Genomic DNA, 266,413 nt, shown 5'->3' on the forward strand with positions numbered 1-266,413 from the left:
TGGTGCGATCTGACACTGATGTACCTTGGCCTTGGAGTTCACCTTTAATTTCTTTGGTGGTTGCTCTGGCCTCTTTGGATACAATTCCAACGATCCGTCTCTTCAATTTGTCATCAATTTTCCTCTTGCGGCCACGTCCAGGGAGGTTGGCTACTGTCCCGTGGGTCTTGAACTTCTGAATAATATGAGCCACTGTTGTCACAGGAACTTCAAGCTGTTTAGAGATGGTCTTATAGCCTTTACCTTTAAGATGTTTGTCTATAATTTTTTTTCGGATGTCCTGGGACAATTCTCTCCTTCCCTTTCTGTTGTCCATGTTCAGTGTGGTACACACCGTTTCACCAAACAGCAGGGTGACTACTTATCTCCCTTTAAATAGGCAGACTGACTGATTATGAGTTTGGAAACACCTGTGATGTCAATTAAATGACACACCTGAGTTAATCATGTCACGCTGGTCAAATAGTTTTCAATCTTTTATAGAGGTACCATCATTTTTGTCCAGGCCTGTTTCATTAGTTTGTTTTTTAAAATAATTATGTTAATCAACAATTCAAAAGTAATGGCTGTTTTTGATTATTATTATTAATTTTCAATAAATTTTTATTTATTGTTACTTTTGTGAGTTTCAAGTGATTTCAGTGAGAATTGTGGGTTTTTCCTTCTTTAACTGAGGGGTACCAACAATTTTGTCCACGTGTGTACGCGCGCACAGACATTCACACACATATATATACTGTAAATATCTATATATTTATATTTCTATATTAGATGGGGTTTTTAGCTGAGAAGTTAGGCAAAGTATATATGTTCATTTGGACAGAATTCATTCAAAGTGAGAATTAGACTCTCTTTTCTTTAGTTGAAGAACGTGTAAGTGAACTTTTCATTAAATTTGCTGACTTAAACAAGTCTATTATTATGTTTTTGATCATTTTTATCAGTCTAACTGACTTCTATTTTTATCTCTCAGCTTCAGAACCCCCCCCCCCCCCCAATCAGGTCAATAATTTTCAGCTGAAATCAGAATTTCCTGTTGTCATGCATGAGATTGAGAAAAGTATAATCATGTCAAAACTGTCACTCCTATCATATGCCTTACAGGCATGGAAAAATGACCAACTCTCGCAGCATAAAAGACGGTACACAGCTGAGGTCCTTCAGTTCTTCTTGGGGTGTTATCACTGCTAAGAATTACTCCTGGATTTTTTGTCAAAAAATAAATCAAGCTGCCCTCCAAATTCTGACTTCTCTTGGTGATTTTTTGAAGATCTGACCATGGTCAAGTTATAGACACTGGCCTTGATTAATAACTTAGTTTACACTTTTTGGTGAGCCAGCCAGGAGAGGAGTGAGTCCTTTTGACAGCATTTTTCCAACCCCTGGTGATGGTCACAACCTACAGCTCAGATACCAAAGGCCCCTAAATTTCAAAGGTAAGCAGATCTTTTATTATCTGCTAATTATTATGGTGTCTGAGTGCAGAAAGTGTCTGCCCAGGTAAAAGAAAGAAGCCTCTTATCTTTTTGACTCACCGCTTACCTAAACTATAATAAATTTAAAGGAAAAAGAAAAATTCACAAGAGACGAGGTCAGAATCCGGGGACCACTATGTGGAAAGAGTCAGTTCAACCTCCTGGTTGAAGTGACTGAAGGTTTGTTTCATTTCTAAGGTTGGGGTTAAGGTCTTGACAGAAAAAAAGAATAAAGAAATAAACTACATTAAAAAAACAATTAAATCAAAGGAAGAAAAACATTTAATTCAATAAAACTTCTAAAAAGAAAATTAAACACGGAATACAATTAAATTATATTAAACAGACAAGATATTTAATTAGATAAGTAAATAGAAGATACAAAATTTAATTTTGAAATTAAATATTTTTAAGACAAATATTAAACATTAAAGATGAAATGTTTTAGATAATTAAACATTTAAGAATACAATTAAACAAGAAGAATATTAAACAATTAAAAAATACAAAACATTTAATTAGATTATTAAACCTTTAAAAAGAAAAAATATTTAATTAAAAATTTAAATGTCTAATTAGAAAATATAATTTTAAGGACAATAAAACTTTAAATAGGAATTAAACAGAAAATACAATGAAGCATTTAAAAAGAAAATTAAAAAGGAAAAAGAAATTTTTCAAACAAGCCGATAAAACATTTGAAAAAACAACAAACAAAAGACAAATTATTTCGAGGTCAAATCAGACATTACAAAAGAATAAAGGTGAGAAAAGAGCAAAACTAAACATTTAAGAAGAATCAAACTAAAAACAGATCATTTGAAAAGACACTAGTTAGACTTTAAAAGCTCAAATTAAACATAAAAGACAATGAAACGATCAAAAAGAACAAAAACGGATAAAGGTCTTAAAGCGTTTTCTAGTCTGAAATGAAAAAAATCAAGTTGTTTCTTCAAACATTTCCACTTTCTATGTTCTTGGTTTGACTGTGGACAGATTTACTAAGAACTCATTTCAGAAAACTGCTTTCCAGATAAAGTCTACCAGTAGTTGAAGGCATCCATCAAACTAATGTTACCTTCTGACCTCCACAAACTTTACTGTTCAGTGAAGAGAATCAAAGTTTGTTCAGGATTTCTAAAGAACCCACAGGTGAAGGTCTGAGAAGAACTCAGATGGATGTTCTAAATGTGAAATCAAGACTCATGGTCACAAGTTTTAAGGCTTCTGTTAACAAAGTTCAAACTAACACAGAAGTACTGAGAAACTTTTAAAACTTCAGCCCTTAGACTGTCTAAAAGCTCAAACTAACAGAGATCTACTGTTGGACTTAGAAGATTTCAGCGCTCAGACTGTCTAAAGGTTCAAACTAACAGTGAACTACTCAGGAACTTACAAAATTTCAGTCCTCAGACTGTCGAAAGGTTCAAAATAATAGAGATCTACTGTGGGACTTAGAAAATTTCAGCGCTCAGACTGTGTGAAAGTTCAGGTCCTGAGGACTCGGGAGGTGTGGAGGCTTTGGAAAGTCTTGGAACTGAGGGTTCAACCCTCCAGCACAAAGACTGAAGTCCAGCCTCCTGAGGAAAACCATCGAGACAAGACTCGAGTTAAAAACAACAACTCTAAAACGACAAAAAATTGATGATAAATGCACAAAAAAGAGAAGAATTGGTATCTGAGTGAGTAGCTCAGGGGGATGAGAGGAGAAACTACCAAGTGTAAGGTAGTAGGATCAAGTCCAACCACTGGTGTTTTTGTCTAAGGTTTTCAAAAAAATTGAAGAAGGTCTGGGTCTTGAACCACCAACCTGCAGCTCCATTCTTAACTCACTGAGCTACAGATCAGACAAAAACAAATGTAATGTCATTGTAGTTTCCAAGTGACCACATGGGTGGAGTCTGGGTGGAGCCAAGGCAGAGTCAGGGCGGAGAGAAGGCAGGGAGGTGGATGGAGGTCTCCCCCCTCTACTCCCCCACCTCCCCCCACTGCCCACCACACCTTCCCCCGCCCGACAAGTTTTCAAAAATCCGAGACTCGATGTGTTTTCCCGAGTTTCATGAGTTTCCACCAGGTCGGAGGCAGAACAAGTTGTCACGAAGAGGTGTTGAAATTGGCGAGGATAGAGTGACTTTTTACAGCGACTAGAAGGAAGACGACTAGAAGAGCAGGTCTTTAACCAGCATCCCTAAAATCCATGGAGTCGGCTCCAGAGAAATGAAGGGAGGTCAACTTTTATCAGCCTCCATCCAGATGTTCAACTTGATATCTTTACTTTGAGATTTTTAGCACCACAAACCTTTAGTATTACACTTTATTATCATTTATTAGGACTAATGTTTTTGTTGAGAAACTTTATTCTTGTCGTCATGGGACTGCAGGATTTAAAACTGTTCCTTCTATTTGACCTCATGTTTATTAGCTTTGGTGGAGAAAGTTATTTTAATTGTCCATTAATCTCTTAAAAACCAAATAAAAAATTGGATTAGTCAAGAGGTTTAAATTTCTTACTTTGTCATATTTTAAATATGACAACAAAATATAAAAATAAAGCATCTTGAGACAATTTGACCTGTAATTAGTGTTATTTAAATAAAATTGAATTTAAATTGTATGTATCTTGTAATGTTGGAGGAATTTTGTCCATTAATCTGTTGATTGTTTTCTGCAGTAATTCATTTCTTGTTTTGGATTATAAAATGTCAAACCCAAATATATTCAGTTTACTGTTATAAAAACCAAAAGATTTACATTAATGATGCTGAAATCAGGCAGTTTTTTTTCCTTTTTTTATCTTAGTTTAGTCAGAAAGATAGTTCATAATGTATGAATTGTTGCAGCTTGTGAGCCGTAAAAGGTTTTAATCTTTGGGGCCGAGTGTCAAAAAACATTTAGAAACCAACATCAACAAAGATTTGAACATCATTAAAGGGAAAGCCAACTTTTGCATGACAATGTCTAATAAAAGGACATTTATTTCTAATATAAATGCGTGATATTCAGCCTCTGGAGCTTTCTTTTCACATGGTCTTCCACCCGGACTGGTTTGGTCGGGAGCATGTGCAACAAACATCTGAAAAACTGCACTTTAACATCAATGAATGACACAGAAGTTTAATCTCTACATAAATGACACTGAGTCTGGATGTGCTGCTCTTTCATTAACTCCTAAATTTAAGGAAAGTTCAAACAAAAGAGGACAGTTCAGATAAGACTTGAGATTGAGCTTATTTTGAACAAACATCTCGACTTTCTGAGCTTCAGCACCTCTAGCAAGATATTTTAACAGCAAGCAACTCAAGAGATCCAGAAGTTGGAGAGAGTTAGCTTTAGCTGAGCCAAAGAACATGTGGGACGCTAACCTAGCCAACATTTCAGATTTTTCTCTGTGAATTCTGAGAAATAATTTCCTATTTAATGACAAAGCTATACATCTGAACTCAGTCTCATTAAAACAGACTCTAATTCAGTGTCATCCATGTATATTAAAGTGCAGTTACCCAAAATGTTTGTTGCATGAGCTCCAACAAAACCTGTCCAGGTGAAGGCCACTTTGACAAACGAGAATTGGAAGACTCCAAGCAGATTTATAGAAGGGGGAACCAGACTGTACTAAGTGTGGTCGAGTATAGAGGGGTGTTTTGTGGGTTTTTAAGGCTCTTCTTCTTGTTTTCCTTTCGGCTTTTCCCTTCAGGGGTCGCCACAGCGAATCAATTGCCTCCATCTAACCCTGTCTTCTGCATCCTCTTCTCTCACACCAACTACCTTCATGTCCTCTTTTACCACATCCATAAACCTCCTCTTTGGTTTTCCTCTAGGCTTCCTGCCTGGCAGTGGGAAACTCAGCATCCTTCTACCAATATATTCACTCTCTTTCTTTTGGACATGTCTGAACCATCTCAGTCTGGCCTCACTGACTTTATCTCCAAAGCCTCTAACATGTGCTGTCCCTCTGATGTACTCATTCCTGATCCTATCCATCCTGGTCACTCCCAAAGAGAACCTCAGCATCTTCAGTTCTGCTACCTCCAGCTCTGCCTCCTGTCTTTTCCTCAGGGACACTGACTCCAGACCAAACAACATGACTGGTCTCACCACAGTTTTGTAAACCTTTCCTTTCATTTTAGCTGAAACTCTTTTATCACACATCACACCTGACACTTTTCTCCAGCCGTTCCAGCCTGCCTGTACATGCTTCTTCACCTCTTTTCCACACTCTACATTGCTCTGTACTGTTGATCCTAAGTACTTAAAATCCTCCACCTTCTTGATCTCTTCTCCCTTTGACCTCACTCTTCCACTTGGCTCCCTCTCATTCACACACAGATATTCCATCTTACTGCGGCTAATCTTCATTCCTCTCCTTTCCAGGGCAAACCTCCACGCCTCTAGATTCGCCTCCACCTGTTCCCTGCTCTCACCACAGATCACAATGTCATCTGCAAACATCATAGTCCATGGAGACTCCTGTCTAACCTCGTCTGTCATCCTGTCCATCACCATAACAAACAAGAAGGGGCTCAGAGCTGATCCCTGATGCCATCCCACCTCCACCTTGAACTCCTCTGTTTCACCTACAGCCCACCTCACCACTGTCTTACAGTCTTCATACATGTCCTGCACCACTCTAACATACTTCTCTGCCACTCCAGACTTCCTCATACAAAACCACTGTTCCTCTCTGGTCACCCTGTCATAAGCTTTCTCCAGATCTACAAAGACACAATGCAGCTCCTTCGGACCTTCTCTGTACTTCTCTATCAACATCCTCAAAGCAAATATTGCATCTGTTGTAGTCTTTCTTGGCATGAAACCATACTGCTGCTCACAGATGTTTACCTCCGCCCTTAGTCTAGCTTCAACTACTTTTTCCCATAGCTTCATCGTGTGGCTCATCAGCTTTATTCCTCTGTAGTTGCCACAACTCTGCACATCTCCCTTGTTCTTAAAGATGGGCACCAGCACACTTCTCCTCCATTCCTCAGGCATCTTCTCACTATCTAAGATCCTGTTTGAACAACCCAGTCAGAAACTCTACTGCTACCTCTCCGAGACACTTCCATACCTCCACAGGTATATCATCAGGACCAAGTGCCTTTCCACTCTTCATCCTCTTCAATGCCCTCCTCATTTCATCCTTACTAATCTTTGCTACTTCCTGGTCCACAACAGTCACCTCTTCTACTCTTCGTTCTCTCTCATTTTCCTCATTCATCAACTCTTCAAAGTACTCTTTCCATCTTCCCATCACACTATTGGCACCTGTCAACACATTTCCATCCTTATCCTTTATCACCCTAACCTGCTGCACATCCTTCCCATCTCTGTCTCTCTGCCTTGCCAACCTGTACAGATCAGTCTCTCCCTCCTTACTGTCCAACCTAGCATACAAGTCATCGTAAGCCCCTTGTTTGGCCTTTGCCACCTCTACTTTCACCTTATGCTGCATCTCCCTGTCCTCCTGTCTACTCTCTTCAGTCCTCTCAGTGTCCCACTTCTTCTTAGCTAACCTCTTTCTCTGGATCCACTCCTGTACCTCCTCATTCCACCACCAAGTCTCCTTATCTCCTTTCCTTCCAGATGACACACCAAGTACTCTCCGACCTGTCTCCCTGATCACATTTGCCGTAGTTGTCCAGTCATCTGGAAGCACCTCCTGACCATCCAAAGCCTGTCTCAACTCTTTCCTGAAATTCATACAACATTCTTCTTTTTTCAGCTTCCACCATTTGGTCCTCTGCTCTGCCTTTGCCCTCTTCATCTTCTTCACCACCAGGGTCATCCTAAACACCACCATCCTATGCTGTCTGGCTACCCTCTCACCTACCACTACTTTGCAGTCACTGATCTCCTTCAGATTACACCGTCTACACAAGATGTAGTCTACCTGTGTGCTCCTACCTCCACTCTTATAGGTCACCCTATGCTCCTGCCTCTTCTGGAAGAAAGTATTCACTACAGCCATTTTCATCCTTTTTGCAAAGTCAACCACCATCTGTCCTTCTGCGTTCCTCTCCTGGATACCAAACCTGCCCATGACCTCCTCATCATCTCTGTTTCCTGCACCCATGTCCAAGTCTACACCAAAGACAACTCTCTCACTTCTAGGGATACTCTGAATCCCTTCATCAAGGTCCAACCAGAATTTCTCCTTCTCCTCCAGCTCACATCCTACCTGTGGAGCATACCCACTAACAACATTGAACATCACACCTTCGATTTCTAGCTTCAGGCTCATCACTTGATCTGACAGTCTTTTTACCTCCAGGACATTCCTAACAAACTCCTCCTTCAAGATAACTCCTACTCCATTTCTCTTCCTATCTCCACCATGATAGAACAACTTGAACCCTGCTCCTAAACTTCTAGCTTTACTACCTTTTCACCTGGTCTCCTGGACACACAGTATGTCCACCTTCCTACTTTGCATCATGTCAACCAGCTCTCTACCTTTTCCTGTCATTGTTTCAACATTCAAAGTCCCTACTCTCAGTCCTAGACTCTTGGTGTTCCTCTTCTCTCTATTTCTACAAACACACCTTCCTCCCCTCCTTCTTCGACCAACAGTCGTCCATTTTCCAACCGCACCCTGTAGGTCGTCAGCACCGATGGCGGTCGTTGTTAACCCGGGCCTCGACCGATCCGGTATGGAAGTCATACATTTGATTCGCATGTTTGATTTGGCCAAAGTTTTACGTCGGATGCCCTTCCTTACACAACCCTCTGTATTTATCCGGGCTTTGGACCGGCACAATAAGACACTGGCTTGTGTCCCCTTGCGGCTACATTGTGGGTTTTTAAGGCTGATAGTGATTAGTGAGACATTTGGAGAAGATATTCATTTGCAGTAAATGAAAGTATTTAAAATCTTGGAGTTTAACTTAGAAGACAAACTTAACAGAAAACTTTGTTGCATTTTTCTGTTTACAGATGTTAAGTTAAAGGAGTTTTATTCATGACGTATAACCAATCAAATCACTCCAGAAGACAGAGCGACCACAGCTCGATAAAAGTTCAGAACCAAAGTAGTACTATTTTTAAATTGATTTACCATAAATCAGTAAAAACTAAAATACTGATAGTCAGCCCACAATTACAATTCTACAATGTATGTCTCTTTCCTTTGACTTGTTAGTTGTACACTATATATATGGCATTTTTTTCATACCAAAGGCAATATTATGTTTTCTCAGAGACATACCATGCTACTCTGTTGTTTTCTGGATTGTTCTCAGCTGCATGCCTTCATCCACTCGGCCTCCGTTGACTCATCCCGCCTGCCGTCTCTGGAGCTGAAGTTGGACTGGAACAGACCAAAGTACAGTCCAATCACGATGCCAGCTGCCACTCAAAAGGCTCCTTCATCTGGCGGCACTTCTTCTGAGGGGAAGCTGAGCTTCAGAAGAACTTTGGAGATGTGTTCCAGTGGTTGGTGGATGTGTGGGGAGATAGAGAGGGACCTTTGAATTGCTCAGAAAGGAAAACAGAACCCATTGGTAGTTTTAGTTTAGGATACTCCTGCGGTGTGCTTTTGGGTTTTAAGAGGTGAACAGGAAGAGGTTTTTTTTCGTATTGATAATCTTTTACTTTGTTCCTGGCTGGAATGCCCATCAATGTCAATGTGAAGTTCACTTTTAGTTCTGTTTATTTTACTAACCCATTTGCTTTTAACCCCATCACATGTTGTTACGAATTCACAAGGAGCTCAGGAGCAGGAAAAGGAGCGGACAAGCAAGAATAGTTTAAAGATGTTTATTTTACAAAACGGAACTCAATAACAAGACAACCAGCGACTAAACTCAAAACACGCACAAACTAGTGGCAGGGAAGACTAACTGCAACTAAAGACACTGACTCACATGGGGTAACACCCAGGCAAGAAAGGATTTTAGAATAATTAACTGAAAACTCTGACATGCACAAAACTTTCGTGTTGCACAACTCAAGGAATTTATCAGAATATTCTCTCTGGACTGTGACTGTAGTGTATGGACTATTTCTTCAAGCAGAGTTATATCACCCCCTTGTGCACATCATAGTAATCACATTGGCACAATGATATGTGTGTATTAGCTGCTCATGCTCTGTTGTTGTTCTGCTCCCTGCCGTTCCCACAGTAAAGCACCATACTAGTGGAAGCTCCGTCTCCGTTTACTTATTTTAAAGTTGTTACAGACACAACAATGACTATGAGGTCACTAGGGAAAACAAGGTCGTAACTCAAATAGCTCAAACACAAAACTATAAGCAAGACTAAAGGCAGATGGTCGGGCTGGGCTCACACCGAAAAGCACTTGGTGGTCTCATTCCGTGGAGGCTTTGGAGTGGCAGGTAGGTATGGAGAGGACGCCAGAGGATAGTTCTGGAAGATAATTCCTGTGTGACAGAGAAGGCGAGGAATCCAGGTAGGTCCCAGCAGGAGCAGGCAGATCCAAAAACTGCAACAAAGGAGGATAAAGATAAACAATGTTACCACAGGTACTAAACAATAGGGAACTCAACTGTTATGAGTGAGTTGACCAGTACAGGTTGTATCATGATCTGGCGCTGAGAGAAGAGTGGCGTCTGGTTAAATGCAGAGCGAGTGAAGTCTGATTGGCGCTTGTTCCACCTGCTCCTGATCCAGCTGATGAGGGACACCTGCCACGGTAATTACTCCAGAAAAGCACCTAAGGAGGAAGAGAGGAGGAGGAGAGGGAGAGGGGAGAGCACTATCTGGATCTGGCAGCTGCCAGCCTGACACGTTGTGTTGTTGTAAACTTACTCTTTCAAATAAATACTAGTCTAACCCTCTGGAAACCAGCATTTGGACTGTCTTTGTGTTGCTCCTCACCTACTTCAGACAGACTGGACAGAACAACGTTTTGTGGACCAAAGACTATACTATGACATTTTTAGAGTGACATGCTAAACTATGATGTTTTTTGGACGACCTGCTATACTATAGACTTTTTAAATTGACATAATACTATGACTTTTTTTTGTTTTAGTTTTTTTGTTGTTTTTTTAGCAACATATAAAATTTGAACAGTTTTAAAAATTACTATATGTTTACTTGTGCAATAACCTATTATTCTATGGCATTTTTTAGACGACACATTTCACTCTGATGTTTTCTTGAATGAAATGCTATTTTTTGAACCACATAATACATGACAATTTTAGGCAACATGTTGCTTTTAGTGATTTTTTTTAAATAAATTGCAAATATGAGGCTTTTATTTTTCTGGAAGTAAAAGGAAACTTTGCTTATCCATAGTTTTGCTAACTTAACTTTAGCTGCACTTTCACCATGTTCTAACTGATAGATCTTTTTTTATATTAAAATAGCTGCACTCCTTTGTATATTTGGTCATTTCTTAATGTAGCTGCTATTTCATTGCAATTCTATTTTAATAATATCACTTTAAATACAGATAATTGAAAAGAAAAAAACCTGGCTCTGAAATACTCAAATGAACTGATACGTCATCTAGTATTAAACTGAATAAGAATTCTTAATAATATAAAATGTAACTGACTAAGCTGTTTTATTAAATCGAGATATTTCAAATTGAAAGAAACACAACATTGACTGAAAGATTTCAGTCAATTAAACCTTAAATTCATTTACTAAAGAAAACCATCCTTTAATGTCTTACCTTAAAATGACCTACATATAAAATATATGTATATATATATATATATATATATATATATATATATATATATATATATATATATATATATATAGCTGCAAAGTAAAAGTTTCACACGAAAGATGAATCACTGATGAACATTTAATGGCATTAACTCAATTATTATGAGGAAGCAGAAATCCATTTATAATATTTCTATCAAATATGTTTATGTCTATAAAATATACTGGACATCAATAAAAATGTCTGCATAGTGAAATATATGAAGTCCATCTGCATTTATACCTCATATTGATGATTAAATAACAGGAACTGCAGCCCACGTTCAGTCAAGTTAGTGGAATTACGGATAAACGTTTCCAGGGTTCTCTACAAAACAAAAGTCGTGATTTGTTTTAAGGCAAAATTACATGATTTCAAAAATGTGACTTTGAAAATGTAATCAAACTGTAATAAGCATTAGCTAGCTGCTCCACTTGCTCTGGATATTCTTGTTCTCATCTTTGTCAAGCCCAAACAAAAAAGTAATCGATATTCTGGCTATTTATGAACCGACAACAGCATCCCTGGAGTGACCGGAAGTTAGCCAACCTAGCGGAAGTGCTAATGAGGTCTGCTCTGGGACGCATTATTACCGTCACACATGTAGCTTTTAAAATAAATCCTGTCCAAGACGCAGAGCTGTAGCTCCGTTTCAGTGTGAGGTTTAATGTTTCTCTGACTGTGTCTGTCTTCCTCTAATAATATCCTTCTGTCCACTGGGAGCTGCTGCCATATATATATATATATATATATATATATATATATATATATATATATATATATATATATATATATATATATATATATATATCTTTACTGATTCATATCTATGCACGCTACTCTGGTCCGATGCAGTCTCAATGATGACGTTTAACAAGTACGTGAGAACGCAAGTAGGGACAATTACGTCCTGAGAAACGGCCACAGTCTTCTTACCGCAAAGGTACAAAGCTGCTCGTCTTCTCCTCTGGCATCAGGAAAAGTCTTCAAAGCTTCTTCAAATGCAAACGAAGTACAATCAAAAGATTAAACTAATGTCATTGATGCATTCAGGTGCAGTCGGACAACAAAGTTGCTTTCATGAGCATCGGAAATCGGAGTATCAGTCATGTAAATTTCCAACGAAAATTTTGGGGGGGCACACGGGGTGGTCAATAAGATCCCGGGGGGGGGGGGGAGGGGTACTGCCCCCGTCCATGCCCTCAAGGAAGATCCGCCACTGTGCAGGCCTAAATCGAGTTTCAAGTAATGACTTTGTGAAAGGTCTTAAGTAGATTACTCTCAAGGCTGCATTGAATGGTACGCTCTAAAAGCAGCAGACCGTCTCCAGGGCTTTTGTATTTGTATTACCGCCAATACACAAGTCATTACAAACAAATCTCCAAAGCGATCCCTCAGGGGTTACCTGTTGTCTTAAAATTACTGTCGAATTAGTTCGATGTGTAAGGGAAAGTCAGGTGAAGTCAACATCCTTGATTTGAAACATTTGAAACAACAGTCATTGAAACAACAGTACACTCCAGTAGAGTAAAAAGGCTGCTTTTATCAATTTACCCAATGAGTTTAAATGTTACAGAATTTAAACTCATGCTACAGTATGTTTGATTATATGAATTTATCTGAGCAATTTTAACATCACAGTTAAAACCCCACAATATTGTATAAATATTTGCCTATCTACAATAAATATCACAGTAACGACCCTGCAGGGTAAAACTGTCCTTTGAGGTCAGTTGTTGTGTTGCTAACCTCCCACAAACACAATTACTTCAGCAAGCATTACAACAGGAACAGTAGTAAGTCTGAGTAATTGTATTCCCCTAAACGAGAACAAATAGGAAATAGGCAGATTTTAAAATAATCTTGTGTAGATGCCTCAATCCAAATCATACAGTTTTTTGCACTGAATCTCTCAAATCCAAGAACATTTTAAACCCGGAAACTTGCAGTGAGCTTGAAAATGTGCCAGAAATAGCTTCTCCGTTGAAGATTTATGGATCTCCTTTCCTGCCCGTCTATTTTAAAACACGAGAATTTTTACCAAAACAAAATCATGTCTGACAGACTGTAGCAATACATAAAAACCACAGTTACAGAAAGATTGATAATGTACGATAAAACAGTGATATGAGTAATGTGTTTTTTTTATCATGACCTTATAGATCATGCAATCTGCCATCTGTGCACTCAGCAGAGGTTATAAAATGCTCTGAAGAACACAAGAGGAAGTCTACTAATTTAACTGACAGACAACACTTCAGCCTCTGACGCATTTGAAGCATTAGTGCTGCACTGGGCTAGAATTAAGTGTATATGTTCATGCATGCACATGGATTTTGCATGAATACATTGAATTACTTTTTCCCCTACAAATAAACTTATCAATGCTGATGCTTTTTTTTTCAAGTCACAGATGAAAATGGGATAGTTAGAACACCTCAGAACCAGTGTTCCACATGTTGCCAGAATATTCCCTCAGGAATTGATAGAGAGTGAACACTGGACCTAGACTCATCAGGTGGGACTGTTGGTGAATAATAATGTTGCTCAGAGACTGTGAGGTGCATGCTTTGACAGAACCAGACTCAGTGTTAGCAACCAGCTGCCTGGCTGACATGAACCTGAAAAAATGACATGTCCACGGTGTTTCCACTGATCCCAGTGGCCCAAAAAATGTGTATATACTAAGAAAATATAAGTCATAACTTATGCTTCAACTGTGGGCTTTTTAGTATTAAAACGGAAGTTTAAATGATTTAGTGGCAACCAACAAAGCAGACAAAATAAATAAATATGTAATGTAATAGGTGAATATGTAACAATAAATTTGTAATGTGATAGGTTAATATGCAAGAATAAATAAGTAGTATAATATTTAATAATAAATATGTAATAGGTGAATATGTAACAATAAGTGTGTAATATCCATCCATCCATCCTCTATACACTGCTTTATCCTCTACTAGGGTCGCAGGGGGTGCTGGAGCCTAAAGTGTGTAATATGATAGGTAAATATGTAATTTAATAGGTGAATATGTAACAATGAATTTGTAATATAATATGTAATAGTGAATGTGTAATAATAAATATGCAATGGTAAATATGTAACAATAAGTAAATATGTTATTGTGTGCAAATATGTTAAAATATCTACATTTGTTTCACAAAAAAATGTTGTAACTTGTGCCCTAATGTACATGTTCTTTGTACATAAACGCCACATTGTCTGTAAAGAAAGGCTTTTGCATACTTTTGTTTTGGGCTACATCACGTTGCTGCTCAAAAAAGAGAGTACAGCGGTCCCAATGTCCGATTTGCAAACTTCTTCCATTTCCTCTGAATACTTTCTATAGGTATGCTACATCCATAATTCTAAATAAGTAAAAAAAATTTAATGCAAAGATTCTTCACAGTCACATAATTGTGTATTTACGTGGTTTTCTTCAGAAAACGCATGGCTGTCATATTGACCTGTTTAGGTTGACAGGGGAGACTTGACCATCACAATATGGCGGCCGCTTTGACATATCGAAGTGGTGGGCAGACACAGGCGTCTAGTGTGTATGTCTATGTCTGTCACTGCTCTGAGGTGCACAGACAGACTATAGCTCAGCGCTAGCACTGTTTGTCTCAAAACCGAAGTCCTGAGGGAGGACTTTAACAACTGATAGTCCGGTGAGGAGGCTTTGCAGTGGGATTCATTTTAACATGGTGTTCTTGCAAGATGACTGACAAAGTGAAGTGAGCATCCTGTGTGTGTGTCTGACTCTACACACACCTCTCATCAGTTATAGCCGCTACTTCACCCCACACGGCGTGCTGAGAGGATAAAGTATGCCAGGCTTCTTTTTGTTTCTGTATGTTTCTTTTGTCATGGGCGAAGTGCATCAGAGAGATGTATTATTTTACTGTCAGTGAGTTGCAGTGTGTTTCCTGTGTTTCTAAGAGGCAATGAGCCATAGATTATTTATTTCACCAGAACTATGTACATGCATTTTCACAGAATTATGGACTATTGCAGTATAAATACAATAACAATAACAGAAGAATTTGAATTGTGATTTTCTCAACCTCTCATTTAAACATGTCAGTACTTGTTTATAACATTTGTATTTATATTGACACAAATTAAATATAATATGTAGAAATATAAAATATATAGCCTTTATAACTTTGCTGTCTTGCATAAAGTGAATAGGCAAACTGAAAAGCACAAATACATTCAAAAACATGGGTGATTCCATGTGGTTTCACCAGATGGTGGCCACACCATTTTCAAATTAGTCACCTTTGAAAATGACTAATTTGAAAATGGTGCAGCAAAACCCCCAAGGAATATCTGGTCATTTCACCTGGAATGACCCATATGCCTGACCCCCAGAGCAAGCCCCAAGGCGACAATGGCAAGAAAAACACCCTTTTAACAGGGTAAAAAACCTTGAGCAGAACCCGGCTCTTTGTGTGGGGGGACCCATCTGCCTGCTGGCTGGGCGGGTTAAGAGGGACAGAAGAGGGAAAGAGGTAGAGGTAGAGAGGGCAGAGAGGGGTAGAGAGGAGGAGGTAGAGAGGTAGAGATAGAGAGAGGTAGAGGTAGAGAGGGGTAGAGAGGAGGAGGGGAACAGGGAACATAAAACACACAATTTGATACATGCATGATCAGACAGATGATACAAAGTAGAAGCTAACATTGAAACTGATTCATAGTTTACTGTTACAGCTCTGGCCATAAATATACTACATATATATAGCTGGTAGTAAACTCAAAAATATGTAGAAGAGCATATCAAGTAAAGTGAGGATGATACAGTCGGATGATGGAAATTGGCAGCTGGAAGCAGAGGGCTGGAGGAAGGTCAGCAGCAGCATCCCACAGTGGACATGATGGAGACTAAGCCAGTTGGTGGGACAGCAACCGCAGGCCTGAAGCATCCAGCTCTGGGACCAGGGACACTCAGAGAAAGAACACAGGGAGAAACAGAGTTAGTGCAATGCAATAGCAGTATATACATTGAATATAAAGGTAGATAGAGAAGACAGAGAAGGGCTCAGTGCATCCAGAGAGGTCCCCTAGCAGCCTAGGCCTATAGCAGCATAACTAGGGGCAAAACTAAGGGATGTTCAAAAGGAAGCCAGATGTGCCAAAGATGACACCAGCTGACTCTCTCAGGATCACCCAAGTCAGCCCTAAATATAAGCCTTGTCAAAAAGAAAGGTTTTAAGCCTGGACTTAAAAATAGAGAGGGTGTCTGCCTCCCCAACCCAAACTGGGAGCAGGTTCCACAGGAGAGGCGCCTGATAACTGAAGGCTCTGCCTCCCATTCTACTTTTAGAAATTCTAGGAACAACAAGTAAGCCTGCAGTCTGAGAGTGAAGAGTTCTACTAGGATAATATGGTACTAGTTTGTCTTTAAGATATGATGGAGATCGGTTGTTAAGAGCTTTATATGTGACAAGAAGGATTTTGAATTCTATTCTAGCTTTTACAGAAAGCCAATCAAGAGAAACCAGAAAAGGAGAAATATGATCTCTCTTGCTGACTCCCGTCAATACCCTGGCTGCAGCATTTTGGATCAACTGAAGATATTTGAGAGAGCTATTTGGACAACCCGATAATAAGGAATTACAATAGTCAAGCCTGGAAGTAACAAAAGCATGAACTAGTTTTTCTGCATCGCTCTGAGACAGAATGTTCCTGATTTTTACAATATTTCTCAGGTGGAAAAATGAAGTCCTACAGATTTGTTTTATGTGCGAGTTAAAGGACATGTCCTGGTCAAAAATAACTCTGAGGTTCCTCACAGTTGTACTGGAGGCCAATGAAGTGCCATCCAGAGTAACCATATGCTTTGAAAGGGATTTTCTAAGATGTTTGGGGCCAAATACAATGACTTAAGTCTTGTCTGAATTTAGTCGTAGGAAATTACAGGTCATCCAGGTCTTTATATCCTTAAGACAGTCTTCCAGTCTAGCTACCTGATTAGTTTCATCTGGCTTCATAGATAAATACAATTGAGTGTCGTCAGCGTAACAGTTGAAATAAGACAGTCTTTTCTCATAATATTGCCTAAAGGACACATGTATAATGTGAACAGTATTGGTCCTAAGACAGAACCCTGAGATCCAGAATGAAGTACTCGCTGGTGAAAATAGTTCCATTGACATAACCACACAGCACAAGCATTAGAAAGTTAAATTCTTGATGACGTTCTGTGTAGAATATCTGAGTAACCGTGGTGTCTTTGGATCAGTCTTAGTAAAAATGTGTGTTTTTTTTCTTCACTCTCTCATCACTGCAGTCTAAAAATGTCAGTTTAAAAAAAAAATCCCACCTAAAGTGTCTTTAATTTCACAAGATCTTATAGCTTTTACAGTGTGCTTTTCTTGCATCCCACAAAGTTAAGCTGTACACTAAATGTATGTGGACTGTGTTTCCTGCTATCACCTAAAAGTCTTCAAGAATCTCCGTAGTCACTTTACACTCAGTAACTATAAGCTTCAAATTTGGATTATCTTAATATTGCATAACCAGAAATGTACTGTTCAGTCCATGATCCTGGCATACAAGCAGGATGTTTCTTGGATCAGAGTTTCTTGGCCTTCTCCTGGATGCAGGTTGCCATCTAGTGGCTTTACTGGGTTCACTGGTCTCCTCTTCTGTGTTTAATACTCCTCATGGGAGAGAGGATTCACATTATAGAGGAATTTACACTACGGTTATGTTTAGATCATGGCCAACATATTCTGTGAAAAAATAATAAGAAAAGATAAACTTGAATCCATTCAGTGGATTCAGGGTGGTCACACCCTTTTATTTACAACACCAAACACATAATTGTTGGCATTACTTCTAGCCCAACTTTTCTGCTATGATGTAATGCCAGCAAGGATTTTGGAATTTGGCATGTAAAGATCACACAGTCATCTTCTTCTGGAGTTCAGTAAAGGAGGAATCTAATGTTTTTTGATTGTAAAAACAAATATTTTAAAAAAAAATCGATTTGTTAGTTTTCCATAGGTTTAGATAGAGTTTGTACTTGTAAACTAAAACATCCTTTTTGCACATAGGTTGATATTATGTGTGATACAAGAAATTTTAAATGCAAAATCAGAGAGTTCTTGTTTTGCGTGGTAAATTCACATAAAATGTAAAAAAATATATATTAATTTCTGCACTAAAGATCCTCTTTTTTATATCTCAGCTAGTTGAAAACAAATGTTTGGATTTTCTGGGTTTGTTAAGGATGACATAAAACTACCTCAGATTTTTCAGTGTCAAGTCAAAAAAATCACTTCAGTCATTACAACCAAAGAATCGATCACAAAGCACTAATGAAGGCTATAGGATTTAGATGACCATCTGATCTTGAAAATTGCACTGTAACAGAAAATATAAGTATTATTGGTGGATTTTTTTTTAGAATCAATCACAATTCCTCGAGTGGTGAACACACACACCACCATCAACAGAACAGCTCCCATCAAGCATTTAGCCTTGAATAAATTCTGAGACTTACAGCTCCTTCAGAACTGATGAAAGAAAAGAACCAAAAGTTTACTGAGTCACTGTGAGGTTCTGAGTGTGATCGATGGAAATTCTGGCTAACAGGAGAAGGAATAAAGGTGGAATTCTGCAAGACATGTCACATAAACAACTTAAATATGTACGAACATGTTTGTTGTAAATGTTCATTTTTTATTTAATCAAAAATACAAAATTCTATTTTTTAATACATTCATGGCAAAACAAATGCTGCAGAATAAGGGTATTATAATGAGACGACCTGTGGTTTGTAAAGATTTTAGTGAAATGAGCAAATGACAAAAGTATAAAAACAATTAAACACAGATTACTACATAAACGACATGAATACTCATGTAGGAAGTGGACACACACAAAGAGCTCTGTGTTACTACAGAAGGACTGCGTTCTTTGAGACAGCAAAGAAAATAATTTAGTTTCACACAGTTTATTCTTTGTTTTGAGGATGTTGTGTCTTCCCTCTTTCTCATTTCTGTCAGCTTATTTGGAAATGTTTTCATGACTAGTGAATAAATAAGTTGAGACAGTCTTGATTATTTCTTTGAAAAAAAATAGATGTCTGGATGTGATATCAGGATGTCAGTGGTTTATCTGGACATGACTCTTTACTGGTGACCTGCCCAGGATGCCTCGTGTCCAAAGTCAGCTGTTATAAGCATTGACTTCCTGCAACAGTCTTCAGAATAAAGCAGTTATGAACGGAGGGATGGACAACCACACACATCATCCCAACCTGAATTGACCAAAGTGCTAAACATATTTTCAGATATACAACATGCTGACACAGTGGAGGAGATCCAGCCCATGCTGTATAGTGATGGAAAAAAGTTCAGATACCCCATGCATTTGTAAAATATTGCAATAAGAATCACTATCAGGTCTTCAAGTGCAATTTCTTTTGGTACAGTCACAGCCAAAATACTAAACAAATCCTTAAAAAGCCATTAAGAACTTAAGATTGATTGGTTCCATAAAAACACAAAACAAATTTTGAGTTTTGGGTCATTTTGGTACCAGTGATCCACGAATGAAGGTTGCTAAAAGACACAATTTCTGTTGCCATGCTTCATGTCTACATAAAGTTCACACATTTGAAAGTTCTTGAGGGACAAAAATGACTAAAAACAAGGAACGTAATGCAGGAAACACATCTGAAGATACACATTCTCAGCCAGAAAGGGTACAGCTGCTGCCAGATAGCCAGGAAGTGCAGATGCAGTCCTTCAACAAGTGGATACACATTGGAAATACAGACAAAACAATAGCTTGGAAGACAAGCTCTGGGCATCCAAGGGTTTCTTCAGCAAGAAATGACCACATCCTGATTTGCATGTTCAGCGAAATCTGCTGAATGAGCTTCAGCAGCAGTGGTCAAACCAAACCAGTGTCCAGTGTTCCACTTGCACTGTACGTGGCCGACTTTTAGATCATGCCTCAAGGTCCTACAAGGCTGTCAAGAAGCCCCTGATCAATGAGAGACAGAAGTTAACCCAGCATTGTTGGGCCCAATCACACAAGAACTGGACATCCCGGAACTGAAAGAAGATTCTGTGGTTAGATGAGTCCAGTTTCCAGCTTTACCTTCCTCCTGCTAATGTGAGAGTACGCAGAAGGCCAGGAGAAGCTTTATCTCCAGCATGTACAGCACCTACTGTCAAGCATGGTGGAGGCAGTATAATGGTTTGGGGATGCATGACTGGTGCTGGTGTTGGTCATCTCACTGTCTGTGATGGTACATTGAATGCTACCAAGTGTTGTGCTATTCTCCAAACACACATGCTCTCTTCTGCACGTGTACTGTTCCATTGAGGTCAAAACTGGATGGTTTCAACAAGATAATGCCCCTTGAACACATCCAGGACCAGTAGAACTTGGTCGGGATCATAACAATCCAGGTCTTAGAGTGGCCAGCTCAGTTCCCAGACATGAACCCCACTGAAAATCTGTAGCGGAGAATCAAAAGATCCATTTCAAAGTGCAAACCAAACAATTTAGCAGAATTAAAAGCAATAATTCAAGAACACTGGGACATGATGATCCCTCAACAGTGTGAAAGACTCGTGGGGAACATGGCAGCCAGGATTAGAGCTCTAATGCGTGCTAATGGCAGGACTACTAAATATTAATTTGATGATGAGATGGTTTATTCATTTTTGTTCAGTTTTGAACACATTCTCTGTTATGTGTTGATTTTGATACCGACAATTTTGAGAACTGACATGTTGAAACTCTCAAGAATTTAGTTTTGTTAGTTTTTCTTGGAAACAATAAACAAAAAATATCATTTGCATTTGTTTCTGTCTGTCTAATGCAGCCACACCTTTTGAAACACAAGAAACATTTTTCCCACAAATATTTCATGATAATATTTGAGATTGTGTAAAATTTGAAGGGTGTCCGAAAACTTTTTTCCACCACTGTAGATATGAAATACGAAATAGTAAGGCCACTAAAACAACCAAAAGCCATTTAAAATGTGCATATGAAGTTCTCCTCAAAAGTATAGATAGAGGAGGGACATTTTATTGAATAAGGAAGGCTGAAGTTTTGGAGCTGCTACTTGCTACAGCCTTGATAGTGGATCAGTTAAATGCAGTTGTTCTGAGGACCTAAAACAGCTGGAACAAGAGCAGGACCACAGATTTTTTTATGGAATATCTACAAAGGGGTACAGAGGAACATTTCCAGCAACCATCACTCCTGTGTTCTAATGCAACATTGTGTTAGCTAATGGTGTTGAAAGGCTAATTGATGATTAGAAAACCCTTATGCAATTACGTTAGCACATGAATAAAAATGTGAGTTTTCATTGAAAACATGAAACTGTCTGGCTGCCCCCAAACTTTTGAACAGTAATGTGCTTCAGTGCTGAGTCAAAAGTGACACTTAGATTCCTGACATGAAGGTTTGCTGTTGGTGGCTTTATAAAAGCCTGACCACTGCTTCAATGTTTTTTTTCCCAAGAGAAGCTACATACATAATTTAATGGTGTTGTTTCCAAATACCAAGGGAAACATTATTTATTACCACACAGAGTTTTTCAGGTGGTTTCAGTGTGAAGCACTAGAGGGCGCTGCTGGCCAAATTATGCAGCTGTTCATGCTGATGTCCTGACTTGAATCAAGTTTGAAGGAGGGTCTCTGTCCTGTTTCTGTGTCTTTCCCTGCGTGCTTTGAGCCCTTAAACAGCACTAGAACAGCTGTGAAAATATGTGATGTGCTGAGTGATCACATTTTGGTTTTGTTTTTTCCCCCCTTTTATCTTTCACTTTTATTAATTTAATTGCCATACATTTTGCACTTTGCATTGCATTTCTGTGTCCAGATTTACTGTCCGTGACCACATGAATAATTGAAAGTGCAGAGGGACAGTGACAGGCGCTGAAGCAGCTGAACGCACCGGTGACTGGACACATCCAGGCCTCCACTGACTCCAACAAGCGTCTTTTTGTCCAGACATCTGCTTATCTCTGCCGTTGCTGCTCTGTCAATTCCCATTCGTGTGGAGGTTACACTCAGATAAGATTATCTTGACGCTGTTTATGAACTTATTTCCTTTGGATGGAGGGACAAAGGGCTGCGGTTCGCGCCATCAGCGGGCCAACGAGCCTTTATTCAAAACCACAGTAGAATATACTTCATAAATCAGCCTCAGACTGTCAGTAGCGAGCAACAGGTCTCACTGCAAATTTAATCACGAATAATAAAGTCAAATGAAACTATTGGATTTATGGTAAAGGCATGCTTAATTCTATTAATGCCACCATTTTTTTATTATTCTTATTTGACGCAGTAAATCTCTGACTTTATTCTCTTAATGCTGCTGCTCAATCATAGAGAAATAAATGTTAGGCTCCTTTCATTGGTTTCATAAATTTCCCAATAATTATCAGCGCTGATTTTTACCTTCCATTCCTGTAGATAGGGGCCACGTCCATGTCTGTAACAAATCTGAGTTTAAGAGTTTAAACTTTGAATTACCCTTAAATTTAGGAGATAAAAAATTCCTTCATTATGTTAAATTGCGATTATGGTTTTTACGGTGACGGGCTGTTTGGCAGCTCTCCGCTTTGGCTGCAGATGTGCTGGAAAAAAGTGCCAATCTTTCCGTCATTGATCTCCCTGCGGGTCAGGCCCCAAATACTTTATTTAACTCACTGATATATTACGAAAAACTAAAGGCACCCACTGAGCAACGCTGCGCTGCCTTAAAGTTACAGGATTTTTAATTTTCCCCCCAATATTAAGCAATGATCATTTTGAAAAGAGCTTAAAACAAGATAATAAAATGAATGTACATAATCAGAGGAGAATATACGCATATAAATTAGAAATAGAGGAGCCATTTTCAGGATTAGAAGCCGTGTGCGGCCCTGCAGCATCCCTTCAACATCAAGAAATACAGGCAAAATTGTGAATCACCTCGCGTTTGAAAGCCTTTTAAAATCCACAATCTTCCCCCAGTGCGCAAATGGGCAGCAAGGTGCATTTGCTGAAGCCTTTCAAATGCTAACGTGGCCATATTTCACTCTTACAACCTCCTCACATCTCCATAAAATATTACAGCACTCAGAGTGATGACTGGAGACCGCAGACGGATTTTTTCTCCCCCCCCCCCCCCCCCCCCCCCACACACACACACACTTTCACCATAATAACGCAGTTTGTCTGAAAAACAGCAGATTATCTGAGTCAGATTAGAGATCATGCTTTAATGACACACTTCGGTTACATCTCAAATTCCGGGGCCCGTTTCTCTCCTTCAGAGCTCCCAAATAGCAAATAACCAACATTAAATGATGCTGATGCTAGAGACTGAAGTGGGAGAAACAGTAATCTTTTACGAAGGCAGCGCTGGAATAACTCACTTTTTCCGAGCTTCATTTCTTAAAGTACCATCTGAAAATACAGAAATAATAAGACCTGCTGACTTCCTGAAAAATCCCAATAATCACAAATGTCAACGAAAAACAAATTTGGAAATAGATAATGAAGTCGAATCGAGTTATTTTTTCTTATTCGAGATTAAAATGTCATATTCGATCTGCGTCAAATTCAGCAGAAACACGCAGAGTCCCTCCTCTGACGCTGTTTAATTCACTCACAGTGTTTCAATGTAAATGTATATTCACTGTCAAATGTGGAAACTGTGATTTCCACAGTGTGAGACGCATCATTAACAGCAGCGCTGAAGATCTGAATGGAGTGGGGCTGCTGGTGCGTTCACGATCTCATCAGACGCCAGGTTTTCGGCAAAGTTAAATACTATATTTCAGCTTGGTGCAACATTTAAATGATTTCAGCGTCTGTGCAAAAAAATTCTAAAAATCAGATTTGGTCATTAACATTCAAAAATAGAGCACAAGCCCAAAGAAAAAGTAAAAACCCTAGAATTTGGAGCCGCTTTCCTCATCCAGCAGCTGTAACATGGATAGTAATATTAATAACCCAAGCTGCTCTGAAACGTCTCCTATCACCATCATCATACAGAAACAGTCAGTCCTAATGAGAGCTGAGGAGCGTCGTTCTTAAGAACCTTTGCTGGAGTTTCATGTTTCCGACAGCACGTTAAGGCAGCACCCGTCCGGCAGAGACGCACGTGTGAAGCAGCGGAGCTCGCGTGTCATCCAATCAGAGCGCAGCTTCACTCAGCTCTGTCCAATGGGAGCAGCGCGCCTGCAGGTGGCTGCGCTGTTATCAGAGAGTCCCGTTTCCCTCCCAGCAGAGCGCCAGTGAATTTATGGACGGACCAGCAACCTTTAATGGTTCCCATCAGAACCCCTAAAAGCATCATCAGACCGGCGAGGATCCTACGGCGGCCCCATGCAGCTGGTACTCCCCAGAATCACAGCGGAGACACTTTGACCGAGCTCCCAGGAGAGAACAAGTTCGGCTTTACTCAAGTTTCTCCACTCCGCTCGTCCTGCTCCTCCAGGATACTTTTGTTCCAGACTCTTCTTCTCCTCTCATTTCACTTCCACTAGTTCATCTCCAGTTTTTATTCGAGCGAGTTTTTCGGTTCATGACCACAAATGTTAGCGGTCGGGCAGATGGAGGCTAACCGGCAGAGTGCTTTCGTCCTGGGCAGCACCCCGCTGGCGGCCCTGCACAATATGACCGAGATGAAGACGTCCCTGTTCCCGTACGCGCTGCAGCAGAGCCCGGCCGGCTTCAAGGCGCCTCCGCTCTCCAACCTGAACTCTCAGCTCTCCGGAGGGACCCCGCACGGAATAAGCGACATCCTGGGGAGACCCATCACCACCGCCGGGCAGCTGCTGTCCGGGTTTCCGCGGATAAACGGCCTGGCTACCACCGCGGCCGCTGCGGCGGCGGGGATGTACTTCAGCCCGGCAGTGTCTCGGTACCCGAAGCCCCTGGCCGAGCTGCCGGGGAGGGCGCCCATCTTCTGGCCCGGGGTGATGCAGGGGTCTCCGTGGAGGGACCCGCGGGTTCCTTGTCCAAGTAAGTCGTGTGTGTTTGGAGTTAGTTTGTGCAAGTTTAAAAATCCAAGGCTGCTCTGTGAGGCTGCTGATTTTAGACTTTATTCAGGCCAGTAAGAGAGAGGCTTGCAACTGTAAACACAACTAAACATACACAGCATTTTACACAAGCAGGACAACACATCTAGACTCTCCTGTCTTATTCTAGATGCTGTGCAAAAGAGCTCCAAATATTCTGAAGGTTATATGGTGACCATGAAAGTATGTTAGAGCTGCACAAACAGAACATTTACTGTGTACACCATACCTGCCCTCACTTTTAAACTTGTGTGAGAATAATAATGTTATTAAAAGCATTAATTGTGACTAGTTGGTCAGTAAACGCCTCATGTAGCTCAGAGGAATATTTGAGGCTCATTTAGACTCAGATGTGTTAGAGGAGCTTCACATTTAAAATATAAATACAAATAAAATAAAAATCAGGATCCGTCGCCCACATTTGAATTCGTTCTAACTCTGGGTCCTTGTGTTGTTTCTCCAGCTCAGGCCAACCTCATGGTGGACAAGGACGGCAAGAAGAAACACTCCAGACCGACTTTTTCAGGACAGCAAATTTTTGCACTGGAGAAAACGTTTGAACAGACAAAATACCTGGCCGGTCCAGAGAGAGCCCGGCTGGCCTACTCTTTAGGAATGACCGAGAGTCAAGTCAAGGTAAACGTGGAACACCTTATTTGACCCACTAATTTATTATTATTATCAGTGTTATTATTATTACAGTTTCTATTGTTATTTATTCTGTACATCAGTGATTATGTCGACCAGATCTCCTCAGTTTGTGGATCATTTCAGTTTCTCCTCTCCGGACCTGTTGAGCATCTGCGCGCTTCTCTTTCAACAGGTTTGGTTCCAGAACAGAAGAACCAAATGGCGGAAGAGACACGCAGCAGAAATGGCCTCGGCCAAGAAGAAGCACGACTCTGAGACGGAGAAAATGAAGGAGAGCTCGGACAACGAGGACGACGACGAGTACAACAAACCACTGGACCCAAATTCAGACGACGAGAAAATCACGAGACTGTTGAAAAAGCACAAGGCCACCAACCTGGCGCTGATCAGCCCCTGCAGTAACAGCTCGGACACCTTGTGATGCCCACAGCTGGAGGGGCAAAGTCGGGAGGGTCTAAGAGACAGAGACTTGTCGCACTCTTTCTGACCCCATTTCCACCTGACACCACCAACATGCGTCTGAGGGGAATCGCGTTTTGCTCAGACGAATGCGTAAAAACCAAGCGTGCGCCAAGACGCACGGAGGACTCGCTAACCAAAACGTGGCCAGAGACGCGTTTGACTGCATCCAAAGCCACACGCAGACTCTGTGAACACGGAGCTATATCTGCTGTCAGAACTGGACTTGGAGAAGACTCATAATGACGAGCTTATGTCAGTTGAGAGGACAATTAATTTTGTGGAAGGGAATAGTTTTGGCGGCGCGAATCAGTTTTTACGCACACAAAATGGGAGTTTTAACAACAGGTGTAAATGTCAACGAAATATTATATACACACAGTCCGGATCAGTGTTGAGCTCATCAGCGTTGCTTGTTACTTGTAGGCCACAAGTAAAGCTGAGTTCATCCAGTATAATTCATGACACTTGTTCCATTATTTGCCGTTAACAACCAGACACCTTTAGAAGTAAAGGGAGGTATTCCTTTACTCTGAGATCCACTGAGTATTTTTATTATTAATTTGAGAGATTTATATTTTAGTATTTATAATAATATCATTTTAAGATAAATGCTTGTTCTGTTTTTTATTATAAAGTGAACACCTTTCAGATAACTCAGCGCTCTTGTGATTGGATTTGTCTAAACAAAAGCGAACATATTTTTTTTCATAGTTCTAAAAGTTTTTAATGAAGCTGATAGATTATGAGTCAACACTGATCCGGATCCCAGACGCATGTTTTAAGTCGACAGGTGTGAACGGGGCCTGTGATGCTTCTAAAGCTCAGTTTAACCAGGGTATATCCACTGTCCTAAAAGGCAGCAGACTAAAACGTTGTGGAGCGGGCGCAGGTTGGACATGAGGAAACGATTCGTGCTGTAGCCTGCAGATGAGGTTGTATATATTTTTACTGAATAAGTTATGTTGTGTGAAGCAGTGGAAACGTGGCAGCCCTGACGCGCTTATCCCCCCCTCAGATAGACCTGCTGCTTCCTTTTCATTCCTGCACCGTCGCCTCTTTTCTTTTTCTCTCCCCTTTTCTTGAATTCTCCACACCGGCACACAAATGTATAGACGCAAAAAATAGAAAATAGAAAATAATAATAAAAAAAAATGCTGTAAATATCCACTGTAAAAAAAAAAAGAAAGAAAAGAAAAGCAGCTTGTTTTAACGACATCACTTTGCTTTGGTTTCATTTGGAGGACTTTCTGTTTTACCTCATCACGCAGCGGAACAGAAAACTGGAGCTTTGTTTCTGTTGGATCTAAAGAGAGTATTATTGCTTCCCTGAAGGTTATTGGAAGAAAAAAACACTTTGTATTATGAATAAATTATTTAACAAGCATTTTAGTTTTATTATGTTTTTTTGTGTTAATGTATGCTTAATAGAAATTAAAGATACATTCATGACTATCGGTCATTGAAGTTCGTTACTGGCAACAAGGAGGCTTTCAGAAGATTAATTCTGGTGGAATTAGTTGGATTTTATTTTAGAGAGGTTAGAGCATCACTTAGTATTATTAATAATGACTTTTATATGGGATATCAAATGATACCTATCAAAAACAAAGTTCTTTTTTTAAAATTTAGGTTCAACTTTAATTTTATTGTTTTCCAATAATACTTCGATAAAGGAATTGAGATTTTATAGAGCTATATATAGAAATATTTTAGGAAAACGATGAATGTTTGATATTTATTGTAACAGTTATTGTTTATACTCCATATTATAATTTATTTCAGAGATCAGGGTTACATATGAACTGCTGTATTGTACAATTTCACAACAAATGCAATTGTAAATAAGTGTGTAAAATCTACCTATCAAATTTAAAGGCATGTTTATTGCTTTATAATTATTACTATTATTGTTATTATTATAATTAGGTGATTTTTAAACTTTGAAAATTACACTAAAATCTACTAATTTGCCTGCATATGGGTTAATGTGATGTAACTCAATGATTTCTAAAGACAAAGTAATAATTTAGGGGGTTCTACTGCTTCGTGTTTGTATTAACCTGGTGATTAGCAGTGCGCCCCCTGTGTCTGTGAGGCGGTACTACACCTGCTGTTAGTCTTTCCTGCAGCCCCAATCAGCCAATCACAAATCAGCAGTCATTAAACTCAAATCCCACTTTGAAGTCTTTGATAATCCTTGCATGAAGTGAACACCTGCCGCCGTTTAAAAAGGCTCCAGAGGAGGAAATAAACACGAATGTGGGGCTGACAGAGGCCGCAGTGGTGGAGGAGTTCCTGAAGAGGTGAACAAAATGAGGAAAACACTTAATGTGCTTATGGGGATTTTTTTTTGTATTTTAACTTTAATCTTCGCGTGACAAAATTCATCTAAATCCAAATTATTACAAGGGGAATTGTTAAATTCCCAGAAACGTTTAAAATTTAAGCTGAAGAGGGTCAAAATGTCAAACTTACTTTGTATATATCTTTTAAATAGTAGTTAAATTTGAAATATTTCTGCTCTGATTGTTGCTCGTCCATGGGCTTTAAATTGCACGATTTTTTTTTTAAACTTTCGCAGAAAATGATGGTGTATTTAAATCAGGCTATGAGAATATTGGAAAATATGGTCAAACTGAAGTGGAGTAGAGGAGAGTCAGTGTTGTGATCGTGTTTAGGCCCGTGTGGAACATTTCTTCCTCCTGGTAAAAATGATGTGTTCCTATACGGGGAGGATCCCGCAGCAGCAGAATTGATTCTAATGTGTTTAATCACAGATGAAATCAGACAGAATGAGGACAGGACAGCGGCTGAGCTCTAATGGTTTTTATTGCTTGAGAACTGCATCACCTACAGTAGAGGCCAGGCCGTCCAGAGGGGCTAGAATAAAATCTCTATCTGCTTTATAAGATGGAGTGAAGATAAAAACTGCGGCTTATACTCCTACAGTATACTCACAAAGAGCAGCGGGAACAAAAACAAGCAGGGCTTCTCTCTCTTTTTTTTAAAATATGTTTTTACACTTTTTGCCTATGAACCAAATCACACAAGACGACATAAATTCTGCAGCAGGCACAAAATCATTTCCACTTGCGGTGATTTAGATGAAAAATAAAATAGGATAAAAATCACGGAGGAAACCTGTAGTGTACTAAATGAAATCGATGAAAAAGAAACGCTGGCGTCTTTAATGCTCCAATTGTTTGCAATGAAGGCTGCTGAAGGCTACATTTAGAACAAATAAAAACACTCTCCCTGCCCTGTCCCCGCGTTTAGAGTTTCTTTTTTTAAAACATTTCAAAAATCAACACCTCTTACCGTCTGACTTAAGTATTTTAGACTCTTACACACTTCATGTCTGTGTAGGATACTTGGCACCATAATGCAGTAACAAAAATAGACAAAAAAATAAAATAAAAAGAAACAGTTTACATTTTAAGGACACCCAAGCCTATCTAAAATATCACATTCAGAACCATAATATTATAGAAATAAGTTAGAGTAAGAATAATAATAATGACATAATGTGAGAGTGCTATATAGGAAACATTATCTTATATACTTGCATGGTCTATGGCACTGCTTACAACATTCTTGGATAGGCAATAAATCACTGAACAGTTTCTCTGCTTCTCTCTTCTTATTCAAAGGTCACTGTGGCTGCAGGAACACAGAGCCAGGCTCTCCGTGTCTGCACACACTTCAGCATAAACATTTTGGTAAGAATTATAAATTATCTCTTTAAAAAGTACAGCATATAAAATGAGACTCAACTGATGTGTCAGGCATGGCCGTGTGTTGTGCACACAACAACAACAACGCAAAAACAAAATGAAACAAACAAAAAAATCTTTATATATATATATATATATATATATATATATATATATATATATATTGTTGTTGAAATAAAGTCAGAAGTTTCTATCTATTCCAACAAAGGGACCACAAAGTTTGGTCAGAAAAGAAAACGGCACTAAAACCATCAACAACTCTATGTTATACTGTCCAATTTACAAATAAACCTAACAATATAGATATACAACTTTTTTTGCATTGCACTTTTCTTTTTTTAAAACACCTTACATACTGTATGGAAAGTAGCTTCTATACATAGAGGCATACCTAAAAATGGCAAGTACGGTGTCTAAAAGGATGTAGTAGGACTGATTTCAATTAGAGTTTTGGCAATGTGGCTGTGGCATGGAAAAGAGTCGTCCTTCCGTCTGTCCTGTTTTTTTTCTTCTCTGGGGAATGGGGTTGCATGGCAACGGTGAGGTCAGCGATGTGTGTCTTGTCTGGAGCCGGGCCCTCGGGTGCTCGTCCACATCTCAAAAAGTGTTTTATGGAGAGAAAACGGCTGTGTTTTCATATGGATGAGGTGTCCGGACAACTGCAACTGGTCAGCACTACTGAAAAAGTTTGTCTTCAGTGTACGCTTGTGCAAAGTGTGTGTGTGTCTCTGTGTGTGTGTGTTTGTGCAAGTGTGTGTCTGTGTGTGGTGTTTGTTTCTCTTGTGTTCTCACAGAGGCGCTTCACGGAATATGTTCTCCCCCCTTTGGCAAGACTTCCCTGTGGAGGAAAACAAAAAAAAGAAGAAGAAGTTTTACTCTTTAACCGCAAGTCGATGTTTCGGTCAGAGAAATTTGATCTGAAGCCCGTTCTGGTTGAAGTTAAGCTACAAGATGTCAGTAGTTTGTCACTAAATGTCTTAAAATGTCTCCAGCATTTTAAGCAATCAGCAAACAGTTTCTTCACTCGTGATGTTTTATTTGTTTGGAATAAAACTCTTCAAACAGGCACGTCGGCCTGGTGAAATGTAATGAAAAATCAAGCAAATCAAAGCAAACAGTGGCAACAATGGGAAGAAGTAGAATAAAGAAAAAAAGAATATTTACCACGACATCACTGCACCACACAACACTTGTGCTTATTTGCATTAGGTTTACCTGCCCCCGCTGTTATTCGGAAGGACAGGAAGACAGGCTGGCAGGGGGACAGAGACAAAGAAACCACGGTGAGAAAAATCAGGCCCAACACTTTCTCTTAGTCCACACTCGTCCCCTCTGAGCACCTATGACACGCAGGTTAAACTCACATATCAGCGCGGCGCATTTTTGGGCCTGCCTGCTAACTACCCTGGATATTTCTTAAACATAGGCAGCTGTGATTGCAGCAGTGATGTGTGTTTTGGAGCTGAGGCTGCTGCAGTAACTGTCAGAGTGCTCAGGTCACCTCACACACACACACCACTTTCTCTGTCACACTGTGCAATGATGAAAGACCTGACTTGAGGCGCCTCTCTTTCCCTGCAGGACCTTCTGTCTGACACGGCACAGACTGAAGCGACAGTGTTAAACACTTTCTATACAGTAGGTTCTACAACAAAAAAAGAAAAAAAGCTCTGAGCTCTCTCCCATTTTTTTTAAGTTTCCTACTAGAAGTTGATATCATGGATTTTTTCCTCCTGTCTGGCAAATTGTCTAAAACCGTGTTTCCATAACACCTTTTTAGCCACATTTTGAAGTTTTCACATTAGTTAAAAAAAAAGGAAATAGTAAAATTTGAAAAGAAATATCTTCAGTTTCACAAATAAGTTTCTATGTTTGTTTGAGATGCTTTTTTGGGAGTCGTTTTTGATTTAGAATGATGAACATAAATGATTAAATAATTAGATTAATGCAAATAGTGGGAGATATACACAACAGTTCAAAAGTTTGGGGTCAGCCAAGCAATTTCATGTTTTCCATAAAAAACTTTATTCATGTGCTAACATAACTGCACAAGAGTTTTCTAATCATTAATTAACCTTTCAACACCATTAGCTAACACAATGTAGCATTAGAACACAGGAGTGATGGTTGCTGGAAATGTTCCTCTGTACCTCTATGGAGATATTCCATTAAAAATCAGCCGTTTCCAGTTAGAATAGTCATTTACCACATTAATAATGTCTAGACTGTATTTCTGATTAATTTAATGTTACCTTCATGGAAAAGAACTTTCTTTTAAAAATAAGGACATTTCTAAGTGACCCCAAACTTCTGAACAGTAGTGTAAGCATCTTTTTGGAACAGGTGTTTCCACTTCTTTCGGTGTATTGACCTGTAAACAGCAGGAAACATGGCCGATACCAGCTGACATGAAGGACAAATGACAATTTCCCTGATTGAAAACAATTCCTGGAGACTTTTCTCTATTTTTCTCTCAGAGGCCAATTTTTTCTCTTCTTTGAAAATTTTTAGCAACTGGCAAAAAGCTGGTCTTGTGTCCAGGATCTTCTGCTGTCCTTTTCCAGCTCCACCTCCTGAGACAACGCAGCCTCCTTTATTCACTCATCTGTTAATAAATTCACTTGACAAATACATGGAAGCATAATTTATACTCTTCCATTTAAATCTGAGCTATCACTTTCCATTAAGTTGGAAACAAAGTGTAATAGGTTGGCAATTCTTTCTAAATAAGTCAAGAAGATGTCAGTAGAGGTAAAAGGAATGAGGCTTGTGGGTTACCATGACAACACTCCAAATGGCAATGAGGCTTTTAGAAAGTGACGTGTAAATACGATAAGTAAAAAGATAAACACTATAGTCTATTCACACAAAAGTGTGTTGAAAGATAGATAACATACTGAGTATGTAGAACACAGTGTGGAACTTTGCTTCCAGTTTCTTCTAGTTTGTCATGTGTAATGTAACTTATATCACCACCCTCTAATATTCGACAGCTCTGGAATGACATGAGCCGTTTTACGTCCCACCTATCGCATTTCAAAAAAATCCACAGACAAAATACTAAAACATGCAGTTGTGCAAATTTTCTTGTCCTGAAACCAAAAAATAGGAGAAAAGAAGGTTTGAAAATATTTTTAAAATTCCAAATAAGTCTGGAGTTCCCCCTAAAATGCCATTTTTCTCTTGTCTCACCCCCCTGATGGATAATCTAAACCTTAAATAAAACAGTGAAAATGAAATTTAAATCTCTTATTTTGGTGTACTTTTTTCATTGATGTCTCTTGTAATTGTGGGAATATTTTTTTCATCAACATAATATTTTAGGTAATAATTTCTAAGCATGGAACGTGTGTCTCCTAACACGTTAGTATAACCATTTTAGCTGATAGAAGAAGAAAACAGTGAATCAGACCATACACTGGAGTTAACATCAAACAGTTTTCCTAAAGAATAGGTAGAACAAAGCTATGTTCTCTCTGCTATTTTTCATATTTTCATAGCATTGTTAGTCTTGATTGAACGTTTCACTCTACCTCATGCACCCACTTTATGCATATTACCAGGAAAAGACAAATTCTTTTTATTTTTTCTTTGCTGTTTTCCATCAGTCAGTTTGTCCTCTTGGTCAGCACTAACAGCTAGCTAAACAGCCAGCTTCTACTCCTGAGAAAAAGCTAACATTAGCATGGATTAGCAACCCTGTTACTGTGGTTAGAGTAGGGTTAGCAAACAACAAATAAAACATTGACGTGTAAGCTGAGCCAATCAAGCCTTTGATAGTTTATGACTTTTACTAATGAATATGTAGCAGAATATTGTAAAAGATAACGTACATTTTTCAAAATTTTTGAAGCCCAAATGTCCTCCAGTTCTGAAATGAGCCACACAGTTTAGTTTATTCACTCCAAAGCAGTAAAGGAAAGCAAGCCTTGGCATTTTACTTTCTACAATTCTTTTTGTGACATTTCAAAAGTTTCTTTCAAATTCATCTGACAGTATATGGAAACACGGTTTGAAATTAGGGAGTTAATTATGAAATGTGTTGATAATTGAGGACAATTCAAAGCATCAGTGTAGATGTAAGCCAGCAGAGCACTGACTGGTGTTCTAGTACATATGCAATGAGACAAACAATACAGTGATTGTTAGAGGCTGAATCAGACTCCAGCTAAACCACATCTTATAGCCTTTAATGATCTATCAGCTCATACAGTTGTAACATGTTTATATGCCCCAAACCCATTTGCCCTCCACATACTGGTTCACAGAATATCCAGTTTAATCACATCACAGCACAATGACACACAGTGAGGTTGTGGGCAGAGCCCCTGTTGTTACCTTGTGGTCCCCCATGCAGACATTGGGCCCAATGTTATCATAGACTATAGACTTCTCCTCATTTTCAGGCTGCAAAGACACAAAATCAAACGTTGTGTGATGGAAACGTGAACAACAGTTGTATTTGTCTGGACATGGTGCTGCAGGGTCACACCGTAAAAACACACAGGATGCAGAGTCAGCAGCACAGTGTTTGTGTTTACACGCTACAATCATTACAGGCCCATGTGTCACGTTTTATGGCACAGTCATGGACGAGCAATCAAAGCAGCAGCTTCATTAAACACAATTAGCAGGATCATGTTGTTGGTCTCAGAATAAAAGTCACCTAGAATCGTAAAACGGGGAGATTAAAGAACGTCTACATAACCAGCCGCAGCAGCAGCTTCACTTTTTGTGTGCGGTTCTGAAATTAACAGTCAGGACAATGACACTTTGTTTAGGTGCCGATAAAGTCCGTATTATTTTGCCAGTAATGTCACTCTGTGCAGTTTATCTGTCGTCTGGATAAGATTTCTGGTCAAGATACTGTATACTCTATGACCTGTTCAGTCTGAGTCATGGTGGAAGTATTAGGAAAGAAGTAAGGAAGACAGATTTAAAGTGAAAACTTAATGCAACTGCTAAGTAAGTTAGGGTTTATTCAGCACTTTAGATTTACCTCAGGAACAGCCATTAGTGAAATTGAACCAATTTATAGTTACAAAAAGGAAACACAGTGACCAACAGAAAGTGAAAAAGCTGATTTTTCTAAATCATGTTACACAAATATTTAAACAAACCGGAGTTCTCATCTGTAAATAAGTCAGGAAACAAAAAGTTAACTTAGGACAGATTCTCCCAGCAGCACCTCGAGAATCTCTGCGGTTTTAACTTCAAACATGCGCACGGTGCAGTGAAGAGAAATGAAAAGCAGGAGTCATTTACACTCACGCTGGAATCTGAGAGCACCTATCAGAGAGAATCACGTTTCACAATCACTTTCTGCACACAAAGAAGCTGTTTCCCCACTCATACATGAATCTGCACACCCGAGTATAAATCACACTTGTCTGGTTGAACTAAAGACTTTTTAAACACCCCCATCACACACACACACACACACACTCAAACACATTCACACACACACACACACACACAGACACACACAGACACACACACACACACACACACACACACACACACACACACACACACACACACACACACACACAGATGGGTGCTACCAGTTGTGACTTTGTGAGCTGCTTCAGAAGAAAGAGACAGAGGGGTTGAGAATGAACCATAAAGCGAAATCCAAATTAACTTCAGACCAATCCTGCAGTGGAGCGGGGTCAGGACACGGTGTGCCTCCACCTCACTACCTTTTCAAGCGGGCCACGCACTGCCACCTCTCTATTTGTCTGGCAGCCGGGCCCCGTGCCGCTGCCTCCCACAGCCCGAGATACATTCATCAAACACACACTTGATAATTTACAAAGGCAGCATAAAATTGTGGATTTTCGGGCTGCATAATCTTTAGACAGATAAACAAATTACCCGGGGCCCTCCGGCAAAGAGGGAGCGCTCGCTCGGCTAAACATTCATTACCGGCGCTCCCGGAGCTGGTGCCGCGGCGTACAGCCAGCGGGTAACCTTTGGCGTGTTAGGGCTCGGCAAGCAGAAAATAACATGATGGCGAGTTAACCGACCGTGCCATGATAGATGACGCCTCACGCCGGGCTGTTTACGGGCCCATGTCTCAACAATCTGTAATGCTCAGAGCCAGAGAGTGTGTGCTCAGTGAATCATCAGCCAATCTGTGAACACACTAACTGTTCGACTCTGTCCCTGCATTACAAGCAATTAGCCGGTGCTTGTGGGGAAGAGAAGCAAACAACAAACCGACTGAGTGTGTGAATCAGCTTTTACATAATTCTGACACATTAAGTGGGTGAAACAAACATTTTAAAATGCTTAACAGTCACTGTTTTTAACAACTCGCTGTAATGCAGTGGAGCAGAGTTATTGTTCCAGTCCGGTCCTTGTGATGCTTCGGTCAGTAAAGAAGAAAGATCAGGAAGGAATTTCTCATTTATCAAAGACAAAAGAAAAGCAAACTTCCTGAGCAGCCCCCCCTGCTGTGGACTGGTACTGTACAATACACTGCTGCATCCCTCTCACACACATTAACAGATGAAAGGCTGTGCGTCCCAGCACAGAACAGACTCAGGCCTCTAAAGACAAAGTTGAGATTCCTGTGACTAGGGATCGAAAATGCTAAAATCAGAAATCATGCTGGTGGTGATAGCAGCCCTGCAACTCAAAGAACGTTGTCTTGTGGAAAACGGGGGTAAAACAAATCTGGGAAAACACTGCTTGGCTGTGTGGCGGATCTTTCACTAATCCAGCAAACAAATTAGTGAGTCAAGAGTGAACAGACTGCAGCATCGGCTGTAGGAGGAGGAGAAGGAGAGGGGCACAGCAGTGGCAGATTGGCTGGCGTTTATAATGCTGGGACGGATTTGAAGCCGGGCGGGGGCCAGCAGGGTTCGACTCTCGGGAGGACGAAGACAGATCTGTGGCTTTATGAAGAAGATGGGGCCCATTGGAACTCTATAAGTCCCAGGCTATATATACTGTCTGGGTGGACCAGCAGCTTAGCGTTGCAAATTAACATTCAAAGACACCTCATCCTTCCATCTGTGAAGTGACAGAGGAGGGGAGGGTAGATCAAGGATGATGGAGTTGTAGAAATAGGATGAGGCATTGATAGAAACGCTTGTATTTTAGTTGAGGGAAGAGTGGTGATGCTTTGCTTAAATATGACGGAATCTGACTTGACAGTATAAGAATTGGATAAAGTAAGCGGGAGTTTTGCTCACCTTCAAGACCAGGTCCCTGGCAGAGGGAGACATGAGGATTCGGTCACACCAGGCAGGGCATCTGGTGTTCATGTACTCCTTCCCCTGACTGCTGTCTTCACTGTACGGATAACTGAGGAGACACAGAAAAGCTCACATGACAAATATTCATGTATATTCAAGTGGTGTCCAAGATGTACTGGATTTTATTTCTAAGTGAAGCGTTGCACAAGAGAGCCAATAAGGAAACCAATAAAAATGATGAATCAACAGGGCTTCGGAGGAGCAATAAATACGAGACGTTATCTGAGAGACAGAGATCAAGATGTTTTCCCCAGAAAACAGGAGGTCCATTAGTATGACCAATCATCTGAGTAATCTCTTGAATCAACACACATGGATGGCTCAATCAAAGCAATCCTTCTCTGCCAACTGTACAGGTTGTGTGTGTTTGAGCGAGAGAGAGGGGGGAAAATAAAAAAGTACGAATGAAAGCGATTTAGGCGGAGCGGGCCAGAGGGAGACTCAGTTGCCCATATGTATAGCTACATCCCTACACGGTCATCAAAAACAGATTAGGTGCCGCGGCAAATGGCCAAGAGAGATTGTATCTTGGAACAGCAGGGAACAATCGCATGATTTAAGCGGCGGCAGGGCTGGACTCGGGCGGGGAGCCATCGAGCTGATACAGATTTACATTGTTGAGAATTCAATTTGCCCCCTCGGCTCATCAAACTGCTTCAGATTTACACGCCACCAATCCAATTTGTTTGTCGGCGCTCATCAGGATGTAAGATCGGGCTTACATACTGTTATACCAATCCAATTTGCTCCTTCAGTGCCACGCGTGCTAACCGTAGCATTACACAAAGTGCCTCTTCTCTGAGGATGGTGATATCCTAATGATAAAATAAACACACATACTGGGCTTTCGATTCATCACACTCGCCAAGCTCTGATAGCTTAATTGGACTTTGTGCTAAAGCAGGATATGGATCTGATTGTGGTTCCCTTCAGGGGTTTTTGCATTCAGATCACTGTAATTGTAAGTGTTATAACCACTGTTACTACTACAGATACTGGCATTATGCTCATTTTAATACTAGATAGAGGACTGTAATTTCTCCTGTCAGCAATGCATGTAATTTCAACCCATAATTTCATCTACTCTAATGAGACCTGGATTATGCAGAGCCTACAGTTTTCATGTGGCTGGATGTACCTATGCTTAGGTCTCAAAACACAAGAACGCTGCTTTGTTTTACAATTTTACATGAGCAGAACAGGGGATCATCAGAGTGATCTTGAAGGGAACATGAACTGAGGAGTCATCCTCTGGGAAACATGAATGTAAAAATAGGGACTGTAAACTTCAATTCTGTGCTGGTGGTAGAGGAACGAGAGGATCGTCTGAGGGTTATGAATGCATGTACAAAATGTTGTGGTAGCTCATTTCATAATTGCCAGGATATCCTTTTTAAAGGACCTGTTTATTGGATTTAGTGCCACCAAGCGGCGGGATAACAGATTGCAAAAGAACACCCCTCGTCTCACTCTGCTCCTTCCAGCATGTAGAAGAAGTTAAAATGAAAGACAAAAAAAAAAAAAAAGCCTTCCTTCTCAAGAGTCCCTGTTTGGTTTGTCTGTTCTGAGCTTAGATGGTAGACAGTGGTGCAACATGGAGAAATCTGTGAGAGAGGACCTGCTTCCTTCAGTAGATATAAAGGGCTCATCGCTTCAGGTTCCTTATTTTTATGTGAATAATGAAAATATTATTACTCTGCCAAGGAATGCAGCAGAGTTATACTACTGTTCAGAAGTTTGCGGTCACTTAGAAATGTCCTTATTTTTGAAAGAAAAGCAGCTTTTTCAATAAAGATAACACTAAATGAATCGGAAATCCAATCTAGATGTTGTTAATGTGGTAAATAACTATTCTAGCTGGAAACAGCTGATTTTTAATGGAATATCTCCATAGGGGTACAGAGGAACATTTCCAGCAACCATCACTCCTGTGTTCTAATGCTACATTGTGTTAGCGAATGGTGTTGAAAGGCTCATTGATGATTAGAAAACCCTTTATGCAGTTATGTTAGCACATGGTTAAAAGTGTGAGTTTTCATGGAAAACATGAAATTGAATGAGTGACCCCAAACTTTAGGATGGTTGTGTGTGTGTGTGTTACGACTGCAGTTGGTTTGTCCATCTGTTTGTCTGTTCGCAACATTATCTAATAATACTATAATTAATAATAAATTGATTTATAAAGCACAGTAAAAAAAACAGATAAAAACGGTAAAAACAGATATTACTCACTCAAAAACGGACTCATGGATTTGAATGAAAATTTCAAGGGAGGTCAGAAATGACAAGGACCAAGTGATTAGATTTTGGCAGTGATGCAGCTCCATGGATTTGTTAAACATTTGTGTATTGCTAGATAGTGGTACGGTGTAACTATGACTACAAGTGAACACTACGCCAGCTGCCTGCTGAAAATCACATGATTGCGATCCTACTACAAATAACCGCTGCAATAACCACGTATAATCAGAAATTATACGACTGAGCTTTTCTTGTTCTGAATATTACATTCCAGCTGTCCAGGGTGAACTCTGACTTCGCCCAATATCAGCTCCAGCCGCCCCGCAACCCTACAACCATTCCTCCAAAGCTCTCTGCAGCTCAAGCACACCAGCTCACCTATAACTCTGCTGAAACACTGTAAAACTATTTCACACTACACAATAAAAAGTTGCAATATAGGAGTAATTCAGTCACACAGAAAGCGATTCGCTAGATGACAGGATTGCTTCCTTAGGTTTGTTCCGTTTCTTTGTATTTGAGACATCAGTACACTGCATTTTCAATGTGGGAAAGCTCAGCCATCATATTTACTGTTTAATTTGTTCATGATATGTCCTCCGCCCTACAAAAAACCCCATGAAGCCAATTTTTAATGAAAAAGGAATTGTGTCATACCTCCTCTATTTGAAAACATTATATTCAATGGAAGCAGGAACAGTCAGTCAGCATTTTGTATAAAAGAATAAACAAGTGATATTTACTACCAGTGCAAATGACAGTTTTCTGTGACTTGAAGCTGCTGCAGCTCAGTAATGATCAAACATTAGGACACCAGTTATCTCCACTGCTGCCATCTACTTGAATGTCTTGATCAGTCCTCTGGTATTCCTTAGTGACCAACTTGTGTTAGACTGTGTCATTATTTTTTGACAGATGTGTGGTGCAGGCATTTATCTTGTGTACATCTAAATTCTATTGAGATACATCATTTTATTCTATTTTCAGCTCCTTTTCCACATCAGGCCATGCATGATCAATGAATAATAAACACTGTTTTGGTCAAATATGTAAATAAAATGACAAACTTGTGCTGATTAATAGTTCGCTTTATTGTAAATTAGTCGCTGGAATGTAAATCTGCTTGCTTTTAATCTGTCAATCAGTACAGCTCTTGGTCAAATTTGCCCTACGGTGCTTGAATATTATATGAAGATTGGAGCTGTAACTATTGTTTATTTGAATAGTCAATTAATCAATGAGAAAATACTCAGATTGATTATCAGAATAGTTGACAACTAATCGATTAATCCATTACTATTTGTTAATGAAGCCTAATGAAGACAGCAATACTTGTACTGAAATTCTACAGTGGCTTTATTCTGTAGGAAAATGAAATCAGTGACATTTATCCTCAGCCACACACATTCACAGAAAAAGAGATATGTGATGGCTTCATACCAGTGATACAGTAAGCACTTTTGTAAATCCTAGACGTGTGTGGGTGTCTTTGTGCATGGGGTTAAGGCTGGGGCATGTGGTGGCCTGACTCATGCACCACTACACATAGAGCCCCCCCACCAGGTGTACAAACAGACCTGCAGAGAGCTACTTAAAGAAGTTCCTTGCCTCCAATTAGCATTAATAGCATTTAAACCGTGGGGGAAATGCATGGGGTTTTGGTATGCTAATCAAAGGGCTAAAGCAGTGATCCTGGGATAAAGGAGAGCATGAAGAATAGGATGAGTGAAACAGAGATGGACAGGCAGGCAGAGGAGAGGGGATAAAGACGGATCAGACAGAACGAGGCAAAGTGAGGGTGGAAAAGAGCAAAGTCTTCAAAGGGCTTGGAGAGCTGCTCGACTTCAGGGTGGCCTGAATGCTGCTGCTTCCTGAGGGACGGTCCCGGCCTTAAACCGCCCGCTGAACAATCCTCCTATCACAGACTCTGTTATAGCTTTATTGACTAACAAGCCAGGGGTCATTTTGGTGTTAAAAAGATTGAGAGAAAATCAAGTTTTCCCCCTCACCTCCTTCAAACAATGAACTCCCTCTTGATAGCGAACTTCCCTGTGCACTTCGACAACCAAACTTTGCAATCGTTCAGTCATTTTTGATGACAGCCTGCCATTGTAAAAGCTGATTAAAAATACTCAACAATGGTCATTAAAGTGCCATTCTGCGTCCCTGTGTGTGTGCAGGCATAAGTTGTTCCTTTTACTGTTTTACCGCACCCTCCATTGGCTCCAATAGAGATAACAAGTCTTAATGCAACGGCAAACAGTCGAATGGTGCGCTGGGGCCAAAGTGATTAATGTGTCCGATTAGCGAGCTCACAAACTTATCTGGGAAGGTAAACGGTCCAAGAGGGCGTGTGGGCTGGAGGCCGTCAGCTCATATCAGACACTCATTGCCCGCAGAAAGACTAATTACACTAATTAATGAGCTGAACTGATAACTACAACAATTGTGTGTCTGGATAGGAGGAGGTGGTGCACTTCAAGGAATCCACACAGAAAATGAACATGGAAACAGCCACAGACATGTTTTTTTGAACCAACTCTGGCCCAAGGGCTAACACTACCAACAGAGAGATGTAAAGGCAAAAAGAATGAGTACAAATTTTGGATATGTATGACATTTAGTTGGGTCAAACGTAATAAATAGATCAACGGTTAAATACAAGGTCGTGTCTCAGGAGTAGAATAATTTGTTGGCGGTGATGTAATTATAGATGAAATGGCTGACATACTGCCACTTTATTCTGACCTAAATGCTAATGACACAAATTTGTTTTGCTACAGTTTAAGATTTCTTGCAATAAATAAGGAATTACATTAGGAATATGCATCTCTCTTCCTGCACTGCAGCACCACAGAGAAACAGTTAGAATTTTAATTGGCAGTACTCAAAATCTACTTTTATTTAGTAATGTACATGGTTTGTTGAGCTAAAAGCGATTTCAAAATATAATCAGCAAAAAATACTAAATAGTTTTGGATTTATTATTCACTAAAAGTAAAAAGGTGAACAGTTTGCCCTCACTGTATGATTCATGAGTGTTTATCAGTGAATATAAAGCCACAATATGCAGCGATGAATTGTGCATTTTGCCAAATTTAGTGCGTTATAGATGAGCACTTGCTATTCTCCTGCAATTCTATGCACAATGACTAGAACAGAGAGACTGCTAAGACGCAAAGAAATTAATCAAAGCTAACTGTGAAAGAAAACCTCAGAAAACAAAAATAAAATCGACACTACATTGCTGTAAAAATACTTTGTTGTTTCTTGTTAAGCCTAACTGGCAAAGACATCATAAACTCACAGTCTGACTGAAAACTGACAATTCTTGCCATCCTTTTTTGAAGTTGTCTTTGTGTTGCATGCCTAATTATTTAACTGACTAAAAAACTCAAATCAGTATAATAAAAAGATTAATATACAGGCTGTGCTGCTCACAAGTGCTGCCACTCAGCAGGCTTCCAGGAATTGCCCAATCAGATGAAACTATAAACTGTATAAACGGATGGACTCAGCCACAGTGACGTCTCCCACTGATATGTAGGCTAACATTGAGAAACCTTGAGTTTGGCATTTGGTCGTTTCAAACAGCTGAGGAGTAGTGACTGGGCAGCACAAGTTAGCCCCATCCTAAAACATAAAATGCCTCATCATCTATTTTACTCTAAATAGTAACATAATTTACAGAATGAACATGGCGCTGAAATGAAGGAGACTTGAAACTGGTGGTCAACCATAAACTCATTAGGAAAATGGTTACTGAAGTAATAAGTCCAGTCAGAAGTATGCTCATTTTCTCATAGACTTCTATACAATCAGACTTCTTTTTGCAACCTGAAGTGTCACCCCCTGCTGGCCATTAGAAAGAATGCAGGTTTAAAGCTTTGTTTCAGACACTGGATGAAGAGAGAATCAGTTTAAGATATATAAGGATTTTTTTGAATCATGCAAAACTATTCTGAAGGAGTCCAAAATAAGTAAGTAAATAAATCAATGAATAAAGCTAAAAGCATAATACACCCCTATTGGCTACAGCTGCACATATGCAAGTGTGATAGCTGAAAAGATCAGCACATGTATGCCTGTGCCTTTAAATATACTGTAAACTGAAGAGGCTATGGCTTAAAGGTGACACTACTTTCTTTATAGTACAACCTGGACATTATTTAATAGCAAAGGGCTGAAGTGAAATAGTGACAGGAAAAAAGTTTAAGACATCTGACTGAAATCAGCGTTGGATAATGACGCGGACACTAGAGACAGTCTGAAGTATTTGTTTATGTTATTGCTGTCTACATTTTTACAGTAATACCACTTAGTGTTAAGCTGAGGTAAGAATACAGCTTACTTCATGTTAATCCACCCCTTTGTGTTGCTGACCACTTCACAGATGATACATGTGCCTTCGGTCGCATATCGAAACCCTCTAGCAGTCGTTGAGAGCCCATTCATTCATGCTTGGTCTGGGGTTTAATGTTTGACTTGGCTGCTGGCACATTACTCACATGTGTCGCGGCCAATGTCAGCTTGTTTGTCTAGTAACAGTAAAAACTGGCGAGGTGAGCAGAGGCCAAACCTATGGTGTGTCACTCAGCCTCACCCAAGGGAGGGAGAGGCCACCCTGACATGCATTACTGTATTATATAGATTACTAATCTGTCATTTGTACAACACCATAACACTGAATTGATAAGGTTTTTCTAAACATTAAAACAATGATTAAAGTTCTCGATGCCATTTAGAAAGATAAAATACTGTGTTTGAATCCTGCATTTTGTTTTGTTGCTAAATGCCAGACTTCTTTGTCCCACATTCTCTTATCTCCAAATCAAAAGCTATTACCTTGTTCTACATAATGACAAATAAGTGACAGGCCAAACAGTGGTGCGTTCACTTACTCAGTATTTAATGAGGGCAATATAAACTTGGGAATATAGGCAGGACAGGAAGCTAAGATAAGAGTTATCGTATCAGCGACATGAGGTCAAGGGTGCTAAAGAGCATCATGGGATGTTGGAGCGGCCACCGGCAAGCTGGGATTGGCTAAAAAGTCAAAAACTGCGGGTTTCGAACGACTTGCTGCCTCTACAGCTATGTTTGTTTGCCGTTGTCAGGGGAGGCTTGGCAAAACACAACACATGCACACACACACACATACAGATTCAAAAAGATCAGCCAAATGCTATCAATAAAGCTGAATGTTTGCTTCAGTTTGTAGAGCTGGGAGGCTCGCAGGCACAACATTGGCATAGTGCAGTACAAACAGAGTAAAATGCCATCAGTAGCTCATGGTGTACAGCCTGCTGGGGTTCGACTATGACAAGCTCTGCTCCTAGCTGCTCTAAATAAAGACAAGCAGATGCAGATGGCATCCATTTACTCCTCTCTATGTAAGATTGTTTTAACAAAGCCTCCTACTCAGTGGCATCGTCTCAGACAAGAGGCAACAATACATGACAGCGGACAATCTTCAGCTATTATCGCCACAGTGGCCCCTCATCATTTTCACTGGCTCTCTAGTAGTTAGAATGATGGATGCGCTGCTGCTTGTAAAACAATGTTCCTGTTCAGTAGATCAGCCTGTAATACTGGATCCTGCGGCAGTGCTCAGCCAACACAAGCTACACACTTACAGCGGCTGGGACACAGCGCTTTAACCAAACAGTGTCGTTCAACTAAATCTGTGGCGCTCCTTAAGGGGAGTCACGTGCTTCAGCTCCAGTATAGCGTGGCTGTTCACAGAGCAGAGAACAAGAGGCCTCCTTCATATATGATGCAAACACAAGGGATGTAGAACTAACGTACAGTATTCACAATCAAACACACATACAGAGAGGGTGAGATCATTCGTACAGGCCTTCAGAGGGCAAGGGTGGAATGAAGAGTGTTGTTCACAGAACAAGGGCACTGACTGTATACATCTGTGTGTGCACTTCCTATGAGCTCACAACGAGTCTCAAGGAATTCTCTGCTGTTCTGACAATTCACTCATATGTTCTTATTAGCAGTTATTGAGGAACTGGCAGGTAGCCATTTGTGTCACTTGACTAAAATCTTCTCTCAACTGAAGGGCAAAGTCATTCTGCCTGGCATCAGCTTTCAATCCTCCCCCTTCCTCTTTCATGAGCATGTGAATGTTGTAGGGTTTCTCAGCAGGCAAGTCACTTTTTGGCTTGTCCTCATAGACCAGCAGCTTTGTAAAAATTTATGCTAACATGTCACTATCAGTCCCAGGGTGCTTCCTAAAGAGAGAGAACACAACTGTTTATCAGTTTCTGACTTTTAACAGGCCTCATCTCCTGACCACTGTGCCACACTCTGCTTCTTCTCCGGGTCGCATCCCGAGGATCTTCTAGCTGCAAGGCAAGAGTGCTAACCACCAAGCCTCTGCACAACCCCACCTTCAACTAGGCCTTTCTATATGGATTTAAAGAAAGGGCCAATGAAATAAACAACATTTCTGTAACTTATATTCAACGTTAAAAATTCAGAAGGTCCAATGCTCAAATTATACTTTGTGTCCATGTAGCTACAAGAGAGAGCATGATGTAAGGTGGTAGGTTAATCATGAACTCTAGATATTGATCTGTTTTTGTTGAATTAAGAGGTTTGATAGGGCTATATATTTTCATTCATGACAGCGGTGTTGTTCTTGGGATGACAATATGACTGTTCAGTCCACAATCACAGTCTAGACCCAAATATCTTAATGACCAGTGGGTGCGTTGGCTTTACGCTTTATACAAATATTCATCCCTGATAGGATGAATCAAGCTGACTTTTTCTCTAGTGCTACATAAGGTCACACTTGGTCAGCATAAAGAAAATCTGGTAGCATGCTAACATGCTAAATACAAGAGGCCCATGACCCATGTGCAATTTCTCCATGGACTGCAAACTGTAGCCAGAGAAAAAATATCGCATTCTGTGTCAGTAAGCATCTGGGATGATTCAACGTTCATGTGGAGGATCATCAACGGTCATGAAAGGTGGCTCCCTGCCACAGGGAGGAGAAACAGCAGTTTTCACAGTGGAAGAGTCGCAGCTTCCACAACTGGATAAGACATGTCAGGTCAGGAGTGCACCGGGAGCTTGTTCAATATTTTCCCCAGCATCCCCGTGGTTGTGCACTGGGATTTAGTCCCTGAGGGTCGGGCTGTCAATGCAGAGTTCTTTTGTAACATCCTGAGATGTCATTACAACACCAGTGTGCTTCTTCAGTGTAACGTGTCAGATTGTTCAAACGCGCTGCAACAGCAGCTGAAGGATGCAGGACAATAACTATGATTTCCTCGCTCAATCACCTTCCCAAAGACCCATAATTAGTGTAAACATGTGCTGATAGAAATCTGCACTGCTTGTAGTAATAATATAGTAGTAATAATAATAAAAACAATACATTTTATTTATAGGTGCCTTTCAAAACACCCAAGGACAAAGTAAACAAAGTTAAAAGACATTCACATTATTAATCAAAAAATACATTCATGAAGTAAAAATGCTGTCCCTCTAGACTCATGGTACACCAGCTATCATTTCTACTTCTGTCTTTTCCTATCTGTCCTCCCACCAGCTTCCACACTATTTTCCTGCTTTGAAATCACGCATGATTTGTCCATTGATAGAGTTGTGCCGCTGCTCTGATGTCACTCAAAATCTCACTCAAAGCCCATTCCCAGTAACCATGTTACAGGCAGAATACATTCTCCCTCTGCTCCTCACTATTCACTGCATTTCTTCCAGAAGCTGGGGTCCCGATTCAATTTTTGCATCGATCTCGTGTAAAAAAACAGTAACAAAATCAGATCAGAGGACTACTAAAAGCTTTCTCCTAAATCAATCAAAATACATGAATAAGTTACTGGTGCCATAGTATGTTTTAGGGGACATTACCTTAGTTATGCCATTTCAAATATAAAATCAAAAGTACCATAATCCATGGTAAAACCTAGCATTATTTTAATTGATGGTCGTGCTGCAGCCTATGCAAAGATCGTTGCATGGTGGCTGGCTGTAGTCTCATATATTACAATAGTGTCTAAATAAATGATTGGTTTATGATTAACAGACTAATTCTCTCTCAGATCACTGGTTAGGAAAACTACTAACCATACACAGGTTTCTGTATGAACGTGCAGCAGCCTATCAGTGTGCGGCAGCCGACTGGCTCCAGGTCCAACTGTGACAAGGCCTGAGCAAATTCCTCACCCCAGTGCCCAAGTACTTAGACGTGTCACGACCAACTTTGACAGATGACTTCTTGAAAGTAAAGAGATATGCATTTTACAGCTTGAAGCTAAAGCGGAGAATTCATGAGCGCATGTACGAGGACAGAGATGAATGTCTGCCAACACTGGACGTCCATTCAGAAACTGAAAGGCAGCTGCTGGCTGACGATGCTTCAGCTGTTGTTACTGCTGGAGAAAAGCTGCAGATATTATTTAGTGAGTTAGTGCTGCTGCTACAAACAGCATGTTCATCAGTCACTTTGTTATCCAATCCTTAGTTCACTCTTGACAGCATGTCTCATTTTGTGACAACTTCTTATCTACCATCAGGCAACAGACAGAATTAACTTGCAGATTAAATGTTTGTGACTCGTATTGATTTATAGATTGGAACCGAAGTGAGCCGTGCATGTGCGTGAGTGTGTGTGTGTGTCGGCGAGGGTGTGTTCTGATGGCCTGCATTAAAAAGAGTAATAACCTCACAGATGGCGAGGGGCCGGTCTGGAGCAGGCTATGTGATGGAGAACAATCGTTGAGGCTTGATTGCTCAAGGAGCACAAGGCAGACCTGACAGGGGGAGGGTACCAGGATGTGTGTGTGTGTGTGTGTGTGAGAGAAGTGGGTGGAGGGGGTTGTTTAAGTTTAACTAGACCACTGCTACCCTTTACAAGGCTGACAATGATGTGGTTTGTCGCACACACAGAGTAGATCAAATCAAATTTCATATGCTGCTCCCGGGTTTCATCCATTTGATTCATCATCACCTCAAGTATGTGGAAATCATTTGTATTCTTTCACAGCAACACATTCATTCCTCCCTGTGGAGAGATGATTCGGTATTATATGGATAGGTGCAAAAGTCAGCCAGTGTAAAAGGACAATAAATCCACCTGTCACTTATGCAAAGTGATGTAAATGGGGTCCCTGATTAAGACACAGAGTCATTTAAAAAACAGGGACTGGCAGAACCTTGACACACTCACACACTCAGTCTCCAGCTCTCAGCTTTACACATGTACGCTCACACTCAAAGCCACTCACACACATGCTTTGATAGTTCTATGTATCTCAAGCTCTTACACACACACCCACACACATGCACACACCAAATCCCCCGCCGCCCTGCGCCTGCCACTAGAGCAGTTTATCAAGTAATTATTGTTTGATTACAGCGTTTCATTATCTGCACTGATTGAGTCACAACCGACGGCAAAGGTCAAGCGCCATTAACGCGCTGCTCCCGAAACATATTTCCACGCCGGCCGCGTGTTTGCCCTCCCTCTCCTGTGAAAGGGCTAATTGCAAATGCATTTGTTTGAGGAAGAGGAGAGGAGACCACCCGCTCCGATCTCCCCCAAGTCCCACTGAGACAGAAATATCAACGCTGCCCACAGCATCATACAGGGACACACACACAGCATACACACACACACACGTTTATACGCAGATACACATGGGAGCAGTTTGGGACCGTATGCAATCATACTTAACAAGTGATAGCCATCAAACACAGATCCACCAGCTTTCATAAAACCATTTTGGACAATAAGCTGGTGATTGACTGCTTCTGCTTTTACGGATTAATAATGAGTCCTTGTGGCCGAGATCAGGGCAGCAACATCACTGCATTTAGCAACATGTGAGAGAATAATGCAGATGAAAGAATGAGCCTGAGGGTTTGCACTTTTAGGAGTAGTTGTCTTTCATCTGCCATCTATCTGTAACTGTGAACTTTGGATTGTCCATATATACTGAAAGATCAAGTTGTCCTTTATGATTTGAGGAAACTATTGTAAAACCCCCAACAGAGCTGAGAAGTGTTTTTCTTGCCTCATAAAAAAATGACCTTTTAAGCATACACGCTTTTCATAGTAAAACAAACACTTATTATCCTGTCTCTTATGACTGTTGTCGTCAACTTGGTTCTATGAAATCCATTCTACTTATTCTTTTAGTCTTCATTTTTGTGTGTTTTAGTGCAGCTTGGAATAACAATAAATAACTGGGATTATGACTTTGGCGTCATTCCTTGTCAACAGATCATTCTAAATTTCAATGGTCAATCTCCAGCCTTTAATCAAAGTGCCTGAAAATTTAGCGAATATTTTTCTCCGTTGAAAATCAAAATGTTGTTTTTATTTAAACTTGTAAACACGTCAATACAGTTTTCTTTATATGGGACAAAACATAACTACATGCAAAATAAGCTGCCAATGTCATGGGTGAACATTTCAGACATGTATCATTATTATTCTTCAGAATTGGGTTCTGATTCAAACATACAGGGGTGAGTGGAGAGAGGGAAGGGACTATATACACACGTGGACAAAATTGTTGGTACCCCTCAGTTAAAGAAGGAAAAACCCACAATTCTCACTGAAATCACTTGAAACTCACAAAAGTAACAATAAATAAAAATTTATTGAAAATTAAATAATCAAAATCAGCCATCACTTTTGAATTGTTGATTAACATAATTATTTTAAAAAAACAAACTAATGAAATAGGGCTGGTCAAAAATGATGGTACCTATAACTTAATATTTTGTTGCACAACCTTTTGAGGCAATCACTGCAATTAAACGATTTCTGTATTTGTCAATGAGCGTTCTGCAGCTGTCAACAGGTATTTTGGCCCACTCCTCATGAGCAAACAGCTCCAGTTGTCTCAGGTTTGATGGGTGTCTTCTCCAAATGGCATGTTTCAGCTCCTTCCACATATGTTCAATGGGATTCAGATCTGGGCTCATAGAAGGCCACTTTAGAATAGTCCAACGCTTTTCTCTCAGCCATTCTTGGGTGTTTTTGGCTGTGTGTTTTGGATCGTTGTCCTGTTGGAAGACCCATGACCTGCGACTGAGACCAAGCTTTCTGACACCAGGCAGCACATTTCTCTCCAGAATGCCTTGATAGTCTTCAGATTTCATCGTACCTTGCACACTTTCAAGACACCCTGTGCCAGATGCAGCAAAGCAGCCCCAAAACATTACTGAGCCTCCTCCATGTTTCACCGTAGGGACAGTGTTCTTTTCTTCGTATGCTTGGTTTTTGAGTCTATGAACATAGAGTTGATGTGCCTTACCAAAAAGCTCCAGTTTGGTCTCATCTGTCCAAAGGACATTCTCCCAGAAGCTTTGTGGCTTGTCAACATGCATTTTTGCAAATTCCAGTCTCGCTTTTTTATGAGTTTTTTTCAGCAGAGGTGTCCTCCTTGGTCGTCTCCCATGAAGTCCACTTTGGCTCAAACAACGACGAATGGTGCGATCTGACACTGATGTACCTTGGCCTTGGAGTTCACCTTTAATTTCTTTGGAGGTTGCTCTGGGCTCTTTGGATACAATTCCAACGATCCGTCTCTTCAATTTGTCATCAATTTTCCTCTTGCGGCCACGTCCAGGGAGGTTGGCTACTGTCCCGTGGGTCTTGAACTTCTGAATAATATGAGCCACTGTTGTCACTGGAACTTCAAGCTGTTTAGAGATGGTCTTATAGCCTTTACCTTTAAGATGTTTGTCTATAATTTTTTTTCGGATGTCCTGGGACAATTCTCTCCTTCGCTTTCTGTTGTCCATGTTCAGTGTGGTACACACCTTTTCACCAAACAGCAGGGTGACTACTTGTCTCCCTTTAAATAGGCAGACTGACTGATTATGAGTTTGGAAACACCTGTGATGTCAATTAAATGACACACCTGAGTTAATCATGTCACTCTGGTCAAATAGTTTTCAATCTTTTATAGAGGTACCATCATTTTTGTCCAGGCCTGTTTCATTAGTTTGTTTTTTTAAATAATTATGTTCATCAACAATTCAAAAGTGATGGCTGTTTTTGATTATTTAATTTTCAATAAATTTTTATTTATTGTTACTTTTGTGAGTTTCAAGTGATTTCAGTGAGAATTGTGGGTTTTTCCTTCTTTAACTGAGGGGTACCAACAATTTTGTCCACGTGTGTAGATCTATGTGCAATCTAAGTCATTTTAAGGTATGAAGGGATTATTTATAGGGGGAAAAAGTCTTAGTTTTTAGGTGTCCAGGCAACAACAAGGGAGAGACCTTTTTTACTCTCATTGTGAAGACAACACATACATTTGTAGTGTGACTGTCATGATGTTTTTAGTTTAAATCAAAAGGTATCAAACAATGCTGTGAGTATGTTCCATACCTGGGTGGGAAAGAGATCTCCAGCTCATGCAGCCGATCCTTGAACACCGACAGCTCTTTGTCAAACTCTAAAAGCTGTGGAAAGCAAAAAGGAAAAAAAAAAGATGTATATGAGGAAACAGAAAATCATTCCAAATGATTCCTTTTTTATTATTTATTCTGATCAGGACAATCAGATGAGCAAACACATTTTTTTCCATTCATCCATCATTTATACAACACTTAATCCTCATTAGTGTCACGGGGGGCTGGAGTCCATCCCAGCTGACTTAGGGTGAAGGCAGGGGACACCCTGGACAGGTCACCAGTCTATCACAGGAGTACATATAGAGACAAACAATCACACTCACATTCACACCTATGGACAATTTAGAGTTACCAATTAATCTCAGCATGTTTTTGGACTGTGGGAGGAAGCTGGATTACCTGGAGAAAACCCACAAGAAAAGCGTGCAAACTCCACACAGAAAGATCTCGGGAAGGTGGGGATACGACCCGGGGATCTTCAAACTGCAAGGCATCAGTGCTAACCACCAAGCCCTACTATTTTCCAGTTTTTCTGTAACTGATATTAATTTAGCCTTTACATTCTTATCTAAAAGCTGCTCAGCACAAACAGTGTTCTACTGTAGGACCACATTTCTGATCAGAAAATTTGAGAAAAACATGCGTCACTATAGTCAACAAAAAGACGGACGACAAGACATCTCTTTGGATTCTGTCAGGGGGATTTATTTTCTTATATGAACTGAACCTAGAGGTCAGTGCTTGAACAGGAATCGCTCAGATCTCGTCTCGGTGAGGTGGGGACAAGAATGAGCCCAAAGACAGCTGATAAAGACAGAAGACCAGGGTCCCATCTTCAGGCTTTTTCTGCTACATCAATACACCCTACACCAGTGAAATATTGACAGCAGATGACCAGTTGTGTGTGTGTGTGTGTCACTAGCCCTGTCCTGCTGGGGTCTATCTCTCCACACTGACGGTGCATCCACACACTCTTCATCAATCATGTCTCCTCCCCCAGCTGTACTCACTCACCAGAGTGTACACACACACTTCCCCCAATTTCCCCCCTTTCACAAAACCCATAAATCATTAGTGAAAAGTGCAATTAGCGGCTCCTTGTACACATTAATTATCTGGGAGATGAACAGGTAGCTAGGGCACCTGCATGACTGCCTCCCTGAGAGACTGACAGCGACGTTTCCCAGCAACCCCTGGAGGACCTCGCACTAGCCCCACCCTTCCCTTCCGGCAAGAAGACATGGAGATGGAGCTGAGACATGTTTGTTTAGTGGTAAATTGGGCTATTGTACATGTTTCAAACACCGGGCTACAATCATGGCCTGATGAAGACCTCAATCCACGACGTTATGAGCCTGACAGCAGCTCTATAGGCAGCCTGACGTTAATGACATTACATTGGTGTATTACATGCAGCAGTATGTTGATAGGTACATAATGAAATATCAACGGAGATGACGTGGTGCACATGGGTAACATTTGGAAGGACGTCCTCGCAAAGTGGAGGCACGGAGGAGTGAGCTGGATGTCATGTGGGTATTATTATATCAGCACAAGGTAACTACTGTCTTCCATCTACACTGACATATTTATGTTGTGCATGTGTGACCGTCTATGCATTGTCTGCCTTCACGTCACCGCTGAGCACACATTTATAAATAAGTCCAGTATGTGGCTCCTGTGGGCTTGTGTGTATGTGTGATTATGTGCCAGTGGTGTAGAACAGTGGCCATTACTTGAGGCAGAGGGGCCTCCCAGACAGAGTCTCAGAGGTTCAGGAGGGTAGATGTGCAGCATTCATCAAACTCACAGTGCCGGGGTCACAGGAGAGACTCACCCACTGTGGATGAGGGATGGCAGAGCAGGGGATGCAACCCCACGCTGCACCGTACACCCCATCTCACCATCCAACCCACTCACACCTTCGTCTGCTGTGTGTTTTACAGCCTGAACAATGCTGGGATTTTGAAGTCGATAAAAAAATATTCAGAATTGAGAGTCTGAAGGTTGTTTGTTCATAAAGTTGCATAGGCATGCTTGAATAGAAGTTCCCCAAATCACAGCAAGACAGAGACGCTAATGTGAGCTTACACTCCGATATATTAGTGCAAAACTTGAGAGATTATATCGCTGAGACAGGCGCATACCGGCCATCGAGAAACCTGCCCGCCAGAGGGTCTAATCTGGTCCACAGGATGACTTAGCAAAGTGTAAAAAGTTACAGAGACGACATTACCTGTAAATTGTAAATTCATAAAAACGGTAAATTTGAAGTAATTTCTAAACCTTGGCAAGTTGTTTTGATCATAAAGTCAAACACTAAATTGTTCAGTTCCAGATACAGCGCCCTCCATAATTATTGGCAATCCTGGTTAAGATGTGTTGAAAGCCTTAAAATAAATTCAACCCTGAAAACTGTACAAAAATGTATTATAGGAGAATATTAGGTGCTGTTTTGTTGGCAAAAGGAGGTTGTACAAAGTATTAACATCAGGATTGCTAATAATGGTGGCACACATGATTTGATGTAAAAGAATTATTTCGTAATGTGTGATTTTTTTTTCCCCCACTGAATAAATGCACTTGAATGAAAGGTTGGATTTTGCTCTTTTTTTCATTGTGGTTCTATATTATTTAGGAAAAAAGATGAATTTATTAGAAGCTAAAGAACACATCTTAACCAGGGGTGTCAATATTTATGGAGGGCGCTGTACCTGTGACTAAATGTTTGGTGGCTTTGTAGACTTACTGTCATCTGTAAGTTGTAATGTGTAAATGAAAAAAACTGAGGCATGAACTTTAAAAAAAAGTTTCCTTCAGAAATTTCAAGTAATTTCAAGCCACTGTATCACTTTAGCAATGATCTGTTCCTTTGTTCTGTGCTGGCACCTGTACCGTTTTTGTACATTTTTTGTAAAGATTTCTACTTATGTCTTATACTCCACTATTTAGTTATTCTGTACTCTCATTTCATTTCCTTAACTTATTGATTTTCCATGTTTAAAAGAGAGAAAGTCATCCAGAATTTCATTGTACACTGTGTACAATGACAATAAAGCTTTTAAAAAATCTTATCTTAAAAAGACACTTCATCAAACGTGAACACAGAATACATATTTGAAATTGTGATTATTTACCGGTATAGGTTTTTATGCTGTAATTTTACTGGTCTGGCCCACTTGAGATCAAATAGGGCTGAATGTGGCCCCTGAACTAAAACGAGTTTGACATCTACAGTATATGATCATGTACAGATATTCAGTGGGTCATCTTTGCTGAAGTCCATCATAGCAGCTATCAGTTGTCATCACAACTGATAACATCTGCTGCTTAACAGTTATTTTGCTAAATAGTTTTAGCAATCATGCTGAAATGTGCTTAGAAGCCCTGGAGACGCAAAAGAGAAACCGAACAAAGAAAACTCTTTGCTGGCTGGTGGCACAAAGTGTGCTAAGGTGTAATAGGTTTATTCAAGCTGCCTGCAGGTGATGATAAGGATTGTGGCAGAAACATCAGAGAGGTTTGATCATCATGCTTACACGCTCTATACTGTGAACGGGAAAAAAACTAAATGTTTTCATTAAGTTTGGAGTTTCAATGCCGGAGTCCTGATGCAATTTTGAATTTTTGGTCTCTAGTTTAATCATTTTACATTTTGTCTCTATATGTAGCCCTGTGATAGACTGGAAATCCTGCCTTCACCTTAGGTCAGCTGGGATAGGCTCCAGCCCCCCTGCGACCCATTTTAATATCCATTTCAGCACAGTTTTGACAAAGAGAAAATACAGTGAAAGTGCATATGTGGCCATACATGCTCATACTGATATGATGGAGAGTGCTCAAATCATCTATGTGTTCACAGGTGTGACTGTGTTTGTTCGAGGTAACAGTGTAACAGTTTGGGGATGAGCAACATATGGCTGTGTGTATCCACAGAGTCTGGTCCTTAAGTGAATGTTGAGTAATTCATCCAGGTGAACGGAAAACCCTGCAGCCACAAATTTCACACTACATTTCATCCCAGGTCAATTAAGCATAATGCTCTGCTGCTCTGCTAGGTCAGTGGTTTGAAAAAAAAAAAACAGCTTATATGGGTTCAAGGCCTCATGACATTATAAAGCCAGCAGTAGTTTGTCAACCAGAAATGACCTTGGGAGTTCTGGAGGAGGTGGTGCGAGATGATGCCACTCCGGCAATATCACAGAGGGAAAAAGATGAAGAAGTGTCTGGATAAAAACTACCCTGTCATGGGCTCTAATTTCTCACTTTGCTTGGATGATCAGCAGGCTCCTAAATCAGACCGGTGCTGATAGTTAGGAGGCGGGAAGTCGAGAGGAGTAAAAAGAGGGAATGCGGCGTCTTCGGCCTCCGACTGTCCCTCTCAGCATGCTGGCCGCTTGTCCACCACCTGTAATTGTGCTTTGATTTACGCATTGTCAAATATCCCCTGTGACAACACCTGCTGCCATTAAAAGCCATCAATAAATGTTGGGGTGAAAGGTCATTTAATTTGATTTTTACACCTCACACTTGGCTTTCATTGCAGGGGTCATATTTTTCCTTCTTTTTATGGGGTCTTCATTATTTTGTGTGGAAAAGCGGTAAACTGTCACTGACGGGGGTGAGTGGGGTGGGGGGGGGCGATTGCTGCTGAGAGGGGGCCTGCTCAAACAAAACACGAGGCTGCAGCTCACTGCAAACTCATACTGAATGACTTTAGAGAAATGTATTCTGACAAAATGCTCAGTTAATGGTACAGTTTTGTCTTTATTTCCCTTCAGGAGCATCACTACAAGAGCATTTAATGGCAGCAGTACATAAGGCTCACCGTACTTGAGGGCTATCTCTTGTGATAAGGCTAAGTAAGCAGTCAATACTTGCCCGAAGCATTCAGAACAGAGGTGAGCTAAATTAAAAGACATACCCAATGTAGCATCAGTTTATAGAAATCCTTTAAGGTCAGATTTCATTTAGCAAGGCTTCTGTATTGCCGCTTAAGAGCTCTGACAGGTGAAATATGAAAGAACTCTGGGCTGGGGCAGCATTTGTTCTTTATTTTTTTTTATGTCCCTCTCATGTTTAAAATGTCTTGGGGCTTTTGAGTAATGCTGAGGACTACGCTGCCAGCATGACAAGGAGAGGCATGCCAGACAGAAAGGTTCATCACTTGCTGGAGCTAGTACACAAACACACCCTCCTCTCCTGGTCCCCCATCTGCCGACACCACACTGATAAAGTTACAATAAAGAGATACTGAAACAAAATCAATGGGGATGGAGGAGGGAGGCTGCCCTGCGTGTGTGTGAGCGCGTCAAGGAAAGGAAGAAACTGTGCGAATCTCATCTCCTGATACACAAACATCCACAGTACGCATGCACACACACACACACACACACACACACACACACACACACACACACACACACACCTCCTCCCATCCCTCCACCGGTGCAAGGCCCCATGGTGCCCCTTGATGCCACGAGCGCCCGGAAAATTTAATCTTCCCAAATACTCATCAGGGCTCTCCATCGTCCAGACGTGACAGCGCCGGGGATAATTAATTATACAATTTCGATGGGAATATCGACTAAACAAAACTATTAATCATAGCAAAAGTCAATAGGCATGGACACATTCAATCATGTCCCGGCCAATGATTACTCCTCTCAAAATACAATAATTATTTTCAAGAGCTGCCTCGAATTAAATTTCTGTCAAGCTGGTACAAGTCTTGCAGTTGATGAAGGATGCAATGGATTTTTTTTCTCTCTCCCCTTCCCCAGTGTAGGAGTGTGAGGAGGGACATTTATCCTTTTGGAAAGGTAGTTTGTTTTATAAGGATCATAACATGGTGTGTTTAACTAGACCATGACCATCAGATTATCTCTGATGTCCCCATTATGCCATCCATCTTGTCTGGCTTGGTGAGGAGGAGGTGGTGGGAGGAGGGAGAGGGGGTACCTCAGCCTCCCACTGCTACTGTCTCACAGAGAGGCTCCCACACATTTCTGCTGATCAAATTCAATCAATATCTGCTGGCTGACAGTGACCTTGCATGTTGTAAACCAAAAAACAGCGAGCCTCCAAAATGACGTCTTTGGATAACCGGCTGAATTGCATTTTTGTACAAAGCTTGTTAATATGATTTTATAGAGAAACAGATTTTTAAAAAAGCAGCATTTAATCAGGACTTAGGTTGAACATTTTACATTAGTGGTCCCAGTTGACTATAAAGTTCATTCAAATGAAGCTGTGTGATCAAGCCTCAGAAAACCTGCAGAACTTAATTATTAATTCCTTTCCAGATCCTTACGACCATTGTGTAGCTGAGTAGCTAAAGGTTTGGTAACAGAAACTTGGAGATGTAGCTTCACTGCAGTTGTAGATAAAGCTCATTAACCTCTAATGTCCTTAATATACAGCCCTGTGTCCTAAAAATTGCATTCTTATACAACTAAACTGCACTCTCAATTAACTTTTGAGTGAAATGTGTTGTTTTTTTATGTGGATTATATTTGCTTGGGATACATCACATTGAGAGGGACGTGTCACTCTGGCCACCAGCAAAACAGAGGAAAAGCTTCTAACGTTCTGTAAAAGGGTTGTATTTCAACCCAAACTGTGCTATTTTCTAAAGCCACAGAAATAGTTTTGCTATTAACATGGGCTTTGGAAGTTTTTCCAACTTATCTTTCAAGGAGAAAATGTTTGTTTCAAACTGAAATTAAAAAAATAAATGAGATTGCAGTGCAGTTTTTATAGACCCAGAGAGAGGATTGGATACTTTCCAATAGTACAAAAACACATCTTCCCCTCAAGTTAAAGAGATAAATAAAAATAAGGAAGAAAAAGAAAGCAGAGAAAGTTATGGAATGAGACCCTCTATCTGTGTACTGTCTACGTACACAAAGCGCATTGTGCCTGAAGAAGAGAAAGTAAGGCAAAAAACAGGCACTCCAGTCTGGTTTTGGGCCAAATTAATGGAATTGAGAAAATATCTTTTGAGGACACTTTTGTACAACTGAAAAAAAATACTTTACACCAACTGTGTTGCAGATAAATCCCACTCAAAAATGCAAAAACACTCGGTGGCCTAATCTCATTTATGAGCATGCAAACACAGCTACAATCATAAACAGTTCAATACAAACTTGACAAAGAGATAAATGCAACATTACCTATAAACACAGACAGTTTATCAATGGACACTGAGTCATGTGGTGCATTGTTCCACCCTAGTCAAATTATGACTGGGTGATACTGAAGAAATCAATACAAATGTATGTGTAAACTATTTCTGACAGCTTGATTTATATTGTGGCATTAACCCTTTATGCTTCAGTGCGTCGTAGGTGTACCGCCGGCGGTACACCTACTAATTTGCATAGGAATTTCAAGAATGTCCGATGGCTGCAAACCCGATTATACAAACACTATACGCCGATGGAAAGCTTAGATTCTCATGAATCCGCCGGTATAAACCACTTTCAGATGCGATTACCACAGCGGGTGAGAAAAACACATTTGTCCGACAAAAACAAATATTCATCCATCCGTTCTCTATACACGGCTTCAACGCACACAGCGCGACTCACATTTCCGGGTTCATTATTACACACAGAAAAAAAGATTCCACAAAAAACGGCCATAATCCAACCTTTTACATCCAGACAACACAAGCCAGTAAACTATTTTGTCCAAAACATGTCCTGAAGTCGGTATAAAATCCACGAATCGGTCGTTTTCAAGAAAATGCACCTCGCGATGTGCGTCCAATATTCCCTGTATTTTTCGTCATTTTTTTAATTTAAAAATAGAATAATAGCGATTTTTTGTACTGAAAACGGCTGGAATTGACTGAAGCTTAAAGGGTTAAAGATGCCTTTATTTTGCTCAAATATACAAATGATTTAGAAATAACAGACATTACAACACAAATCCAAAGCAGGTTGAGAAAGGAGAATTTTTTTTTTGTCACCCAAAACAACTATTATATCTTTACATCATATATCCAACAACATTAATAAACTCTGGACTTCTAGTCTGCTGCTTCACAGTTCATTCTGTTGATGTATAGGTGTGTGCGTCCTTCACACGGGTTTTAACAAGGTCCAAGTTTGAACTACTTAATGTAATATACAGCCATATAAAAGTGAAGTGTGTACCTGGTGCTTTTCTTCTGCAGACACTTAACACTCACCTCATCTACACTCGAGTCTCGTTTAGAAGTTATTCCAAAGACATTTGGTCCCTCGAGTGAGGACAAAGACGGTGTTTGTTGGGTCAAAGTGATGCGAGGGCACCAGCCAGCATCTGCATGACTCAGGTCAGCAGTTTCAAAGGCCTTGTTGGTACAAGTGTTTATTAGCCTTTCTGTATCCACTATGGAGATATGATGAGCCATCAAAGCAGCATTTGTAGCTGCAATGCATCTTTCATATTCTCTTAGGCTTTGTTCATTTCACAGACAATCAATGTGCCATGTTGTAAATGGCAGACACTTTTATTTTACACTGGAAAATGAAAGTCTATGAAGTTGATAAAAGAAATTAAATGTAGAATAAACAACTACAGGAGGAGAGGTGAGAGAGTAGATGGATATATAAAGGGTGAAGAAGTAAGGGGAGACTTACTGAGGTCCCATTGTTTTCCCGGAAAACGTCCTGGTTGACATAATTAAAAAGCTTCTTTTCAAGTTGAAGAACAACCTGAATCAGTGCAAAGAGAGAAATGGTACTCTGATTAATAGCAATACTAATGTGAACTGCACTTAGTAATTAGAGAACTAATGAAAAGCAGTGAGCTGCAGTGGCAGCCAGCGCTGTTATTTCTAGATGCATCTCAGAGGCTTCACATGATTTTATTTTCCATTTCAAACTCAGTCTGTAATACCTCCGAGCAGATATATGACAAATACAGAAAATAATCTGGATTTAAAGCTACAATTATATGGCCCAGAAGTATTATTTTCAACATTAAATACAGATCCATCATCATGGCCCTATGGAAGCATGGTCACACCATCGTTTAAAATGCCTGCGTTTTGCAAGGAAATCAATTCATTTCAATGGAACTGCAGCAATGATCAGATCTGACGCACAGTTTTACATCACTGACCAGCAGCAAGTCATATCACAATCTTGACCTTTAAAGGAGCGGCCATGTTAGTTTTTCTGCTGTGTTTATATTTGTTTAACATTTCTCTGAGTGAGTCAGAGTATCAACTTTTCCACAAAAGGCAAGTTTTTTTTTTTAATGAGGCAAGAGTCAAAGGTGAAGATCTGGCTTGAATACACAATATGGAGTTAATGTCCGGTTAGCTGAAGTGATGACACATTACAAAGAAAATAGAGAACTACTGTGACTGATCTTGCCTGCTGGTATTTCTTCAGCTATGTTGGTTCACAAAGCAGCCATGTGAGCAGCCAATACACAGTCTATTTCACTAAGACACACAGATACATTTTGGGCCTTAAGACATGTTAAAATTGGATTCTGGCAAAATGATTTAAGAATAATAGCAGCGTGGCTTAAATTTGGACAAAAAAGTGATGCTTATTTCTTTGTAATAAAAATGTTGTAATAACTCAGACAACCATTAACGCAGAACGGCTTACCTTTCGGTCATTGTCACTTTCTCGGAATATTAGCTTGTCAACTTCATTGGTGTCGGCAGCTCTGACTGTCTGCATGGTGGCAGTAGAGCAGAGACTCTGCAGGTGAGAGAAGACAGTGGAAGATCATGAAAATACATTGAGGAAAGGTCAAACTCTCACAAATACCTACTGAGCTTTCACAATGTAAGAAAAATAAATCCACTAAAATGGAAATAATTTATGAATTAATATGTATTTTACTGTCACCCAGATATCTAGATGTGTTTTGTACAGTAGATTATAAGAGTATAATGCAACACCATGCATTACACTGTGCCGCATCTGAATAGGTTTTTAAAGACCATCCCACAAACTACCACCTCACTGTCCCTTTTCTTTATCTGGGTCTATGTACTGACCCCCATGGACTGTGTGCATGGTTAAATTCCTCTTTGTGGACTCTCTTTACAATTAGTTAAACATTCGGCCATCTGTGTTTGAAGACAGTTGAATGAGGAAATCCCTCAGCCAGTGGTTCCCATACCACACACTAGAGACTGAGTGACCTGATTGAAATTCAAAGCACAGATTAGATAATCGGGTCAAGCCAATATAGCGAGCAGAAAAAGGCCCTTTAGACTGAAATGTCACAAATCAGTCCTGCTTCGGCCACGAAGAAATGGCACACCAGATTAGAACAAACACCATGCCCTGAGAGAAAGTGGAACAACTCCTTGCAGCCCCCCCTAAACAGCCTCAACCCCATTCCTTCATGCTTACCCCCACTCCCCAAAAGCAACTTTCTAAAGCCCTAACAAATCGCTCCATCTTTCACTCATTTAGGCCATCCAAATGCAGGGTCAATATGGTCCCCTGGCAGCCAAATGCTAATGCGCTTAAGTGCGCTTAAGCAGCTTTGTGCAATGAATAGGCCAAAGAAGGAGCTGTGAGAGGGGCAAGAGATACTTTCCCTGTCAAAAAGTCATTGTAGCCACAGAGAGCAAAGACGATCACAGAAAGTCATTTTTGCTATCTCTGATGAGCGTCAAAAGCACCAAACGTGGTATACTTTACATGAAATACAATTGTATGGTCTTGTTCATTTCAGATATACGTAGTAAAAACTCACAACCTTTCCAGGTTAAGATATAGCAAATGTTGTGAGTTTCACAGTATCAAAAAAGCATTGTTTAAATGTTTTTTAGAAGCCACGCGGTCTTGTAATTCTTCTAATCAAGTGCCCTTCTGTTGTCTGCTTTGCAAATCCAAAAGTCAGTCAAGCAGAAATCCCCGCTTATTTCACAGTTAACACCGAAGCCAGAAGCTCACGCTGCTCACTGGCACAATGAGCATCAATATTTAAAGGACAGAAGAAGCCTCTCCATTCATGTTCAAATCATTCTGATAATCCATTAAGCGAGGCTTGGATCAAAATCCAGTGACTAGTGAATACACTCCCCTCCAAAAGTACTGGAACAGTGAGGCCAGTTCGTTTGTTTTTGCTGTAGACTGAAAACATTTTCGTTTGACATCAAACGAAACAAGAAATCAATATTTCAGCTCTTATTTCCAGGTATTTACATCTGGATCTGATACACAGCTTAGAAGATGGTATTATGTGGAACGGAACACCGTATTTTTATGTGAGCATAAGTATCGGAACAAATAGACTTAAAATAAATTAAAATGAATAAGACTTCATATTTAGTAGAAGATCCGTTGCTATAACTGCATCAAGCCTATGATCCACTGACATCACCAAACCTTTGCTTTCTTCTTTCGTTTTTTCAGGCTTTCACTGCAGCCTCTTTGTTATTGTTTGTTTCCTCTTTAGCAGGTAAAACGCAGCTCTATAGGGTTGAAGTCTGGAGATTGACTTGGCCAGTCTAAAACCTGCCACTTCTTGTCCCTGATGAACTCCTTTGTTGTTTAGGCAGGGTGTTTTTGGTCATTATGTTGCTCCACGATGAAGGAGCTCCCAATCAGTTTGGTTGAATCTTTCTTTAAACTGGCAGACAAAATGTTTCTGTAGACTTCCGAGTTAATTTGCTGCTGCCATCATGTGTTACATAATAAGTGAAGATTAATAGGCCCGTCCCAGAAGAAGCCATGCAAGCCTAAGCCATGACATTACCTCCACTGTGTTTCACAGATGAGCTTGTATGTTTGGGATCATGAGCAGATCCTTGCATTGTCCAAACTTTAGTCTTTCCATCACTTTGGTAAAAGGTTCATTTTTTTGTCTCATCAGCCATAAATCTTTGTCCAAGAATGTTTTAGACTCATTCTGTGATTTTTGAAAAATTCCAGCCTGGCCTACTTGTTCTTCTTCTGGTATAGTCTCTGCACTTGTGTTCATGAAGTCTTCTGTGAACAGTAGGTTGTGATAGCTTCCCTCCTGCCCTCTGGAGATTCTTGCTGATGTCACCAACAGTTGTTTTAGGGTCTTTCTTTACAGCTTACATTATGTTTCTGTCATCAATTGCTGCTATTTTCCTTGGTCTACCCGTTACATCTGTTACTTAGTCCACCATTGGTTTCTCCCTTCTTCAGGACATTCCACATGGTTGTACTAACTATGGCCAATGTTTGGGCTGATTGATTTTCCATCTTCTGTCAGCCTCATAATTGCTTGTTTTCACCCATAGACAACTCTCTATGTTGGTTACACCTCTAACTATAGATGTAGTTTGCACAGGCTAAACCCAAATCTGAAACTGAACGTAGACATTGAGTGCTACTTATTGTTTGAATAATCAATGTAATAGGAAACACCAGGGCAACAAAGCCCACCTGTCAGTCACATGTTCCAATACTTTTGTTCACATGAAAAATGGGTGGGTTCAAACAAAAGGTGCTATCTTCTAAGTTACACATCAGATCCAGATGTAAATACCTGGAAAGAAAAGCTGAAATGTTGATCTCTTGTCTCATATTCATCGTTTGATGGGAAACCAAAATGTTTTCAGTCTACAACAAAAATAAAGGAATTGGCCTCACTGTTCCAATATTTTGGAGCCTAATGTATGTCCTCTACATTTGGCTGTGGTTACAGATACTTAAGTAAGTACGTACATGCAAATGCATGTGGGTATAACAGATAAGAGATGATATGTGTAGGCTTCTGTACAGTAAACAGTAGAATAGGCTGATGATCATATGGTTAGGGTGCATGACACATGCATGCAAATGGTATCAGCAGTGAGTCCCTGATTTGATTGCTGGGCAGTCCAAACATTTACTGGAGACCATCCTTCTGCTGTCTTTCCCCATATTTCTTGACTCTCTTCACTGACATTATCTAATAAAGGCAGGGAAAAAACTCTAAAAAAGAAGAAGTAGAATGGAATGATGTAATCGCCTTTGAGATAATTGTTCTACAGGTTTTGTATCATGCAAGCTTACACCTTGTGCCAAGAGTGTCACTGCAAGGAACGTTCAATTAGAGAAAAAAGGCAATTAGCTAATGCAGCCGTTTTTGTGAAAAAAATCTTCTCCTGGAATGATTACACTTCACATTCCTGGGTGAATAAAATCATTTTCACTTCAGGGAATCTCACAATTCAAGTTGCATATTTTGGAGTCAGCCTGTTGGAATAACAACACGCAAGCTCCAGGCACCTCATTCATTCATTATGTATTTTAGATGAACTCCAATCCTAACTGAATAGAATACAACATGTTTAATACTTTCAACGAATTTAAGTCAGGTCAGCAGATCAGCACTGGCGCAGGCTGTCCTTTAAAGTATCTTGCGGTGGACATTTGCATACTGCTGGATGCTGACGTGAGCGATTGATCCATTCATATGTTCATTGACTGAACAATCAGTATGTCAGTGCAGTCGGTGGTGGCTGATTGCACTCGATTGATCTCAGCTCTCCAACTGTCGGCTTCAGTGAAAAACATCCCACTCACTGAACACACACGGAGCCTTCACGAGTCCTCGCTCATCCCTGTGTCTCTGTCAAAAGACCTGCACACCAAACACTGACATGGGCAAAATGAGAACCTCATGTTGTCACTTAAGGCCAGATCAGTGCGCCGATGTGCCCTTCCTGCTTCCAGTAGAGACCGGGTGTTTGTGTAGAATCTCTGAGCAGTTATCTGCCTTCAAAGTTGCTCCTCTCTGAGCACGTTACATGCAAACACAGTCTCACTGACCACCTTAAATGACATTACAGTAATTCCTGTGGTTGCAATTGGCTTCTTATTTGATACATGTCAATTAGTCTGCAGAAGGCAAATGAAGTCAGGCAGAGGGGAAAAATTAACAGACAGCTGTCAGGAAAAGCAGTTGTAGTCCAGAAGACAGTAGGGATGTCTTCACTCCTGTGGCCTCTTTACACTGATCCCGCAAAGTGACTTGGCATTACATCTCTGCATTATGGGTCATAGGTCAGCACTGAGTGTTTGTAGAGGGCCAGGGGCTGGGGGGCTGGGATGAGAGGTTGCTGAGGAAGGCGCTGGCTTTGTGTATCAATGGAGGATAATCTCATGACTGTCGAAGGAGGAAGCGGCTGTTTAAAGGAGCTCTCTATTCCAGCTGCTCTCCCTAGAAGAGAGGTTAAAGCAATCTGTCCCACTTCAAAGACCAAAGACACACACACACATTCAGCCTTCTGTCTGTGGTCCTGCCAACAGATGGAGGCGATCCACTGTGGCCAGCAGAAACACCGAGGAACCCACACACAACACCGCAGGATTCGTGACAATGCATATTGCACAGAGGGGTGTCAACTTTTGGGGAATAGAATAATAATGGGAGGCGGACACAAAGGAGAACATTTAATTAAAGTTACACTACATTGGCTTAAAAGGCAATAAAAAGAATTTAATTAAAGAAAAACAATAAAATCCTCATTGTGTATTATGGTTAACAAAAAATCCATTTCCCTGGCCCTGCTGATGTATATTTGTAAGTCCTTTTCCCAGTCGATTATAACTTATTTCATAGTCTATCCTCTGGAGCACATTTACTACAGCATTTTTAGGCCCTATATAACTTACCATCCAGTGAGCTATTCTTCGTTTACCAGTACAAACAGGAGAAATCTGTGACTTAACAAGGTATCAGCAAAAGCACAATTCATTCCAACTCTTCTGGGTTTTATATTCCACCTCCATCACCCCAATCCAATGCAATGATTCACACCCCTCACTAAACTGTCATTTCACCAATGTAATAATCCACTGAGTGCATTTAGAACTCGGTGATTAAACTTCAATTAGATAGAGAAAGCATGAGACTATGTGCCGGAGGAGACAGAGGATGAGTGGACAATGAGCTGACTATTCATTCTTCGTTACCAGAGGCAGGGGACAGGGGCTTACCTCTGTGTCAGCAGGCCACTGGCTTTGTCAGAATGCACCATTATTTTCTCGCTGCCATGCAAAGCGGGGCTGCCAGCTGAGTTAAGGTGTGCCAGCAGGGCTGGCAGGTTCAGCGTGAATTGCATAGCACTCCGATCACTTTTATTCCACTCGCCACCATTCATCATGCCCATCCTGCATGCATGATTGCGACATCTGCCCGAACAGGGTAGAAGGGGGCATCCAAAGTAGGCAACAACAAATTCGGCTTCCTGCTTTGCTGCCAGCTATTACGCAGGAAAGCCAGTAAATCAGCTGTGACCCTCCCCACCCCATCTGACTGGACACAAGCCAGAGTTATCCACTCCTCTCTCCCTGTGGTCGGCTAATTTAATGCCTCCAAACACAGTGGATTCATCATTGACATAGACGCACACACAGCAGGGATGGGGATTCAGCATGCAGGAGAGTGGACACATTATCACCCACAAAGTTAGACTGTGAGCGACCCACTGGTCAGCGGTTGACCCCAGTAAACCTGGCCTGTGTCTCCCTTAACAGCACATACAAACGCTCACCCCCTCCCATGAACTCTATGAGCTGTGTGAGAACTGACGCCGAGGGCTGATGGCAGTGTGTGCGTCGTAGGAGGTCTCCTAACCTGACACGCCCTCACCGAAAACGAGCTTGGAGAGGTAAGAGGGCGTGCGAGGTAGCGATAATGTGCCCTATTTATCTTGTGCATTATAACATCTGGGAAACTTCTCTAAAAACAATGGCACGCATTGAGAGCTGCCATTCTGACTTTACCTTCAGAAACCGGCCAAAAGCATTTGTCCCCTTGGAATGGATAATGGACAGGCCACAAATCATTCAGGACAACAGGACGGAGGGGTGTGTGTGTGTGTGAGAGAGAAACTGAATGTATGTGTATGTTTTGTGTGTGTGAGTGTGAGTGTGAGTGTGAGTGTGAGTGTGAGTGTGTGTGTGTGTGTGTGTGTGTGTGTGTGTGTGTGTGTGTGTGTGTGTGTGTGTGTGTGTGTGTGTGTGTGTGTGTGTGTGTGTGTGTTCCCCCCTGGTATTTAACTTCTCTGCTGGCCCATTCTGCAGGGCCCCGCAGGACAAATTGCCCTGCATGGTTGTCTTTAAGAGGCAGTGCAGCGCGAGGAGAAAGGGACAGGGCTGAAACACAGGGAACAGGCCTATAAAAATTCATCACTTTGACCCCTGTGACCTCCCACTCCTGGGGGGTTACACACACACACACAGATGCACGAGCACGCACTTGCCCACCCACCAAAGCTCATAACCCTAGCTGAGAGCAGTTATTCAGAAGTGATCTCCAACCATTTTAAGATTCAAACTAGCAGAAACAGTAAGTTAAACAAGACAGCTCGAGCTACAGAAATATACTAAGCCTCCTGATCTCTCCGATTCCTTCTCTCACACATGCACACTTGCAGTGGACATAATAGCCATGGAAAAGCTTTCTTCACAGGAAAAGGCCACCAGATGCTTCATTGTGACTGTGTCTCTGTGTAAAGTAGTGGCAGTAAAAGGAGGGTGGGCTCTACTGAGGCATATTAGTCCCACTAAGAGGAGGACATTGTCTCAGGAAAGGCTCTTGACACATTACTGCCACCTGTACAAAGAAAACCTAATGAGAGATTTAATCTGAAAAACCTCCCCTGCCACTTTTAGTCAGCACTTTGAAACCAACCACGGCAGATGTCTGCAAGACTGTTTAACGCACCAGCTTTCCTTAACCTCTCAATAAGGCCATGCATACTTAAATTGTTCAATAGCCATTCATTTGAATGTTGTTAGCTGCAGTTGTTATGTTTCCAAAAGGGAGCTTTGTGATCTGAAGGAGTAGCCAGCAGCACGACGGCCATTCATGTTTCCTTTTGAAGGCCTCAGACTTTAAGAGAGCATTTATCCTGTTAATGAGAAAACAAATTCACATCCAACCGTGAAGCAATCATTGTAGCACATTTAAATATAGCCAACAGCAGTGCCATTGATAAGATTATAAACACTTACTAAGCACCTGAAAAACATTGCACTCTCATTTAATTTACCTATTCCACCGCAGCTCTAACTGGGAATCAATTAAAGGAAACAGGCGGCGAGGTAATTTGTCGTTGCTGAGTCAATTACAGAATATCGAAGATCCAATCAGTGATTGGTGATTAGTGATGCTCCAGTAAGAATGCAGCGCATGTTGAGTTCATTACTCTGGTATTCGATAAAATCAGGTCCAACCAATTAAAGAAAGTCTAATTCTGTACTCTTAAAAGATGCTGGTGCTTGGATAGCACTACATATAGGCACTATATATCTGACTCTTACACGCTGTAGAAAATGTACATTGAGATTCTTTGCGTTAACACTAATTTCACAGATGGAATATCGTATACAGGTGATTAATCAACAAAGTCAACAAAGAGCTTTTACTTTTCTTCTCTGTAGCAACTGTTGAGCTACAGAGCAGTTGATGGCTTTTTCAGGCAGGCAGGTGACCAGCTTTCTTCCTCCCAGTGTGCACTGGGAGGAGAAGACCCCGATGAGGCACAAAACCCTCCTCACACACAAAGAACATTGATTCATTTGGAGCACCACCCTTTAATTTGTTTGCACCATTTCATCTAAATGACGTGCTTGTCCGCCAAGGAGGGAGGGAGAGAGAGAGGGAGGGAGGGAGGGAGGGAGGGAGGGAGGGAGGGAGGGAGGGAGGGAGGGAGAGAGAGAGAGAGAGAGAGAGAGAGAGAGAGAGAGAGAGAGAGAGAGAGAGAGAGAGAGAGAGAGAGAGAGAGAGAGAGAGAGAGAGAGAGAGAGAGAGAGAGAGAGAGAGAGAGAGAGAGAGAGAGAGAGAGGTGTAATTCAGCCGAGCAAAGGGGGAAAAGGAAGGTATGGAGGGCGGGGGGATGAGGGGTCTTGACACCCCACCACAGGGCGCTAGGCAACCATCTAGTGGGTGGGCTTTGTGATACATTTTACCAATTTTTCATGCCCATCCCTCTTGATGTGACCCCACTCAGGGCCTTTTATGCCCCTGACAGCTCTGCGCAGGAAAACATGCTGCCACTCTGATAGCATGAAATCGGGAACAAAGACCCCCAGGGAGAGGAGAAGGGGGCCATCGAGGCACGCTGTGCTCCGGTCCCGCCTGGCTCTGGACACAAACAGATGTTAGACCAGCCCCGGCTCTCACTGTCCCCTGAAAGAGGAGGCCCTGTCGGAGAAATGGGCCTGAAATGCATTGTTTCGGGCCTTCTCTAAGACAAAAACTGGAGCCACTCCTTCTGAAAGGGTCCGGCAATATGGTAGTCACAGATAAATCACACAAGGGAGACCGAGAGAAAAGCCCATGAATTCTAAATGCGGCCCTTAATGGGCCCTCTTAAATATGATGGGATATTTGTGTGTGGTTGTGAATGTAGCCCAGTGACTTTTAATGTCAGTGGGCAGAGTTGTTTAAAAGCTCATGGTGCCAACACTGGGTTTACAGCTGTGTTACAATGAGCCCTTCTATAGGAACATCACTCTGCTGCTGACAGTAAACATTCACACTGGGAAACCTGAGGCCACGCTGTTTCAATAATCCTTCTGCTGGCTTCTTTAACAACAGCACGACATTTTATTATCGCTCATCCTTTTTGAGTTTGCAGTGGAATGAGCCAAAGCAACCAAATACCACAAGTTAAATTGTTGCCTGATTTGAATGGGAACAGTGACTGACTTGTTGAGCAGGCTGTGTATTCAGCCATGTGCAGCCATTCTTATACAAACTGCATATGCATTAGAACAAACTATTATGATTAAAATGCCAGAAGCGTAACAGAAATGGCGTGGGTGTGCATGCTTGTGCACAGTCCCCAGAGACACCATGTGTTATCTAAGCAACTACTCCATCCTTCAGAGAGAGAGAAAAACTATTATTGTGCTCTGTTTTACAAAGGCTGAGGACTGCATTAGTCAAAAATAGACTGACATCATACAAGTTGGACACTATGTGCCAGGCACAAAGAGATCCCTATCCTTCACAGTTTATGCCGCATTTCATCTGGACTAAATAATAGCATCACTGTTAGCTGCTGCTGATCCTCCCTGTGATTTCAAAGCTGACCAACAGAAGAAAAGATAAACCATCAATAAAGCAAAAGACACAGAAAGACAGCCAGAAGCCTAAGCAGGTTGTTTATGATTTAGAGAGATATCACATCACTTAGAAAAAGTGGTGGAGTGAATAAAATAGCCATACACTGAGCCCGCTTCAATCCAGAGACTCATCAGACTTTATCAGTAATTAGATCTTAAATATTTATTTTGTTTGCATAAAACTTGAAAACTACATCAAAGCTACTACAATAAGTCTGTAATGAAGGTCATTCATTTACATATGATGATAATAGTTTCCATGACATTTAATAGAAACATTTGACAAACATTTTTTCCTTCCATTATTATTATTATTGTTAGATACTGCAGAGTTGTTTTAACTCTGTCACTCTCTGAGCCAGGAGCACTTTCTACATGTTTTATTTATTTGTTGTTGTTTGTTTGCTCCTGTCACTTCTTTACTCACTTTGAAATTTTTACTGCAAAATAAAGTCCTGCACCAATATGGAAACAGTACAACTGTGTCTTTTATGCAGCACAGCAAACTTACAATACCATTTGGGTCATTCCAGAATCGAGGGACAATGTACATCCCACCCGTCAAATTTCAAATAATCCAGGAGCAAAATATTAAAACATGCGGCTTTTGTGTGAATGTACCTGTCCAGAAACCAAATCTAAAACACAAGGAGAAGAGCATGTTTGAAAATATTTTTTTAAAATACCATGTAAGTCTGGAGCTCCCCCTAAAATGCCATTTTTCTCTTGTCCCATCCACCCGATGACCAATTTAAAGCTCAAATAAAACATTTAAAATTACATTTAAATCTCCTTTTTTTGGTCTTATATTTTGTTGTTGATGTTGTAATTGTGGGAACACTTTTTCCAATCAGCATAATATTTGAATTAATAATTATTACACTTGGAACGTGTGTCCAACAGCATGTATGCAACCCTGTTAGCATAACCTTTTTAGCTGGTAGAAGAACAGTGAATCACACGATACGCTGGAATTAACATCATCAAACAGTTTTCCAAAAGAATGAATAGAGCAAAGCTATGTCCTCTCTTCTATTTTTCAGAACATTGTCATCCCTGATTGAACATCTCTGTCTCATACAACCCTGTCATGCATATTATCCGGAAAAGACAAATTCTTTTCACCTTTTTCTTTACTTTTTTCCATCAGAGAGTTTGTCCTCTTGGTCAGCAGTAACAGGTGGCTAATATCTAGCTTCTACTCATGAGAAAGCTAGTATTAGCATGGATGAGCAACCCTGTTACTGTGACTGTAGTAGGGTTAGTAATCAAGCCTTTGATGGTTTATTATCTATTATTGATGATGTAGTAGAATATTGTAGAAAAAAATGTTGACGTCCAAATGTCCTCCAATTCTGGAACATTTCACAGATGAGTAGTTCCAAGACCGTAAAAAAAAAAAAAATTCAACAGTTCTCTCTGTTTTTTACGGGTTTTGGCTCTGATTTTTAAAAAGGGAATTTACTCAATTTTCTTTTTAAATATTGCTTCCTTAAAACCTACCAGTGAATCTGGGGCTATGAGGGTTAAATCTGCAGCATTTAGTGCCTTTCCTTGTTGAATGTCCATGGGTTCTAAACACTTCAAGAGGTTCAGACTGAAACACTGCACATAATCTGCTTCAGAGAAACAGTTCGACCAAACAGATTTTTGTCAGAATGTTGCACCCTGACATAGACCTAGCATCTGTCCTGTTTTTTAAGGACCTTCTAAAGATGATTTCATGCAACAAGCATTGAGTTGATAATTATAAAATTACATTTTATACAATAAGCAATGACAATCAAGAAAATAATGAACAGATGAATTGACAATGAAGAGAAATTTTACTTGTATCAGTAATTTGATGACGTGCTGCAAACTGCTATTAGACATATTTAGATGGCAATTTGTGGAAGAAGAGAAATGTAAAAGATGACAGGACTAAGTGAAATAAAAGATAAATGATGACAGAAAGAGTGAGTGAATGCTTGGGAGAGAGAGGGAGACCCACTGGGAAATAAGAGCATTAAGAGCATTTTGAGCTAGGAAGTTGTACGTAGGAACTTTTATGTACAATATTTATGGAATTACTTTGCCAATTACCTACTTGGCTTTCAATAGAGCTTCACTACCAATAATCCAATGAAACAAAGAAAAGTAGCTTTGTACAAATACACAAAACACAGTAGATCCATAAACATGGTATAAATGTCTCCTCATACACTACCGTTTAAAAGTTTGGGATCACCCAGGCAATTTCAAGTTTTCCATGAAAACTTTATTCATGTACTAACACAAATGCACAAGGGTTTTCTAATCATCAATTAGCCTTTAGCTAACACAATGTAGCATTAGAACACAGGAGTGATGGTTGCTGGAAATGTTCCTCTGTACCCCTATGTAGATATTCCATTAAAAATCAGCCGCTTCCTGCTAGAATAGTCATTTACCACATTAACAATGTCTGGACTGTATTTCTGAGTCATTTAATGTTATCTTCAATGATAAAAAATGCTTTTCTTTCAAAAATAAGGACATTTCTAAGTGACCCCAAACTACATCTAACGACCTGAACACCACAAATGCTAGCTTGGGCCATGACGTTGGGCCACTCAAACTGCTCTACTGAGTAGACTAGAAGTAAAGAGAGACGTCTGAACCACAGCTCCAGCTGGAGAAGACAGCAGCAGCGAGGCACTGAGGGGTAACTCAGGTTACATCCCTGACCGGGACCAACCCCAGGGGCCTGCGAGGCAACATCCCCTCCCAGGCCCTGCTGGTGCCAGGCTCTGCGCTCATCCTTGGCTTGGCTTGTCACACCATCCCACCGTTGGCATGGTGTTCCCAGCTGCCAGTCACAGTGCACCCCCTCCCCTTCGCAAGCACACAATAGCAATAGCATGGCTGGCGCCGGGCTCAAACGGCCTGTTGTTAATGAGCAGGACCAACAGAAGCCACTGCTTGTTCTTCATTTGCCAGCGTTTTAATGATATGGACAGCGCTCCCATCAAAGCGGCATCGTTCAAGTTGCGCCCTCATAGCTGAACTCCTTTTTCCTCTGTGTCTTCAGCGCTGTATTCATTAGCATCGAAAGCAAACACAGAGAAGAGAGAGAGAACAGGCGCTGTTGTCTAGAGGGAATAGTCTCCCTCTATATCCAGATGGGTTATCAGTGATATAATGGGCCCTCATTGTGATAGATTGGACTCTTGTAGGCAGATAATATGTCTTTATTGTATTGTAAGGAAATATCACCACAGGCTTCACCTGTGAGGCCATAAACAGGCGGAGGTCACATAGCAGGTGCTAATAACTCTGTTTTGGCTTGCATGGTGCAGTAAATGGATTGGCTTTACTGCATCAGGACAATTAAGACAGTGTTAGGAGGGTTCTCTTTCACGGAAAAGAATATTGATTTAGTAGGCTACCACAAACCATACAAAGGATCTGTCAATACAATTTGGCTGGGCAATAAAATAGCCAAAACAACACTCCTCTTTAGTAAACTGCTAACAACCCTGTCCTGAAGAGTTATGATATAAAACTGTCAAATTAACAGTAAGAAGCTTCCCTTTTTATTTTTAAACACACTACACGAGGGTTGGCGCATGTATGCCTGTGTGTACATCTGTGACTCTAGGTGTACATGCATGAGTGTGTCTGGGAAGCAGAGGGCAGCCAAGGAGGGTCACAGTCCCCAGTGTCAGGGGTTCCACAGAACAGAGGCCCAATCAGTGCTGGCCCGCTGGTTAATGGATGGATGGCCCCAAAATTAATTAGCCTGACTAATGTAGTGTACACTTAATTACACTGGCCGCCTTTTGATTTATAGCTGGCCAGATACACACGATAGTCAAAGTCGGGCTAAAAAGGGAAAATTATTTAGCCTTTACCAGTGCAAATTATTTACCCAGACTAGGTTCAGCAGCTGGGACAATGGCCATCAACTACCTGATGAACTGCTGCTGGTTTCAACTGGAGACTGCAGACTACATGCACATGTGACAGGTTTAGTTTCCCTCCATCATTGAAATGGTGACATCTAATGTATGTAATCATGAATAAAAAAAGATAAATGTGGTACCCTTGAATGAAAACTGATATGAGTCCTGTGTAAAATCTTGTACATACATGCTGCGATGAGAAAACACATTTTTGTCTAACATCTTCCAAAAAACGGCTTGCTGTTATTACTATTCTATCCATGGCTGCATGCACCGAGTGATTCCACTGTGTGAAAAATGAATGATCTATCATGCTGCTGTGTCATTACTAGGCATTTTACAGCATTCATTGGGAGCGGGTATAGTCTAGGGCCCCACCTTTAATTTCATGCTGCTCAAGCGAGAGAAAGGACACAGGACAAAGGAAGGAAGATTGATGTCCGGACCGGCCCCATGCACTTCCTGCAGAAGCAGACAGGGGGTGCTAATCTGACTCTCTGTCCAGTCAATGAGAGGCCAGCTAGTCTAATGAAATCTGTCCATGTAGCAGCAGATCAGGCCCAATTAAAGCAGCCCCACACCATGTCATGGGGACAGTAGATCAAGTCAGCAATTAACCTTCCCGTTGGCCTCTATCAATCCTTAAATTGGAGCAGGCCGGCCAGCAGCACACAATCTCTGCAGATATTAAATTTACATTCTATTAAGTTTAATTAGGAGGGATTTTAAATATACTAGGAGTCCAGGCACAGAGCCCTAAGCCTGTCATCGACACTGCTGATTCATGGCCACACGCCACCTCCAGGAGCACACACACACTTTAACATGTGTGACTATGCACCTTTTACCAACGGTGACTGAGAAGCAGAAACGAGCAAAAACCTGTGTTTGTAGTAGGTGTGAATGGGTCAACTAGGGTTATGTGACATGGATTCCTGATCCAAATACAGGGGCTGGCACTGCTTAGCTGTGGCTGGAAAGGCTGAACATGGGTTTCCATAATGAGGTTTTAAGGGGTTAGAACAGGGTATTGCTACTTTAAACATGACATATATTGATTTCAGTCATAAGGATTTCTGATCATTACTGTAAAATCCGACTCTGTTCAATTCTAGACACAGCAGTGCTTGGTTGTATATCTACCTGCCCCAAGACAGTGGATAAAGTTCACCTTAAGACATAAAGTGGAAAAGGGCTTATTAAATGCCTTTATAAAAACAAAAGAGAGCTTCAGTTGAGTATGAGGCAGAGGAAAATAAAAGTGTGTAAAATGTAGATCAATACTAACAACAGCCTCTCAAATATCTGCTTGAAATTTTATCCAGGACCCATCTCATAACAATGATGCTCACTGCCCACTCCGTCTCTGTTACAGTACTATAGTATGTACAGGATTCTAATCCCACTGCAGCAATGAAACACTGACCTTCACCTAAAGCTGCAGTGGTTAGCTTATCAATTGTAAACAAGAAGTCTTTGCGTTCTGGACTGTGGGTTGAACAACACAAGACCACAAGACACCGGAAACATCACCTTGGGCTCAGAGCATTTTAAACAGACATGTTTGACTGTGCATTGGGGACATTTTTGTGACAAAACCTTTAGCTGAGTTGAGAAAATAATCTGTGAATTAATCGAAAGTCTAAATATTGATTGTAGTCGTTGAGGCTGACTGATTTGTATTTAGCAAGGTTTCAGTTATTAGTAATACAGAAGATATTTACCAGTATTTCTAACTGATATTCACGTAGATTCAATGTGTTTTACTGGCATGTTATAAATAAAATGTTATAATTTTTCAAAGCATGAAGTATGGTGTGAATAACATAATAATAATTAAGAAAAAAACACAATTTATCAAGTAGATTTAGATTTACAATAAAAATGAAAACCCTTGGGAGTCAAAATTCTGAATAAAACAATTAATAGAGAATTTTTCAACATTTAACCTGACTAAAGTAAATTAAATTTCATTGGGAATCGATTCAAAAACAGGAAAAATTAAATTTTTAAAAAATATGAAAAATCAAATAATCTGCCAAACCACTAAGTCTCCAGTTAGTTTCAGTCCAACTTAAAGCCTGCTCATACAGAATTATTTCAACTGTTTAGATAATTACAAGACATTAAACTGCACTTAGAAAACCAACCTCCTTTCACCAGACTGTAATATTATATTTACTGCAAAAACAGCACTGTTGACAGGCTGTTTCACTCCAAAAAAAAAAAAAAGTTTGTAATTTCAAGTTCAGACTCATGCATAATTTCATAACACGACTTCCTTCTCAGTCACATTTCAGACCTGCTTGTTCACATAAAGCACACAGGTGGCCTTTGGGATGCCAACTGTCTAACAGAGGACCTTCCTTGAAAACGGGAGAATCAGGTGTCAGCTGCAACACATTGGGGTCTGAATGTATTTGCCAGTCTGTAACATGGGCAGCATCTTTAGTCTTCTTAGCATGACTGACTTGAATGTGGCTTAAACACGAGTGTTCAATTAAATCTTGATTAAAAGACATCACACATACAAGGTAAGTGGGCCGTGAGCTTTTGTATGTATGATTTACCAGACAAAATCTTCAAAACCCCTCCTTTGAGGTTTCCTGTTTTATCAGCACTGATGCAAAGCATGATCAAGCCAAAGCATGATCAGACCCATGGGAGAGGAGGGAGAAGGTTGGTGGGGACTGGACCACCTCCAGGCTGCTCAGCCCTAGCATTAGTCTCCACGTGGCTGTGTCTTTTGTCTGCCAGTCAAAGGGCCGCTGAATGGGGGTCAATTGAAACCAATTCCCTCTGTCGGACACAATTAATGGGGTTGCCCGGGCTGTGCAGAAGGGGGGCAGATACAGGCCTTTGGTTACTGATCCTGCCGCACAAGCATGCCAGGAATTTGCCACCTGGAATTTGTCCTGCGACAATAACAAACCCACTCTCTTCCGAACCCACCTCCTTTTCTGTGCACACACGGATACATCCTAAAATACCCCCTGTCCCATCCACCCACCCACAGGACAGGATGGGTGACATGGGAGTGGCTAGTGGTTGTCCACAGTCTAGTCACCCACAATGGACTAGAGACAGAGATGAAGAGAAGTGGTGTAGCGTGCAGCTGTAGAGAAATGTACTGGAGTATTTTCTGATCCAGTGATTCTCAAAGTGAGGCCTAGGGAGCCCCATGGGTGCCTGAGAGTTGTCTCTCGTGTTCAGCAAACTGAAAAGGCAAGTAGTTCAATTTAATGATTATTTCACCCACTTATAGCAAAATTCTTCTGTAAAGCTTTTCTTTTTTGTGGGCATTTCTATCAATTGAAAAAGAAGAGAATTGTAAGGAAAGCAAAAAAAAAAAAAAAAAAAAAAAAAAGAGGGCCAGCATCTCTGTGTCCGAATCAATCTTCGGATAAGTATGGACGATCGATCCACCACCAGCCCATCTACAGTTAAGCACTTCAGTAGATGTGCACTAATTGTGCTGTTGACATTAATTGTCATTAAAGGGCTTAAAACGGCCTGCTGGCTGTGAGTTACATCCTGCGCCAAGGTTGCAACCCATTTGTTTATTGGTGACATCACAGCTCTCTCTGCCGCTAACACACAGGTCACTGTTAAATCAGGCAGGTTGGTTGATATGAAGCAGCGCTGCCCCTTTAATAACACATTTCACACAGATGACATCATCAGCCACTTTTGTTGTCCCCATCAAACGGTCAGCATGCTTGAGAAACCTTCATTACACTGGAGTTAAAATGTCTAGATGAGTGTGTGTGCGTATGTGTGGTTTATGCTTTAGCCCTAACTTCCTGAGGGGGAGATCCAAAAACCCTCCCTGCACTGCAGCCCCACCCCTCTAACCAGAGTGTATCAATCAGATTCATTTGGCCTAACAAATTGTTTGTGTGTGTGTATTTGTGTGCTCACTCTAGATGTGAATGTGTAAGTGAATGGGGCCAAGGTGCATAAGAAAGGAGCGGAGAGGGGGCAGAGATGGACACACACCGATGCAAGCCTAACACATCCCTGGAAAAGGGGTCATGACCCCTGCTGCACTCAAACAGCATTTCAGAGTAGTAGAAACATGGAGAGGGTGAGAGCTGACCTACCACAGAGCAGCAGGGACAAGACAGGAACATGAGCACAGAGTTATCTAGATTAGCTAAACAGGGGGGCACAGAGAGGCTCTGGATTATCTCATCTGATGTTGTTTTAGCTCTTTAGCTTAATGGACCCAGATACCCTGCATGAACAATGCAGTTTTCCTATATATTTTACTGTACAGAACAAGGTGTCTTATCATTGCTGTGCTGTTCAAATACACAACAGTCTATCTCTGATATAAAACCAATAATGTGACCTAAATGTGTGCCAGGTGACATTTAATTGCAGAAACTGACTTCTGAATAGCCTCAGTGTTTGCACATCTGCTGTTGCAAATTCTGTACTTTATTATCTCCAAAGCGATGCATGCTCACATGACCACCGGGTTAATGTGATCCAATTACAGCACCAAAATCAAATGTCCTGCACAAACTTTGAGGCAATTAATCAATGCTCCTGATAGATTGCTAAGTAAAAACATGTGATAAGCGTCCCACTTAGCTGGTCCTTCTAGGGAGAGGAGATGGTGATTTACTGCCTCCCTTGTGGCCGGATGGCTAAACTACAAAATCTTTCTTCTTGTGTGCCACACAGAGTGAAGTCCTTCCTAAGTCATTTGAGCATTTGAGCCCTCCATTCAGAAAGCTTTCCCTCCTCTTCCCTCTCCCCTGAATGGGGCTCTGGTTGAAATGAACAATACCCACACCTAGAACAGGCCCACTGATTCGAGGGCCATTGTGCTGGAGAGGATCGGCCAACAAGTGTCTCTCCCACTTTGTTATCACAGGACATCACTGTCTGCACGGGCTTTTATGACTCGTTATGCCACTAAACCCCCCATCTCCTCATGGAGAATGCTGAATGACTGCACTACCTTAGCTCACACCGGCCTTATTTGCACCAAGAGAAGGAGGAGAAGGAGGAAGAAAGAGGGGAGGGAGCCGGAGAGGAAGGGAGAGAGAAAGAGCAGTGAATGGCACCATAACATAACAATGCACTTGGAGGCTCAGTTGGCAAACACAGCTGGGCCAGCCACAGTGAAGCTTTTAATGAGTCATAACTCTAAAGAGACAGTGGGCTACTAAAACCACTTTTACGATATTCTCTAATATACACCAATGCAAGTGCACACACAAACACTTTATATTAGCATGAATTTGATAGTACTTAATCACATATGTACTTATGCATATAACTGTGAGCACGCTGTACACAAAGACACTCACCTCAATTACTTGCTTCGAGTCCAACCTGAAGTTAAAGTCCCCAAACACAAAATATGGCAACTTCTCATGCCGCTGGTCCGTGATCCTGCAAAACAATACAACCGCTCATCAATGACGACATTTTTAAACAACCATCACAACGTCCACGATGGAGGCTGGCAGTCTGAATGCACCAGAAAACACCCGGCAATGTCTTCATAATAAATGGAAAATATTCCGAAAGCCTCCATCTTGACAATCAGACTCCTGTGGGTGACTTTTCTAACTGCCATCTGACCTCAGGGTATTTAGTTCACAGCACCCCCTGGTGGTCTGAGCACTTTGATTGGAAGGAGTTCGCCTTGACAGAGCTTGCTGAACTGAGGAAACTAAATTTCTACAAAATTTTGTGACATTTTTCTGTGACCTGATTCGAATTTTTGGTACATTAATTTTACAGCATTCACAAATTATTATGGATGTAAGTGACAGACATTGAAAATGATAAGAGCACATCATGTGAAACACGCAAGAGGATATACAGGTCTTGCTATCTGGAAGAAAACAATTATCTATATATTTAGCATGTTTCCAGTTTTCTATGTACAACTACTGACATAAAAACAATAGTAAGAGAGATCTATAGAGCTACAGCACCATCCTTAAGCTATGTTCATGTACTATCTGCTGTACATTTCTGAGTGCATGCTAGGGCTTTGAATAAACATGCTTTAGGTTGCTAACTCTCAGCTGACACCGCAATTAGATGACTAAATCTTGATAATTCTCTTTGACAATCTGCTTTGATGGCAAAGAAAATTCACTTTGCTGAACTGATCAAAGGGAGAGTAAACTAGCTCAGGCCAAGTTCATTTATAAAGCGCCGAATGATTTAGGTCTGATCAGAGCTCAGTTATGAACATTCCAGTCCTCCAAGATTATCTGAGACAGATCTGTTTAGCGTCCCCGGACACAAAACTAAACACGGAATAGCAGACACTCCATGTGTCTGGAACAAATTCAGAGAAAACTTGAGGTGCGCTTCATGTATTAGTTCTTTTAAATCAGAGATTCAGACCTTCTGTTCACCATTGCATTTCATTAAATTAAGTTTGGGATGAATTATTCATAACGTGCATGGCACTGTAGTTTTTATTCTCCTGTTTCTTATTCTATTACCGCTTTAGTGTGTCTTGTTTCTTTGATATGTTGTCCTAAAATCTATTTGTGTCATCTACAGCATTTGGTATGTCATTGTGTTGAAAGCGGCGCTGCAACTGTGGATTAAACTGTCCATTACTTTCTGGATTCATCGATTAGAGTTTTGGTCTTTAAAATGTCACAAAATTGAGAAAAATGTCAATTCCTAAAGCCCGCGATGATATTCTGAAATGTCTTGTTTTGTCCATAATGCAAAAATATCTCAGTTTACGGTCATAGATACGCAAATAAATTCTGCTTCTGTTCTAAAATTACTTGTATTTATGCTGCTTTGATGCCTTTTAAGAGTCTTTAAAATCCTGCACATTTTATTGACACTCATGGTCCAAGTGTTTTAATGCACTAAATACACTGCTTTTTAATGTCAGACGATTCATAGAGTACAGATCCTCTATGACATGGACTCCTTCCAAATCAGAACTTCACCACAGCACCAGCATCCCAGTGCTTTAAAAAAAATGCACCTAAGCGACATATAATTAACTCCTATGCCTCATCACCTACTTAAAAGTGTCTCTTCTACAGAGCAGATATAGGAAATTAAGGTGGATGTAGTGCAGGCTCTTGTGTAATTAATGATTCAGGATGCTTGGCTCGCCATCTCCACTAATCGTGTGGATAAATCTCAGCGCAGACTTCCCAGGCACAGATAACAATATATTTATGAGGCCGTAAAGAGAGAAGAAGGCTTTTCTTAGCGGTGGGTCTCAGTCTGACTGCCTGTCGTAAAGCACAGCCACTTCTTCTCTATGAGGCAGGGAGGCAAAGGTGGCAGGAGTGAGGAGGCGGAGAACACAGCTATTATATTAAACAGAGTGTGGAAACTGACATTTCTTTAAATTAAACAGAAACTACTGTGTCTTTCTATTCCATAGGTTTCACAGCTGGGGTAAACTTAAATATGGAACAGGTCACACTTGCAGCAACACAAAAAGAAAAAGAGAATCTGGAAGCTGGGAATTGTGGTGTTTTAAAACTGGCCTATATTAATGACTTTTTTGCCAAAGACTTATTGGTATTGATTTACCCAGAATCACAACATTGTTGGGAAAAGCACAACATCATTGGAACGAGGCTATCTCAAAAAGGTTGTCCTCCCACATTTAAAAGGTGAGGCTGCTTGTTGAGCATGAAGGTATAAATTTTAGGTGTGCCTATGAATGTTTTCTGGCTGATGAAATATATGTCAGACTGACCCTTGCAGCCTTTAAGGCTACAGGGACACTAGTATTGGTATCATGAACCTTCATCATAGCAAAAGATGGCATCACTTCAGTTTTGTTTTGGGATCCACTATTCTGCAAATAACACATATCCATCCATCCATTATTTACACCACTTAAACCTCATTAGGGTCACGGGGGTGCTGGAGTCTATCCCAGCTGACTTAGGGTGAAGGCAGGGGACACCCTGGACAGGTCACCAGTCTATCACAGGGTTACACATAGTGACAAAGAGTCACACTCAAGTTCACACCTACGGACAATATAGAATCATCAATTAACTTCAGCATGTTTTTGGACAGTGGGAGGAAGCCGGAGTACCCGGAGAAACCACACGCATGCACAGAGATAACATGCAAAGTCCATGCAGAAAGATCTCAGGAAGGCTGGGACGGGAAGCAGGGACCTTTCTAGCTGCAAGACAAAAGTGCGAGCCATCAAGCCTGACACAAACCCCTCTCTGGTAATTGATTAAGCAAATAAGAACTGATCTCTATGTATCACATTTACATATTTAGAAGTATTTGTCAGTGAAGTGTCTTAGATCAATCTCACCATTTCCCCCTAGCTGTATCTTAAGCACACCGGCTCATCTATGACTTTTCTCAAACACTACAAAACTACTTTGTGCGACACAAAAGTAAGTTGCATTATTGGAGTATTTCAGTCATACATGTACAAACTCGAAACTGCCTCTGAAGAACAATACTGATATAGAAAATGTCACTCTGCACTGACAGGATTTGTTTTTGTTCCTTAGGTTTGTTACATATACTACCCTTCAAAACTTTGGGGTCACACAGGCAATTTCATGTTTTCCATGAAAACTCACACTTTTATTCATGTGCTAACATAATAGCACGAGGGTTTTCTAATCATCAATGAGCCTTTAAACACCATTAGCTAACACAATGTAGCATTAGAACACAGGAGTGATGGTTGCTGGAAATGTTCCTCTGTATTCCTATGTAGATATTAAAGTAAAAATCAGCTATTTCCAGCTAGAATAGTCATTCACCACATTAACAATGTCTTGACTGCATTTCTGATTCATTTAATGTCATCTTCATTGGAAAAAAACTGCTTTTCTTTCAAAAATAAGGACATTTCTAAGGGACTCCAAATTTTTGAACGGCAGTGTATAAAACCCCGGAAGTCTGAAGTGAGAACATTCAGCCATGATGTTGGTCGGTTATTGTGGTCATGAAGCATCTACCAGCACATAAAAACACCATATGAACATGTTAATGAGGTAAAAAAAAGTAGATTTTCACACCTCTTGAGCATAGTGCTTAGGTTATAGAGTGTGTGTGTGTTTGTGTGTGTGTGTGTCTGTGTGTGTCTGTGTGTGTGTGTGTGTGTCTGTGTGTGTGTCTGTGTGTGTGTGTGTGTGTGGGCAGTAAGTCATTAATAAAACTGGGAATGATGTCATCAGTGACTAAACATCTTGGTGCTAAGACATTCAGCTCTATTTAAAACAGGGTTAGTGGTCAGTTTATCCTGTTGGTCTGAATGGAGGGCAGTAAAGTGGCTGAAACAGGCGTCAGTGCAGCTCTTATAAGCGTGGGGACTCATGTTTTCCTTGTTCTTATAGAGAATTTACCGCATCTACTGCTGTTAGTGAAGAATACAAGTCAAACACGAAATAACTTAAGTTCAGACTTTGAATCTGTGGTAATCTGAGCACGTGCCAATCATACAATGACTCAAAAATAAAGAGATGAGAGTAAGGTAGTCACCCTTAAATAGGAATGGATAAAGTGAGACAGGGTGATCAGGAGAAAGAGAGTGAATGTGTGTTTCTCCAGAGTCCGAGGTCTTTCTCCTGCTAACAGCCATGTCTAATACCCGCAGCCTGGCTGTTTTGTCTGCTGCTCCAAGGTATCAGCCACAGGTCAGAAGGTAACACTCTGTTTACACGATCATTTCCTAAAGCACTCATGGTGACCCGCTGATGTGAAAGTTGACTTTTTTTCTTGGCCTTTGTGGGGAGAACGAAGAATTGCAACATTAGCTACAGCTGCTGGGCGTGAAAGGGTCTGAGGGTGGGGGGTCCTGAGCTTGGTGTGAGGGCCCCACCCCCCCCTCGCTGACCCTCACCCTTCGCGGGGGCCCCATTAGCCTCGTCATCACAGTTCATTGAGGCAAACTGTAACAGTGTCAGTGACATTCTCCCACAAAGACACACTCCTTTACACAGTCTATAAACATGCTTTCTCCTGGCCAATTCATCGCGCAGTGACACCCTGAAAGAGTCTCTTCACATGGGCCGTTCTCACTGAGGTTTGAGCTGGGGGGGCTTCGTCAGGCCTTCCTCGGGCCCACACAAAGACAGGGGTCAGACGCTAATTTATAACATGGCCTCGGACTCTGCTCCCAGGCTCCTTAAACCACCAGCATAAAGCAAGCACCTCACATTCTCTCCATCGGACTCTACTCCTCTTTCACACACAAACACGCCATCGTTGAAAAATCTTGCAACAAAGCCAGTGCACAAGAAAACGAAAACATTCTTGTATCCAAGACACATTCGGTATCTTAATTTCACAGACAACACATGTCTGCTACCATGTATACACAAACTACACTTGCCTGCATTTGAATCCGTGCCTTGTACACCAGCCTCAATCACTCACTGACTCCTCGTCAGATTATACGCTGTGATTGACAGCTAAACTGAGCCATAATAGACAGTCTATATGGGATTATGAGGGTGCAACTGGGGGCCATGTCACAATTATATTGACAAGATGACTTACCATAAGTTGGCCAGTCAGATTCAACTTTGCACACAATAGCTGGGCTGAGCGCAGTCATCCATTGTAAGTAAATGTTGAGAATTTGGGAGAATGTTAACATTGTGAAGAATGTGCTGGTGACTTCTTCCTGAATAAGCCAAGGGTGGCCCCTGACAGGACCTTTGACACTGCAGGACAGCCTTACCCTGGTCCCCCTGTTAGCGCCCCATCGCCTTAGTAACGCCCACCCCAACAAGGACACTATGCAGGAGAGATGTGGTGCAGAGGGGGTGCAAAGGTGTTGCAGCGGTCACACTGAGGTTAAGGAGCCGAGAGTGCTGCCAAAATGCACACAAGATGGAGAAGACATCTGGGTGTCCCTAAAGTCTGGACACATAGGCAAACATACAGGTTTTCAAGAAATGAAATTTTTAACATTTTATGCAATATATATAGATATTTTAGTTAATTTAATTTAATATACTGCGTCCTCCATAAATATTGGCACCCCTGGTTAGGATGTGTTCTTTAGCTGCTAATAAATTCATTTTTTTCTAAATAATATAGGACCATAATGAAAAAAAGAGCAAAATTCAACCTTTAATCAAAGTGCATTATTCAGTGAGGGGAAAAAAAAAAAAAAAAATCACACATTAAGAAATAATTCTTTTACATCAAATCATGTGTGCCACTGTTATTAGTACCCCTGATGTCCCCTTTTGCCAACAAAACAGCACCTAATCTTCCCCTATAATACATTTTTGTACAATTTTCAGCGTGAGAGTATGATTCTGCAATAAAAAATGAATTTATTTTAAGGCTTTCAACACATCTTAACCAGGGGTGCCAATAATTATGGAGGGCGCTGTATAATCAAATATATATTTAGTAAAGGCTGCACAGTAACTTGATGGTTAGCACTTTTGCTTTGCAGCTAGAAGATCCCCGGTATGCATCCCAGCCTTCCTGGGAGCTCTCTGCATGGAGTTTGCATGTTCTCCCTGTGCATGCGTGGGTTTTCTCTGAGTACTCCAGCCTCCTCCCACAGACCAAACATACTGAGGTTAACTGGTAATTCTAAATCGTCCATAGGCTTGAATGCGAGTGTGATTGTTTGTCTGTATATGTAGTGCTGTGACAGACTGGGTGTCCCCTGCCTTCACCCCAAGTCATCTGGAATAGACTCCAGACCCCCGTGACCCTAATGAGGATTAAGCAGTGTATAGATAATGGATGGATATTTAATAAAATAGCCATATTGGATTTGTGGAGGCAAAAAAATACACAGTTAATGATATTTCTTGCGTCTCTGTCACAAAGGTGTCTACTGATTATTTTTTGTCAGAATTTTTTAGTGAAGAGGTATACAATTTCTAGAAATGAATCTTAGACCAATTCGACATGAAATTAGAAAGCAAACTGGGTCCCAGGAACCACTACTATTAGGGCCCCCAAAAGTCACAGGTATAATGAATCATCTACATAAACTGTGTCTCATCAAATTATAGTGCTAGAGCTACATGAATTAGTTTAATGTGAAAGTAAAGTTAGGTTAAAGTAGTAGTTACTAGCTGTGTTTCTACAGCATATTTTTTGCAAGTAACTATTGCATGAGAAAAAGTGATTTAAAAAATGGCAGAATTTAAGAAAACATTCCTAATTTCAAGTAGCTTTGGATTGTTTTTTGATGAAAAAGAGCCAATGCTTACAATGGGAGACAGAAATATCTTTTTTCACATAAGTTCTGACAAAGCAAGCATTGAACTCGTGTAACTGATCAGCTGTTTGGGTGTTTTCAGTGTCCTAGTTTACAGACAGTGTGTTTTTTTTCAGTACCAGCTGATGTTGAAATATATTGAAGTTTTCCAATTTTTGCTTATAAATCAACAAAGTATTGTATTTTCTTTCACTCAGATATTTTTAAGCAGTTGGTAAACAACTAATTTGTTTCAAGTTTCTGTTATTTTATAGCCATGTGTTATGTGTATGTCACTACACAGTCTAGTTGATTAAAGTAGTTAACAGAAACAAGACATTCACAATTTTTTAGCAAAATTTTGAATTTTTACTTCACATTCAGGTGACAATTGTTTGGAATTATGACTACTGTTGCAGGTAAGAGAGAGAGAGAGAGAGAGAGAGAGAGAGAGAGAGAGAGAGAGAGAGAGAGAGAGAGAGAGAGAGAGAGAGAGAGAGAGAGAGAGAGAGAGAGAGAGAGAGAGAGAGAGAGAGAGAGAGAGAGATAAACAGGTTCACTATGAGCAGAAGGACACTGGGGCAGATTAACCTCTGCTCCTACAGGCCTCCCAGGGTGAGAAGGCAGCACAGAGTCACAGAGTGACACTACACCCACCCACAACTACACAGACACAGTAATCTTGTTATAATGGTTATAATGTACAGGATATCTGTGTGTCACTACTAAATGCATAAATACACAGTGTGAGGACTGTGCCTGACATGTAGATGTCACATACAAACTGACAGGAAGAATGGGAGGTTACGTCTGTTCCATGATATGACATGGAAGTCGCGTTGGAAAATATGATTAGCATAATACACCCATGGACATGCGCGCGCGCACACACACACACACACACACACACCTCTCGTTAATAAATTCATTCGGGCTTTATGGAGGATCTCCCTGCGATTATCCGTCCTCCCTCTTGCAGCTCAACATGTCTATTGGCTGGAAACTAGCCGGCCTTTCTCTGCTCTTTCAGCCTGTTGTTCTGGGAAAAGCCTAAAGGGAAACATTTAGATTGGAGGGCTCTTTGAGACGCTCTGACAGTTGACTGATGACCCTCCATAAAATGACAAAGCATCGCTGTGTGGTGGCCAGTGCGGCCCACTGCCTCCCCATGGGAAACTAATTGCTTTGAATTGTTAACGGCAACATTATTTTTCTGCCAATCATTGCTTTTCAATGCCCCGAAAATGAGCATGAAACAAGTCCTTTCAGCGAACAAAACAGTTAAATGTCCCCAATGTTGATCAAATTAACTTCGGCACTGTGACAATGGACTATATTTGTGTGAAAATAATGGCGTGCCACAAAGGACGCCTTTATGCCAGGATTTCACAGTTGTAATGTAAAACTGTTCTCCCCTGAACCGGACCAGCCGCTCTGAATGGGGGTTGGAAAAAGAAACAAACTCCAATACACAAAAGGGATTTTTTTTTTAAGGAAGAGTGGAAAAAAAACCTGTTGGTTTTATCTCATGCCATCATTTCAGTGGCTCATTTAGCAGCTCATTTTCCATCCTCTATGGAGCATCACTGTCATTACATTAGGGGCAGAAATGAGCAGTTATGCTGGAGTTTCACTGCATACACATGGCTATCATCTTGTCTCTTTACAGCTATTCCTTAAAACTTAAAGCATTTTTTAATCATTCAGTTGACCAACACAGAAACAATTAAACTTTAACATAATTAGAAAACAATGATCTCCCTACATAAAGGCTAGCTGATTCTACAAGGTAAATACTGCCCGATGCAGCCTGGAACGCAAATGTGCACTTTCAAAGGACAGGAAAACAAGCAAGGGATGCATTTCAAGCAGAGCTTTGCTTTTCTCTCATGGAAGTGGCCCACACATCAGCGCAGGCTATAGAGCAGTGCTTTTTTGATGTGACTCAATAGTGAGGTCTGGCTAGCTAAATGCTGTTCCTTCTCAGCATTGTTCCCCCGAGGCCTTGAAGCACTTTGGAGATAAACACTGTTTAGCAGTTAAAAGGGCCACAGAGGAAAAGGCTTATCAGATGTGTTCTCAATGGGCTGTAAGCTGTATTATTAGGCCTGGGCCCCAGATAAGGTGGAGGCAGAAGTTTGATGCCCAGCAGCAGAGGCTCTGTCTCCAGCACCGTCGTGTGATCAGGCTCCTGTGCCGGCTGCCTCATGGATCTCAGCTGGTGGTGTGTTCAGCAGAACCCACAACCCCCCCCCCCCCCCCACCCCCACCCCCAGCCGTGAGCTGCTCTCCCATCCCGCAATGAGAGATTAGCGCTCAGAGAGAGAGAGAGAGAGAGAGCAGCGAGAAGAGGGAAGGAGGGGGAGCTTGGCTTTAGATATTCCCCCTGTCCCCTTTCCTGCTCTGCTTCTGGGGGTAGGAGTCAGAGTTAGGACAATAGCCAAAAAGATGGTTCCCAACCAGCCGCTGAATGGGAACACTGTTGGTGGTAGCGCTTCATTCAAAGCCTGGCCCGGGCACATTGTCCTCCCAGATCGGCAGAGGAGAATGGAGTTTGCTGGTGGCTGCCAAAAGGTTAGCAGCCTCTGTGAAAGGACCGACCCATTATTCACTGCCCTTTACAGAGCCCAAGCACCCTTTGTGCTCCTCCTCCCTTCCCTCTGCACCGCCAGCTTTTTCTCACTCCGGTGCTCCGGATCTGCGCCCGACGGCTTCCCCCAAAGTGAGCGAGTGAGGCGCGATGCCCCCACTATTCCACCCCTGCGCGCCTAGCAAGGAATGCCAGGGGAGCTGGAACATACAACAACCTGCCCACCACCACCTTGCCTCAGCACCACTTACCCGCTCGTCCCCACCCCGGTCAAAAGAGAACCTTTAAATGATATGGCCCAGAAGTAACTACACAGCTACCATCCACGACACAAGGGGATTTAGAAGGAGGGAGCGTGGAAACTGCCACTCAGCCAACACCATTTCAATTCAGCACCCTCAGCCACCCAAGTACAACTCTAAGACAGGGGGGCCATTAAAAATAAATCTACTGAAAAAGCATGAAAGCAGAGGAAACAAAGAAAACGCTTAAATACAAGCAACAACAGAGGCCCTTTTGAAACTTAATTATGTCAATAAATCCAGGTAGTTACAATGTAATATAAAAACTGCAAAAGCTGCTTTAGACCTAAAAAACCTTCCACTGTCCTGTCCAACCGCAGGCAAACTTTTCCTTCACCAAAGCAAGAAAGAGGTAAAAAATGTCCTGGAAACTACGGCTCATAATTCAGGCACATCAGAGCGCCTGGTGATAATGTATGCCACCTATATATATGTGTGGAGTTATTCAAAATGGAGGTGCAGGGGAGTGGCGTCGAGCATTCTTATGTCATTTGAATGAGAGGTCATGAGCTGTGAGGCTGGTACTAGGATTCTATTCTGTGTTAGCATGGCCAGGTAGTGAGCAGAGGTCGTACTGTGCACTCTATTATCCCACTGCACTGCAAATGGATATCCCATAAATCACATTAGCGTGGCCTATGGACGGGTAGCCTGGAAATGTTTGTATATAGACTGGCTTTTCTCAGCTCTGTTAAGAAACCTTCACACGTACTGGGTCATTCCAGAAGTGGAGGACACTTTATATCCCACCCATCAAAATTTCATATAATTTATGTACAAAATACTAAAACATGCAGTTGTTGTGTGAATGTACGTGTCCTGAGACCAAATCTAAAAAGAAAAGAATGTTTGAAAATATTTTTTAAAACACAAAGGGTCATCATTGTAACTGAGAAATTGTTTTCAACTGATAAAATAAAAAGCTTAATTAATAAATAACAAAATAAGCCTGAAGTACCCTTAAAATGGCATTTTTTTCTCTTGCCCCATCCCCTTGATGACCACACTGAATCTCAAACAAAACAGTTAAAATTACACCTAAACCTCCTTTATGGGTATTATTTTTTTCCTTGTCTCTTGTAACTTTATGAACATTTTTTTAATCGACATATTTTAAATAATTGTTATGAATAGAACGTGTGTCCCACAACAACCCTGTTAGCAAAACCTTTTTAGCTGGTAGAAGAAGAAGAAAACAGTGAATCACACAATACAATGGAATTAACATCATCAAACAGTTTTCCAAAAGAATGGGCTCTCTTCTATATTTCATATTTTCATAACATTGTTAGCCTTGATTGAATATCTCACTCTCCCTCATGCAACCCTGTTTTGCATATTATCAGGATAAGACGAATTCTTCTTTTTTTTTTTCTTTATTGTTTTCCATCAGTGAGTTTGTCCTCTTGGTCAGCAGTAACAGCTAGCTAAAGATCTAGCTTCTACTAACACTAGCATGGATTAACGACCCTGTTACTGTGATTAGAGTAGGGTCAGCAAACAGCAAATAAAAATGCTACCATTGACGTGTAAGCTGAGCCAATCAAGCCTTTAATAGTTTATTACCTACTACTGATGAATATGTAGCAGAAAATCGTAAAAGAGAAGGATTATTTTTCAAACATTTTGAAGCCCAAATGTTCTCTAATTCTGGATTGACCCTACTATCAAGATTCCTCAATACCACTGCATGCATGATTAAAAATGTTAAACTGACTTAGGCTCAGTTCTGTTGCTGTTTCTGGATCTGTTTGATTAAAAGACGTCTAGCAGAGAGATGGCGTGCAGCAGCAACAAATACATTTTGATCAAATACTTCTGTGTACTATGAAATAACCATTTTTCATATCTAGTACAAAGTTGTACAAAGTAAGCCAACATGGCTGATCAAAAGGAAGTGTGAAAAATGAAAAAGAGTTTGAATATGCTCAGCTAACATCACAGCTGTCCAATTAAGATTCATCATTTGGTGACCATTTGGTAACTATCAAACGGATACTTTGTGCTTGTGAAGATGGAATTCAGACCTGATTGTGACACCAGACCCAAGACTAGAAGTCCTAAAATCATCTACAGATGCAATGATTATTTGATTAACCCACTAGTTGTCAAATATCCAATTAATTGCCAACTATTTTGATAAGCGATTCATTGGTTTGAGTAAATTTTGTGTCGTAAATGTGAATATTATCTGTTTTTTCTTCTTCTATGTGACAGTAAACTGGATATATTTGAACTGTGGACAAAACCAGACAGAGAATGTCATGTCGGGCTTTGGGACACGCTTCACCATGTTCTGACATTTTAGACAACTAACCAATCAATTACAAAATTGAATGTAATGAAAGTAGTCCTTATCTGCTTCCCTAAAATCACCCCTGTGGAGGTCAGGAGATTTGATGGCACAAGAATTTGGGGGAGCATTTTTTTTAAAATATCTTGCTCTGACAGACAAACACTCGCTTCCTTTCCTCTGTTGGTTGTGGGACAATAATAAAGATGAGTGTGGGATCACACCACAAAGAAAAACAAAACTGAAAATGCTGGAAAGTAAGGAAAAAGTTAGAAAGAGGGACAGAAAAAGAACAGATAAAAGAGACTTGGGAGTTCACAGAGCGTGTAGTGAGTAAGACCCCCTACTTCTGCAGACAGATGTAATCCCACCAAAACCTTCTCGGCTGTACCTCTGCTCAAGCTCACAATAAGCTGCCATTACAATATCAATACAGGTTCTGCCATGCCAGAGAGAACTGGGATTTGTGACTACTATCTACTGCCTCTTTATAGATACACAAATCACATTCTTTACACACCCAAAAATAACTTGGTATTCAACATTTCTCCCCAAAATATATCTGTTTGTATTTATTCCTGTTTCTTTTAGTCTATATAAATGTTACCTGATGAAGATTAGAAATAATTGGATTCTTTTTTCTGTCACAGCAAGGTGTTGGCTTCTTTTAGTAAGAGTTTTTGGAGTGCAAAAATTTTACAGTAATTTTTGTTATGCTAATCGTGCATAGTGTGATTAGGGTTTATAGTAAATACTGTTAGGCAGGTGAATGTTAAATATTACTGCTGAACACTCTGAACCCTGAAACCAGCCAGCAGGATTGAAAGTTGTGCTATCTTTTAAAAATATATATATAAATAAATCACCAAAGTTTTATCATTTATCAAAGCCGGACACGAAATTAAAAAAACCAAAAAAAAAAACCCATCAGATTTTCAACTTTCTTTTCTTAAACTAATAATGAGTGTGACATGTCGTTTCTTTGGGACAGTTAACCAAATCTGAACCTAAAATCATGATAATAAATTAAAATCTTCTTCATTTAAATATTCATAACAAAAAGATAATTAATGATTATAATAGCTTGTCCAAGAGTCAATAAAAAGGTACTTTAAAATTAGATACTAAAAGAAAATCCACTTTCTTTTGTGTTCTTTTTTATGATTTCGGGCATTATTGCTTCGATATATTGCACATACACCTCTCTCTACTTGTAGTTATGGCTGTGCTGTTTTCATGGACACTGCAGATGACAATGAGATCACAGTGAGTAAAAATGTGACAAGAACAAAAAATGTTAAGAAACTGTTTGGGGTTCAGAGGACTACCTTAATTTAAGAGTGCAATTAAGAGTAAAATGTTTTATATAAAATGACTTTGCCTCTTTATAGTCATATAGCAATGACATTTGTTGGCAAGGTGTGTTGATCTTAGAAAGAATATAGTGGATAGATTAATATGTCAAAGGAGAAGAGCTGGTGTCCAGCATGTACCTGTCTAAAACGTATCCCAGGGCCTTCTGCCTGGTCCCAGAGTAGACTGAGGGGCTTTTCTCCCAGGCCACAAGGTTGGAAGCATCGTGGAAAAGGTGGATGTTGACCAGATCAAAGGCACTGGGAAGAAAGAGCACACTGTGAGCGAGCTTCTTCATGTACAACATCAAATACGCAGCACAGTATTAGCCATGTGAGGTTTAATTAAAAGTGAAAAATCTGTTATTCCCAATGAGCTACTGAAACATGCACACTATCGTTCAAAAGGTTGGGATCATCCAGGTAATTTTATGTTTTCCATGTGCTAACATAATTGAACAAGGGTTTTCTAATCATCAATTAGCCTTTCCACACCGTTAGCTAACACAATGTAGCATTAGAACACAGGAGTGATGGTTGCTGGAAATGTTCCTCTGTACCCCTATGGAGATATTCCATAAAAAATCAGCTGTTTCGAGTGCTCAGATAGCTCAGCTGGCTGGGCGGGCGACCCATGAGCGGACCTGCAGTCCCAGATGCAGCAGTCATGAGTTTGAACTGAGCTCATGGCAATTTACTGCATGTCATTCCCCCACTCTTCTACCCATGTTTCCTGTCTCTCTCTCTCACTGTCCTATCTAATAAAAGGCAAAAATGCCCAAAAAATAAGACTGCAAAAAAAAAAAAAAAAAAAAAAAATCAGCTTTTTCCAGCAAGAATAGTCATTTACCACATCAGCAATGTCTGGACTGCATTTCTGAATCATTTAATGCTATCTTCATTGACAAAAATAATTGCTTTTCTCTCAAAAATAAGGACATTTCTCAGTGACCCCAGACTTTTGAACGGTAGCGTAAATATCATCGTCTGTCCTGGCAGATTAAAAGATGACATGCATCAGATAAGTGGAGCAACTTCTTCATCTGGACCTTCGATCGCAGCATGCTGGTTAAGATACCACTACAAACACTAATCTGCTTTCGTTCACTTTGTCCTGTTGGGGAGAAGCAGGGCAGCTCACCTGCAGATCCTATCAGTCTGGGGTGTTTTGTTAGCACGCTGCTTACAGTGCAACCCAGAGGAATTGATCTCATCTCGTGGGATTTATTCTACAGTGACATCCTGAACAAATGAATACATGAATGACTTTGACTATCTCTGGCCTGATCTCCTATTCTTCACCAGCCCCTCTCTCCCTGCCGCTCTTGTCAAACGTCATACCCCTATTAAATGCTTACCGTTTCAGCTCTTTAGTTCTCATGTCATCCCTCTATTAGATTACAATCCTCATCTTCCAGCCCCAACCCCCAATCCTCCCCAACACTGGAAGCAGCGTTTGTATTCAGCCCATACAGGTTCAATTGTATGTAATGTTTTTTGTCATCTGTCATATGCAACCGCTTACTAACGTGGTTACGTCTAATCAAATCCCTGCCTGCTGCTGCGGCACACTGTCCGGAGAGGCTTCGTCTGTGTAAGTCACTCTGTGTCTGTGCTGTCAGTGATAAGCTTACGGCGGCTCGAGGGTGAAGTCAGACATGACTGACGTGGTTAGATCTTCATCTCTAATCACATTGATATAGTTGTAATGATTCAAGGTTGAATGGTGATGAGGTGGGACGTGTCATTGAAGGGGCCTATTAATAAAACTCACCAGTCAGCCAGGGCCCATCGAGTTCTGATGAATCCCTTTCTGGACCACTTGCACTGCAGAACAGAGAAGCTCAATTTAGCATGACAATGGTAGAATTTGACATTGCTAAGGATTTACCACAAGGCAAATCAGAGCTAGAATGTCAAATGTTTCACAGTCAAGTCACAATGTCTATCATCTGGGAGTATAATTCAGTTTTTTTCAGTACTATCAAAAATTGCTCAGTTCTCTTTACACCCTAATTGTAGGATTAAGACAAACAAACAAAAACACTTTGAAATACAGTTTTCTTTTACTTCAGCTTGAATTTGAAGCCACTTCTAATTCACAACATTTCAGAGGGAATAGAACTTCTTGCTCCACTAAATTTACAGTACTGAACACAAAAGAATGTAAAGAATTGCTCTAAGTTGAACAAATATAAAATCGTAAAATATATTCACAGTGAAAGTCACATTATTAAAATGCTGTTTACAGCTTTTATCATCCATTAATAACATTAAAAAAATATCAAAATGTATAGAATAATCATAACACCACTCCAAAAAAAATCACTGTTGAGATAACTCATAATTTAAGTAAAATTACAATTTTAAGTAAAAGTGAAAACTTCATTGCAGGACAGTTATTTGCAATTGATATTTATTTATACAGTGTGATGGAACTGCTGCTACAGGAGGAAAGATTTTAAATAGATTAACCCGTCCACCTCATAACTGCAGAGCAACAGCAAATTTTTCACAAGTGGTAAACAATTTGAGGAACATTTCTGTAAAAATGCCAAAAAAAAAAGTTTATTTCCAGGATCTCATTTATGAGGATTTGCTGCTTTCACTTACATTGTTTCTGAATTTATAATGAAAAAAACATCATTAGCGTCAGCCCTCACCTATGAACACATTCCTGATAGATTTTCATAAAAGTGCAGTTGTATTTTTTCAGGCACTTCAGAGGGTACTTTAAAATTCCCTGTCAGCTGGTTTGTAACATTTAAACGTTAAATGAACGACTTCAGCAACAGAATCTACAGTCCATAGAGGGGAAATCTTAGAACATTTAAAATAGATTTAAATGGCACATATTGTTCCAGAGAGAATTCAAAATAAACATGTATGTACAGCATGTATATAGACATGCATGTGAATACAGACAACCAAACAGACTCACCAAACCTACACTTGACATGCAATAAAAGCAGTCAAATACATAGAGAAACAGTAAGGCATCGAGTCTGCTTTTAAACACTGTTAACATTGGAGTTAATGCAATCTGGCAAAGTATTTCAGCAGCTGGACCAGAAAAACTAAAAGCTGCTTTATCAACCTCTGTTTCAACTCTGCCGGCCTGAGCTTTAAGACTTCTGATAGGTTCATAGTGAGTGAGCTTTAGAGCAAAGCCACTCAGAGCTTTATCGACCACAAGTTAAAAACAGGAGCTGATCACATCTGTCCTTCCTCGTTTGGAGTCTACTCACAGTCTTTTTGGGTCGAACAGTGAGGAAGTAATTGGAGTAGAAATAAATGCAGCTATCTGGTTTTCTGCATCTGCCTGCGGCTAAAGGCCAAAGCAGTCTCTCTCTATGTTTTTAAGGATTTAAAAGCAGTTTTTCACAGTGGTGTGACTGCATAATGTTAGGTCTGAATCAGTTATGACACTAGAGCAGGGGTGTCAAACAAACGGCCTGTGGGCCAAAAGCGCCCTGCTGAAGGGTCCAATCTGGCCCACGTGGTGACTTTGCAAAGTGTAAAAATTACAGAGAAGACATTAAGTGCAAGTTGTCAATTTGCAAAACTGTAAATTTAAAATCATTTCTGGACCTAACGTATCACTCAGTTCCAGTTACCTGTGACTAAATGTTGTGTTGTAATGTGTGAATGGTAAACTGAGGCATAATAGTGTTGAAAATGCACTTATTTTTCTGAAGACATTTCAGGTTGTTCATAATGTTCTGTATATTTAAAAACATGTGGTCTGGCCCACCTGACATCAAACTGGACTAGATGTGGCCTCAGAACTAAAATGAATTCGACACTCCTGCACTACAGGTCAAGAATCTGTAAAAATGATGAGGTTGTGATTATACTACCCAAAACTACAATTGTGATATGAGTCACAATTTTAGTGAGAACGGCCATTTTTTCCCCGTTCTCACTGCAAAAAAAAAAAAAAAAAAAGTTATGATGATGTGATTTTTGCTGCCGTCTCCACCAGACAAGCAAGCACATCCTTCCGGGGCTTCTCTGTAGGTTGATGCTAGAGGTACGGACCCGTACCCGTAGCATCTGTGCTAGAGGTACGGACGTGTTAAGGTCACTGAAGATAATATTTATGGTAAGGGAAAGTGCCGTATCCGTAGGCCACAGGCTACGGGTACGGGTCCGTATCTGTAGACACTACCTTCATTTAAAGCGACAAATTATTCCTTTTGGACACTGCACTTGGCCGTACTGCGATTTTAAAAATATTTCAATGACTTGTACAGCCCTAGATAACAGTGCTGACATTTCTGACCTGTGCAACACTTCTCTGGTCAAAAGAGGCCAGTGAGATCACTCAGTGTAAACATCTAGTATCTCCTGTTTGATCACATCCCACCAGCCTTGAGCTAATTATCCAATCACAAGCCCAAAGATCTCCCTCAAACAGCACATGATTCACCGTGAAGCTGGTTATTAAATGAGAGACAAATTGATGTTGTGAGTGTTCCCCTTCTGAATAGATAAATAAGTCTCTTTCCCGCAACCTCTCTCTTTTTCTGTCTATCTCCCTCTGATACCCCTAATGGGGAGTTAACTGCGGTGATGAATAAACTAATTATGGGCCAGGTCACATAATTACAAATTGACTAATTTTATTTAAAAAACTCAGCTGCAAATTAAAGGGCTAAGAGGTATTTGATTGCGCCTCACATCCTTCAATCTGCATTAGTACAAGATTAACTGTATCAAATTGAATTACATTAGCATACTTGAATTAATCCATACTGCCTCTGCAGGATGTATGGGCCCAATTATAACTCGCTGTCCCAATATTGTGACTTTGAAAGGAGCAAATGGAATTAGATATGAGTGTCACACTGGAGAAAGACAGATTGAACATACACTTGAGAAATCTGTTTGTTTAAACTGAAGGAATATATTAAAAAAAGATAAACATAAGCAATAAGGCACGAGCAACTAAATCCAGCAATCACACACAGAATATACATGCGCTTTGAAATGCACATTACTTTGTTGCATAAAAAACCCATTAGTGTGCTGCTCGTGTTTGTCAACGTAAAGTTGAGGAAAGAAAGTCTTACGGGAGGATGAGGAGGGACGAGATGAAGGGTGGGTTGGCGGGGGGGAGGAGTTGCTCAGTACCCGTACGAGCTCTGACTGCCGCCAGAGACGTTTAATCTCGATTTAATTTAAAGAGCCATTAACTACAATCGCAGCATTAAAATCCATCACTTTCTTGACACCCGGCCCCAGATTGCCCCATTTCCTCCACATATGACTGATTGACCCCCTGCTTCATCGCTTGCTTATAAACACGCTCACACACACACACACACACACACACACACACACACACACGGGGCAAACACACAGTCGACCGTCACAGCAAAGCGGTGCTCGCATCCACGTACTCGGACAAAGTGAAAACAAGAGCATCTTCGTCTATTCATTTCACCCAATTTAAGTGCTTTTGTTTGGTAACGCGAGTCGAGTTAAGATGATTATCTCACGCAATCAATCAAAGTGCAGAAGAAGAGGAGTGTCCTTCGCTATTGGCTGACATGATGACATTATGATTTGGTTGCTACAGCTGATACCGGAGCGGAGATGATGACACAGATGCTGTCCAGCCCCATTTAATCTCCCGCTGAAACATCATCCTCATCACCACTCCCCCTCCGTCCCCTCTCCACACACACATTCACACATAATGCAAAAAAAAAAAAAAAGATGTTTTTAACAGTTTAGAGTTCAGCCCAAACACTTGCTGTGTCGCCGTTATTTCTGAATGGAAGGCATTTTGGTTGAAACGGATAGGTCACGTGTAACAATATCATATATCAGGTGTGGTGGCTATAAAGAGTCAATGGGGGGGGAGGGGTGATGGCTGGAGTCGAGGGGCAACGGTAAAAGGTCAGAAAGGCTCAGGGTGACATTGGCTGACCTTCCACAGGTCACCGATGGCGTCTCCGCCCATGACAGTGATGAACGGCGGCTCCACACGGGGTCACTTCCATGGATGTTGGGCAATATACGGACTGACCGCTACACACACACACACACACAGAGGCGATGAGAGACAAACAAAAAAATATTAAAAAAAAAAAAAGGGGGGGGAGGAAAAGTCAAACCCATCAGATGTACTTGTACCTACTGCATAAAACTCTCCAGCTGTGTCCAGTGGAAAACTACGCTCCTATAAAATGTCAGACGTGGCACGACACACACACACACACATGCTCAGATACAATCACACTCCCAGTTCTTGACCAAAACACCCTCCTGCCACTGTTTCTCGGTCCATCCCGTTTGATTCTCTGACCTTTCTTATATTTCAGCTCAAAGTCCGACCCCCATAAATAATATTATGGTGGGGTGATGTTCGGGAGGGGGGGGGGGGGGTGATAGAAGAGCCCAGGATGGGGGGGGGTGTTAGACAAAAGCCCAGTGACAGAAATGCACTGTGAGTAATAAGTAATACACACAAACGCTGATTGATTTGAGCCCCAGTAGACAGTCACATTTATCTTTATTCCATCATCCAAGGGGGCCATCAAATAACAGCAGGCCCTCGCTTACGTGTGTGTGTGTGTGTGTGTGTGTGTGTGTGTGTGTGTGTGTGTGTGTGTGTAGGGGCTGGTTGGATAAAGACGTAACACAACCACAGATAGCGGTCACCGTCCTTGTCATGATGCAGGAATGCCCTGAGCTCGAAAAATTCACACAGCAAACTGAACAAGCCGAGAGGAAAATGACGCGGCCCAAAAAGGATTTCCACAGTAGCTATAAAACCAGCTTCCTGAGCCTTCTGTACACCAAAAAAAAAATGAGTGAAGAAAGCCTTCATTTCGCTTTCGTTTCAACATTAGCCCCTCGTTTATGAGCTCCTTGCAGTCTCATGGATCACGCCTGTCACAGAAAACAGCATCTGTGTCACAGGTGTCTTGTCTGGTGATAAACGCAGATAGCTTTTTACAAGCAATGCCAGTTTAAATGACTTCATCTCCTTAACGTACGCATCACGTCGATGAATTACGTGTGCCGTTTAAATCATGAGGAGAAAAACATGAAGGAAGTTAACTTTCATCAGGGGCAGAACTTGAAAGTAATCACAGCCCCGTATCAGAGCTTACTACAGGGGGCACTAAAAGGGTATGAAAAGTCAATGCTTTTATGGACACGCTCATGGTGCCAAACAACAAATACAAACTCATATGGATGTTGATCTACAGCCTGTCTGCTATTTTCTTCCTTCCTCTTTCTTTTTTTCCCCCCTACGGTTGTGTAAAACAATCAATACCAAGGGCACATTAAGGTCTGGGTCGTATACTTTATTTATATAAGGCAATGACAAATCCTTATGATGCAATGGTTTTTGGAGGCATGTATTGCTGTGCCAAACAAATAAATATATTAATTCCCACTGGGGAGGTGGAGAGATTGACGGAACAACGGGAAACGACAAGCCGCCAAATCCATCACGGCGACCTTTCAGAAGGAATGCGCCCACAATTTTGTCCACTTCCTTCTTATTCAGCATTTCAATTAATGTCCCTGCTTCTCTCCCCTTCACTTACAGCTATAACTCAAGGTAGGATTACGGAAAGAACCGGGGTTTTGCATATGGAGAGCTTGTCACTTAAATCAGAATCAAACTAGGAGGAGAAACGGCCATGAGCACAAACTGTGAATGTAAGTAATTTTACCCAATATTTTATTTCATGACACTGAGTTTAGTCACTTTTAAAAGCTGAAATAGAATCGACGTGATTTAGGTTAAACAAATAAATACTATTATTCCGGAAAACAATTTCTAATTGCTTCTCTTCCCGCACTAGTTGGACATTAAAGATTCCATATTGTGCCCTTTTTGGGAAATTAATGAAAGTCGTACACGTCCCTAACATTTGTATTCACATTTTTAGCTCACGATACCGTAAACATGTTTAATTTTACCATGACTTTATAACCCCTTTGTTATAATCCTGACAGAGGGCAGTTTCACTGCTTTCTTCAGGAAGAAAACTCTCTCTGCATCTGTGATTGTTAAAGCAGAGCTAACAAAAGTGAATGTGAGGGTAAAACTACAGCATTTTGTCACTTCTAACCTTCTGTCTGAACAAGCATTTACACGGTCAACGTGGCAGCTAGTTAAAACGTAGTCTTCACTGGCTGCGTTTGAGTCACTAGTTTCACATTCGTTCAGTTGTCTTGACAACAGAAACACGCATTTGTAAATATTTTGTATTAAAATACAGTATATGCTGTATATGTGAGCACGGTCAGCAGGAGAGACGCTAACAGGACTGACACCAGCTGAATGCAGGTTGCACTGGAGCTGCCCAGTTCCTGTTAATTTGTTTCAAATCCGCCTTAAAATTTCCAACATCGCTGAATGTCTCTCAACTTTCCACTTTCCACAGAGCTCGTATATGCGAGCATATGATGAAAAGTAATGTTAACTGCAGCATCATTAGCTGCACTCCGTGTCAACAGCAGAGCAATTGTGCGTTTTGTGCATTGATGAAGCTTTTTTAGAGTTAGCAGCAGCAGCTCTAGAAAGTAAACAAATCTGGTGGTCTGCAAAGCAAGCAGTGGGCGGTGAGGGGTCAGGATTATGCTCATTTTTAGCTGGACAACTACTATCCAGTTTCTACATAAAAAATGGATAAAATTATTACTATTAATAAAGCTGGGGGGCATTTGTGTTCCTGGGGGCATAGAGCAATGGCAGCACTAAGCTACTTCATACTTTCATAGTATTTAATTTATACCTCCCAGTTTACAAAGTACACAGACCACAATGACATGGATTTAGCGCACACTGAGCTGAAACAATAGATCTATTAACTGATGAGTCGACTGACACAAAAAAATGTGCTTTTATCTGCTTTATATTTTTGCAAAGTCTGAGCTCTTGATGACAAACAGACTAATCTCAGAAAAAAATTTGGCAGATGAACGGATAATTAAACCAGATGCAAAGACGCTTGTGAGGGTTTGCAAATTGTGAACTCTGATTCATGAGTCTGAATTCTCATACAGCACTCAAGTGCACTGAGATGTAGTGAATGACATCTTGTTTCTCCGTTCTAAACACACGGCTCTCCCACCATGATGTCATCACCAGTGACACTTTATTAATGGGAGACTGTAAAGGTAAGACACATGCAGGGAAAACGCACATCTGTCTCTGTGGCTACCTGAGCTGTGTGCCGTCGCTGTCTAACCTTCCTCAGAGGATCCCGGCTGACGACCTGGATGATTTTTAAATGCATCGTATTAGCACTGAAAATTAGCTATGCGAGGATGTAAACAAGACGCCTGCCCTCTGTGTCCTTTTTGATGACTTTTCACGATGCACTTTGAGTATCTTTCCACATTTGTTACAGTGACTGGTCTACATATCTAAGGTGGTGTGATCCAAAACTGAGCAGCGGGTTTTGGACTGTGTGCAGCGTCCTGTCCGGTCCAAGATCCCCATGTAATAGGATTCCTCAAAGCTGCAGATGGATGGCAAATCTAGGCGGTTTCATCTACTAAAAGAGGGCATAAATCACCAGCGGAGGAAGCGGGGACGAGGCAGGGGTTATCACCAGTCTGCCTCCCTCATGAGAGCTTTGCATTAAAGCATTAGTGAAATTAATTCATCTTTCATAAGAGGTTTGAGCAGTATCTGTGATCTATGATAACAACCAATTTCTCACTACGGAGGGGCCGTCGGAGGTGGGAGGGAGGGAGGCAGGAGAGAAAAAAAAAAAATACTCTGCGACCCTGATAGACTACACAAATCTGCTCTTTTTAAATGGGCTAACATTATCTGGAGTGCTGCTCTCTGGAGCATCATCCCAGATTCATATCCCAGCCGGGAAAGAGGCATAAATCACCGGGCAAAACTTTTCTCATCTGCCCCCCCACCGCCACACACACACCTCCTTTCTCTCTACATCACTCGCCTCATCCTTCTCACGGTACGCCGTGCCAGGTTTGTTTTGTGGTTTTCTTTGCTTGTCCTGTTAAATGCAGAACAATGCTTTGCTGTAATCATTTTAAATGGCTTTGCACCTCAATCAGTGTAATTGGTTTTAGATCATCTCTGGAATGGGAAAGTGGGGAACCTGAAGCTGTTTGGGTGTGTGTGTGTATGCATATGTTTGTGTGTATATCCAGGGTGGCTCAGAGAGGTGGGGGTCCTGCAGTGTGTGAAAGAGACGGAAATTGGGGGGAAGTGTGTGAAAGGGCCGTATCCATCTGTTTTGCATATATTTGCGAAGGCGGCCGTCGGAGCATGGTTGACAGATGAGTGGGGAGTGCGGGGATGACACACGGGCGGTCGTGCTCTTTATTACTATATCAGCACAGCTATGCTCAGCACTCCGCTCCCCCTCTGACGGCACACCACGCCGAAACCAGAAAACCGAACACAGCGGAGTGAGCAGAGAATTGCTCGGCGGGACACGGGAAACACAACGAGGACGTTCTCTTTCAAGATTTGGGTCCGCTGGACTGATTTGTCTTCAGATCAGCCATGTGTCAGCTGGATTTCCCTGAAGTAGAAAATAAATGTGACCGTAAAGGAAAAGGAAATATAGATGCAAAGAAAATGAAACGGGTTTGAGAAAGCAATGAGAAAGAAATGTCCTTTTTAAATAGAGATTACTGAAGTTTGGCACTGGAGATACAGCATTTTGCATATGATTTGCACTTCTTATATGTAATATTAAATGATGTGTGGCAGAAAGTTTAAAAGACGGTCATTTTGAATACCCCATTAATTACTTTTTTCCCATTTTAGAGCTTCATCAAAGTCTCGTCAGATTTCCTCCTTTCACTGTGATTATAGTCAGTACACATCTCAGCTGTCACTCATCGCTCAAGTGTGTTTACTACAAAACCCACCTCAGGAAAGTAGTCCTGTGGAAACTTCTCCTTCTCCAGCGAAGGTGTGCTTTCTAGTGTCTCTGAGCAGGTTTCCTTCCCCACCACCTTCTTAAATTTCTTAGCTGAAGAGGAGAAGGAAGGTGGACAGGGATTGAAAGAGGAGGGAAGGGGGTGGGGTGACAGAGACAAAAAGAGGAAGGAAAACAGACATTGTTACAACCATGGAAGGTTCATTTTTGGAGACCCCATGTGTGAGTCTGAATCTTTTAATTGCTCTGACAGCTGGAGCCACTTCCTCAGACAACTGCCCCACCTGCTGGTCAGAGAGAGGAACATCTGCATTCAGCACAAGAAACAAGTGGGAGATGTAAAGAAGCTGTGCCTGTCTTTGATCAGACTGGAATACTGCTGTGGATTAGATTATACAGATTGTGTGTTCAAGTAACATTCTCTCATTGTGTGCACTTTGTACATCATCTAACGGCAGAGGTGTCAGACTCATTTCAGCTCAGGTGCCACATAAAGCCCAATTTGATCTCAAATGGGCCGGACCAGTAAAATCACAGCATATTAACCTGTAAATAACCACAACTCCATTTTTTTTACGTTGTTTTAGTGCAAAAAAGTGCAATTCTGAAAATTTTCACATTATCCTTTTCGTATGAACAACCTGAAATTTCTGAAGAAAAACTAGTGCAATTTTAACAACATTATGCCTCATTCTTTCATTCACATATTGAAACTTACAGATCAGAGTTTCTACAAAGGCACAAAACATTTATTGTCAGGTATCTGGAACTGCATGATATAGTAGATGCAGAAAGTATTTTAAATTTATGATTTTACTAATTTACAATTTGCAGTTAATGTCTTCTCTGTGATTTTTACACTTCAGAATCATCCCACGGGCCAGATTGTTTGCTGAATGTTTGACACACCTGATCTAAGGCATGCAGTAGATCTTTATATAAAAATAATCTAAAGACTTGACATGATCAGATTGGTTGGATATTGCAAGCTAGATGTTGGTACGGTCATAATATCATTACAACAATCTGTTGCTGCACCTCAAATTATCACTGGCCAGCTGCGCTCTACAAATATTTCAAGAACTCATTCTTGGCAGCAGCGTGTGTGAGCTTCAACGTGCACTCTGTGCTCACACTGACAGTTAAAGCAGTTTCATTTAAATAGCCGAAGAATCATTCTGACAATATCATATGAGAACTAAATTAACACAGAGATTGCAATTTGGAACAAATCTGATGATTTCAAACCTTAAATTTCTGTTTCATGTACAAATCTACCCGATAAAAAAAATGCTGTATGTTCTCATTTAAGAGGTTTTATTGTTTACATTTTGCATTAAAACGTACGAGAAAAAGTTAAAGTGGATACGGTGAAGGTTGAAAATGGCACATTTTATGCCTTAGGAGGAAAAATGTCAAATTACGAAAAGTCACACTTTGATTTGATTCCAATTTTGTTCAAAACACTGTCAGTGTTTCGGTGAATGCTGTACTGTTATGCCTCTCATGTTTGTTCAGTTTCAATCTCTGCAAGAAGTATTTCACAGTTCTCAGAAACATCTCTTAACCCTTTGATGCATACGTGGGTCAAAATGACCCGGTGAGGTTGTTTTCTTGCATTATCTTTGCAATGAAAAGCTTTTATCACTTAATTTTCCAGCTATTCCTCAAAAAAAAAAAACTTGTTCTTGATCTCATTCCGTCTACATTTTTAAGTTACTTCTTATATTTCTAAAGAAATTGTAATATTTGTATTACTACCCCAAGCTCTTTATCACTGATAATCTCATACAAGAGATATCATGCACAAACTTGGAGGGATGGAGTGCAGCAATAGCTACAGGAAAAAATGTCTACAAAATGGATGTTGACATTCTTCTAATGCTGTTATGGATAATATACTTATTTTTCAATCATCAAAATGTTCAAAAAGTGAAAAACAAACATGTTTCAAACATTAAATCATTCTTGCGTGGACAGAAATATAATACAAAACATAATAAAAACAATTATTCTTATCCAAAATGGCAAAAATGGTATAAAAACACATTGATTCTGATACAGATCATTTTTGACCCACTTATGGAAGAGTGTAGGGTCCAATCAGCCGTGCATCTAACAGTTAATAAGCATTCAACTAGTCTTTTTACAGGAAATTTGTTGAGCTGCCACAATGGAAGAACAGATGTAGGCTACATAATAAAATGAATGTGGTTTGAATTCCATTTAGCTGCTTCATCTGGTATTGTGTAAATATCTGCTGTGGGAAAGAACCAACCGAGTACACAGTAGGTCCAGCGGGTCATGTGATTATGATTTTAAATCCAATCTAAAAAGTACGTGTAGAGTGGTCCTCTCCCCTGTCGACCCGTCCCCTGCCTTCGCCCTGTCCTTCACTGGGGGTAACTGGTGCTAATGCTGACTTGGGTCTAATAGGAAGCGAGACGCCTCCACATCTATATCCCTTCTTTAATTAGCGCGGTCGCTGGACCCCCAGGCCCTCTGACACTGCAGGCTGATGAGACCGCTGTAACTGTCCAATAACTTGCCGCACATCATTACTGCAGGCCCGAAATCGTATGAATTAAATCCTAATATTAATAAGCATTACCATTCTGTCCCGCTCCCTTTACATTATCCTCAAAGCCAATCTTAGCTCCTGGTTTTTGATGGAAGCAGGAATAGCCGGCAAATGGTTGTGTGTGATATGCAGGAGTGGGAGAACGGGGCGCGATATGAGGATTTCATTTCAGGACAGTTGTGATGATGTATGTGCGTGTTGGATAGAGGAGGGAGGGTCTTACCTTTGAAATCAAACTGGTAGATGTTTTTCAAAGACTCGTGGATAAAGTAGAAACTTCCAAGAGCCTGCAAGAAGAGAAGACGCTGAGATTTTTCTGGCATTTTTATTATACTTTCGTATTTTACTTCACAGATGACGATGAAAACTTGTTTAGTAGCTACATTTTCTCACATTAGTTTCAAAGATCCCTGATATGAAAACGACCGACTCATAAACTGGACTGAAAGTGAAGCCAAAACAGCATCTCACACACTCTACGGCACACTCCACAAACACTACACACCATCAGCTACACAACAACAGGTGCACCGTGCTCTCAGTACAGTACACTCTCCTATTCTGGAGTCCTCTAATGTGACGAGTCAACAATTTGAGCTTTCAAAGGACACATTCAGATGGACTTTTCAATGAGCAAAGATCAACTTCAATAGGCTTAAAATCTTAATTTTCCCTGTGAACAATCAGGAAACTTTCCCAGTCAGTGGCCAAGCCAATCAAAGTCTGTGGGAAGAAGTGAGAGTGGTGCAGAGGGGGATTTGATGCGGTTCACAGTCCACTACACTGCTTTCTGTTGGCCTCTTTACATTTAGGGCAAATGGAGCTCAAGCTCAATCCCCTGTGTCTTTGAGATAGCAGACCTTTGGCTCAGGATAATTCTGAGTCTCCTTTCTCCACTCAACGAGAGAGGCGGAAGGTGGCGAGCAACTTTTCCGATAAGGAGCAGAGCGACCAAATTAAAATGCGAGTGAGTGGAGTGAGAGAAAAAGACGAAGAGTGAGATAAGAAACACGGTGACAAAGTTGGGAGGTAACAGGAAAAGGGCAGCTCAGGTACAGTAAATGAGAGATGAGTGATGTGGATGGAAGGCTGTGATGAAAAGGAGGAGGAGACAACAGGAGGGGGGAAAAAAGGCTTGAGCCATGAAGGAGGATTTAGTCTTTTCCTACGTTTTCCCATTGAGGCCGGGTGCAGACTCCTCTCCTTCCGACATGCTGGGCGAGAGTTTTGGGCCCGGCCCGGCCTCTGCATTATTTATGAGCACGGGCACATCTTGAGATTAAACATTTGCTGATTTGTCAAAAGCACAAACATGAGGTCCTGCCCATCTCCTTGACATATAAGTTCAGCCGACAGAAAACACTGTCGCACATTTAATTGATGAGAACCGCGGCGGGGGTTCGGGTCACCAGCCGCTCCCCTCCCTCCGTCATTCCCTCTCCTGCTCCGACGGAGGACGGAGGGAAGGGAGAGGGAGGAGGAGGGGGGGGGGGGGGGGGGGGGTGCATATGAGAGGGGACGGCGTTGGGCGAAGGCAGGACTCAAGGTCACAGCTTCCCATTGCGAAGAGGACGGCTTCCAGGAAGACCCCCTGCACTTATTTGTGCTCACTTGTCTTTATGTTCTCCTTCACCTTAAAGTGCCAACGACAGACTTGCAGACAGAGATGGATAGGAAAACAAGGCCGGGGATGGAAATCTGGGCTATTTGTCAAAATGTGCCACTATGCTAAACTGCTGCTGTTTGTGTGAATATTTCAGCGGGTAGTGAAGTAAAAATGACCATTTTGAAATATCATTACACTCCGGAGGGAAGAAGGGTGCATGTTTCTTTCTATTTTAAATTAAACTGAGGACTTGTATACGTTTTGCCAAGTCAAAGTACTGCTACCACTTGATCTACAGAAAATGAACAGTCAAAAATGTGTGATTAATGTGGAAGCCATGAAGGAAAACCAGCTAAAAGATCCCCATTCAGACATGAGTATTTTTTCCTATTCTGCGCCTTACAGCAGCGTGAACTTAATGTGATTGATAAACAGATATAAGTGTTTTACAAATGATCAGGATCCTTATTTATTTCACCGATTCCCAACAATTCATTCAAAAATGCACTGTGAAGGTTTCAGATTGAAAGGTAAAGGTTGAACAATTATTTTAAAATTGAACTCTTTATTTGAAACACTGAAATTACCAAATAGTAAGGTGCTTAAAATGTAAAAAAAAAAAAAAAAAAAAAACAAAGCCTGCATTATGCATCATGTCTGATCCAGAGTTTAAAGTGTTTTTTTTAAATAAATTCCTGCAGTCTTATTTTTATTTTATTTATTTAACCTTTATTTCACCAGGAAGTCCCCTGAGATTAAAAATGTCTTTTCTGAGGAGACCTGGTCAAGACAGCACACCATTTCAGAGAATGTAAAATGTACAGTATAAGCATATAAAAGCAATTAAGACAATTCAGAGATAGAAATAAGAAATACTGAAACAGGTTCAAACAAAAACTAAAGAAGGAAAAAGAAAAAAAAAACAGATCAGGAAAAACAGTTGCATACATGAACGACATTTTCCTTTAACTTCTTTATGTCAGAGTCACACTTTTGATTGTATCTAACGTGCTAATGACAAATCAAATATATAAAATCTCTTGCAAAATTAATACTAAGGTAAGGTTCCACTTATAAAAAATAAAAATCACCTTACAAATGAAACTGTAAAATTCACAGCCACATATTTTCCCAAAAAGGTGCAGTCCTACACACTATTTAGACCCTTCTGTTGTCACCTGATACACATCAGCAGTAACAGCTGATCAACAACAACAGATAAATGTTGAAAAGATCTGTTTTAATCCAACAAATGGCATTTCAACAAAGTTTTGTCTTTGAGTTTGTGTTGTTTTAAATTTGACACAAAGGTTTTCATTTCTACTGCAAGTGTATATTAGATGCAAATATCAGCTATCGGCAACAATCAGTATTGATGCTGGTAAAAAATAAATAAAAAAAAAAAAAATCAGTTGACCCCTGCTGCCAATTAAACAAAAAATAATATAGAGATTCCACCACAGGCTCCGGGAAATTGTGCCATTCAATTTCATTTCTGATTTACTTAAAAAAAAAATCTATTTATTCAACTAATAATAGCTACTTAAAAAACAACAAGTGGATGATTCAAACGTGCACTTTCATTTGAAACACCGTCCCTCTATAGGCCTTCAGTGGCTACGACTACTAAAAACAAAATTAATATGACATCAAACAAATCCTCATGAATCAATTATCAAATAAATGATAAACAACTATGCTTAAGTGGCTATCCATGTAATCGCAAAAATCTACTTAACCCTCCACCCTAATAAATATTCATTTGACACCGGGGTTCAGAGCCCAGCAGCTGCTGCTCTCTCTCCTCTCCTCTGCCTCCCTCCTGCACTCTTCATGAAGAAGCTATTATATTAGCAGGGCGCAATTAATCCATTTGTCTCTTTACATGACAGGCTCCAAATATTCATTAGGGTTGGACTGCGCTGACAGGCCATGCTTATCTTTTACCAGTAGCTTTACAATGGCCTTTGTCAAACGTATGTTTGTCACGTCCCTCTTTATTGATTAGCTGCCAGATTCACTTGAAATAATTAAAAGTATATTTTACATATTTATAAACCCCACTGCCACAGCGGCTACTTAATTTTCCATTAGTAAAATGCAGTCTATTAAGTGCACCATGAGGGCCGCAGGGGAGGTAAGGGGAAATGAGTAATCACTATAATTGTAGACAGAAAGACAATAACCGCGCCATAAAAGCTGGGGTTTTATGACTCATTCTGGCAATGCTATCTCTTATCACAAGTCATATTGGCTACGCCGCTCACAGATAAGGGCGCACTGACACAACGGCGGCTGTGCTCGCTCTCCATGTGCATGTGTGTGTGTGTGTGTGCAGCTGACATTTCCAAAACCCCAGCAGATACGGCCCGAACAAGTCCCAATAGACTGGCTGCTGGAAAATAGAGACTTGAGAGCTGCAGTACATAGCCTGCATACTTTGCTCCGCTGAATGCTTTATCGATACCGGGGGCTGCAAAAATTAGTTCTGGCCGACGAAGAGAAGCAGGAATTCTGTGACCCGCGAATAGATTTTCTGCGTTTAATGTGAAAAATGAGCCATAAAGCAAACATAAAAGTAATAATTTTCTTCAAGGTCTCACCTCCAATCTGTGCTAAGGGAGAGTGGCCAGTCCCAGGAGAGCTGACATACACACACTCCGGTGTCATCACAGTGTCACTGTACAGCTTCAGAGGGTAATGTTCTGCCGTCGCCCGGCGGACACCGCTGCAGCCTTATGGGTTTGTGGAGCATAGCGATGAGAACGGTTTTATAGAAAAATACACGACAGAAAAAAAAAAAAAAAAAGTCGGCTCAGCAAGGGAAGCTCACGTAAATAAAGCTAGTTGAAACAGAGCGTGAGTGTCTAGATTACACTGCATGCTGTTCCGGCCTGTAATTCAATACAGAATGTGTTCTTTAGCTGCAGTTAAATGTTCAACAGTGCAACGCTTTTTGATTTGAAATTACAGGTTGTTGTGGTAAAACGAGTTAGGACCTCCCCATCACACCCAGGGATGATATTTGTTCAGAAAAAGGGCAGGAAACCACTGTTACGGTCCTTTTATATTTTAAAATGGATCAGTGTAAGAAATGAGATGACTTAAGCTGCAGTAGGAGGGCTGCACAGCGGCTCGGTGGATAGCACTGTCAGAAGCCAGAACATCCCCGGTTTGACTCCCGGCCTGGACGCATTGAGTTTCCATGTTCTCCCTGTGCATGCGTCGGTTTGTTTTGGTACTCCGGCATCCAAACATATGCGATAATTACAAATTCTAAAGCCAGGGTGTCCCCTGCCTTTACCCTAAGTCAGTTGGGATAGCTCCTCTGACCTTAATGAGGATTAAGAGGTTATAGATAATGGATGGATAGAAGTTGCAGCAGGCACAAATTTGGAAAACAGATAAACAAAAACACCACATCTACCAGATTGTGGATTTTGTTGCCATCTTTTCTGGTTAGTGAAAAGAAGAAAAATTTCCTCATAAACCACTTAAAAATAACTTCAAAGATTAGTATGGATTTTTCCCTCAATGATACAAAAAATATTGCTGATTTCAGCTTTACCTGAGCATATAACACTGCTACTATCTATTTTTCCTCTTTTTGGATGTTTTCATGTATAGTACCACCACTTACTCATTTAATCTGAAAGTAAATCTTACTTTCTGATCTCTCTCACTGCCATCTCATTTCTGAATTAAACACCTGCAGTAACGTTCAAGATTAATTGCAGTTTGTATCTATACTAGTAAGATATTCTACATGAAATACAATATATGTTATAGCTGCACAATATACTGTAGGAAACGCACTGTGAAGCAAATTACTTCAAACATCACGATACAACTCATTTTCCGCTTGATACAAAAAGAAATTGCAGTTCTCATTTTTCTAATCTACAGGACAAATTTGTCTCAATAGAAAATAATCTACTTTGACTTAAAGGTTCCTGAATGCACCATGTTCTGATTGACTTTATTTACAAGAAGCAAGAGTTCTTCGACATGATTTGGCCGTTAAAAGAAACAACATATACAGAAATAGTTCAGCTACAGAAAAGATGATGTTGACCGACGTTGTGGCCACTAGGGCTTGCCCGAATAGCAATTTCTCGGCTTCGGATGTGCGGCCCGATTAATGACGAATCAATCAAATCAAAACAATTTCTTTCACTGTTTAATTCAGCAACATGCAACCAAAGCAAAACATTTCAGTTTGATTGCCAGGGCTACACCATACGAGAAATCTTCTAATCTTTTTTTTTTTCCCTCTTTCTTTTGTCTAAATAGAGTAATAAACAGAATATACAAGCAACCTGGCTACATTTCTGGACTTATTTTCATATCACAGCTTCAAATATGCACAAATCCAACCACAGATTTTTAAGGCCAGAGACAATAAAAGGAACCTGTAGGGCCAACACACCAAGAGTTACGCTACATTTCCTTATCTTTCTGTCTGATGGGCTGAATGCTGGTGTTCCTATAAAGCCAAACTACCAAGGTCCCGGACCTCAGTAATAACTGAAAAATAATCCAGAGGTTGTAATAAACCGTAATTCTCCTTTAACAGTACCTCCAATAAAGTGATGCTTGCACTGTAATCAGGGTTATCTCTGTATGGAGGCTACGAGCTTGTTACAGCCGCCTCAGAGAAATATCTCCTCAGGGTTTTCTGCAGCATTTTGCCTTCTAGTCAGAAGAGACAAAACGGGCTGTTTTCCAGTTTATATCTCATTGCTCAAAAATCCCTGGGGTCTCCTCATCCGTCAGATCGCGAGTGATACCACACTTCCACATGGAGCTGCACACAGAAACATAAAACCAAAACACACACACACACACACACGCACGGTCTTATCGGAAAGGTCAATCAGATATGCTGTCATGAAGAAATGGTGTTGCGATACATCAGGCACACATGCTACGTCAAAACAGCTTAGAGGAGGAGGCACAGACATAAGCTCTGACTAATAGGTGCATAATATCCTCATTAGTCACTAAAGACCAGCAGTCACACATGACTAAATTCTAAACATACTCCAAATCAAAGTGTAAAAGGCGGATCCGTCAGCAGACAATAGAGCAGCATGCTGTGTGCTCTGACAATCCACATATCTGTTTCAAGATCAGCCCTCAATGTCCCAGCGAGGGACCCATTGATATGCAGCGTCCGGGGCTAAAAGAGCACCTTCACGGGAGCCTCGCTGCACAAATCTCCGATACTGCACAAACAGCCTGTTTGTCATCCCCAGGAAGAAAAACACCCCGGCACAAAAGTGAGCAGCATCAATAGAGATGGCTTGCTTTTTCAGCCCAGAGATACAGATGGAGAAGCCTTAGTATTTTCTACCCCTCCTGAGCCCACCACCCACCCCGGGCTGCCATATGTGTTTGCCAAGGCCCTCTCCCAGTGCCATTGATTGAGTATTCAGAGTATTGAGCCACCGTGTCTATTATTCATCGGCTGCCTGGAAGGCCTGACTGGATACACAGACAAAACTCTCATTAAAACTTCCTCTGTCACTTCCTGTGATTTGAAAGCGGCCCGGGTGTTGGAGCCATCCGTCACGTCCTGAAGGAGCCCTTGTCTCTAGGGTGTGTGTGTGTGTGTGTGTGTTCTTGTACTTGCTACACTGTGAGTACCATTTTCTGCATTTAACTATCAAAGTGAGGACATTTTTACAAAGTGAGGACATTTTGGCCGGTCCTCACTTTGAAACAGCCATGTTTGAGGGTGAAGACTTGTTTTTAGAGAACAGGTATGAATTGAGGTTTGGTTAGGGTTAGGGTAAGGATTAAGTTTAGGCAATCAGTTGTGATGGTTAAGGTTAGGGTAAGGCTCTAGGAAATGCATTACGCCTATGGATGTCCTCACTAAGATAGAAGTACAAACGTGTGTGTGTGTGTGTGTGTGTGTGTGTGTGTGTGTGTGTGTGTGTGTGTGTGTGTGTGTGTGTGTGTGTGTGTGTGTGTGTGTGTTGAGGCCATAGGTAAGGGACAAGGAGAAAGAAATAGGGTGTTCAAAGATGTACAAAGAGGAAACATGTTCATGCAAATTTACTCACTTATTCCACAGTAATTAAGATTTAGTTTAAGCTTACTCTTCTTAATGCTCTCCCACGTCCCCCATGAGACATCATGTGCAAACCTTGCTAGAAAATTGGTTTACATGGCAAAGCAGGACTAGTATTGATCCCTTACAATTAAAACAGGAACTGCAGAGCCTCCATTCTGATCCTGGCAGGCCACCTGAACCTCATTCTTAGTGGCTACAGCCAATAAGACTGACCTGCGGCATTAAAATATGGTCAGACGAGCCCATTTATACTAATGTTTAGCTCACAAATCCATCAGAACGTGGAGTCTTCCAGCCAGATTAGCAGCCTGCAATGTCAACTAAATCAAATTTGATCTATAAATCAAATCATTGAGCTAAATTATTTTTTGGCCCAATAAAGGAGCTCGATAAAAAGTCAGCAGATCAGATCAGATTGTTTCCGTGAACTGCTATGGAGAAAGGAAACTAGGCTGCATAGCGTTATCCAAAGGTGGTGGTATGTGCTACACAGCGGGAGACAAAATCAGTTTTCCTCACAAAGTACTTGCTGCCTCATGTAGTATGCACACAATTAAGCCATACTATTTTGTTGCAATACTGCACCATAAGATGTGAGCGGGGCTGCTCAGTGGTTTGCACTATCGCTTCGCAGCTAGAAGATCCCCAGTTTGCCCCCAGTTCTATGTGGAGTTTGTGTGTTCTCCCTGTGCATGTGTGTTTTCTCCGGGTACTCCATCCATTATTTATGCACCATTTCATCCTCATTAGGGTCGGGGGGGATTGGGGTCTATCCCAGCCTGCTCAGGGTGAGGGTAGGGGACACTTTGGACAGGGAGAACATGCAAACTCCATGCAGAAAGATCCCTGGCCCAGGCTGCGACACGAACCGGAGATCTTCTAGCTGCGAGGCGAAAAAGTGCTAACCACCGAGACACTGTGCAGAAGTCCAAAAACATGATGATTAATCAGCAGAGTTATTCTTTAACGGCTGACATTGGACATGTTTTGTGCTGTCTTTAGATGAAGACACTGAAAGAAGCAGAAACAGCTGATAAACCATGTGAGCTAAATGTCCACAGTGTCAGAATTTATTGAAAAAAAAAAACGTTTCTGTCACTTGTGCTCAATAACTTTGTCTTTTAAAAGTCAAACACCACCAAGCAGGAGAAATTCTTTTTTTTTTCTTGCAATATTGGGGAAGTTTTCAAGAGCATTGTCATTTCCATTGACTTTTTCAAACGCAATAATTGAAAACGTGCAAAAACCATGATGTGGAAACAATGTCTGCACCAAACTGTATAATGATTCATTCAATAGACAGCAAGACGTGTCACTCTCAGCCACACATGTCAGAATGTAAGTCATCAGGATTCCTCATCAAGGGAGCAGGAACATCTGTACAGAAATTCATTGCAGTCCATTCAATAATTGTTGAGACATTTCACTAAACGCCAAAAAAAGACAACTGTCATGGAGGAGTTCTAGGAAAAGTTTGGGAAATCACCAAAATCAGTAAACTTCTTATTCTATCAAGGTCTGAATGAAATTTCATGGCAATCCAGTTGTTCAGTCTGGACAGATCACCATCTTGGCTGTATTTCCCAAATCTAAGTTCCATTCAGTGTTTTATTGCCTGTCTATTTCAAGTAAACCCCCAGTGCTGCATGGATCAGCTATGATATCTGCATTTCTGCTCTGGTGACTCTCAGGGCTTTTGGCAGAGCGCTTCCGGGGTCCCACTTCATTATTCTAAAATCTCCCAGAATGCAGAGCAACACACGCTCATGATTGATCTCAAAACCACTGATTTTATTTTCTTTTGAGGAAAATATTATGGATGGGTCTAAACAAGGCATAATTGGCCAAACCCACGGCAGCGCCTGACCTGCCAACAATCCAGACCCACTCCCAAGGTTGGCTGCCTCCCTGGGAAATATTGTGCATTAATTTCATTTAGTCTCCCCTCCAACATTCAATGGTAGAAGTTAATTAAATTGCTTGTCCATTGTGTTCATCCACTTACAAAGTTAATGATATTGTGCCGGGGAATTAAAGAGCGTTTTATAAAGCGCACGGGATGGAAGCTGGCAGGCACTACATTGCCCGGTTGAACCCTGTCAGTCGGCGGGCTTCTGGACCCCCTAATTAGCGGTGAAATGGATGCTTCCATCTGCCAATTTCCTGCCACGCTCATCAGTCGTGCAGTCGCTCCTCTAACCTGCCCGACAGAGGGGTCTAAAGCAATAAAACCATCACAGCAATGACATTCAACAAAAAAAGAAAAGTGAATACGCGTGTACATGATATGACTCAGACTTTAAAAGAGCTTCTTTACAATTCTACTTTTTTTTTTTTTCGCTCTAGATCACATCACTGGCTACTTCAGCATAATCCTGATGGAAGAGTTTGATAATTTTGTTAAAAATGTTCGATACACACAGTAATAGCACCTCGTTTCTATTTTCAGAGCGGTCTGAACATATGTCTTCTGATAAAGCAATAAGAACGAAAAGTGGTGGCGCACATTTTGATGTATGCTTACAGGAAAGGTACCTCAATCCAGTATTAATTGAAGGAAAAAAAATCATTTCAAAGCATCATTTCTGCCCGGTTCCCAATTTCCAGTAAGGCAGTAGTGCTCTGTTTACTAGAGAGAATGATTAATGCTCATATGTATTCCAGCTGCGTATTTACTAATACCATGTTGCTACTTCAGCAGCTTTTAACGAGGACATAAAAACAGAGGATCAAAGTAAATGGGATTACACCTGTGGGGGTCTGGGCCACTGGTGACCTCTTAATGAGGCTGGGCAAAATCATCCCATGCACGGCAGAAAAGTGTGTATAAATTCATGTTTAAATAAATTAAATGGAGGCATGGAGAGGGCATTTTGTTTGCAGCATGACACAGGTGCAGCTAAATATGAAATGCAGCCTCAGAAGCAGAAAACTGACAAATAGTACATCCATCCGTCATCCATACACCGCTTAATCCTCATTAGGGTTGTGTGGGGCTGGAGTCTATCCCAGCTGACTTAAAGTGAAGGCAGGGACACCCTGGACAGGTCACCAGTCTATCACAGGGCTACACATAGAGACAATCAGACTCACATTCACACCTATGGACAATTTAGAGTTACCAATTAACCTCAGCATGTTTTTGGACTGTGGGAGGAAGCTAGCCTAGCCGCGCTAGACAACCCACGGCAACAAATTTAATTCTCTGCCAGGGTGGGTCTAGTTACCCTTCATAAGGCTCGAGACTGGATTCTCCTAAAACTGGCCGGACGGATCACCATGAAGTGTAGAGTCAGAAGGCGGGCGTAACTAAGTGACGACAGAGGCGTGACAATTCTGACAGAAACAACCGGAAACAACTAGCCTAGCCGCGCTAGACAACCCATGGCAACGAATTTAATTCTCTGTCAGGGTCGACAACAAAAACGACAACAGTCGTTGAGCTCCATTAGCACAGACTCTGAATAATCTTTCTGTTAACATGTCTGTAATATACTTGAGCTTCACCCATTGACTGTATAAATAAGGCTTCACCGAACTACCGCATCCTCTGATTTCCAGCACTCTAGGAGTCTATTCGTTGCGCTGATTGGTTGTATACCCACCCAATTGCTGCAGAGGGATTTGATAGACAACCTTTTAGCCCGCCTCCCTCCCTGTCGAGCGTCCCTAGACCCTTGTGCCTTCAGAACATGGGTCTAGCAGGGCTAGGCTAGGAGGAAGCTGGAGTACCTGGAGAAAACCCACGCATGCTCAGGGAGAACATGCTAAACTCCATGCAGAAAGATCCTGGGAAGATGGGGACGCGAACCAAGGATCTTCTCGCTACAAGGCAAAAGTGCTAACCATCAAGCCACTGTGCAGCCCGACAAACAGTCCAGGTTTCACAAAAGAGCTCACTTGCATATCTGCTACACTTGTTTAAATTCTAAGACTCTGGACCTGAACATAGCCTAATTCTTCAACAGTTTGCACATAATGTTGTTCTTACATGTGACAAAGACGTGCTATTCAGCCTTTGAAAGCAGTTGTTCACCATCTGCAGGTGGTCTGAAGGTGACGGAAATATATTTATAGCCCGGTCTCTGCATTAAAAGCTGGATGTTTAGAATTAGAAAGAAGCAGCAAGGGAGACCGAATGAAAGACAGAAACTCCTGAGCTGCATTTTAGTAAGTGTAGAACCCTGCATTTCTGGAGCTTCATCAATACTGGGGACTAAATTCCAGGATATCTGAGATGATTTTTTTTAAATGTCTCAATTAAGTTTTGTAACTTTATGGAAGAACAATTCCTGAGATTGGCCCCAGGCCAGAAAAAGCTACAGTACTGTACATTAGAGCTGCACAGTTATGGCCAACATGATAACCACAACTATTCTGATCAATATTGAGATCAAAATTATTTATCAGAAGTCTATCTCCAGGAGGCAAAAGAAAAATTTGTCTTCACGCCTCACTTTGCGGAACACCTGCTTATCGATACACGTTATAATTTATCAGTGTTCACAAAAGTTACATGTAGGACATAGTAGACGCTAGCCTGAAATAATTGGCTCTAATGTCTGATTTACCCAAGTGGGAAGCCAAAATAATGAAGTACTATACAATATCATTAGAATCCATTGAGACTGAACAGCACGATTGAATAACTGTGTAATAATCAAATTATTAGTCAATTTAAGATTAATCTAAAAAAGCATCACAAACAGTCACACAACATACACATTTTTCTATTGAGAAGTTCAAAAGTCAAAAGCTTTACAAATCTGTATAACATTGAGGTCAAGCAAATCAGTGCAATATGTTGACTGTCATCACAGGTTTGTCGTTTTTCTTTGACACATTTCTCCAACTGAATATTCATTTTGGTTAAAGCGGAGTGCACGGCACGAAGGTCAAGCACGGTCAGAGATAGTCTGAAAGGCCTGTCACTGTACCACAACACAGCTAAAGATCATTTAAAGGGATAACAGAGAAAAATCTTTTCTTAGCCTACAGAGCAGGAGAATAACACGCAAGGTCCTGCAGTTTGTTAATTTCACCTCATCTCAATTCATCGATACTTTATATATTTTCCAGTGCCTCACCAGGACCTTGGATGCTAATTATGCTTATAACAGTGAGGGTTTGAATCTCACTAAAGAGCAACGTCACAGACTGCTCTCATGCTGTGGTGAGTTGATGCTGACTAGAGCAGTTTACCAAAGCAAGCGGAGCACTTTCAAGGTCACCAGCCCTCATGATTTATATCAACCTCAGATAAGACTGCTCTGTAATTTCATAACTTTAATAAAGCTCAGGTCAAAACACTGCAGCGGATAATTTAATCAAGATGCAAGCACAACTAGCACTAAAACAGGATGTAACATTCATTCAGCAATTTATGTGGGACTAATACACTTCAAAAGGGACATTTTGTAATGTCTGTCCCTATTAACAATGTCAGTTTGTAAACTCTAAGTGTATCATACATCTGCAACTGGGCATGAAAAGACTTTTTCTTATGCTTGGCACGCAATCTTCAAACAAACTGTTGATCTTAGAGGTCAGCATAAATAGCCTGCTTCTTTAAATAACTGCTGTCTGGGCTTGACAAAATCATCATTTTAAAAGGGGATATGAAGATGATGAATATTTGCTTTATTAGATTGTTCCTAAAAGTGAAAAATCAAAGTCTGAACAATTGAGCTATCCATTAGTAATTAAAGTGACATTACCTCCTCTCTATTTTCTCAGCCCGCTGCTTGGTTGCCAGAGCCATTATTCAATTGTTTCGGATGCCGGGGATACAACGTCTTTAATATACTTATGCTCATTAATGTAAATCATATTTGGCTATGGATGTCCAATAATCAAAAAGAATATTTCAACTTGTAATTCCCCGTCTATAAAAAGTATTCCCATTAGGGGAAGAGACCCATGCAAATGACAGGTCTTTGAGCTCATTGATTTTTTTTTTTTTTTCATCTCTGCATTTTGGAAAGGCTGCTAATGTTGTCATGGACTGTTCATCAATCTATATTTTTATCTGATTCAATATTGCGCCTATTCATGTGGTCTCATTTGTGAAAGAGCTGATTAAATTAGGATCATACAGGCTGTAAGGAGACTGGAAGCAATGTAATTTTAACTGATTACTGAAGTTAAAGGATGACTGGAAAGTAGTTTGAAAAGTTTATTTTTAATACTGATTGAATGCACAATTTGTTTACTTGCCTTTAATGAATGATTTTTTTTTCTTCAGAGATTTGTTGAGGTAAAACACACGTGCATACACATATGGTGACTATATGGGATGCAGTGACTGGTGACACAAGTGGCTTTTGATGTCAAATAATCAGTACTGAGCAAGCTGAACTCCCCCAGAGGATGCTGGGATAGCTGTCAGAGCTGTGATGTCAGCTGGAAAAGTAATCAGTCAGCTTGTGTCCAGTGGCGGTGTTGATTCTGTCCCACGCTGCCCATGGCTCGCTCATGTGGCCTTGTAATGACAAAGTGGCATCCTTGGCTGCCCAATGAGAAACAGCTCTATTGCAGAGTCCCATAGTGAAATATATTAGTTTGCTGCATCTTAGTGGCATTACTTTGTCACTTGTGAGAAGAACTTATCAGGAAGGTCCCCATTTTTCTGCATCAAGAGCCCTTCCTCCACCCTTAGTACAAACACAACTCTTCCTAAATGGAGGCGACATCGTCTAGATCATGAGCCATTCCGTGAAACATCTATAAAATATGACAGCTTCCACAGCACAGGGACAATCGATGGTGGTCTACAGTATCTCCTTGGGCCCAGAGACCGGAGAACGGCTCTCTAAAGCTCAGGCCGAATAGTCAACCCCATCAGAAGAGAGGGTTCAGTTTTGGGGTCGCGTTCAGAAAAATCATTTTTCCCCCCCGGGATGTAAAAAAAATAAGCAGCTTTCTGTCTGTGTGCTGTCTGGGTATGAGCAGAGGCGTTCTCGGAGCACAACAGTGACCAAGGGACCGTGAAGCTTTAGAGGAGTCTGCAAAAACACACGCAGCGGCTCTTCTCAGGCTAAGACGCCCGTCCGGTGGCTCTTTGTGGCCTTCTTTGTCTTTATGTAAAAACCAATGCTCTCCAATGATGTGTTATGTAAAATTCCCAGAGGCTTGATTTAAATGGCTGGATATCCTCCATGCTAGCTTAGTTATACTCCAGTGCATCGCCCCTAAGAGCACATGGACGCTGCATGAAAAGCAAATGTAAATGCAGCCTCAGCTTCTCAGATAACAAGAAATTATGTCATGGGTTTTTTTCCTCTTATTGTATTATTATAATAATAAATAAAAAAGAACACTTTTCTTACGCAGATGTTTCTCTAATCCGTACAATCGCAGCATCCGGCCTTTCCCGTGGCCCCTCTTAAAGGACAGCTTTAAGATGTGAGGGAGCAGAGGTCTTGTGCCAGGGGCAAGAGTGGCAGCAAACCCACGTCTGCTCTCCTGTAAATATCACACCCACAGAAATGTGGGAAGAAAAGAGGATTTGGAGGGGCCCATGCAGGTCTGCAGCAAGTCTCCTGGGTCGCCCCTTTGAGGGCTCCACAGATGACCAGGTGGTACTGTATTGTTTATCATTAGGTCACGTGGAAGCAGAGCACAATACAGAGTACAGTGCATCTGTCACATCTGAGAACAAATTGGACTCTGAACTAGACTCGTGTTTGGTTTTTCAGGTGACATAAGATATATTTGTGGAGGTGAATTACTAGATTAATCTTGTGAAACTGCAAAACACTATTTCGCAAAAGTGCTTTTAAAACAGTGTCTCTGTTTAGTGAATCAAGATATGGGACATCTAACCCACAGAACTCATAATGGACCACATGTGGGATCATTTTAATCCCAACTTCAAACTGTTTTTATAAACGGATTCAACAAGTAGTCATAGATGAACCTGCGTTTTGCTTTGGATTACTTTTAGAGTATTGGAAAGGTCTGGGCAACCACACAATGTTTAATTTCAGTCAGTATTCATACTTTTTAATGACTTATTTTTAATAAAGGCTATCAGAAAAAGAAGTTAATTTGAATGTACCTACCTTGCCTTGAATTTTGCCACTTTAGCCTATTTATCAGGCTATCAGATAGGAAAACCTGGCACATGGAGGGTGATCAGGGGAAAGCAGCTGCACAGTGCTGAGGTTATGGTTCCTAGTCGCTGACCTGGACCAAGTATGAAGGCTTCGTTATTGAGGTGTGACTGGCTGTTTATGATCTAGAGAGGGAGGAAGCTTGGGGTGTGTTCATACAAAAGAACTCTTCATTTTCATTATGTGTTTTGATTGCAGTTTGCATGCTGGGCATTAAAGTGAAGCAATCACAGAGGAATATTGTGCTGTTCAGGAAGTGTTTTCCTGGTAAGTTGTGTGTACTTGTACAAAGTCACATCGAACTAGTTTGGCATGTAAATGCCGTCACTGCCACAGAATAAATGATAAAAAAAAAATAAGACGTGATTGTCTGAAGGAGTAGAGCTGTTTCAGTTACATTATATCTAACCACCTGGCTCTCAACTACATTTCAAAACAGTGATTCTACCTGAAATATAGAGTTTACCCCTGGTTTTGATAGTCAATCAGCTGTTCCAACACACTACTGCCCCAAAGCTTTGTGCCACCAATACAGCCCATCAGTGGGTATTCCAGGATATTAGGACATCTACACACTTACCCACACATTTCTATAAGCTCCAAATGTATTTGAAATCCACAACTTCATGTTCCTAAAAACTCATATGTACCGACAAATTAAACAAAGAGAAGATTCAGATCTTTGTAGCTCAGTGATCTGAGGAATGCTTCATTTCCATTTGACCAAAGACTGCTTTGAAAAGTGTTTTTTTCTTCTTCTCAGAAATGTAATTAGGCTGTTAAAATTAAGGGCTTGAATTTAACGGAACGAGCATAACATCCAATCTAATTAGACGTCTCTTTAATGAGCTGGTAATTAGCTACAGCATGGTGCACACAGGGTGCTTTTGTGGCTTGAACTTGTGCAAGGATCCTGTTGACTGGGGCACCCTTTGTGTTAGATTAGTTCCCACTTGGGAAACATTATTCCATGAAATATGGTTATGCTTCGCTTTATGTCTTTATGAGACACCATTTGGACATGTTGTGGAGGTCAAGCAGGGGTACTGACTTCTCATTTGGGTCACTGCGTAACTTTTAAAGGAAAATTGTTTTACCTGATAAAAGTTTAAAGTGTTACACTAAGTCAAAGGTTCTGTTGATCCCTAGAAGACTGTGTGGCTGAGACTCAAGTTGGAAAAGAATTCCCATAAAGTTAAATGTGGCTTTTATGCTGGTGTCAAGACAACAAACCAAATCACATACAACATAAAAGAAGGTCAGCAATCCCAACCAACATTGGGGTGAGTGAGTTTAGTCAATAAATGGGCCTATATATTTGCTTGGTCAATCATAGGAGATGCATTTTGGTGTGCGTATGAAACAGTACGGAGACAATACATCATGAGCGACTGCATGCTCCACCCTCAAACAAATGCACACTAAGTTTCATCAGAAAGAGTCTGGCGGTCCCGTAGCTGTTTGTTGCCTTTCCGTTTGCCCAGCACCGCCCCTCATCAGCTGAAGCCCGTCTACCTCTGACCTCCAGAACCTTAGAATGACTGCATTAATTTTCCTGACAAAAATCAATCGGCCAAGGAGAAAGGCCCTCGTTATTACACCAAGCAGGACACACCCTCTGGCTGAGAGTGTGCGGCTGTTTTTATAGGTAATAGTTTAACAGAGGGTGGTGGCTAGGGGACAAAGAGATTGCTCATTTCCCCTGACCCCTCAGATGAGTCATTCCAAATAAACTTACACATGTCCTATTTAATATCATTAGAAAATGAGGACAATTTGGGGCTTATTTGATGTGAAATTGTTCTCTGTTAATCACAAGGTGAAAGCATATGAGAGCAATTTGTTTGAAAAGATGTCATTGGAGTGTTGTGGTAGGAAAAAGAAAATAATGCATTTAGTCAAGGGCAAAAGAGGGCATATGACTGCAAATTCCCAGCCATGTGGCTGTTTCATTTTTGTTCATCTATTTATATGCTGGCTAACTGAACAGTTGCAAACATTCTCTAAAATCAGATTACTAAATTATGAGCCCTAAAATTAACTGGCTGTTTCAGTTGAGAGCTTCAGCTTCCTATTTCCTAATGAAGGGCAAGTGAAAAATGATTCAATAAAGCAACAAATAGGCTTTATGGGCTATTAATATGTAGTATATAACATAAACATGACAACAATATTGGCTACACATTTAAAGATCTAAATAAACTGTCCACAGTGGGCAGAGTATAGAGTTATGACAGTTAAAGAGGAGAGGCAGGCACTGCATGTAGAGCTTGTGCCATTACTCTGACAGCAAACAGGGGATCATGAGGCCAGGGAGGGAGGTGGAGTGACTGAGTGTGCGTTTAAAATGGCCTATGTGTTTAAAATGTGCTGCACAATACCTGCTAATTCTGTTAAGTGCTCCTGTGGTGTGGGCTGTGTGGTTATGGGTTGATGTAAATGGACGGCTGGTTGACTAAACAATGCAATAGCATTAGAATAAGGTGATTGGATGACAGAGTGGAGTAGAAGGCCCAAGCCCAGCCACCTCAGGCTTTGCCAAGTCCATTACATGTATTGGAGACATCTAGAGATCCGTCATGGGGAGTCGTCAGCCAAGACAGAGAAGAGGTTGTTGTTTTGTTTGGCCTTCATCGTCAAGATGGCTTCCACCCCGAGACATCCAGGTGTAGGTAATGCAATCAAGTGAGGACCTCACAAACAGTAGCCTCCTTTTTCAATCTGCACTGAGACCTTTGGGCGTTTAAGAAAATGCTGGTAAACTGGCTCAAGGGCAAGCACAGCATTCAACTCTGTTTGGATTTTTGCAACAAAGCCATCACTGTCTGACTCCAAGACATGTACCTGTTCACATAGTTCATTTCTCAAGCTGCAGACATCGCACAGTGAAGAACAGCAAGAAACTTATACAGGAAGAGGAGAGCTAGCAATGTGGACTCAACTGAATACAATTGCAACAGCAAGTTACAGCCATAATATGTAAAAGCTGATAGATAAGCCACAGCAATCAGTATAGTGCAAATATTTTACATATTTTTGATTTTTACATTCTTGTCCATCACACTAGGGCTGTAGTTCCAGGTCAGCTGGTCGATTTGCTGGTCAACATGCTCATATCTGACCATATTCTCATTGGTCAAAAAATTGTTGGCTGAATTCTGGCTGATGTATAACTTTCCATTTCCCAACAACACTACTACACTACAACTCTTTATTTGCTCCTCTAGACTATAGGCATATATGTGCAAAAATGCTCAGTGACGCTGTGATGTAAATTGAGCATCAAAGCATCAACAATATCTACAATATCCTCCTTTTTACAATTCAGTTTAATAACAATATCTGACTTTTGAAACAAATCATGACGACCTGCCATCTTTACTCACTGTTGTACCATTCACACACAAATAATCTTAATTTTCACAGATGAAAGCACTCTCTCACAAAGTCAAGCATCAAATTAAGTGAAAACTGCACCAAATAAAAAAATTAGACACATTTTTAGGGTAAATATTTCATGTCAGGCACAACATTGGAATGTTATTAATTCCCATGTCTGCTCAGAGCCCCAGCTTTATTCTTATCGGGCCCTCACTCCAAGAGCCAGTCATTAAAAGCACTTATGTGGAATGTGATTGTTTGAGCATGTCCACTGGAGACAGGTGTCAAGAGGTTGTTCCTACAGCTTTAACTACTCCACAGCACAGTGCTTACCACAGGAGCCACAGGCTTTCTTCAAAACGGGGAGAAATTGCTTGGATTTAATGTAACGATTCCCCCCTGATATTAACCAGCTGTGCGTGACACCGAGCCCAAGTGGGGAGATCAATTCCCCTGGAATGTGTCGCCTACCTCAGACAGGCCGGCGAGTCAGGATGAGAGGGAGGATCACGGACTGACACTTTCCACCACTGGGGGGGATGTTTGGATTAGAAGCCTGTGGATTGCTGCAGGTGTCTCACCCCTGCTCCCTCACTGCACCCTAACACCCCCCCCCGTGCTCCTCCCTCCTTCTGAACAAGATGCCTGGTGTGGAGCAAGATGATCCCAGAGGAGGGAGGAGATATATATATTATATTTATATATATACACTTAGGCAGGAGAAAGGTCAGGTGGGCTGAATGTGGTAGGCAAACAGGCAGTGAGGGTCTGGGGGCCTGGGGATGAATCACAGGAGAATTGGTGCATGGCAGTGAATGAATAACCCGCCATGGCTCCCCAAACCCCATTATTTCCCTCCTTCTCCAGCGGGGCCTGAAATTCATGTCTGCGCATGCTGCCAGTTCATTAGGGGGAGGATGTCATTCCTCTTCTGGCTGCGGCAGGACAGGCCAGGCGGGCCCCAGGAGGACCCAGCCCTGTTTAATTCCACATCAACCGCTCCACTGAGGGTCTTAATCTCTGCTTGTGTGATCAATACTATATCAGTGTAAATTAAAATGACAATTTTAAAGTAATTAAACCTGTTAATGCTCGATTCAAATGTCATTATTTGCCAGAGGAGAAGCTGAGGGTGGAGAGGTGTGGGTAATGTGTGTGTATGTGTGTGTGTGGGGGGGATTTTCTTTTTCTTTTTTGTGGGGATGAGAGGGCTAAATTACGAGCCACGTCCGCTGTGACAGGTAAACCGCTTTAACTGGCCCTGCCCAATGTTGCCGCCGCAGCCAAAGAGGGCTTAACAAAAGCAGATTAACTCTCCACCCATGCCGGCCCAGAGACCTCTCCAATTTCAGAGGAGGATAACCCAATTGCTGAAATCTGATTTGTACAACCAAACCCAATTACGGCCATATTAGATGAGAAGTGGCAGGGAGAGAACGCTTGCTGAGGGAGGCAGGAAAAATAGAGCCGGTGGAAGGGGTGGGAGAGGGTGCAGGGGAAAAAGAAACGTTACACAATAAAAATGCACTTAACTATAGAATGAAGCCCAGCAGTAATTGTGTGATTCGATTATTTTTGTCTCCCTCCTCACTCCGCTTTTGAAAGGCTATTTAGAGTCATTGTTAGAGTGAAATAAATGGGAGGCAGCGTTAACCTTGTCCCTCTGTGTGTGTGAGTGTGCGTTGGTGTGTGTGTGTTTGTGTGTCATGTCTCATGCGAAGTGAGGTGATGTGTAAGTGAAAAGGAAATGAAATGATCACATTGTTGGTTGTTATTATGACAGGCTCACAGCCCATAGCCGCCGACCCTCCACTCCTCTCAGGCCAGACTCACCAATTACACCCAATCACTCTGGTTAGGGGCCATACTAGACCCAACTACCACATCTACTACTGCAAACCCTGCCTTGCTAAGACAGGGTCTAACATCGTTAAGAATCAGGGCTGCACTTTCCACCTCTAGTTGCATCACTGTCCTCATGGTCCCTAAAATATGCAGTTGCTCCAAATAATGGTAAAACTCACAGCTGACGAGAGTCTGGCCAGTTTGTTGACCTTACGATTGTTGACCTTACGATTCTATCTACCAATTTAAGTCTATCACAGATATTTCAATATCAGCATGCATATATATATATATATATATATATATATATATATAGAGGTGTTTTTTTTTTTTGCAGAGATGAAAGCTTATTTTAAAACAACATAATGCAGATAAAGAGGTTCGGGAAAAGTCAAAGACCTGGTGTCATTACATAGTTTGTCCAGCAGAGCTTGCCAGACTCCGCTGTTGGTAAAACTGTCAGCAGCACATGCAGCAAACAAAGTAAATGAAAAAAATGAGCTGAGCAGGCGGTGGTGCGGAGTCAAGGGGTTTCTTCAAAGTAAGCTGCTAGGTTGCAAAATGCATTGCAGAAATGGAATAAACAATGTCCCCATCTTTCACTCTCCTGTGACAACCATCACGTCGCTTATGTTTACCATGCTTGTTTGAAACAGTACCTAGTTAGCAAACTACATTCCAACGATTATGGATTGTCTTTTGGCTCCTGATCCAATCTGAGTCATTTAATATTTAGTATCTGCTAGATAATACACACGTCAGGTAAAATTGATTAGCATTAGTACCTGGTTGCACCACCAGGTGGAGTCTCTTACTGTTTAACACTGTACCAGCAAGAATAGACTGGCACTTTGATGTTACAGCAAGAGTATTATGGGAGTTTAGCTCGTAAAAAAGCAACATGACAGAGACTTCTGTGAGGGTAACAGACCTAAGGCCAGCAAATGTGTCCATCTATCCATTATCTAAACACTGCTTAATCCTCATTAGGGTTGCGTGGGGCTGGCGTCTATCTCAGCTGATGTGTGGTGAAGGCAGGGGATACCTGGACATTTCACCAGTCTATTACAGGGCTACATATACAGACAAACAATCACACTCACATTCATACCTACAGACAATTTAGAGCTACCAATTAACCTCACCATGTGTTTGGACTGTGGGAGGAAGCCGGAGTACCCAGAGAAAACCCATGCATGCACAGGGAGAACATGCAAACTCCATGCAGAAAGATCTCCGGAAGGCCGGGACACGAACCAGGGAACTTCTAGCTGCTTTGCGGGAGTGCTAAGTATGAGGCCACTGTGCAGCCCTGGTAAACGTATGATGAACTAAATTGGATTTCAGTGAAATAATGATCCTAAATCCCACAGGGACATCCGACAGCTATTCTTATAGTTTCTATTCATGTGCGTTTGTGTGAAACCAGATGTAAACAAAAGCATTCAAGTCATTGTGATCAGCCCTAATCCTGATTCTGGGCTTCAAAAATGAATACTGCTAATTTTATGTCTAAACTGTTGAGGGCTCACAGTTTGATATGCTGTCTGAACCGAACAATCCAACCACTGAATTTAGAAATTCACTGGATTGTAAGTTTACCTTGAATGCTAACAGAAGAGACATTATTTCTGTCTTGACTGGATGGGGTGAACCACAAGTGAAATTTTTTTTTTTCCAATCGGAGTGAATTTTTTAAAAAATGGTAATATTCTGCAGAGTGAAGTTCATAGCTAAGTGGATCTTGTAGACACAACATGGTTTAGTGAACAGGATGTATGGCATTTTGCTATTGACTTCCCTTTTGGTATTCCCAATATTGGAAATGTTTCACTTTGCAAGATCTTTATCAGCATCAGCCCTAAAAACCTAGAATCAGTCAGACCCTTCTGCTGACAGCCAGTCCAACTAGTTCAGGACTGAGACAGTGAAATGAAGCAGTTAACAGAATTTCCCTCTGCCTAAAAATGCCCATATCTCACAATTAGCAGTTAACAAGTCACGCGCTGACAAAACAAGAGAAGTGATTAAAAGTGAGACTTTAGCACGAGGGCATAGATCGGTCATGGAAGTGTCCGTCACGGCTCAGCTCATTCAGCAAAAAAAGCAAACATTTGTCACAAGACGGAATGATTCTGCGATGCGGCTGTCGCTGCAGTTGAACCACCTCAGTGACAGTTGGTGGAAATCGCCTGAAGCTGCAATTATTTGACAGCTCCGCAGCTAATGTCCCACAGTGGTGTGATTGCTTCAGATGAATGATAAAAATTGTCTGAGCGCTAATAATTATTAATGTGCACTGTCTTTATCTGGCATGATAGGTATTTAGAATGCAGGTGTAGGTCTGAAAACATTTAATCAACCATCCAAAGGCAAATACTGAAAAATTCAAGCTAATTTTCCCTGAATGAAGTGAAACGTGAAGTGAAATGAATTATGAACATTACTACACCGTAATTTAACTGACTTTGCCACAAAGTCTTTAACAGTACAGCACAAACCCTGAGCCCTATCCTCAGTGATGCAGCTCCATGAATTATTAAATATATGCCAATAGTGAACAGATAGAGAGCATCCCCACTGAAAACAACGGCAACCTGTGGGTATTTAATTAGCAGGGTGGGTGCCACTATGCATCCCTGATCATGCAGGCTAAAGGACACCCAGGGGCTGTTCAGAGGGCTGGAGAAAATCTTGACAATGTATTGGTTTGCATCCAAGCTGTCCGATCCATCATGCTGTCTGTTGACTGGTGTTTGCAGCACCAGCCCTTATTAATTATCAGCTCATTTGGAGAGGAGGGGGTGTCAAGGGTGGAGTGTGGGTGGTAGGCGGTAGGTCCTCTTTGATCAATCTAAGCAATCGTTTCAAGAGAACTCCACTGAGGGTGATTAGGGTCAATTTAGCCTGGCACACAGGATGAGTGGATGCACCTGGGATAGATGTGTGGGAGGCGAGAGTGTTAGCTGTGGACAGTTGATCAGAGTCACTGCAGCCTATTGGCAAGCCTTGGTGATAACACCAGTGATTGGTTTTCAGCCTACAAGCACATTGCCTGTTAAAATGTTAAGCTAAAGTCATACGTGGATCTCTCAAAAGACAAGTTTGGTTATCAGGTCACCAGCACTGGTCTCAACACATCGACACTCAAACAAGGATGAAAACATGCACTGAGATGCACTCTGAGACAATATAATTAAAGACAATTTTACAAAAAACAGTCCATGGAAGCTTCAATACTAAAAGTAAGAGTAGGAGCAGGACAGTAGGAAATTATCGAAGGTAACTGAATCAAGACACAGATGCATCATATAAGCCACAAAAGCAGCTACTACATATCCTACTGGTATGTCACAATTTTTTCCTATTTGATCCTGCCTGTATTTATTACATATACATTGGGCGACAGTCATTAAGCATCACAGAAAACTTTGTTATGTTGCCCTTTTACAAGCTAAACCGTCATATTGCTCTCTACTTGTCAACGTGAACCCGTCCTTCTCCTCTGGTTGCTACGGTATTAAATATCTTGCCTTCTATACCTGTAATCAAAGCCCCCTTAGTGGTAGTTCCTGCTATAGTAGGTGTCTTTGTTGCCATGATGACACTCGGGTTGGCCTGAATAGTAGATAGATTAAACCTTAATCGACCCCACAGCGGGGAAATTTACAGTGTAACAGCAACAAATAGAACAGTTTAAATAAAAAAAAAGAGAGCAGCGCACAATGCACACAGTGCATATATATAAATATTTCCTTCTTCTAGAAGAAAAAAAAAACAAGTAGTTGACGATGGCGACGACACGAGCCGTCCAATGTCCGACGTCGGGGAAATTGATGAGACGAATACTGATCACGCGACATCGGCTGAATATTCGGATCTCAAAATAAATATTCGGATACGCCCGTCACAACCAAATATTGGGATATTCGGGTCCAGCCCTAGATGACACAGACTCACAAAGCGAAAACAATACTCACCACATTATCACAGCTGGTAATGCTGCAAATACTGACTAAGCTATTTAAAACTTAACAACCAATTCAATGCATCCAAATATGCAAAATACACGACCAGTCAAAAGTTTGGACACACCTTCTCGTTTAATGGTTTCTATTTAATTATTTTCTACATTGTAGATTAATACTGAAGACATCAAAACTATATGAGAATACATATGGACGTGTGTTGTAAACAAAAAAATGCTCATCTTTAGTATTAATCTACAATGTAGAAAAAATACAAACAAATAAAAAGCATTGAATGAGAAGGTGTGTCCAAACTTTAACTGGTAGTGGATATAATAATGTAACTGTTTGAAAGATGGTTGCAGTGAGCGAGTAAAATGTTTGCATGCAGGATTACCAGTGATTCTTTTACTCTGGTATTGCTACTTTAATTGAAGATCTGAATATTTTATTTAATATCAATATAGTGCAATAGGGGACCACTGCAGTAACTATGTCTAATTTACATTTGCACGATCTAGTGTGTGATGCATGTTACTGTGCAGATTTTTGAAGACTGAAGTGTGTAGGGTGGGTGGGAGTCTTTTTTTTTTTTTTTCTGTGTGGAAAGCTGTGCTGTGAGAGCTGTGAGGGCTCTCAATAGACAGAGGATTATGGAAATCAAAGCTGAGAGATTAGCTAATGGGAATATAATGGCCACTGACTGCCTGGGTCAGCTGGGCCATGCAAATGAAGCAACTATAGCTGGTGGCGGAGGAAGAATCGATATGTATGGACAAAGTGCTGCACGGAGATAGCCCTCTATCAGTAACACTACTCAGACGCATATGTGTTTGCAGAGCGATACTGAAGCCAGCAGACAGAAGTGAGCTTTCAGCAAGAGGACCCGGCTCAAGTGGGGAAGAGGAGATATCGCCAGCTCCGGCCCCGCTCCCTCTCACTGATGTCAACAGGCAGCATGTGATCCTCCCCAACGCCTGGCTCTCATCCCCACTGACACAGCACTGAGATGCAGATACTGGTCCAGCCCCACTCTACACGCTTCATCAAATATCTATTCATCCCTTGGCCAAAAAAACAGAACAAACGTCCTTGTAAACAATCAATAGTGCCGCGACCAGGACGGCCAAGTATTACGACAGCATTTAGACACACTAAGTAGTTTATTTTCCTACAGACTCTGGACAATCTGACACCCGCCATTTAGGGTGTGCGGATATTAACCTTCTTCGGATGTATGAGGTAAAGTGGGTGTCGTAAAATGCAATTGAGTGGGACACATGACAGCTTTCATCATCAAACCAAATGGAACATCGCCTCTCTTATATATCAGAATACCAATTTTGAGCATGTCAGAAAAATTTCAATTTCAGGTGGGAGCGGCGGGACTCCGGCTCCCCGTGCCTGGCCTCTCGCCTCTCATTTTCATTCCTGCCCGCTCGGCACAGCCATTCATCAGGACTCGGGCAGAGGACACCTCCCGCCTGCTCACAAATGCATGGAGCAGGCAATAAAATTAACCTTGTGGCAATTGTTTTCCCACCCGTTTGATGGCCCCGTGTCAGCTCATCTGTTATGGCGGGAAGGAATAAAAAAGTCAAGCTCAGATGTGCAAAAAATTATGACTCGACGAAGGGGTGGGGGGGTGGGGGTGGGGGTGGGGGGGTTGGTACCCGAATGGAGCCAAGCTAATGCCAGATTATGGAGTCAAAACCCAATCAATCAGCGTTGGAGAGTAGGTGAAAAGATGGTTGCTTGTTGATTTGTGTCTGGGAACAATAAAGAGCACTAAGAGCCTGGTAGGTGGGTATTATGAAGACTGCTAAGCAACAAGATAGTGTGATATTTTTTACAGTTCAGCTAGCCCCCCATCCCTGACCCGGCCCTTTCACTGGGCGGGCCAGGACAAGACGGAGGAGGGAGGAGGGTAAAGGCGGGAGCGGTGGGGGTGGGGGGGTGGGGTATAAAAATCCTTCAGAGGGTGTTTATTTGCTCTCAACACCTCCTAAGCGATCAATATTTTTAATTTGGGTCCGAGTTATTATTTTTCACATCACTGCGCCGGGGAGCAGAGTAAAGTGGCTCATATTTTAGCACTAAAAAGATCGATATGACAGGCTCACCTTCACTCTGCCCCCTTGGTGGCTGGGGGCCGCACATCATAATGGCCGGTGGCGAGGTACACCCGGCCCGCCTCATGCTGGAATCACATCATTATCTGAGGCTGGAGACACCCCCGGCACCGCAGCAGCACCCCGCCCGCGACTGCAGGACAACACCACCTCGAACACAACTGATTTACTCTCCGCGGCCAGATATCGTGCAAACACACACACACACACACACACACACAAACGCAGGCGGACACTTCATCAGAGCACTGTTTATGAGGAGAAGTTGTGTGTGAGAGCAGCCAAGTGCAGCGATGATCTAGGAGGGCAAAGGCTCAGTCGTCCAGATTTGACTCCTTGTAATAAATGCATCAATTTCTCCACCTCTTTACACAATCCATTAATTATATCTACATTTTCAGTCAAAATATTTTCACAGCGGGAAGGCCCACTCTCTCTGCCCCATAACTCACATCTGATGGCAGATTCATTGATTGTCGCTCAACACATGTCCAGGGTGTGTTTATTTTAACCTGCGTGCTTGCCTGTGTGTTTATTTGGCTTTGTCACTATATGTATGTGTGTGTGTGTGTGTGTGTGTGTGTATGCATTTATGTCTGCACTGAGAGTATGAGTAATGGCCGTGGAGAGTTATGGCCTGGCGATATTACCGAACTGACATCTACTCCATTCAAGTGGCCTCAGTCGGTGCCGTACTTCTCACCATATTGAAATAAAGCTCTCTTAGATTTAGTTTGCAATATTTTAACCTGCTTATGTGCCTGCTGCGGTCTTTTTAAACAAGGAGCTGTGAGGCCGAGGAGGAGGAGGAGGTGGAGGATGGCTGCTGCTAGTTAACCTCTGCGTGTAAAACCAACAGACTGTACACCGAGACCCTTCCTCTATGACCCCACTTTCTCTGGAAAGTATATAATCCCTATATGCAACCTGGTTCTGTTTCATCATAAAAAGGCAGAGCAGCGGGCTGATATAGGATGCAGTTAAAAAAGAAGGGCAATAAAGGCGAGTGACACGCATTTCTGGGCCATACCGTAAACACACTGGCGCTGAAACCCTGTCAGCACAGAGGGACACCGAGCGTTCATAAATTCCTGGCCGAGCAGAGCGGTACTGATGATTGTATTACAGCACGCTGCCTGGAGAAGAATTAAGCACTCACCTCTGGAGCAGAGTGAGGCCGAGCTGCTGGCAGCTACCGACAGACCTGCTCTACTGACCAGAAGTCAGAACGCAACTTTGTCCGGAAATGAAGGAGACTTTGGCAGACCCAGATAATAATTGAATTTAAAGCTGCAATAATTACAAGAAGAAACTTGAAGTGAGGATTCTGTGTATTTCTCAGAGACCCGTATGGTTGTTGTTGGGGTCAAACCAGCAACTTCTCTTTTTTTCTGTTTTCTTAACCCTTAGCTGCACAACTGATTGGACACTTCCATAAGTGAGTCAGAAATGTAACGTAATTTTTATTATTGTTCGGATTATATTTTGGTCCTGTGTTTAAAATATGTTTATTTTTCACTTTAGGACAGATTCTGAACATTTTGATAATTGAAAAAGAAGAATATTACACAGAACAGCAACAGAAGCAAGCCGGCATCCGTTCGGCTGACATTTTTCCACTCTTTTCCTCCAGCTGTTGCTGCTCTTCGTCCCTTTAAGTTGTGCATCACTTCTTGTATGATGTTATCAGTGATAAGGAGCTTGGGGTTGTAATACTAATACCACAATTTCTTGAAATATTTCAAAATTATAACGGGTAACTAAAAAATGTAAATGGTGTAATATCAAAAGCATGTTTTTGGAGGAATAGCTGGAATCTGAAACTTGCTACAAAGACATTGCAAGAAAATGACCTCAGCGGCTCATTTTTGACTCATTTCTGCATCTAAGGGTTAACAAATTGCCTTTCCTGCATTAGACTGTACCTTTTTCTCATTAAACAACATATTTGTATCTTAATTACTATTGTCAGTCAATCAGTTTGTTTATATTTGTGTGTCATGCCAAACATTCACCTCATTCCACATGGAAATCGAAGGCTTAGTAAACATTAAAAAATATACAACAGACCTCTTCCAGTGAAACCCAGAGGAAAAACATTTATCAAATTAAATCTGTAAAGTTTGAAAAGACATATTTATGTGAGGAAACTTCAAATTAATTATGTAGACAGAAAAAGAAAAGAGACGTTACCTGAAGTTAGGTTTCCAAGAAGAATTTGGTTTTGTCTGACTAAAAAAGTGTTGCATAACTCCCAGGAAGGGATTTTTTGTGGTTCTTCTACAATTGCTTCCCTGTTTACCACTTTTTGTTTTTGATTTCCCCTGCATGTAAAGTGCTTCAAATGCAATTTAGAAAATGAATTAGATGCCATACAATTTTGAAATTTGACCTAAGACTTTCAGTGCATCCTGTCCTTTGCAGAGTTTATTCACTGTAAATATATGCTACAAGGGAAAAGGTTGGACACATCCTCACATTCAATGCTTTTTATTTAATTATTCTACACACTGTAGATTAGTACTGAAGACATCAAAACTATAAAAGAATACATATGGAATTATGTTGTGAACAAAAAGTCTTAATCTGCAGTATTAACCTACAATGTAGAAAATAATACAAATGAATAAAAAGCATTAAATGAGAAGGTGCGTCCAAACTTTTGACTGGTAGCGCATGTGTTCGTCAAAATCCTGATTTATTTCAGAAAAGATTTTGCCTTCATGATGTGAAGTGCACGTTATTTCACATTTAACTAATAAAGTGAATCACTGACCATCACATGAAGCTAAATAGCTGTAGCTCCCTCACATCGAACACTGGAATACGGTGAGTGCAGTCAAATCACTTGGAGTTAACAACAGACATTACCTGCTCTTCATTGAAGGTCTGTTACCATTTGAATACACTCAGACACAAGACGCTGCCTTTCAACTTCAATTACAGTGTTTTGAATCCAGGGCAAAAACTGGGCAGACAGAACATTTAAACACCGTCTACTACGGTGAAGACATTTGAAGGTATGTACACGCACATGTGCATGCGTACGCACACAACCAGAGGAGACAGCGGTATCCTGTCAAGGCACAGAGCCTGATTTATCCTCTGTCGCTGCTCTCATTCCTGTCCTGCAGACCACAGACATGAGGGATGCCTTTAATTTCCCATTAAAATGCCCTGGAACAACTGAGGGCTGAGGAGGCACCATGTGCCGCTGTGTGTCACTGTCTGCGTATGTGGATAGCTTGATTAGAATTGTGTGACAGTGGTAGGTGTGCGTTTGTGCATGTGGATTTGCAGCCGTTTCTGTTAAGTTGTACAGACACCACAGCACAAGTGCGCGTCAGGAAGCAGTAACATTAGCGCACATCACTCCACATGACACGGCTGCAGCTCCAGGGCCAGGCCCACGATAAATATTAATGGCCAAGAACAAGTGGATTGGGAGTTGAGTTATCAGGGCGGGCCTTCCTAATTGACATTTTACCTGCTGTATACCTTAACAGGGCTGTAAAACACCAGGCCTGGGCTCGGCCGTAAGGGGGAACATGTCAGTCAAGCTCTTCCCCATTACTGCTGCCTTCCTCTGGGAAGAAAAGAGGAGCTGGGGCTCGTCTGAGCTTCTCATTGCTCAGATTCGACATCAAGGTGTTCTATGTGGCATTTTATCATCCAGATATTATTACAGTTTCTTGTGGAGAAATTATGACTCAGTAAACAGACAAGGGTTCAGCCTCATTAAAACTATGTGGCATTTTAGGTTGTATAGCAGCAGTTTGGATAAGGGCAGAAATCTATTGGATTTTATTAAATTATAGTAACAATTATCATTTAAAAATCGCTTAAAATAAACTGCAAAAATTTTCTTCAGGTCAGTTTTCTGACTAATTTCAAACTTTCCAAAGCTTACTGGGAAACCATTTCTTCACAATTTCAAGAGATGCCAAGGTCCACTATTAAACTGACATTTTCAAATTAAATAAATGTCATCAATGTCGGAATTTCACCACGAAATAATCTGTTTATTATTTACTTGAGCAACTGATGTTTCTAATTTACTCCATTCAACATTTAAAAAAAAAACATTTAACAACTTCCCAAAGCAAAAGTTGAATTTTCCAACAGCTTGTTTAATTCATCCAAAAAGCAAATGAACAGGTGTGAAGTATTAGCAGAGCCATTAAAGTGATGATTAACAATAAATCAGCTTTTTCATAACACTCATGCATTTATCAATCATATTCCCGTCTTCCACAGACAGAAATGCAGTTTAAACACACTGTCACACTGGACGAGCATGTAAACAATCTCACTGGCCTTTACCGACATCACTCTACTCCCACATCCAAAACACTCTGAGATGCTTAACACACACATACATACTTGAGTGCATACAAAAAACAACACACACTTGTACAAATTGGAATCTCTGGACCCAGAAAAGTGTTCCCACTTACATTATCTGAAAATTGACAGGTGGGGCAGACAACAAACAATTATCCCCGGAGCACAGCAGGGGGTGAAGAAAATCGAAGGTAGAGAAAACAAATATGGGTGATGTCATCAAAGCTAAATGGCAAGTCCTGTGTGAGAAAGACTGGAGAGTCTATTCATATTTACTGTTGCCAGGATTTCAATATTAACATCATAGAAAGCACATCAGATGTTTCTCTTTCCACTGACTGGTTCACAAAGACGAGCACAAACTGGCATCTCTATTTGATGAAAATGAAAATTCAACAAAAAAAAAAAGTTAATCTGTAGACAAACACTATTAAATAAACAGTTCATAATGCCGGGATATTAGCGGCGCTTATATGAAATGGCAGATAATTATATTTTCGAAAGGCCAATGTTTGTAATATTTTTTTGAAAAGAGCAAATGTGACTCTGTGGGTACTGTGATTTATGAGCGTTTGTGGAGGTGCAGTGTAGCGTGGTGATAACAGCGAAAACATTGAGGAGAACCAAGAGAGACACTATCCAGTGTTTCGAGACAAACTGGAGCCGCAGTCCATATCTAGACAACATCGATATGTTATTCTGTAGTCCTTCACATAATCTCCTGGGAATGTCGAGATGATTATCTGATATTCCTGAAGTCTGTCCATTGAGTACCTGACATAAACATTTAAAGCCATGTTTCCCTGTAATCCACAGCTTGGTTTAAGGGAACAAATCCTCTACAACCACTATCAGGTTTGAGCTTTTGGCTCCACCAAGAGGCCACATACAAAACAGCTGTTCTGCCATCGGACATATACAGTAAGTGTATAAAATGGGTAATTCAACAAAAGCAGATACAAGATCATAGATTTCCATATTCTATTTAAAAGTATTGTTCAATTACTGGCGTGACATCGGTACCTTCTACCTGATTGAGCATCACATTGTGAGAAACTTTACAGAATGGGTCAAACATATCACTCATTATTTGTCTATTCAAATGCATTTTGTTAATTAAGGTGATTTTAAACTAATGTCTGGGAAACCCATGCTTTAATCAACTAATACTCAAGACTGAACAACAAAAACTTATTTCCAAATATCTACTGCCACCCTGTGGCCATCAGTTTTCACTGCATTTCAAAGGAAACCAGCATTGCTACAGAGGTGCCTCGGTCTGCAAAACATTTTCAAGACGTGTTTGTTTGGTACACACTGCAGCAAACATCCCAGCATCTTTCCTTTACATTTGTCTCAGTAGAAAATAAATGCAAAAATAACCATTTCCACTAAAATCATTGTGCAATTTTTTAGACCTAGTACACACAGTACCTCTCTATGCACAGTACAGGAACAGAATCCTATTCAAAATCTCTACTATTGTTTATTTGCATCAAGCATCACTTATTAAATAAATACATTGGTAAAGTCTGTAGTTTCACTGCAAAAAAAGCTCAGGTTTCCAGATGATATTTATCATCATTTCAATTCATCTAAACCACACATCAACGCTGACCACAGATTCCAGCCGTGTGCGACAACTACATAGAGCATGCATACACATACTGCAGTCTGGTTTAGAGATTATGTCCTTTCTTCATAAACTGAACACTGCAATGTCAACCACGGAGGTAAATGCAACCACAGTGTCCCACTTCAAGAGCTGTAATCGCAAAATGACGTGTAAGATGACGCATAGCAACTGTTGCTGTCTGCTAATTTCCTTTTAAGTGACATGACAGTTCAGAGAAATGGGGGGTCTAAGAAAACTGTACTACTCAGCATTACAGTGGAACGATTCGTGAAAATGGTACAACTTCCACCATTAAAAGCAGCCTAACTCTTACCACAGCTAAAGGTTAAATGTGCGGTCTACATGCTTCAAGCAAGGACAACGCCAAACTTTTTTTTGGGAAGAAAGGAAATTTCTTCACTCATTAAATGAACTTGTACGTGTAGAAGATTTTCAGGCCCCAAACCGTCTGAAGGGAAACTTCCATTTTGTCTGCTCTGTTTAATATAAGTAACTAGCCTGATGCTTTCTGTGCTCTATAGACTGACAGGACAAAAGGAACTTCTAACACAAAACTAAGTGTATTGAATATACTTCCACTTTTGACTGATTAAGTAAAGATCTATGTTTTTAAAATTAGATCCTAAAAGAAAACAAATCAATCTTGAATTGAATTACTAATTAGAAGAATAAGCGAGCCAGGTAATCTTTGCTAACTCAACACATCAGCTTGGAAGAAGACTACAAATTCTCAGAGTTTGTTTGTTCATCCTACAGTATGTTTAACAGCACTTACTGTGAAATGCTCCTGGGATTTGTAGTTCTCATCGAGGTAGACGCGGGCTCTGCTGTACTCCTTCATGGCATCACTGGACAAGAGCTCTCTGACGGAAAGAACACGCATGAATATTTCAAGTAAAATCAATCAAATCCAAAAAAAATCCAGGCATTCTTCTAAAAAGATCCAATAGACTGCACGTTCAGTCAAACTTTACACTGACGCACAGCTTCGATGTGACCAGTGGGGGGAGTAGTCCGCTCAGCTTAAAACAGACTACTCCCTCACTTCACAAGCCAATAAATGGGTGTTCCCTCATCAAACCAGCTGTTTTCCCATCATCCCTATCATACAAACAATCAGAGCACATTATGAGCACAATACTTACTTCACAAAACTGTCCACGTGTGACATGGACGCCTCGTAGTTTTTCCCACCGACCTCTTGACAGTGCACCGCCACAAAGTGAGGCTTATGTGACTGTACTGTCTGTAATGGAAGAGAAGGAAAAACACATCAAAAAGCAGGGAAAGAGACCAACAGTTCTACTTAACTTTGTCGTTTCAGTGCATCCATAACAGCCGTAATAACACTGCAGCACGTCCATTTGCTCATCATAAACAAAACTAAAGCTGAATTATTCCGCCAAGCGCGAAACCTATACGAGTTGGGCGCCCAGGCCTCCACAATTCTTCCTAACTCGACTCTGTGACACGCTACTATATTTACACAAGACAAAGTGCCTGGCTAATGTAGGCAGAAGGCACTTAGTGAGCTTGTTCCACAAGCACAACATCGGCCCCTCTTCATCTACAATCAGGGATGTGCCTGCAGCACTCTGTATGTACAGCAGGGTGTGACAAATGCTCACATGTCACCATTAGTGCTGACACTTCACTCAGTACAGCAAGAACAAGTCCACTGTTCCCGGGACATGTCAGGGGTGCTTATTACAGTGTGGGCAAGACTCCAGCAAATGGAGAAAAATAATAAAACGTAAACCTGTGTGGATGTTATGCAATTCATGGAAACTGGTCTTTATATATGTAAGGTGAAGGAGGTAATATCCAGTTCCTGCAAGCGAGCTCACCCAGAGTCATATGACCTTATGTCGCTTTCCTTTAGCATTCCCTCTTACACATAGTGAGGTGTTTGTGAGCACCCTGTCAGAGGTGCTCAGAGTGGCTGACTTCTAATGGAAAATCAATACCACCGAGTGATTTACAGCACTCACAAGCACTCACAGGGTCGCTCCTATGGATGGCAGTCACATGCTATACGTCAATGTCACAGGCAGTGAGGGGGGGCTACAAATGGTCCCTGGACCCACAAGGAGCCCTGCTACTTCACCGGCGTCCCACCTCAGCGTTGCATTATGCTCACTACAGGCCCAATCAAATAAAAGTAATGTATGGCAGTAACGCTATGGATTTTCCATCAACCTATGGCTTGTCACTTAGCTCGATGACCCAGGAGCGTGGACCTACAGCAGCTCAAACTTGGAAAGATTAGTGCACCTATCAGCTCACGATGGAAAAGGTCACACTCTCAAGGAGGCTGCTACTAATGTGAGGCTCAAATGTGACGTGTGGGGCGTGTGTGTGTGTGTATATGTGTGCGTGCGTGCGTGCGTGCGTGCGTGCGTGCGTGCGTGCGTGCGTGCGTGCGTGCGTGCGTGCGTGCGTGCGTGCTCGCTCACGCTTGTGTTCATCGACTGCATTCTATTTATCTTTCCAGGCCGTGAATTCCTGTTTAAGTTGGCAAACTGACAGACTCCAGGTGGTAATTTTATGACCAGAATCACCAGTGCCATCCACTCAAACAGCCTTAACCAGCGACCATACGAAGAACAAAGCTGAGGAGCATCCAGTTAAATGTACACTGTTGACATTTGAGTTGAGTAGCGAACGACATATTGACATGCCAAATACCGTATCTATAAAAAATGATTTTATGATGCATAGCAACACTGGACGCCTCTCTAAACAACCCTCAGACAGTGACAGCTGCTGTGGCAGGAGTGAGAAAGGCCCGTCTAGCTGAGCTGACATGAGTAACAAGAGCACTGCCATATGGGACCATTTCTCAACCTCACAAGGATGTCGGGCACTGATGTGGTTGATATGGAGGTGTGTCCTCTTATCCTATTTCCCTTCTCTCCATGACCTGATTCTTGAAATCCAAGGAGGTTCCCATTTGTCTAAATGACATATTTGTCAAACTGTACCACAGGCAGAGGAGGCCTGTGCAGCCCTAATGAGGTCTGATCAAGGTCGTTATCGTCCGCATTCACCATCCTAAACCAGAGTTTTTCCATCCATGGAGGAACTTTTAGCACAAGGACTAAGACAAACACTTCATGATAGCATCGTGCATCCACATCGGTCCCCTTCATCATAATCATAGTTTGCACTGATGTAACTGTAGTCAGAGATATGGCAACGTGATGCATGTATTGCAAGACAACCATGACAACTTTACTCAAATTAGAAAATCAGATTTTAGGAGGACAACTGGTGTGCACAATGAAAAATCTTTCTGCATGTCTTTACTGGTCTTCCGTTCCTTTAAAATGCTAATATTGTTTTTTGGTAATCTTTTCTTGACCACTTTGGTTGCATGTTGCAGATCATTGTCGTGTTGTAAGGTCAAATGCTGCCTGAGGCCAGATTGTTTTTGTTCCTGCAGACTGTCTGATGTGTTCCTCCACGGTCTTAATGTTGTCCTCTTTTCTGATGTTTCTGTTTACTTTGATGAGACTGTCTGGCCTGTTGGCTGAAAAACACCCCAAAGCACGACCCTAAATCATGTCTGACTTTGAGGATGGCGTTCTTAGAGTTGAATACTGCTTCTTTCTCTCACCAAATGAAACCCATGGCGGTATCCAAACAACTGTATTTTTATCTCATCCAACTCATCCCACCCCCTCTACCTCTTTTGTCTCTCTGAACCCATCGACCAGTGGCAGATGGGTCCCCCCATATGAGTCGGGTTCTGCTCAAGGTTTCTTCCCGTTAAAAGGGAGTTTTTCTTGCCACTGTTGCCTTAGCGGTTTAGGCATATGGGTTCTGTAAAGTGTCTTGACACAATCTGAATTGTAATTGATGTTATATAAATAAAATGAATTTAACTTCAACTTAGATAAGCTCTTGCATTCCTGTCTGGTGAAGTGGAGTCTGCCTTGGTCAGCGTCCATGGAGATGGGTCTTTTTCAGTGTCTGACTTGTTTTTACCAGAATTGCTCAGACTAATCAGGATGGTCTTGGGGATTCTCAGATTCATTTTTGCCATTGCAGGGCTCACTTTTGGCTTTCTACCATGCCCTTTCATTTTTCAGTGTGCAACCCTTTGTACCTCTTGTTTGGACTTTGCACTTGAAAACATTTCGACGCAGTCATTCTCCATCTTGTGAGAAACCACAATGCGCAACTCCCTCTCAGTAATGGCCCTTAACAGCAAGTTCACTATACCTGTCCACTAACTGAGAACTACTGCACCCACTAAACTCAACCTATAGTGCATTAGAACGCTCTAGTCAAACTACCATGATGATTTGAGATAGAATAGAAGCAGCAACTTGCAATTCTTTATGCCAGAGAACTGAAACGGATGTTGGTAAAGTTCATTTCCATCTTCACAAACTGCTGTGGTAAAAAGCGGCATGACACAACATATCATCTATTAGACAAAGAGGGCCTTTCAGGAGAGGTAATCAGAGGAGTCTGAGTCCTATTTCATGGTTCCTATTTGAAGAGTGGAAATAATCAGATGGATAAGAGGAGCTGGTGGGCTGACATAAAACCTGGAATGTTTGTCTAACGCTGCAAAACACACTTTAAACAACACTCAACATGTGAAATACTGGGCTTCCCAATGAAATGTATATCTTTATTATTTTATTAAAAGACTGAATCAAAAGATGATCCCACACATTTCTGTCAATAGGGGATTTAAGGAGTCATAATTTAATTGTAAAGTGGTCTTAAGCAAAAACGTCTGATCAATGATCTATGCGATGACCTTTAGCACTGTGTCTTTACAGATCACAAGACTGGATGTAGGGACTTGACAAAATCACTGGCCTGTGACGATCCAGGGAAGTTTCCAATGCAAATGGGCTGAGGGATTTTTCAATTCGGTGCGGCGAAATGCAAAGCACTGTTTAAACTAGTGCAGGAGCAAAGGCAGAATGTCATTTATCCCAGTCTACTGCGCACACATATGGGGCAGGCAAATGACCTCGATTTGCTTACGTGTAAATGACAGAAATCCTGAGACAAGGTAAATCCTGATACAAGATTTGATTGGATTCAAAGCATTTGGAAATGATTGGATTCCAGGCACTTGGAAATGTCTCAGTCATTGTATCAATACGTCTTATTTTTTTTACAAATAGTTAAAAGGTGTTATTTTCACTTCACTTAGATTTATAGGGTCCAACACAATTCTAAACCTAAATCCAGGTTGTATGGAAGTTGTTTTGTTTTTGAAGTGAGATTTAATCCCACCAATGCATTTGTGCTTTTTGCGGTAATTTTCAGACTGATGGTCATGTGAACACGAGGAGAAAAATCTGAATGACTAAATCATTTTGTTGTATCAACTTTTACATGTATGAGTAAGCGCTGGCTGCCAGATGTTAAAATGTTTCTTTGAACCATTAAAATCTGATGTTCAGAGGCAGATTCCTGTAAATGCCCCACAGTTGCATTCTTACTTCTCTCTTTGAAATGATTGACGCCTGTATTTGCAGATCTCTTTCGATTGTTGTCACCTGTCAAAATACACTGAACTGAACGAGCTAACGCTGCAGAGTTTGTCTAAACTGCTTCAAACATGCTTGGTACGAAGAAACCCTGTTCAGGAATATAAAGTGCTAAGTAAGCTACATAACTAATACGACAAGCAAATCAAATAGGGGGACAGAGTGAGCATCATTAGAACTATAGGTGCAATAAGATAAATAATTTTCTGTCTTCGAGGTATTCTGAAGAGCTGAGAGAAACAAGATACGTCTACGACATACTGTACAGACATCTATTAAAATATGCAGTGCAGGTACCAACAGGCAACCTTCTCTGTAGGCGCAGCTCTTCAACAGCCAGAGCAAAAGCTTTACTGTGTATTTTTCAAGATTTTGAAGACGAACTCAACTGTGATTAGTTTCCATACATAAAATGTGAAAGCCCTTTCTTTACAAGCCTGTTAGTCAGCAATAGTTGACCAAGTGTGGAACGGAGCTGCCATGGAGCAGCAATGCATGCAGCATTTTGCAGAGTTACAGAATGAATTGGCAAATCCACTTTTCAGCTTCTTCAATTGTTTCCTCACAACAAGATGGTCCTCCATGTTTGAGGCGCCGATTCTGTTTACTGGGTGTGAGACCAAAGTTTTCCTGTGTCAAACAGTCGTTGGATTCTTGCCAAGTCAACTCAAAGCAGAAGTCATGTCACTACGCTGCATTAAACACACAATGTGCTTTTCTTTATCATATCCCGTGAGGTTTTTTCAGTGAAAAACATCTCTTTTTTTTTTTCCAGGCTTCGTGACCAAACAGCAAGCGAACCAATTGATCAGAAGACACAAGGAGTGTATTGTGTGTGCAGACAGATCATAGTTAGCTCTGCTGGTTGTTCCCAGCCACACAGAGTTCAGAGTCTGATGCTTCTTTCCATGACGTCAGCCGGCAGCAGCACAGAGCTGGCATGAGGCTACAGGCCTGCCTGGTTCACACAGGGGCACACCTCTTTTTTCCCTCTTTTTCGCCACACACACATTAGCAGACGTGACACCTTCGTCTAGAGCACACAAGCCTGCCGCACAGTGCAAACAGAATTCCTAAACAGCTGTAACCAGGACGTGCTTCTCCACGCACACACACAGACATGTGTTACGCTCATGATATCCAACGTCGTCAGGGTTAAACAAAACACGCAAGCTGGAATCACCTGGCAAACAACGTGTTTTGGCACGTCAGTGGCAGTAATAATTACGAGGAAGAGTGGGGCACAGTTAAAGACTCAGAGACTTGCAGAGGCCAAGCAGCTGAGCAGATACCATACTTATCTGTCCTTTCTAACTTCTAGCTAGCTGTACAATTTCCAAAGAGGGAGAAATCTTTTGGCTTACTCATGTCTTTTAAATAGATTTAAATTAGTTGGCTCAAGAGCAATCATAAAAATTGATGAAACTGGAAATCAGGAATGTCCTAAACCAGTTTTGAAGATCTCTGACAGCCAATTGAGGTATATTTTAATTGGTTTCTTTGGTAGATTGGGCCCGAAGCAATTCAGATTTGTCTGCCGTAACCAATCAGTCTCCAGGTACACTACCTCAACTGTGTTTTTTGAAAATGCAGGGAAGCACCAACAAATCTAGAACTGCTTCTGCAAACCACTAAGTTTGAGCTTCTTGTCCTGTGACATTTCTCAGGTGTACAACAATACACCTCTGAAGTGCTACTTTTGGTTTAAAGCTGTATTAAAACTTTTACTTGCATACAGCTCTTACTTTTTTTTCAGAGAGGCTATAAAAAAAATCCATTGCAAACATTTTGGCTAGAACAGCTTCATTCCTCTGTGTGTGGGAGAAGACAGTGGAGAACTCTATATATAATACACTTTAAGAAACTCGTATGCTGTCAAATGGGCTTTTTTTTTATTCATGCAGATATATTCATTGAAAATGTTTTTTCTTTAGTAATTTCAAAACTGTTTCTACCAAAAAATGACCTGCAGTTATAGTGCCAATACACTGGTGTTCTTCAGGTGTTGTTTATACTCTTATTTTAAATATTCACAACTAACTAAATAACTGCAGATAGTAGTTTGCTTTATTACTTCAGTATCAATGCAGACACAGGTAGTTCCCCAGATGAGGAGGCAAAAATATGAGCCATTTTATAGCTGCAATTGTGATTTCATCACTTAGTACATTACTGTGTGTCATAATTCAAATCAGCTGGTACTGAACAGGGTGTTGTGGTTGAGTGGCTGCTGTGAGCTGGTCAGATACCATCGCTACAACTAGAAACAGGAAAAAGACACAAGACATCCTCCTTTGGATATGACCAGAGTGGCTGAGGGAACGAGCGAGTACTGAAGTAACACTTTCAGGCTGGAAGCTAGTTAGCCTACATTGCTAGCTTCCACTTTTGGAGTGAAATGCAGGCTTACAAATAGCTAAAGGTCCCATTTGGCAAAAATAAGTTTTATTCGGTTTGGTATCTTTTACAAAGTTGAATTTAAAGACGTGTAAAATAAAAGCTGTAAAATTTAAGAGGAAGCCAACTACTGCCATTCTACAATCACAGCTAATGGAGCTGACGTGACCTTTAACTTTGATCATATGCCCACAGGTCAGAGCACTGTGAAGCCAGAAAGCTGGAAGGACATTCAGAGATGAAGGAAATTTCAAATGTGATTTAAAACCAATAAAGACTGGGTGGGTTACCAGATTTTCATTTTCGCTTCAGTGAAACTCAGCCAAGTCAGCCCTTTGTATCTGCTTTTCTTTTGTTCTCTGTGCTCATGTGTACCACATTTAATTACAGCTAAAGTTCACAAAAATCTGTTCTCATGTACATATTTTTATGTTTCTCTTCAATGAGAACGCAATACTGAAACCCAGCCTACTAAAACTAGATGTTAACCAGAAGTCACTTCAGAGTCATTTCCAAGCTGCTGCACTGCAAAAATATTAATTCTAAAAACGCAACATCTTCTGACAGACTCATCATACAGAAAGGTTAGAGACACACTGAGAAGTCTGCGATATTATTATGTAAATGGTTTGCTCAGACAGAAAATTAGAAGCGATAGAAAGTCCTAGTCTTAAACACTCTGCAGTCAATTGCGCTACTTTGCTCTGTTTGTCACCAATGCATAGACAGTCTTCTTCCTGAAGGGGGCAGAAACAGCTGCAGTTTTGCTGCATTTAGCCCACTTAAAGTTAAAACCAGGCATTACACAGTCATGGTAAAATTCACCATCTTTACAGCAGAGTACAGCTGAAAATGTGAAACTACAATTCGGTATATTCTTCAACACAAAAGTGACAATAAGTCAGTGTTCGCATTCAAGGTAGACCTAACAAAAATACTTGTTCGGTAGCGAAGTCTAAATACTGGATGGAGATTCATGGGGTATTACATGAATGGGATCATCATCATCATGTATGTTTAAAATGATCAGAGTACCAGATTTGTTCTTTGAAAATCCCACAGAAACATGAGCTAAATTTCATTTTTAATGTACAAGTCATCAGACGAGTCACTTTGTTTCTGCTCTCAGTCTTAACAGCTGTTGGTTTAGGTGGACATTTAGAAGATTCAGTGGCTTGTCAATTACTAAGAAATCTATCAATATCAGTATTTGCTTCATGGTAATCCTGCATCACATTTAATCTGTTTGATGTAATGTCGGTTTATATGGCTACATCTATTGTCGCAGCATGGAGCAATCCATTACTGCCATCACTGTGCTGCAATACAATACCGCTCTACATGTACGGTGCAAATTATTGTCGCACAACATGAACATGTCAATAAGTTGAGGTATGAATCATCAAATTTTCTGAATATTGTGGCCAATTTAGGCCAGTGTCATTTGCTATGTCTTTGCAATAATATCTAGATGTGTGAGAGACAGTAATCGTCCTTGAACGATGTCTGTCAAGTGAGTAGGTGTGTGTTGAGGGTGAGTCTGGAAACTGTTCTGCCACAACCAATGGACCAGTTCTTCCTAGGAAAGGTAAACAAAATGTGTGTGTTTTTCCTCATCATTGTTTGAAGTGTCATTTATTGACTTCTTTTGTACACTGGTCTGAACTAATCACTTCGACCAGCAACTCTTAACCACTGTTGTGCTGTCTCCACAGATGAAGGAAGTAAGACCACAGAGCAGTTATACTCTATGCTTATGTGTGTAAATGCAGGCAACAAGAGACACATAAAATTCTTAGACAGCTACTCATCATGCAGCACAGATGCTACCTAAGAAAGAGTATCAAGTTTAGGGTTGTTTCAGAATTGGAGGACACTGGGATGTCCCACCCATCAAATGTCAAATAATCCATGTACAAAATACTGAAACATGCAGTTCTTGTGTAAATTTGCTTGTGTTGCGACCAAATCTAAAAAACTAGGAAAAAAGAATGCTTGAAAATATCTTTAAAAATACCAAATAAGTCTGGAGTTCCTTTTAAAATGCTGTTTTTCCTCTTGTCTCAACCCCCTGATAACCAAACTGAATCTCAAATAAAACAGTTAAAATGAAACTGAAATCTCCTTTTTTTAGTATTATTGCTTTCATTATGTTTCTTGCAATTGTGGGAACATTTTTAGTCAACATAATATTTTAAATAATAATAATTATGCATGGCATATGTCCCACAACAACCTAGTTAGCATAACCTTTTTAGCTGGTAGAAGAAGAAAACAGTGAATCACACGATACGCTGGAATTAACATCATTAAACAGTTTTGCAAAAGAATTGGTAGAGCAAAGCTATGTCCTCTCTTCTATTTTTCATATTTTCATAACATTGTCAGGCTTGATTGAATGTCTTAGTCCACCTCATGCAACCCTGCTATGCATATGATCAAGATAAGACCAATTCTTTTTGTTTTTTTCTGTCATTACGTTTGTCCTCTTGGTCAACAGAACAGCTAGATAAATAGTGCAAACATTAGCATGCATTAGCAACCCTGTTAGGGTTAGCAAACAACGAATAAAACATGGAATAAAAATGGCACCACTGATGTGTAAGCTGAGCCAATCAAGTCTTTGATAGTATATTACCCATTATTGATGAATATGCAGCAGAAATTTGTAAAAGTGAAGGTTAATTTTTCAAAAAATGTTGATGCCCAAAAGCCCTCTAATTCTGCAATGACCCTTCACTGTATGTCTGCGTTTGTTTACCTTTCTGCAGTGGATTTATATCAGGAACACTTCATACTAAATTTATGTTTGACTTCTGCCCACAAAAACCCATTTCCAAAAAAATACTACATTATGAATGAAGTGTAGAGAAAAAAAATAAGGCAGCATCCTAGAATAGAAGCAGTCTCTGTCAGTGTAAAGCAGTGTGGGCGTCTGTTTGATTCCAAGCTTTCTAAATAGTTAATGAATAGAGGTAGAAATCACAAAGTAACTCACAGTATAATACCAGCACAATGTATTGTCCTTGGGAACAATGCTATCACAGGAGAGTGATTTGGTGATAGACTGGAAGACATTCATCTACAACACATCACACAATCTGTGTAACTGAAGAAGAAAAAATACTTTTGACTACCATTGTGGTGTCAGTGTGTGTGAGAGAGAAAGTTTCTTTTTTTCACTGTAGGTTATTTAGCTTCTATTCACTCTACTCCTGTTTATCTGGCAAATGAAACCTTGAAGAGTTATTGGTTGTAATTTAAATTGGTTGCAGAAGAGCGCCTGTGTGTTCCAATGCTAATACTGGAATGTGGCGCCAGCGTAAAGACAATGTATCGCAACAGGAAGTGATACAACACATTGATATTTTGTTCCAGCCCTATTTACGAATATTTTAAGGGAAAATACTACTCTGTATACATGGCTTAAAAATGCAAAAATCCAAAAAGTCTACTGATAACTCCACCAATCATCTCAAAGTTCAGGATTGTGGGGTCATGACTGGAAAATAACTGTCTGGGTCACATGCAGTTTTTCCAGGACATTTCTTCACAATAAAACTGGGGCTGGAAAACTGCTCGAAGTCAAACCATTCCCTGATGAGAAAATCACCCGGTGTAGCCTCACTTCACCCTCTACAGACTGAGAAAAAAAAGAAAACTCTCTCTCACCTATAGGATCACAGCTAGGTGTCGTTTGTGTTGTATAGGTGTTGGACCTGTGCTCTGCCAAGGCAGGGTCCTCCTCCCATTTAGCCTCACTAGTTTAATAAGTGGCACCATCATCAGATACTCATGGCTCTACTGCCCCATTGCTGGCACTGACACACCACTATCACTAACACACAAATCAATACCAGACTATTGAGGCTGACAGCAATGTTGAGTAACGCTGGAAGAATTGCTCCATTCAAGCCATCCTTACTGATGAATACAGAGATTGCTAATTCCATTCTCTGCTTCTTCTTCTTCTTCTTCTTCTCTTTTTTCCTCAGTGTGATTCTCCTTGGCTGTCTTTCATTATCTGTCCTCTATAGTTTCTGTCTGACTTTTCTTTTGTCTCACCATATCTGTTCATCTATCAAGTGCTGTCACGTTGACTTTGACTGCTTTGTTTCAACTTTCAAGCAGAAGATTTATTTCTGAAGTGACACCGTTGGACAGAAATTGGAATTCTTCTCACTTTCTCTGTAAGGAAATGTAACATGTTTCTATATTTTTTTTTATATTTTATATATATATACATTTTTTAATACATTTGTGGGAACAGTGTTTAAGCTTCGGGCCTCTCGGTGGGCATTTCCCTTGGAAGTGGTTTACTGACATTTGAAGGTTGTTGTTGCTCTAAGACTTTTCAGAATTTAGTCATTTTCAGAAGTGCACTACAGCCTAGAGAACATCCTGTAGCCTAGAAAAACATTTTTGGCATTTTACGCTATGTTCAACATGTGAAAGGATCAATTGTGCTACGTTACCAAGCTTCCACTTGGAAGTCTAAAACACAGATTTGGTTTGCCACAATTAAATGAACATGATCGAGTGTGATATTGACTTTTAAAATGTTCTGCTCATGGAAATAAAACCAAGTCATCAAATCAAGCTCTTCCTAAACTAACAGCCAGTCACGAGGGAGTGATCACGAGGTTTTGTGGAACCGTCATGTCAATTCATAAGCCTAACCCAAACCTCTGCATGAAGCATGAAGGGCAAGAAGGAGAACCTTGCTAACAACAGGTCACTGAATCCTCGTCCTCTCTAAGCATCAACTCAGATATCCAGAACAGGAAACAACAATTTACTGTGTGATATTGCACGATGTGAAGATGAAATCAGTGCTGTTTACATGACAAAGTGCAGCAACAATATTTAGGCCCTAAATACAATGAATAAGCGCAATAATCATTATTATCTTGGTCACAATCAGTGCAGTCCTACTTGGACGCATAAAAAACAGCACATCTGACCAAAGGAAAGTGCCCATTCAGCCAAAAATCGTTCAGCTAAATAGCTTTCTAGCTTTGGTGTCTTGCAAGCTCACAACACAAAGAGTAATATCTAATTATTAGGGCTGGGCATGTTAAAACAATATTAACACGTTTACTCAGTAAATAATTAACACCGATGATTATTTTGTCGTGCGTTATTATTGTGAAAGTCTGTTTCTCACTGGTTCTGAATACACAGACAGACTAACCATGGATCACAGGAGAGCTGGATGTTGATCAGTACTTGGGATGAAGGTCATCACGATTCAAACAAACTAACCATGGAGGGAGGCTTCAGCGCACTGATTGGATGCAGTGTTTGGGAGAAACAGAGATGAACTAAAACCAGACCGATTAGTTTTGTGGAAGATGTCGGTCTGAGGAACGTTCTTAGGATCGCAACGAACGACGGCAGATATGAGCCTCAACCTGCATCATAGCGGGCGACCCATGGACAGGGGCTATAGTCCCCAACACAGACTGTTTCTGCTGCTCCCTGATGAAAGAAAAATGTTTCTGCTGGTACCTGTTAAGAAGAAAATAAGAATACCGATGTATAAATGTTAACTTGCTGTTGTTGGGAAGGTTCCTGTTCTAATGTTATGATCGTGATTCTGGATGTTGAGGGTGACTTGTTTTGCTATAACAAACCAGATAAAATATTAACGCCCTTGCACTGGTAAATGGCTTTGGTTTTATTTGATTTGATTGTATTAATGTTAAAGTTGAGATACACAGACTGTTGTTCAAAAGCACTTTATTTGTTTAAACCAAATGTTACTGTACTGGTGTTCATATAGCAGTACTTTAAAAATAAAGGTATTATAAAAGTAGTAAATTCATTATTTAATTTTACCTATAACAATGTGATTAATCACAGAAAATCTATTTTAAGGGTTTCCTAACACTACTGATTATATTTGCAGTTACAGGTGTTCTATCAGCAGTTTCAAGCTTTTGTCTTTCCAGTGGTCATGGGAAAACGCACTAACCATGTTGGCATTAGCACGGCTCCCAGCAACATTTGCTACGGCCCAGTTTGCCAGTTTTTGTTCATGTTGAGTCACTAGCAGCTCCTTCACACTCAGAGTTTGATTTATAACACACAAAGAAGTGGTTCTGGCCAACATCGACAGTGCCTATTTTATGAGGTCCATGTAACATGTGATACAAATCACAAAGATACCTTTAAGAGGATTCAGTAAGTAACACAGGGAAGGCTTGAATAAAGTTACTAATGAGCATCAACAATATGCATCTTGTTAACTATGTGTTTAGTGGAAATAGTGAAAAGGATTTTTAACTAATGATTATGTCTGCTGGAAGTTATTTCAACAATAAAGTTACTTTATTTAACACATCCATTGACATCAGTAGAACATGACAACATTAGATTTAGCTAGAAAGCTCAGCTTTAGTACTACCAGTACTAGGAAACTAACAAAGGTTCTTATCACAGCTGAAAAATAAATTAACTTTAAAAGCAAAATACAATTTTGGTCAAACAAGTAAAAGACAAACAGGATATAAAAAAATATCTCTTTGCAATAATTAAGTTTAAATTTCACCTAAACTGCTCCTGTGTGTATACAAAGTAACATTTTATTGAAAACATCCCGCACAATGTATTTGTATTCTCAATTTACCTTTTCTCAAAGCACACAGAAAACATGTGGCCACTACAAAATTATCTGTGTATGTCTCACTTTCTCTGCGCTCCTCTGTCTGCCATATTCAGCAGCACTTTCAGAAAGCAGTTAAGAAGTAAAGCTGCCTCACTTCCCTTAACCCAGTGGAAAGAGTTGTGGTTAGTCAGGGGTTCCTATGTAGATGAAATGGTACGATATGAAACATGACTGAGCTCGAGCTTTTGCTTTTCGAAAAAAACAATGCAAATAGAGGGTGAGAATAAGGTGAATATGATCCCAGCAGCCGAATACAACATTAGCGTGCAAGATTTATATAAAAAATAAAAAGGAAGTGTATTGAAGTGTTTGATAAAGAATCAAACATATCACAGGTCACAACAGAACTAGAGTTAGACGCTGTAGCTATAGGAAGCATGTGCCTTCACTCAGCTTACTGTACAGCTGAAAAGAAAATCACATGGGTTTCGTCAAGACTCATCACTGTCCCATGATGAACCCTGAAGCTATAGAAACATTTGGCACGCCAACAGCTTGTCACTGTACCACTAAAGCTAAATAGGAGAGAATGATAGAGAAAATAAGCGAGCTAATAGACTATATTGAATAAAGTAATAACTTGTAATTATTTTACATAATTTATGGCATGTCAGAAGAAATTTTTTCCATGACTATATTAACAAACAGCCCAGTTTAGAAACCATAAAGTACATATTCCACTGTAGGAGTCTCACGTGTACGGTACGGTAAATCACAGGTCTCACTTTAACTCAATATGTTAAACAGCGTTCAGCGGCACTAAGCTGGGGGAGAATCATAAGACAGGCAGGCGGACTCAAACACAACCAATACATCATCAAACTAAAATCAAAACATATCTGAGTCTGGATAGAGTGTTGCTTACCTGGTAAAACTCCCTCAGCCATGTTTTCTGTAGATTTTCAGGCTGGAAAGAGAAAACAGAAAGTCTGTTAGTGACAAGACACAACACATATTGCACATAGGTGAGGTAGTGAGGAATTATTGCACAGAAAAATATTGTTTACATTTTTGTTTTTGCCATCAGTCTCATTGTGGCAGGGAAAATAGAAAGTTCATATCGAAAATACCACTAAGTGTAAATTATATAAGCTAAAAAATGCTAATTCTTAAACTGCGACATTTAAATTTCTGACTGTTTCTGCTTGTTGTGCTCTTTGCAGGGTGATATTTGTACTTGCCTACAGACTGCTTCAGAATAAATGTAACGATGCAACACCACACCACAGTCACCTCAAGTTGGCATTTTTGTAGCACAAGAACCCTTTGCAAGAGAAATGTTTATTTTCAGTGTAGCAGTGTATGTAAAATAAGTTGTAGTTCAGTGTGAGAAGATCTTTGATCGTTTTTCATCTTTTATTTGCTCCTCTTGTTTTTCAGATTTTATTGATACATTGTGAATAATTACTACGCTGCCACTAAATAATTTTGCGTTTCTGGCGTCTGGCATCTTCTTTGTGCAAGCTAGCACAAATTAGAATAAAAGCAGGATTAGGATTCAGTAAAATCCTATCAAACCCAAACTGGAGATGTGCATACTCTTTGACATCATGTACAACTGTGCACTTATATTTAGGCATCTACTGATAAATTGCTTCACTCCCATTTTTCTCAGGATCACAAATCTTAGCTCCCAGAGCATCAACATGCCTCTAACCATCCCTTCTTTTTCTCACCTCTTTTGACTTTGCCTATATCTGTCATTCTCTCGCTCTCTCTCCTCCACTTTAAAAGGCTATTCCCAGACCTGGACTTCACTTGGTTTGTGCAGTGGAAACAGAAACAGGGCCCTGGGCAGTCTACCATTTAAGGAGACATCTCCTCATGTCGATAACTAGGTCTGATGAACGTCTTTGTGTGTGTCTGTGTGTGTTCCAGGGAGTTTGTCCTATCAAGACTGGTCTATAATAAGAATACACAAGGGATCTGCAGGCTCTGTCGGTATCCGTAGCAAAGCCCTCATATATTAGAGAAGTAGGTGCTTTGTCCTTGCATGGCGTTGAGGCACGAGGCACAACTGAATCCCTATAATACCTTTAAGTGAAAACCTTATTACATACCGACAAATAATGGCAATATACTGAATAACATACACTTTCAATCTAATATTATTCCATTTCAGCGTAGGCACACACACACAAAATGTGCTGTAAAGTAATGTAATCTCCTTCTTTGTTAAGTTCTACTTCAATGAGAAGATTTAACAAAAAAATTAGCTTAGCTTAGCAGTAAGACGGATGGCAGGAGGAAGCAGCCACCCTGGCAATGCCCACAGTTTAAACATACTTCTAATGCTGTTTGTTTAATCCATATAAACAACTGTGTAAAAGTGTCAATTTGTGGATTTACAGGAATAACAAATTGTAAACATTCCTTGCCAAACAACAGTTTATTCATCTACCCAGCATGACTGTACACAACATCTCCAGCGATAGCAGCAGATTTCCTGGTAATTTCACTGTGACTCTGGGAAGTCACTGCACCTGGCTGTGGGCTGCTAGGAAACACTTGGACTGGTAATTATTTGGCTTCAGAAAGATTCAGAGGTAACACATAAATAAACCCAGGCTGGCTGTTAGCCCCTGACTCCAGTCTTCTTGCTAAACTAAGCTAACTCTCCCCATTTATGCTAAACACAGTCATGAAGACCGGTATCAATCTCCTCATCTAACTCTGGAGAAGAAAGCAAAGACAATACATCCCAAACAGAAATATTACTGTTAACTGGTTATTCGATTCGGGCTGCACAGTGGATGGTGGTTAGCACTTTCGTCATGCAGCTAGAAGATCCCCGGTTTGCATCCTGGACTTCCAGGGATCTTTCTGCATGAGTTTGTATGTTCTCCCTGTGCATGTGGAGGTTTTCTCCAGGTACTCCAGCTTCCTCCCAAAGTCCAAAAACATGTTGAGGTTAATGGGTAATTCTAAATTGTACGTAAGTGTGAATGTGATGTGATTGTCTCTATATGTAGCCCTGTGATAGACTGGTGACCTGTCCAGTGTGTCCCCTGCCTTCACCCTAAGTCAGCTGGGATAGACTCCAGCACCCGCTGACTCTAATGAGGACTAAGTGGTGTATAGAGAATAGATTGATGGATGGATTATTCAACTCATTACAAGTTATAGATAATCCCTTTAAAGGAACATGCTTGTTAGCATGTGTTATAGTTTTGCTGTAGGACAGGGATGTACCATCCAGGTGGAGCCTGATGGAGTCACAAGTGTTGACCCCAGGAAAGGGTTCATCAGTCGAGTGCACCTCCCTGCCATCTAACTGCTAACAGTGGCAGCCGTGTTGATGAACCATGTAGTAGCATGAAGTTGTGAAGAAAGTGACTGGCAACTGTCTGGTTTATCTAATGCAAATGCTAAACTAGAAACTTTAGCAAGTTTTGAAATTTAACACAGACTGAGTTCTGTCAGTAGAGAAACAGCTGCTCCTGAATGCTGTTAATGTTCAGGAGCAGTTGGACTCTGATCATGTGCTTCCAATTACATTCAAACAGAAGTGATGAAGCGCTTTTGCAACATTCTGCTCTGAGAATAAAATCTAAAACATTTTCGAGGTGGCATTAAATACTGACAGGTTTCGGACATGTTGCTTCAACGGTATGTGTGGACATCTGTTCCAGTTAAACAGCCGTTTTCAGCAGCTGGATGACCATTAACTATTGCAAACAAGCCAGCGCATCATACAGATCAGACATGAGGATTATTTTGAGACCGCTGTGAAGAGACTAATAATGTGACAGGGTTTCTACTGTGGACAACTGCAGCTCATTTGGTGTGTTCAACACAACATAAACCATCACCATTTCATATGGAGTATGGAAAAGCATGTACTGTATTTCAGAAATGTTATCATTTAATTGATTACTGATAGCTAATGTGGCAAAGTGCCAGTGAAGGAAATCATTTCAAGTTTTCCTTCCTAATCCAAAACACTTAACATCACACAAGAAAAAAAATCCAGAAATTTGATATAGTGAAACAAGCACATCATTTTGAGATGTCCTAGATGTGTGCATTAAAAATAGTTCACCTGTACTTTCTACAGATATACTACTAACATACTAACAGATGAATGAACTGGGTCAGAAGCTTACCCTCTGATATATGCTGACATTTCCAAGGGCACCTAAATGTCTCTGGACTTAACGGGTGTGTGTGAGAGTGTGTGTGTGTCTCAGCCAGATCAGACAGAGCATAGGTCTATATAAGGACATAAGCAGTGGACCATGTCATCAGTCACATGGAGGAAGAGAAAAAGAGAGTGAGACAGAGACAGGCACACTGAGGAACAGTAAGGTTCAAACCAGAAAGCTGTCACTCGACCATCCTGGTAACATTGCAAAGTGTCAACTACAGTCACAAGTTAGTGTGTCTCAAGTTTGGATCCTAATCCTGTGAAATGGAGGATCCCAGTGATAGTACCATCCAATAACATGACAGCCCTTGACAAATCATCCAGATATTTTTAGCTCTTTTCCATTGGTTGTTTCTCACAGGACCACTACTAGCTGCGCTCTCTGCAATTTCAAAAGTTTCCTGTGTTCACACTCAAATCAAACAGACGTTTAAAGCGGCACAGAACGCACAAAAGCAGTGAAGGTAGACTCTCAAAAATCTCTCTGCAAGTGTATAAAGATTCTGCATGAAGAAAAACATGCAGGATATACAGGTGACTATGATAAATAGACAATAAAGACATACCGTTGACAGTTTTATACACAAGTCAAGGATTGAGTCAGGGGAGTACATGTCCTAGATCAACCTGGCGTGGGGAGAAAACGGCTACATCCAGAGCTTTTCTAGAGCACTCAAATTTAGGCTGAGCCTCTAGCTGTGATGTGCAGTGGAGATGTGTGATGGTTCGAGGGAACAGATGTTGGCCTTGCCAGGGTGGCTCAGAGGAAGGCCAGTGGGCCCTCGGAGGCCTGAGCTCTGGAGAGAAAGTGGGCTATTAGCAGAAGGAAAGGGAGGACGAACCAAGTCTATATCTGTAGCCTCGCCACCTCGTCACCCGCCCTCCACTTAACAGAAGTTAATTTGCAGTTAATTAGAAAGTGGGGCTATACAGGCAGAGAGGTAAAAATAAATCCATAGCCTCCCCAGCCTCTCCTCCACGCACACCTCCTCTTCCTCCACCAGCACTTCGCTCACTTAGTTCTCTCCACCTCCTCTCTCTTCTTTGCCCGTACCTCTGTTGTCTTAGTGAATGGCCTACTTTTCAGACAGCGTTGGGAACTAAGAGACTCTGCTTGGATTTCTAGTGCAAACCCATTTAACATCCCAACCTTCAAAGAATGTAGATTTGAAAACCTGGCCATCTTGATAAGACCATCAACAAACAATGGGAGAACAAAACCTTCCCACTGTCCCATTAGTCTATGGATAAACCGTGACAATAGAGTGAGCATCAAAGCCCTATCTAGCTTCTTCATCTTCACGTTTTTTTCTCATGTGCACTGCATTGTCACTAGAGTGAAAAACAGTGGCGGCAGCACAGTGGCTCGGTAGTTTGCACTGTCGCCTCACCACTCGAAGATCCCCGGTTGGCATCCCAGCCTGGAATCTTTCTGCATGGAGTTTGCATGTTCCCCCTGTGCATACGTAAGTTTTTTTCTGAGTCCTCCCACAGTCCAAAAACATGCTGAGGTTAACTGATGATTCTAAATTCAGTGTAGGTGTGAATGTGAGTGTGATCGTTTGTCTCTATATGTAGTCCTGTGATAGATTGGTGACCTGTCAACGGTGTCCTCTGCCTTCACCCTATGTCAACTCGGATAGACTCCAGTTCCCATGACCCTAATGAGGACAAAGTGGTGTACAGAAAATGGATGGATGGGAAACAGTGGACTGAAATCTGAAATCTTTCAGTCTGACAAAATACTAAGGCTGGACTCGAATATCCGAATATCAGACTATTGGGTCGTGACGATGGATTCCAACCTCCACCCCCCAGTTGGACATTACGATACAAACCAAACCAAATATTCGGATATTCGTCATTAATCAAGGCCGAACATCCGGAGTCCAGAAATTGCTAATCGGCCCAGCTCTACAAAATACACAATAGTCTCTCATTTCACTTTGATCTGATAGTAAAACCTCACTATCTTTTGCGATCTTCTCTTCCTTTAATGAGGATAAAATCACAATACTTCTTTCAGGTACCGAATGCAGGCATAACTATCTTGTGACAAGACATTTGCCAATTGCAAATGCCCAATCTTTGAATTGAACAAACCGCATGCAAAAGTACTGGCTGGGCATGCTGGGGATGGAAAATGCAGTGCCATAGGGAAATTCAACAAGGTAAAAGTATTAAAATGGTGCTAGACAAAAATTTTGGAGTAGAAGTTCAGCATGATATTTTTTGTTCCCCAAAATGACCAATAAAAAAAAGATTTTTGAAGTACTTTTTATTTGGAGTTTCTATTAGAACTACCTTCTACAGCATAAAATCTACTAAGAGTGGCATCCAATCAACAACATGAGACTGCAACGGGAGGCATCCCTTGTGCACATCTCTAGTTGTAAATTGTCTGTATTTGCAGGAAGATGTGGTGATCTCTACAAAAAAAGCAAGGCTTTGTCTCACTGGATTATACTCACAAAATAACTACAAATTAGCAAGAATATCATCAGTTTATAATCTGTACTATAAATCCTTACAAAGTGACCCTGAATGCCCTCTTCTCTCTTTAAATGTTGTATGTGTGCGTGCCTTTGTTTGGTAAAAAACTGCACCCTGAAGCTGGAGGTCGCAACTTTCAGTCTTCCTCAGTGTCAGAGGTCATGACCTGAAAACTACAAACTGTTCTTTCCTTTGCAGTTCCTCAGTGAGGCATTCTTTGACTTACAATGCAGCCACATTCCCGACCCCAGTTCACCAATACAGAAGGCTGTTTAAACCAAGACTGGCAGGGAAATTACATCAAGGCTGGTCCCATTTAAGACCCCTGTAGCGATCTGCTGGGAACACATGGCCACCACATGAGTTTCGCCCCCCCACCCCCCACCCATCTACTCTTCATACTCCAAGTTATCCTCATGCTGTTTTCTCTTGGCCTCCATTTCATCTACAATGTCATTTTTATTAGGTCTTGCTGAATACTACGTTTGTCCATCCTCCCATCTTTGCTGGCTGTTATTCTGCTTCATTCTTTCACCAGATCCCATTCCCAACAAGCACTCACGTTCTCAGGCCAGACTGGCGTGGGGTAAGAGAAGTATATTTAAAAAGAACAGCTCTTCACTGCAGCTTGCAACCTCTATAATTGAAAAGAAGAGAGTGGAGATGAGGAGTCTTAAAAAAGCAATGGTTGCTTGGTTACACCTGGCACTAATACCAGACACGCACAGGTCTATCACAGTAAAAAAAAAAAAAAAGCTACATCTGAGGTGTAACTTACAAACCAAAATACAAATACTGTGTGGCTCTACTGTGACTCTCTTACCATAATCGTCTCTGACACACATACATGTGAACCTCAGTCTAGAGCAAATGACTGGAACAAAACAACCACGACAACATGTGTTCCGCTTCCTTGATGGACATCTGAACATGTAACATACGTGAGAGACGTGGAAAAACTTGAGATCCAGATGAAGACTGTTGCTGTCTGAGTGGAAGCTGATGATGGCTACTGTACAAAATAATACTAGTCCCATATATCATTAAGCAACAAATGCAAGTCAATGCAAAATTGTACATTATTTTGGATTAAAAGCGCTTCCCACCAGTTAAACTCAGGAAATTATTTTTAATGGCCCCCAGAAGTATTGCTTATCCTTTGAAAACAGCTGTATAATGTCGTGGGTTGCTGTGGAGGAGTTTTGTAAGCCTGAGGAGCTCACCCTAATGAAGTCATCAGGGGTTCAGTCAGTTTCAGTTTGGAGATGACAAAGTCTGCAGTGCAAGCCAAGGGAAAAAGAGATGGAAATACGTGGGAATTCAGCAGGCAGGAATAGCTTAAGGAGAGATGCTTTTTAATTGGATCATGGGATGTGTAGGATCCTGTGTTTTGGAGCTCATACTGATTCTGTTATATTTTATTCTGCTTTTAGTGTCCCATGAGTAACACGAATACTAAACTGCTGGTGTAACATGTACAGTCCACATGGTCAGACGTGCACGGGAATGCTCTGGTTTCTGTACAGCCACATAGACGACCAGGAACTCACTTTGTGTCTTCTTTGTTTATTAATTTTCTTTTTTTTTTGTTTTAAATTTGACAACCAAATGAAGTATTTAGCTGTGTAGTTTCCGTAGCTCCATAAAATTCTGCTTCCACTCCTTTTAATGGTCAAGGTTTTAAAGCCAGCAGAGAAGTTCTTAACGCCTTGTACAGCAGCACTACAGTGTACATCATGAGCACAAAGAGCAAATATTCCTGGAATGCAACAATTAATATTCAGGCAGTAATGTATCAAATTAATATGAGGAGCATACTGACTATGGATTGACTGATATAGATTTTTCCAGGGTCAATACCAATATCGATTATTAGTTATCAAAAAGACTGATAACGGATATTTCAAATCAATATATTTATGCAGTATAAACTAATATTCTACAGTCAAATACTACTCCACATGTGCAACCACTGTGAATGTGACATCAGTCGAGACCACTAAATGTTGATTATGGACAGAGATGTATTTGCGTCACAGCCAGCTGCACATTTCTAGGTTAATTTGTTTTACCGATGACCAAATAATGATAAGTGGATAAATGTTGACTATCTGACTCAATAATAGGCCAGGCCGATAACCATTCAACCGCAACAGCAGACAAATCTTGCCCATCTTCCCAAAAAGCAGACACTTTACCATGACATTCGCAGGGTTGTAAATTGTGTTTGTGTCCTAGCTGATGAATGTTTGATATTCACTCCCCTTTAGCTCAGTTTTGTTTACCACTGCCTCCATTAAAAGGGGGAAACATCTTGCTCTAGGTGCTAAATGCTTCATTTTGTCCACCAGCTACATGGTAACTTTTCTTCAGTGCTTGGAAGGTTGTTTATTATGAGTCTATCTGAGCTTTGTCACATACTTTAAAAAAGTGCATACAGAGTAATTCATGTTCAGTTTGAGTAAACAAACCATGGACAGGGTATGATAGGTACAAATGGATCCCTTTTTTCAGATCACAACCACGTAATTTGTCATGCAAAACAAGACAATAAATCAGTGACAGCTTCTATGGCTTCTGCAAACCACAGCTCACAAAGCAAAGAGGTTTCAAAGAGAACGCTTTTATTGCTTTGATTTTGTTCCACATTGAACTGAAGAGGAGCCTGTATTAGTTCGTACTAATAGGACTTCATTTCCTCACATCCAACACAAACAACCCAATTATTAACAACAAAAAGTTCAAATGTACAGCAGTAGAAGTGGGCACACAAGAGATGTCTTTCACGTCAAAGCCTTGTTTTTTTCCGACCCCCGTGGTAAAGCTCCTTGTGACAGCTTGTGTGTGTTGACAGACTGTTTGAAAGGAGGTTATTGGCTTTCAGGGGAACGGACAGCTGACTAAAAATACCCTGGCTAGATGGAGGCTTTTGACCAAGGGAGGGGATCTGAGGAAGGAGAGCAGCTGGGGAGTCAGCAGCCGATTCAGTTCATTGGCTGGCCCGGCGTCCTTCAACAGGTTGCCGCTCTCCTTAACAACTCTAATTCACAGTGGCTCTGTGGAGGGCGGAGGACGCCGGTGTGTCCCCTCAGTGTTTTATGTAACTCCACATCAAAGAGGCTCATTATGGAATTAATTAAAGAAAACCCACACTGAAGCACTGAATTAGACCTCGACTGGCCCCTGAGAGATGTCTTCATCCTTCTAGAAAATAAGGAATAGAAGTATGAGGAGGTACGGAGGAACGTTAATGCATCAGCATGTTTGAAACAAAGAGCCTGTTGGATGATCAAATAGTAAAGAAACAGACAATCTAGCTGGTGTGGAGCTTATTTTTGTCGCATAACTACCTTTGTCACTATTTGTGCATACAAATGGGTGCAACATGATGAATGCTGTTGAAGAAAACTGTTAAATAACGTCCCCAGTTTCATCATCCTGTCTTGCTTCTTTCCATAGACAAGGTTCTAATCAAATTTTAAAAAATTCTAAATAATTTTCAGATAACTGACAAGACAAACTCATGCCGCACAGTACTAGGAGTTGTTATAAATCGCTGGTGGCACTAATTCTCTTGCTGATCAAAGTTAAACCATCATGAAATTAAGACAAACATGAACACCGGTCATACAGCGAAGCGATAAACAAAGGTGTGAAAATGTGACGGAAAAATGTTGCTTGTGTTTGTTTCATGCGTTAATTTGACACTGCAATCTCCACATAGCACTGCACAGACCTGTCTGATATTTGTATCTGCCATTATTTGTGGTCTTTTCAGTGGAAGAGAAGCTTCAGTAATTTTTTAATCATGTACGTCATTCACTGACGCCGTTTGTCAGATTATATTTTTAGCAGTATGATCTTTTTATCTCGGGCAACAGTAAAAAAAAAAAAAAAGACTGCAATATTTCAACTTTATTTCATTCTTTTTGTCATTTCGCCTTTAGATGTGATCAGATGTTACTGAAATCAAGCTGGTTTATCTGAGGTATACCTGAGGGTTAGACATTTCAGTTTTCAGAAAATTAAAAAATGTCGGTCCGTCGCATCATGACGCTGGCAATTAAATGTTATCCATTTCCATTACAGCGTGATGGATATAGTACAATGACGTTTCCAGGACAAGCTAAAAAAAGCAATTTAAAAGCCCCTGAAAATCTTGTTCTTACCGTCCAACATCTCACATTGTTGTAGGGATGTAGAAGTGACTCCATTCATTTAACATCTCTGTTAAATGTGGTTATCGACACATTAACTACACCTTAAGGTAAAATTGTCAGCCAGAGAGGGTACGGACACCCCCTTAAGCCTGTTGTTAAGTCACCTAACAGGAATTTAAAGACAAATTTCGTCTGTCCACTCTGGATATTTGGTCACATAACGCCACAATGCTAGCCTAGCCGCGCTAGACAACCCACGGCAATGAATTTAATTCTCTGCCAGGGTGGGTCTAGTTACCCTCGGTAAGCCTCGAGGTTGGATGCTCCTAAAACTGGCCGACGAATCACCATGAAGTGTAGAGTCAGAAGGCGGGCATAACTAAGTGACGACAGAGGCGCGACGATTCTGACAGAAACAACCGGAAACAACTAGCCTAGCCGCGCTAGACAACCCACGGCAACAAATTTTATTCTCTGTCAGGGTCGACAACAAAAACAACAGTCGTTGAGCTCCATTAGCACCGACTCTGAATAATCTTTCTGTTAACATGTCTGTAATATACTTGAGCTTCACCCATTGACTGTATAAATAAGGCTTCACCGAACTCTCGCATCCTCTGATTTCCGGCGCTCTAGGAACTACATCAGCCTATTCGTTGCATTGATTGGTTGTATACCTACCCAATTGCTGCAGAGTGATTTGAAAGACAACCTTTTAGCCCGCCTCCCTCCCTGTCAAGAGTTCCTAGACCCTTGCGTCTTCAGACCTGGGTCTAGCGCGGCTAGGCTACCACAACGTCATTTTTATAAAATTTGATTGTGGGCACGGCCTGTGCATGGTTAAGTCTGATGTCATTTTTTCTTTAGAAAGCAACCACCGCTAAGTAAGAAGTAAAATGTTTCGGTTTCTGCTAAGTTCTTTTTGAAAAGTGAAATTGCTATTGTTACATGTGTACAAACATGTATTGTCTCTTGCTCTCCAGATCATGAATTCTCCAGGATGCTTTTCTGCCTTTTAGTCAATGGATTCTGGGGAAGCATCAAGTGTAGAGAACAGACGCCTGAGTGTTTGACTCTAATTGACATTAAAAGCTTTTTTTTTTTTTTTTTTACTTCTACTCAGCAGATAGCACAATTTTATACTAAATAACAATGAAGAGTGGCAGGAAGGATCAGAGGATGACCTGTCAGTGTTGGTACCATTGTTGTACCTGCAGCAAGATATACAGACACTGTTGAAGTTAAATGGGCATGTAAACTACTATTGTAGTATTCCTACAAAAGGACATGCACCCACCCTTTTTACTGTGAATCAACACGGCAATCAGCTGGGATTTGTGTAGATCAAGTGTCATCAGAAAACAGGAAATTACAGCACTCAGAGCAACCACAGCTGTGTGGTTTGAAAGCCTTTTCCTCACTGCATGAGACTGCAGCACACACGTACAATGCCATTCAAAAGCTCGCACACCTAGATGGCCGGAAACAGCATCTGTTGAGGGAGACTGCACAGTACTAGCCCAGGTGCCTGGGTCTAATGAGCTGTCGTGCTTCTTCCAATAAATTATCTAACCATATATTTCTCTCAAGGATGACAATCTTTGTGGAAAATCGCAGTTTCAGATGCATATCTAAGGCAGATCTTTTCAAAAGAATCAAGGACATGTTTCATTATCCTGGAAATGGTATTTAAACATAAGACTCGGCATTCAAAGGTGCTGCATTGTGCAATAAACACTAGGCCTGAAGCGAGCTCGGCAACTGACAGAGCAATGCTACTATCTGAACAGTGTGAGCTCTCCCACTCACACCTCTGCCATGTGTTACTCAACACAGACAGCGAGTTCCCTACAACAATATGATGCACACAGCTACTGTACTGCACTCAAATACCTCTTACTGAGAAGTCATAAACAGGAACCTTGAATATCTGGCAATTTCCAGTGAAGGACTACATGAAAGAGATGTGTGACGAAGCATTTTTACATGCTACTCTTAGACTTATGTGAAAAGGAGTTGTCCGTAACAGGTTAAAGATGATATATTTGTAATTTTGAAGCAAGTAAAATCTATATTCAGGTTTACTGGGCGCAGATTTAAGTTAGATTTGGCTAAAGTGTAAAGATTTAATGACACAATCTGTAAGATGTGCCTTGAAAATGATGCAAAATGCATTTATCAGACAAATTGATCCACAGTAAAACTGCAGCGTTTGCATGTTACCGTTTCGTTTTTCATGTTGCATTTATGTCATGTCATACCCAGCAGCACTTTACACCAAGGTGCTGTTAAGAAGCCAACGTAGAATTGCAGAAATCGCTCCAAGCAGCTGGTCTTCAGGGCTTAAGGTGGTGGAGAAATGTTAAATGCACTCACCCACTGAAAATGATGCACAGATTCAAGCATGAAACCTCCAAACCCATTGATGTTTTTTTTAAAGGTTTTCATTTTTAAAAATCACAAAAATGTGAAGTGAAAACTGTGATATTTCAATAAAAACATTCCTTATTTTACAGATCTTGAGAAAAAGTCAGAAAACATTTATAATCATGATCAATATCATCAATCATACTCATTCTGCACTCCTACTAGTACTTCATTAATAAAATTATTGTGGCATGGCTCAAAAATAGTATAGAGAGGAACAAGTTTTAAAAAGGTATTTGAGTTGATGCGGCGAGTTTGAGTGAAAAAAGGGCTATTTCATTGAGGTCGTAAAAATGTAAATACATTTATTCAAATAGTTTATCAATAGAAGGCGGAGCTCCATTTTTTACAATACTGTTAACACTTGTGGACACATGGGAAATTGTTGTGCATGTTCATTTCAGGTGTTTTTGTGCAACACATAGCCAAAGAAATTCTACTTTTGTTCGATTAATGGCTCGACTGTGTCATATAGCACAAAATAAATAAAATTCTGTCTACTTGTAGCCAGGGTTGTGTTGGTTCCATAAATGTGTAGAATTTGTACTACTGCAAAAAGAAAAAAGTAAAATCATTTTTTAACAAAGAGCCCACAGAGTGCAAAAATGTGTCAAAAACACCCAACATCTGCTTGAGGTTCAGAGGGTTGATATTAATACTCTGAAACAATAAATGTGCACTATGTAAGTAAGCGTGTGTGTTTAAAGGTCAGACACATGCAGCCCACAAAAACTCGAGCATGTCTTCACACGAAGCCTAAAATAATCAACTGGGGATTTGTCAAGCCCTTGGGGATTGTCACGAAGCCACTTAAAGTGATACTCAACAAAGAATTTATATTCTTTTGATTTATAGGTAAGAGCACAAAGTAGTTGCAGTTTTCCTCTCAAAAGAAAAGAAGTGCCCTGTTTAGATCAGCAATTAAAGTGAATTTTTTACGCAAGTATCACAACATTCAAGTTATCTAAATAAAGTACCACTGTTGCAAAATCAGTCTCCCTACTGTCTACTCATATCTTCATCATTGTTCCTGACAGTTGTATTTTTGCCACAATGCAGCTAAATATTCCTGGTATCGAGACAATGTAAATAGGTTAGAACATTCTAGCTGACTGTAAAAGCTTTTCAAGGGAATCTATGAATCACCAAATGTGTTCTAGGAAAGTCCTGCTTCCCTTTGTGTCTGTGTGTGCAACATGTGTGGCAGAATAACACACCATCAGAGAGAGAAAGGGTGTGTTTGGGGTTTTAGACGCCACCCAGACCCACCCCTCTGTAATTACACGTCACAAATCAAGCAAAGATAAAGACTATCCATGCTGTGAGGGTGTCCCTTTGACGTACTCCAAGGCTTGTTCGCATTCAGCTGCCTGTGATTAGAGAGCTGAAGGCTGCTGCAATCACACCGTTTCTCATAAAGTTATTATTTTACAGCGACAGCGCCTGTTCTGCTGAGAGGAACGTTAATTTCCTAACTCAATATGTTTTCCCGACGTTCATTTCTCCAGTCTTGGGTGGTGTCCTGTATTGCTTTTATGGACCTAATAAAGACATAAAAACGCAGTTACCCATGAAGATAAGCAGCTTTCACATCGCATCCTCACTCAAGACAAGCTGATGCTGGTGTGGCAGGTGTAGCTTCTATGTTCGATGCTTGTGCTGAGAAACAAAGGTCAGTGCGGTGGTGTGAGTAAGGCCGAAGCTGCTGCACGTCTTTGTGCCTCTTCAGAGTACAGGGCAAAGTTTACCGAGGCCACTGCAAGTAAATGACATCATTCTGAAGCTACGGGAAATCTGCCTTTCACAACACAAACATGACAATGGAAATGAGAGAGCAAATGACGCTGGTGGAGCTTTGAATTCATGGAAATTTCTTTCTTTCCTTATAATTTTCCAGATTTTGTCCTTCAGACGAAACAATAAAGCCACCCTGACCTAATTAGTTCACCTCATACTATAAATGTGATTCTAATTGCCGGGCAAACAGGTCAAAAATCCAACTGTATCTGGGTCACTGAAAGAAAATGAATCTTTTCCCTCTCTCCGTAAGCGAGGCTCTTTTAGACTTTCAGGGAAACAACTCATTAAGGGAAGAAGGCTGAAGCTGTGCTAAAAGCATCCGCATCTGAATGAGTGCAACCTCTCCGGAAAAGAAATTAAAACTTTTACAAGTGCCAGACACTTTCCTGGACAATCAAACAACGTTCCACATGGCATCAGTAATTTAAAGATCTAATAAAATGCTGATCAGGCCTGGTTACTGTCTCTGTAATTGGAATATCGTCTTCACTCAAACAATAGCCTCGAGCGAAAGGGCATGGAAGCATTAAGCTCTACTGGAAATTGTGAAAATGTTTTTTCTGCAAAATCAAGACAAGATCAGTCGAGACGTCACTAAAAGAAAAACGGAGGATTTCTTATTGATCTGAGCTGAAAATTCATTCCACCTGAGATCCAAAGCGAAGTCGGATGCAGAGCTGAAGGTTAATACTCATGTTCACATTGCTCCTGTCAGAATATTTCAACAGAAGGAGCAGAGATGGTAGCGCCACAGTACATCACATTATCAGGAAGCCTGACAAAGAGTTCGACTGCAAAGTCCTCATGATGCACAGAGTCTTTCCAGTGCTCAGCCACAAATAACGTTCAGCCTTTTTCCCAAGAACTGCTGGGAATTGTCCAAAAAGTTGCACAACAGATGTATTTACTCGTCCGGCTACTTTATTCATTTATTATTGTACTACGCTGGGATGGATTACCCAAATCGTTTCTGAGAACGGAATATAAACATGCTAACTTGGAGGTGTTTCAGCAGAGTTGAGGTTCTGGCACAACGTGATATTTTGTCCTTAAAGTATGGGAGAGGCGGAGACTGATCAAAACTCCAGCACCGCTTGATGTGTTTGGAGTAATTTTATTTTGAGGCCAACACATTTCATCTTGATTCATTATGACTTTAATGCGGATAGCCGGCCAAAACACCCAAACCCATCAATTAATCAAATACATGTCAACCATTACCTTAATCAACACTATTTTGATGATCAAATAATCAGTTTGAGAAATTATTTATGATATTACATGAACAATAGATAAAATATTCTGGCTAAAAGAGATTTGAGGATGTCATCTTGAGGTTTGAGAAACACTGATAAATAGAATAATAGAATAGAATAATCAAAATGAAACCAATAGTTTGTTGCAGCACTACTCAAAATTTGCAACCACAAATGACAATCGCGTTATGTTTTCCTCTGGGAAGGCAGAAATTCACATTTGTTGCATTTCTCGGTTTTCTATCACTGTAAACTGACTGCGTGCGGCGTTCAGACTCCTGGTCAGAATGACCTGGACATCTTGAGTTCAGCTTGCAACACTTAAAAAAAAAAAAAAGGATCAGTCTTCACGGAAAACGTTTTTTGTCAAAGAAATCCGAGGATGTCATATCTGGTTCCGGAAAAATGTGATGATTATTATTGTTTATGAATCCTACAATTCATCAAGAGAAAATCTCAATGTACAGATGCAACTGTTAGTCGTGGCCCTAGACATCTTTTGTCCATTTATTGATGAGCATGAGCAGTTGTATGGAAGATTGTTTTATGCTCTCAATGCTTCTAGAACAGCATAGCTCAGTTATATTTCTAAATACCAACTACAACAAACTCCACCTTCTAAAATGCATTCCAATCATTTCATATCTACAAATATCTCCCTCAATCTGAAATAATAACACAATAAGCAACACATTTAACAATCACTACATGTTATAATAAGTATCACAATACCAAATTACTACAAAGCTTCTCAAGTCCATCCAATAAAAGTCAACTGGTTTAATAACTGGTGAGGTGCTCTGTGCTCAGATGGCCTGAGGACACCCTGAGGGACACCACCAAATTGGTTCTCCTCACACTTTTAAAAAGGAGGATTCAATCTGCGAAAAGGACATACTTAGAAACGCATGCATAATTTAGCGACGGAAGAAAGCGAGCGTGAGAGAATTAGGCTGTCACAGATTGAACATAAAAAGCCTGCTCTACTTTCTCGAGCTTTGAAAAGTCACTCAGATGTTTTCCATCTCTAGAGGCATCTGCACGGAAATGTTTGATAAGGATGGAGAGTGTTTTTTCTGGGGTTTTTTTTTTCATTTGAATGTGCATGTGAGGTCTAAAAGTCTGACATTGATCCTGACATTGACTCTGGGGCTTGTTTCTTAGTGCCGGGAACCATTACCAATATTGATGCCATGAAACCAACAATATGGACTATTTTTAAGTAGAATTCAAGGAGCTACAAAAAGAGACAAATGTCACAGCACTGCAAAGCACAGCCTAATGAAAGCCTTCAGTATGTTTATACAAATAATTCGTCATTCGGCTGTTGTCTGAATACGTCAATCATTTCATCTCCTGTGAGCACGAAAACAATTCTTATGCATCTGACATGAACTGCAATGACTGTATGTATCCGTCTGTAGTTTTTGTTGTCCAAAAGTGAGCCTGGAGGCATACAAATGAGGTTAAGATGAAGTATATTTAAAAAGCTATAAGTCAGTGTGTGACAGCTCAGTTAGTTCAAGCTACTTAGTCTAATTTTGCAGTCTTAATCAAACAAGATAATAGTGTAGCGTGGCGTTTGGAGTTGACAGTTCAGTATATTAGGGGTGTAGTTGTTGAAAAGAGTAAGTGATAGTCGTGAACGGCAGCCCTATGAGGAGAAATAACGAATAATTTATAAACTCTTTCTCTAAGAATGACATGACCCATATTCTAATCTTGAATTAGTATGTAAATGACAGCATTACGGACAAAATGAGCTCAGTAGATAAATCCACAGAAGGTGGTGATAATCTCTGGCTTAGTAGGGGAAAAGAGGGCATAATCATCCTGTAATCGCTTTCTGTGAGAGAATAACATGTGATTACAACTGTCATAGAAACATCCCAGTGTGTGTGTGTGTGTGTGTGTGCAGCGTGAGATCTGTCATGTACCTGAGCTTTCATCATGTATTGAGGTGTCGCACAAATCAACCCGATTTCTCTGATAAATAAAGTCATTGTGAACTACCACCTAGAAAGGAAGCAACAGGAAACGGTAGGTGGAGGAGGAGACGGTGTCTACAATACAAATTGTGTTTCCTTCAGGTGGAGACACATGCACTTCTCCTTCCTGTACAAGAATCGCGCTGTTCTTGTGATAGTGTTACTGTACTATTGTTGTTTATTTCTGTTGAGGTCATCACACTGTCTCAGCTGTTTTTCCCCCCCTTTCTGTCCATACTATCCTCTGCCTCCTTGGTTGCCTTTTTTTCTTTGGTCTTTCCCGCTTGCCGTTGTCTGTTCTTATCTTGTGGCGTTCTCCTGCACACAGCATCCTGTTTGCGCTGGGGCAGGACAAACATTGTCTCTGTGTGACGCCGAAGACATTTCACAGGCTATCACGTTTTCAGCATGGGCTCGATATCTCTATAATTTGGTTCATCCTGCTGTGGGAGTGAGAGAGAATGAGAAAGGAAAGAAAAAAAAAAAGAGGGGGAGGAGAAAGAGTGAGCGACGGGCAAGAGGGGGTTCTCAGAGGGGCCAGTCTGCATTTCCACCAGGACTCCAGTAAAATGTCTCTGAGAAGCCCCGCAACTACTCTTTCTGTCACTGCGCACTATGTAGAGCAGAAAGATCAACATGGGGATCCTTGTCACACAAAAATAGGTTAAATCCATCATAGTTCACCAGGCAAGGCCAAAATGGGACAAACCAGACTCTCCCCCGCACTTCCAACAGAAAACATGTCCAAAATATGTCCAAATCAAGAATATATCTCCCAAGTAGTCCTCTCTTCACTGACCTTCGCCGAGTGCCAAAAAAAGCAGACTTCCAAAATAAACAGCAGAGAGGGCGCTGGGTTTCCACAACACAGAGCCTGGGCCCAGACCTCGACCAGACCCAGAGTGAATGAGTCACGGCTTAGAAACACCACAACAGTTCACAGTGGTCAAAACCCATACCAGAGAAAGATGTTGGACACACGACAAGCTTGTTAAAGATGGTTGTGCATCTCCTGAAGCAGCTGAAATGTGTAAGTGAAGGCCCAAGATCGATCTAGAACCTGCATGTAAGAGTTTATAAGGTGATATTGGTGAGCATTTCCCGTTGGTCTGGCCTGTAGCTGAACTCTTTTCTCTAGTTTCAGTTCTTCTGTCTTGTATAAAGCCTTCCACCCTACTCCCCCGTTTCCATTTGCTTTCACAGACATCACAATGCAAACTGAGGACCCCCCCCACACACACCCAAACAGGATGAGTTAAACTGGCCCTCTTTTAGACACATCTGATCTCTTGACACAGTATTTATCTGAACCCAGCCCTGCAAGGTCTCTTTATCATCTTCCTTCTTGGGCAATTATTGTTCAGACTTTTTCTGACACGCTAAATAATTTCTCAATTCAGTTTTGCAACTTTCTCTGAAACTGAAGCAGCAGTTGGGTAAGAGGTGAGGCTAGCCCACATTTCAGAGGACATTTCAAGTGTGTCATACATTTGGCAGCATGTGGAGTTACTAACTTATTTTAGAGTTATGAAACCAGCCTACCGATCATGTAGGTCATCAGAATGACAGAAAAAGAGGGATGAGTACGAGAGACCATCCTTGTCGGGCCACGACACTGAAGATGAAGAAATGTCTTGCCATAAAAGGAAGTCATTGGTGTACGAAAGAATGAAACATGTCGCTCACTTTAGCCATTAACACATTTTTTTTTTGCACAGTCAAGTCACAAGTTGCTTGATATTTGACACATGGTCTACTGGGACAATACTAACTTGTCTCGATCTGTTTGAAAAACAAATAATGAGCCACTACTATGTTAGCAGCTCTGTGAAATTGTAATTGAGCCAAATGCTTACTTCACCACAGTCACATGGAAAAATCAAAAATCAAAAGAATTCATCCTCTGAGGACCCTAAATCTATGTACCAAAATATCTGGCAGTACATCTGGATGTTAAAGTTTTAGATAAATACTATTATAGTTCAAATATTTCACTGAATAGATCAAGATTGATTTCTACTTCTGGTGCTACAGAGAAGGTCAAGTGTTCACCACAGTCATGCACTGGGAACCATAGAACATTTTATGACAATCCATCCAAGACTGCAGAAGCGATGGGTCGACGGCCCACCTGGCAGTGCCAGCTATGGACCCCTGTTGCAAGTGCTGCTAGATATTAGTTACCAATACAGATTAGGACTGAGCAAATAATTGAATGTCATTCTCAATTCTGGCTTCCCACAATAAAATTAACATAACTGTTTGTTGAACCGATGTTTAAAATGCTCATAGAAACCACTGTGCACAAAAAACAGCCCACATGAACAGAATCCTTTGGTTTCAACGTGGGTAAATCTGAAGTTACAATGTCTTATTTCACTCTTTTCAAAGTCATTTTTGGGGATACTAAAGGCTTGTTTGTGCACAGTCACACAGTTAGAATCTACCACAGTCTGCATGTGAGTTGTTTAGGAATCAAAAACCTGTAGTGTCTATCAATAAGTGAGGCATTTACATTTACTTCCTGGAGATATACTAAATTCAGAAAAAGAATTTTATTTGAAGTCTTAAACTGATGCATACTGTTGCACATTAGCAGGAATTAAGCACAGGAAGTGTGTCTTTTAAAAGTGAAAATACCACAAAAATATTTTGTCCCCAAAGTCAATGAACAATCAAAAGCCTGAATGTTGCTAAAAATAATCATGTGTATCATTTTGGACATAATCCTGCAACGCTAAAATGCATTCTCAAGACCAAGAAGTGCTCCAGTATTTAAAGCAGTTGATGTATACGTTGTATGTTTTGCACACACCTATGTCTTTTTTAGTCGCATTCACTGTAACACCATGAGTAATTTGAGTAGTCATAAATCTAGCCAGGTGCTGAAAAATACGGCTAAACCAAGAATGGGGTGACCCTCATACACATATCCTGCTCGATCATATAGATGAGTGGGAGCTGTGATGTGGGTAGCCAATGAAAACAACAATGTTCACCTAAACATTGGACAAGTTTTCAGGCAAAGCAGACTGCAAAAACTGAATCCTGACCTGCCTGAGTTCTATTCCTATCCCCGAAATTATTTACCGTGTTCAGGCATTAATTCTCTGCATCCTGGGCCTCGCCGTCTGTCGGGTTACATCTCCCATCAGACGGCACAAAACACCTCATCAGTTTTGCAGATGAAACCACCAGGGCTGCTATTTACTTCAGTCTGGTCCCATTCATCACCTAATATATCTAATCATGTCTCATGGTCAGTTCTGTCACTTTGGCAGAAAACAAACACACGTTAATGTAAGATGAAATAGGGAAACAAACACACACACACACACACACACACACACACACACACAGGATAAGGAGTGTAGACGAGTCATCATGAGAGATGTGTAAACAGGAATTGAGAGACAAAGTTCTATGTAATCTCTCTGTTCCAGATGCAAAGTCCATACAAACACACAAACAGCTTTAGCCTAGAGACACACTGTTGTCTCTAACAAAACTGAACCATTTTAGCAAAAACAGTTCAAACAGCCTGCAGCGAAGAAACTCCACTGAGTCACACAGGCAGCTGCAAAAACACTACATCTAAACTCACCTTTACTTCCACTGAGGTGACATGGATGTAATTTAGGGCACATGCAAAAACACAGGTTGAGCAGGCTGATGCACACATGCACATACAAAAAGTTACAATTTCGGCCGTAGAAACAATATTTTTAGACTCCTAAGATTGTTTCACACATTAACTCTGCAGCCAAGAGTCATTTTGCAAACCACAGTGTGATAAACACAAATGTCTGAAGCTCTTCAAAAAACTCATGAATGACAAAGTTCATGGAAATCCAATAACCACAACTACAAAAAGGAAGACAGCATCAGATCACTTCCTCCAGTGCAATGCTCATTTGATCACATCTTCCTTCTTCTAATGGCATCCATCGCACCTGCATACAGATTGCTGAAACTTTTGACCAGCAGTTCAGTTCGCAGAGGCTAAATATATAAATTTGAAATAGTTCACAACAAGTTCAGTTTTTTAGTTTTTGTTTTTTTTTTTAACTCTGACAAGGACATTGGCAACACTGACCAAAAGACAACCATCATGACCTCTGAGAGTACCAGAGCCAATCAGTGTTTTACTCTTACAGCCTGCTCACTGACAGGTTTGAAAGACATGTTTTCTTCCCCAATATAACTTTTGGCATCATTTCATCACTTTATTTTACATATCTCATTCAAAAATGGGACAAAAATAAACAGTTTCCACCAGATTCTATAAAAGAAAGGAAAAAAGTCTGCAAAATGTCATTGCACTCAGTGTTGTAACAGACCATTTTTGATCCATGATCTCTTTGCATCCTCACCACTAGTTCGACAAGCATGTGAATCGTGTATTAATTGCAAAGTTTAGCAAAACTACCTACCCGATGCCCTCGTAATTTCAAATCAAGTTTCATGAAATGTGCCCAAGACATTTTTTGCACAATGTTCCTGCAGACTGAATAATTCTCCACATCTCAAGATACAAATCAGTTGTGTGTTCACATAAACAGTGCGTGATAAAAGCAGTTGACAATAACAGCCATGGCAGGATTTATCTATCCATATTTGTCTGTCCGTGCCTTAAAAGCTGTGCCGTTATTGAAACTGGGAGTTTTGTGATTGGTTGCACTCTTAATTGTACTCTCCAGCAGGTATCTACTGCATAATTATCACACACAGTGTATCACACAGCATGTTTGATTGTTCGTCACCAAAATGGGTTCCACTCGGTCAATCAGGTACTGTTTGGTTGTTTGTCTGGTCAAACTGTCAGGTCCCGGTATATAAATTTCTTGCTTGACCAAAATGCATTACACTCACAACCACCACATTTTGGAAGCATTGTCACTACGGTCAAGAGTAAGGGTGGAAAAGCTACTCTTTCAGAGTCTGAGATTTGTGCACACAGGTCACTGCTCTTCGAAATGAAGGAAAAATTCGTCAGCAGGTAGCTCAAGCTCCATGCAGAAGTATCTGCTGGGTGTAGAAGTGGTGGCAAAGGTACAACAAAGGAGGATCCTGCAAAGACTTGCCTCACTCAGGACATCCATCAGGCCTATCTGCAAGAACCAAGGATCTGATGAGAAAGGCCGAGGGTGAAAGACACCAGTCATGCCGGCAACTCAGTCAGAGGCTGAAAAATCTTGGAGAAGATGTTTCTACGAGCTCTGTGCTTCGTTATTTAACAGAAACATTGCAGCTGAAAGCTTACAAGAGGTAGCATACCTCGCAACTCAGCAAACTGCAAAAGGAAAAGAGACTGACTTTCGCAAAGAAGTACATAACTTTGACTCCAAAAGACTGGGAGAACTGACCATATGGCCATATTCATGCAGATGATTGTAAAAATGTACCATCATCCAGGCAAGTGAAATTCAGTGGTCATAGTATGGTTTGGAGGGCTATGTCCACTTCAGGTCTCTCAGAGCTGTACATCATGCCTCAAGATGCCTCTGTTAATGGACAACATTATACCAACAACATTCTAGAAAAGGCACTACTTTCAGTTTTGGCCAGGAAGAAAAAAAATCTGGGTGTGTGACTGAATGGAAAATGTTAAACAGACGTTCGGGAATTGGTATTTATGCAAGATGGTGCCCCCGCTCACACTGCCCGTCTGACCCAGCAGTTGTGTTCTGAGCATCTATCTGGCTTTCTGAACGGAGGAATGGCCACCAAACTCACCTGATCTCAACCCATTTGAGCACTGTTAGGGAATCCTGAACAGTTGCATCTTTACGCACCACCGTGAAACAGCTCAACTCTAGGGCTGTGTGAGAGTGAGGGAGATAGAACCATCCATATTCAAGAACCTCGTACATTTTATGCCTGCAAGACTGATAGATGTGATCAAAGTGAAAGGTGGAAATACTAGTTACTGAATAAACTGATTGGATTACATATTGAGTCTTTGAGCATTCTTTTTGTGGGGAGAACAAACTCCTGGGATACGGAGTACACTGGAATTGTAAAGGACCAAGACAGCGCCTCAGTGTTAATCTGAGAAGCTGCACAGCGTCACTACAGACTCTGTTACTCGTTCTTGTAACCAAGACGTGTGAAGCAGAAAATATAGTGGACAGGAAAGGCCAGAGCCAGACCAGCATCCCCGGCCACCTATCTTCTTAAGTGTCCCTTAACACACCACTTTAGCTCTGTCAGCAGCCAATCAGATAAGACGCTCACTGTGCCTGTCACGTCTCATTGTTACTGTGTTTGGATCCATGTGAGCAAACACGTACTCTGTATGTGAGCACAAAGGAAAAAGCAAAAGAGCCTCAGTAAAGACCAACACCCTGTGCACTGGACTTACTTCTGAGAATGCAAACACAGTAGCTTTCACACCCCTTATGCTCCATTTTTTTTATTGTACAGAGTCTCAAATGAGCAGACATATTTAAACAGGAAACATACGCCGGAGCTTCCCAGTGTGACTGCAATCGTCTGTTTCTCACCACTAAGAGTTTCCACTGTTAGAGGTTGGTGGTTCAGCATTTTGCTCAAAGGCAATTCGAAAGTAAATATTAGAGTGCAACCTTGAGTGACGGCCTAAAAGGTAAACTATTGCACTTAAACGTTAGACAGTAAAATGGACTGATGCTGCTACTCAACAGCAGCACTGTGGACAACAACTTGTGCTTTTGAGACCCTGTATCCTATATATAGCTGCATTGTAAAAGACAGGTGCATTACTGGGACAAACTCAACCATGTAGCTGTAGATACTCATCTCCTAAGACCTCAAATGAACTTAAGTATTATAGCTGTGGTCTTCTGATTGCAACTGCAACAAAGGAGAACTACGTCCAACAACCAAACTGAGCCAAGAGTGTAAGGGTCACAGCACACTGCCAGTAAAATAGACTAATGTTCCTAGAATTTATATCTGTCCATCTCCTGATATAAAGATAAGAAAGATATGCCACAAGCACCCAAGCAATAAATTTTTATTCATTTTACAAGACAGGAGAGCATACCAGATGCCAAACCTTGTAAACTCTCACTGTTTGACAATTTTATGTCTACTGAACCACTTTAAGTAGCCGAAGAACAGTTGTTTTTTTTCCTTACATCAATGGAATGTCTCCATAACACAACTAACACACTAAGCAGGCTTTTGGACATTTCAAATTTTTACTTATATAATTTAACAAGGTTTCCATCTGTCATACGGACAAAGCAAATACCTATAAAAGCTAAATGAGGAACATTAGCAGGTGGATAAATGTACTCCATTTCCAGCAGGCATTTGTCTTCCCTTTCTAACTAGCCTCTCACAGGGCAAATTGAGTAATAAAAACCTGTGAAGCGGGCAAGGTAGAGAAAGTACCATCTGTTCAGTGGGTATGTGGACGGGCATCCCGGGGCTGAGCTGTCCCGTGGAGCTGAGAAACAAACGGACACTCATCTGCAAGCCTGCATGTGTTGACAGGCTGCCGGGGAATGGCCAGGAGAACCCTTCAGACGAGTGTGAGCACAAGTGTGAAGACTTCTTTCTTTTTATCTGTGGCCTGTCAAACCAATGACCACTTAAACTGCGCTTTCACTGTCCACCCTCCTGCTCAAATCCATGCTACAAATAACTCTTTACTCTTTGTGTATTTTATCACTGAAGCCCACTGAACCTTCTGAAAAATAGATCTAAGTGTTGCCGTTTAAATAAATCTTCAAAAAAAAATACAGCACAATTTAAACCGTACCCTTGAGGACACTTTGCCAGAAAGAGCCACAAGCAGCACTATTTCGACAAGTCAAATCACAGCTTATCCCTCTTAGAACTATAGGAACATTCTGTGGCGATACTATAAAAAAAAATAATAGGATGTCTAAGTCAAAAAATATGTTTGCGGTTTGTGTCTATAAATAGCTGCCATAGAGGCAGCAGAGGTGGTGGAGAGAAGAGGGAGGGTCTGCATTGTTCGAGCTGTCCACAGTGGAAACTTTCCTGTTGGTAGTGGAAGACCAAGTGATAACCCTCTGCAAAGGCCAGGGAGATAAGGCAGTGAGAGGGACCACACACACACAAAAGCAGCACACACACACACATATGTGCTGGAAAACTGGCAAAGCCCCCCCGTGACCATTTTAAAAGGGGAAATCAGCAGGGAGTGGTCAAAATAACAGCCAAGGGTTCACAGCTCAGAAAAAGCAACACACAGCTGCAGCTAATCCTGCTTTTTAGATTAGATTAGCTCAGATTTAAGAGCAACATCACTGACAAAAATACAATGTTCTGTCCCAGTTGCACGTAACATTTTTCATCATTTTATTAGCTCTTCTACCATTACATAGAATATCATTCCTATATATGATGCTTTCTAACATTTCACTTCCGCTATCTGTTAGTGCGCATATTAACCTACTAATGAACACATTTTGAAATGGTACAGTAGGAAAAACAGTAGAATAAATCATGTTTGGATTCCATTTAGCCTCAGGATCTGGTGTTGCTCATGTCGGTTTTCTGTCTCACTGTCATGGGGCGCATGAACAGAACAGACCCACTGCTGATCTGATTAGCAACACTTTCCTCTAATGAAAATTCTGTGAAATCCATTAATTGTTCATTTGCAGGCAACACAAGTTAGTGTGTTATTAAAATGTTAGTCGCTTTTAACAATAGTTTTCAAACAAAAAGTAAAAGAGTCATAGTGGTTTTTACTTTGGACTGTATTAGTGCCATCTTGGGATGTCGCAATTACATCAACTACAATAAGAAAAACAATTCCCCTTACAACTTAAATATGGACTGTGAATGCAAGGGCTTAGTGAAGAGGTATTCTTAACACACTTTCCAAAATTTAAAACGCAGTTCCAACAAAAAAGAGGTTTATTATTGACTCGGAAAAAGACTTTGACAGAAATTTCTTAACTCAAGTTTACTTGCTGGATGTTTTCCAGAGCTTTCATGTACATCTCATAGCCTTCATCTGCAAACAGAGTGTGCTCAGCTGTAAAGGAGAATAAATCGGTATTTATAGCAGAGATGCATGATTTGGGATTTTTGCCAATATTTGATCTGCAAATATTTTTCAAATGATTTTGGCCGACCGCCGATTCTGATACATGCACATATTTTTTCCACCTAATTGCAGAGAACATTAGATCTCTGCTGTAGTGGAATTAACATATTATTATGCCCACTCTTCATCATGATGGCCCGCTGGCAGATGCAGGCATAATGCTCTATGAATGTGCAGATTCACTGGGCAGAATAAGACCTACTTCAGCTTACATGAAAAACATGCCACATTTATTTGTATGGAACATTTTTAAACTAAACTGGAAACTTTTACAAAGATGATGTTGCAATCATTGCGCACGCTAATTTGCAGAAATAAATACGCAACTCAGAAACATAAGTGCATGGTTAATAATTGCTAAATAATATTTCTTATTCACATAAATGACAGTATAGCATTTTGTGAATAAAACAGTGTTAGATAATAGATGCTTCAATGGAGAGAGGTTTTAGTTGTTGTGTTCACTGAACCATATTTAAAATGACCTTTCATGTGTCTATACCTACATTACAGTGTGTTATTTGTCTAAAAGATACCTATAATGCTAAATACGGGGTATTCAAGACAAATGTGTTGCGTTTGTTGGTGTAGTCATTGTGGTTTTTTGCTAATAATCAGGTGAAGGTGGATTTCACTCTTGTTGAAAACAATATCAATCTAATGTTCTGTAATTGTGACAAACACTGTGATATATTCAAGGTTGGCAACTGTACTGGCCCTTTCATTTTCTCCAGAAGTGAGTCTGAGAGTGGGAGGACTAATGATGCAGTAATTAAAGCAGGCGCCAAGCTCCAACACCACAGCAGCTTTCTGAGGAGTAACGCCTAATGCCACCCCCCTCTGCAGCTGGCCCTCGATGTTTGCATCCAAGGGAAGAAAACAACATGAGCGTCCTGGACACAGCACAACAACTGACCAGGCAAAAGCAACAAAACAAACACATCAGTGCACTTGATATACAAATCTGCAGTCAGTGCTACACACCGAATCTCTAGTGCTAAATAGTTGAAACTCTTTGGAGTGCCATGTGACATATAACAGCAGCCATCAAGCTATTTCAGTAGAGACGGAGTGCCAGTAGCAAGAGCGTATTAGTGTACTTATGTGTATTATGCATTGCACTATCAGCGTACATCTTGGCTTGCCTTAAATGGGAACCAGAGCATGTCAAACAGTCAAATACTGATGTTCATTGGAACAGAGTTTTCCATTATGGCTTTGCGAGTTGTTGAAAGGAAGCAGACACAGTTCTGAGTGATGGAAGATACACCTTTTAGTAATGTAATGCTCTGATTGATGCATGAAGATGCTTATTATTCAAAAGGATATGCTTGATCCAATCATAGCTGATATTTATAGAAGCACAAAGTACAGTTATACCATCCAGGTGCTCCGGCCAACAGCAGAACTCCAGAGCAGGAAATCCTAAAGAGCCAGAGGCTGAAGGAAGAACATAGTCCCTGCACCAGGCCCTGCCTAATGACTTGGCCAGACCAACTAGTCCTTTTTTCGGTTGGGGCCACGGTGTAAAAAAAACAATGGCTTTTACCGAGACATATTCACCCACCGACTGTATGTGGACCAGAGACAATGAGCACCCTCCATCAAAGGCTTAGGGTTAAATAAACACCCGTCCTGCTGGGAATGTGGGATTGATTGGGCATGGGAAAAAGATAAAGGGAAGTGGTGAGAGGAGAAGTCTCTGCAGGGGATGAAAGGGAGTGAGAAGTACAACCCAGCTGGAGAGCCTTGCTTCACAGCAAATGCTAAGAATTTATCCATAAGGAGGGACAACAATGCGTGAAAGCCTGTCAGCGAAAGCTTGCGAATAAACATCTTCTCCAAGTGTCCAAACTTTACATCTTTTTCAAACCGAGTTCATTACAGCAAATCTCTGAACTTTACAGAGGAGGAGCTGACGTGTGAGATTAATCATATGCCCTTCAGCTGTATGAGCAAACACATTTTTTGTAAGCTGTGGCTATGGAAGAAGAGACTAATAATGAAAGGGTTTTATTAGCAAAGAGAGTGACTAAGAACTACGACAGCAAGTTGACATGACTTATTGATGATAATGTCGCTCAGTTAACATTAAATATGAAGATAACTGTGATTACAATATGGCAACACATGTGCACTAATACATGCATAACTGTAATGTTGTAATGAGATGCTGTAGGAATAAACCAAGCTTAAAGGAATATTGCAATATTTTGGTAAACGTAATTGGTGGACGAGAGGATAAAGATGATTCGCATGCCAAAATACCTCATGCTAAATATGAAGCTCCAAGCAAGAGCTGGTTAGCTTAACTTAGCATAAAGACAGGGAAATTAGGAAACAACTAGCTCGGCTGTGCTACATACACTCCTGAACAAAGTCTTGAGACCAGGGGAAAAATTACAAGTACTTGTGTTTTGCACTGATGGATCATAACTAGGTTGTAAGTAGAGCTTAAGGATGCAAAAGGAAGAAACAGAAGCAAGAGACAAAAAAAAACAAAAAAAAAACAGAGCAGAGCAGACAAATTACTGCAAACTGCATTTAAACTCAGACAGGCTGTTCATCAGCTGATCAAAAGTTTCCTTTAAAAGGCAGAATCTGCGCAAATATCTGGCTTTCATGTCATTTTCTGTCAGGTATTCACACTGTCATGACCTCCTGATGGCAAATTCAAAAAGGCTTCCTGTCTTGGAACATGGTAGAATTGTTGAGCTGGCCAAACAAGGACTCACAACGCGTCACCACTGCCGAGGTTGGATGCAGTAAGACAGTGATTTTCTTTAAAGGTTCTGAGCATTATGAAACAATAAAAGTCAAGTGGTAGACCCTAAAAATGTCACCTGCGGTGTGTCGGAGAATCTGACAGCTGTCTGTGAAGATACAGGCCGATCCTCAACCTCAACCGAAATTAAGCCCTTACTGATGATGACTGTAGCCCAATGACCGTAAGACAACATCTGCAAAAGAAGGACTCAAAAAACAACAAACGTCTTAAGAAGTCACAACTACTGCCACACCACAAACTTGCCCTGTTGGACTTTGCAAAGAGCACCAAACATGGGACATTGAAAGGTGGAAGAAAGTTTTTGTTAGATGTAGATATACAGATGTTTTTTTACACGGCACAGTGGGAGAGACTATCTCATGATCTGGGGAGCTTTTACCTTCAATAGAACAATGGCACTGGAAGTTGTACGGGGACGTCAAATGACGGCTGGCTATGTGGAGATGTTGCAGTGGGCATCCCTCATGACTGAGGGCCTTGTTCATGCTGTAATCACTGGGTCTTTAACAGGACAACGCTGCAGTTCACAGCGTTGGCCTGATTAAGGACTTCTTCCAGGAGAATGACGTCAGTCTTTTGAACTACATGCTCCCCTGATCTAAATTCCATTTGAGGATGGATGGCAAGGGAAGTTTACAAAAACGAACGTCACTTCCAGACCGTTTATGCCTTTTGTGAACTTCACAACGTTCCAACTAGCCTCCTGGAAACAATCACATCAAACATGACTAAACAAATTTTTGAAGTGATCAGCAAGAACGGCGGAGCACCTCAGTACTGAGTCCTGTTTTGACACTTTTAATTTTGTTTTGGTTTTTTTTGGCTATGGTCTTAAGCTTTTGATCAGAGTATTAACAGTCTGTTTGAATTTAAATGCAGCCTTCAATAAATTGCCTACTCTCTCTTTAAGCCTCTCACTCCAGTTTTTTTCTTTTTGTATTTTGAAGCTCTACGTACAACCTGGTTAAGATCCACCAGCACAAATTGTGAATACTTGGAATTTTTTCTCTGGTCTTAAGATTTTGTTCAGGAGTGCGATTCAGAAGTTATCAGCCTGGGAAATAACCCATTATCACTGCTGATCAGTCCCATACAGGTGTGCCACAAGGGCCTCTAACTTTTATTTCACTCAGTAGTCTGTTATCACTCATTTAATGGAGCTCCATTACTACCCTTTGAATGGTGGTTTAGCTGTGATTTTGCACCCACAAAGACAAACAAAAGTCCACATTTGAAGACTGAAGTGGATGGAGAAGTCTACTGCTATCCATCCAGGAAGTTTGAGTTGAAGTTCCTTCTCAGACAACTCCTACAGTATTATTTTTATTTTGCTTTCAGTTGCTGGCTTTCAGGCAGTGTTTGGTTAAGTTAAGGCACCAAAGCTACTCAAACATGTTTAGAGAAGCATCATGGTTTGAGTTAAAATGCATCTGGTCACTACATTTACCACATGTCACAAGGCTCCATTTTGTACATTTCTGGGGTGACAAGTCCACCTATTTACTTATTCACAGAACTGCAAGAGGTTGCCAACACCACCAGGGGGTAATTTGTGTTTATTAACTATCTCAATGGATGATAACATACCTTCAGAGTAAAATGGAAGGTGGAGGAGATATCTACTGACCCATATGTATGAAAATGATATGCACTGATAACAGGCCAGTTAATGGTCTGATAATGTCTGAATCGGGAGGCAGTGTGCAAAGGTTAAAAATGAAAAAAGAAAACACCTACAAACAGCACACAAGAGCCAAGGTATAAATGACAAAAGGCGCAGGCTGCTTGTTGGGGCATGCAATTACATTCCAGTAAGTTCAGTTTGTGTCAAAACAGATGTAAAATGCTAATTCTGCATAGCAGTTTAGTCCAACTACACAAGTCTGGAAATGTATTATATATAAATATTGTCTTTTTCATTATGATGACAGAGAGGTAAACAGCAGAAATAAAGACTTAATGCTTTGCTACATGACACTGTGTTGCATGGTGGCAAAAGCTGTGGGTCAATTTTTTTGCCAGATGACCCTGCATGTATTTTACTCAGGCTTTCTGCTGACCTGCCATGCCGGCCTCATTCAAATGAATTCAAATTCAAATGCTCTGTTTTCATACATAATGAAGTCTAGTGTGAACATGGTATATTTTCTTATTTTTGCGACGGACTGCGGCTTGTCTCAATTTCTAGCCTTAATGCTAAGCTAATTGTGTTGTAGCTTTAGCTTGATATTCAGATTACAGAAATAAGAAAGCACGCTGCCAAAATGTTAAATTAGAATCAAGAAGCACCAACATCAAATTATTCAAATTATTTTGACATTAGGGCCATCGTAGAGTGAAAAGTGAAGTGCTGCTGAGCCTATGAGAAAATCTAAAAAAAAATCCTCAGAGCTGTCCCTTCCAGTCCTATCCAAACTGTGAAGACATGTGATGTCTGTGTCCAATATACAATTTTATGCATCCCTTTTTTAAATCTAAGCCTGTGGCTGCTGGTGATAAGAACTGCTTGGTGTAACATGGAGCAGAGTAGGGAGGACAAGGCAACTTCAGCTCCTGCTTTTTGCCACAGCACAAGCAGGCTGCGAGCCACAGCTCTTATATTTCAGAAGGTTGGCTTCTGTGGTGACAGAAGAGGTATGAGCTCTTCTGCAATCATTCAGTTTGTGCGTCTCCCGCAGCAGACATAACTGCTGAGAGAAAACACAGCAGGACAGAGAAAAGCATGGGCCTGTCTTGATGTCAGTGTGTGACTATAACAAAAACAGAAAGTGAGTGTAGAACTTCTCTGCAAGTGAAGTGGATATGGATCATAGATAAAACGTAAGTGGAGAGAAGGCCTGCTGTTGCTAAGCGAGCTCTGTAAAACACACACTTTGGATTTACAAGATGAAACTGAGCCAAATTCCTTTGATACACGCCGCTGACGCAAGCTAAAAGACTGAACATAAACTGTGCACACAATTCTAGGTATAAATACCAACAGGTTCATGACACGCTGGTAAAAACATAAATCGCTTTCGGTTGTATAGTTTATACAACATTTTCCAACCCTCGGAAACAAATGCAGCTCAAAACACGGGTTTATTCTTACTGTCCATAGAAGATCCGAGCTGCAGCTAAACCCACATGGTCTCCCTAAAGCAGAGGGCTTAATCATTCAGTAAGAAGTAAGCAAGAAGCTGTGAACTTTCCGACCACATCAATACGTGAACAGAGGAAAAACGTCACTATTCTCGTCAAATATCAAACAAACTACAAAGAGCAGTTTGAGAAGAGACTTCACTCAAGTCCATGTGTGCTGGTATTAAAAGTTTTTTGGTTCGCATCTGAAACAACATAGTATCAAATGTAATGTAGTAATAACACGACATGCGAGACAAGATGCTAACTTTTCTAAAATCAAACATCAACTTAACCCTCTGAATCCTAAGCAGGTTCTGGGCATTTTAGTTGCTCCTTTCACCATGCTGAATGCATCTTTAAGCAACTTGCTCCTCTGTATAAGGTTTTGAACAATGGCTGCATTTACTTTATCGATTGTTTTCTGTCTACTCTGCGTAAATACAGTTCAGCTAAACAGTACCTGTCATGGGTCCTTAGTTTGGTAAATGGAGCATAAAATTTGTATCTTTTTCACAGGATCTGGTGCTTTGAGGACGTTAAAATGAGTCATTAAGTCATTTGGAGGGAATATTCCAATAAGGAATACTTTTTTCAACTGCAATCAAGGAATGAACAAAAGTTGAAAACACTTCTATTTTTACAGTTTGTGGCTCTAATTGGTGCCATTTCGGAAATTATTTAAAAGGAAACATGCCAGTGCATTTTACAATTGGCTTTAGGACAGAGTTCAGGTTTGAATTTTCCTTTTGTCTGACCTTTGCCCTTACGACATCTAATGGCAGGAGGAAAACACTTTCATTACCTTCCTTTCCTAATGCTTAATGTTTTTAGGCCTCATGCATGTTAGCATTGGTGTTCTCAAATTGGGCCCAACTCCTTTTCCCTCTACATGAGGGAGCATACAATCATCAAAACATGAGAATTTTTTCATTCATATTTCTAAATAAAAGCTTTTAGAAACATCTGGCAGTCAGTTCATCCACTTCAAGATCATTTACCGTTGGTGTTTACAGATTTGACTTCAGCGTGTGCAAGGAAAATTCCATTCTTCTTCATCCCTATTAGACAATTATCTCAAAAGCCCAGCAAGTAAAGTCGACGCTATCTCTATCATTAGCTGTCCCTACACGCAAGAGAGATTTTTTAACTTGGATGAACCACACCTTTAAGATTAAGGTTGTGTTTTATCTATGCCGAAGACAGATACTGACAGATAGCAATCTAAACTTAAGTGCTCAATCAGACACCAAGCTACGGTAACAGATGTGTATCACTATAACTGTACATACAAACTTTGATAAGATCCAGCTTTTAGTTCTAACCGCCTCTACTGATAAAAAGGAATAAAATTCACATTAACTAAGCGCACAGCTCACATCTTCCACCACAATAACTTATCAGTCAGGCACGTCCAGACATGGAGACAGTTTGGTAATCCTGCTGGGTGCAGAGACGCTGAGACCTCGCTCAGGCAACTCCTCCTGGAAAATCAGGTTGGGTTGCAAACACTAATTCTTTTCATTGCTGCTGAATCTGTAGATGATTTTTTTTGATTAATCGATTCAGTGTCTGTCTATAAAAAGTCAGAAAAAGGCCAAAGTTAACATTTTGAAATCTCTTTTTCTGTCCAACAGTCCACAACCCCCCTGTGTTCAGCTGAAGACCTTGTATGGGAAAAAGCTTCATGTTTGCAAACCAGGAAGCAGCACATTTTTGATTAAAATGACCAAAAATAATGAATCTAACGTGCATGTTTAACGGCACAGAGCATTTCGCTTTAACCTGTTTGCTCTAATAACCTGATTTCGTATTGATGTATGTAAAAGTCAGAAACTGGTTTCTGTAACCCAGTTTTGTAACCCTCCAGTACTGAACCACCTGGCTCGGAAATGTTTGACATTTTATGTGGTCACAAGGTCTGTGAAACTAAGACTGACACCACAGTACGCTTTGAAGGAAACAGCGAGTGCCAGAAAGCCGTAAATTAAATCATAGGCATAATAAAGAATTTAGTGCTTTTAAAAGCCTCCCTTCTTTGGCTTCTCAGATTAACAAGCTTTGTTAAATACTGTGGCTGGTTTAACAGTCCAGCTCTTGCACTGAAAGGAAACTCCCAAGGTGACAAAAAATAAAAGCCTCAGATTGAACCGACCAAAGAAAATCATCTATTTGTTTGTGCTGCTGCATGTGGAGTTTAAGAGTGACTGAAGTGTTGTCTCTTCAGGGAATCTTCTGAATGAGTCCTTGGCCTCACCAGCGGGATGGGCAGGGGGCCGTCTCCTCTCTGGCTTTCCCATCCTGGATAATTATGATTTTTGGAGTGAACCCAAACTTCCCTTGCTCTGCGTCGACACTCCCACCCTTATCCCAGTTCCTTATCTGGATCCATTGGGGCCTGGCTGTTCATTGTCCTGCTCTGCTCACTCACACACACATTATCAAATCCTCCTGAGCGGGGTCAATGAACTCTGGAGAAAGTTGGCAATGTGCAGCCACAGTAAACTCCCTGTCTTATGTTATATTTTGCTGAGAGTTGATATCTGGATTCACATATATATCCCTGTGATGCATCGTTTCCCCACAGGGACCCCAATTATAAACTCTCTTGACTGGTTCAGGGAGCGACTGCTTATTTTGCCTGGTGAGAACAACAGCTGAGGCCAGTTGGGTGGGGACAGATCATTCTTCTTATCAGCAATACGATCATCTACACACCTCTGCTGTTTGGACCTGAAGGACTCCTCTTGTGTCCTGGGCCACGGTGACCTGACTCAGCATCTGGGAGATACAGCTCAGAAAAACAGCCTGATAAGACAAGGAGATGCATACAAACAGTAGGTGCAGGGATACAATGATCTACCTTCACTAATCCACTGCCAGGCCTGAAACTGCTTTAGAAGACAAACCGCAGCTCTAATTTTAACACAAAACATAAGGTTGTTCTTAGGCTGGGAACTCTGGAACTTCCTAATTTGGATAAGGATTCGAAAATGAATCACACGGAACATCTACAGTATGACCTCAGTTCCGTTTTGTTTTGGAAAATGCAAGCAACCAAATCAACAGCTCAAAAACAGCAACATGTCACAACTCAAGCAATTTGTGTCAAGTCAGAGAGCAACTTGACAAAGGAGAACAATGAAGCAATGGCATACTATAAAGGGCCATCATGCGCAGTAAACTAGGTCACCTCAACACTGGGATGCATCATTCTGAGAAGACACTGATATAAATGTGGTGGAAAAAAAGAGTAAAAACATTTGTCAGTATAACAGCCCCATAAACTACATTACCTTCAGCTAGCTGTACCTAATACATGATATATTGTTTCAGCGTCTACGTCACATTGTGTGCAGTGCAATGTGAAGTGAGATACATTAACTCAAACGCATCACGCTACAACTTTCTTCCATGATTAACCAACAACAGAAGTCTCTCTGATAGAACATAAATTACTTTGATTTAGTGAACCTTGGAAACATACTCAAGTTTTTTTTTTTCCAGGCTGCACCTGTACACAGCAAAAGGAGAGAGGAACAGGAGATACAGTGCCTTGTGAAAGTATTCGGCCCCCTTGAACTTTTCAACCTTTCGCCACATTTCAGGCTTCAAACATAAAGATATAAAATTTTAATTTTTTTGTCAAGAATCAACAACAATTGGGACACAATCATGAAGTTGAAAGAAATTTATTGGATATTTTAAACTTTTTTAACAAATAAAAACCTGAAAAGTGGGGTGTGCAATATTATTCGGCCCCTTTGCATTAATACTTTGTAGTGCCACCTTTTGCTACAATTACAGCTGCAAGTCGCTTGGGGTATGTCTATCAGTTTTGCACATCGAGAGACTGAAATTCTTGCCCATTCTTCCTTGCAAAACAGCTCGAGCTCAGTGAGGTTGGATGGAGAGCGTTTGTGAACAGCAGTCTTCAGCTCTGCCCACAGATTCTCGATTGGATTCAGGTCTGGACTTTGACTTGGCCATTCTAACACCTGGATACATTTATTTGTGAACCAATCCATTGTAGATTTGGCTTTACGTTTTGGATCATTGTCCTGTTGGAAGATAAATCTCCGTCCCAGGTCTTTTGCAGACTCCAACAGGTTTTCTTCCAGAATGGTCCTGTATTTGGCTCAATTCATCTTCCCATCAATTTTAACCATCTTCCCTGTCCCTGCTGAAGAAAAGCAGGCCCAAACCATGAGGCTGCCACCACCATGTTTGACAGTGGGGATGGTGTGTTCAGGGTGATGAGCTGTGTTGCTTTTACGCCAAACATATCGTTTTGCATTGTGGCCAAAAAGTTCGATTTTGGTTTCATCTGACCAGAGCACCTTCTTCCACATGTTTGGTGTGTCTCCCAGGTGGCTTGTGGCAAACTTTAAACGAGACTTTTTATGGATATCTTTGAGAAATGGCTTTCTTCTTGCCACTCTTCCATAAAGGCCAGATTTGTGCAGTGTACGACTGATTGTTGTCCTATGGACAGACTCTCCCACCTCAGCTGTAGATCTCTGCAGTTCATCCAGAGTGATCATGGGCCTCTTGGCTGCATCTCTGATCAGTCTTCTCCTTGTTCGAGGTGAAAGTTTAGAGGGATGGCCGGGTCTTGGTAGATTTGCGGTGGTCTGATACTCCTTCCGTTTCAATATGATTGCTTGCACAGTGCTCCTTGAGATGTTTAAAGCTTGGGAAATCTTTTTCATCCAAATCCGGCTTTAAACTTCTCCACAACAGTATCTCGGACCTGCCTGGTGTGTTCCTTGGTCTTCATGATGCTCTCTGCACTTTAAACAGAACCCTGAGACTATCACAGAGCAGGTGCATTTATAAGGAGACTTGATTACACACAGGTGGATTCTATTTATCATCATCAGTCATTTAGGACAACATTGGATCATTCAGAGATCCTCACTGAACTTCTGGAGTGAGTTTGCTGCACTGAAAGTAAAGGGGCCGAATAATATTGCAGGCCCCACTTTTCAGTTTTTTATTTGTTAAAAAAGTATAAAATATCCAATAAATTTCATTCCACTTCACGATTGTGTCCCAATTGCTGTTGATTCTTGACAAAAAATTAAAATTTTATATCTTTATGTTTGAAGCCTGAAATGTGGCGAAAGGTTGAAAAGTTCAAGGGGGCCGAATACTTTCGCAAGGCACTGTAAATACCAAAAAAGAAGATCTGGTGGCAAAAAGAAATGCAACATCACTCACATGGAAATATTTCAGCAATAGATAGGATGATGTTGACCAAAAACAGGCAGTCTGTTGGCAATGTTTTGTAACTACTACCAATACACTAGGCAACATGGCTGATTAAAATCAGCACAACAAACCTCTATGTGACAGTGCAAAGTCAGACCTGAACAGTATCCAAAGCAATAAACTGTCAGTGTTACATCATCTGAGAAAGGTTACAAACAGCACAGAGAATCATTGATGCGATGACTTTTCTGCTTGTGAAAGACATGGTACCAATAAACACAGTTACCAAAGAGGGTTCTCAAAGCATGATCCAGTCACTTAACAAGAGGTGCACAATATCATCACAAATCTATTTTTCACAAGTTGCCATCCCAGCCCGGTATGAAAGCTGCAAGACAAAAGTTGAAACTGAGCTCTCTAAGTCTTGAATGAATGAGGTACTTCACCTGATAAGCTGCCTGTTTGCAAACGGCATTTTTTCCGGACAGTTATAGTGAGAATATCACAGCGGGACAGAGAAGTGTTGGCCGTTTTGCGGCCTTGATGACAGAAGTCAGGTCTGTGTAACATCAGACAGCACAGTGAACATGTTGAAGGCTGCTGAACAAGTGGACCAGACTGCACTACTTTGGCCACGGCTGCATCTTGCAGTTGGTGAGTTAAATCAATGCCATAGTTACTAAGGTGTTTTCTTACCACAGTATATTCATTCATTATCTATACACTACTTAATCCTCATTAGTTTTGGGGGGGCTGGAGTCTAACCCAGCTGACTATAGGTGAAGGCAGAGGACACCCAGTCTATCACAGGACTACATATAGAGACAGACAATCACACTCACATTCACACCTACGGACAATTTAGAATAACCAGTAAACCTCAGCATGTTTTTGGACTGTGAGAAAACCCACGCATGCACAAGGAGAAGATGCAAACTCGATGCAGAAAGATCCCAAACCTTCTTCAAGCAGTGGGGTGACAATGCTAACCACCAATCCACTATGCAGCCGATACCACGGTACATAATGTAGAAAAACAGCGCAGGCATTGACTCCTGTGTCAAAACCATGGGCAAAATTCTTCTGTAGATCAGTTTATTCTCTGACGCAGGAGTGCAACTGAAGAGGCCAACACAGCTAATCAGCTATAATAGTTTCCCACAATTAGGCCAGCAGTAAGTCCAGAATTCCCATAACTACTACTCTGTGGAGTAGTATTTTTCAAATCTTGTGGTTTCTCAAACATAAATTCAGACGAATACTAAAAATAAGAACTTTGCGAAATGGCTAATGTCAGTAGTTACATCGAGCCGATTTACGCTAAAGCCAACCTGCTGACTGACGTCCAGCTGCAACAGCGATCACTCCTAACAAGTCGCAGAGGTTAGTGAGCCTTCCATCATGAAAAGGACCGGCTGTGTGAAGAAATAAAGAAAAACCCCAGAAGGCTACGTGATGCAGACAATGGGGTTCACTGCTTTTAAAACGAAGACAAAAATATCCTTGAGAGCCTCAACTTTCACCCTCTAGTGACATGCTGGAGCAGATGGGGGAGGCTCGACTCTGTGCAAAGTAGCCTCCAGCTGCAGGACTTCACTTTAAGACCTGTACACCATCTCAGTCTGCTGCAGCAACATCTTTCCAACTCCAAAATGAAGCTTAATGCTAACTGATCTACACGCAGAAGCATATGACGGGATAAATATACAACAGACTTTTTACTATGTGGTGCTGACAGCAGACTGCAACATTCTCGTCACAGTCATTAAAACATTCTTATATTCTGATTTCCACAGAGGTGTTGTTTTTAAATGAAAGCTTTCACTACAGCTTGTCAATCTAACACACATACTGCTAATAATTCTGCAATATCACTGAATTTTGTACCATCTATCGCCTTCTTACCATCTCCAATTGTCGCAGTGTTCTTAAGGTTACAGACTGAGGCATATTTTTGCCGACAAGCAAATGAAATACAAATTTATTCAGGTTTTTTTTCTGTGAATAGACAATTAAGACGTTGCCATAGTGCATTTCTAACAGTAAAATGCCTCGTATACTTTTAAACATATATTAGTCATTATTAGATATGCATTTCCTTCTGTAGAATGCTGCATATAGTGAGAAATATGTTCTACCTACAAAAAACAATTCTGAGTTTTCTGCTGGTGGCAACTTCCAGCTCTTTCTATCATCTTTCCCTTTTGAAATTCTAATTCCGTGTTATGACAGGATGGAGGAGGGCAGAGCAAGGAGAACACCAAAATAGCATCATCTGATCTTTCTTTCATAAACTTTTCCACTCCTGAAGCAACACACTGGAACAGACTTTGGCAGAGGAAGAAAGGCAAAAATCGAGCTGTCAGATGAAGTATTTAGTCACAGTTTCAGCTGTTGAGCTCTTCTGTAGAAAACCTCAACTCAGGAAAATACAAAAATGGGAAAACATGAGGAGCTGGACATAGAGTAAAGACATCATATTAAGAATGAATCCATACTGGCATTGTTAGCTTCCTCCATTGCAACCTCGTATTAACACTCTGCTATGTCTGGAGTCACACATTTGCACTACTAGTGCCAACACTAAAAATACTCAGTATGAATGCTCAACTACATTATTCAGCGAGGGAATTCACTACCATCCACCATGTGACTAAAAGCTATATTTATTTACAGGGGTCTGTACTGGCTGCTCACATGCTCAAAAGGAAAATGTAATGTAACCACACTGCTCCTTTCCGCTATTGAGATGTTGAGTAATGACAAAGACCATTCAGAAACCACACAAATACTTAGGGTGTAATAGTCTTTGAAAATACTGGCAGATATGTACACAAGCTTCTATGTTTGAGGATGCAGTAAGCCAGGTATTTCGTCCAGCTCTGTTCCATTTTCGGTGCTGTAAACATGCCAAGATAGTGGGGTCCGGGCTGCGATAGGCCGAGCTAATGAGCTGTCAGCGGACAACAGTGGAAAGAAGAGGGTCAGAAGCAGAGAGACATGATGAAAAATAAGTTGGAAGACCAAACCACCCAGGGGGGCTATTCATAGCAATTTATTGCATCACCATATGGTCATCTGGGCTTGGCAAACAAGAGATGTGTATGTAATCAAAAACCGAGTGGTTGTAATCAAATGAAACCACAGCCAGTGGCCAGAGTTTCCTGCAATGAAGGCACTTGACGAGAATGTTGGGAGCGTCATTAGGGTAGTATGAACAGAGAGGAGTCTATCCACAAAATATTCAAGAGCACAGCAACGACATCAGCCTTACATCCTCAGCAAGGAAAGCGAGCAGAACAGTCGGCATCTGTTCGTCAGGCTTTAATCATTTTGGCTCAATCTAACTGGGCTTTCCACTGGAAAATCGCCAAAAGTCATGATATGATCTCTCAATTACTGTCAGAGAGCCAGATTCAGTTACCAGCAGAGATCAAATAATGGTTAAGGACACTCAAATCACACCTACTGTGTGTTTTCACTGAACCACAGAGGAAGAGTTTATTTTGTTCCTTTTTCTTGGTTTTAAGCAGCAGAAATGCAAGCAAACCAGCACTGAGTCTAAACAGAAGAGGCAGCCTGACCAGCAAGTTAACAGCGGCCCCGGTGTCTCAGCACAGCGTTGAGCTGTAGGTCAGCCTCATTTTGGAAGAGCTCAGAGCCCAAAAGACAGGAAAGCAGAACAACATGCTACAGTTAAAACAGGAGCGAGTGCTTCAGTGAGGTGTGCACGAGACCAGGTGACTAAAAAGAAATGTCTGAAATTCTTTCATTACAGACAGCTGAAGATTGTTTACATGCTGCCACACAGTAGCTGCCATTTAGTTTAAGGTTTAATCAACTGGTATCCAGTTCTAACAACTTAAGTAAAGCAAGACAGACAAATCTGCTTTGGCTTATTTACTCAGACATTCAGGCCATGTAAGCCAAATACAAATACGAGTCTCAGCACTTGAGTATTTTGTGAAGTTAGGTTTTTCAAGCATGAATTTAAACATCCACATTTTCTGTTGTAAAGTCGTATCCTGTAACTTGCATGTTGACAAAGTAGATTACCTTCACGCTTCACAAACTATACCTCCGTCCTCCTTCAAAACAGAACTCACGCCTCCGGCGTCACCGTGCAGTTATTTGGTGACACCCAAGACCAGCCAGCATTGGTATCCACCTGTTCAAACAAACCAATAAGGAAAAAAAAACACTCCAGACCTCTCCTAACACGACAGTCCAATTAGAGTTAAGCTCAGACTCCTTCATCATTAACTTCAGTCGATTCTTCGGGTTAGTGCAACACCTGGCTCAGAAAACTAACATCATATATTCTTTCATCCATATATTCAGTATATCAGCTCTCCTTTAGCCTGTTTTTACCATTGAGGCCATTAGCTGACATGACAGTGTCATTAATCGGCCTCATCTATGTTTAATTATGAACCACAGGGTGACTCTGGCTCAGGAATCCAGCAGGACCCATGGGATCCCTGCAGTGCTTCACCGCTGTGTCTTCAGGATGGAAACTGTTTATAAAATCAAGCCTGGGGAGGAGAGAGCCTTTATAATTCATGTGATAGCTTCAACATCCGGCAGCAAATGAATATGCTCAAGGTCAGCATGTCTCATTATTTGGTTGAGAAACATTAAGCAAATTTGCTACAAAGTAAGCAAGCAGGTAAAGGGGACAGGAGCCTCGATACTGCACCATCTAGCAACAGCTTTGCATGAAAAATCACTGCAACAGAGTGAAGCCGTAAGGAATGGGATTAGGGCACAACTGGAGGGAATGAATACATCTGAAGCAGAAAGAAAAATTCATTTAAGTGTCGCGCTGTGTGTTTTGATTCAAATGTACAGCACTGTCAACAGCACTGATACCCGACAGCTACTAAGTGGTTTCTTGCTGCTCTACTTTAACCAAGTTAAAACATTGCATTGCCACGTTTGCTGTAATGAGTTAACTTACAGCAAAGGCAAGGCAAACAGACCTTTTACCTTAGAAACACAAAAATGACCATGTGGCACCGAACAAAAGACAAATAAAGGCTGAATCTTGACGGTCAGGAGAAGACAGTGTTTGCTCTCATAATTAGGCTCACAGATGATGGCTCAGAGGGCCAACAATGGAAAATGGTTGGAGCCTGAGGATGACTGGCTTTTGCTTTATTCAAAACAATAACTGATAATGAGAATTGTCGTCCACATGAACAAGTAACGGGTGACAATGTGAGGAAGAGACCCAAACGAAGAGGGTGGGCAGTGGCCACCCAGCAGACCGTCAGCAGCATGTCTCAGAAGTGTAATTAAAATATACAAACAGCGAGTTCTACATTACAAACCTACTGCGAACCTTAAGCCATCCATTGTTCTTATAGACTGTAAGGTAATTTTTCTGCAATAGTTGACACATCACAGGCGGTGTGAAATAGGTAAGTCCAGCTTTACATTTAGCAGACTATACCTCCTGTAGAAGTGCCACCCACTCAACCATGCTGCAGAGTCTAAATAACAGCTAGTCCAATATAACACACCGCATTACAGCACCTTATTGGTTGTGTTTTGGATATTTGAAGACATTGTTCTGTGGAAAACGGCAGTGCGCCCTTTTTAGTAATCCGTCACAGTATGGACAAAAAGATTAATCATACAATCTGAAAAATACTTGTCTGATTAATCAATAAAAAAGGCAATACGGCCCACCCCAGTGGCTCAAATGGTTGAGTGGTCAACAAATAAACAGAGACTATAGTCCCCGACGCCGTGGCCATGTGTCCGAGTCCAACCCACGACCATTTGCTGCATGTCCTTCCCCCACTCTTCTCCCATGCTTCCCATCTCTCTCTCTCTCCGTCTCTCTCCTATATAATAAAAAAGGCTAAAAAGGCAAAAAAAATAAATAAATGGCAATATGACAAAACAATGAGTGGCAGAAGCAGAGATGAGTTAGTCCTATGAAAACAGCAAACTGACTCACAACAATACAAAAAAAATGTGCCACCTAATAGCCAATTCATGCAGCCCATGTGTCCACAAGGATCCGTGGGACATTATTTCGTCATCCACCTAGAGCCCACACAGACTCCTCTGCGGATATCCGTGTGCAGCCCGAAATTTAAGACTGTGCAGACTGTATGCACAGCAAGTGCTGACTGCGCACACACCAGGAAAACAAATGGTGCTTAAAGCAAATGTTTGTTCAAGTACGGGGAGATTCTCCATCATCCACACCTGTACAGTAAACTACTAAAAGAGTTGCCATTGAAGCGGTTGCTGCTGAACTTTAGAGGTGCTTTGATTCGTACACACTTTCCATCAGCAGTGTTCAAACTCAGTGGGAAGTTTTAAATTCTCCAGAAATCCTGTGCTGTGGGCGCCCGCTGTGCTCAGCACACTTCAGGAATAATCACATTGACACAGTGCTACAGCCAGCTGTTACGTCCTGTAGACAGTGCAAAGTCACAGTCGGCCTTTCAGAAGCACCCATGGGAGTCCTGTGTGTTTGTCTGTGTTCCGTATGCACTACCATTCTAAAGTTTGGGGTCACTTAGAAATGTCCTTGGTTTGGAAAGAAAAGCAGTTTTTTTTTTCAATGAAGAAAACAATCAGAAATACAGTCTCGATATGACTAATGTGGTAAATGACTATTTTAGCTGGAAACTGATTTTTTTAATGGACTATCTCCAGAGGGGTACAGAGGAACATTTCCAGCAACCATCACTCCTGTGTTCTAATGCTACATTGTGTTAGCTAATCGTGTTGAATGGATAATTGATGATTAAAAAACCCTTGTGCAATTATGTCAACACATGAATAAAAGTATGAATTTTTATGGAAAACATGACCCCAAACTTTTGAACGGTAGTGTAAGGGCCGGTCAAAATGTACCTATTATGGTAAGAACAGAGCCACATGTGTGTGCACTCACTGTACGCTTCTGAAGAAAATCATGAATTAGCCGCAACACCGTGGCAGTGCAATTTATTAAATGGTAAAAGAATACGTTTTCCTTTTTACAAATTCAGCTTTTCAGTTGCAAAAGGACGACTGTGGCATTTCTGCTTTCAATCTGCGCACAGCCTTACTTCGTAAATCCAAAGCACTAACACAGCTTTGACAGGATGAGCGGTTTCATTTAAAACAAATGTGTTAGCCTGACAAATTTTATCTGCATGATTCCAGCCGAATCATATGAACTCTCCGCTTCCCACAAGCACAAAACATAAAACAGAACTGCCAACATCAGCTGATCTCATTGATCACTTCTTTCCATCTGTCCACAGTCGTCTTATTTTCTTTATCCTCTTGTCCTTCACATTCAGTCCACTCGGAAAAGCAATCTGCGTATGCTTTACATTAAAGACTTTAATCAATACTTGCAGAGTGGCATGCCTTGTTCAAGCACACCACGGCTCCATGATGAAGCTGTTAGGGTTGAGTTTACATTTGTAATGGTAGTAAACAACAGAGCCTGCAGCCATTAAATCTAAGTAGCAAACCAAAGTGTCGAGAAGATATCCTTTCCATCTCAATATAAAACTCTAAAGGGTTGGATACATTTTGCATTCTAGCGTAGAGGATCAACGTCAGACTGTGCTGCCTGACACACAACAGGCCTAAAAGTGGAAATGGCATTAAAAACCGTCCACAAAGACTTCATTCAACCTACAGATTCATTATAAGGGGTGCCAACTGTACTCTGCCTTATACATGACCAGCACACACACCCATGGTAGGAAACATTCTTGAATGTGAATTTTGGCTCAGTCTGTTGGAAGTCTGGTGGAGGGGGAGAAAAAAAAATCCACAAGACACCCAAAGCGTGGTGCTTGTGAGAGGCAGGCTATTTATAGGCTTACTCGAGTGAGGGAGACGGCTCTTCCCTCATGTTTGGGATCAGCACTTCACACGGGTGAGAGGAGGAAGTGGGGGGACTCTATTGACACAACACTGAAAGCGACACAAAGTGTTTGAAGTTGAAGCATTTAATTGTAACAGTTACACTTCCCACTATAATTTGGTGCCATCGGGTGCCAAGCTGCAATCCTATGCAGGCAAAGGTAAGACAAATACACGACAACAGCCAGAGATATCACTAAACTTACAGGGACATTCCTTAAGAGACCTGACACACCCATTTCCACACAGAGCATGCTTTTGCTTTCCATATTATAGCCAGCATGTGGCTGTATCTAGAATGAAAAAAGGAGCACTGCTTTGTGTTAGGATGCTGGTGATGCTGGCAGTGTTGTCTCTATGAAGTTTTGTTCATTGAGATGCAGCAGAACAGACGGCTATGAATGAACAAGGTGTAAAACATCAGCAAGCCTGATGGGGATGTACGCAAGAGGTAGCTCCAGTGATGCGGAGGGAAACAAAATACTCCATTTGTTATTTAGCAGAGGGCAAGAGAGCAATTTCAGCAATATGTTTCCAAGAAATCTCACAAACCTCATATAACATGCATATGTTTGGGTTGACCTGCTGTGATGCACACAAGCAGCCTAACATGTACTCTGATGACCTGGATCATGACTACTCTGGTCATGGCAACACTACAGCAGTGACAGGCTACAAGTTATAGGCATCTTATCATTGTCACTCACACAGAACAGGCAGGAGATCTTAAAGAAAAAGTGGATCAGTGCATCTGTAGAGCACAGAGCCAATGACAGAGGCAGCATGTGTGTTGTGGCTCTCACAGGCCCATGTGTTTACAGGAGCTCTTTAGACGACCTGGCACACGAGTCGTGACCAGCTGAGACGGTGTGTAGCATAGCATGAAGACGGAGTGGACCGTATGAGAGAAAACACAGCAGTGGTGTGAGGACATAGCGGTGACAGACAGTTTATCAGTGGACAAACTCACATCCTCGAACAGGGATCCAACGTTGGCTGTAACCAGCAGTATCCCAGTGCCTTGCGCTGCTGTCAGCTTCCCTGCCATAATTCTCTCTCGCAGGTGGGTCGGGGACTTGTACAGCGGACTTTAAAGGTAAAAACGTTAAAAGAAACAAACGTAAATGTAAAAGAAAGGCCAGCGAATGTCTCACGAAACTGGTTAAAACACGGGGAATTTGAAGCCGGGGTTGAGGCGGCTTGGCTGGAGCATATTTTTTTCAGCGGTGGCTGTGCATCTACCAGGAGTTGCTTTGCAGTAGAGGGTCCGGCGGTGGCGGTGGTTAGCTTCTCGGGCTACTTTTTCACGTTCAGAGCCATCGTAAAAGTTTCCGTTTTTAATCCATGGCGAGTGCTGGAGGGCTCTGGTTCATTTCAGCGACGACCGCTCGCCTGGCTTTTTGTGCAGTGTGGAAGTCTCCCTCCTTACAGCAGGACGCTCCGCCAGGACCAGCTCCTTCACCGCTCACACGATAGGCTGGAGCCGCCGCGATATGACGTCACCGCGCCAATGGAAACACGGCGCTGCCTTAAAGGGCCAGTGCACCGTAAACACCGTGGCCCTGCAGCTCACACCGCTGCGTCCATTATCGGACAGCACGGGGCTATCCCACACCCACCGTGTTTCTCTCTCACTTTCTCCTCCGGTGTTGTTCGTAACCATGACTGCAAATTTAATTTCTTTTCAAATCAAATAACTGGCTTTTGTTTGTGCCACTTCCACTTTAGTGTCGGGTGCATTTACAGCCCCTGGGACAGCCCAACATTACTCAACAACAGTTAGTTCAGGATGCAGCTGAGAGTGCTCCTAAGCAGCAGCACATCAGGCTGTGGCTCACTTACATTGGCTTCAAGTTAATTACAGAATTGAGTTAGTTGAGATTTGTGCTATTTGTTAAGAAACAGATAGCAGACAGTGGATTACAGATGTGTTGTCTCTGCTTTCTGCCCTGGGGTCTCTTAAGTCATCCTCAGTTACTACTCTCAGCCTCACATTCACGCCTCAAAACCAAAGGTGACAGGTTTTTTTGGGTCACCATAACACTTCTGTCCCACTCTTAGCAATTTCAAATCTTAGTCAAAGGCTCACGTATTGCGCCTTGATTTTCGTTCTTCCTGAAGCTGCTCTAGTCTTGTCGACTGCCTCACTATTGTAGATCATCCTCTTCCTCTCACCTTATTCATCCCGTCTAAGGTGTCAGTCCTTGTCATTTCCTCCTACAGTTATAGTCATCATTGCACATTACTAACTTTGTGTGTTTTCTCTTCTGTAGTTTGAACTTTGTCCTCCCTGTCTTCTGTCTCTTTCTGTATGTCTCTCGGGTGTTTCTGGCTTTGGAGCTGGACAGGTCTAATCTACAGTCTACCTGTTCCTTTTCGCTTCCCCTTTAAACCTCACCCCAATCAGTCGAGGCAGATGGCCAACCTCCCTCAGCCTGGTTCTCCTGAAGGTCTGTTCATGTTACAAGGGAGTTGTTCTTCTCTACTTGATATAATAAATATGTAAATATTACATAATAAAATGCATTAATTATTACAAAATAAAACGTAAGACCAAACAACCCACATGAAATAAAAATAAATACTAAGCTAATCGTACCTTGCATCCAGTGAGACAGACTATTGTAGGGGTTGATAGAGTGTTTTGCATTAAAAATAACTGCTAGTCTAAAACTGTACTTTTAATGAGCAGCATCAAGGTACAGAGACAAGCCTTTAATAATGCAATGCCCTAGTTAGGGCAGTGTATTGCTGTCACAGAAAGAACGACAGATCTCTATTGTGTTGTTTGTCAAGATACGTTCGCGTTATTACAACTTAATATAAATGTAATCAAGCCAGAGCATTTCTTCTCCCAGTAGCAGGAAGATAATGAGGCACATTCAGACCATTCTCCAGCACCGACACTATTCTGTGGAGACAGTTGCCTCCACAGTTGATCAAGGAGAAATCAGGCTACCTCCAGAGAATCAAACTAGTTTTTCTGTATAAAGCTTACCAATTTTGGAATAGTGATCGCTCTTCAGATGATGTTGTTACCCATAGCTATGGGGATTTTGGAAATGGTCACAACTGCAGATGCAAGAAGCATGTGTTAATTGCATGTCAAACAACATGCTTATATCCATAGTTTCATGTATCATGCATTTCAAAACCCTTCTTTGTGTTCACTTATTGCCTCATAACATTTTCCACCGTGCTGAACGGTACAGAATGTCACCATTTCTACATCCAAGCATAGTATGAAATAGAAGTTCATCAAACCTTATCCCATATATTGTTCTTTCACCACAAACAAGAGGGTCTTGTTCAAGAAGTTCAAATCACCACTAAATAAATAGTATGTTATTATAAAAACGAAAGTTTATTGCTTTTGAAAAGCTTGTACATCATAATAATGTGAGAATATCTTGTTACTCTGTCGAGGAATGCAGTGGAGTTATGTGACAATCGGTGGTGGTTGTATCCGTCTGTTAGCAACATTATTCAAAAACAGACCAACAGATTTGGATGAAATTTTTAGGGAAGGTCAGAAATTACACAAGAAATAAGTGATTAGATTTTGGCAGTGATGCCGCTTATAGTCTGGATCCAAGAAGATTTCCATATCATTGTGAGATAGTGGCACAGCGTCACTGTAACTATGACTACAAGTGAACACTTCGTCAGCCACCTGATCACATGATTGTGATCCTACTAGAAATCAATCACTGTGGAATTATTGAGACTTATCCATCGGAAATGATACAAGGAACAATCGATTCAATTGCAGGGGTGTTTCCGAGTCCCATCAAGTCCCACGCCTGCTACATATTTAGGTCACGTGATTCAGTATCTGTACATAACATACACATGCATAACACACGCCTGTGCTCTGGGCAAGGTCATTTTGTTTGTGGGTACATCTATATTAAATGGCCACATTTTGTGTTGTTGAAAATCCTGATCAACAATAAGAAATAAACAAATGCTGCATAAATTACAAAAAAATGCTGCATTTCTGACAATGCCATATGTGCCCTTGGTGATGTACTGCACTTTCTGAATGCTTTTCATGTTATTAAAATGACACTGATCTGTTTTTCTTATCTGGCAGCAGTACAATTCCATACCTATTTATTGTATGTTTGTCCATTGATGGCCTTAGTTAATGCCACGTTTCAAGAAGAAAAAAATGCTGCAGAGCACAAGTACTCAAAGTTTGAGCCTAAGTATGTCCAGTGGCTACATATCACTGTCACCACAGCTGGATCAATGATGGATTCCTTTTGGCAAAGATCGGTGGGAGGAGATGAAGCTTGCCTCACTACTACTGTGGCCAGCTCAGGCATGTCGGACTAGTCACAAAATGTACACCTGGTGTAACGTGTTACTGGCAGCCATTTCTGCTTTGTTTACTGTTAAGGAATTTTCACTATGAAGACAACCAGGCAAGTTGTGAGAGAGAGACACAGAACACCCCTAACAGTCTGGGGCTGGATTTTTTACATGTTGGTATCTACTATGTTTTTTTTTTTGGCTTATATTTCATCACGATATCCATGTGTGGCCTGGAGCGTGAAAACAAAATAGACACATCTGGAGGTGCCTCCAGTGACAGCGGACTACTTCATCCATGATACTGAGACCTGCCAGTTAACAATGCTAAACAAGTTTATTTGAAACAGCTTTTAAATTGCATTAATATTTAATTAATCAATCACACTATGACTTTGACACAAACACAACGACATCATTTTCAAGGGGACATATGCAGATTTCTGTCCCTGTATTTTCAGGGATTCCATTGAAGTATATTTCTTCTTTTAAATTTCTTTTCTTTTAATCTTTATTTATCTCATGCATTCCAGTAGGTCCAGGCTCTTTAAGGCCCCCCCTTCCTAAAACCCACTTTCTTTTCATTGGCCAGCTTCCGGAAACCTGCCAAGGGTTTCAGGTGCTTGTGAGCACCAGGCATGTGGAGGTGCCAAAACCAAACTGTAAACCTACAAAATAACATTAGTTCTTGTTCGAAAATGGTAACTTCTCAAAACCACTTGTATATGTTTGAACCTGAGAATCCAAGAACATCCACGACAACAAAGATCACAGCAGGATAGCAGGATTCTGTTTGGTAAATGTTATGCTCATTACATAGATGTGTGACAAGCAGTAGTTTTGGTCTTCAATCACAAACAAAAACAACAAAAACGTCTATATATGCCCTTGGTAATAAATATAAGTGTAGGAAATGAGCAAAAATGTCAACTGAAGTAGTAAATGTCTGCTGTCAGGCAGTACTACAGTTAATGTAGCTAGCAAACTGTATCTCCCTCCATTGGTGATTTGCATGCTGGAATGTATTAAATCCTATAAGTAGACTGTTTTGGAAGATGTACACTACCACTCAAGAGTTTGGAGTCACTTAGAAATGTCCTTATTTTTGAAAGAAATGCAGTTTTATTCATTGAAGATTACATTAAATTAATAACAAATACAGTCTAGATATTCTTAATGTGATAAATGACCATGCTAGCTGGACATGGCAGATTGTTACTGGAACATGCATAGAGAATTGCAGAGGAACATTTCCAGCAACCATCACTCCTGTGTTCTAATGGTACATTGTGTTAGCTAATCATGTTGAAAGGCTAATTGATTATTAGAAAACTCTTGTTCAGTTATGTTAACATATGAATAAAAGTGTGAGCTTTCATGGAAATCATGAAATTACCAGGGTGACCCCAAACCTTTGAATGGTAGTGTACACAAATTTACCATGAAGACCATAGTTTAAATTTAAAGGCATGCTGTGCCTGGAGCACAACATGAAAGAACACGAAGCAGGTTCAAGAAACTCTGAGTTTCATCCTCAACTCTGAGTTGATCTACTCTGAGATAGAAAACTCTGAGTTTTCAGTTTCACAACGGCTGATTTGAGTTGGTTTAATCAACTCGGAGTAGTTTGACCCGGAGATAAGCGCGTGCACCGCAACTCTGAAAAGACAGCATGGAACCCCGATTCGACGAGTCACCATGGAAACGGGGAAGCGTAATCGTAATAATATTATAGGGAAAAACTGTCTGAATGGTAGCCTTGTAAGTTAAGGGAAACGGTTCTTTTCGAGTTGCCTCATCCAGCTGTTCTCAACGCGTAAAGCGGCATGGAGGAGCAGCAGTTCTACTCCAAGCTCCTCCCGGACGACCGAGTTTCTCATCAGCACACGCCATGCAGCTGACATGTCACAAAGTTCAAATGACCCACGTATTTTATGATCAACAGACATAGCATCAACCGGAGTGCCGGATGATGTCACACTTATCGCAAAGATGAACATTTAACGATCTCGCGTCCGCGCATTAGATGTATCCAGGCCAGGCAGCAGACCTGTAATTATTATTATTATCATTATTATTATTATAGTAGTAGTAGTAGTAGTAGTATTGTTGTTAATAATAATAATTATTATTATTTTCTAACATTATCACAAGCCTAGTAGTGTATATAATAAATACTGTGCAAAAACATAAACGCTATTTAACGTAATTTATCTTTTATTACCCATTTATCAGTAAGGCTTTTATTTTGGTAGGGAGTCCATTTGACCCGTGACAGTCAGGGGTCACGTGCTTCCGTTTTTTCGTTTTGAGACCTGAAACGAAAAAAACGGAAAATTGAAATCCATAAAACGAAATTCGGGGGTAATTTGGGACAAGGTACGTTTTATCCGTTTGATTCCTGGCTATAAAACACACAAGCAGAAACAAAAAATCAAGCCGTTTTTTCGTTTTTTCGTTTTGAGCAAAAAACAAAAAAACAGGAAACGGTTCGTTTTTTCGTTTTTTCGTTTTGAACAAAAAAACAAACAAAACAGGAAACGGTTCGTTTTTTCGTTTTTTCGTTTTCACCCCCAAAATGAAAATACGACTCAATATTCCGTTTCATTGGTGGGCGGGGCTTCGGAGCCTGCCAGTGCACAATAAAGCTCCTGTCCATCACAATAAAGCTCTTGCGCTGGCATTCATAGACAGACTGACTTTCATTGTATTGCCTGCCCCCACTGCACTTCCCCTAACTCTAAATCAAAGCAAGTCGTGTACACAGTAATGACAGTCATAACCAGTGGTGTAGTCTAGTTTTTTCTACTGGGTATACTCCAACCTCATAAACCAAAGCCAGGTCAGGTCAACGCTGCTCGGGGTACTGTGCAGCGAGAAATACGGCCGCCGTCTTGGTCCGGTCAGCCGCTCCACTCAGCGCTGTTTGACAGCGCATTTAATCCATCTTAACTCTGAATATTAAAATGATTTTCACGCGTTTTTTATTTTTATTTTTTTGCTACAAACGTCATACATGTAGCTATGATCAGTGATGTAGTCTACGTGATACGCAGGCATACACCCCACCACTAGAAAATTTTCCAAATTTCTGTATATGCGCAAAGATACGTATACCCAGGGGTGTAAACACGCAGGTATACGCCTTATACCCACTAGAAAAGGTCCCGAATTTCCATATAACCACTTAAAAATGCGCAAACACATGTATTAGTATGTTTTTTTGACATAACGTTCACTTTTCTCTGTGTCAGGAAGCGGTGAAGCTGTATGGGACGGGGGAAGGTGTCTGGCTGAGAACAGGGCTCACGAAAGGCCGACCGCGGTCCGGATCCGGACCCAGACGCCGTCTATACGGGTGTAAATTTGACAGGTCGCTTCTATTTTACCGGTGCAGCTTTCCCGTGTTTATCATTGGTCTATCGGCTCAGAAACGCACAGACCAATTATGTAGGAGTTCAGGCATCCCACGTGACGCTACTCAGCCAATGACGTCGCTGAATCGCATCGCAGCTCTGCCTTCAAAAAGCAGCTGAGAGATGAACGACAAACAGGACAGTAGTGATGGAAGATCGGCTCTTTTCAGAGAGCTTTTGGCACTGCTTCCAAAGAAAAGCCGGTTCTTTCGGCTCCCAAACGGCTCCTAATTTATTATTCTTTGTAGCCTCATGTTTTTGCCTAACCTGACAAATATGAATCATTTGTGTTTTGACAAACTCTTTTTCATTCAGTGTTTTTATGAGAAGCCTTATAATTGACTCATTTTGTACATTTGCTCTGTTACAAAAACAGGTATTCTTGCTTTTGTTTATTATTTCAACCAAACTTTTTTGCACAAAAAATAAATGAACAAAACTCTGCACATGAACCCACAGAACCAGAACAGAAACAGAACCAGACTCAGTATTCAAACAGTATAAATGTCCTCAGAGCAGGCTGACATTCAGAAAAATCAGATGGCTGAGCTTGGATGGGCTGATACATTTCTTCTTTCAGTGAATATCTGCCGTGTTTTTGAGAAGATTCTCTCAGATGGAAGAAGTTGTCTCTCCTCCATCACCTTCACCAGGTGGGGCAGACTGAGGCCTTGTCCTGCCTCCAGCTCAGTGGGTCGTCTGCAGGTTGGATGAGGGCTTCCTCTAGATATGATCCTCCATTACCACATCAGCTGTAGGATTTCTCCTGAATCATCTCCTGTAGCTCTTCCATCAAAGAGCCTCCACACAGCAGAAGTTTGAGGTTCCTCCTCCACTTGGTCCTCTAATGGAGGTGTCAGACTGCTGCTGCTGCTCTTATTCTCTGAAGTTTCTCATCAACAGCTCTGTTGTCACTGAAGGCAAGCTTCTTTAATCTAGGATCCAGTAACATGTTTTCTGCTAGGACAGTGTTAAACTCCATACTCCATTAAATACGTTAGGAGTCGGCTCTTCAGATTCACTACAAAGCATCGGCTCTGAGAGTCGTATCTTTTGTATCTTATTTATTAATAAATGTCAAAATGTTTTTGAACCGTACTGAATTTATTTGACGGTCAGTTTTTGATTACAGGCAGACTCTAATAAAACTACCAGGTTACATCAGCATATATCACAGTAACTCAAGTTAGACATTATGATGTTCTGGACCTTTGCTGACTGGACCTCTCTGAATTTTAGCTGAATACCACTGGCTTAGAAGAAGAGGGACATGAGTCTAGAACTTCTAATGATCCAACATCAGTCAGTGGAGAAAAAATAAGAAAAAGAAAGCAAAGCTAAATGAAACTATTTCAGTGTTTTAATAAGCCTGTTGCTTGTCCTGTGAATACTGCCGCTTTAGGGAACACTACAGCTGGAGCTAAGGTTAAAGTTTAGGAAAGGGAGCCTGATGAAGAGGAAACATCAGCTCTACCTGATGAAGAGGAAACATCAGCTCTACCTGATGGAGAGGAAACACCAGCTCTACCTGATGGCAGGAGGAGGAGCTGCTGACGCTATAATGTCTAATTGGTAGTTTGAAATAAAGGAGCTGCTGCTGCTGCGTGTGCGTGTGTGTGTGCGTGTGCGCGCGCGCGCGCTCGTGGACATGTGAGTGCACGCGCACATATATGAGAACCTGACTTGGCTTTGGTTTATGAGGTTGGAGTATACCCAGTAGAAAAAACTAGACTACACCACTGGTTATGACTGTCATTACTGTGTACACGACTTGCTTTGATTTAGAGTTAGGGGAAGTGCAGTGGGGGCAGGCAATACAATGAAAGTCAGTCTGTCTATGAATGCCAGCGCAAGAGCTTTATTGTGATCGGCAGGAGCTTGATTGTGCACTGGCAGGCTCCGAAGCCCCGCCCACCGATGAAACGGAATATTGAGTCGTATTTTCATTTTGGGGGTGAAAACGAAAAAACGAAAAAACGAACCGTTTCCTGTTTTTTTGTTTTTTGCTCAAAACGAAAAAACGAAAAAACGGCTTGATTTTTTGTTTCTGCTTGTGTCTTTTATAGCCGGGAATCAAACGGATAAAACGTACCTTGTCCAAATTTGCTTGTGTTGGTTTCGTTTTTGGTTTTGAATTGAGAAAGGAAAAAAAAACGTTTTTTCGTTTTTGGTTGAAAACGAAAAAATGAAAATTGAGCTGTTTTTCCCTTTTTCGTTTGTTGGTTTGGTCAGAAAAACAGATTATACTTTTGGCCCCTGACTCAAAAAGACAAATTAAACACATAGCAATAAGTCTTTACAACAGATTGATATGTTCTTATATAATTTTCAAATTATAAACAAAGTAGGCATCTGAAATAAACCATGAATGCTTTTGGTTGTGGAACTTCATCATCCCAACAGAGGGATGAAAACTGCAAGAAACTGTAATCTGAGATGTGATTCTTTAGCAGTCAGTAGTAACTGAAACCCTATCAGACTATATGTAGAGATGTATTTGCTAATATTAAATGGGTTGCTTTGTCCATCTTTAACACCTGTTCCAGACCTGTGCAATACCAGAACACAGTCTATCAGGACATATATGGTAATTTGCTGAGTTTTTGTAAAGCTTGCATGCAAGATGACAACAAAACCTTTGCATTAAATGACATGGAGTGAACAATTGAAGAAAGTGGTAATGTTGCATGTTTCAGTGTATTCATAATGGTAAGTATATAATAATAATATAGGATTTTTGAGATCAATGGTGTGACCTTTACAGCTGCATAAAAAATAACCTCTGGAAGTGTTGAATTCCTAACAGCAGATAGCTACCACATGAATCTTTGTAACTGGGTTCAGTCAGCAGTCATTAGCAGATGGCTAAAATGATTCTAACCCATCATGTCCCAACATGTACTACACAATTCAAACTATAATTGCTCTTTCCATTACATGCAGGATTCTTCCACAGACCTAAATACCTCAGTCTTTAATCTACGGATTTCCTGTTTAGGTTTTTGGCAAGAAGAGATTGGAAAATTTCATGTTAAAAGGCTGGAAACCAAATCAGTGAGCGTAACTGGACTTTGCCAAGGATGCTCAGAAACACAACCAGGCCCACACGCATGGTTTATTGTGAATGAGAATAGCTTGACGCTGACTTTTTTCCTGGCATCGCAAAACCTGTTTGTTGGCAACATATTGCTCATCGAGCATTAGATCACCTGTTTAGGACTGAGCGGGAAAAACGCGAGTAACCTCAGGTGATGTTTGAGTGCTACCATAGGCTGTGTGGCACACCTGATTGGGGTAAACATAGGTCGAATTGATTATGTACAACATGATGCACTGAGATTACAGTTGTGGTCATCTGCCAAATTCTGGGAAGAAAAATGATCAGTGCTGTTGCTTTTTGTCCCCTTTTAACTCGTGAACCCTAACATCTGGCAGAAACACAGCGTGACTCGTCTGCGTCATTTCACAGATCATCATGTATTAATTACACACATGCTTTTCACACAGCATGATGTGATCTCCCTTGATGGATTTGAGGGAGCCCAGGACCATAAATAGCCCACTCCAGTCAAAGGTAGTTTGAGGTCAACAGCTCAGAACAGGCATATGACACGCTGGATCACAGCGCAATGAGCTCCTGCTTCCAAGAGCACGGATGGAGAAACAAAATAAGAGTGAGAGCTAGCTTCATTGAGTAGGTTAGATTCATGTTTTAGTCTGAATAATGTTGCTGTTTGAATTTTGTGTGAATTGTTCTGGATATAACTCCATTTAGTGACTGTCTAGCTGTGCAGACATGATGCAAGGTAACGGTGGCAAATGATTAAAGCATGGCTCATTCTGTTATTATGTTATGAGCATCAGGCTAGTGTGTGTGTGTGTTTGGGGAGGGGGACCACAGTCATGGCTCACTAAGTCTTTGAAGCGAGCTGAGAGATTATCGCCAAAATGCAAGTGCTCACAGCTGTGTCTGGCATGACCGAGTGTCTGTGTCTGTGTGTGTGTGTGTGTGTGTGTGTGTGTGTGTGTGTGTGTGTGTGTGTGTGTGTGTGTGTGTGTGTGTGTGTGTGTGTTCTTGTACTTGCTACATTGTGAGAACCATTTTCTGCATTTAACTATCAAAGTGAGGACATTTTTACAAAGTGAGGACATTTTGGCCGGTCCTCACTTTGAAACAGCCATGTTTGAGGGTGAAGACTTGTTTTTAGAGAACAGGTATGAATTGAGGTTTGGTTAGGGTTAGGGTAAGGATTAGGGTTAGGCGATCAGTTGTGATGGTTAAGGTTAGGGTAAGGCTCTAGGAAATGCATTACGCCTATGGATGTCCTCACTAAGATAGAAGTACAAACATGTGTGTGTGTGTGTGTGTGTGTGTGTGTGTGTGTGTGTGTGTGTGTGTGTGTGTGTGTGTGTGTGTGTGTGTGTGTGTGTGTGTGTGTGTGTGTGTTCTTGTACTTGCTACATGGTGAGGACCAATTTCTGCATTTAACTATCAAAGTGAGGACATTTTTACAAAGTGAGGACATTTTGGCCGGTCCTCACTTTGAAACAGCCATGTTTGAGGGTGAAGACTTGTTTTTAGAGAACAGGTATGAATTGAGGTTTGGTTAGGGTAAGGATTAAGTTTAGGGAATCAGTTGTGATGGTTAAGGTTAGGGTAAGGCTCTAGGAAATGCATTACGCCTATGGATGTCCTCACTAAGATAGGAGTACAAACGTGTGTGTGTGTGTGTGTGTGTGTGTGTGTGTGTGTGTGTGTGTGTGTGTGTGTGTGTGTGTCTTTCGTGTCATGCTTTAGTTTGCATGAGTGTATGTTTATTTATATGTTGTTTCACCATGTTCTGTATGCGTGAACATGATATGCTGCAGAATATCCATTATCAGTTATTCAGACACAGAAGAGGATAATAACATGCAAGGGAAAGAAATCAGTGCCAGCTCTATTGTGTGTGTAATCTGGTGTGTGTACGCATCCAGAGCTTTAATTAAAAATGGATCACAGAGCCTCTGAAAACAATCCAAACTTAATGTTATCTCTTTTTCAGAATATTATACCCAGAGCTCTGTAACTGTGTGGACTGTACTTGAACATTCTTAGTCTGACTAACTAATGTTTATCATAAGTTCAAATTTGGTTTCTGTATTATGTATACACTAAGTCACACTGGGTTTGGATGAGAGAGTTAATAGTTTTACTCAGAGGGAGGCCTAAAGAAGACAAAGCTAAAAATAATACCATTAGCGCTGTCCTTAATAGGCAGAAGAAGAAGGAGAGAGAGAGAGCGAGAGAGGAGGATGAAGAAGGCAGAAGAGCAAGGAGAGGACAATGACGTTAGTGCCTCACTTCAAACAGAACTCGGAAAGCTCAGCACTAAACGGCAAAAGAAACCCATCAGCACCAGCAAACCATTAAAGCTTGTGAGACAACCACTGAAAAATTTGTCAGCTACAACATGGTAGTACCAGCAATGTGCCAAAAACTGCAGTTCCTTCAATGGCCAGAGGAGGCAGACTCCAAAAGAAAGTAAATTTCCATTGCCCCCCATGTTAAAATGTCCAGCGTTACAGCAGAAAAAAACATGTTGAGACTGGTACAAAGGAATAGTTCCAGTCTCTATATCACATTTACTCGTTCATTACAACTTTACAAGACGGACATTTTTATGTCACTAACCCCTTCAGATTGTATTAAGGCTTAAAGTTATGCACTATTTAGGGTGTGGCCACTTTGAGTGACAGATGGTTGCCATCATAGGACAGCATACTACATACTGAAATTTGTTCTCATTAAGCACCTTGTAGTTTTCGAATGCAAATGTGAAAAGGGACGCTCATAACCAGTGGCGGCTTGTTAATAGGGGGCGCTTTACAAGTCCAGCAGCAGGCAAGTGACCGTGGACGGAGTTACACCCGGGGCTTCTCCCGCCTGTGTTATGCTAAACACAGCTGGCTAGCTGGATGTGAAGTTAGCAATGCTCTGTATTGCTTTCCCTGCTTGCTTTTTCAAAGTGTTGCCACTGAAGTTCTGTGGACAACAACGGGGGTCAGAGACCTGAAACATCTCTCTGAAAAATGCAAACGGCATGAAGGTAGCCGTAGCCACCTTGACAACAGCATGAAGCTACAGTTTTTTTGGCCGTGTTAGCATTGCTGAACAACTAGATGAGGGCTACAGAGTTGGCATTAGAAGGCACAATGAAGAGGTGACAAAAAATCATCACATACTGTCCAGGATAATAGACTGTGTGAAATTTTGTGGGGCCTTTGAGTTGGCTTTACGTGGCCATGATGAGAGTGAGAGCTCTGTTAACCCTGGGATATTTCGTGTGTTGGTGGAATTTGTTGCCTCTCTGGATGGAGCTTTGAAAGAGCACCTTGAAACTGCCACGGTTTTTAAGGGTACTTCAAAAACTGTCCAAAATGAGCTCCTGGACTGTGTGTTGTCTGTTGCAAGGGAGCAAATAATTAAAGAAGCCCAAAAGAGTGTTTTTGTGTCAATCCAGGCAGATGAGACAACAGATATTTCAACACAGTCACAACTTGTGCTTGTACTACGCTACATTGATGACAAACTGTGCAGGAAAGATTTTTTGAATTAATTCCTCTGCAGTCAGCTACGTCTGAGTCCATTGCTACTGCATTAACAGAGCGTATTGCTGCCATCATTCCTGAGGATCAGAAAAGCAAGCTAATCTGCCAGGCGTATGGAGCCAGTGTGATGAAGGGTGCCACTGCAGGTGTTCAGAGGAAAATCAAAGATGTGTACCCAAATGCCCACTATATCCACTGCTATGCACACCAACTCAACCTGATCATGCGGCAGGCCACCTCTCACATTTCCAAGGTGAGAATTTTTTTTCTGACCTGGTTGGATTTGCCAGCTTTTTTTCCAGATCACCCAAGCGTACAGCTGTTCTTGATAAAATGGTGGCCCATAGACTGCCAACATCCAGCAATGTCAGATGGAACTTTCACAGCCGAGCCATCAACACTGTGTTTGAGCACAGAGAGGATCTCATTCAGTGTTTTGAGAACATACGAGACTTGGGTGACTTTGATGCCAGTACCATCAGAGAGGTAGGAGCCATGGCCATGCTGCTGGAACATCAGGACTTTAAGTTCTTTCTGGAACTTTTTCACCACATCATGCCACATGTGGACCTCCTCTATGCCAAGCTCCAGAAGAAGAACATAGATGCAGTCCACATAAAAGTGAGCATCCAGCAGTTTGAACAGGATATCGAAAACATCAGGTAATAAGTATTCCTGTCAGTAATATGATCATCACATTTTTCAGCATGATCTCTTTTCCCCTTTTTGGTTATTATTATGACTTCTCCTTAGCCTTCACAGAAATTCTCTCCATTCCATGGGTGAGCAAAGAAGTGGCTGTCCGACAGCAAAGAGGCATCGGGCACTCAGTTCAGAGGATCGTCAAAGGGTTGCAGACAGTGGCGGCTCGTGACCACAATTACCGAGGAAGCCAGTGTGAACAACAAATTAGATTTGGTGTTTTAACTGTTATTTTCATGTAAATAAATCAGCCTACTGTTACAGTACCTTTATTCTGCCGACTTCTCATTCATTTCAATGAAAAAAAAAGAGGTTAAGTGCTCCAGGGGTTGTTCAGGGAGCCAGTAGACCGGTCAAATAGGAGACATGGCCAGCAGAAAAGCCGGTTAAGCTTGGCACTTCCCGTTAGCCACTCGTTTCTGGCATAGTTAGCTTCACAAAAAGAGCGAGCTTTTCCATTAGCTCTACATTTAGTTAGATTGAGCTTTGGAGTTGGCCTACTGTCCCTTTTGACTTGTAGTTGAACTTCAAAAGGAAGTTTTGTGAAGTTATTTTTTACAAGAAACTCAAGGTCCCTGTCACCATCCATTCTCTGGCTAGCTTGATGGCTATACTTGCTGTGTGGGCTTGGTGGCGCCTGGCGGGACAGCTGCATTAGTGTGGGTATTGTTCATCACAGTTTGTGATTGGTTGGAAGCCAGATTTGATCTGGCCTCCCTTATGTTTTTTTTAATGATGCATCGACCATTAAGCGATGAGCCTTGCTTCAATCTGATTGGCTAATACGGGCTGTTTTTTTCTCTAAGGGAGGCAAGGCGAAGCTGGCCTCTGAACAGACAGACAGCGCAGAGGGCATGAGAGACGTAGTGTAATGCACAAAAAGAGCTTGACAAGAGGGGCGCTGTTTTGCTCCTCACAAAGCAGAAATGCCTGATGTAGTGTTTTGACAACAAGGAATGACAAAAATATAAAACATAAAATACATAGTGGTGAAGATTATTTATATTTTTTCTTTCTTGCATATTTTTTGGGGAAGCCAGGCTTCCCTTGGCCTCCGTGAAAAACCGCCACTGGTTGCAGAAGAGGTGAGTTTACGTTCTAGAAATCTCATAGTCTATGTTTCATTGGAGGTTGTAATGTTTGTTAGAGGAGAAATGTGTTTTGAAATATGGCATTTAAATATGTCATTGTCATGTTGCAGAGATCATCTAATCACAATCTGTTTAATGAAAATTATTGAAAAATATTAAAAATCATGTCACAATTGCAGTAGTCAATAAGAGCAAGATATTTTTCCAAAACCATGCAGCAACAGAGGGTAACAGTGTCAACAAAAGTATATTCATTTCATATCTATTTTTCTCTATATGTTTTTGTGTCCTTCTCTCTGTAGATCTGCAACAGCATTCTGGGACACACCAAGGAGCGCTTCTCCTTCACCGACCATCTCGTCTGTGCAACCTTGTTGCAGGGGGACAGGTTTGAAGAACATCACGGGTCATTTCCTGAAGAGGCACTGCAACGCACTTTGAAGGCCTACCCGATGCTGAATGGAAGCAAGCTGAAGACAGAACTCGGTCTCATCTACAGCAAAGTAGAGTTCAGAGCCTGCTGTGGTGCACTGGACCTATTCTAGCTGTTCATGGAGAACAATCTTGAAGTTGTCTTTTCAGAAACTGTCAATCTTTGAAGGATCCTGATCACCACACCCATGACCACAGCTGAAGCAGAGAGGTGTTTCTCAACCTTGAAAAGAGTGAAAACTTTTCTCAGAAACACCATGACCCAGGAAAGGCTGAATGCCTTGGCCATGCTCTCCATGGAAAAGAGACTTGTTTGTGAAATGACAGATTTCAATCAGAAAGTCATTGATAAATTTGCTGGCCTGAAGGAGAGGAGAGCAAAATTTATGTTCAAGTAATTGTTTTGTTGTGTTGTAATGCCCGTCTGCTAGTGCACCCCCCCAAAATATTTTATCACCAGCTGCCACTGCTCATAACATAACATTAATTCTTTAAGGTTTTATCTGGTAACATGATTGGACAGTGATGTGAATCTGGAAGCTTTAAATAATAAGGTTTTGATTTGAGATGAATAGCGTTTGATTAATACTTAAATCACATACACCCTACTTTCTTGACTCCTTCAGGTATCAGGTATTTTCAAGTTGTAAAAGGCTCAAGACTGAATGACATCAAAAGCCATTGATTTTCAGGTCCAAATCAAAGTGTCAGTGTTTTTTGATCGTTGAATTGAGTTTGATTCACGTTATCAATTTTGTGAACGGATTCTGACTTGAGCTCAAGTCATGCAGACATTTGTAATGACTGATCACCATTAAAACAAGAAAAGCACTCAAAGAGCGCAGTAGTCTGCCAGGGCTGGTTGTTGTTCAGTCAATTGTTCCTTGTGTGATTTCTGACGGATAAGTCCCGATAAGTCCTCAGCAGTCGATTTGTAATAGGATCGCAATCATGTGATCTTTAGCAGGCAGCTGACAGTGTTCACTTGTTGTCATAGTGACAGTGATGTTGTGCCGTCATCTCGCAGTGATACAGAAATCTTCAAGAAATCCATGGATCCAGACTATAAGCCAAATGTGCCAAAATGTAATCAGTTGGTCATTGTGTAATTTCTGACCTTCCCTGAAAATTTCATCCAAATCCATTAGTCCGTTTGTGAATAATGTTGACAACAGATAGACAAACAGACAGACAAACTATGCCGATCGTCACATAACTCCACCACGTTCTTTGTCAGAGTAATAAAACACTGACAGATTGCTTCTTAATTTTGTGTGTTGTACGAAGTATAAAGGCTGAATTTATAAATCATCTCTCACACAGAAATTAAAGGGCATCAGTGTATTTATAGTCTAACAGTGAACATAAACTCTTTTTCCGTGGACTTTAAAAAGTTCGGTAAGTTTGACTAATGGGGTTTTTCTGACCAAAACAGAAACTCTACAGAAACTCTACATTCCACATATTGACAAAGGAGCTTCTACATACTGGAAGGTCTGAGGTCCCTGTTTTTTGACCCTACTTATGTGACGCACCAACATGCCACATTAGTAGTCAGGTTTCACCTAAAACATTTTGTTGCTGTTAAAATGAATAAACATGTCAGTAAATGACTATACTAATAGTGTGTAATTGTGATAAATATAATCATTTTCTCCCCAAGAAATACTTTCATGTCCGTATGCTGAATATGTAACTAGAGCCAGACACCAGCTAGCTTAGAGGCTGGGAGCAGGGGACCTAATTCTGGCCCAAAAAAAAAAAAAAAAGTAGCAAAATCAGTCTAAATGGATTTTTGGATTTCAAAAATCAAGATGTTCTAATCTCATTTGTCCCTAAACTCAGAATATTAAAACAACAAGCTGGGGTTTAACTTGGGATTAAGTAAATTTGCAACTTTACAGTGATGGCAGAAGTCCAAAACAGTCGCTGTTCCCAGTCGGCAAACAGTAATAATACTAACCCCTATGAAACCTAGACCATATGCAAAGATGGATGTGGTGACAGCCACATCACCCACCTGTCAGTCACAAGTTAGCTCCTACCAGCTTTATCATCCATTTACCTCTCAGTGGGACAAAAAATGACAAATTAAATATCATTCTCTGTTGAAGGAGACATGAAACTAGCAACTGGCATGATAGCGTTATTAAGAGGATATTTACTCTAGTGACAGATCAGCTGAGAGCTATAATAATTTTCTCATAGATCAGATCTCTTTTTGCAACCAGACGTGTCATCCCCTGGTGGCTGGTACAAAGAATGCAGCTTTAAAGCACTTCTACATATATAAAAACATTATCTGTATGTGTACATTACATCATCTTTAATGTGTTAATTTGTGAGCTGCAGTGGTGCTTTAAAGGACTGGGCTAACTGTTTTTGATCTGCTTCCAGGCTTTACACAAACCTAAACCAATAATCTCTGGCTCTAGTTTATAATCCCAGCAGAGACATGACAGCAGCATCCATATTATCTCCTAATCTAACCCTTGGTAGGACGCAAGTGAGTATATTTCCCAATACGTCCAATTAGTCCTTCAGAGCAATTTTTAGATACAACATGAATTCCCAGGATACTGCATCCCAGCTGCCATGTTGCTCTGTGGGATTGTTTCTGCTCAGGTTTGCTTGCCTCCAACACTCAGTGCTAATCAAACAGCTCGAAGTTAGAAACGGTGGAAATGGTCCTAAAAATAACCAGACAAATATGTGTGGAGGTCTGTGTGCAAACAGATAACAACACAGGTAATGTGTTCCATGAGGGTCAGTAAATACTACACCACTAGCTCGAGGCAGGATATCCCACAGGGGGAGCGTAAGGAGGGGGTAATAAAATGTGTGTGTGTTTGTGGGTTTTGTCCACTGCTGATAAAGAAGTTCTACACACTGGCCTGCAGCCCCTCCTCCTGCACTCTGGGTAATGGAAAAAATTATGTTGGAATTCCAGACTGCAAGCAAGTATGTGCACTTTGACCCCCATCTCTCTACTGCTTAAATTCGCTTATCTAAAAATAGGCAAACCTGGAAATAATCAGGCTTTCTCATGTCTCCAAAGAAGCAGGGATTCAGCCTTGTAATGGTGTATTAAGACGTGGTCAACATGAAGTTTTATCTGCAGCTGCACTCAGGGGCATCCGTCATGTAGAGCTGATGTATAGATCCCAAGAGAGTGTGCTTAGTTAGCATGGGAATTTAGCATGAGAAAACACTTTCTTTAGCGGTTAGAGGGGAGGTCTGTGTGCAGTTTTGTGCTGGAGACAGAGGGAGTGGATGTTATCTCTGACTCATTCCTGGGACAGTTTATGTCTCCCTCACATATTTCCATATGATTTGAATAAAATGATTTTCCTACAGGACATTGAAATTGTTTGAACAAAACTTTAATGTGTTTTGCTTAGACAACCATAATTTGTATTACCAGAGGATGTAGCTCATTTGCATAGAGTAACAAAGCCGCGATGCATCACACAGAAATATGCTAAGTATACACAAGTGTGCGCAAACTTGAAATGTTCACTTTAAACACGCTGATGTATCATCACTTGTACCGTTAGCAAATGTTTGCTTAGTTACACACCCAGCAGTTATGGAGCAACACTCTTTTTTTGAGTTGTGCTTCTGACAACCTGCTGAATGTAGCAGTATTCACTTTTTACTTCTGTTTTTTGGTTTCAGTTAAAGATCTGAGCCAAAATAGTAAAGCTGAGTGATGAACAGAGCTCAATTCACTATAAAACGTCATTAAGCTATGGGGAGCTGCAGATTCAGGCGTTAATTCTGTAGGTTCACTGTTTAGCCACAACATCAAGACCGCTGACAGGCGAAGTGAAAAACATCGATCATCTTTTTGTCATGCAATGTTCTGCTGGGAACCCTTGAGTCTTGACGTTCATGTGGATTTTTGGCATGCACCACAAGAGCATCCCCCCCAACCAGACATCTCCCATGGCAACAGCAGTCCTTGATGCCAGTTTCCACCTTCAGCAGGGCTATGCACCCTGATACACCACAAAAACTGCTCAGTAGTGGCCCGGGGAACACCATGGAGCTAGGGTGTTCACCCGAGTTTCATACTCTCCAGATCTAAATCTTATTGAGCATCTGCGGGATGTGCCAGGATAAGCCTGATCTGGGTAGGTCCCACCCTGCAACCCACAGGACCCATAGATGTCACTGCCAACATTATGGTGCCACAGGACATCCCCAGAGATCCTGTGTTCATGCCCTCAGAGGAGTTTTAGCAGCATCAAGGGGACCAACGTAATATTAGGCAGGTGGTCATAATGTTAATGGGTGTACATAATCTGTAGCAGTTTGCCTACATAGTAGTCCACGTGGTCCACATAGAGCTGTTTTCTGGTACAACCATGAGCTTTTGAGGGTCTTCATCAGATGTCACTAGAATGTCAGCCACATGAGGTGCATAAAACTCCAGAAAGAATTAATAAGTGGATCCTGCACTGCAAAAACTCAAAATCTTACCAAGTCTATTTGTCTTATGTTTAGTCAAAATGTCTCATTCCACTCGACTAGTGAAATTTCAGCAAGATGGAGGGACTTGTTTTAAGACAATAAATCTTAAATATCTTGTTAAGTCAGACAATCTTGCAGTTATGTTTTAACCCTCATGTCATTGTGCAGGTCAAATTGACCCATTTTAAAGTTTAATATGTGGGGAAAAAAATTCACAGTGAAAACTTGCACATTTTCAAAATTTTGGGGGAAATGTCTGAACAGTTTTGTTAGAAAAAAAGGAAATATTTTTAAAAAGAAGTGTTTCTTTAAGAACAGTAGGAAAAATTTTTACCAATATCCAGCGAAATTCACTGGATTTTTTCCCCCAAATGTTCTTAAAGAAAATATTAGAGGTTTCACTGATAAATATGTAATCATTTTAGATATTTTTAGGACTTTTTTGCTCACTTTTGAAAATATTTACAATTTTCATTTTTTATTTCTTGCCAAGTCAGTTTTTTTTTTTAAATAAAATTTTTAAGGGAAACTTGAGAAATTTTCTTCATGAAGATTTTTCTAATTTTCATAAATTTGGGGAATTTTTTGCTGAATTTTGTTTTTTGTTTTTTTTCAAACAAGGAAACAATATTTTTTTGGTGCCGTAAATGATGGCAGGAGGGTTACGACACCTAAGCTTGACAATCCTGGCAAAATAGCTTAAAATAAGTTTTCCCAGCTAACTTTAAGATCTCATTATTATAAATATACCTTATTTCAAGAAATCTTACCAAGCCATTTTTCACTTGTTCTAATGGCAGATTTTTTCCACTTATTTCAAGGTAAATGCTCTTTGAAATAAGTTTTTTTTCTTGCTATGAGAGGGGCATTTTTCCAGTGTGAGGATTTTTCACTTAAGCAGAAAGATGTTCGAGTGAAATATGCAAAACCTCAAGCTTCTGCAGCCTCACCAGTCTATCAGATTGGAATGTTTACTGTATCTTACGCATTATATTCCCCCAAAAGCCTTATATACTGAGCATCATCTGTTTTAAAGTGAGGGTTGGAGCAATGTCTCGTGCATGTGACACACAGCTCAGCACGAGTCTGTAATAACCTGAGAGTTGATGAAAGCAGCCATTGTAACATTTACTCAGCATTTTATAAGCTTACACATGTTTACAAGCTCTTTATTAAATGTTGTTCAAGCATTCATCACATGAACATTAAAGCCAGAACAAGTTGTGAATGTCATTGCATTCATTTTTCCTGGTGTGGCCTTGAGAGCACTTTTATAGTGCAAGTAAAAAAAAAATTGAGATGAATGTATAGAACATAGACTAGCTGAGCAGAAAAAAAAAAGTTAGTCTGAAAGTGGGAACTTTCTTAAATAGCAGCTTGAGACAAAAGCTCCTCTACTCACCCATCATTTTCTTCTTCTATTGAAGAGTGGATAATTTAATGGCCGATAAAATATGTAGGACCTTTTAGTCTGTCTCTTAACTGGATCAATAATGATTTTAAACAGAAGAAGCTATAAATGGACTCATCCGTGTTTAGGTTTTTTTTGGTGCTGCAAATGAATTTGTAGGACGAATTAACTTTTTGGGATAATGAACCTGAATGCATGATACCCCTGATATACCCATCTGCTAAATGCTTCGTGTTCACCAGCTAGCTTTGTGAGCTCACCATATGGAGGCTTTGTCCATAGTTTTACATTTAAGGCAGCTGTCTGAGGCTGGAAACAACACTGATGAGATGGTACTAATCAATGATTCTACATTAACAGAGTCTAAATCATTTTGTTTAGTGTAAAAGTGTTGCTTAAGGTGATGACCTACTTAACTCACATGTTTTATCAATGAGCCTTTTGCCAGTTTAAACTACGCAAAGGAAATTTGGTGTAGAAGTGACTTATGCTGCATTTACCCATTGATCTTCTTCCAGTATACAGTGGTTTACCAGTACAGTACAAGCAGGTAAAACAAAAACATACGTTATTAAGCACCTTTAGCTCTTACTTGTCCACTTCACTCATGCCTTCATTCAAATATATTAGTATATAATTACATTGTGGAGTCTGAAGTCTTTTCTTGCCAAATAGATTTCATTACATGCTAACAGATGAACTGGGAGACTTTTTCAGGGAAGCAGAAATGGGTTAAAGCTGTTGTGCAGCAATGGAGGTTGAGCAAGTCTTGAACGTTGGTTCTACCAAATCCTACCAAGTAATTGATTACTTACAATCCCCCCTGTCTGCATATAAGTAAAACACACCATGGCACCATACCCTCAGGATCATTATTTGAACAGTATTGTACTGCAGAAAGTGGTGTGTTGCTATAAAGATGGCAAGAAAAAGGCAATTAACAGTAGAAGAGCAACAGACCATCAAAACATTTAAAAGTGTAGGTCTTTTCTACAGAGAAACTGCACAGAGTCCAAGTGTCAGTGAGTACAGTTTTCACCACCATCAAAAGGCACTCAGGAACTGGGGGAAAACTCTGACAGGAAGAGGCCTGGAAGACCCAAAGCCACAACAGAATCAGAAGAAAAGTTTCTGAGTCAACAGCTTGGTGATAGGCGGCTCACAGGACAACAGCTTCAAACACAGGTCAATAGTGGTCGTAGTAAGGAAGTCTCAGTTTCAACTGTGAAGAGAAGACTTCGAGTTGCAGGTTTGACAGGTCCACTTGCAGCAAGAAACCCATTACTACCACATCAGAGTGAGGAAAAGAGGCTTGACTGGATCACAAACACTGGACTACTGATGACTAGAAGAAGGTATTATGGACTGATGAATCAAAATTTGAAATCTTTGGTTCATCACACAGGATTATTGCATGCCATCGAGTAGGAGAAAGGATGGTTCCTCAGTGTGTGGCATCAACTGTCAAACATGGAGGAGGAAGCGTGATGGTCTGGGGCTGTTTTACTGGATCCAGTCGGAGTTGTACAAAGTGAGAGGTACCCTGTTATGGGGAGCTCGAACCCAGGCTCAGACAAAAGGAGACTGGTGAATAATTTAAGGGGTTTTATTAAACAAAAATACAAGTTAATACATAAACGGAGAGCTGAACCGGGAAGCGGAACAAAAACCAAACTACACTAAAATTCTACGAGCTAACGCTAGGAATGCAAGAACATTTTAAACACAACAGAGCTAAGGAGAGGTACTCACATGATCAGGAAACTGACAACCAAGGGGGCAAAACAGGCTGGGGAAAATCCACAAGTAGACAGGAGCAGAACAGAGTCCAGGAGGGAGGAGAGCAGAAGAGTCTATGAGCTGAAAAAAGTGCAGAGGCAGCAGGTTTGGTGAGGAACAGCATCGATGATCCAAAGGCGACTGAGTGAATGAACAGCGTTTAAGTAGTGAGCAGGAGATAAAGTGGGCAGGTGAGCTGATTACTGCAGGTGACTCACTGCAGTAATCAGCTGAGTGTGGACAGGTGAGCATGGAGAGCAAGACAAAGGGGCAAGAGAAACAAGAGGGAGGGGTAACAGACAGAGGGAGCCAAAGGGACAGATCAAAACAGAATAAACAGATAAAGAAAAAGCAGGAGGGAAAATGAAAGACAGAAACAGGAGCTGGAGCAGGGATCATAACATACCCTGAACCAAAACGTCTACCTCTGCAGCGCCATGCAGTACCCTCTGCTATGTTCCTAGTTGGTCAGAGGTTCATCCTGCAGTGAGATAATGACCCAAAACATAAGTTCAAGCTACGGCAGAACTACCTTTGGGGGAAAAAAAATGACAAGATGGTAAGCTTGAAAACATGGAATGGCAGCACAGTCTCCAGACTTAAACCCCATGGAGCTGGTTTGGGATGAACTGGACAGAAGAGTGAAAGTAAAGCAACCTACAAGCGCCAGATTTTTTTTTCTCATTTGCTTATTTACTTTGTTTTCATTTCAGATTATAATTAGATGTTAATATGCATAATTTCCAATAATTCATATTTATTTAAAATCTGTATATATGTATAAATGACTTAGAAAAAAGGTTGTAGGAACACACATGTGGTGTTAACATAGGGATTTTGTGTGTGTGTGTTTATTTCATTTAATAAAGAAACAAATGTAATGTGAAGGATTACAAGTACCCAGATGGGTCAATGTATAATTGAGGAACTGTTTAAGTTCATGGGATATATCTTGTATACATTTTTAATAAAGTAAAAAAAATGTTTTTTATGTTCGTCATATCTTTACAAATTCCATAATTATTTATTATTGGAACATTCAGTTATTAATAAAAAAAATGACTGTATATCACAAAAATGCCAACTAAATAACCATCCAAATTTAATACCAACCACCTTCTAATTAGCTAAACAATATTAAAAAGGACTTGTTGAAAGAATGTTTTGATTGTGTTCTTTTTATTAAGTTGAGATAATCATGAAAAATATTTTGGCAAAATATCAAATTTTATATGGAACACAACAAATTGTGTCAGTGTCCCATAAATCACTTTCAACTAAGTTACCCATTACAAAAACATCTCTCAAGGAAGTGTGTTGATTCTAGATCACATGACCTGCTCCACATGATGTCATTTCCTCCTGAAGAAAAGACTGGTGAGACTCTAAGGCTTTCTGAGTCATTTAATATAAAGTAGTGTGTGAGTCAAGTGTGGATTTATCGCATGTCAACAGGTTTACTACACTATCTTTATAAATAACTTTCAATTTCAATTTTACTCAGTTTTATATACAATATTTAGAAGAATCTTTCTCTAAAAATGCCATGTAGCCATGTGTGTTTGGTTATAGTTGTCCATGTTGATTTTAGGCCCAAAAACAGCAAAAATGTCAACTATGATACCTGTCAACTATGTTACAAAAAGTTCCCCAATTATAAATTGACCCCCATGTTAATCTTCTTCACTCATGTAACTGATTGGCCAGATCATATTATAACACACTGAAATGTGGGAGCCACTGTACCCATCACAAAAGCCCAGCACAAACTGGACATACAGAGGGTCTTCAGTTAACCCTGTCACATTAGTTCAGTTGGGTCACTACACAAAATTAACTTTTTTTAACTGTCAGGACTGTGTCCTTAAATCTCTGGCATATTTCTCCTCCTGCCTCTCTTGGCCAGATTGGATCCCACTGTGAGGAAGCCTATTTTTGAGCTCCCACTGGGTGCTTTATAATATCGCCCCATACCAATTTATCCTCCTTACCAATTAATTTGGAGCATGTTATTCTGCTGGGACCAGGGTCAGTTATTTTCTGAAAGAGGCCTGAAAAATGGCCTAAATCCTTTTTAGTTTAAAGGGGACTGACTGGTACAGCTGTCCCTCCTCCAGCACGTTGCTCATACTATTTTCAGAGCGTTTTGAAATGATGCAACTTTAAAATGAAGAAATAGATCAAATTAAACAAGTTAAAAGTGAATTAAAGGATTTTGTAGGAACTTTGGGGGCAGTAGACTGTAAACACAATAAGTGGCATATTAGCAGATGTTTAAGAGACATAAACTTGCTGGTTTGCTGTTTGCTACAGATTCAAAGTTGCAATAATTAACAGTTCTGTATTACAAGGGATTCAAATTACATGTGCAATGTGAGAGGGGATTGTTGTAATGATGAAACCTCCTCATACTATCAACCAGCTTTATCATCCTTCACCTCATTGTGTGCACTACCTGCTGAACACCAAACACCAGACAAAAGGCAGGTTTCCACTGCAGGAAATTGAATTTCATTTTCAGGTGGCCCCTACCTTGGTGAACCCTTTTCTGACTGCAGGAACTGCCCTATAGAACCTCTTTCAGGGCCATTTTTGTTGACAAAATGAAGAGGTTACTCCTCGGTAAGATTTACCTAGCAGCCTTGAAAAGCTGCTGAGTGGGTCCTGATGCTGATTGGTTAAACTTGGAGAAGACAGATGATTGTTAACCTGGGAGAGGACCAGCACCATTTCTTTCAGTACTCCCGTGTTCTTCTCCAATAGCCATCTTTGTAGCATCACCATCAACAGAATAAAACTCCCTATACAGATTAACATATCAGTCCTCTATTGTTTAATTACTCTGCCAGGGAGGCGGAGCTTTGGTGGAGTTATATGATGACTGGCATTGGTCTGTCTGTCTGTCTGTCTGTTAGCAACATTACTCAAAACAGACTGATAAATTTGGATGAAATTTTCAGGGAAGGTCAGAAATGGCACAAGGACCCTTTGGTTAAATTTTTGGCAGTGATGTGGCTCACAGTCTGTATCCGGAATTTTTTAAAAAGATTTCAGCTGTCCTAAATGATATGACTGAGCAGTCTTGGCGGACTACAGCACTCCTTGAGAACTTTTCTAGTTTCATATGTTATGTCCAGTATTTGACCTGGTTTGGATGCATTCGGAGACAGTAAGGCTAAAAGTTCATATCAGAGGCTGGCTTTCAGTAGATGCTCACTCCGCCCTGCACCTGCCCAGAGTTCCTGCAGTAGAAATTTACTTAATGTTCACAAAAAATGGTGCTGTTGGTGAATCCAGTGGAGCCTGTAGTAGTTACAGAGCCAGATATGATCTCCAAGAATTGGAGGAGACCAAAAACAGAGCTAAAAGTAGAGTCAATACTGGACTTACGCTTTGTAAGATGGAAGAAATACAACTGACAGTGATTTCTAATGTTGCTCCTACTCAGCTGAAATGTATATCTAGGAGACAGTTAGACAATAGCAGATAATATCTGAAAGTCATGGGTCATTTGAAAGGTTAGTTACATTTTTCACATCTAAACATGAAACTCTCTTCTCTTCTCTTCTCTTCTCTTCTCTTCTCTTCTCTTCTCTTCTCTTCTCTTCTCTTCTCTTACACTGATATATCTCATTAAACCTAATTCTGTCAGTCTTGTAACCAACATTTGCCTTTCCAGGATGTTTCTGTCTGTCTCACTGCCATCGAGAGGTGAACCACAAAGCAAACACAAAGTTCCATCCTGTGTCTTACTTTTACTAAGCAGCAAAACTTGGTGAATGACCATATCTTCTGTCACAAAGCACCTTTGTGTTAAAGGAAGTCTAAATAGGGTCTACTCAGAAATACTTGAGCGTCACAGGCCTTCACCCCACTAAAAACAACAAACCGAGCAGCCATCCAAAAACACAGGAGGTTATCCTGCTCAGGGCCGGGACCACCTCGCCCACTCATTCCTCCATTCATTTAAACCATAACTGGCGATGTGTCAAGTGAACGACCCCGTGATTCAGGCTTCTTGTAATGAGACGACTGTACTAAATATAAACCGCAGGGATTAGGCCCTTTTTTTTGCTGCTTGTCAAACACAAAGCTCCTGAAGGTGCTGAAAACAGGCCTGTGTGTATCTAGGAAACGGCTGCTGCCAAAAAGGGAAACAAACCACGCTCTGTGCTGCTCTCCAGAGCCTTATGTAAATGTCCCGGCAGAGGGGGGCTTAATTGACATCAACTGGTGGCCCCGGCCGGACTGAAAACGATGATGGTGATTTTCCACCTTGTGACCAACAGATGTTTGCTTTGTAGATCATAACTAGGCTTCTTTGTGTGACCAGTTTAGACAAGTTTTGACACTGGAGTAACGTTGTGTAGACTATTTACCAAGAATGTACATTTTAAACTCAGTTATACTGTAAGTTGCTCCTTATCCCACACGTAGCCAGTCGAAGAAGGATAATGAGATTATTTACCTCCCCTTCAGAAAGACAGAAGCACTATAGAAAAGTAGCACATTGATAATATAATATTAATTTTAAAAAGGCGATGTTTGCATTCTTCCTTTCTTCCAGGAGATGGCAGCAGAGAATGATGTGATTTACAACATGATGCAGCATTGATCGAAATCCAAATTATCTGCATTTTTCGTACTGTAAAAGAAAAAGAACAAATAAAATGTGTCATGAGAAAAATGACAATTGAACATGTTAATTAAAAGATACTTACATAGTGATTACTTCAGTGTTTTAGTGCTGATGAAGGACTGTTTTCAGAATCAGTGAATCGTGTTCATCTTGAACTGTTTACAGGAAGACCTTTCCATAAAAGACGTGTTGATTTTTATTTACATCAAATTTTTAAAAAATTAAATTACCATCCATCCATCCATTCTCTATACACCGCTTTATCCTCACTAGGGTCACGGGGGGTGCTGGAGTCTATACCAGCTGACTCTTAAATAAATTAAGAAAACCAGCAAAAACACAAATAAAATCAAACTATGAGATATTTTTACAGGCCTGCAAAGTGCTTTAGTGGTTAGCACTTTTGCCTTGCAGCTAGACGATCCCTGGTTCGTGTCTCGGCCTGCCTGGGACCTTTCTGCATGGAGTTCCTGTACATGTGCGGGTTTTCTCCAGGTTCACCAGCTTGTTCCACAGTCCAAAAACATGCTGAAGTTAATTGGTCATTCTAAACTGTCTGTAGGTGTGACTGTGAGTGTGACTGTTTGTCACTGTGTAGAGATAGACTGGTGACCTGTTCAGTTTGTTCCCTGTCTTCCCCCTATGTCAGTTGGGATGGACTCCAGCCCCTCGCAACCTCAATGAGGATAATGGATTGATGGATATTTTCACAAAATATTAGTAACTAATTAAATTTTTTTTTCATGTAAATTAAAAAATGAGACCATACTCCACAGCGATGCCCTCACAATTAGAGATTCAAACCATACTCTGTCATTAATCAGTCAGTAACATCAGGTTTTGACTCACTCTGTAAGACAACAAACAATTCTTGAAGCCTGTATATTCATGTCCTGACCTACTGCTGTAGGAACGGCCTGTTTCCAAACACACAACAACAAAAGACTCACATAAACTTTTTTTTTTCCCAGTAAGGAGTGGCAAAAACACAAAAGAGTTTCTTTCTTACCGTTCCAATGCTGACACAGGTTAACTAGTGTATAACATTTGTATAAATTTAGAGTATTATCCACATTGTTTTCAATCTCATCTGCTATGTTTGAATTCAAACTACTTTTCTTTTCTTAAATTGCTGCAGTTTCCATGCAATCCTTGACCCTAGTTCATTTTTTAAGAGACTGAGGTTGTTTGTGTACTTCAGGCCGAATTCAAATTAAGTTTAATATTTTATGATCTTTTTCATTCTATCTATTCAGCCACAGTTGTCTTTAAACTCTAACTAAGTCATCCTTTCTCATCTAGTCATGACTGACAAATATCCTCGCTTATACTGAAAGATATACACTGCCATTCTAAAGTTTGGGGTCACCCAGACAATTTCATGTTTTCCATGAAATCTCACACTTTTATTCATGTGCTAACATAATAGCACAAAGGTTTTCTAATCATCAATGAGCCTTTCAACACCATTAGCTAACACAATGTAGCATTAGAACACAGGAGTGATGGTTGCTGGAAATGTTCCTCTGTACCTCTATGTAGATATTCCATTAAATATCATCAGTTTCCATCTAGAATAGTGATTTACCACATTAATAATGTCTAGACTGTGATTCTGATTATGTTTAATGTTATCTTCATTGAAAGACACTGGTTTTCTTTTTTAAAAATATGGACATTTCAAGTGACCCAAACTTTTAACTGGTAGTGTACATCAGTCAGCCACAACATTAATCCCACTGACACATTAGGTGAGTAACATTGATCATCTCATAGTTCTGCTGGGAAACCTTGGGTCCTGACATTTATGTGGATGTTGCTTTGACAGGTACTACCCACATAAACATCAAGCAGCTTTCCACTGCTTTCCACAGGAACTCGGGGTAGGCGTGAGGCGTGCAAACATTTACAGGAACATTGCCCTAATCAGCCTTTCATTTTTCATTAATGCTATATAAACTGCAAATGTGGCAAAACAATGAAAAGTGGTTGAAGGACATAAATCTAGTACTGTAATTGTGTAGAAAAGATAGAGAGAATTTGTTTTGCTAGCTTTTCTGGTGAGTGTCATGCTGATGACAGCAATGTAAGAAGACTGCTACTCAGCCAGGACAGTAAAGGAGTATCAGAACGTTATTGATCCCACAGTGGGAACTGTTTTTAAAGACAGCAGGAACGTAGATGGTATGATTTCTAGAAAACCCTTGGGCAATTATGTGAGCACGTAAATATGATGCTAAATATGAGTGTGAGTATTCACGTAAAACATCAAGCTGTCTGGGTGACCCCAAACTTTTGAACGGTAGTGTATATCGTTCAGTATAAGTACGGATATTTGTCAGTCATGACTGGTTGAGAAAGAGTGACCGTGTTGGAGTTTAAAGACAATTGTGGCTGGATAGATAGAATGAAAACGAGAATAAAATATTGAACTGAATTTGAATTTGGCTTGAAGTTCACAAACAACCTCAATCTCTGAAAAAAAAAACTAGGATCAAGGTTTACACGTAAATTATGACAATTAAAGAAAGGAAAAAGCAATTTTGATTCAAACATAGGAGACAAGACGGAAAACAAGGTGGACAATACCATAAATTAACACAAATGTTGTCATACAGAACAGCCTCCAAAGCCAGCAAGAGAAACAAACAATCAGCATTTTTAAAACTCTAAAAAAAAATCTTTTTTAATCTTGTGCACAGCTGTTCCCTGATCATGGATTCAAGTGTCACTTACCTCTATGCCTCTATACTACCACTGGGTGGCAGTGGTGGACTTATTTAGCCTCTGTTCATTAGTTAATGATGGACCCGTGGTTTGCTGTGAAGACATTCATTTAGTTGGATGTTACTGTTTGTTGTTTGTACCGATTGGATTTAGCCGGTCCACCATTATCTGACCTTGTGATCCTACAGTCAAGACAGACGCAACCACTCAGCTGGAAACCATTCAGTTAAATCCAAAATATTTTCAACACACCTTCAGAGTCTTGAGTGAAATTTTGATTCATTGTAGCTTAAACAGCTTTAGAAGGCCATCAGTGCAGAGGTGAGGGAGGAAGTCTCTGTGGAGACGTGTGCTTAATACCCACACTGACCAGCAGCCCATTATCCAGTCCAGATGAGAGGGCACGATACCGTCCTGAGTGACAGGTTTGTGGCAGCTGTGTGGTGAGGGAGCCCCCCACCCCCACCGCCTCCCACCCCTCATCTCCGAGTGTCCATTCACAGAGGGAGGTGTTTGTTACTGTGTGACAGCTGTCACGGCCCCTCTCACCCTCGCCCCTTCCTCCAGCACAGCTTTCCACATCATTACCCCTCCACATAACCTGCTGTGCCTCCAAACCTGAGGCTTGTCGATAAAAGAGGAAATCACCGCCTGAGAGAAAGGAATTCAAAGCAGTGATTAAAGTCATTCAATGTATGATTAATTCGAAGCAATTAAATGAAGCTTTCAAATCGTGACATAAAAAACAGGCATCAGCACCGAAGACAAGGAGAAAAGCAACAACTGCAGAAGTTCAAACCTTTCTGAAGGAAAATCCAAGAAACAAAATGCCACATTGCACACGCACTTAGTTTGATGGACAGATGACATTTTGGAAGAGGAGTACAAAAAGACAGCAGGAACAAGCACTTAGGATCAAATATACATCAAGAAAAACCATGGGGAGTGCAGCCAAACTTTGCAACAAGTCGATGGGGTTATAGTCTTCTTTACCAAACATATTTGCCTCCAGAGACTCTAATAATAAAATTCAGTAATATGCCTTTCAGGTATAGTCACCATATTAATTTAGCATGTAAGCCTGCTGATATATAAAAGATGGACATAGCCACCTTGACGTCACCAACTGGGTAGAGGACTGTGATGCCTCACATTTGTTTGTCATCCTTTTGGTCTTTTAGAACCAAATGTGATGAATCAGGGGTAAATCTGACTGAGAACTGGAGGAGACTACATGCTGTCATATGGTAGCAAGCTGTCAATCACAAGGTAACCCAGCCATAAAACATGCACTGCTTTATTGAAGTGTTTCCCTGTAAATGGTACCATCATTTACAAACTAAGCATCATGTTGTTGTAAAGGGAACATGACACTAAGACCATAAAGTCATCAGGAAAGTGTTGACTGTTACATTTCAGGTGAGAAGTAGGATCATTTTCAAAGAGATTTCTCCACAAGCAGACTTCTTTTTGCAACCAGAGAAGTCACCCAATGCTGCACTGGAAAAAATGCTCCTCTCAAAACAAGAAAAAAAAAAATCTTATTTCAAGGAACTTTTATCTTGAAATAAGTGAAAAAAAAAATCTGCCTATAGAACAAGTGAAAATGGCTTGGTAAGATTACTTGAAATAAGATGTTATATTTAGAACATTGAGATCTTAAAATTAGCTGCGGAAACTTATTTTAAGCTGCATTTTACCAGGATTGTCAAGCTTAGGTGTCTCAAAATAAGCCAGACATGCTAAAAAAAAAAGTAGTTTTTCACTCAAAAGTAGATTTTTGCTTTTATGCAACCTCATAATTTGAGATGTTTTAACCCTCCTGCTGTCTATATTTACGGGCAACAAAAAGTATTGTTTCCTTGTCTGAAAAAAATCAGCAAAAAAATTCCCAGAATTTCTGAAAATTTGAAAAACCTTCAGAAAGAAAATTCCAATAATTCCTTAAAAGTCTCCCTTAAAACTTTTATTTTTAAAAAAATCCCCCAAGAAAAATATTTACAAAAAAATTCTTGTAAATATTTTTTAAAAAATAAGTAAAAATCTTCCAAAAAAGTGATTGCGTATATATATATATATATATATATATATATATATATATATATATATATATATATATATATATATATATATCAGCGAAACTTTTGATATTTTCTTTAAGAACATTCACATAAAAATCAATCAAAATCCAGTGAAATTCGCTGGATTTTGGAATTTCTCTGAAATTCTGTCTTTGTCTGTATCAAATAAACCCCAAAATGTCAACATCATGGTAACTCTAAATGGAAAAGTCAGTGGATCACCATAATCAGACGAGTTCATTCTCTGGGGACATAAATGTTGAATATAAAATTCATGGGAATCCATTCAGTAGTTGTTGAGATATTTCAGTCTTGATTGGATGGTAGAGCAACATTGTATCCCTATAGAGACGATCTACAAGCTACTGGGGAAAATCCTTGCTGTTCCAAGTTATCTTCATTTCTTGAATGACTTTTCATTACTTATGGATTTTTCTTGTAGGTGGATTTTACCAGGAAACTAATTTCTCCAGGCTCCACTCCTGCTCCAGACTCTGCCCAACACAGCTGGAGTCAGAGGTTAGAGGTCATAAATGGACATTGCTTCATTAAAAAAGGTGCTTTAGGCTTATGTTGACCTGTCATGGCCATTTTCGACAGCTGAACAGTTAAATACTATTTGTTTTGTCATTTTTCATCCTGACATCTTGTCCAAAGATGGATTAATCTGCATTTAAATGGAGATATGTGATATAAAAACATTCACAAAGACGGCAAAGAAGAAGCAGTGAGCTGTTGTTGAAAAAGCACATTGTGAGTCGTGGGGTTCTAAAGTAGGCAGATGTGGTTTTTTTATTACAGGATGAGTCAAAGCCATAAACACGACAGTTCTACTGCAGTGTGACTGCATTTCATACCATAGCTATTCGGGGTTGGACAGTAATAGTCTTTGCTGTTATTAAAAGCTGAATGTCTTCCCGTTACCGTCAAACATCTCAGTGTGGTGACTATACCACAGCTGGATTTTGAAACATTAGACCAGGTTTATTTCATCTGGACTGATTCTAATGTGACAGCTTGCTTCAGTTCTCTAAAAATGTTAGATTCAAATTGAATTGAGGAAAGCATACTAAATAGGATCCCATCATACAGTGCCTGCATTAGAAGGTTAACTTCAACTATTGGTATTGGCTTCCACATCCTGATGTCAGTGCGGTTTAATTCTGAATTCTAAAGAATATTTTGTACGAGAATAGACGCCTCCACCCAAGGCTGTAAGTGCTGCCTGGGATTCTTTCCTGTAAATGTACAATGACTTTCTTACAGCCAGAGCAGACCACTCCTGTACTCTGCACACTTACTGAACCTAAAATGCAGAGCAAACTAATATAACAGAGATTATGAATCGCTGCATGAGTTCCTGATTCAACACAGCAGAGAAGGTAATTTAATCAGATATTAAATCCTCTTCTTCAATAAGCTAATGCATCTCTTTCAAGTTCAGCTATACACTGCCTATAAAAAGTATTCACCCCGCTTGGATGTCTCACCCTTTAGCTGCGTTTCTGCATGAAGTCGCGGCCAATATAATTTGGGGTTTTTGACAAGAATTTCCAGGAAAACACTCTCAGATTTTCACAAAATCGGATCAATCAATTCAAAATCTATATCAGGTAAAGTAAATGATTGCATAAATATTCAGCCCCTTTAAAGTGGCTGGCCTATATCAACAGAGCAGTGTTGCAGTTAATGAAATGGAGATCACCTGAGTGCAGCTGATGTCTGTCAAGTGATTGTAGTAAAAAAAAAACAACACCTGGATCTGGTGTAGAATGATCCGCAGCAATTTTTTTATCATCTTATATTAGTTTTTCTAACTTGCCACTCATTTAGAATACACCTCGTAACATAACACCGGCTTCCGATGCCGCTACCAGGCAGATACGGGTCTCGTTATGCTTTAAAGCATGTCTTAACACTGCTGTAACACATTCGACTTAGCAACTTGCTGTTTACATTTGTGCATATGTGACATCTGGAAGGTCCAGTCTCTGGTTCATCAGTATTCCTGGTACAAGTGCAACATGAAGACGGAAGAACACTCCAAGCAACTCAGAGAAAAGATCATTGAAACGTATAAGTCAGGAGATGGTTACAAAAAGATTTCCAACTCACTGGACATCCTACAGAGTTCAGTTAAGGAGTATGACATTTGTTTAAACCTGCTTAGAGCTGGCCGTCCTCACAAACTGAATGACCAGGCAAGAAAAGGCTTGTGAAGGGGGGCCACCAAGACACCTACGTCCACTCTGAAGAAGTTAAAAGCACAGATGGGAGAGACTACATACAAATCTGTTGCCTAGGTTCTTCACCAGTCAAAGCTGTACGGAACAGTGGCAAAGAAAAAGCCACTGAAAAAGACTCATGAAATCTCACCGGGAATCTGCCCAAAGACATGCGGGAGGCTCCAAGGTCAATTGGAAGAAGGTTCTTTAATGCAATGACACCAAACACTGCACATCACAACAAACATACCATCTCCAGCATGGTGGTGGCAGATTGCTTTGACTATGATTTAATGTGTAAAAGCAACAAATGGGTGAAACATCCAGGGGGGTGAATACTTTCTATTGGCATTGCACACTGCTCTTCCAAAAAAAAAGTTGCACACTTATATTTTGTTGGAAACCGAAGCTTTTTTTCTGAATAACCTCACTGATCAGTGGTTTTCTTAGAGCTACACAGTTGTTTAGTCCCACTCACTGGAGTTTCCTTCGCAATGTGTGCATGGAAATGCTCTTACTTTCACTATTAAACATAGCCGTGAGTTCTACTGTTGATTTTATATGATATGATTTTACCAAATGTTTAAATGATCTAGTTGTTTTCTTTGCTTGATGCAGGCCATTAATTTGACCCATCTGAGACTTCCAACAGGGTTGTTCAAGAAAAGAGAAGCTCCTCACTGCATCAGCCAGGGTTAAAAAAACAACTTGTTGCCAGCTGAAACACATCCATCACTGCAGTAATTATCCCATGGAAAGCTCTTACCTGTTAGCTTAGTTAAATCAAGGAGGCGACTTTTATTTGGAAAGGCAGTCTATGTGCTCTATATGAACAAATTTAATGCATTGTAACAATAAAGTGATTTTCCTTTTCCTCACACCCCAATCAGTTTTTATTGTCCTTTTAAAGGGAAATCTGAGGATTTTAAAGGTTGTTGATGAGAGATTTTTTCATTGAGTAAAACAATCCCAAATGGTACACAGCAGTCGAGCCTCTCTGTTAGATGAGTCACAGCCTGAGCCGCAATTTCAGGCAGAAGGTTAATCCAATGAAGGTAATGACCCAGTACCACCGCCCTGCTGATTCATGGCCTGCTTCCCTTGAAATCCAAGGCACTGTCACCTAATGCCACACCTCATAAGATTGTATAAATAGACTGTGAGTAACGGATTAGCAGCCCTCTAAAAATGAAAACGACTGTGGAATCTTCTTTGAAGAAGCAGAAAGAAGCTATGAAGCACAAAGTTTAATCAAACATTACATCTGCACATGTAGAACTCACACGGTTTTAATTTCTTATAGCGAGTGTTGTGGTGAATGTTGGCTTGCGTTGGAAAATGAAAAGAAATCCCCAAGAACACGCGCTGAGATAAAAGAGAAACTGTATGCAGTAATGTTTTTTGTTCCAACAGAACTTTAAATAAGCTGTAGTTACCTTTTATTTGAATAGAACACGCTAAGTTTCCGTGCCTAGATAGCAAATGGCTAATGGTCTTTTAACAATGTTAAAATCACAAAGGATTCTGTTTGATTGTCTTAGAATATGGGGGAAAAAAATCACTGGAACAGGCTTTTGTTGCTTCAGAAAGACCAGTAAAAGATATCGTAAATAAGAAATTATAGGAGTTAATGGAAATAAGCTAGGCCAGACGAGACATCATGACTTAGGCTCCCCATTACAAAAGAACTTTAAATAAACAAATTATGGACATTTAGACCTTACATGTACTCTAATTAACTTTTATGTGAGTTGAATTTATCACCTGTGACTAAAAAGTAAAAGCACCACAGGAATATTTGGTTGATTTCATTGCACAACACCAGACTAAATGTTAATTACATCAATGGCTTCAACATTAAAAACCTGCCGAGCATTATGTAGGCCTTCCTTGTGCTGTCAAAACCGCTATGACCCATTAGGGGAAGAACTCAGGGTGTTTGGCACTGACTGGCAGCTGAGTTGTTGGTTCCTGGTGTGGTGGGGCCTCCATGAATCAGGATGTTTTGGCACATCCGTGGATTGTATAGAAAAGGTGGTGATAGCCCCCAGGTCTCAAAAGTGAAGCCAACAAGGAAGGGCTTTAAAGCAGCATTCTGTCTAATGACTAGCAGGGGGCAACTCCTCTGGTTTTAAAAAGAAGTTTGATTGAAGAGAAGTCTATGAGAAAATATTGTACTTCTCAATTAATCTGTTACCTCAGTAAACATTTTCCTGATCAATTGATGGTCTTAATCTTTAGTTTCGGCTTTCCTTCAATACAGCATGATGTTTATTTTGTAAAATATGGTTCTATTTCATGTAAATATACAATAAAGCAACATTTTGACCGTTATGAATAGTTCTTAGAAGCCTTGGGCTCAGGTCTTTTCTGAGCAGTTTCTGTGGTGTGGTGGAGTGTCATTACTGTGGAGGGGGCTGATACCAGGCATAAACTAACCGTGACGTCACCCGTTGGTTTCAACGCCGAGAAAATGAAGCCCGGATTTTGCTACTTCCTGGTCGCCGTTTTGGATTTTTTGGAGCCAGTGACGTAAAAAGCGTCATCAAACAGGCTGGACCGGAGAGCAACTAGGGGCAGGATTGGCTGAGGACTCTGTTATCCCGCCCACATTTTACCGCAGAGGCTTCTGTTGCTGTCTATCAAGTATAGCCACGCCCCCTGGCTCCACCAACTTTAACGATTTATTCAAAATTCAGTATTGATTTATTTTAAGATCGGCCACCTGATCTCTCATTTTGACCATGAAAACTAACGGGGAAAAAATCTTGAGCTGTAGAAAATCAGTCTATCAAATTTTATTTTTTCCAAAAATGAATTGGGGTCTATGGAGAAAAAGCTTTTTGTAGCCAACCCTAGCGGACGGCGTGATATTGCAAGTTTTTGACACTTCTGGGTTGTCTTCAATTCTGGAGCCAGATGCTACATCCACTATATATACAGTCTATGGCTGATACGTGTCAAAGTAACATCCACATGAATGCCAGGATCCAAGATTTCCCGTCAGAACATTGCATTGTATTGAGGTGATTAATGTTACTCACTTCCCCTGACAGTGGTTTTAATGCTGAGGCCGGTTGGTGTACTTTACCTAGATTCTGCTACTAAAAGTTGATTCTCCCAGATAGCAGATGGCGCAAGAGACGTGCAGACGGACACGATTTATTTGAGGGCTGAGATTGTGACCGCGCTCTCTTTGATGCTGCTTCTCATTTTCTTTACCTTTGGACCTCATGCTTTTGCCTTTTCTGTATAATTCCACTCTGCATGACTCACTGAGCTGACACCAAGTCCGTCCTGCTCTGATTCACTCCAAAAGCTTGCACCACTGTCATCTAGATCCTGAATAGCTTTAGGATTACAAGCTCATGATCACCTGGTGCACATGATGCAGGTGTGTCATTGAATGTTCAGTTATATATTTCCTTGCGTGTGTAGGTGTGTGTGTGTTATGAGAGTGGCAGTCTGTGCACCAGGGGGTATTACACTAAGATATTCTACTTCACCTCAGCTGTAGGGAAAACACTGATGATAATTAATTCAGATCTGCTATCAAATTAAACACAGATTGCACCAGATTTAATTAGGGGGTTATTAATTGCCTCTCCGATTAAGGGCGAATGAAAGATACATTCATTCTGGTGGATTCAGTTAAGCATTTGATGTATAATGTCACTGGATGGCTTCAGCAGAAAAGCAGTGCCGTGCTCTTTTCTATCAGAGACAGCCATTGATTTCTTCCCTGCTGATAACTGCATGTGTGTGTGTGTGTGTGTGTGTGTGTGTGTGTGTGTGTGTGTGTGTGTGTATGTGTGTGTGTGTGTGTGTGTGTGTGTGTGTATGTGTGTGTGTGTGTGTGTGTGTGTATGTGTGTGTGTATGTGTGTGTGTGGTGTGTGTGTGTGTGTGTGTGTGTGAGTCACTCCTCTGTGGGCTGTCGATGAGATGAGTAGAAAACCTGTCAGAGAGTGAGGTGGCAGTTAGATACCACCATGGCCGGAGGGAATTGTGGGTGAGAAGTGTGTTGCGTCCCTGCTGGACTTTGCCAACGCCCTTCAACATTTAGGATGAACGAGACAAGCGAGCCTCTGTTTCAATAGGCTCTGCTGATGACTTTTAGCACAGATTTGTTGCTCTCCCCTGTTTTCTGTCCATATTTTAAGGCAGCATCCACACGTGGATGTTTTCTTTTTAAAAGGCAGAATTCCTGCTACATTTACAGCTAACGGTTAATTCCCGGGTTTGTCACATTCCTATGTGAGCCGGAACTACCAGTGCTTCATTTAACATTGGATTACATGAGTTGCTGATGTTGTCAGCATTTGCACATTTAAGGAAATCTCTGGTCTTACTTTTCATCATTGGAGCTCGTTCTCTAAACAACCAGCCTCCTGCTTCATATTTGCACCGTAACCCAAAGACATTCATGGTCATGGTCGGCCTTAATGTTTCTGATCCTGGAATGCTTTCTTTCTGCATCTTCTTTTTTAAATAACACATTTATTAACATTTGTTATACACATATGTCTTGCAATATACAAGAATTACTCAATTATGCAATTATTATTATAATATGGCACATGCATGTTAAACAAAACATGAGGAAAAAGAAGAGCAAACAAACAGCTTCTCAAACATGTAAATACACTACAGCATTTTATACAGAACAGTAGATAGTTTTGTCATTTCTCTCATTCTGGCAATTCTGTGAGGTTTACATCACAAATATTTTTTCCACCTTGTCACTGTCATTTGTTGAATTTATGATTTCACAACAGCAATAAGGGATTTCGACACTTTCTCAAACAAATCCTGTGTCCTTTTTCATACATATGCCACTCTCTCTAGAATAAAGTTGTTGTTTTTTTACGTTTGCCTCAGCCAGTCTACCAAACCTGGTGTGCAAGTTTCTTTCCAGAAGAGTGTGAGTAATTTTTAGCATGCAGGAGGCTCAAGTCTATTATTATGCACTGACTGTTGGTGTATTTATGTTGCTTTGGATAAAGTCTCAAAATAAAGAAAAGAGGATTGATTGAGATCATTTTAGAAATAAAGTTTTCTATTGTTTCTTTACCCTCTCTCTAGAATTTTTTTTAACCTTGAGGCAATCCTACATACAATGAAGAAAGGTTCTCTTTTCCTCATTACATTTTACACATAAATCTGGAATGTTGATATTGTACTTATTTAGTTTTACTGATATAATCTATATAAGTTGTATAAATATATAAAATATAATAATATATATACAATATACACTACTGTTCAAAAATGTTGCTCACTTAGAAGTGTACTTGTTTTGAAAGAAAAGCATTTTTTTTTCAATGAAGATAACATTAAATGAATCAGAAATATAGTCTAGACATTGTTAATGTTGGTAAATGACTATTCTAGCTGGAAACGACTGCTTTAATGGAATATCTACATAGGGATAAAGAGCAACATTTCCAGCAACCATCACTCCTGTGTTCTAATGCTACATTGTGTTAGCTAATCATGTTGAAAGGCTCATTGATGATTAGAAAACTCTTGTGCAGTTATGTTAGCACATACACACGTGGACAAAATTGTTGTACCCCTCAGTTAAAGAAGGAAAAACCCACAATTCTCACTGAAATCACTTGAAACTCACAAAAGTAACAATAAATAAAAATTTATTGAAAATTAATAATCAAAATCAGCCATCACTTTTGAATTGTTGATTAACATAATTATTTAAAAAAACAAACTAATGAAACAGGCCGGACAAAATGATGGTACCCATAACTTAATATTTTGTTGCACAACCATTGAGGCAATCACTGCAATTAAAGGATTTCTGTATTTGTCAATGAGCGTTTCTGCAGCTGTCAACAGGTATTTTGGCCCACTCCTCATGAGCAAACAGCTCCAGTTGTCTCAGGTTTGATGGGTGTCTTCTCCAAATGGCATGTTTCAGCTCCTTCCACATATGTTCAATGGGATTCAGATCTGGGCTCATAGAAGGCCACTTTAGAATAGTCCAACGCTTTTCTCTCAGCCATTCTTGGCGTGTTTTGGCTGTGTGTTTTGGATCGTTGTCCTGTTGGAAGACCCATGACGGGCGACTGGAGACCAAGCTTTCTGACACGAGGCAGCACATTTCTCTCCCAGAATGCCTTGATAGTCTTCAGATTTCATCGTACCTTGCACACTTTCAAGACACCCTGTGCCAGATGCAGCAAAGCAGCCCCAAAACATTACTGAGCCTCCTCCATGTTTCACCGTAGGGACAGTGTTCTTTTCTTCGTATGCTTGGTTTTGAGTCTATGAACATAGAGTTGATGTGCCTTACCAAAAAGCTCCAGTTTGGTCTCATCTGTCCAAAGGACATTCTCCCAGAAGCTTTGTGGCTTGTCAACATGCATTTTTGCAAATTCCAGTCTGGCTTTTTTATGAGTTTTTTTCAGCAGTGGTGTCCTCCTTGGTCGTCTCCCATGAAGTCCACTTTGGCCCAAACAACGACGAATGGTGCGATCTGACACTGATGTACCTTGGCCTTGGACTTCACCTTTAATTTCTTTGGAGGTTGCTCTGGGCTCTTTGGATACAATTCCAACGATCCGTCTCTTCAATTTGTCATCAATTTTCCTCTTGCGGCCACGTCCAGGGAGGTTGGCTACTGTCCCGTGGGTCTTGAACTTCTGAATAATATGAGCCACTGTTGTCACAGGAACTTCAAGCTGTTTAGAGATGGTCTTATAGCCTTTACCTTTAAGATGTTTGTCTATAATTTTTTTTCGGATGTCCTGGGACAATTCTCTCCTTCGCTTTCTGTTGTCCATGTTCAGTGTGGTACACACCTTTTCACCAAACGGCAGGGTGACTACTTGTCTCCTTTAAATAGGCAGACTGACTGATTATGAGTTTGGAAACACCTGTGATGTCAATTAAATGACACACCTGAGTTAATCATGTCACTCTGGTCAAATAGTTTTCAATCTTTTATAGAGGTACCATCATTTTTGTCCAGGCCTGTTTCATTAGTTTGTTTTTTTAAATAATTATGTTAATCAACAATTCAAAAGTAATGGATGTTTTTGATTATTTAATTTTCAATAAATTTTTATTTATTGTTACTTTTGCGAGTTTCAAGTGATTTCAGTGAGAATTGTGGGTTTTTCCTTCTTTAACTGAGGGGTACCAACAATTTTGTCCACGTGTGTAAATAAAGAGTGAGTTTTCATGGAAACTTGAAAATTTCCTAGGTGACCCCAAACTTTTGAACAGTGGCGTATATATATATATATATATATATATATGTTCTCATTGCCCATTTATACTGTAACAGTTTAAATTAGGTATTGATTCTTACTACATCTTACTATTAAACCACTTGAATAATACTCTGTAGGCCCTCCTGGCATGGACACTGCACCTCTGAGGGTGTCCTGTGGTGTTCGCCACATGGGGCGCTGGCATCGCATCCTTTGGACTGCTGGGTGGGGCCTCAGTGGATTACGCTCCTTCTGGTAAATCATGTAGATGCTTGATCCGGTTGGGATCTGGGGAGCTTGTTGGTCAGTCACCTCCTTGGATGCTTTTTGTCGTGTTCACTGAGTCATTTATGAGCAGTTTTTATTGTGTGGTGAGCGCATTGTTCTGCTGGAGTCGGCTGCCATTGGGGAGTACTGTTGACATGGAGGGTGTGCTTGATCTGTAGCAATGTTTAGGTGGGTGGTACATGTCAAATTAACATTCGCATGAAGGCTGATCCAAGGTTTCCCAATAGAATATGGCACTGTAATGAGACGATCAATGCTTTTCATCTGTCATTGGTGTTGCTGGTCAATGTCTGAAGTATTTGTACATGACTCAATGCTAATGTGTCATCTAATAAGATTATATGCATTTTGTAGATTTTTCAAAATTACTTTTTATTTAGTTGAATGGAACTTCTAAATCAGTCCTAATAAGCCTTCCCTCTTTCAATCTAACTACACTTTCCCAAAGAATTTAACATCTAAAAATATAAAAGTACCTTTTTAAATTGCTCATCAGTGTATTAGTTCCCTTTTTCTAAAAACTGCTGTCAAGTCCTATCTGACCTTCATCCAAAACAACTGTAAATATTCCACAGAAGGCACCAGAGGGAATTGAAACCCCCAACATGAACTTGATCTGACACCCCGAGGCACAGAGCAGCAATTACAGACACAAATTACTCTTGTTATCATGAAAGTACTCCTTGCCTTTCCTTCGCCTGGAATCATGTTGATGTTTCACTCAAATGAGAGTCTTTGATGAGACAGTGATACTGAGCCCTCTTTAAAATGCCGATGTGTCTTACACGGACAGACTGAGATAATGACTGTGCAGCTATGGCTATGAACACATGAACACATTGGCATTTCCTCCCTCTGAGAACACAGCCCGCAATCAAGGCCTGAAACACTGACTCATCAAGAACACATACTGTAACGGGGGGAGAGAACCAGAGCGAAAGGAGAGAAACCAGAACTTGTAATTTGTTTCATGCGTTTATCATTTCGTTGGTGTCAGGTGTTACCTTAATGAGAGCGTGCAGAACTTTTCAAAGGGTTTAATGTGGTCTCTGCTGCAGATGTCGGTGTGCTTTTCCAGTTGCGGGATTGAATATGAAGTGAGAGTTGTGGAATGACATGAGTTGCTTCTTTTACCCAGCGAGGAGAGGGCGGAGGCGTGCAGAAGAGCTGTGGTTCTTCTTCTCTGGAGCAACATTTGATGCTGATCTGCCATACAAGGCCAAAGAATGTCAACTATGAGGAGGGCATGGAGTGTAGAAAGAAAACTCTGCTGCCTTCTTATCACAAGATGCACGCATTTACTTCGCACACTTGTGAGCTCACATGGAGGCGAAGGCAGATATCCACACACACACACACACACACACACACAGAGAGAGAGAGAGAGAGAGAGAGAGAGAGAGAGAGAGAGAGAGAGAGAGAGAGAGAGAGAGAGAGAGAGAGAGAGAGAGAGAGAGAGAGAGAGAAATATTGAAGAATCAACAGTTCCCAGGCCTCAGGAGGTGGAAGCTATGCAAACTCAGCTGCTCTGACTTACAGTAAGAAAGTAAGCTCCTTGGCTTAACCACAACCTGAACACAGATCTGTTTCTCTTCTTGCAGAGAGCTGAGCTAAGACCATTTTGCACAGACTCTAAAAACATAGATGCCTGTACCATGTCTTTGCCCCAAAATACCAAACAAAATGCTGCTAAACCTCATGTTCACTCACTGTTTGGTTGGGTTGTCTCCTCGGTTGAGTTTAGGGAAAGACTCGGTTGAGGATGTTCCCACATTTTCACAGGTCAAACAAAATACCCTGTGTGTTGAAAAATGATGCTAAAGGGCACAGATTGTATTTACTATGGTGCCAAGGGATCATGTATGAGAACAGGCTTAGAAAGGTGTAGGATTGTAAATGCAGAATAGGAGCTTGATCATACTGGCATTTAGTAGATCAGATGTTAGGTAAAGTTGCTCAATACTCCGTCCGGGCAGTGCTGACCTGTGAGGGAACTAGCACAGCCTGAAAGCAAAAAATTGATCCACAATACTGATGCAACAATGGTGAATAAAAGGGTGAGTGGTACAACTTCTCTTTAACTGAAGCGTTTTCATACACGTTGTCATGAAACTGTTTCAGCTGTCTTCATTTCTTTCCTTCTTGGTGATAAAAGGCTCATTTTCCTGTACTGATCCCAGACAGCATCTGTTGTTTAAACAAAACCTTTATGGGAAAGGTTATAGAGTCTGGTGTACTGTGTGTAACAGGTCAACTATGACCAAAATGAATGCAGCATTGTTGTGTTTCATTTCTGTTTCCTCAGATTCTGTTGAAGTTGTTGTCAGACAGGTTCAAACCCAGATCAGTGTTCACAGACTCACTGTTAAACAGGCGTTAGTCACTCTAATTGAGAATGTTGATAAAGGAAAACATTTTTGCCAGAGTTTTTCAGATCTCACTGTGATCAGGTGATGAGGAAAGAGATATTATTTTATGTCAGAATTCTGCAAAGTGTTTCTTCTGCCCAAAGTTGTTCAGTTTGGCCTCACAGTTAAGGGGCTGGTACTGATTGAATTAGCAGACATTTTTGAGGCTAAATCTGAAAAAAATGAGAGCTTTTGGCAAAAGAAGTTCAGCTATACTCCAATTAACTATCTATCGTACAATCAACAACACAGGGCACAGTAGCCATCCTCACAATCTAACCTTGCTTTTAAGGAGGAGATTTCAGTGCAGCTGACTTGATGCCATAAATATGGCACAAACAGGCGCTTTGGTGACAGAAAACCATTTGCAACAAACAGCACACAACAATAGCACAACATTAAAAACCTGTCTTTGGTTAGATAAAACCAAACTTAACTAGTCAGACGTTGTCCAGTTTGTTGGGTGTGGCTACATGAAAGCAAAAGGTGTAGAAGACAGGACATTTCTAGATGTATAGATGATGAAAAATGAATGACTCTCAGTCTCAACAAGGTTAGAAGAAGAGGGATTTTCCAATATGATCATGAGCCCACTATATCAATCACACAAGAGTTTTTAAGGAAGAAAAAAACATGTAATTTGGCCATGAATTCTGCCTGACTTCAATCCAATGGAAATGAGACAAGGACCAACTGATTAGATCGTGGCAGTGATGTGGCTTATAGTCTGGATCAACAGATTTGTTAAAGATTTCTGTATCATTGTGAGATAGCGACATGGCGTCACTGTAACTATGACTACAAGTGATCCTACTACAAATCAACCGCTGTGGACTTATCGGGGTTTACTTGTTGGAAATGATATGACTGAGCAGCCTTGGCGGAGTACTGCGCTCTCTAAGTGCTTTTCTTGTTGCTCTTGGGCTAAAAATATATACAAATAAATCTGCATTTCAGGAGGAGGGTGCATTTCTGGAAAAGGAATGCTGATATTTACGTAGTTAGCAAGTGTACCTCTGATCCAACTGCCCTCTTGACAGGGCTTCCATCCACCCATTATCTATACACCACTTAATCCTCATTAGTGTCACCTGGGGCTGGAGTCTATCCCAGCTGACTTAGGGTGAAGGCCGGGGACACCTTGGACAGGTCACCAGTCTATCACAGGGATACACAGAAAGAAAATCACACTCACATTAACACCTATGGACAATTTAGAGTTACCAGTTAACCTCAGCATGTTTTTGGACTGTGAGAGGAAGCCAGAAAACCTGGAGAAAACCCATGCATGCACAGAGAGAATATGCAAAATCCCGGGAATGCAAACCGGGGATCTTCTAGCTACAAGGCAAAAAAAAAAAAAAAAAGCTAACCACTTATCCACTGTGCAGCCTTGACAGAGCTTGTAGTCATTAAATATATTTGTATATTCAGATTTTTGTATATCATAAATTAAAGACTCCCTCTTGAAAATTATGTTTTTCACCTTGTTAATACGTCCATGTGGTGTTTTTATGTGCTACAGACACAACATAAGGAAAATAAGCATTTAAAGCAATGGTTGAGCATTTCCAGCTTTAAGATCCAGTGTACCACACATATCCCAAAAACGTCGATTGCCAGAGTTTGTAATAAACCGAAGATACCACTTCTGTCAACAGGGTGGGGCTTTCCCAATCAAATTTCAGTTTTCCATGATATATTACCAGTCAAATGCTTGGACAGACCTCCTCAATATCCTGCTCTTTATTTATTTGTATTATTTTGTACATTGTAGAGTAATACCCAAGATTAACATTTTTTGATTACAGCATAATTTCGTATGTATTCTTTTCTAGTTTTGATGTCTTCACTATTAATCTACAATGTATAAAACCATTAAATTAAAACCATTTAATGAGATGGTGTGTCCAAACTATTGACTGTTCGTGTAGCACTGAGTCGTTTTCAGTGTGAAGCGGCGTTGTAGGTGAACTGCTGTGCTCCAGTTTCAGTGAGTCGTAAGACTGGGTGGAGGAAGAGGCAGTTACTGGTGTAGAGTTACATCTAAGCCATTTTAGGGCAGGAAGGGATTATTTTCATGGAAAAAAATGCGAAACGTGTCACTGTGAACCACAAAGATGAATTGAAGGGGTTAAATCAATGACAAAACGCAGCCTTTAACATCAAGGAACTAAATAAAATGCAAAAAATAAATGCAATGAATTTGCTTCATTGCATTACATTATAAAATCTGTTCACATTGCATAACAGGAACTTTAGAAACCAGTTACTTAGTACACAGTGTAGCCTAGTGCCTTTATAAGGCAATGATGGCGATCTAAAAATGGGTTATTGAAGTCAAGTAATCAAACAAACAAGTAATATTTGAGCAAGGAAAGGTGGAATTTTTGTAGCAAGGTTCATATAAATGCACTGTCTCTGTGTCTTTGGCACAAATAAACAGTTTCTTGTTGGTCACCACACGCCCAGACATAACTGTGATAATCAGTGAGGTCACGGGAATATCATTTGTTCGTGGGAATCAATCGATGAATGATGAATGAAACGTGTGATTGATGTAAGTAAAGGCAGCATATGGTCGATCCAGACTGTGGCCATTTTCATATCAACACCTGTGGCAGCTCAGTCTCAACCCATTATAAAAAGGCTGCTAATCCACTAGATCCTGTTAAATTCACACACACACACACACCAGCCTGGTGCCCCCACCCACACACCCACACACCCCCCAGCCCCCTTCCAAGTTAATTAGATTGCAGTCGGTTTAGAGGAGAGAGTTTTGGGAGTCATCTGGAGCTTCCAGTAAGCGCCCGTTGTGGTGCTGCAATGTTAATAGTCCTGGATTAGAGAGACAATGGAGGTGGTGCTGAGATCAAGCTGTGAGGAGGCAGGGTTCACAGATGGGATCGGCATAGCTGCAGGGCCGTGCTGCACACACACACACACATGCCAGGGACACAGAAAGTCAACGCAAGTACGTAAAAAAAAAATCCACCATGGCGTGCATGTCTACACACACACACACACAAAAGCTTATTACACGCACACGCTGCTGCTTTCACATTTACTTTTCACACATTTGCTCCACCGTTAAGAATCACATTATCAGATTGCAGAGTTACAGATGAAACTAGTCTAACCTCAAACACACACACATGCTGCACACACTTTACCTAATCCATTTTTTTACAGATGCCACCTCCATTATCAAGAATCACATTATGGCATTGCGCTATCACAGACAGAAGCATTTCTGATTTAAGATCCTTTATTTGAGCTCCAGTCGCTAGTCTGCACAGTTTACAGACGAGAACAGGATCTGTGTGTGCGTTTGGCTCACTGTGTGTGAGTCGATGATCTTGGAATGTCCTTTTCCATTGTGCCAGATGCTTTTGATGTTGGCAACACGCTGTGGTTGAAAATAATCGACAGATAAAGAAGGACTAGAGCAGCCAGAGGGCACGCACGGATTGGAAACGCCAAACAGAAAGAGAGTCTAGTAGAAGAGCTACGCAGTGAATACCAACACATGCAAGGAATGTTGGGCTGTGGATGGAGTCAGCACCACAAAATGAGAGACAAAAGATGGTTACATGTTGAGATATTAACACACCCTGATCACAGCTTGTGCCAAGAAACACCCCCGACACCCCACCCCCACCCTCAGTGCACACAACAGCTTCCCACGCATAGCTGACTAATATGTGTCAACCTGTTACAATCTAGTCATAGCTCCCCAGAGAATAGTTTGATTGGCACGCACACTCTAAAAGGCAGGGTGAGGAGAAAAATTAAATGTCACCCTGCTAATACAGTGGGTGAATATATAATCTGATGCAGACCGAGGTTAAAATGTATTTATAGATGATCCTCAGGGGTTTTGTTAGCCGACATTAGCAGCTGGGTTATGTTTGGCTCAGCACATAATAGCACAAAAGCGTTAGATGATCACAAAAAGGATTTTTGCTGCTATTTCTGATATTAGAAGCTCATGGAATATTCTGAGGAGTTTGTGACAGTTCGTAAAAACAAAGTAGTGCCACTGGTGCATGTAGCAAGTCATTCAGTCCACGAATCATCTAGTACAGGGGGGGTCAAACTCATTTTAGTTCAGGGGCCACTTACACACACTTACAATTTGATCTCAAGTGGGCCGAACCAGTAGAACCAGAACTTAATAACCTATAAACAAGAAAAGCCCTCAGAGAGCGCAGTTCTCCACCAAAGCTGCTCAGTTGTTGTATAATTTCTGACGGATGAAATCTTTAAAAAAATTTCCTTGTCCATAGCAATTTGTATTATTATCGCAATCATGTGATCATCAGCAGGCAGCTGATGTAGTGCTCACTTGTTGTCATAGTTACAGTGACGCCGAGCTGCTATCTCGCAACGATACAGAAATCTTTAACAAATCTGTGGATCCAGACAATAAGCCGCATCACTGCCACAATCTAATCAGGTGATCCTTGTGTCATTTCTGACCTTCCTTGAAAATTTCATCCAAACCTGTTCATCCATTTTTGAGTAATGTTGCGAACAGACAGACAGACAGACAGACAGACAGACAGACAGACAAATGTAACCGATCGTCACATAACCCTGCTACTTTCCTTGGCGGAGTAATATCCACAACTCCAAATTTTTCTGGTTGCTTATGTGCACAAAAGTACATTCTGAAAATGTTCACATTAAATTACCTATGTTTTTGCAAAACATTATGAGCAACCTGAATTTTCTTAAGAAAAAATAAGTACAATTTCAACAGTATTATGCCTCAGTTTATTGTTTACATATGTGCTTTAAAACTTACAGATTACAGTGCATCTACAAAGGCACAAAACATTTAGTCACAGGTATCTGGAAGTGATTTAAAAAATGGTAGTTAAAACAGAAGTTATGCTTATTGAAAAATTGCAGTTACTGCCTTCTCTGTAATTTTACGCTGTTGTAAATCATTCCATGGGCTGGACTGGACCCTCTGCTGGGGCAGTTTTGGCCTGCGGGCCATATGTCTGACAAACCTGATCTAGTTAAAGCTTTGAAATTAGCATTTAGCAAGTTGCTGCTGTGCTCCAGCCGTAGTTTGACTTAAAAGCTTAAGTCAGAACAGCAACATGCTAACAATAACAGGGCGAGGGCCTGTGTTAATCTCTCCATGTCATGCGAGGGTCTGCTATGGTCCATATGATGTAAATCTCCCCAGATCCATGTGGAACTAATCCATGGATGTTCACAAGCAGCCCAAAATGTGTGTTTTTATAAAGGCAGCAGAGCGCATGTGTGGAAGGACAGAGTTATGGCAGATCAGCATTTACGTATATACATACTGAAGCTTACACATGCACACTGCTGCCCCTGTAGTGTTGTCAGCACACAGCCTGTCCATATGGACACATATTTGGACTGAATGCAGATGTCCACAGAGACCTCTGTGAAGACTATTGCATACTTGCGGAGATGACAGATTTCTCTCTTACATTTTCACAGATGTGAAAAGTGTAACGCTTGTGTAACACTGGCTTGAGGAGTGATGACTGTAGCAACTTATATGACAAGATCTCCACTACGGGGAAAGTCATTAGGATTCATACTCTGCTCATCATAAGTGTGTGTACAAAGAGTCCTGATAGTTCATGTAACTGGTGCTGATATCTTTTAGTGTGGACTGTTTTAGTTTGGACTTTGTTGATCTGAAGAGGCTCATATGTGGTTTTCTGACCCACCCTGCTCTCATGTGGCACTAATTCATGTCCAGAGCAAAAATGTTTTTCAACAATATTACTCTCTGTATCACATCAGCCTGTGGCTGCTCTGGCTCTTTGGAGACATGAAATTTAGCAAACACAGGGGCGTGGTAGATGCAGTGTCTCCTTGAATTTCCTGTTCTGAGAACAGACTCACATGATGTTTGAGTTGGTGTCCAAAAAAGCTGATGAAGCCGTATCAGTTACTCACTGTATGTGTTGTTTGTCTGGGGACAAACAGCAAACTTTAATTCAGTGTGAAACTGAAAATCAGATTATGCAATAATCTGATTCAGCGTCAGACTGCGGACAAACAGCTTTATATTCTAAACATAGCAGGATTTTTTTTTTGTCCTGTCCAGCAACAGAGCAGGCAGAATGGGGATGTGGCTGCTGCATTGTGCCATACAAGTTTGCTTTTCCAAGGGGAGTTTATAAGTATAAGACTCCCCTTGATAATGTTCAGTAATTTATTTAGTTTTTAATACTTGTTGATTAGTTAAATATACATAAATTTGCTGGACCTGACAGGGAAACAAAGAGGCAGGAGAAAAACAAAACAAAACAAAAAAACAAAACAACAAAGGGGGATAGAGAAGAGAAAAGGAAGAGTGCAAGAATACAATAATCTTTCAATTGAAACCGACACAACAGACAACAAGCTAGTACACCTTAACAAAGACACAGCGGAAAGCATCCTATGGATTTTGTTAGGAAACACAGCTAGTAATTATTCAGAACGTCTATGTGAAACAAACAAACTGAGGAAATGTGTCTTTTCATATTTTGGCACCAGGACAAACTTAACATCCCACAAGACAACATGGTTGCTATGTCCACATGCAGAGTACGGTGCAATGGCAGCAATCCCAGAGCAGAGACCCGAGCCACCAAACCACAATGACGACCACGGATCAGCCCGGAAGGGGGCAGAGGGAAAACCCGGCCAGGACCCCCAGCGTCCAGCGGGGCTGGGCCCCAGGCAACCAAGACCGACCCCGCCAGGGGCCGGAGGCCCAGGGCGGACACAGCCCGGGACCCAGGATTTTAAACATCTGCTGGGAACATAAACAGCATCATGTACAATCTGGTGACTCGTGTATTTGCAGTGTCAGAGTCTTCTGTAATGCTCCTTTTTCTAAATGGCTACTAACTGGTAGCAACACATAAGGAATCAGAGTGTAACACATTTGGAAAGACAAGTTACCCACCATATATTCAATTACTAAAATAATCAATAGCTGCAGCCCTGAATTAGACTATAAGTACTTTTTAATTACACAGTATATATATTCAATAATTACAAGGAACAGGGAAGCCTCTATGTACTTACACAACAGCTCTGTCATGAATACGGCACTGGGCTTTTCTCTAACATCAGTGTTAATCATCAAATTTAAAGATCTTCACATGGTTTTTCTTTAGCTTAAGTACATTGTAATTTAATAATAAGAAATCATAGTGCAATATTATTGGCACTATGACCTTGTTTTATCCATTTTACTTATAAAATGACATTACTTGCATTCTAACTGGTAGTAACTCTAAAACCTGAAGCTGTTAAAATCTCTTTTCACATCCATTTTGTCTTCTGTCCTAATACGCAATCTGTGATCCACAGTGTTTCTGTGTCTTCAGGTCAAACATGACTCATTAATGGATCTCATTACTCATCTTTTCAAAAAACTTCCAGCCTACTTCTATCACCTTCTGCTGTGGCAAACAAAGCAGCTTACTAACACAGCCTTCAAGTCAAATCATACATACACACCTTCAAATAGGAAGATTGTATACAACAAAAGCTTCTCCTGCACTCATGCCTGATCCTCTAACATTTTAACATTTAAAAGGCAGCGAGCTACCCATTAATCCATTATGGCCTTTTACTCTACTTTTCATCTGCACTTCCTTGATGAAATACATGAGAACTCTTGATACGTGCAGCTGCCCCAATGGGCTGTTACGCAATCATTAGTCAGCCTTGTCCAAATTATCCTGTCATTTTGTTTTTCACACAGACGCCACAGACTCGCTTCCTTCCTTTGGTGACACTGACACACCAGTAGTTGAAAACCCTTGAGGATGTTTCGCCTGACTGTGGTTTCGGTGAAGAACACCAGTACAGTCAGAGGACAATGCAGGAGGTGGTAAACAGGAGGTTGAGAAAGAAGAGAAAGAGAAGGCCAGATGGGAACACACATAAGGCCAAGAATGGGTTAATCCTTTTGGGAAATGTCAAATGAATCAACATGATGAGTATGGCTTCTGATTATTTATTTAAGTCCACATCTTTAAAGCTAATGTCATGACGAGATGCTGAGGAATTGCTCATGATTTCTCCATGTTTTATCTCTCTGTAAGAATGCCCATCCCCCTTTGAGTTCCTGCAGTGAAAGCAGGCGAGCTGGTAAAGTTGGGGGCAGGGCGGCTCTCTCTCCCTTCCTTTCTGTCTCTAGAGCCCGTTGACAGCTGCTCAGGGAGGCCTGGGGCTGCTGCTTATGGCTGAGCTGAGCCACAGCCGCATCCTGGAAGAAGAAGTTGCTCATGCTCACGGACACGAACGGCCTCAAACTGGAGCAACCCGAAATAAAGACCTGGTGTGTACTCAGTGTGTTTACTTGTGTTAATATTTGAGGAAACCCGGCTTGTCTGGATGGAGGCCTGACACACGAATGCCCCACTGTTCAAAGGTTTAAAGTCCATCATAAGCGACGGCCGCTTCCTGCCAGGATCCACACTGTGATTACTCAGGCTTGACCCACAGGCAGTCACGAAAATTATCAAGTAGAACCACACCCATGTCCTTGAGTAATGTATCTATTCTCTTCCTGGAGTTGCATAAGGCAAGTTTGGGAAAGGCTGCATATTTGGCAAACCATATGCTGGGAGAAATTTGAAAATTGCATAATGTAGTTATTGTTAAGGAACTTCTAATTCCTGGAATGTCCTTCACCAAGAAATAGAATCACTTTAATAGCCAGCGGGGAGACACAAGTTGCAATACAAAAACATTCAAAAGAAGGACAGGAAATGATCAGTATAAACAGCATTTATTGTCCTTAATGCTTTTTAAATGCAGAGAGAGAAGGGGAGGCAAGCTGCTACTGAATGTAAATAAGATACTGAAGTGGTTAAATCCCAAATGATTAGCCAGGATCAATAAAAACGACTCAATTTCAGAAGCCTGGCCAGCAAACTTAGGCTGTCAATACAGATGACAGCAGTGAGAAATGACTCTGAGGCATCAAGGACAAAGGAGGTGACAGCTCTCCTCTGCACTGCCCTGGAGACACGCCAAGGCCTGTTTTTGAAGCCACCATGCTCTTTGCCTAGCAACTCCATGGACAGGTGGAGAGCGTCACATAAACAGAGACACGTCGGGCTGCATGCTTCTCATTTTTATTTTGGAGTTCATTTTCACACATACGAAGAGCAAAGGTGTGTTCAGAGGTAGAAAAAAGAAAGAAATCAACGTCCTTATCAGTACCATTGCCGTTTTTTTTTTTGGTCTAATAAGTCCAACTTACTGCTCTGTGGGTGTCAAGACTATGGAAGTCTATTTCTGCCAGGAAAAGCAAATAAATAGATTAAAAAAAGGGGCTTGTCAAAAAATAATAAATGCTTAATCTTACATATAAAAAGTCAAGATTTTGATATTTGACGATTATATATTTATGACAAAAATAAAAGTGTTATTTGTATGTGGAAATGTTTAGATAATTATGACATAAACAGGCATCAAAACACTGACTTGACAAAAGTTACAACAACACAAAATCAAAATGTTCACGGTAAATCTGGACTACAAAATGAAAAGTTACAAATAAGATACATATCCGGATAAAATTCAGAATCTGACTTTAATTTTGATTTACCTTGTTATACTTTTGCATTCCTAGCTTACTAGTTTTTATTTCTATCTTATTATTTTTATTGCTTAATCATCTGCTACTTTTTTGCACAATGCAAATTTTTAAATTTGAATTGACTAACTAATAACTTGAGGTCAACAGCTTGACTTTTTCCCCCGCTCATAAGTTAGAATGTTTTGGTTTTGATTTACAAGGAGCTTTATTATTTTTGATGTGATTTGGTAAAGAGTTAGTTTCTAATTTTAGTCTTACTAAATTAGTGTTTATGAATACTATGAAAGAACATATCTGGGAACTCCTTTAAGACTGTTGGAAAACCATTGTAGGTGACTACCTCATGAAGGGCATCCAGAGAATGCCAAGAGTGTGCAAAGCAGCAATCAAGGCAAAGGGTGGCTATTTTGATGAACCTAAAATCTAAAACATGTTTTGACTTATTTCACACTTTTTCCTCAACTATATAATTCCATATGTGCTCACTCATAGTTCTGATGCCTTCAGTGAGAATCTACAATGTAAACAGTCATGAAAGTAAAGAAGAACCATTAAATGAGAAGGTGTGTCCAAACTTTTGACTGACTGGTAGCGTATACATTATTTATCTTAAGTGCCATGAATATGTTTTTTCCATATACTTTTTTCTTTTCTTGGCTGACATGGCCCTCCATACTTGGTGATATCCACTTGTACAGCTTCTTGACCACTGACTAACCGGTCTCTACTGTTGTAGCTAAATTCCCGTGGATGATTACATTGACATCCGCATCATGTTACTCATTCCACAGGACCACCCAATATGTGTAATCTGGGGCAGCAGACATGTTGTCTGAATAGAGGCAGGTTTGCTTTCTTAGCCTTGGGTCTAAGTTCTGTGTCTGTTCCTGTGAGCATCTCCTCACACAGAGCTCAGACAGGCCAGGCTTCCTCTAAAGTTAATTACGGCCACAGCTTGCATAGAGGCATATCATTAGCAGTAATTGCACACAGCATCCCACTGCCATGTGCCTCCCTTTTTTTGTCCCAGATTTATGCTGCACTGATCCATGAAGAAGCACATGCGGATGGGAACGTGGTGCATAGAGGAAGGAGTGATGCAACTCCAGATCTCTGCGCGCGAACACGTGTTCACATCTGTCACCGAGAGGAAATCAGGGTCTAAGTCTGGCACTGGGTTTCAAAGAAGCTGGGGTAAAAATGGCACATGCAGATGTATGGTGCAGCTACATGTCAACTCCAGGAAATACAGGGATTACTGAGAGCCAGGGCATGTTTGTTGTGTAAGCAAGCGCCTGTGTAGAGGTGTATGTGTTTTCATATCAACAGCGGGACGGTTGTTCCCTCCTGCTCGGTTGTAGAACTGGTTGGAACATGCTGAACTACACACAGTACATGCTGAAATACGAATGCAATTAGTTTGTTTCATCTCAGTTGGTGAGGCCAGATGGCTGTGGCCCACTTTGGAGAAATTCACTTGTAAAGCAGGATGGTGCAGTACGCCACCGCACTCCACCTGTACGGTGACAGAGTTCTGGGCTTACATAATACCTAACGGGCCTCTGGTGCAGTATTACACGGGATTCTTCACCGTAGCACTGAGACAACAACTCACCGCTGCTTAAGAAATGCAGGGAGCTAGGAAATGAGGGTGCTGTAGCTTAGTTAGTTAAAACAGGAGATCTTGAGTTTGAATCCCAGCAGCACCTTTGAGGAATTTCCCCTCTGGGGATCAATAATATATTCCTGATTCTTCAGAATTCTCGTAACACGTGAGCTGCTTGTTGAACTGACAACACAACACATATTCCCTGTTAGTAAATGTGCTGCAAACACAGAAAACACAAGCAACCACAGGAACATTTAAATGCTGAAGTTGACTGTCTGTCAACTGGGCCCTGAAAAAGCAGTCCAGTCACTGTTAGTTATAAAACATGTTTCAAAGAATGCTTTCCAATACAGAAGTGAGACTAATGTTACAAATTTACCCCAGAAATTGAAATATCTAGGTAACAGTTGACAATATTATATATTATAGAAATGTACCAAGCATTCTGATTGCTTGACTCAGCAGTCATTGCTGAAGTTGGGTACATGTCAACAAGCACACGACTAAATAAATCCAAGATGTTCTGTATCCATGTGTGCGTGTGTGTCTGTTATTTGCATATCTTAACAACTGTATATTCAATCTACTTCAAACTTGGCGGTTGCATCACTGGGATGTTCATGGATGTTCACTGCTAAATGTGAAGTCATTTAAATGAGAAACATGAAAGGATAAACACCGAGTGGCAGTCAACAACTATAACAGGGCTGTGGTGATTCAGCAGCATAACGGGAGCATCAATTTTTATCAAACATGCTTTTCAAAAACGGCTGTAAAACTTCAAAGCACCAGCTCCCTCATAGTAGAAGCAGCAGCTCAAAAAGCCTGCATTATATTGTAACATTTAACAGCTGATTTTGACTGTCTGGAATTAAAATTGTTTATGTCAAACACCTGATTTTGATGACTTGTAATAACACTGTGACTGTTTTCCAGATAACTATAACATTATTCTGACTAGTTAAAATGGATATTGGATATCGATCCAGCACAGCATTTGAACAGTGTTAGCAGAAGTAATAGCAGCTGCAGTGGTGGACAAGATCGTTAGAAAATCCCGTGAAAAAGAAAAAGTTCATCAACGAGGAGTTGATGAGAACCAGAGCTTCAGTCATAAGAGACTTAATGGTAGAAATTCATGACAGCTTCAGCCTCAAGTTTTCTGACATGGCATTAAATGCGGCCATATATGGTTATGGTTGCAGTGCCATAGTATGTTTGACAAGCAAGCTGCCTCTGAGTTGACGTAGATTCTGGTGATACTACACATAACTGTAACATCATTCTGCCTCATCAGAGCTGTAGTTAAAGATAACTGCAAGCAGATTCTGACTAGACACAAATATATTCACAATATTACTCTGCTTCAAGCTTAAATATATCTAAAAAGGACGATGCAGGTATTTTAAATTGACGGAAATGAAAGATATCTTGATTAGAATTGTGACTAGTCAGCATTAAACTGTAGATATCTGAAGTTGGAATTACAACTAGGCATAATTCTGCTTCAGATATTTGTGAACTATGTGTATCTGCAACCGTCATGTAGATACCTACAAAAAGAAATCCGTGCGCACTGCCAGTCAAAAGTTTGGAGACACCTTCTCATTTAATGTTTTTTCTTTATTTTCATGACTATTTACGCTGAAGGAGTCAAAACTGTGAATGAACACATATCGAATTATGTAGTTGAGAAAAAAGTGTGAAATAAGTCAAAACATGCTTGATGTTTTAGATTCTTCAAAATGGCCACCATTTGCTTTGATTACTGCTTTGCACACTCTTAGCATTCGCTCCATGAGCTTCATGAGGTAGTCACCTGAAGTGGTTTTCAGTTCACAGGTGTGTCATATCAAGGTTCATTTGTGGAATTTCTTGCCTTCTGAATGGATTTGGGAGCATCAGTTGTGTTGTAAAAAAGTCAAGCTGGTTCACAGATGACAGCCCTACTTGACAACTGTTAGAATCCATATTATGGCAAGAACCAATCAGCTAAGTAAAGAGAAACAACATGCCACCATCAGTAAGAGTCTACAATGAAAATAAAGAAAAAACATTAAATGAGAAGGTGTGTCCAAATTTTTGTCCCTGAAAACAACAAGGACATCTGGAATATGAAGAACTGAATTACAGATATCAGTAATATATATCCAATCCAGTGATTAAATGCTAAAATGTCTTTCCATATGTGGGACTATTTCAGAGACCCAACACTGTGTTGGTCTGTAAGTGCTGCAAACTGGAAAAGACTGATCACAGCAACACAACTGAAAGAATCCCAGAGTGCTTTGTGGAGACTGCAGGGACAGGCAGCACCATCCTGTTAATTCTTTTTTCTCGGTCAAGTATGACTTAGACTGAGAATTACCACAATTAACACATGGTATATTTTCTGTTGCTGCGATCATTTAACATTGATTTTGTTTAAAAATGCTGTTCTGCAACATTTTCAAAATGTTTGTAATTGTTTTTGAATTTAGTTTTGCTCGTTGTATGTGTTTATTTACTTATGTGTATTTTTTTTAAATTATATGTATGTGTATGTGTATGTATGTATATACACACGTGGACAAAATTGTTGGTACCCCTCAGTTAAAGAAGGAAAAACCCACAATTCTCACTGAAATCACTTGAAACTCACAAAAGTAACAATAAATAAAAATTTATTGAAAATTAAATAATCAAAAACAGCCATTACTTTTGAATTGTTGATTAACATAATTATTTAAAAAAACAAACTAATGAAACAGGCCTGGACAAAAATGATGGTACCTCTATAAAAGATTGAAAACTATTTGACCAGAGTGACATGATTAACTCAGGTGTGTCATTTAATTGACATCACAGGTGTTTCCAAACTCATAATCAGTCAGTCTGCCTATTTAAAGGGAGACAAGTAGTCACCCTGCTGTTTGGTGAAAAGATGTGTGCCACACTGAACATGGACAACAGAAAGCGAAGGAGAGAATTGTCCCAGGACATCCGAAAAAAATTATAGACAAACATCTTAAAGGTAAAGGCTATAAGACCATCTCTAAACAGCTTGAAGTTCCTGTGACAACAGTGGCTCATATTATTCAGAAGTTCAAGACCCACGGGACAGTAGCCAACCTCCCTGGACGTGGCCGCAAGAGGAAAATTGATGACAAATTGAAGAGACGGATCGTTGGAATTGTATCCAAAGAGCCCAGAGCAACCTCCAAAGAAATTAAAGGTGAACTCCAAGGCCAAGGTACATCAGTGTCAGATCGCACCATTCGTCATTGTTTGAGCCAAAGTGGACTTCATGGGAGACGACCAAGGAGGACACCACTGCTGAAAAAAACTCATAAAAAAGCCAGACTGGAATTTGCAAAAATGCATGTTGACAAGCCACAAAGCTTCTGGGAGAATGTCCTTTGGACAGATGAGACCAAACTGGAGCTTTTTGGTAAGGCACATCAACTCTATGTTCATAGACTCAAAAACCAAGCATACGAAGAAAAGAACACTGTCCCTACGGTGAAACATGGAGGAGGCTCAGTAATGTTTTGGGGCTGCTTTGCTGCATCTGGCACAGGGTGTCTTGAAAGTGTGCAAGGTACGATGAAATCTGAAGACTATCAAGGCATTCTGGAGAGAAATGTGCTGCCTAGTGTCAGAAAGCTTGGTCTCAGTCGCAGGTCATGGGTCTTCCAACAGGACAACGATCCAAAACACACAGCCAAAAACACCCAAGAATGGCTGAGAGAAAAGCGTTGGACTATTCTCAAGTGGCCTTCTATGAGCCCAGATCTGAATCCCATTGAACATATGTGGAAGGAGCTGAAACATGCCATTTGGAGAAGACACCCATCAAACCTGAGACAACTGGAGCTGTTTGCTCATGAGGAGTGGGCCAAAATACCTGTTGACAGCTGCAGAACGCTCAATGACAAATACAGAAATCGTTTAATTGCAGTGATTGCCTCAAAAGGTTGTGCAACAAAATATTAAGTTATGGGTACCATCATTTTTGTCCAGCCCTATTTCATTAGTTTGTTTTTTTAAATAATTATGTTAATCAACAATTCAAAAGTGATGGCTGATTTTGATTATTTAATTTTCAATAAATTTTTATTTATTGTTACTTTTGTGAGTTTCAAGTGATTTCAGTGAGAATTGTGGGTTTTTCCTTCTTTAACTGAGGGGTACCAACAATTTTGTCCACGTGTGTATATATATGTATATATATATATTTTTTGTACTAACCTATTTTTCTTTATTCAGTTATTATTATTATTATTATCATTATTACTATTTTCTGTTAATTTTTGAGGAGAGTTAATTGCCCCATGGGAGTTTGTGTGGGTGTGTGAATGTGTATATGCATGGTGTGTATGTTGTATGTGGTAGGTGTCTGCTTGTGAGTTGGGTAAATTTAAAACTTTATTTTATTTGTTTTTCATTTGTTACAGTCTGTACTGTGCAATGCATGTACTGTCTCTGTCTTATTATTTTGTTTAATGATTAGGACCCCCTCGAAAACGAGATGATTCATCTCAAGGGGTTATCCTGTGAATAAAGAATAAAGAATAAAGAATAAAGTGTTTCTTTATCACCTTAATATATAAAGCCATTTATGATAGCATAATGCTGACACCACGGCACATCTAATGTCGATATTTCTCCATTTATATTTTCCTTTGACTTTAATGGCTGTGAATCAGTGAGAAAACAATTTAAACCGATGTTTGTTTGAGTTATTTTCCTTCCCCACAATGATGCAATAACACATTTGCCAGTGATTGTCTCACATATTACTGCATCGATGAAGTGAGTGCTGTCATAACCATTCTAAGTCAAGAGCTTCAATAAAAATATGGATTGTCCACTGCAGGAAAAGGGCTGCTATTAGATTCATTAACAGGCAGCTTTCTTTTGAATGTTTACAAGAACAGCCCATTATTGGCTATTTCAGTCATTCTGTTTCCATTGCAATGCCAAATATCGACCCTTAGTGCTCTAAAACAGCGACAAATAGTAGTTACTGGACATAACTAATAATTTTACATTGTTGATGGCGATGTTTAAGAGGAAGCTACTCTACGAGGACATCGAGAAGGCAAAAAAATGGTGCTTCTTGTTTAATCAGTCAGCACTGGCCATCTCAGAGTTAAACCAATCAGTGTTAAGACTTACACAGGGGTATGTTTCACCATGGAGTAGGTACTTTTGGGGAAATGTGTATTTTTTTCTCCACTGAAAACTGTTTTAAAAGATTTTCTACAGGGGCATTTTCTACATTTGGAACACACATAAAGGCTCGGTGCAGTGGAAAACACTTGTTGTTCTGATCAGGCATCTGACAAATAGAATCTACTAATATTATCAACATTATTATCATAGCACAGCAGGAACATGGTAATCAGTAATAAATAATTTACTGTAATTGACAAATTAGTCAACTAATCAAGATGTCAAGACATACAAGATAATCATCGGGTGCAACAATGGACTATAGAGCTGCTTCTACCCAGTGAGGCATCACTTCCTTTTAACGTTAACATTTTGGCAAACACAGTGAGTGTTGAGGGTGAAGTATACCTTTTAGATGGTCATTGGTGACTAAGCTTCATTCTAAAAAGGTTTGTTTTAAACAGGCACTGCCCTTGTAATGTACATGGTAAACTGAATCCTGATTAGTCAGAGGACGAGTAACAATGGGTTGAAAACCACAGAAACAATTTGCACTCTCAGTCATGTTCATTAGTTTTAAATGTTCTCTGGAAACTGTTTTCTAACTTAATTGTGGTTTTGTGCAGCCTGCGGTGTTTCTGTAAATGGATGTTTTGTTATGTTGCACATGTTTGTTGTCTGCTTTCTTTACTTTACTTTTCGGATTGGATAAAGTGCTTGTGTTCCTAAATATCCAAACACTGATGAATAAAATAAAGAAACGCTCTTTCCAAATCATTTAAGATAATATCTGAAAATCCATGACAAAATGACATTTTCCTCTTCGGTGGAAGGCGACGTTGGCTCCACTTCAGTAAAAACTGCTCCCACCATGACAAAACTCTCCACATTGGCCACTGCTGCTCTGCCTGCACGTCTCCCAGCAAACACTGATTTCTTTTTTGTTTCACACATCCACTGTGGAAGCCTAGGTGTTTATTTGTGTGGCGACATGGCTAGGATCAGAAAATACAGGACCTCAATGCGCTCGTCACCCCTGTTTCACCTGCACACTGTCACGGATCGACACTCAGCATCAACCACTGAGCCTAATGCAGCCTCAGATGGCGAGGACTCGCCTGCGGGAAGAAAGGACCAAACACACACTAGAAAAGCCAACACAGATGCCGCAGCTACAACAAACACAGAGAAAACCATATGGGTTCCTCAGAACTGTAAATCACTGAGGTTACCCTCTAATTGTGCATTGCTAAATGATAAAATGAGTGATTTTCAGTCATTAATGTGTGACTTGTTTTCATAAAACAATGGCAGCTGTTGACGTCCAGGCTGTAACAGTGGAACAGCCTCAGTGGGCATTCAAAAACTAGCGGGCAGTGATCCATAAGTGTGATCCTTTGATGGGCAGACTCACTGATTTTCACGCTGAAGAGTGGGAAGCACTCACCACATGATTTATTGCCTCCAAAAACAATGGAAAATGTCAGTTTAAAAAACAAAACAAAACCAAACCTCAGTGTCTAGTCAGACATGTTTATATTCTAAGGAAAAAGGGTCACAAAATATTCCTATCATAAACCTAGGGAAATAGTTTGACACTTTAGCAAAACATGTATTTGGTTTCTTGCAAACTGTAGACAAGGAGATCAACACCAATCACAGTTATAAGGTAAACATGATGCTACACAGACACGGCTACCATTAGCGTAGCTGAAAGGCTCGGGGGAGGGAAAAACAACCAGCCTGGCTCTATCCAAACACAGAAAGGTCACCTATAGGAACCTCTACTTATAAGGCTCACAAATTAAAATATATTTTTGTTTCTTTAATCTATGGGTGGTGCATTGGTTTGCATCGTCACCTTACAGCTAAAAGATTCTTGGTTTGAATCTGACCTTTCCAAGTGGTGTTTGTATTTTCTCCAGATTAATAGATACCCAAAGTCAACATGGATAGGCTTCACTCCCCTGCCACTTCCGACAGGATGAAGCTGTTGTAGCTAATAGATGGATAGATGTTAAATGAGTTTAAAACCTGAAATATGAATCACCACCAGTGGATACTTAGCTGGGCTGCACAGTTGATTGGTGGTTAGCACTTTACCCTTGCAGCTAGAAGATCCTGGGTTTGTGTCTCTGCGTTCCTGGAATCTTTCTGCATGGAGTTTGCATGTTCTCCCTGCACATTTGTGGGTTTTCTCCAGGTTCTCTAGCTTCCTCCCACAGTCCAAAAACATGCTGAGGTTAATTTGTGACTCTAAATTGTCCGTAAGTGTGAAGGCGAGTGTGTTTGTTTGCCTCTGTGTGCAGCCCTGTGATAGACTGGTGACCTCTCCTGGTGTCCTCTGCCTTCGCCCTGAAGGCAGCTGTTATAGACTCCAGGCCCTCTGTGACCCTAATAAGGATAAAGTGATGGATAGATATTGGATGGCTGGCTACTTAGCTTAGCACACACACACACACAGCTTAAACAAACAAGATGTCATCAACTGCATTTTTACTTGATGTTTGTCTTGGTCTCAGTCAAAGAGATCGCTGGATATGATTTCAAGACCACAAATATAGGAATGTCACAAAATAGCCTGTGTGTTAAACTGATTCATTTGTTCACATCTTTACTGTAACTGGATGTAAAACGTCTTCAAATACAACCAATGACTTATTTCTAATGTGAACTTGGTGTTCCCGTTACCAGCTGCCACCTCTCACCATTCTTCACAAGCACTCCAAGAAAGTGAATGCAGGAGACAAGAGAGGAAGCTGAGGCTGTCTGAAAAGTCGTTTTTAAATTTAATAGCTAGACTGTATACGCATTGCAGATATCTATAATTAATTTCCTCATCGTCAAAATGAGCTTTTCAGATTACTGTCATCATTCTCTCTGGGACAAATTTGACCTCTTTTATAATTTTATGTGTATGTTTCTCATAGCATTACATACAGTTCATTGCCAGCTGTATTTCCAGTTTTAGATAGCCACA

General features: G+C 40.7%; 2 protein-coding genes and 1 long non-coding RNA gene across 4 annotated transcripts; 2 read left to right on the forward strand and 1 right to left on the reverse strand.

Annotated features, from left to right (window-relative positions):
• The first annotated feature begins 24,396 nt into the window (after window positions 1-24,396).
• nkx6.2 (NK6 homeobox 2) lies at window positions 24,397-27,709 on the forward strand. The gene is made up of 3 exons (XM_022192107.2): window positions 24,397-25,156; window positions 25,676-25,848; window positions 26,036-27,709. Exons 1-3 carry the CDS (start codon window positions 24,727-24,729, stop codon window positions 26,282-26,284), a joined length of 852 nt encoding a protein of 283 aa, XP_022047799.2. The 5' UTR covers window positions 24,397-24,726; the 3' UTR covers window positions 26,285-27,709.
• Window positions 27,710-29,136: 1,427 nt separating this feature from the next.
• LOC110949841 (inositol polyphosphate-5-phosphatase A) lies at window positions 29,137-202,715 on the reverse strand. Of its 2 annotated transcripts, none has more exons than XM_022192104.2 (16): window positions 202,208-202,715; window positions 155,747-155,788; window positions 141,438-141,538; window positions 141,068-141,155; window positions 107,408-107,471; window positions 104,593-104,696; window positions 95,474-95,526; window positions 93,841-93,960; window positions 80,306-80,390; window positions 61,603-61,698; window positions 60,619-60,693; window positions 51,960-52,033; window positions 37,262-37,373; window positions 34,398-34,466; window positions 31,275-31,311; window positions 29,137-30,897 (listed from the first exon to the last, which is right to left on the reverse strand). In XM_022192104.2, exons 1-16 carry the CDS (start codon window positions 202,283-202,285, stop codon window positions 30,848-30,850), a joined length of 1,248 nt encoding a protein of 415 aa, XP_022047796.1. In that variant the 5' UTR covers window positions 202,286-202,715; the 3' UTR covers window positions 29,137-30,847. The 2 variants fall into 2 exon arrangements, with proteins under 2 accessions (XP_022047796.1, XP_022047798.1); XM_022192106.2 differs by having other exon boundaries at window positions 31,224-31,311.
• A 9,693-nt stretch (window positions 202,716-212,408) lies between these two features.
• On the forward strand, window positions 212,409-218,623 carry LOC127537517 (uncharacterized). The gene is made up of 2 exons (XR_007947232.1): window positions 212,409-212,644; window positions 217,657-218,623. It is a non-coding gene; the product is annotated as an uncharacterized LOC127537517 (long non-coding RNA).
• Window positions 218,624-266,413: the final 47,790 nt, after the last annotated feature.

The sequence above is a fragment of the Acanthochromis polyacanthus genome, chromosome 15, assembly GCF_021347895.1.
Source record: "Acanthochromis polyacanthus isolate Apoly-LR-REF ecotype Palm Island chromosome 15, KAUST_Apoly_ChrSc, whole genome shotgun sequence".
NCBI lineage: Eukaryota > Metazoa > Chordata > Actinopteri > Pomacentridae > Acanthochromis > Acanthochromis polyacanthus.

Excerpts from the sequence above, each read along its gene's own strand:
- nkx6.2 (XM_022192107.2), top strand. The coding sequence starts at position 24,727 with ATGTTAGCGGTCGGGCAGATGGAGGCTAACCGGCAGAGTGCTTTCGTC. Across the intron at positions 25,157-25,675 it reads CCCGCGGGTTCCTTGTCCAA|CTCAGGCCAACCTCATGGTG; the intron begins GTAAGTCGTGTG and ends TTGTTTCTCCAG. Across the intron at positions 25,849-26,035 it reads TGACCGAGAGTCAAGTCAAG|GTTTGGTTCCAGAACAGAAG; the intron begins GTAAACGTGGAA and ends CTCTTTCAACAG.
- LOC110949841 (XM_022192104.2), bottom strand. The coding sequence starts at position 202,285 with ATGGCAGGGAAGCTGACAGCAGCGCAAGGCACTGGGATACTGCTGGTT. Across the intron at positions 80,391-93,840 it reads CTGGGATACGTTTTAGACAG|GATCACGGACCAGCGGCATG; the intron begins GTACATGCTGGA and ends ATTGTTTTGCAG. Across the intron at positions 61,699-80,305 it reads ACTCGAAGCAAGTAATTGAG|AGTCTCTGCTCTACTGCCAC; the intron begins GTGAGTGTCTTT and ends TCTCACCTGCAG.